The sequence below is a fragment of the Podarcis muralis genome, chromosome 3, assembly GCF_964188315.1.
Source record: "Podarcis muralis chromosome 3, rPodMur119.hap1.1, whole genome shotgun sequence".
Classification (NCBI taxonomy): domain Eukaryota; kingdom Metazoa; phylum Chordata; class Lepidosauria; order Squamata; family Lacertidae; genus Podarcis; species Podarcis muralis.
In genome coordinates, this window is record NC_135657.1 from 41883835 (window position 1) to 42149986 (window position 266152).

The window sequence follows — 266152 nt, forward strand, 5'->3', positions numbered from 1 at the left end:
ATGAACCTGTTTTTGTTTTTCCTAGGGGCATGATGGCAGGAAGAATGCCACTGGGAAAATATGAATAGGGCACCAGAAGATGCTAGATTTATCAACACGTGCCGCTTGAGAGAGGGGGTCATGTGCATAGTCACAAAGGGGGGTGGGAAATGTGTTTCCTTTCGCAAAGAATGATATATGACCCAATCCTGCCATTCTAATGTATGTATAAGTGAAATCAATAGCTATCTGAGATGCCCTGAGGAAACAGGGTCGAGCCAAGTCCAGCACCACTGAGGAAATGGCTTCATTAATGGAGGCTCGGGTATTTTTGCTCTTCATGCTGAATAGATCTCCCTCTTGCCTCTGTTATCTGAACTGCCATTCCTGCTTCAAAACATAACTCAGATTACTCATTAAATTAACCATTGTGCAACAATGGGAAAGACTGTGGGGGGCGGTCTTTTTTGTGTTTGTTTTGCTCTGGTATTTTATAGCGACAATCTAGCGCCTCTCACTAGACACAGAATTTTAACCATTCCAAAAACTCCAGGGCATGGCTTGAGGACACGTGATGCAGCAGCCTGGCTGAAGCTAAGCAGGCCTGGATCCAGAAGTGGCTCGGAGTGGAGCCACTTCCTGGCAGGTGGCTTGCTGTTGTTTACTGGCAGGGGGAGAAGAGGGCAGCAGCAAGGTTGGCATGATACAAATGCATTGACGAAGCCTATCTGGATCAGACCAATCTAGTCCCTCACCCTGTCTTCACAGTGGCCAACCAGATGCCCATGGGAAGCTCACAAACAGAATCTGAGCACTGCAATTGCCAGCAGCTGGTATTCAAAGGCATCCTGCCTCTAGCAGTGGAGGCAGACACCACCATTGTGATTCGCGCAGTGGGCTAAACTCCCTGTTGCCTTGCTCCTCTTGTTCCCTTCGCTCCCAGTAAGCAGCAGTGACCCATTGGCCAGGAAGCTAACATATCAGCTCCGCCCTGCAAGGTGAGCAACTTTTGCCTGGATCTGGTCAGGGACCACATATACCTCCTTACGTTCTTTGAGAGAGAGAAAAGGGATGTGATATAAAAATACAGATGCAATGTTACTATATAGGCATGGATGGATGCATGGTGCTTTACATGGGAAAATACCTTGTAAACAATTTTGACTTAAAACATAGAATCATAGAGTTGGAAGAGACCACAAGGGCCATCGAGTCCAACCCCCTGCCAAGCAGGAAACACCATCAGAGCACTCCTGACATATGGTTGTCAAGCCTCTGCTTAAAGACCTCCAAAGAAGGAGACTCCACCACACTCCTTGGCAGCAAATTCCACTGTCGAACAGCTCTTACTGTCAGGAAGTTCTTCCTAATGTTTAGGTGGAATCTTCTTTCTTGTAGTTTGGATCCATTGCTCCGTGTCCGCTTCTCTGGAGCAGCAGAAAACAACCTTTCTCCCTCCTCTATGTGACATCCTTTTATATATTTGAACATGGCTATCATATCACCCCTTAACCTCCTCTTCTCCAGGCTAAACATGCCCAGCTCCCTTAGCCGTTCCTCATAAGGCATCATTTCCAGGCCTTTGACCATTTTGGTTGCCCTCCTCTGGACACGTTCCAGTTTGTCAGTGTCCTTCTTGAACTGTGGTGCCCAGAACTGGACACAGTACTCCAGGTGAGGTCTGACCAGAGCAGAATACAGTGGCACTATTACTTCCCTTGATCTAGATGCTATACTCCTATTGATGAGGCCCAGAATTGCATTGGCTTTTTTAGCTGCCGCGTCACACTGTTGGCTCATGTCAAGTTTGTGGTCAACCAAGACTCCTAGATCCTTTTCACATGTACTGCTCTCAAGCCAGGTGTCACCCATCTTGTATTTGTGCCTCTCATTTTTTTTGCCCAAGTGCAATACTTTACATTTCTCCCTGTTAAAATTCATCTTGTTTGTTTTGGCCCAGTTCTCTAATCTGTCAAGGTCGTTTTGAAGTGTGATCCTGTCCTCTGGGGTGTTAGCCACCCCTCCCAGTTTGGTGTCATCTGCAAATTTGATCAGGATGCCCTTGAGTCCATCATCCAAGTCGTTGATAAAGATGTTGAATAAGACTGGGCCCAAGACAGAACCCTGTGGCACCCCACTAGTCACTCTTCTCCAGGATGAAGAGGAACCATTGATGAGCACCCTTTGGGTTCGGTCAGTCAGCCAGTTACAAATCCACTGAGTGGTAGCATAGTCAAGACCGCATTTTACCAGCTTCTTTACAAGAATATCATGGGGCACCTTGTCAAATGCCTTGCTGAAATCAAGGTAGACTACATCCACTGCGTTCCCTTCATCTACCAGGCTTGTAATTCTGTCAAAAAACGAGATCAGGTTAGTCTGACATGACTTATTTTTCAGAAATCCATGCTGACTATTGGTGATCACAGCATTCCTTTCTAGGTGCTCACAGACTGTTTGCTTAATGATCTGCTCCAGAATCTTCCCTGGTATTGATGTCAGACTGACTGGGCGGTAATTATTTGGGTCCTCTCTTTTCCCCTTTTTGAAAATAGGGACAACATTTGCCCTCCTCCAGTCTGCCGGGACTTCACCTGTTCTCCAGGAATTCTCAAAGATGACTGCCAGTGGTTCTGAAATCACATCTGCCAGTTCTTTTAATACTCTTGGATGCAGTTCATCTGGCCCTGGAGACTTGAATACATCTAGACTAGCCAAGTATTCTTGTACTATCTCCTTAGTTATTCTGGGCTGTGTTTCCTCTGCTGAATCATTTGCTCCAAATTCTTCAGGTCGGGCATTGTTTTCTTTATCGGAGAAGACTGAGGCAAAGAAGGCATTGAGGAGTTCAGCCCTTTCTGTGTCCCCTGTTTGCATTTCACCATCTTCTCCTCTGAGTGACCCCACAGTTTCTTTGTTCTTCCTTTTGCTACGAACATACCCATAAAAGCCTTTTTTGTTGCTTTTAACCTCTCTAGCAAGCCTGAGTTCATTTTGTGCTTTAGCTTTTCTGACTTTGTGTCTACACGTGCTGGCTATTTGTTTGAATTCCTCTTTGGTGGTTTCCCCCCTTTTCCATTTTTTGTACACATCCTTTTTTAATCTTGACTCAGTTAAAAGTTCTTTAGATAGCCACCCTGGCTTCTTTAGGCACCTTCCATGTTTCCGTCTCATTGGTAGTGCCTGAAGTTGTGCTTTTACTATCTCCCTCTTAACAAACTCCCAGCCATCTTGAACTCCCTTTCCTTTTAGTATTACTGTCCATGGGATCTCACCCAGCACTTCCCTAAGCTTTATGAAGTCGGCTTTCTTAAAGTCGAGAAATTGAGTCCTAGTATGCTTGGCTGCTCCTTTCCGCTGTATAGTAAACTTCAGAAGAGCATGATCACTCGCGCCTAATGATCCTTCCACTTCTACCCCACTAACCAGGTCATCAACATTGGTTAGGACCAGATCTAAAATGGCTGTTCCTCTTGTTGCTTCTCCCACTTTCTGGACAATGAAGTTGTCTGCAAGGGCAGTGAGGAATCTGTTTGACCTTATGCTCTTGGCTGAGTTTGACATCCAACAAATATCTGGGTAATTGAAGTCCCCCATTACTACTATCTCCCTTCCTTTTGCATGCTTGGCCATCTGTTCCAGGAAGGCATCATCTATGTCCTCCGTTTGGCTTGGGGATCTATAGTAAACTCCCACAATGAGGTCACTGTTATTCTTCTCTCCCTTAATTTTGACCCAAATGCTCTCACTTTGGCTTTGAGGTTCTAAATCTTGGATCTCTTCACAGGTATACACATCCCTGACATATAACGCCACTCCTCCTCCTTTCTTGTCTGGTCTGTTTCTTTGAAATAGATTGTATCCCTCCATTATTACATTCCAATCGTGGGATTTATCCCACCAGGTTTCAGTGATTCCTATTATGTCATATTTAGTTTGCTGTACCAGGAGCTCAAGCTCATCTTGTTTATTTCCCATGCTTTGCGCATTAGTGTACAGACATTGAAGTCCATTAATCATTCCCCCGTGTCTCTTATTTAAGGATTTTCTCCTCCCACCACTAGGTCTGCATGCTCTTTGCTCCATTCGGTCTATGACATTTGGATGATCATCTTCATCAATTGATAGACTCCTACCTTCAGGAGCACTGTCTCCCTCCCCCACATTAGTCAGTTTAAAGCCCTCCTGATGAGGTTTCTGAGATTTTTTGCAAAAACATTCCTCCCAACCGTTGTGAGGTGCAGCCCATCGCTTGCCAGAAGTCCATCTTCAAGAAACTGCATTCCGTGATCTAAGAATCCAAACCGTTCCTGTTTGCACCATTTGCGAAGCCAGTTGTTCACTTCCACTATTTTTCCCTCTCTCCCTGGGCCACGTCGTTCAACTGGGAGGACAGATGAGATGACAATTTGTGCATTTAATTGCTTCAATTTCCTGCCCAGAGCCTCGTAATCTCTTTTGATCTTCTGGAGGCTATTGCTTGCAGTGTCATTGGTTCCCACATGAACCAAGAGGAAGGGGTATTTGTCAGTGGGTTTTATGATTCCTTGCAGTCGTTCAGTTACATCTTGGATCTTAGCCCCGGGGAGACAGCACACTTCCCGAGACATCTTGTCAGGCCCACAGATCACTGCTTCTGTTCCCCTCAGTAGGGAATCCCCTATCACCACTACACGCCTCCTCTTAGGTCTGGTCAGGGTTCTTCTGTGAGCTGTCGGTTCCAAGGTCGCCTGGACATTCCCAGAGGACTGCCTTTGCTCCTCGTCTTCATATACCTGATCGACTGTAATGAGGGAGAGATCCTCAAATGGAGTCTGCTCTTCGTCTTCCATGCTAGGGGAAAGGACCTCAAAGCGATTGCGTATTTCTAAACAATCAGAGCGAACCCTGGGCCTCCTACTTCTTTGAGTCACGTTTCTCCATATATCTGGCTCCTGTGTTGGTGAACTAGCCACCTTCTCAGGGGAGTCCCCTGTCTCTTCCTTGGTGGAGACGGTGTGCTCTGTTGCTTCCAAGAAGAGTTCCAGCTCTCTAATTCTTTGGAGCGTAGCTACACGTTCCTCCAGTTGCTGGACTTTGTCTTTTAAGAGGGCAATCAACATGCAATTGCTGCAGGTAAAGCTGCCTGCAACCTTTGGCAAGATGGCAAACATTGCGCAGGAACCACAGGCGACTGCAGCTGTTCCCTCACCCTCCATCTTGGGAACGTCTCGTTGGGGGTGACTACAGTGGTCCTCTATCATAAAAAGTGTGGAGACAGGACAAATAAATCCCTCCCAAAAAACCTAGGTCTCCCCCAACAAATGTTTGAGACTAGCTCCCCTAAATCTAAAATATGGATCAAACTGCGCGCGCCGCTAGGCGCGCGCCGCTGCCCTGAAGCTCTGATAAGCTCCTCCCACAGCTAATCACCTACCTCAACAGAAGCCCTGCCCCCTCTGACCTTTGCCCAGAGAGAGCAGCTAATCAGCCACAAGAAACTCACACAAGAAAACCCTTTTTGTTCCTTCTTCAGCTGCTGCCCTGAAGCTCTGATAAGCTCCTCCCACAGCTAATCACCTACCTCAACAGAAGCCCTGCCCCCTCTGACCTTTGCCCAGAGAGAGCAGCTAATCAGCCACAAGAAACTCACACAAGAAAACCCTTTTTGTTCCTTCTTCAGCTGCTGCCCTGAAGCTCTGATAAGCTCCTCCCACAGCTAATCACCTACCTCAACAGAAGCCCTGCCCCCTCTGACCTTTGCCCAGAGAGAGCAGCTAATCAGCCACAAGAAACTCACACAAGAAAACCCTTTTTGTTCCTTCTTCAGCTGCTGCCCTGAAGCTCTGATAAGCTCCTCCCACAGCTAATCACCAACAGCTACATGATATTTAAATTTCAGTGGCTATGAATTTTCCACACAGCATCAACTTGCTTTACCTTGGCCTCTGACACCTGAGACGTGTGGGTTTTAGAACCCACCCTATTCTTATGATTGCAATTTGTTTTAACTGTTTCCAACACTGAATTTTAACTTACTTTGTCCCAGGACCTGCAGGTGATAATACTAACTACTGCCACTGCAAGCTAAAGAATATGATTCATTAATGTGAACCTTCCAACACTACGGATTTTACTAGACGTATCCCTTCTGCTGGAATAAACGCTGCCAGAGAAGATCATGCATTTTCATTAAATAATGAACTTATCTCATTGTCAAATGAGATTGATGACAGGTAAGCTTATGAAAAGCCCAGGTATTTGGATGGTTCCACCATAGGCCTCACATGGGACGCGGGTGGCGCTGTGGGTAAAAGCCTCAGCGCCTAGGGCTTGCCGATCGAAAGGTCGGTGGTTCGAATCCCCGCGGCGGGGTGCGCTCCCGTTGTTCGGTCCCAGCGCCTGCTAACCTAGCAGTTCGAAAGCACCCCCGGGTGCAAGTAGATAAATAGGGACCGCTTACTAGCGGGAAGGTAAACGGTGTTTCCGTGTGCGGCTCTGGCTCGCCAAAGCAGCGATGTCATGCTGGCCACGTGACCCGGAAGTGTCTCCGGACAGCGCTGGCCCCCGGCCTCTTGAGTGAGATGGGCGCACAACCCTAGAATCTGTCAAGACTGGCCCTTTTTACCATAGGCCTCACGATTGCCACCACAGACATAGATTCATACTGTAGATCTCACTAATGTGAACACTTTCTTGTGTGCTATGGCCCTTCCCTTTACTAAGGAATTGTTAGGTCAGGATGAAAAAACATACACCAAATTATTAGGAAACATTAGCAAGCAGGATATTCCACTCCTACTGGCTGCTACCTTTGGACCTTTTCTTCAGAATCCATCTGGATATTTTATTCTTTTAAACTGGTATTCCTCGGTGACCCTGAAGCTTACATGCTTCCATGCACATTGTGAAAAATGTGCTTCATCCTTGCTGCTGTCTCATAACTTGGATGAAAATCTGCCATTTGACATAAATCTCTCAGTGAAATGCAAGCAGTCCCTGTGGACAGATAACCTTTGCTTTTATTTGCATCTGCCTAGTTTGACTTATGACAGAATTATGCCCCCAAAATAACATTTTAATAAGTGTTTACATGCTACCACTCCCCAAAGACTAAGCTGATAAAATTCTTCCTCAGAACTAATTATGCTTCAAGACAAGGTTACCCTCTGTGGATTTTGCACAGAAAGCTTTGCTGCAGAAGTGGACTTTCCGACAAAGGAAGGGCTCCTCCGTGTGGATAACATGGCAGGTTTGCATAGGTGAAAAGGAACGTAGGTCAGGCTCTATTTGTGGCCTTGAATCCTATAATGTGCTTGTGACATTGAAAACATAAAAGCATTGGGATGTCCTGTGTGGACATGTTATTCTATCAACGCAACAGTCCTGGGGAGAAACCACATTTTGTTCCCTTATATCTTATGGGGCACTTGTACACCATCCCTTTCTTGTGTGTTATGTTTTTCCTGTTCAGCTTCCTTTTCTTTTCTTCTAAAGATCAGAAAATCCTGCTCTGTTTTCCCTCAATGCACAATGTCTCCCAGGTGTAGATGTTTTATTGCACTGCTATACTGGCTTATTTGATTATTCTAGTTGTTTTCTAGATTATGGTGTAGCTACTTCCTTCTGTATGGCCCGTTTTGCCTTTCTAGGAATCAACTCTGTCACTTTAACTCTTCCCTTTCCAAATATCATTGCCTTTTTCTTTCCCCCTTCTTTTCTGTCCCCACTTTCTAAATTGCAACCAGAGGCTATCGTCATTGGGAGTGCTCAGGGCGTGTGTTTTTTTTAAGGGGGAACTCACCAGAACTCAGTTTCAACACCTCTCAGGTGGGTTCTGGAACTTCTCAGATGGGTGCTGTCGCTATTGTAAGAGAAAGAGGGGGGCATTCATAGTGAGCTCTGGCAACTCTTTTTCTAGATAAATAGCACTGGGAGTGCTACTGGTGTTGGAGGATATTTAACCCTTTCCCACACCCAATGGTCCCAATGAGAATTGCCTCCCTCCACTCTTTGGAGCTTATTTGGCTACATAGTGTTAGAGGCTTGAAAGCAGCAGCAGCGATTGCATGCTGCTAAATCAGTGCTTGGCGTGCTCTGGTCCATGGGGTCACGAAGAGTCGGACACGACTAAACAACAACAAATCAGTGCTACTCATAGTGGTGGTCCACAAAGAAGTGCTGGTTTGAGAGTCATCAGCTGCCAGCCTACAGCAACACCACCACAGCCCAGGTTGGGTGGGATGTTTCAGGGACCAAATATGGCACCAGTTCCTGGCACATTGGGCAGGGCAAAAATAATCTGAGAAACACTGTGCTAAACTGTCCATTTGACATAAAAGGAAGCTAAACTGGAAGCACCTATAGGCTCAAATCAAGCATTATATTGTGCTTTGCTAAGCTCTGCTCATTTTTTCATCTCAAAAGTTGTTGCTGGGAAAGATATGGGGAATCTCTGGGGCCCAAATCTTCTCCGCTTCCCCACCCCACCCCAAGTGAAACAGCAGTGGGGGGGGGGGGCGGTTCAGCTGGAAAAGTAGCCAGTGAGCTCTATTCAACATGTTTCCCACTACATGGCAACTGTAAATGTCATCACACATTGGGGAGTGGGTGTCCACAAAAGGAAGTATATGGCAAGGAATCAACATGTCATCCAACTTCCCCAGGAACCACTCTTTCCACCTAGCCCAGTTTTGCACCTTTTCCTGTGCACATTGGGACAGTGATGCCCTGCTGCTCTTTCCCACCATAACAGAATCTCTACATTAAGATTCTGGACTCGATCCTGGAAAAACACAGGACGATGTTGCCTCGACATCCCCAGTCCAGCCCCATTAAATGACAGTAAACAAACCATGGTGATTGCACAATAAACGCCTCATCTAGAAACAGCCGCTTTCCAAATAGACTTCCCTCGCTCCAAATCCAAAAGGCACAGAAAACCTAATTTGTTATTTGAGTCAAAACTTTGCCTTGCAGTTATTTCTTATCCCATGTGGGAGACAAATTGGGGAGCAAAAGCAGGCTGAAGAGTGCTTTTGTGACTTACCGTGGGGGGTACAGAATGTGACTTACCACTGCGGGTACAGAAAACTGAGTAGGAGATGGAATAGAATGGAGTATCCTGGAGAGGGCATGGAAATAGAATTCTCCACAGAGTGATCTTTTGTTTCTCAGCCTATTTGTTCGTCCCATTGTCAGAATTGGGTTTTGTGTGTGGGTCCCCTATACTTCACCTACACTGATCCTACTCCCTCTTGGGGCTCATAGGGAGCCCAGCAGAATAGACTGCAGTGTGTGTTTGGTTCTGATGTGTATGCAGTGCCTACAACAATTTCTTCTGTCTCCAAATGTGCCCACAGGCCCAGAGAAGGCTGGCGATCCCTGCACTGTGATCACCTCAAAGGTGAGGGGCATTTACCACCCCAGAGTTGGTTGGTCCAGGTCAGTGAGTTGCAAAAAATGTATACTGCCATCCAAATGCAGTGATTAATGTCAGGAGATGCTCTGAGACTCCCTTCAAATGCACTCTCTTTCCCCCCTTCTTTTTTTGCCTGTGCTTTAAAACACTTCAGAATGACTAGCAGAGGGTTTCTACTTGGTTACCTTTATATCTGTGCTGCTCTACCTCAGGTAGAAAGCAAACCATACTGTGGTACCACGGGGACAAACTGATTTATTATGGTATGAGCTCTCATAGAAACAATCCACTTTATCAGATGCATGACAGCTCACTTTGTTATGCAGCCGGAGACTTGGGATGTTGCCTACAAAGGCTTGTACTGCAATAAACCGCTTAGTCTCTAAGGCGCCACAACGTGCCGTGTCATTTTCACTGCCACAAACACCAGCTTATCCAGACAATATGCTCCTGGCATAACAAATGCACTACTCAGGGGTTGTGAGGCCAGGATCCAGGTGCGGTTCCTCAAGGGGAGGGCATCTGTGGTCACATGATATCATGCTCTGCCCCCCCCCAGCACCCAAACACCCAAAATGCAAAGCGTTGCTACTGACAAAATGCCATTTTGCTCCGTAACTAGCTTATCAGTCCTGCTAGTGATTGTATTGTGCAACACAACTCCCTTTCCCCCACGCTCACACCACCACACACAACAAGGCTATTTTTGTGAACCTTTGTCCTCCCTTTAAGACTCGAGAAGCTGAGGGCCAAACCAGGCAGGGCATCACTTACATAATTGTCCCCGGCCTGTAAGTTTTCAATCCCAAAATTAACTGCAGGGAGCTGAGAGCTGAGCTCGACAGGAAACCATAGCATAAGGCAGGGAGCTTCAACCCTTCAATGATCCCATTCAGAATTGGACCTTCCCCTCTGCTTGGTTCTCATAATGTGGGGAAAGCTCCCATTGGTAGCAATGGGAGCTTTCTTCCCATTACAAATATCAAGCAAAGGGTAAGGGGTCTGATTCCAATCAGGCCCAAGGTGGGGTCAAGGAGCTGAAGCAAAAGCAAAGGGTCTCCTCCTCCTCTTCATGGGCTATTTTTATTTTAAAATATCTTACATGCCAGGGCTAAAAGAAGTTGGGACTAACATAACATCTAACCCAGCCCTGTGATTCCTGTGTTTTGTAGATTGTAGATTGTAGATTGTAGATAAATTTATTGTCATTGTCCGTATATACACAGTATACACAACAACGAAAATCAAACACCCACCCAAAGACCGGGTTCACATACACATTTGCACGTATCTCCAACACTCTCATCCTATTCAGACATAATCTATAAAAACATAACATAATCCAGAATATAACATAACCTATTAAAGGCCTAACATAACCTAAAACCTATCTCATTCCTTCCTACTCCCTGCTTGCTATTTCTTGCAACTGGCCCTGAGATCATTATTTAATGCAATCAGAGCTCTTGGATAGAAACTATTCAGAAGGCGTGTGGTTCGTGTTTTCATTGTCCTATATCTTCTGCCCGAAGGCAACAGTTCAAAGAAGTTGTGAGCAGGATGGGTGGGATCTCTCAGGATATTGTGTGACTTCTTCAAAGTGCGAGACGTGAAGATCTCATCCAGGGTTGGTAGTTGGAGCCCAATAACATTCTGGGCAATTTTAATTATTCTCTGTAAAGCTTTTTTATCCGTTTCAGAGCTGCTCCCATACCACGATAATATACTATAGGTTAAGACGCTCTCGATGGTACTGTGGTAATAGGACAGAAGTAGGTGCTGAGATAGATTCAGTCCCTTGAGCATTCTCAGGAAATACAACCTCCCCTGCACCTTCCTCACAACCATATTGATATTTGCAGTCCATGAGAGGTCCTCAGAGATATAAATGCCCAGATATTTAAAACTACCAACCCTCTCCACCTCCTCGCCATTTATGTGCAATGGTAAAAATACACTTTTCTTTCTCCTAAAGTCAATTATGAGTTCTTTGGTTTTTTTGGTGTTAAGCATAAGATTGTTTTCTTTACACCATTGAATTAATCCCTGTACTTCTTTCCTATAAGCAGTCTCATCGTTCTCACTAATGAGCCCTACCACTGTTGTATCATCCGCAAATTTGATGATTGTGTTGGACTTATACAGTGGGGTGCAATCAAATGTGTACAGGGAATAGAGTCACTCAGTCAAGAGAATTTACCACTCAGTCAAGGGAGCTCTCAGCAAGCTTACTAAAACAAGCAAAGAAAACCTAACCAATGTGATGATGGGATGTCCTGCCACTTTATGAACCAGGGTCATGTCCACACTACACTTATAGAGTACATGGCTTTGCCCAAAAGATCCTGGGAGCTGTAGTTTACCACCTTACAGAGCTATGATTCCCAACAGCCTTAACAAACCACAATTCCCAGGATTCTTTTGGAAAAACCATGTGTTTTAAGTATATGATGTGGATGTGGCCCAGAGTTGTTTTTCTCCCTATGTTAAAAAAAAACCTTTGAAAGAATGTGCATTTACTCCTTTCACTGCTGAAATCTCCCGCTTAAAAAGTGTGTGTGCATCCACTTCTCACGTGTGCATACACAAACACACACACCATTTGTTATGGATAATATTGCAAAATTGTTTTTACTTCCAGACTTATCCTTTATTCCACAAAGGACAAAATGCAATTTGGACATACTCTGATTGTTTTCATATTTGTGGGACCTTTGATCTTCTCTTGTGCTATTTATGCTAAAGACTTGTCATACAGCTTATGTAGAAGACAATGCAGAGAGAGATGTGCAGTACAAATGAGTCTTCAGGCCAACTCTAGTCTACCAGTCCCATTGTGACTTGATTGAATCAAGAGCTGCCTTAAGCCTCATGTGGGAAAACACCCTTTGACATCATCTCAATAATGCTTAACACAGCCACCCGCCTGGAATTTTAACGAAGCAGAAACAATTTATGACGTCATTCCAGAAATAGGTACCGTATATTATCGAGATTAGCCTGAGACACGATGGTGCCCGAGGGGAAAAATCCAAATGTCAACTGTTGTATTCTCAGTTATAAATTGTTATTAACTAGCTTACAATCTGATGCTCAAATTATGCTGCTTGAGCCAGCTCAATTTGCTTCATAGTAGGGATAACTCTGTGCATTATTTCTTCTAAAAAAAGAATTAGCATATTCCTAATCCAGAAATAACATACATCTCCAGCCAAATGGAGTCCAGTAAATTGGGAGTAAAAAGGTTATGGAACATTGCCATCTAATGGAGATCTGAACTTATTACATGTTAAAATACCACCTCCATCCAACGCAACTGTTTGCAGTTTAGTCCCAAGATTGCTGTCTGACTTTCTCTTTAACAGTAGTGTTTGCAAAGAGGTTGTTGTCTGTTGTTTTACCAAGCGCTTTTGGTTCTTTTCAATATTGTTTTCTGTGGCTGGGTTGGGCTGAGCTAAATTCTTATACAAGTGAGATCTCCAACAGAATGTTGCAATGCGGAATGTTGTTGAGAATCCCAGGCACTCCATGACATTCCCCTGCCCCTAGTTTCTGTCTGCACACCATGTGAGTCAGCATTCCATAATTGCAGAGCATGTTCAGCCCTCATTAGGGTGGGTTTCTTTAGGAGGGAAGTCCCCCTTTTTGTTTGTTTCCCCCCTCTGAGCCTGCAGATAACTCCCCTTTGTGAACTGGCACTCTTTGGGGTACATTAGCAAAGGCCCTTTGGGGTACATAAGCAATGGGGTACTCCAGCAATGGCCAGAACACTGGAAATAGAGAAAAGTGTTTTAATTTATGTTTTTGCTATGTGGGCTTTAGAATTCCCAAAAAAAGCAGTGGCCCATCCTCTCGGTGTTCATACAACCACTTAATATTCCAGTTAAAAATAAGTAACAACCATGCTGAAAACTTGCCAGAGATAGGTTTCCTCTTTTGAACAGAGAGAGAAAGAAACAGAGCTCGATTTCTGCCTTGCATCAGACATGACTGCTTCCAGTCTGGTGTTTCAGCAGCCCACTCTTAAATATCTGTCGTTTTGTGGAAAGGACAAGATCTTGATGTGGGAGAAAGATGGGCAGCCAAATGGCATGGAAGTGCTGGGAAAAGCATATATCTGTGGAGCATCTCCTTGCTTCAGAGTAGAAATGCTGCTTTGTGTAACATCTTGCCTGATGAAGAGCCCTAGAGAACTCAAAAGCTGGCCACAAGTGTGTGACATTTTGGTTATCTTGAATAAAATCAGTGCTGTTTTTCTAGAAAAAGACGTGCTGGAATTCACCATGAACACCTCCCTTGTCCTCTTAGAATGGCAATGGTGCCCACCTGAGAGGTGCTGGAACTGAGTTCCAGTTCTGGCTGAAAAAAACCCTTGAATAAAAGTATTATCCAACTGTGGATTTTGACATATTTAACCTCGTGCAAAATAACCTGTACTTTTTATAGAAAGATACCTCACACTGTGTCCACCATTAGTTGTGCTCTCTCTAGTGATAGATCACAAAACAAACAAATACGAAGCAAAAGGAGCAAATCTGGCCCAAGTAGTAGACACTCCCTATTGGCTGGCTACCAAAAATGTGCTATGAGATGTAGCCTTCAAGGAAACAGCTCTGAGCACGTGCCAAACAGATTACCAGATTACTAACTGGTCTACCATTGCAACAGCCCTACTAATATTATATGCTACAGCTGGATTGACATCATGACAAGATGAGAAAGTGAACCTGCATAACTAGGGCTAGAGAGTCTGCTTATCACATTTTGTTTTTCTGCCTGGACACAGATGAGAGGGACTTTCTGGCCATAGCATTTCTTTTGGATAGGGATTGTCTGAGCGGTGCAGGAGACACTCTTAAATAAAGGACAGGAAAGAGTATGGGCTTTAAGATTTGGGGAGGTTCTGCTTCAAAAATTGCTTGACATTTCACTTTGTCTACTGAGTCACTGCCCTACCAAGTGAACTAGCCTGCATTGAATATTTTGGTCCTTATTTTCTACTTGACCATTGACCTCAAAAACATGAGGGTAATTTGAGAAGAAAAATTAGATGTGGAGGAAAAGAAGACTATGACTGAAGAAAGAAAAAAAGAAAGGGCAAAATTGCTAAAGGGAGGAAAAATAGGGGTCTGCATTTGTGCCCAGCTCCAGACCTGCCTGCTGCATTTGTGCCCAGCTCCAGACCTGCCTGCTGGGCGGTGTGTGTGTGTGTGTGTGTGTGTGTGTGTGTGTGTGTGTGTTTTGGAAGACACTTTAGCTAAGAGTCCTTGCCAAATCCAATCCAAATAATCAGGCTTTCCCAACAGCACTCCGATGAATCAAATGTCTTTAAAATATTTACAATGAAACAGCATGAAGGAGGAACAGAAGGCTAGGAGGGGAAATTGCACAAGGAGAATCAGATAGAAACGAACCTCTTTCTTTGTGGAATGAGGCTGAGTAATTGCCAACTGACAGTCTATGTCCTCGTAGGCTTTTTCCTGCGACTTAATTATACCTGCAGTGTAAAAGCAGGAGTAGCAGGCATGTTGATATTTTTCACTGTGCTACCTATGGAATGATTGGCCGTTGTGGGCAGCATGAGTTGCCCTCCCAGGTGGTAAGTGGAATCTTTTCAAGGCACTGCTGATCAAAAAAGCAGGTAGGCTGTCATTTTTCCCCCTGCACTTGGATTTCAAAAATTGTTTTCATCCTGCAAATAATTTACGCTGTACTCCTATATCAAGGAACCACCAAAATCAAGGGTGAGGAAACTGAGAGTCCCCATTCATCATTGGGCTGTAACTCTTCTCAAACCCAGCCAGCATAGCCAATGGTCAGGAAGGATTGCAGCACCTGTTTGAGTGAGCAAGTGGCAAGTGGAGTTGGGGGGGGGGCAGCAGTAGCAAGCCGCCAGAGAATAGTTTTATTGTTTTATTTTTTTACTTAACATATTTTTATCCCGCCTTTCTCCCAAGTTCTGATTTAAGACGTCAATTATCAAATGCCGAATAATAAAAACAACTAGCTGAAAACAATAATTGAAATACAATGCAGCATATTTAAAACCAGCAATTAAAATATAATTTCCCCTGACAGCAGAAGCCTGTTCTAGAAGCCTGTTTGAACCGGAAGGTCTTAGCCTGCCAATGGAAACATAACAAAGTGGGAGCCAATCGAGCTCTCTTGGGAAGGAATTCCACAGTGTTTGCACTGACTTTGTCTTTCCTACACTGAAAATGCTACCTCAGGTGTCCACATTTCTCTGGATACCAAGATTAAACACCCATCTTCCCTTCTGTTCTGAATAGGAAATGTGCAAAGGGCTGCCCTTTGTGAGAGAGCATGATGGTGGCTGATATAGGTGACTGCCCACAACTTTTAGTGGTTCTCTCTCTTTCTGCTCCTTTCGATGTGGCAGCCATTTTGTGTTATGTCACACACCCCATGGCAGCCATTTTGTGACTGGTGCCCACAATACTTGCCCACATTCCCCCAAAAGGTTGCTGACCCCTGCCCTAAGCTCGCCTGCTCTCTCAGGTGAAGTGGAGGACAATGTGTGCCCCACCACCAGTGCTGACAAAGTATTCAACTGCTATTTGTGATTGTATACAAAGAAGGGAGCAGAGGCTCCATCTCCTTTGCCTGGGGCAGAAAAATATTTTGGTGCTAGCCCTGTATTGGCATGTTCACACACCTTAAAAAGTTGGAATGTTACAGAGCTAGTGAGTGGTTTTCCACAGAGTTCTGCTGAAATGCTGTTGCTTCAGCTGTCCAATGTCTGCACTGTCCTTTTCGCTCAGTGTTTCCCAGGCTTTACTCTCCCTATGGATATAACAGGATCTAATTTAAATCTGCATATCGCAGAAATTAAAGCTCTAATTAGACCAGGCGTGCCTCTGATTGCTTGAGCAGAAAAGCCAGATAATTCACAATTTTTGGAATTAAAAGAAAATTAATGAGTAGCAGACATGGTAAATAAGTACAAAGCAGCATGAGGAAGATTAAAAATGCTCTGGAGTGTCTGACGGCAAATGGGTAAATGCCTACTGTGTTAACAATATCATCTCTCCATTAAAGGCTAGAACCCAAATAATTGCATGCAAAGAAAAGATACTGAACAACTTCAGAAAGGTTTGGTTCAAGCTATGACCCAGCAGGCCCCCATAATCATATTAATAAGACTTCTACAGCATGAGGAAACAGGTAACAGGCTAGAAATAGCTGTGACTCACCTTGTCAAGTTATATAAACTTCCTGAAGTCTTTATAAGGAGCATAAACAATGCCTTCAGAGCACCATATGGCATGCCATACCCTCGGCTGTTTACTGGGGTAAATCACTCTTCCTAGTTTTACTTGGAGGAGATGCCTTGTTAAATTTTTGTTACTGTGAATTGTTAGATTTACTATTCTTCAGGGGTTTAGGAATTTGTTTTCTCACCCAGCTCTATGCAAGTTAAGTCTCTGAGCTGGGATGGGCAGGATGAGAGAAAGTGTGGCTCTAACTCACACACCGTAAATGCCAGTGTATAGATGTGAACATGATGATGATGATTACAGTGGATGGCACTGTGGTCTAAACCACTGAATCTCTTGGGCTTGCTGATTGGAAGGTTGACGGTTCAAATCCCCCGACAGGGTGAGCTCCCGTTGCTCTGTCCCAGTTCCTGCCAACCTAGCAGTCCGAAAGCACACCAGTGCATGGAGATAAATGGGTACTGCTGCAGCAGTAAGGTAAACAGCGTTTCCGTGCGCTCTGGTTTCCAACATTGTATCCCGTTGTGCCAGAAGCGGTTTAGTCATGTTGGCCACATGACCTGGAAAGCTGTCTGTGGACAAGCACCAGCTGCCTCAGCCTGAAAAGTTAGAGGAGCGCCACAACCCCATAGTTGCCTTTGACTAGACTTAACCATCCAGGGGTCCTTTACCTTTTTTACCTTTTATTGAACTCAGGACCATCCAATGAAGCTGAATGTTGGGAGAGGACAGGTGAAAGTAAGCACTTCTTCACACAGCTAAACTAGTTCAACTGGGTGATTCCCTCCCACAAAATGTAGTGAAGGCCACCAACATGGATGACTTTTAAAAGAACTAGACAAATTTATGGAGGGCAAGGCTGTCAATGGCTACTAACCACAACGGCTATGTTCTAGGAATCACAGGCTGGAAGAGTGATCTTGTGCTCAGCTCCTGCTTTGGGGATTCCCACAGGCATCTGGTCGGCCACTGTGAGAACAAAGTGCTGGGCTTGGTATGCCTTTTGGTCTGAACCATTTCTGGTCATGATGGGAATGCAGGCAGGCTTCCTCTATAGGTATTATAGTCCTCATACTGGAAGAGATACAAGGTTTATCCATACTCATCTTTTGCCCTATTCTTTCCAGGCACAGGTCCACACTTAAAATTTCAATGTCTGTGTGTGTGCTTCTTTCTTTTCCCCCCTGAGCTTTCTCCACAAAAACCCACTCTTTAGTGCTCAATCGGCGCAAACATCAATTTGGGTTTTTGTCGGATTGCCATTTAGTCCAATTGAGCTTTAAAGAGTGGGATTTTGTGGGCAACACTCTACAGTAAAAAAATGGGGGTGCCTGGACCTGGAGCTTTAAAGTATTGACCGTGTCTGGAAAGAACAGAGGAAAGGTCAGTGTGTATAAGCCCACAATCAGATATGCAGGAGTCTCAGTCAAACAGGGCTTCGGATTTAAACATGTGAACCTTAGTAACAACAATACAGCACTTTTCCTAAGAGCTCAAAGTTCTCCAGTGGTTCCTTTCCATTTGTAGAAGGCCTTTTGATCCAGTGAAGGCTTCTGCTAATAGAAGGGGAAGATTCCTTGCAGGTTTCTGTGCTACTAAAAAATCTGCACTAGGGGTTTAGACAATCTTCCAGAACAGGGTGGAAGGTACACAAGCGGGCCGCAAGGGTGGAGAGGGGAACTGGGAGGAAAACAACCCGCTTTCATTATTGGGAGTCTCCACTAGATTCAAGACTCTTCTACAAATGGACAGAATCCCATTAGTGAAAGGGCACCACGCGATGAAACTCATACAGATGAGCTCTGTCATCCCATGGTTTATTTTTTATGTATTTCATAAAAATTATATAATGCTTGATTGTAGGAAAAAACCTCAAAGCAATTTACAGAAAAGATAAAATTATAACACTATCACTAGCTTGGTTCTCTGCACTCCCCCACCAAGGATCCCGATAAGAGGTTCAGATGTGTGGTTGAATGTGCGGTGAGATGATAGCTTGCATTGGCTCTCAATCCCTACCACAGCCCTGTAAAAATAAAATATCTGTGCACCCTTTTACTGATAGGGAGCAAGGCTGAGGCTAAGTAAGGAACAATAGCTTGCTTAAAGCTGCCAATGAAATGCATGGCTGATCTGTGGTTTAAGCCAGAGATTTATTCCAGTCCAGCCTGCAGAGAGTCACTTTGCATAACAGGGCAGTGTGATTCACCAAAATGTTAAAAAATAACTCTGGGGAAAGTACAGCAGAAATATGCAGCTTTCAAAATAAGTGAGAGGCAGAGAGAGTTGTTTCTTGGAATGCATGTCCATTCTTGCTGCTTGTATTGGCTCCTTCTTAATATGCAGGTAGTGAATGACAATCATTTGAAATGTCAGGTTTTTCTTTCTCCCCCTTGCTATGTCACATTGGTTCCAGTGGTGTTTGTTTGTTTGTTTGTTTGTTTGTTTGTTTGTTTGTTTGTTTGTTTGTTTGTTTAAGACAGAAGTAGATTGGGAAGGGCAAATTTAAAGCCATTCTCAGGTTGGTAGAGAAACTCTGTAATCAGTAAGACAATTCAGTGTGATGTGAAGCAAAAGGGTAATTAGGACATAAAGAAACATACCTAAATTGAAATTTTCCTGTTGATCACCCAGAAATATCCTGACTCATGGAGCAGGAGGCACTCTCTGTGACTCAGAGAATGTCACTCAAGAACGCACCAAAAATATATTACTATGAAATATACAATTAATTCACACAAACACAATGTATTGTTCTGGAAGAAGAAACCTGAGTCAAGCTCACAGCAGCTTGTGAGATATTTGACATAGCATTAACCCCACAGAGCAAGAGGCATAATGAAGTAAGGTAATATTTTACACAGAGTTAGGACCTGGCTAGACCAGTGGACTAGCATGCGTAAAGTTAGGTTGGAGGGCATAGGGAAAGTGGTAGCTAAAATAACAGGGTGTTCCAGTGGGAGCTGGAGCCCGAAAGATAGTAGGTACTAGGCTGTGCTATGTCTGCCGAGGAAGAATGTCCATTTGCAGGTGTGGTTTGAATTCCAACCACGTACGCAGGCAGACACGGCAGGTCTCACTGATAGCACCAATCAGCTGATTCATGGAGCCCTGGTGAAAAACTGGTTAGTGCAGCCAATCCAAGTAGGATTTGCTGTCAGTGAGCCCTACTTGCAAAGAAGCAACCAGGAGCTCACTTTACGCACCCAAATGTGCCTTTTTAACAACATTGTGTGACACACCTGATGCACCTGTTCACCTTGACTTTTGACCTTTGAGGTGTATATTTTTAGGACCCACCTTATTTTTTGTAATTTTAACTTGTTTTTAATTAATGTGTTCTAATTGTTGTAGTATAGGTCTTCTAAGAGCTTTAACTGTATAGTGGTACCTCGAGTTAAGAACTTAATTCATTCTGGAGATCCGTTCTTAACCTGAAACTGTTCTTAACCTGAGGTACCACTTTAGCTAATGGGACCTCCCGCTGCCGCTGCGCCGCCGTCGTGCGATTTCTGTTCTCATCCTGAAGCAAAGTTCTTAACCCGAGGTATTATTTGTGGGTTAGCGGAGTCTGTAACCTGAAGCGTCTGTAACCCGAGGTACCACTGTACACTGCAGAAACCAGAAACCTGCAAATGTGGCCCTATTTATTTATTTATTATTACATTTATATACCACCTTTATCTTCCAAGGATCTTGTCAGAGACCAGGCTGAGGAGTACTGCTCTGATGAGGAAAGGTGGGAGCCTCCCCCTCCCCCGGCTCCTGATCTCCTGAAGCTGCCCAGGAGCAGTGGAGCAGTATAGATTTGGAACAGTGGCTTGCAGAGAGGCATAGTTCTGAAGACAAAAGTTGAGAAGAACTGGGGGGTGAAAAGAAGAACTGGAAGGGTGAGAGCTAACAGACTCTCTCTTACTGGAAAGTGTCCAGCCTATCAGTCTAAGGTCACGTAGAGCAGATAAAGTAGCTACACAAAAAGCGCGAGATCAGGCAGAAGTGACGGGGTGATCAAGGGGGAAGTGGGTGGAAACCTTAATTGGGAGCACCTTCATTCCGAGAATGGATGCTTTGTTCTTTTGCTGTGATCATTAAAAACTCTTTAAATGGTAAGAGACTCTTTTCGCTTTGTCCTGCTTATCTACGGCCAAAGTGGAGGAGGAAGCCGAGTACCCGAAGCCTGATAAATTTCTGTAGAAATGACAACTAGTAAGCATCCTTTCTGCAAGTCATCAAAACCACAGGTTTTAAACTTTATTTTGATATGTCAACCCTGCCTAAGCATGTCCAGAAGGTACCTTGAAAATGCATCCATATGTCTTCACCATCTGTACATAGAGCCAGGGTTTTTATTAGCTCAGACTGAGAAAGCAGTTCTGTAGGCGACAGAATTTGATAGGTCAAGAAAAGAAGTGAAGATAAAGTCTTCCAGTCTGATCAGTTATGGGCGAAGCCAAAGACTCTGGAGCTTACTGAATCCAGGTTACCAGTCAGAAGACGATTTTATGGTAAAATATCAGTAAAATATTGGTTAGTTGGCAACTCTGAATTGATCCGTGCAGGCATAGGTCAATGGATTTACAGATCCATTTCGAATTGCAAACTACACTTTGAATATTTCTGTTCTCAACCACAGTGAAACGTTCCACGTTCAAAAGCATAACACTTTTCATGAAGTAGTTCCTGGTGCGTAAAAAGAATGGTGTATCTGCATGGATGTGCCAACACTGACATTACTTAATATTTGCAGACCCCCATTGCCTAAAAATTACCAGTTGCAGTGCTTAACAGTAATTATGTTCATCGCTTGGAAAATGGCCCCCATAAGTTAAACATTCTCTCTAAGCGCTTTGATGACGAGCTCAAATATTGGGTACCTGCTGTAACGTGCCTCCACTTCTTAAGCGTACTTATTCCCTCCCCTTCCCAAATGCAGATCCTGAGACTATTAGCAGCCATAAATAATTGCAAAGTAATTTAATTTTAGTGCTCCAAAATAGACTGCCACAGCTATGCTACAATAAAGGTAGAATTGAATAAAGGTGGGATTGAAATCATAGAGTTATTTGCATCATAAATTCATTGCAAGGTGCTGGTGTTCTCGCCAAAGCACCATCATTAAAGGGAACACAATGGCAGATAATTGCCCCAGTCGTATAATAGGTACAACTGTATTTCAAGGCCCCCCTTCATTATATATCCATTTGGCTTCTGTTCTAATTGCCAAGCTGCCCTCGGAATTTATTTGATGTCATCTGCACCTTGTACTTTAATGTTCCTGCTATTGTAATCTAACATTAATTATATTTCCCATTAAAATATTGGGAAATGCTGCCATTTGAACCGTGTACATTTTGTAAATGAGAAAATGGATCTCAGCCACTCTGCCTGCTTTGATTCCATTTCACTTTATTAGCAGCGTGCATCATAATTCTCCTCGACTCTGAGCTCATGGAGGTAACCATCTTTCTTGGAGGGAGGATTTACTGTGAGTCCCCTTCTTCAGAAACAACATCCCATTTGTCTACAACCAAATATATTGTTTATCTCTTTCCCTGCTTCTTTGTTGTCATCGTAAAGATTAAATCTAAAATTCAAGCTTAAACAGAAATCCGTTTGCTGACATTGGACACAACCTGCAAGGAATTTATCTCTGCGGTGTTTTTAAACTTCCCAAACTTTCTTCCCATGGGTAAAGAATTTATTCTGCAATGTCAGCTTTTAGTGGGACTTTGAAGGCTTTTGCTGCAATCCTGACCCCAATGACCTGTGAGTATGCCCCACTGAAGTGAACAAGACTTACCTCTGGATAGGACTGAGCTGTAAATGTCTAATCCATAGCGATATGAGCACTACATTGTTGCACGACAAATGGTGTGAGATTCCAGGTGTTAGCTGAGCACGCTATCAATATGCATAAGAGATTCAGGAACTAACTATTTACCATCTCAAAGGAAAGGCCAGGCTACCCAGAAAAAGGCAATCAGATAAGGCATGACAGTGGTACCTCAGGTTAAGAACTTAATTTGTTCTGGAGGTCCATTCTTAACCTGAAACTGTTCATAACCTGGTACCACTTTTCTAATGGGGCCTCCCGCTGCCGCTGTGCTGCCACCACACGATTTCTGTTCTCATCCTGAAGCAAAGTTCTTAACCCGAGGTACTATTTCTGGGTTAGCAGAGTCTGTAACCTGAAGCATCTGTAACCTGAAGCATCTGTAACCCAAGGTACCACTGTATCAGGTATCCTGGCAGACAGGAGAGAAGCAACAGACTCAAATTTCTGCTGGGGACCATCTCTTTCTGTGATGTATGTCTGAAGTTTTGGGGGTGGTCTTGAGCTACAGGGTAGGCAATTTCAAAAGTCTATATAAGAGCTTGCACCAATGTTCTGGGTTCCTCTCCTCCCTCCCTGTGTGGGGTGTTATTTTCTCCTACCGATAGAGAACCTACATAAGGACTCTATATGGCCTCTTGGATACCCCATAAGGGGAAAAGGAGCAGTTTTTTCTTATAACACAGGGATTCCCAGCACTTACCCAGGGTTGTGTTTTCCTTTGGGAAGATCGAGGCACAACAGAGGCTAGTGTATTTAAGAAATATGGTGTATTGACACATATTCCCACCTGGAAGTCTGCAGTGGAAGGGGCACAGTAGGAATGAGCAAAAGGCAGATTAGGATCTACTGTTCAATCTCCGTGTGACTTGCAGTAATCAGGAAAATCAGGAAGCGTTTATAACTTCAATCTGTTCAACCATAGCAACAGTTACGTCCTGGCTAGAGGCATAAAGGAAGCTTGGGTGGGGAGAGAAGTCAGGAGTGGACTTTCCTAGGTTTAGCATGATGCTCAGAGTTACCCTTACCCATTTTTATTTTTATTTTAATTTCAGGCATATGCTGGCCCACTGAGCCACTGTGCAATTGCTTGGCTCCAGTTGGTGGATCTTGGGGATCTAGTAAGAAAAAGACCAAAGTGGATTCCACAAGCCAGAAGACTGCTCACTGTTGCCTTAATAGGTGTGATCCTATTAGAGATTTCAGCCTCGGCACAGATTGAAAAAGAATGGGGAAATTCCTTTGTAGCTCTATAGAGTGCTTTTGCAACATGCCAGCAAATGAATGTAACACAGCAGTAACAAACAAGAGTTTATTAATGAAGTTCATAGTCGAAGGAAATAAATGTCAACAAGACGGGGGGGGGAGAATCATCTTGATGTAATGAGTAAATTTCAAATTATTTCATCAGTGTTGGAATAATTTCGACATCTGCTTCTGCTAATGTGCTCTGTCTGGAAGCCTAATGCAACATGCTGCTTTGCTGTGAAAAGGGGCTTAAAGCCATTATAAAGATCACTTCCTTAAAGATTTTAATGGAGTTCAATGATCCTTTTGTTATGGGGTTTGTTATGTGAATCTAGACTGACTTATCAAAAATATAATTTCCCCAAATTAGAAAACATAAAACTGAGGGCCGTATCCAACCCTGCAGCTCTGCTGACACAAGGGACTTCTGTGAGTGCAGTGCAACTTCTTCTTCCTCTCCAGTTCCCCTCACACCCTCAAAATCAGTTGGGGAATCCCCCAGAGCGGATTTTGGGGTGCATGGAGGGAAGAAAGTCCCATTGTGCCAGCAGAACCCCACTGACACAGCACTGGAGACAATCTAGTCTTCAACGGCCTTCTCATCCTTAAAATTAGTTTGGAGCAGGGCCTCAGCCATCTGGAATTCTGTTCACGTTATTACATCGCAGAGTAACATGACATGAAGCTTTTTCCATCACTACATCTACACACTGGGAAAAGCTTCACTTGCTGAATTTCCCTCAGCTGTTGAAGTCACAGGAGTCCGCTACCTTGCCACAAACAACTTAGAAAGCCTAAATAAGTGGAACAAGAAACATATGCGTGCCTGATCCCAAATAGCACTGCTCAGCACCTCCTATTCAAACTATGAAGAGTGCAAAGTCCCACTTTCTTTAGAAGCTACAGCAATGTGTTTCATTGTGATGCCCCAAGGTGTAAAGGGAGGGATATTATTATTATTATTATTATTATTATTATTATTATTATTATTATTATTAGCCTTGTGTAGGATTTCCCACAGCCAACTTAGTGTCCCAGCAGTCTGTTTGAAGCAGAGATGAGGAAGTTGGGGCCATCCAGATGTAGCTGGACTCCATCAGCTCCAAGCAGCATGAGCATGGCCAAGGATGATGGAAACTGTAGTTTAACACCATCAGGAGTTCCTCATGCCTGCTTTAAGAGGTCTGGGGAACAGTAAAAGATCCAGATGCAGTACCGATCGCCCCACGCCTCCATAGTTCCATGTGTCCATTGCCCACCTCTGCCTTCAGCTACAAATGCAGGTGGGGAAAAGAAACCTGCGCAGCAATGGCGCTAGACACACAATCACTGCATCTTTTGCTGCTCCTTCAGAGCTTTGAAAGAGACTGACAAGTTCCCCTGGTTGGCACCTGGCAATCGCATGTCCATGTCACCTTCCCCTAATTTTTAGAAACATAATAGTAGCAGCTTCCTGCTACGGTTTGGGAGAAATAGGTTGCCCTGTGTTCTATTAAGCAGCATGAAAAGATCCAGCTTAATGAAAATGTATCTTAGAAGTTCGACACTAGAGTGTGACAATATCTAAAATTTGCCTCAAAGGATTGTGTGCTCTGCTTGTAGCTTTTCTTGAATATATGATAGCAAACAAAACTGTCATGAGAACGAAGCACTTCATAAGAAGCTCTTTTCAGGTTTTGCAGTACACATCGTACTTCAGCTTTGCTCCCAGCTTGGTTCCTTCTAAACACTCCTTGAATTTAGCATCCACTTTCTGGCTCTGAGCTTCATCAAAAGTGTTCTTCCAGTCACCAACCACACCTGGAATGAAAGGAAAATGGAGGGAGGGAAAGAGACACTTAACAGACATCATATAAACATTGCTAGACAGAAATATGAAGATCATCCAGTAAAAATCTTTAGGTTTTGTTATTGTAACCAGGAACAAAATGGTACAATTTTTTCCTCAGTTTAGCCAGTAGGAAGGCCTCTGAATACAGCCACAAAAGCTATGGCCCTCCTGTGTCAAATCTGTCAGTCTTCTCTGCAGTGCTTCTTGTTCTGTAAGACCATCACATTCATTTATTGGATCTCTTTTTAGATGCATGTAGCTTACTATATACTAATACAGTGGGGAAGGGCCCTAGCTCAGTGGTAGATGACAAGGTGTCCCTTTTGGGAGGCAGGGTTGTGTATAAAAACAACAAAAACCATTTTCCATGTAGGAGGTCTCAGGTTCAGTCTCTGGTATCTCCAAGAAAGGCCCCCGGTCTTGACCTCAGGAAAGCCTCTGCCAGTCAGTAATGACTAGAGACAGCCAACATGGTGTTCTCTCAGTGCTGTTGGACTACAACTTCTGTCATCACCAACTACTGGCTATGGTTGATGGATGCTGCAATCCTATGTGCACTTATTTGAGGGTAGGCTCCATTGAAATACTCATTGTTCTGAGTATAGATTAGGGATAGCTAATGGAATGCCCTCCTAATACTGTTGGACTACAAGTCCCATCAGCCCAAGCTGGCATGGTCAGTGATCAAGAAATTATATATACTGTGGCTCAAAACACCTAGAGAGCACAGCATTGGCTTTCCCCAGATATATATCCATAGGACTGCATGGTTAATCAATTAAAACATGGAAGACACTTATGACTACTCATAAGTGACTGCTCTAAAGCAAGCTATAGCAAAAATAGAAGTTTATCACCAACCTTTCCGGAACATCAGTGGGCCAACTGCTCCATGTGTCTCCTGTGATTTGTCCCTCACTGCTTGGAACGCAGTCCTGTTTGCAATAGCCTGAATTTGCTCCGCAGTAGCAGTAAAGCCAAAGAATTCAGCTATTTGCTTCACTCCAGCAACCAGGTCCTGAAAGCAATGTAGTGAGAAGGTCAATACTGAAAGTTCTTTCTCCCATGGTAAGCTACACCAGAACAATATGGGATTCAGAATACATTGCCAGTATTCAAGCACAGTTATGGTTGCTTTGGGCTAATCTTGGTGATGCCACCAAACAGAAAGGTCCACACTAGCCATATAATGCTGCAGGTAGATGAAAACTACAGGAGGCAAATGGGTACTGGATGTTCAACTCTCTCCCTATGGCAAGCATCCAGAGTATGAGACTACCTTACTGCAATCAGTGTTCTTGCCACGAATATGAATGCTGGGGAACAAACCCTTAATGAAATGGATGTCACAACTGAGGCACATCCAAAAGGAAGTACATCAACCCCCTGTAACAGAGTTTGCTCTTCCTGCTTTCTTTGGAAAGCCATACTTTCCATTAGTATGATTAGCCATACTCATCTCTCAGCTTGGTAAACAGGTTTTGGCTGCTACTGTGTTGCCAGCGATTCCTTGACTATTCAAATGAGTTACAGAAACAAGCCAGGAATTCCACTGTTGATGACATTAAGGGCCAGCATTGGCAGCATTGGCTCATGTTCTTCTTCAGATGCCAAATCAAGGATGGAAGCAAGGATCACTGGCCCCCAGCTCCAAGTGCCTATAGGTTATGGGCATGGGGTGGGGTTATTCACTGGGACACTCTGCTCCTCAGATAAACAGAGACTCTCTGTCCTTTGTTATCACTTCAAATATTCCAGACTCTTCCCTCACATTCAGAAAAAGTTTAGGAGCTGAAACATGGATGAGCCCGCCCTCAAACTATGATCCTGATCTAGTTATATCTTGCAAAGCCTATGCAAGTTGGGATAACGTCTTATTTTTAGACTACCCTTGCTGGTAGTTATGAATATGCTCACCTCTTTTAATTGCTCATATGTTAGAACCAGAACATTTTCATCATCTATATGTTTGTTCCACACGACTGCATGGTCAAAATAGCTTCCCCAGGCAACTGCAGGTCAGACCAAGACAACTCATCAGAACTATTTTATTACTAGTAGAAACTGTTAAAACTTTAACAGTAGGCTATTTTTAAAACATTGGATAGTGTTCGCACAATATCTCTTTATACCCACAGGGATAACTTACAATCACAAGAAAAGAGAGATTTATTCTTAAGAATGATCAACAAAAGTCTTTCAAATTTTGTCTCTGATAATATGGGGCCAGCTATTGGGGGAAAAACATTCATGCACATTCTCAGTTGGGCTTCGGCTATATAAAGACAACAGGATGTTGAAGGTGACATGAATGACTGTGATGCAAACACTCATCCAATATTCATGTACAGCAAATAGTTTTTTATGGTTTTATACTCCTGTTTGATTGGGAGTGACACTGAGACAAAAGGAATGTGAGTGTACACCAAGGACAATAATGCCTCTATCATTATTCCACCTCTCTCAACCACTATCATCAGTTTTCAGCCCATGTTCACCAGTCAAGGCACACAGATGCTTCCCTTTCCAGATTGTATCTCCATTGCTAAAAAGCCATTCAAACTGCAAACCACAATTATCGTGGGCAAAACCCAAGTCTTCCCCTGCTAGCACTACTATCAGCAAACTTGGTAGAGCTTGAATATAGTTCACATGTTTTCACAAGAGGTTTAATTTCCCAAATCCATTCAAAAGTATTAATAGAGTACCTTGCCCATTCATAAAAAGTGAAAAAAATTCCTCCCAGGAGTTATAACTGGGAATGCTTGGAGCATTGTTGTGAAAATGGAAAAATGATGCAGCCGTATCTTTAGGATTTCGAAATAGCAGCAGTACCTGAGGTGAGAAAACAGGACATAAATTTTAACTCCTCCTGTCAATTAACAAAAACAATGCCACTTTGGGCTACCTAAACTACAACTAGAAGTAAGCTATTCTTTTGTAAGAGAAGCGAAGGCTGAAATAATGGCCAGAAAGAACTATGTCATGAGTCCTTTCAAAAAGCACATTCTCAGGCACTCCAGTCTCTCTGGTTTCACATCCCCTGAAGGTTGGAGCATTAGCCCATTGTGATACATTATGTTTCTAGAAACATCTGGTATTATAAAAATTCATGACTGCCCCATGCACTTTACAACATGTTCACCCCTCTTTATTTGTGGCTGACTAAAGGAGTGGCCCAATGCTTCCTTCCTACTAAACCTCTCGTCTTGTCTTGTTACCAATATCCAGCACCAGAAACATCTCACAATGCCCACAAGGCTCCCACGAACTGTTGATTGCTTTACAGTTGTGAGTCACTTCTGCAAATGTTTCCTGACAAATTAAAGAAGCTGATCTTATACCACTTACCTTGGCTTTATTTTTGAAGATGGACTTGGGAAGAAGGTCGTAGTGGAGGTGTGTAGCTACAATCCTTGGAGATGGGAACTGTTTCATCCTCTTTTTTAAAATAAAAAAAGGAACAGAAAAGGAGCATCAAATGGATGACTCAGACATACATGAAAATGATCGGCTATGTTGACACATATTAATCAAAAGGCAGTTGGAATAACTGGGATTCCCAGGATAAACCAGCAGAACTTACAGTACATCTCACCATTGGCTGAGCACAACAGCCATGTTCCGTGGTGCCCCAGGTTCTTCACCACCGCTACCATGCTTCTTCGTTATCTCAGAATGACAACAAAATCAGGATCACTATTGAGCACTTGGTGAACTGCCAGACATGGCTGATGGATTACTCCTGGCTTGGTGGGTCCCCAGTTGGGCAGGTTTGCCCGTGTTCCCTTACTTCCTTTCAGTGTGAGTAACGCATGTGTGTGAGTGAAGTGTCTGATTTTGGAGGCTAGGCTTTGTGTCTTACTAACCTGATACCTTTCTGGATCCCCACACTCAATGAAAGGTAGCTCTGTGTTCTCATGCTTGGTTTTCAAAGTGGTAGCGATCAGATCATTCACAATCAGAATGAGCCAGTTAATACCTGGAACAAACAAATAAGTGGAAAGCTTGTAATCCTTATGGTGGACTTCAAGGCATTTCACCATCCCAAGTTGATGGTTCGCCAGCCCTGGCACACCAGCTTAACTTTTACAGATTGTAGAGAAGTACCATCATAAGATGGAAGAGTTGACATTTCAGAATTGATGGGTGGCTATATTCCCAGAATGCTGTCTGGAGATTCAAAAGAAGTGCTGTCTGCCTTCTGAGGAAAGCCAGCCCTTTAATTCCAAGTGACAAGAAGACAAGTGACAATACATGCCCAGAGGTGCTTTCTTATGAAAGAAATTCATGCCTTTTTTCTTTAAGGAAGGCACACGGCCATATATCTGAGAGACTAGAGCAGGAGTAGCAAATGTGGTGCCCTTCAGATGTTGCTGGACTACAACTCCCACCACCCCTGACCATTGGCTATGCTGACTGAGCCTGAGGGGATCAGGCATCCAGTTACACCTACCTATCTGTAACCTGGAGGGAGCCATGGTCGCTGCCCCTGCCTATAGGCTCAAGACCAGCTTTATAACCATGATTCTGCTTGGTCAAGGTCTCACAAATAAATCATTCTGCAGTATTGTTTTAAGCTTGTTATAATGACAGGTTGACACTATTTTTCAATCAATAAATATTCAAATAGAAGTGTTCAGTTTTAATAACAGTTTTTAACATTACCGTAAACTGGTTTGGGCTTTTACTCTACTACATGTTCATTTTTAAAAATATATATTCTTTGTAATACAGCCACTAAAATATTGAATAATCTACTATCCCTCCCAAAAAACAACACCACCAACTCTTGAGTTTTGCTTCACACTTGTGAAAACCATGCTCTCCTCCCGTACTTCCTGGTAGCCATCATTTGCTGTGGCATCCAAACCTGGTCAAACTATGGTGGAATCTACACACACATTTAAAAATAATGGAAGGTTGTATTCACCACATTTGGGATAAGACACCAACACCACATCATCTTTTCTGGCTTCGAAGTTCTCCAGAGCTTGGAATGTTTCTGCACTGCAGACAGAAGACGGGTAGAGGATTCCCTGGTAGGTAAAGAGAAGCTCATGGATGCTAAGGCCTTTGGACTTTTCCAGAGCTTTCTCTATTTCCTCGACAAAAGTTTTCTCAGTCATCTTTGCCTTCTTCGTTGTGAGCTACTGCTGGGTTGCTAGGACAGCAAAGGCCTTTAAAGAAGGCATTTTGAGGGCGGAGTAAACCTTATTTAGCTTTGGGCTTATCCTTTTGTGTTTTCTGCATTTTATGAGCAAGCCAACCATATCAGATCAGCTTCCTTGAGCCTATTCTCTTGAAATGAAAACCAACCCACTTGTCCCACCTTAGGTACTGGAAATACTTTTCACCCTTTCAGATAATCCCTGCTGAAAGCAAAGAGCATGGGCATCTCTACAAAGTAAAAGACATGCAAAAACTAATTCAACAGGTACTACCGGACAATGTATTAAATTCAGAGTTACATAATAGTGCCAGGAGTCAAGTTTCTCACACCATGGTCACTAGGATGCCCATGTGTTCACACAAAGGCAGTCGTCTCTTTCAAGGGCTATCCAGTTAAGAAGAGAGAATGGGGGCCTTTCTGGGTCATGTGGCCAGCATGACTAAACCGCTTCTGGCGCAAGAGAACACTGTGACAAGTGCCAGAGCGTTCTGTGTGTGTGTGTGTGTGTGTGTGTGTGTGTGTGTGTGTGTAAATATTTTTTGGTGGTATTTTCGCTTTTAGAACATAGTAAGCTGCTCTAGATGGGACGCGGGTGGCGCTGTGGGTTAAACCACAGAGCCTAGGACTTGCCAATCAGAAGGTCGGTGGTTTGAATCCCCGCGACAGGGTGAGCTCCCGTTGCTCTGTCCCAGCTCCTGCCAACCTAGCAGTTCAAAAGCACATCAAAGTGCAAGTAGATAAATAGGTACCGCTCCGGCGGGAAGGTAAACAGCATTTCCGTGCGCTGCTCTGGTTCACCAGAAGCGGCGTAGTCATGCTGGCCACATGACCCGGAAGCTGTACGCCGGCTCCCTCGGCCAATAAAGCGAGATAAGCGCCGCAACCCCAGAGTTGGTCACGACTGGACCTAATGGTCAGGGGTCCCTTTACCTTTACCTTTTTAAGCTGCTTTAGACCAAGTCATAACATTGGCCCATTTATCTCAATATCTTCCTAGCTGACTGACCTTTCCCAGCTCTCCCAGAAGATATCAGGGATGGAAACTGGGACTTTCTGCCTGCAAATCAAGCGCTCAACAGAGCAGAGGGAGGATCAGGGCTTTTGACGGTTCCCTCACTGCCAGAAGCCAAGTTACAGGGAACCAGGGAGAGGGCCTTCTCGGTAGTGGCGCCCGCCCTGTGGAACGCCCTCCCACCAGATGTCAAAGAGAACAACAACTACCAGACTTTTAAAAGAGGCATGATGATGAAGGCAGCCCTGTTTAGAGAAGCTTTTAATGTTTGATGCATTTCTGTAATTTAATATTTTGTTGGAAGCCGCCCGGAGTGGCTGGGGAAGCCCAGCCAGATGGGCGGCGTTATTGTTGTTGTTGATGATGATGATGATGATGATGTTGTTACTCTCAATTTTACCTTCCAATACTATAGCGCAAACATTCTCTCTAGCTGTTACATAATGCTTTAACTCTTTAACTGTGCAATGTACCATGCAATTATTTTCTGCTGGTTCGTTGGTTCCACCTCATGATACATCTCTATTATATCCATTCTACTTGTTGACTTGAATTGCATTATTTTGATGGGCATCTTGAAACGTAAAAGAAGATTTTAAAATAAAACCAAGCAAACTCTCTTCTACAAAATGTTTTAATCGGCCTCGATCTAGTTAAAGTTCGTTGCTGTTAACTTTAGCTGCGGGTTGCAAGTGACTTTACAGCCCAATCTTTCCTACACGCGTGTACTCTGGCTCCATGAGCTTGCAGAAGATCGCAGTAGCAGAGCAACTGCTTGGCATACAGAAGATGTCAGGTTCCATTCCCTGTATCTCTGGGAAGGGCTGTGAATGTTCTCTGCGTGGCCAAAAGACTGACTCCGTATAAGGCAGCTGCCGACGTTCCTATGTTCAGCTGCGGCGCGAAATTCTGCACTCCAGAAGCCGCTGGTAGCAGGGAAGGCTGCCCCTTCCTCTATGCGGATCGGCAGGACACAGCTGCGTTACACTGCCACCTACAGGCAGCACAGTGACACGGCCAGTCCCAACAGGACCGACAGAGGGAGCACAGCGCGAACTCTCCAGCACCGGCGAGAAGGAACGAAGGCTGGGCGCATGCGCGAAATGAAGGTGCCGCGCGCCCATGCGCATGCGTGCCTCGGCACTTCCACCCCGGAAGTGGGTCTGGACTACGCAAGGGCGGACACGGTGCTGGGAGCCGCGTCGGGTCGGGCGCCTTTGCTTTTGTTACCGGCGGTAAAGCGCCGCTCTCACATTTGGAGACGGCGAGGTACGGCTGCAGCCTTTGTGTCTTAATATGAGCAGCGAAAGTGACTCTAAGAGGAAGAAGCAAAAAAAGGAGGAAGTCCTTTTGTTCCTGCCTTGTCTGCTCTGCTGGTTGGGGGGCGGGGGCGGGCTGAAGTCACGTGGCCAGCCGAGGGTAGGCCGATAGCAGTTCCATGGGGAGGAGGAGAGATGCTTCTTGTCCCGCCTTTGGCTGCCTAGACTGGCCCATTGGATGAGCCCATTGGAAGCTCAGGTGACTTCTGTAAGGGAAATTGCACAGGTTGTGCTTCTAGTTGATCCCCTGCAGTTCTAACTATATATACAAATTTATATATAAATCATCTTTCTTTCTTTTTTGGCGATCACTCGTAGCCGAGTAAGATTGTCTTCCATAAACACGGTGTGTGTGTGTATGTGTATAATTGCACAGGTTAAAGTAAGATGCGAAAAGGGGGAAGGGAAAAGGAGGGGGAAAGAAATATCACCCATATACAATACCAAACAAAACCCACAGAACTTAAAAACGTTGCAAGATTATTAAATAATATCATTTAAAAGATCCTTAAATGATAATGCAGTCCACTATGCAATTAGTGCCTTCTAGGTAGTGGCGCCCTCCCATCTGATGTCAAGGAATTAAACAACTTTTAGAAGACATCTGAAGGCAGCCCTGTTTAGGGAAGTTTTTAATGTTTCATGTTTTATCCTGTTTTTAATATTCTTTTGGGAGCCACCCAGAGTGGCTGGGGAATCCCAGCCAGATGCGCGGGGTACAAATAATTTATTATTATTATGCAACATAACAGACATGTTTTCACCATTCGTGTCAAACTGCACATAGTGCAAATGGTATACCATTTGCAGCACATAAATTCATTCCGTGTAGGAAATCAAGGCTGCAATCCTATCACCACCAGGGAGTAAGCCCCATCTGAATTCATGGTTAGGATCACACTGCTAAGCTACCATCCCAGTTAGCCCTCTGAAGTATGGCTACAGTTTGGTTCCCTGTACACTGGAGTGGATGCGTGCTTAATTTGAGCTCTTGGCTCAAGCTGCAAAGTGTCTATTGAATATTGTTTTTGACTTCAAGTTGGATAAATTGAAAGTGTCACCTGTGCTGAATAACTGGTTCACCTATGCACACCATCCCTTTATTCTACAGTCAATCCATGATAAACATGTAAGTGGATCAGCCATACATAACCTCACCAGTAGTGTCTGAGGTCATGTACGGAATCCTCAGGAGACAGGAACCTTACCATGTTTCATTACTTTGAGCACAAATTCCAACAAAGACAATCACTTTATTGAAACATCGGTTTTTATTGACTAGTCCTCCGAAAGCTTGTCATAATAAAATATTTAGTCTTTTAGGTGCCACAAGATTCCTTTTGTTTGCTGAAATAGCCTGTCACAGCTACTCTAGAAATTGCATTTACCGTTACACCTTGGAGTCCAAAGTTTTAAAGACTGTTCAAAGTACTTCTCATTCATGATTTTAAAAATCAGCTATGTCAAGTTAAGTTTCCCCTTATTGCAGACTCAAGAGTTGTATGCTTAAAAGGCCACCTAAATTTTCAACTTTAAAGGCCATAGCTAAATTTTCAACTGATGGATTCTTAATTCACAGCACAGCCTCTGAGCTGCTACACAGTTGTCAGCATTCTCCATGTAGCAAAGGATGACTGTCTGAATAAGTACATGTTCAATATTAAGAGAAGGCACTGGAACTTTCAGCAGAGCACAGTAAGTGGAAAGCAAATCCTACCTCTAGTTCTCTCTTCTCCTTTCATAGCCCGTTGGGGCCTCTCTTCAAATATACTTCAGTATCCCTCTGATCAAACCATATATACAAATCAGTTATTTCCTGTTCTGATAACATTTTTATGTCATTAATGAAATGTTTGTTCCCCTCTGTTTCTAGAACTTGGGACTAGCTGTGCCATGAATCCTGAGCTTGGAAGGAAGATTTTCAAAGGAGTTATATTAGTGGAAATTATCGGAGTTGCTAGCGCATATGCACTATATGTTAAAATGGATAATAATCAAGGTAACGAACTATGTGTCTCATTACTTTTTCAAATAACTGTCAATCCACAGAGCGTTTTGACCAGAGAATTTGCAGTCATAAGAATATTAGTGTTACACATAAAAATAGGATATACATTGAAATCTAGTTCATTTCTTAAATGGAAGACTAAGCAGAGTAGCCTATTTCCATTTGCAAAATTTAGAAAACACACTAGGAATTTCAGTATTTGTATTATAACCAACATAATTACACATTCTTTCTGAACAGTAGATAGAATGAATTTACATTCATTCTATCTACTGAGCAACTATAAAAAGGTAAAGGTTAGGTCCAGTCACAGAAAATTCTGGCGTTGTGGCACTCATCTCGCTCTATAGGCCGAGGGAGTCAGCGTTTGTCCGCAGACAGCTTCCGGGTCATGTGGCCAGCATGACTAAGCTGCTTCTGGAGAACCAGAGCAGCGCACGGAAACACTGTTTACCTTCCCACTGGCGTGGTACCTATTTATCTACTTGCACTTGATGTGCTTTTGAACTGCTAGGTGGGCAGGAGCTGGGACCGAACAATGGGAGCTCACCCCGTCGCGGGGATTCAAACTGCCTACCTTCTGATCAGCAAGTCCTAGGTTCTGTGGTTTAGACCACAGTGCCACCCGCGTCCCCTCTGAGTAACTATATCCATTGCCTATTAGGAAGTTTTCCTTGAAGGTGGCATTCTCTAATTTTACTGCAAAATTCCTGATATAGCTGTTAAGCTGTTTGTTTGGAACAGCTCTTCAGTTTTTGGAATAATTTAAAGTACAGTAGGTCTCAGGATTTAGCCTGCTTAGGTTGTCATGTATCATACTACCAGTCACCAGCAATTTTTCACAGGCATTGTCTCTGAACAGAAAACATCTATTTGCATAGGGGCTGCACACACAAACCCTGCCTATGCCAGGTATGCACATTTCACACTTTAACACTTTTCTAGGTTCAGTTGCACAGAGGCATGTACTTTCAATCAAGGAAGAATGTGTAGAAGCTTATTTCAGATCTTCCCTGCTTGCCATGGATAGGCCTGGCGCTGATTCGGCAGTGCTGCTATGTGCAGGTCTTTGTTCCCAACCTAGACTGATATTTCACATTCAGGCATCCTATTTTCACTTCTGTGTACTAACTTAAGAACAGGGCTCCTTTGGGTGTTGTTGTATACTCATGTAACGGAAAAAAGCTTCCTCCATGCTTTATCTGGCATGGATACTTTTGCACATTACAACAAGCATTACATTGATATCTGGGTAGGAAATGCTCAGGATAGACGAGGAGAATTTGAGTTACTATTGTAATAGAACTCTGTGGCACACCTTTAAAAAAACAACCACCACCACCTTAAACTGAGATAGACCATGACAACCTCCACTATGCCACTTTTAAAGTGAAAGGTAGGGCACATTCTAGATATGAGAGCAGCCGAAGGGCAAGGCACTGCCCTCCCTACAGATCTCAATACAATTAGAACTTTATACATCCCCCTGTGATGTTTTAGACCAGTGATGTAATGTGTTAAAAGATTAATTTGTGTTATCTTAAGACTTCCTACCACTGAGATTTTAAAATATACATGAGTCTGATAGCCTTCCCTTTTTCAACTTTTGTGCCCAATGTGACAAGCCTAAGTTCTGCAAGTCTTCAACTGGAAATACAGCCTGAGGAGGCTAAACAACCAAGTTGTTGCATTACCTGTAAGATTACCACAGGTATTTATGACTGACCAAAAAAACCTAGGAAATGTGTCCACCATGTAATAAAATGTACACTACTTAATTTTTGTGACTGAAATCTTGTGCACTGTACTGTTGTTACAAACTTAACATTTTTATTTTCTCAGATTTCAGACAAAAAATGCATAGGAGATACCCATCAATCCTAGAAGGTATGTGATAATTAATGTTGGTGTAATTCTTTTCCCCCAACACTTAAAAAAAAAAAAAAAATCCGGTGCGGATAAAAAGGAAATCCTACTACAATTTTATCAGAAAGATATTCAATCAAAATTAGATCTTCAAAAGTCAATCTTCTTTCAGTTGTGCAAAAGATAAAAAAGACTCTCTTCTATTTTCATAGTTTATTACAAATGTAATGAATACGCTGGTTTTCACGGGAAAAGGGAGAAAGATCAAGCAGCATGGTTAATCAGCAAAAGCTAATTGTAAGTAGAAATATTTTTTTAAATGTTTACATTAAATATCTTCATATTTATTTTCTTGTCTTTTTACTTTTGTGTTTGTTTTTCAGCATTTTGTGTCTAAACTTCTTTTTCTGCTTGATGATGCTCTTCACATCCTTATTGTGAATCCACCTGTTGCGTTCTTCCTCCCACCTGAGCTGTTTGACATCTAATGGAGGAAGACAGAGAGCACATAGATAAGTTTGGAGTGACTACATCCTGGGAAAATCTGGCATTGAGTTTTATGGATGCAAAGAATACTGCCTGAGTTAAAGATTCATGACCAACAAACTCTCTGCTATGTTTTGTCCTAAAAAACACAAAATGCTTTATGTACAAATAAATACAGAGTTCCCTCCTCACCTTCAGCAATCCATCTTGTCTCAAACAACTTACATTTTTCAAACTTAAATGTAATTTGGGCCAATGAGGAACGAATTATATCAAGTTGAAGATTCAGTGCTAATCATGATATACTTTTCTACAAATGCAAACTTAAGAATTTTTAAAAGGTTATTAGCAAGAGCCCAAAATCCAGAAACATACCATGTACAACTGGAATTTCCATAAACGAATTGCCTTTGATAAATTTCACCCATTGTACCACTGGCAAATTAAGTTGATCATATAGCTTCCAAAGAAGCATGTTTTTTGGTAAGTTAAAGCACAGGGTGGAATCATTGCATAAAAGGGATGGAGCAAAATATTTGTTTGACACACCTACCCACCCCTGAAATCTGAGGTGGTGCATAACCAAGCAATTTATTTCAAATTCCATTTAACATGCTTCGTATGATTGCCCACTTATGATAGCATGCTGAGCAGTCTGTTCAAAAAGATTACCTAGAATAGGAATTTAAGGAGGTTTGGTTACTGTGCTACCAGCTCGATCAATACTTCTCTGTGTGTTGGGCGACATAGCAGTTAGTGGCTCACTTCCATTTTGGGATGTTCCAATAATATCTTAAGTACCAATTGTGATCCACTTTGTCTAAAAGTGACAAACTCAGCCCTACTGGATGTATAAATGCTTAGGACCTATCTTCATCTGCTTGAAAATGCTGCGTAAAACATTAGTACAGTCCTTACAAGCTGCCATACAGCACAGGCTCTCATCTGGCCAAAGAGTGCAGGCAAATTTACCCTGGCATTTGACTTGTACTACAGGCATAATGAACCTGTTGTAATTTCTTAGATGCAGAATGCTTTCCAGAAGTTTAAACGGTGTTTTAGACTACAGGACTAAGACAAGAATAATCTGCACAAAATTAAGCCAAGTTCACAGTGGGAGGTAGTAATTGGGAAAAAGGGAATTGACAAGATTCTGGAGATGACCATGCAGCTCTCTTTTTGAGAAAGCTGCAAGAGAGCAGCTGGAGATAATACACAAAGGTCTAATTCTACTTTAGTTTACTGAACAGTTAGTTATATGACTGTCAAGTCCATCAAGAGTTAGTTCTCTCTTGTTCTGTAAGGTTCAAATGCCAGTTTCTAGACATCCTATAAATAATGCAATACACTGGAATTGGGTTATCCATGTAATTTTTGGATATGGGAGGATATAACTGGAATCTTAACCCCTCTGGATTCCTATCCAACAGGATCCCATGAGGCTCAAAGTGGGAAGGCTTTGTGTGCTCCAGATGCATCCCAGCCACCTTCCCGAGTTGAACATGAAGGTCTGAAGAGGGCTTCTAAATGCACTGGAGTGAATCAACTTCCTCTTGAGCAGGAATCCTTAGAAGGCATTTAGAAGCACCCTTTAGAACACACTTAGAAGCTCTTTTCAGACTTTCCTGCTCAACGCAGGACAGATGGGGACATGAAGTGTGCAGTGCACATAGGGGTGGCACTGGGGAAGAGAAGGTACACTTGGGAGAAAGAGGAGGATAGAAATCAATATGCTCCTCCATTTGTTTCAAATGAAACTAATTGAAATACCTTTCTAAAACCATCACATGAGCATTTGGAATGCCTGACAGGTAAATATATTTGCTGAACATAGGGAAATTCACTTACTTGCATTATCTTTGTTAGCCATTGCATTCATCCCAATACTATCAAACTTGGACCCAATGTTTTCATCCAGCAAGGAACCAAACTTCAAAAGAAAGATGATGATTAGTACATTGATAACCAGCAGATCAAACACATTTTAAAAAAATAGAAAACTTGGTGGCACCTACTTCTTCTGCAGTAGCAAGGATGCCAGTGTCTTTGAGTTTTCTTTTCTTGTTTTCTTTTGACCCTTTAAAACATGAATATGCAATTATTTATTCTTCATGAAGAACAAAACGCAAAGTGTGTGTTGGGTGGGGAATGGATTTGAGCAGGAAACAGGAAGAGACTCCCAAGAAGCACTTCTCAGGCTCTTCTACACTATCTGCAACAAGGTGCTATATTTCAAAACTCCATCCTTTTAAAAACATTTTCTCAATGTTTTGTAAACAAATGATCTCTAACTTTCTTGACAGCACTGTCCGTGGTATCAAATAGTCTACCACTTACTATTTCTCTAGGTACGGAAAGGGATTTTGCTAACTATAAAGTACCTTAGCAGTTTTACATGCTAGTTCTTTAAGAGCTTGGGCTAATATAATCTAACCATTGCATTTTTAAAATCAAGTTCTAAACCAGTTATCCTTTGTCATGTCTGATAAGACTTCAGGTGTACAGCTGAAAGAAAACTCTATCCTGCTGAAAACTGAACTAATCCTTTCCATCTGGTTTTCTGTGTCTGATATGAAAATCAAATAATTATTTCTTGACAAAGAATAAGTGCACTTTCTATCACAACCACATGTTGTCTCCCCCATAACAACTACACACTGCTCTGGGTTTCTTAATACCTTATAGTTCATTCCTACCTCTCCTTCCTCAAACTGGACATGCAGATTTTCAGACACTAACCAAAACAGAATGTTAAAAGTCAATGTGATTAGGTGAGTAAATTCTGTCTCTTGCGTCATTTTCCTTTAACGGGTCTATTAATGACCAGTGCAATCCTATACAAATAGAAGCCCAAGTAAATACCACTGAGTTCAGTAGGGCTTACTTCTAGGAAAGAGGATATAGGATTGAAGCTCAAGTGCCTTATATCTAGCCAGCACAGCTAATACAGACCCCTGGCGCTCTCAGAAACTATTCACAATTCTGAGTGAAAAGAATGCAAACTAGTGACAAGTCACATTTCTAGCAGAGAGGCAGGCTGCTACAAAACCCCTCAGCCTTCTGACACCCAAGGCTGTCTCAGTTTTTATCAAATATTTATGTTACCTTTCAACAATCCAGCAAAATCCATTTCTTTTTTTCTTTTGCCTTTCTTATTGGCAGGCTTGACATGCTCCTCTTCATTGTCGTCTATCAAAAAGGAAAGCTATTAAAACTTTTACTCAGACTACATCATAAAACGGATGATTTGTCAGTATGAAAACACTTTCAGCTTTCATGCAGGGAAAGTAACCAACTGCCTGAAACATTGTGGTTATCTCACTTCCTATGTATGGACTCCACAAAACAGCTACTCCTAGTCAGCTCAGATGTTTCTACGGTGTGTTTCTGAATACTGAAAATGCAATAGGACAGCACCATTCATTCAACCATGCTTGGTGCACATAAAAATACTACACCTTGGTCCAATTACTGTCATTTTAGTCAACAGTATTAATGTGACCCAGTGCTAACATGAAATTAGGCTCTAGAGCAGTGTTTCCTAAACTTGGGTCTCCAGCAGTTTTTGGACTACAATTCCCATCATCCTTGACCACTGGTCTTACTAGCTAGGGATGATGGGAGTTATAGTCCAAAAACAGCTGGAGACTAAAGTTTGGGAAACACTGCTCTACAGGATGCAAGAGTAGATGCAACACTTATTTCTGATGCTTCGTTATCAGCCTTGGCACATGCATCCTTTGGATCTGTCCACCACAACACCTAACTTATGTGGTCTTCTGCTCGAGCTAAATCACATAAATATCTGGTGGAACACTAGGGCAAACAAGTAGGTTTAAAAATAGCTACCTACCTATGGCATTTAAAATCTGTGTTTTAACAAAGCGAGCAATTTAATAATTTGGCAGTAAGTGCATTCGTGTTTTTACCTGGAGCTTTATCATCATCTGAGACATCCATAAAAGTCCCTCCATCTTCATCAAGATCTTCTCTAAAGTCTTCATCCATACTACCCAGAGACACTTCCTCATCATCAAGGTCGTCAAAATCATCCTCCTCTGAATCATCCAATGCTGCCTCATCACTTTGGCTTTTCTTTTTTCCTTTGCTTTTTATATTACTAGAATTTGATTTAAAAATACAATTTAAAAAGCTTTTAGAAAATCCACCTATCCAACTTTCTCTTAATGCTTAGAAAGATCACAAACAGCAAGCAATACAGAGTTTAGTCTATAAACAAAACACTCAAATTTTGTTAAACTAATGCATATACCATAACTAAACAGGTTTTGGTGGTTTCTATCCATAGAATAATCCCACTTCATCTCCTTTCCTTGCACGCCCCAGAATAGATTTAGGGGGATTTTACAGGGGGTGGGAGGGTAAGTTCCATTAGGAAAGCAAAAGACATTGTGCAAACAGGACAATACCACTGGATACAGCACAGAATGTTAGCAGCTTTACAAAATACTAGACCATTACTTGATCAATTCTCTTTCGACCAGTAAAACTGCCTGCTCTAGGAATAGCAAATTGCAAAGCTGGTTTATGGGGTTTTACTGGATGAATGCCCATAGGGTTACTCCAAAATTATCAGGCACATAACAAGAGTATTTCCACAATAAATGAGTTCATAAAGTACTCTACAGATATTTTCACAATGCTAAATAACAAGGGAATTGTTCAATGAAATCTGCTATAAACTCCTTATATAATATACCAAGATCCTAGCATATCAGTATTCCACCCAAAAGCCTGTTTTATTGTAATACTAAAATTTCAGAGTGTATGAAATTTAAGGCAGTGGGAACACCAGCACACAATAAGCGTGTGAAAATCACTTTGCCTGCTTTCTGAGCCAGCAAGGGGGAAGTGCTGTGTGCTGTCAAACTGTTCAGCTAAGAGGGAGTGGAAATGGGGTAGGCGGAAGGAACCCAAAGTGATCCATCCGTGGAAAAACTGGTCTCTTAAGCTAAATGTGGTTGAGCTGTCCTTTGAGATTCCTTCATTTAAGAGTAAACTATTTCAAGCCATGTTTACATATAAAGCAGCACACTCAATCGCTCAGAAGATACATCTCATCATACCATTGACTCTGCAATTCTAAACCCCATTGTTTTCAGTAGTGCCTATTCCCACCTGGTGTGTATCAGGTTGCAGCTTTCATCACTCTAAACTACTACCTGATTGCAAGTAACAGGTAGATTACACCACCCTCCTAATACATGCCTACGGATGAAAAAGGAATACTAATGGGAGTGTAATCTACAAGATAAGTTAGCTCAGGCCCATTCAGCAGCAGGGTTCTCATCTCTCTGACAGATAGATGATAGATAGATAGATAGATAGATAGATAGATAGATAGATAGATAGATAGATAGATATAGATAGATAGATAGATAGATAGATAGATAGATATAGATAGATAGATAGATAGATATTTGCCAGGCAGCAGGATAAAAGCAGCTAGATTGATCCACAACATACTTAACAGTATAGAGGATGAACCTGCAGCCCTACAGATGCATTTGGACTACAACTCCCATCATCCTCAACTATTGGCCGTGCTAAGTACAATGACACCTGGTGGGCCAAAAGTTACTGGGCAGGCCAGTGTAGAAGATAAGGCAGAATACAAATGCTTTCCAAGGAAAAGGGAAGAAGGTGCCCTGATCTTCACAACTGTCTGCACCCCTAGGAGTCACAGCTCAGGTTCTCAAATCTCCTCCTCCCCAAAACTAGATCATAACTAAGGAGATCAAGGGAGATGAAGTCTGGCTGTTCGTTTTACAAGGAAATTGCATCAACTTCCGTGTAATAATGATTCATAATTGCAGAAGTAATGTAGCCATATTTCAGGAGGGAAGGGGGATTCTGAATACACTTGAGGTATATTTAACAAACTTTTTCCCCACAGAGCACAATGTTTTAGAAGAGCTTGTGACATAATGCGCATACACAATACACTCCCATTTACTCTAATTGCTTCATCCAGTCATTCATGGTGCCCATGCAGAAACTCTATTTATTCCCATTTTTTAAAAAAAACTTACTCAGCAAAATTAAGGTCCTCATTGACAAGTGTATCAAAATAACTATCATGTTCAAATGAATCTGAAAGAAAGAAGATGGCAAAATCAAAACATTTTGATTTGGTATTTAAAACAAATTGTTTTAAAGTGCAATTTGTTATAATTTGCAATGTGCCCTATATTCTTGCATGAAGCAGCTGCCACCTAACAACCCACCAAGACCAAATGTCAAATCTGGAATTTGCCAAGTTTTAGAGGAGCAAATACCAGATGAGCAACCAGGCAACACTGTAGTGTAAGCAGCTGTTTAGCTTGAGTTGGCTCATCTCCCCACCCACATCTTTGAACTGGAAATTCACATAACCTTGAGTTCCATCTACTGATGGAACTGCCAAAGGATTACTACCCTTCTTCAAGGGAAGCCAAAGTCCTCTACATCTCTTTGATTAATTACAGGCTGGTTGGGGTGAAAAATGGGACAGGGTGGGACAAGTCTTACCTAAAGCTCTTTCAAACTCTTCATCATCCACATCTTCCACACTTTCATCATCTCTCGCAGGTTTCCTTTTCTCCTTCTCCAAGTCCAACTTTTTATAAAATCTGCGTGTTAAAAAGAAAAAAGAAATGTTTTCACATTTGTATAAAACATGGTTATTAAGACATCCTGATTTGATGAACTTACAGAATAAGGATATTTCGAGACGTTAAACCTGCCTAAGCATCAAGCAATTTCCTACTGTTTTAAAGTCATTACTTCCTATTGCAACAAGCTTTCAGGAGCAATCCATGTACATTTTATCTTTGTGCTTTAGGCTGGTTTCTACACAGACTCCCACACCCCTCTCTATGTTCTATCCAGACAAGAAGCATTAGAATTCAAGGACACTTTCCAGCCCAACAAAAACATCTGGGTTGCAAAGCAGCCCCAGTGAAGAGTGTGGCCTGGGGAACATTCTGAGGACCAGATGGAGAGGCCGAGAGGAACATGTATGGTCCCCAGGCCTGAGGTTTCCCACTCCTGTATTATAAAGATAATTGGGCTAGTACCACCCTGTAACATCAGGGTAGCAAGTTGATTTATCACAGTGTGATGTCACAACATTCATTTGCTGGCAAAAAGAGCCTTTGGTTCAGGGCTACTGTGGGGGCATTTCTTTCCAAACGCTAACAGAAAGGCACGCTGCCATGCGGCGCTTGTGGGGGGTTATATATCCTTCCCCCTCCTCCATGGTAAAACACTACAATAAATATCTGATGTGCCATAATGTCATGAATGATAACATAAAATTGATCTGGTTTACGTTCAAACAGCTGTAATGATCTTCCCACATCTCCTACCTTACTTAGCATTTTTCCCATTTCAGCATAAAAAAGCCCATTCCTTCATATCCATTTTAACAGACAAGTCACTCCCAAAAGGTTATAGGGATAGGGCTAGCTATGCGCCAGACAGGCTTGGGTATAATCTGCCATTTTCAGATTCTTATTCTGGTCATATAAGACTAGATAAGCAGTTGTCTTATTTGCAAGCAGATGCATGTACACTGCCTTCTCCAGGGCTGAAACAGAATCAACAGCAACCAACCAGTGCATCCCATAATAGATACAGGTGCTGCTGATGACCTGATGGAAGAACATGAGCCATAGCAGCACAGTTATTCTGGGTAAATTCCCTGCTGTTTTGCTGTGATGTATAGAACATTCCAAGGAACTGTTGTCTAGAAATGGATGTGTTTTATAAAAATCTTTTTTCCTCCACCGATCTTATCTAGTAATTTGAAATATCCATTTTCCCCAGCCATGATCTCCCTATCCTATAAAAATGTATGGAAGTGATTTGCAGTAATACTTTCACAACAGTAGAAAGCATCTCCAAGAATAAACCCTCCCCAAATTAAGAACAATGAACATATGGAAGTCTCAATCAAAGATGCCAATACCTGTGGAAAAAGACTTCATCTACTGGGATTTTGCTTTCATCTTGGGCAAGGAATTCCTTGCTATTCACTGGAAATAAAATAATAAAGAACTGATGGTTGTTTATCAAATTAACTTGCTATAAAGGTTATTCAAATGCCACGTCATACACATTTTTCCTAAGCAATGTCTTTAGGGCTGCTAGCTTCAAAATCATTCAATCCAGTGAGATCAACTAAATCTCTCTGTGCAAAATGAATATCCCTCCCTCCCTCACCCAGTCTATAAAAAATGGGGGGGGGGGATCCAGAGCATAAAAGTTCAGAATGTAAAAGGAATTTAACTTTTAAATTAAAAAATAACCTGATATTAAACAGTAAATCAAGTAAATCTATTATATAATCCAAGCTAAATTTAATTTTTCTTACATAGATCACTTAGGCAGAAGAAATGTAGTTATAGGATACCATGGGAACATGGATTACAAATAGAAATTTGAGAGGTCCCACAAAACCACTATTGTATATCACATCATTACTGGTGTTTACATAACATGAATATCCTTAGCCGTAATGTTAATGAGTTAAAGCCTTAATTGTTCATCTGGATCCTACTTCTGAGAGTCTAACAATGAACTCTGTATCCAATAACATCACTCCCCCTTCCTTCAATTTTCTTAATGTAACGTTTCTCCTTCTGAAATAGCTATCCTTTTGTGGATCACATATTGACTAAGTTGTAGGAAGTAGAGGAGGAATAAATGGACAGTTCTCCAAACAGAGAAAGGGGAGTCCTCTAGGGATTGGTATCGGGACCTGGGCTTTTAACTTGCTCATAAACAATCTAGAGTTAGAAGTAACCAGTGAGGGGCCAAGTTTGCCAATGATATTAAATTGCTCAGGGTCATTGAAACAAAACAAAACAAAGAGATTGTGAAGAGCTCCAAAAGGACCTCTCCAAACTGAGTGAATGAGTAGTAAAATGGCAGATGCAATTCAATGTAAGCAAGTGTAAAGTGATGCATGTCAGGGCAAATTTCACACTTACTACTTCTGAACTGATGGTGATGGACTAGGAACAATACTTTGGGGTCCTAATAGATGAAGCTGTTGACCCAGTGTGCAGCAGCAGTGAAGTGGGCAAATTCCACGCTAGGGATCATTAGCAAAGGAATTGAAAATAAAATGGCCACGACCGTAATACCATTATACAAATCTGTGATGCAACCGCATTTACAATACTGTGTGCAATGTTGATTGTTCCACCTCAAAAAGGATATTACAGAGTTGGAAAAGGATCAGAAAATGGCAACCAAAATAGATCAAGGAGATGGAGTGACTCGCTTTGAAGAAAGATTGCAGCATTTGGGACTTTTTAGTTTAGAGGAAAGATGAGTGAGAGGTGACACAATAGGAGTTTATACGATTATGCACAGCATGGAGAAAAGTAGAGAAAGGGTTCTCTGCCTCTCTCATAAGACTTGAACTCATAGATATCCAATGAAACTAAATGCTGAAAGAGTCGGGAAAGATAAAAGGAATCCATGCAACACATAGATAAGCTATAGATCTTGCTACCACAGGAGACAGTGATGGCCACCAACCTAGAAGACTTTAAAAGAATGGACAAATTCACGGAGGAGAGGGCCACTGAAGACTACTGGCCACGATAGCTATGCTCTGCCTCTGCAGCCAACAGCAGTAATGCTTGTGAATTCTAGTTGCTGGAAACCACAGGAGGGGAGAAGGCTCATCCTCAAATCCTCCTTGCGAGTTTCCCGCAGGTATCTGGTTGGCCACTGAGAGAACAAGATGCTGGACTAGACTGGCCACTGACCTGATCCTCTTCTTATGTTTAACAGTCTTCCAGAATTTTTCTGGTTTTCCACTTACACAATCAATATAAATTTGTTTACATGTTTTTATACAGAACTAACAGGAGATGTAGTGTGAAAAAAGCAAATTATAACCCTCATTTACCCAAGTGCTTGCTGAAACAGCAAACTAGGTGTGACTTACTGCTTGCTTTCCCCCAAAATAGAACGGTTTGTACTTGCACAAACCATAGTCTTTCCGACTCACTCTTATGATACACTTATGATAAAAGGAATAAGGTTTCTGGCATCTAACAGCGAAGAGTGTTAGCTATATCAAAGGAACGCTTGTTATTTCCTGCATCCAAATGTTAAAAAAAATGTTATCACCCTTCTGTTTGATGCCGTGATCACAACGTTTTTTGGGGGGATATGTTTGTCAATTCCCCTTCCAAGGCCTCCCTCATCTACTACTGAGGATGGGGGACCCTCCACAACAGCATGAGGGCTGCAGGAAGGAGGAATTGGCAAAAATTGGCCGTGCTTCCATTCCTGAATGGAATGACAATATTGGATAAAACCCACTGTGCAAATATCTTCCACTGAAAGTGATGGATCTTACAATGCATTGTATTTACGATCAGGGTACCACTGACTATAATCTTTAGAATGAAAGCTCCTTACTTACCCGCAAGATTTCGTACATCACTCATGGACTGTTTATTCTTTGGCTGCATTACCACGCTACTGGTGTTCTCTGCATTAGAAAGTCAAGAAATCACACACAAAAATTAATTGTTATTAACCTTAACCTATCTGATACACCTGACAAATGTTGATAGGGTCCATACCTTTGCCCTTAGGAGCTTTGGGATTTCTGTACACAAAACGATCCAAGAATCTCATTAGAGTGAAGTCCTGCAGAGGATCACCTGTGTATTCAATGTAATTCCCCTGAAACAAAGTTAACATTCATAGTGTCAATTTGCATCAAGAAATACATGAATGGAAGTGGCAGCAGAATCACATGTGTTTGGATTCAGCAGACAAATAAGTGATGTTACTCAGACGAAGGAAAAGATGAAATAGGTTGCCTCTCCGAAACCTGGATCACACACAACCCTTTCAGTGGAGGGAAGGCAGCAGTGGCTATTCCTGCTCTGCTACGTAGGATTTCAGGTGTGCCACACAACAAGTGAAGAAAGGGGTGGACAACAGGACAGGTGGGAGACAGGCAGAAACAAGACTGCCTTGTCTCCTGCTTTAAATATCTGTAGCAAGGTGGAAACCCTAGCCAATCTGGTTTTCTACAGGAAAAAATATTTGTGTCAAGAATGGTTCCCCCATTTACTTGTTGCCCCCATTTCTGTCTGGAAATAACTATTCACGTGCAATCCAAATCATTAAGTACATGTGACAGGACACCCAAAAGGGCAACCAAAGAAGTGAAAAAAAGTAAGAAATTCAACTAACCTCTAGGATAGTTTTTGCAAAGAGGGCAACAGATGGATGAAAGTGTTCTGAAAGCTGGAAAAATAAAATCAATGTTGTAATATAAAATCTTATTCCAATACAAGTTTTTGGCACCATATTAACAGATTGAATGGAAATATTAACCTTCACTCCAGGTTCCCCCCCCCCCTTATTTATAATTTTCTTGCTACAAAATTGTACACGTAAATCATAAAACTTAACATGACTAACAAAAACCAGGTCACTAGGGGGATAAAATGCTAAACATGTTGTTTTGCAGTACATAATAATCAGCTGATTACAGTAAACCAGTAAAGTTCTGTCTATTACCGTTCCAACTGTTAATAAATGAGTTAATAATTTCTTACTTCTTGATTGGTCTGTAATGTAGCTGAAGTATATAAATTACCTAAGTAGCTTTGAAGCAAGATAACAAGGGGCTATGATCCCCCATGTGGCAGTTTATGGAACTGACTTCTCCACATATTAGATGTAATATATAAGTGCCACTTTTATCACATGAATCTACCTCATCAGAGGGGCTCTGGACTAGCTCCAGCAGCAGGTGCCAGTATGGAAAATCCCCATGATACGTAGTCGATCTAAATGTTTTGCAGCACTATGTTACCATCCCCTATGTTGAGAAGTAATCTCTATTGGGAGGAGGGAGGGAGAGAGAAAGAGAGAGAGAGAGAGAGAGAGAGAGAGAGAGAGAGAGAGAGAGCTGTAGGCTTAAGACAGCCAACGTGATGACCTCCATATGTTGTTGGACTGCAACTCCCATGATTCCTGAGCAGCGCCTATGCTGGATGAAGTTGATGGAAGTTATCTTAGACCTGTTCCAATGTAAAGTCATAAGAGAGATGCCAGAACTAATCTTTGAACAAGGCTCCCCTCTTAAAACTTGTACAATAGGTTGACTCCACACTTGGTCATACTTAGAATGGGTCTGATGAACTCCAAGAGACTTAACTTACAGCAATGATTTAAATGAGCCTACTCTAACTCTGGATCCAACCCAATGAAACGATACCAAATCCACTGTTAAAGGGAAAATTCTGCAAAAATAAAATAAAGTTGTCTGGGATCCCTCCCACAAAAGCCACATTCCTGGTGCTCATGAAAAAACGGTACCTTCTTTAGCTCCCAAAAACTTGTTCTATCAGCTCCACAGTATGAAGGATTTCGATGTAATGGGTCATAGCTACCCAAATTCTTGCCACCTGAAAAAGAAGACATGTTTTGTATCATCAAAGACAAACAGATCTAGATACTTTAAAGGGGAACACCTAGTTATCTAAAAAAGAAGTAATCAACCTGGTACCCTCCAGATGTTGTGGACTCCCATCATCCCTGAGCAACATCTGATGAACATCACATCAACTACTCCTGATCTTCTCCTGATCATTTTAAAGACAGGAGAGTCCTTCTGCAATAACACCACAAAAGGTACAACAAAAATCTCTGTGCCCTGCTCCAATTTCATACAACCCAGTCTGCAAAATGCATGTTGGTTTAGATAGCAGAGTGGGAAGGTAAGCCAGTTTCTTTTAGTGCAATTGCAACATCTGGTAGGATTAGTTGAAAGAAGAATACTCTCATTATTACACAGAACTGCCAGGTGTCTAGAACAGATTAGAAACCAGAGTGAACAAGTAAAAGTTCTGGACTTGGACATGAGAGGAGTCATGTGAGCCCAGCCAAAGTCTCATGGCTTCAGTTTCCATTCTGTAAAATGGAAATGACAACAGCCTAACTCAAAAGATGGGTGGAGAAGTGAATGAGACATGACTTTTAAAGCACTTTTTACTTACAGAAATATAACTAAGGGGGGGGGGGGGGAGGACACAGCACTTAAGTAGCGCATGTCTCATGAAAGTTGTTAATACAGCAGCAGCAGCAATGGCCCATAACCCTGGCGATGTCTTATCTACTGACACTGTTTCCAAACACTTTTAGCAGATGGCCTTCCTCTGGCTCCATTCAATCCCCTCCACGTAAACAAGTTTGGATAAGGAAAGTTTCCTTTGGGTAATGCCCTTCAGATTAAAGTTTGCAGAGTTTAATACCATCTACTAGGACCTGAAACATTCCAGTCAACATCTGCCAGATGAATCTCACTCACAATTTTTCAATTTTTACCTGCTAGATTTTGGTGATGTACCCATGAAGCTCCTGAAGCTGAGTCATGAGGTTTCACAGATTCTTCTGTTTTTATTATTTTTGTTTCTTCATCAACATCTACAAATTTTTCCTCCTCTTCTTCAGCTTCTTCAAGGTCATGAAAATGTTCCTCATCATCAGATTCCTAGGAAATGAATCAGTTTTAAGATAAAACCAATGTGGTGATCATGCAAAACTCTGATAAGTTACGTTCCAGGGATAGCATATAAAGCCAAAATTGTGGATTGAAAGCATTTTTTTTTAATTGAGGTCAACAGCTAGTTGTACAAAGGTAGGCTAAGAACAACTCTATAAGACGGATATCATACCACATGATCCTGCAGCTGTACTCGTAACCCTGGTTTTACTTTCAGAAGTTCGGACACAAGGTACAAAGCTCCACAGGTGAATGGTGGCATTTGACCACAGGTGACTTGAAGCAATCGCTTTATAAAAGCTTTCACCCGCCGCAGTACTATATCAGCCTTCAAAGATTTGTAGACAAGGTTGAGAAACATAGACTGTTTGGCACACAGTGCTAATCCTGGATCCAGCAGCTTCCTGCAAAAACAAAATAATAATTATCAGCATTAACCTCATGAATTCACTCATTCTTCTGAATTTGAGGTACAGGCCAACATATGACAGCTGCATCATTTACTACTACTGTTGATACATTTTTTTTTCTCACCCTAGTTTAAAGTGGACCATTGGTTAATTAGTAATATCCCATAATTAGTCACATTTCATAAAATATGTGAAGGCATGAGGGGGACAGGAAAATGGGGGGAACCTATTTTATTTTTCATTCTTTTTCCTTTTGTTTTTGAAAATTTGGGTAAAAGTGGGCCTTCAGATCTCTACATTTGTTTTATTTAAACATTCACAGAGCAACCTAACACTCAGATCCACGGGCAATCAGGTTAGGGTAGGGGATGGGACCTTTGCTGGTGAGTCCTCCACTATGCCAGCAGAAAGGTCCATGGACATCCATGTCTTTCAACTGGAGAGGCAATGTAAGGGTTTGTAATAAGTACAGAGGCAAAAAGAAGCATGTTCTACTGCCACCATGGATGGTGCAAGCCAGCAAGCCTTTGGATCATCCGCCACTTCAATCCTCACCCCACTTAAGATTGTTCTGTAAACTGAGTTCAGAGGAAGGAGAAAGAAAAACCGGTACAACAGGAGGCTCTTGGCTCAACCCTGCTTCAATAATAATAATAATAATAATAATAATAATAATAATAATAATAATAATTTTTATTTATATCCCGCCCTCCCCAGCCGAAGCCGGGCTCAGGGCGGCTAACAACAATCAAATAATCAAACAATCAAATAATCCAACAATCTAAAAATATTTCATTATAAAAATTAATTAAAATCAAGTTGATGGCAACCATTAAGCAAAATTCTGTGCAGGTTGCCAGAGGAGGGAGTCAGGCTGCGCCCTGACCAAAGGCCTGGTGGAACAGCTCTGTCTTGCAGGCCCTGCGGAAAGATGTCAGGTCCCGCAGGGCCCTAATCTCTTGTGACAGAGCGTTCCACCAGATTGGAGCCGCAGCCGAGAAGGCCCTGGCTCTAGTTGAGGCCAGCCTAACCTCTCTGAGGCCTGGGACCTTCAGGATGTTTTTATTTGCAGACCGTAGGTTTCTCTGTGGGGCATACCAGGAGAGGCGGTCCCGTAGGTACGAGGGTCCTAGGCCGTATAGGGCTTTAAAGGTTAAAACCAAGGATAATCAACTGGAGAATACCAATAATAACCAAAACAAAACAAAAAACCTCCACATTACAGATGTCTACAGTGGCATGAAATGCCAAAAACAGACAGGGCAACTACTGATATCCAAAAGGGGACAAAGTAGTTCTCTTGCCATCACAATATTCACAATTTAAATTCATATAAACCATAAAAAAACTGATCAGCAGTAAATATTCTACAAAACGCGACTTAATAGAAACATCAAAATGTATGTGATGCTTACTTGTATAGGGCTGTGTAATATCGGTCAGATATAGTCTGATTAGAATCCATTACTTGAAACAGCAACATCAAGGCTTGGATGCTAGTGCTGAAGTTTGCAAGGTGCAAAACCTTAAACAAAGTATTCATCTGCTCCTTTATTTTTTCATCACTGGTCTGAGCATAAGGGTAAGCTCTGTTCACCCCTGTCAAGAGAGCACTAAGCATTTTGGACTCAACGTCTTTTTTCTTGATACAAGACCGAAAAAAGCAAAAGTAGAGTGTAATGAGTTTGTTAGCCAGCTCACTCTCCTCGTGACTAAGAACTATCTGGTTCAAAAAGCAGATGGCATAGTATTGTGCTTTGGGGCTAATGTTTGATCGATAGAGAAGCCTCTCCACTTCATTACACACCACTCCTTTCATGTTGGGATGCTTATGAAGCAGAGTCTCTAGCAGATAAGAGGCTTTGGTGGCTATTTTGTTTAGAGGATCTCCCAGTTTGTTTACTAACTGCACAAGAAAAGCTTTCTCTTCCTCTACCTTGTTGCAGAGAAGTTCATGCGCAACAGCAAGAGCACGGGTTTTTGTTGCCACCAGGGGATCGTGACTCAGTGATTCTAACACTTGCACAAATTCAGCCACCCAGTGCTTCAGGTGATGCTCAAAATACCACAAGATCAGGCGCCTGTCCCTCGAGTCTCTGTTGCCACTTGAGAGCTGCTCCAGAGAGCCAAAAGGATGTTGGGAGAAAGTGTACAGCTTACGATTGTCTGGTAGAAGATGTGTCATGAGAAGCTCTTTGAAAGTATCCAAGGCCATTAAACTCTGCCTTCTACTACCTTTCTTTTTGATCAGATTCACCAGGGTCTCTATAAACTGAAGTGAGTGGACAGTAGCATCTTGGATAAGAAGGGTCATGGCAGCCATTCTGTCAGCAAGAGTCCCTGATGATACTACAGTTTTCATCCAAGCGGATGATGATCCTTTCCATAGATTTGCCTTACTCTTGCAGAGGTCTGCCTCTTGTTGGTAAAGCTTTTGAGCCAAAGCCTTATACTTGGATACAAGGGACTGATTTTGGGGTTCAGTAGAAAATTCATTTGTATACTCCAGATCATACCATTTGCCCCCTGGTTTTATAAGAAGTATCTGCCGCTCATGAAACTGAAAGGTGTCCACTTCCTTGTCTTTTTTTGTTCCATGCAACAAAGCACTATTGGGAACTGACTGTTTCTTATTATCTTGGGCATTACTTGACTCTATTTTTTCTTTACTTCCTTTCACTTGGTTTTCTTTTTTTGCTACTGTAGTTTTGTTTACTTCCTTTTGGTTGACTTTCTCTTTTTTTCGTAGTTTTTGTTCTCCTTCAACTGCTTCTCCCTCTTCTTCTTCATCTGCTGCAACCAGGAATTTTTTTGAATAGCTGCTCACACCCAGTGATTTTATAAATGCCTCCAATTCACCATCCTTCAGATCATCAATGGCACCTTTTTTTCCACCATCTACAATTTCTTCGGTCTCATCCAAAGCAGCGAGCATGATATAATCTTGCTGCATAAAACAAAGCAACAAGTCGTCTCAGCAACATGTTCATGGATAACATCATTTGACAGTGCATGCGTTATAAAACATCCATATTGCAAACAGGCTTATAACATATGCAGACAACATTGCCCATTACTGCTTCTAAATTACTTGCACACCTCTGAAATATCCACCAATGTAAGGACTATCCAGTATTAAGAATTGTCCCACCTGCTCTCATAGTGCTGGATTTTTATTTTTTGTTTTACTAAAAACCATGTACAAAAATCAGAAAAAACCTGTCTTAATCAGTGGCTGCACATAAAAAAATTAAGGACAACAGGCTAGCCGTGACATAAGAATTTGTGGCCACACATTTCTGTTACAATATTATCTGTTGGTCTGCATGGGACCAGAAAGCTCTTTGTATAAAACCCAGTGAGGGAGGAGATGTTTAAAAATGAAAACAAAAATTGTTCACTGCCCACATACTATGTGTGTAACCCCTCGAGCTATACATGCAGTGGACCTGCCATTTATTTCCACAAGTTTGAAAAGACGGCAACACGTGAGAAGCCAACATTAGACAGATGACGTCTCCTTCCAGGGCAAATGCCCTTTTGGAGAAAGTTACAGGTAGGTAGCCGTGCTGGTCTGCCGTAGTCAAAATAAAATAAACAAATTCCTTACAGTAGCACCTTAGAGACCAACTAAGTTTGTTATTGGTCTGAGCTGTCATGTGCATGCACACTTCTTCAGATACACTGAAGCAGAAATCACCAGTTCCTTTATATATAGTGAGAGGGTGGGGAGGGGTATTACTCAGAAGGGTGGTGGGAATGGGCTGATAGGTGTGGTAAACCTGTTGACAACAGTTAATGACTGCAATTGGTCTTACAGGAAAAAGCAAGGGGTGAGACAGCTAAAAATAGCTTTATCATGTATAATGAGATAAGAATCCAATGTCTCTATTCAGACCAGGTCTCTCCATGGTTTTAAGTTTGGTAATAAGTTGCAATTCAGCAACTTCTCTTTCCAGTCTATTTTTGAAATTCTTTTGTAATAAGACAGCTACTTATACAAGATCTCAAAGTAGCTGTCTTATTACAAAAGAATTTCAGAAATAGACTGGAAAGAAAAGTTGCTGAATTGCAACTTATTACCAAACTTAAAAGCACGGAGAGACCTGGTCTAAATAGAGACATTGGATTCTTATCTCATGTATCTGAAGATGCATGCACACCAAAGCTCATGCCAATAACAAACTTAGTTGGTCTCTAAGGTGCTACTGGAAGGAATTTTTTTATCTTGTTTCGACTTTTGGAGAAACTCCGCCTGTTAAAGCCCATCCTTTCCGAGGGAAAAGAGCCAGGCTGACCCAAGGTCTTTCCCACCACGTGGAAGGAAAGAGATGCGCAGGGACCTCCCCGGACCCCTTTCCTGGCCGCCTCAGGGCCTCTTTCTTACTTTGGTGCCTCCGAGGCGCAGCACCTCCTCCAGAGTGAAGCCGCTTCCATCATCAACCTCTCCCTCGCCATCTCTCTCGTCAGACTTCTCGAGCTCCAACTCCGACAACGTCGCCATCTCCCTCGGCCAGACCACGCACGCGTCACCCTAGCTTCCGGGTAGTAGTGATGACGACACTCACTTGGAAGGTGAAAGGTCCTGCTAGATACATATAAGGTACTAGGAACGGCACAGATTTAGGAAACAAACGGGAAAGGGGCAGAAAGAGGGACGCACTGCTTGTCTATCTATATTGTAATAATAAGCATCTTAGTACAGGCACGGGCCCTAAGGTGAACTCCTTTGGCGCTTCGCAAAATAATTATTTTATTTGGCTGCCAGGACAAGAGGGTCAGTGAGGTGAAGGAAGGGACGGCGCGAGCATGGCGCTCGTGCAGCCGGGGAGAGCCTTACTCCGGGGGATGCGCCTTGTCGCGCGAAGCGACCGTTTCCTCCGTCTCCATGGTAACGAGAACGATGCGTGGAGCGTACCTTAACAGCACAACCTCACTTGCAGATAGGTAGCCGTGTTGGTCTGCCATAGTCAAAACAAAAAAAATTCCTTCCAGTAGCACCTTAAAGACCAACTAAGTTAGTTCTTGGTATGAGCTTTCGTGTGCATGCACACTTCTTCAGATACACTGAAACAGAAGTTGCCAGATCCTTCTATATAGTGAGAAATATAATACCCCTCCCCACCTTCTCACTATATAGAAGGATCTGGCAACTTCTGTTTCAGTGTATCTGAAGAAGTGTGCATGCACACGAAAGCTCATACCAAGAACTAATTTAGTTGGTCTTTAAGGTGCTACTGGAAGGATTTTTTTTTTGTTTTAACCTCACTTGCGTTTACTCTGAAGCAAGTCCTGTTGACTTCAGTGGGACTTACTCCCGAGTAAGTGCGCGGGGCTTGCAACCTAAGAGCGTTCGCAGCCGTTTCCAGTCCCCACAGACCCGCCTCCCTCCACAAAGATGCCCCCCAAAAAACCAGGCAGCTTCCTGTATTGAGCCCTAGAATCACAGAATTGTAGAGCTTGAAAAGACCCTGGGGGTCGTGTTGGAGCAGAAACTATCCAGCTTTGCATGTAAGCAGCCGCCCAGTTTAACACCTCAGCTCCCAATTGCAAGTAGAAAGCAGTGGTAATGATCAGAGGAATGTACATCAACCCCCAAATATTTGCTCGGAGCAACTGCTTCTATATCACCTCCCCCCCCCCCCCCCATTTTACAAGAAAGGGGAAAGGGAGTAAGTGCAATGGGGTGGCTCTGTCCGCCACCAGAAAAAAGTCAATTAGTGGTAATAGCAAGGATGGAAAAGAACAGGCAGGAATCAGTAAATATGAGCAATCTGATTTCAGTGGAACTTAAAAGTACTTCGTTTTGGTTGGATCTTGCCTAATATGTTTCCCCCAGGTCATTTATTCACATGCCTTTGAAACACGGGAAGTTGCATTAAGTGGCTGAGTCACCCCTTTGTCTGAGTCAGACAAAGAGGGCCAAATTTGATGAAGTGAAGAGCCGTGAGGGCCAACCAGAGGGCCAACCAAAGTTGTTGACAGGGCCCGGATTAAACTGACCAGCACGCCGGATTAGGCCCCCGAAACAGACTTTGGACATGCCTGGTCTACACTGACAAGCAGCTCTCCAGGGCTTCAGGCAGAAGTCTTTCCCTAGCCTACCTGCTGATGCCAGCAATTGCAGCTGGAACTTCCTGCATCTTGACTGATAATTTTTTGGGTCAAGTAATGCATTTAGAATTGAAATACTACTTTCTTATAAAGCAATGTTCAGTCCCCCATGTTTTCCAGGGATCTTTAACAAGCTGATGGCCCCACACCTACACCATTTATATAAAAAAGTTCCCTCTAATCATCATTTAGTTGCTTTGTATGCTTCCTCAAACACAGCTCATATTAGCCACTTCTAGAGAGACTATTTATTCAGTGGATCACTTGTGGATGACTAATCTTATGTTTTTACATAGGTCGTTCCACTACATTGAAATGCCAGTGCTTTAGTTCAGAAAGTAAAGCAGAGGAAAACAGTCCAGTGACACCAATGCTGAAGCATCTAATGATGAAAATAAAGTCAACTGGTCCCATTACAGTTGCTGAATATATGCGGGAAGTTTTGACTAATCCTGTGAAGGTATGAACAGTACTAAATGTGCATCATTCAAATTTAACTTTGGGATTTGAAGCTCCAGTTTATATTTGTCTTATTATTCAGATGAAACTTGTACCAATGATGCTGCACAAAGAGTAAGGGGAGGTAGAGATGAAGAAATGCCAGCCCTGACCCTGACCCCAATTCAAACCAATGAGAGGGAATTAAATAATAATTATAACAATAAAAATACATGCAGGGGGCAGAACAGTAAGTTGACCCCACACACTTCCCACTTTGGCAGCCCAGCAGGGTTTTGGAAGTGGTGGTTAGTCTACCACTTTGCATCTTCCACACACCCCACTTAGGACTGCACTGCAAGGAGGTGTTGAAGGGTGAGGAACTGCAGGCCTAGGAGACAAGGTGGTAGTAAGGCTGGAGAGAAGATGAGACCTACACTGCATACTAAGCTTTTGGTTGTACATCGTTACTACAATAACTAGTATAGTTTCTTTGTGGGTGGGCAGATTTGTTTTACATTCTCATTCAAATGATCTCATTTGTTTATGCCTAACTTTTTAGACATATAAACACAACTTTTATACAAATTGTCATGGTAGGAAACACCCATCACATTTTCTCCAAGTACGGCTGTTGTCCAAAAATTGCCCCTTAAGATAGTGAGCTGGAGCTTACTGGAGAATCAGGATGGCTTTGATATCAGATGGCAGTGCCTCTGCCCTGCCCTTAGAATGCCACATTTTGAGGCCTGCAATAGATCAACGGCTATGGAGCGATCCTAATGGGGGCCTCTGCATCAGGCATGCACTTCATCTACTAGAGAAGAGGCACACCCACTCCATCCTAACACCCTCTAGCCAGCAAATCTGGGGATAAGGATTGTTCTGTGGCTCATTCATTCCCTTCTGCCTACATCAGTGGCCTCTCCTAGTCTCTGGTCCTCAGTGAGTTTTTCCCTCACTCTTGCTTTCTTTCATCCCTGGCTCTTTCTCTTATCAGCTGTATGCCTCTCCCACCCATCCTTACCTTAGGCCATGGCTTCTCAACCCCCTGTCCTTCAGCTAGCCTGCATCAAGGCTCTCTGTATCTTCTACCTCCTCAGCCCTCCTCCCATATAGTTTCCTAGCTGAGATTAAGGATGTTTAAGTATGAGGACAGTTTTATATTTTAAGAGGGCTGTTAGTTTCTTTCATTAAACAATTTCAGTGTTGTAGCTAACTAGCAAGTGAACATAATCAAGAGTTGGGAACTGATTGGTTCTTTTTTCTTCTATAGGGATACTATATGCATCATGACATGCTAGGTGAAAAAGGAGATTTTGTTACTTCACCTGAAATAAGTCAGATCTTTGGGGAGGTACATTTTTTTAAGTACATTTTATCATGATGAGATATGGTTATGTTTTATGGTGTTGCTATTTAAGCCATTATCCTGTCAAGGTTTGCATACTAGTCTTCTTCCATGCGGAGCAGTGTCACCATTCTGTCTCTGAAGTATCAGAAAGCGATTTCCAAATGTTTGTTCAATTTACAAAAAAGTGCATTTTCTCAGTATTAAGCCTACTACTTCTGTGTGTATCATTTTAAATGAAGCTGTTGCAAAAATGATGACAACTATTTCCTGCACTTCATACTTTGAGAAACATGCTGCTGGTTATATGATTTACTAATATCTGAGAAAAGTGGAAAGTGTTATCACACCTTACTCTCCGGCTTATGCGTTTTAACAATTAAGATTATGTTAGTTTTTGTGACTGATGCTGTCTAACTTGCAACAAATTTAAGATTTTGCTGTTCTTGAAATGAACTGTTATGTGTTTGGAGTGCTATATTAGATTTTTTAATGAATTGGCAATTTACTGTTATAATGATGTATTGATGTGTATTCCTGCTATTGTATTGCTATTCTTGTGTTGTGAGGCACTGTGGACACAGCTATGCAGAAAAGCAACAGACAAATAATAAATGAATACATTTGAAAGTTTCCCTAAGATCTTAAAGTTAAGCTGGGTTCTTTCCAGTATAAACCAATTCATGGTAAATAACAAGGGAGACAATTTCTGCTTAAGGAATCTGATGTCATTGTTAGTGATGTAATAAATCCCACTAAGTTAAGAAAGAGATACTCCCAAGTAAGTATCTTTCATTAGGAATTTAGGCAGCAATTCTATACCCAGGAGTAAGCCCCATTGAAGGGGTTGATTCTGAGTTAACACATATAGACTGCACTGTTAGTTAATTCTTTTGATATACAAGAATCCAAGCCACCTGCCCAGTCTTGATTTGTCTGATTCTGAAAATTATTATTCATTCATTCATTCATTCATTCCCCACCCATCTGGGTGGGTTTTCCCAGCCACTCTGGGCGGCTTCCAACAAAATGTTAAAATACAATAGTTTTCAGATACTATAAGCTTCCCTAAACAAGGCTGCCTTCAGATGTCTCCGAAAAGTCTGGTAGTTGTTTTTTTCTTTGACATCTGGTGGGAGGGTGTTCCACAGGGCGGGCACCACTACCGAGAAGGCCTGGTTCCCTATAACTTCACTTCTTGCAGTGAGGGAACCGCCAGAAGGCCCTCGGCGCTGGACCTCAGTGTCCGGGCAGAACAATGGGGGTGAAGATGCTCCTTCAGGTATACTGGACTGAGGCCATTTAGGGCTTTAAAGGTCAGCACCAACACTTTGAATTGTGCTCGGAAACGTACTGGGAGCCAATGTAGGTCTTTCAAGACCGGTGTTATGTGGTCTCAGCAGCTGCTACCAGTCACCAGTCTAGCTGCTGCATTCTGGATTAGTTGTAGTTTCCAGGTCACCTTCAAAGGTAGCCCCACGTAGAGCGCATTGCAGTAGTCCAAGCGGGAGATAAATAGAGCATGCACCACTCTGGCGAGACAGTCTGCAGGCAGATAGGGTCTCAGTCTGTGTACCAGATGGAGCTGGTAAACAGCTGCCCTGGACACAGAATTGACCTGTTCCTCCATGGACAGCTGCGAGTCCAAAATGACTCCCAGGCTGTGCTCCCAGGAAGAGTTCTTCTAAGCACTGAACCTGAAGATTCAGGAAAACATCAACTGCCATCCAGCATACAGTAAACATATGTATTTCAACAGTGTTTAAGCAATTTTACTGTGTGCAAAACTGAAAAATTGCATAGTAAGTGCAAAACTTACTATGATTCTAAACTTAAATTTCCCTTTTTCCCTGAGATGAAATGCTTATGTGCCACTCAGTTTTCAACTAAAGTGTTCTATAGGATGAAAAAAGATGACATCTATTTATTTTCTCTAGTTAATAGGTGTTTGGTTTGTTAGTGAATGGATGGCTGCTGGCAAGCCAAAAAAAATCCAACTGGTGGAATTGGGCCCAGGAAGAGGTAGTCTTACTAATGATATTTTGCGGGTAAGTAAATACAACCTTTTCCTCCATAGTCTGGTGCGTTTGAAACCTGCCTTTTTTGTATATTTCAGGTTGAGATTCTTAAAATTCTTTGTTTCACCTGCTATTCTGCACTAGATAGCAAGCTTTAGGAAACCCTTGTTTGTTTCAAACCTTTCTGTCTAGTGCAGAATAACTGGTGACTCATAAATAAATCTTGGTTTACGAGACCTTTAACAAGTGTCATGGCCTAGAGCTCTTCCCTTACCCCAGTTATGTATCGTCATTAATATGAGTGCATAACTACTACTATCATCACCATCATACTAGTCTGTATGAAGCCAAATATTTTTGTTACCTCTGAACTTGACCTAGCTTGTTTTCCTAGTTTGTCAACCAACATTAAACCAGAGTTCCCCATTTCTAATGTAATGGCAAACTGTGGCTGAATACAAATCAGAATTGTTACTCTAAAGCCAGTGTATGACAGGAAGAAGAATGAGGCAAAGAATACTTGATCCCAACGCTCTTTCATGACTTCATAAAGTTTGGTTTATCAGGCCTCTAAACAAGCCTTTGTGAGGCACAGCAGAGTTATGGTTTTTAGAAATTCTGCCTGTGTATCATTGATTTTCAACTGTTCTTTGGTCCCTGGTACCTACCAGCTTCTGCCTTATTGGCCTGCAAAACAAATTTATATCCCTGCCTTTTTGGTTTAACATCAGGAATTTCATTGTGATGCCAAGGTAGCTGACGTGCCACTTAACCCTAAGTGCTTGAGAAAAACCACTATCATTTCAAAAAATAAAGAGAGAAATCCAATGTTGCACAAGTAGAGTTTTGCTTGCGTAACAGGACTCTACTCTTCTCAGCAGTCCCTCCCGTGCCCCCTTCCAAATCTTCTCAGGTGTTTCCCCCAATTCTCCAGAGTAGATTTTGAGTGTGGGAGGGGAAAGAAGAATGCAAAGCCGCATTGCATGAGTGGAAATCCATTCTGCTCAAATACAGGCAACATTGGATACAACCTAATAACTATAAAACTGTTGTAGAAGTCTTTTAAGCACAGCCTTGAAGAATTTTATAAAACCACTACCTGTTCTTTGTCTCTAACTAAACTTCTTCATTTACAGGTTTTTAATCAGCTGAGTTCTGTACTTAGTAAATGTGATATTTCTGTTCATTTGGTGGAAATCAGTCCAAAATTAAGTGAGATTCAAGCATCAGTACTCACAGAAGGAAAGACAGAATTAACAGAGAGTCCCACTACCTACATGCAAGGGATTACTAAGACCAGGCTGCCAATTTTCTGGTACCAAGACCTGAATGATGTGCCAGAAGGTAAGGTTTGATGCTTGTGTGTGTGTGTGTGTGTGTGTGTGTGTGTGTGTGTGTAACTGTCATTAGTTCTCTTTTTAAAGCTTTGCAGTGGTGGGGTGTCCAGAAGTTATATAACTGTAGATCTGCTTCTCCTTGGTATGTTTTAATGTGAGTTTGGATAGTTTGATTGCAAAATGTTTATAGTAAATCTGTTTTTGAAGATTTCAATTTTTGTGGTGGTAAAACAATTTTTCTAATGGTTCTTCATATTGTGCTTGAAATTTCAGTTTTGAATCTAGTGCAACAGATACCTCATACAGCAGTTCCAAGTGAAGACTTTGGATGCTATTTAAGTGGAAAATGTTAGTTTCAGATGTTGTAATTTGATTGACACTTTGTTTTTCCTTTAGGCTTCAGTTTTTATTTAGCACATGAATTTTTTGACGCTCTTCCTATACACAAATTTCAGGTATGATAGCTCTTTATTGCATGACTTGACTTTAAAAGTATTTACTATTTAGAAAGAGAACAAAACTACAATCCAGTGGAGGTAGAGAGCAAGTGTGTCTGTGTCATGGAACTGACATGCTTTAATAAGTACATGGAATGACAGAAATGAATTTAACTTAATGACAACTTATTTTGTACAATGAAGTGTATATATTATACAAAATTAGTCAAATCATCAAGTTAAATTCATCCTGGTTATTTCAGAATTCCCAGCATTTTTTATATAGCAAAAGTTTTATACAGTGGTGCCTCGCAAGACGAAAAGAATCCGTTCCGCGATTCTCTTCGTCTAGCGGTTTTTTCGTCTTGCGAAGCAAGCCCATTGACAGCTCAGCGGATTAGCGCTACAGCTGTCTAGCGGCTTTTCGCGATCAGCTGTTAAGCGGGTTATCAGCGGAACAGCTGATAGGCGGCTTAGCGGCTTAGGAAAAGGGGGGGAGCGAAAAAAACCCCACGGGGACTCGCAAGATTTTTTCATCTTGCGAAGCAAGCCCATAGGGAAATTTGTTTTGCGAAGCGCCTCCAAAACGGAAAACCCTTTCGTCTAGCGGGTTTTCCATCTTGCGAGGCGTTCGTCTTGCGGGGCACCACTGTCTTTAGATACAGTGCATGTATTCTAATTTTGGAAACCAAGATCATAGGGAATAGTCATCAAGTACTTGCACTGTACACAGACATGTCAGCAGTCTTGTAATAATACAAGATTCTGCTTTTAACTACATCTATTGATTTAAATAGGCAATGGCAGGATTTGTGTTATTCTTATTCTACTAGTTGCACACTTGTTTATGTAGTCTACAAGGTTGGTATACAAATCATATAAATTTGTATAAATATTTGTTTTTTTACAAATTTACAAATTTAATAAATAATATTACTACTGGCCAGTATTTATGGTGTATTGGAGCAGAAATGTAGGGGAGCACTGCTCCAGGACTTTTTTTTCAGAACAGAAGACATTACATCTGCTAGAATGGCAAAGTTACTGATGGACTTTCCTTGCTGGCAGGTGAATGTGGTTGTAAGGCCACTTTCAGTTTTCCTGGTGTTTCTAAAAATTTAGCATACAAGTCAGAGAATGAGGGAAACAGTCAAGCTGAGGCCGGAGATTGCTTCCTCTCTTTTTCATGAGCTTCCTGCTTCCAGCTTAAATGCATTCCTAATTAAAAGCTAACACTTGCATTTCAGCTGGCTCACAATATTTTGTTAACGCCCAGCGTGTTTTACAATTTATCCTGTCGGAAGCAAGTACCACTGAGTTTTGATAAGAGCTTATAGGAAACTATGCACAGGATTACTGCCATGCTGATTCTAATAAATTGGATATTAAACAGTACACAGCTGCTTTCAGATGTGCAGGTGTGTGTAATAATGGATCAACACAGTTGACTGGGTTTTTTGTTTCTACTGGTCAGAATACTAAGGAATACAGCAGGAACTTCTCCACGAAGGTACAAATTAGTGAAGCAAAATCTGTTCATGTTTGCTTTTAAAGAACTTCACTGAGAGGTAAAAGTATAATAAATGATTAATTGGCTTTTTTTTTTTGTCAAGAGCATATCCTTGAATAAACTTACATGAAATGGTAAACAGTGTAGCTGACAATGTTCAATAAAATCCGTATCCAACTTATTTTTAAATTAACAGAAAACAGAAAAGGGGTGGCGTGAGTTGTTGATTGACATTGATCCAGACACTCCTGACAAGCTGCGATTTGTCCTTGCGCCATCTGCTACTCCTGCTGCAAAAGCCTTCATACATGTAAGCTCGCTTATATAATCCTCTCCATCCAGCTAATACTGCCATTGTGTTACATATTTTGAGCTGCTCACTGTTTTCAAAATGTACTTACTGCAGTTGTTATCACTGTTTCAAACATACTTATCTGGCGGTTTTTATTGAGAACATCTTAGTATGCATTTGTTATGTGCAATAAAATTGTAAGGAAAGGCTACTTGCCATGTGAAACCAGACCAGTAAGGGTGATACACCTGTATTTCGTTTTAGGAAAAAAGATGGACAAGCAGAATATTAAGCTGTAGATTCCTAAGGAAAACTTTATAGAACCTTGTTTAGCAGCTTACCTGGTATTTATCAAAATAACCAGTAAGATCATTACTAAAATGCAACAAATGTTGCATCTAGTTTATTCCGAGAAGGGGTTTTATTTCATAACAAATGTAGGATCCAGATAGACATGTGACAAACCCCGTCTTGCAGATTTCCTGCTATCGTTTCCCTGCAGGGAATCCTGAGAATTACAGGTTTGATGGACGATTCATGTCCTCCCATAAAACTCACAACCCAAAATTCTCTTGAGGGAAGCTGCAGGAAAGTGTCAGGACTTATAGCTGTAGGCATGTGTACATATACTGCTACATAACTGTTTGTTCAACCCCTGAATTCTCATTTAGGACAAAGAATCCAGAGATCATGTGGAAGTGTGTCCTGACGCTGGTATCATCATCCAGAAGCTGGCCCATAATATTGAAAAGAATGGGGGCAATGCACTGATTGTAGATTATGGCCACAATGGCACCAAAACAGATACATTCAGGGTAGGTTGATTTATACAGGTTCCTACAGGACAGTTTGTGTGAACAGTCTGTTTTTTCCAAAGCTAAAATTTCTTTACTTTCTGGGGCAGTTACTAAAGTACCTTTGCGATAAAAGGTAGAGTAGAAGTGCACCATTTTGTGGCATTTATCTATTGCCAATAATGTTATAGCCAGCAATAAGTGGTGAGGTTTTGGAAAGGGAGCCATTTGTAGCTTAAGATAGCATACAATTCTTCAAAAATCATAATTCTTAACTTTAAAAATTCCCTTTTTATAATTGGAGGTCGTTTTTCCTCTGTGCTCTATTTTTGTCTGCAACCTAAAAAGCTGCAGGGTCTAAGTGAACTATTTCCCCCCCCCCCCCATATTTCTATTATTTTTCAGGGATTCCGTGGACATGAACTTCACAATGTCTTAATATCTCCAGGAACAGCGGACCTCACAGCAGATGTTGACTTCAGTTACCTGCGAAAAATAGCACAGGAAAGAGTAACAACCTTGGGTCCCATAAAACAACATGATTTTTTGAAAAATATGGGCATTGATATCCGACTACAGGTAGGGGCCACTTTCTGGCTAGTTTATAAAAACTAGTCTTACTTAACTGAATACACTTAGATTATCTGTAGCTGATTTAAGTCTCATTGTAATGGGAGACAGAACCTGTATTATTTATTTTGAAGGGTGGGATATAAATTTATCAAATGAACAAGTTAAAATTCAGAATATACAAATTTGGAAGGGCAGAAGATTGATGTAATTCTAGGATGGGAAGTAGCCAAGTTACAGGTATCACAACTGGACAATTCTGCAGTTTTAAAGGGGATTAAAATAATTCATTTTCCCATTTAGGTACTATTGAAAAGTGTCAATGATGCAGCCATTCAGACTCAGCTGCTTCGAAGTTATGAAATGCTAATGGACCTGGATAAAATGGGAGGACGTTTCCACTTTTTTGCCATGTTACCTCACTCCAGATTTACAGCTTCAGATCAGCAAAAGAAGTCAAAAGACTCAACATCACATTCAGCATTTGTTGCTGGCTTTGGTGAACTCTCATGGAAGTGAACCCCAAATGTCAATGCTTTAAGAGAACGATGCAGGCTTCCCATTGCGAATCATGGAAATAGGGGTATGTAGATAGGTCTTATAACAATCATGTTGCCTTTCTGTAACAATGCCTGCACACAGGGATTTTGATACAGGTACCAAAGTTAGAGGAAGTACAGAGGATACAGTAGTGAGGAAAAGACGCATGATAGGGAAATAAAATTTATTTTCAAGCTTAGAGGATATTTACAAACAATGGGACATATAAAAATATAAAAAGTACTTGACAGTGTCTTTTTGAGGCTACAAGTTTTACATGAATATCTTCTAGCATCAATACAGAACTATTTCTTCAATGAATGCAACTTAACTGAAAAACAAAGATTAATGATAATGCAACACTGGGTACAAATTCATCTGGAGCAACAGATTTAATGCCAACCTTCAGTGACTTAAAGCTTTGATTTAATAATATTTGTAGGCATTCATAGGAAAGTTAGAGTGCAAGCTATGCAGTTTATTTATGGTTTGTGAAATGTGTGTAACAGCTGTTATAGTGTAGAAACATTCCAGTTATTTCTCATCTTTAACTACAACAGGGCTTTTATTCCTACCCTACTGGTCCAAAATTTTGCTATCCTGAAACCTGAAATTAAATCAAGAGGCATACCTGACACTGTACATGTTTGACTTGCTTTGCTGCTGTTTAAATACGGCTCTCTGATGCTACAACCGATCTTAAGGCTGCAATTCTATATACACCTACCTGGAAGCAAACCCCACTGAACTCAAGGGGACTTATTTCTGAGTAGACATCTATAGGATAACAACTGAGTCAATCCGAAATAATATTGATCCTATTCTGTTGTTGCATAAGTTTACAAAGAAACAATAAGACAAAACAGTGAAACAACTATGAACACTTCCAATAGATTAATAGTTATGCCACAACAAAATGTGCTTTGCCAGAACAGCTACTTTCAGTGTTCAATACCATGCTATAAATACAGAATAGTTCCAGCTGTATATTCAAAAAATTGAATAGTAGCTTCCAATAATTTTACAACATGATTGGATCACTTATGATAGGGGCTTCCAATCATTTCACTTATCCATGACATTTTGACTGCCTTTGAGACTTAGTCATTCTCATCTCTGCTGTGGATTCTCCCCACTGAGAGCACTGCTTCCCACGCCTACAGTAGAAAAGGTTAAGAAACTGATGACAATAAAATTACAATGACCTTTTCTATAGGTGAGAAACATTTTCTAGAATATTTTCTAGATCTACTTTGAATACATTTGTAGCTTAACTACAAGGTTAATCTGCTAACAGTTCCTGGCTCATTATTTTGGACTCTGTGGTTTGGAGAAGGCTTCATCCACATTAAACTTTGTCTCTTGCATTTCCAAACAGCTGCATTATTTCAGAGGGTCTCCCCCACTTGTAGAATTTTATTCACTGGAACAATTTCCAATTCAAGATTGTAGAAATGCATGTTCTTTGAATCCACATGTTACTTGCAACCCACTGACCCAATTTACATGTTACTGCTTTGGCAAAGTTCCTGCCATCAAACAGATTCTTGGTTGTCTACTCACTTTGATAATAAAAGCATCAGTCATGTAGGTAACTCTACCTACATAATCAGTACTTTTATACATTAATTACCATGTCACATTGGAGTTTGTAATGGGATAACAAAATAAGATACAAAAAGTTTCAGTCCAAGTATTCTGAATACAGAGCAAAGACAAGAAGAACTGCAGGTGCATAGCTGACTCTCAAAATCTGTTCAACAAATGCCTGAAATTAGGCCAGTGATTCATGTGGGTCACAGTAAACATCAGTGAGTTAGTGAAACATTCTGCACAATGCAGAAACATCCATTCTGCACAATGCAGAAACATCCATGCAGCAGTCCATCATAAATCAATCCACATGATCCTAATAAAAATTCTGGTTTGAAGCAGGCCATCAGTGCACTATAAACCCCTTTTAGAAATGGTCCTCCATACGTTATTAGACTCCTACTCCCATTATCCTTGCCCATTGGACGTGGTGGCTGGGGCTAATGAAAGTTCAAATCTAAGGATCTAAGTGAACTTATAAATGCATGTTCTCTATTCGGTGACAACATCCAGTGATGAGTTGCACATGCAAAATAGTCTTCATAAATCAAAATGCCACAAGCAGAATTTTCACATCACATTACCTCAGTATTTTTTAGCTGAGGCCGCTCACATTCAGCTGAACATAAATCAAGGGAGACACACAAATGGAAGAATAAACACCCATATTTCATATATCCTGCCGTTCCAACTCATATGCCTCATAAGACTATGAATCTGTAACCCCAATGACACACAGTCTTTGTTCTGCTTCACTCCTGCTTGACTGAAATAAGGAGTTTGTGAATTGCACCATTCATCTAAAATTTGCACATTAGAGAAATGCTACCACTGAAATTGAGTTTGTCTGTAAGTTTGTCTGGCAACTGAAACAAAGCAACAAAACACTACAAGCAACAATATTTGTTTCAAATTAAATAATTATACAAGGTTCTTCTAAAGCTTGCTCCATCATAGTGTACTCCATTATTCAACACATTTTCCTCTACTTGTGGCATCTAATTGGAGATTGTATAGCATAGAAAATTCCATTATACTGAATGCTCACAGAGTATCCAGAACACACTAATAAATTTAAGGTCACGAGGAAGAGATGGAGAGGTGGCCAAATCCTTTTGCTGTTAGAGGATTTGGAAAATAAACTGGCCTATGAACAGCTGTTAAAGGTCCTGATCAAATGAAGCTATATCCTAGAGATGGGGCCACACACTGTTGGAACTTACTTTGAAGTTTTTTGCTGCAGCTGCAACAGCTACAGCAGCATGCCTTGGCCAGAGCAAGTGTTGCCATGAAAATTTCACAGAACGCTTCAACTGCACATCTGGTTCTTGCTGACATTTATATACAGCTTATTTCAATTGTAGACCACATTTCCCTGAAAATGTTAACTTCATAACTAGATCCAGGTTAGTTCATTTGTTTGCCAGTCATCTAAATAGAACAGTTGGTTGAGATGAAATAAAAAATTAAGCAAGGTTTTTATTTTAATTTACTTTAGTGACATTTGCACTGGTTGTCCAGTAGCCTTTAATGTTCTCAGACTGCTTTAGGTTATCTTCATATAGCCTTGTTCTTGAACTGCTGCTTCCATCATTTCTCCGGATCAAAAAAATTGGTTTAACTTAAGGGAATGTATGCACTGGACCTTCCTTATTGTGATAAAATTTTTGAGATTCTTCTTCTGTGTTCCTCTCTTGCTCTTTACATAGTTGGAATTCACAGACATGCACAGGAATAACCTTTATGTCAAGTGTAAAGCCTAGTCCTATAATGTCACAGAATGCAGGGCAAGTGAAAGGAGGGCATGAAATGCTGGGAGAAAGCAAAGTGAAAAGAAGTCAGCTGATGACAGTTGAAGAAGAGAAGATGCTGAAGACCGACCTGAGGAAGGAGATGGACAGGGAATCAGAAAGAAGAAAAGCAGATGCAAAACAGAACTGACAGGCTGCTATTCAGACAGCAATAATTAACACTATGATGGAACAAACAGTGGCCAGGAAGTGAATTCATATAATTGTGTTAACTTTTTTTATCTACGAAGTACCACCCATTCATACTCATTAAATCTAGGAGTGCTTGCCAAATTGATTCTCATCTGTAACTGAGAACTGTAAGGATTAAATGTAAGTGTTTTGTAAGCAGACCTGCTAGCAGGAAGGGAAGGGAAGAAAAGGGTGACACCCTCAAGGTCACACTAACATCTGCCACACAATGATAATTCATCATAATGCTTTACTGTTCTCCTAATGTAAGTGTAAAGGCAAAAACACACCTTGTCTGTATTAAGTGGGATTGTAGAGTACTTTTAGTGCTCTGCACTTCCATACATCAAGAGGCTGTTCTAGTTAAGCAGAAGGGCAACAAATCTGCCTTAAAGTTATTGGCTCCCTTTACTTTTATTGCTTTTCCAACTCATACCTGCTAAATAAATATTCTACGAGGGTTTTGTATGGGGCTTAAAAATCAAGCATTGTTGTAGTTATTTGGTCATGGTATATATTTCAGGTTTCTCTACAGCTTCATAACAGATGTATCTAAATACCAGAAAATAGTATTCTATGGCTTAGTAGGTAGGAACTAGAAAACCATTAAAATTATTTTGTTATTGTGTAAACTACAAAAACCCTGGGAATTTCACATACTACATCAAGTCTCTGTGCACTTCATCGGCCAGTAACATCACTGTGATGTACCAGTAAGGCAAGGTTAACACAAATATTTCATGGCTTTTAACCCAGTGCCGGATCACATTCATAGTCATAGTAACTAGAGATGTGGAGCCTTTCCCAAGTCATCTAGTCCATCCAAAAACTGATGGAAGATCCTTCACTGCTTTATAGACTGAAGAGCAAAGAGCAATACTTGCTCCATCAGAGTATCAGTAATGGTTTAAGTTAAGTGCCTTTCCCTGGATAACAATTAGGGGTCTTCCTCCATATCATCTGGATTGGGGGCCATAATGAAATGTTTGGGGTATACAAGATTGTGCTCATACGCATGTTCTTCCCAGCGAGCATCATCACTTTCATGGGTAATATAACGCTCTCCGATGCGAGTTTCAAACTCCCGAAGATCAAGCCAAGTTTGATAATCCTAAAAAGAAAAGTTTAGATGAGTTGTTTCTGAACACAATGTTGATCTTAATAGCGCAGTGATTCATTTCTAAAAGCACAGTGTGTTACCCAACAATATTCAGCTCTGATGGTGGGCAAGTTCCTCACTCCCACCACAGCCTCTGCTTCAAACCAATGTAACACGTTGATTTCATGCCAGTTAATCACATTACTTTCTAACCCTTGCAAGACCCCAGTATGCCTATCTTCATGCCTGCCTAACAGCAAAGTAAGTCAAAACATCTTTCACCTTTAATGATACAAGTGCTGCCTGGGTCACAAAGAACAGGCAAGGGTCAAGATAATAGACCTCCACTCTAGTCATGCTCACCACCCTTAAACTTAATTAGAGCCAAGCTTAGAGGGAGGTGCTTTTTGCAAATAATAATAAAAAATCCAGCTAATTATCAAGACGTGGAAATGGGATGCTCACAGGAGATCCTCTCCAAGTACCTTTCCCTCAAGACAGTTTAAGTTGGGTTTTTACTCTCTATCTGGATTCCAAAATGAAAAGAGCCCTTATGGTGGGGGTTCAGGAAAGCATTTACAGAGGAAAATCAGTGGAAGGGTTTGACAACCCTTCTTTCTGTTAGCTGATTCTTCCTTTCAAGTACTGTCTCCATCACCAAGTCATATACTTTAGCTCAGCAAAAGTGGGTTTCAGGCATCTAGTTACATTCTAAGTCAGTAACTGATGGCTGGGTGTATGATACAACAACCAATGCTATAAAGTAATGAGTGTCAGAAACATCATTCTAAATCCCAAAACTATGACTCTTAACATCCATTATTTCAAATAACCTAGTGCATACTGCTAAACCCAGACAAATTAAACAAACTCTCATCATGCCCAAAACAGAGAGGAAGGAAAAATAGATAGCTCTACTCAAATTGAATCAAATAAACTTTCCAAGATTTCATTTATACAAGACCTGTCAACTACTTGAGTCAGATTATGATTCATGTAATTGAACTGGGTAACATATAACACAATAAAGCTGGTATGCATTAGCTATACCTGTAACCACGGGTGACTAAGTGATTTGTCAACACTGTAACGTTTTCTCATCTTCACTTGAAGCAAGTTGTTTATTAAATCGATAGCTGGAGGAGCAAAGAAGAGAAAGTATTCAAAATAAGTATTTTGTCTTTCCTGTCACCCACAATAATAATTCTGAAGGAAAAAATAGTAATTAAGAGACAAAGGAAAGTTTGTGGGTTTGTGTAAACAGTACTACACCAACAGTTTGTGTCGTATGGGTGGAATTCATCTGAAGTCAAGAATAAGACTTCTATTTGTTTTAGAGAATTTGAATTGTACCATAATGCTGAAAGATTACACATTAAATTGGGAGTAAGTACTTTTGAACAGAGCAGCATTTACTTCTGAGTAATATGCATAGGATGGTAAGTTTGGATGCTTTCAGGACAAATTGATACCTACTACTGAAACAATTTTTCAAAGTGTACATTTGCTGCAAAAGATATGCAACAGACCCAAATAATAAGTTCCATATTGTCAATACCTACACACCAGTGCTGAAAACTAAACATGACATTAGCAAGCTTTAAGCATAAGTAAAGTACTTTTTTTCTGGGAAACGCAGACTACAGGCATGGGAGGAAGCAAGACAACTTTGGAAAGGGCTGTGTACCAAGAAGTGCATTGCTGAATAACACATTACACCAACTGAAAAACACTGATCTACAGGCATGTTTTCACATAGGGTTTCCAGGGTCCATTATGATAATTGGTGGCTCTTTTCCTTTCTACAGCAGGCATTGGGAAAGCCCTAAATATAATGCCTGACAGGGCCATACCTCAAGGATTTTAATCTTACAACCCTCCAAACCAGACCCTATAACATGAATCAGAAGGCTTCCAACATAAAAGTTAAAGTCTTTTATCCATCTGTGCTGGAGACCCATCTGCAGTATAGTGGATAGCGTTCAACCAGGACCTGGAAGCCCCAGATTCACATCTGTTTTCCAGCCATGAATCTCATTGGGTGACCTTGCTATCTGTCAGTCTACAAACCCTACAAGGTTGGTGCAGGGATAAAAAACAGGGTAGAGGCAGATGCCTATACACTATCTTGAGTTACTTGGAAATAAAGGTGGAATAAAAGTGCAATAAATGAATATTTTCTATTACAGTAAAACGTTTTGCAATAACTCCTAAAACTTTGTTTCCTCCTAAATCTCTTATAATTCCATCGTCCCATTCACACTAAATGACATGCCTTATAGTCTAAAAGATAGAAACATGGAAAATATTATGAACCAAGATATTATATCCAAAACCTCTAGAGTATATTTACCTTCACTAGATATTTCCTTCCAGGGATTTGGTGGATACATAAATGCTGCATTTTGAATCTGGTCATTTATGTCTTCATCCTCATTAAATGGAAATGTACCACTAAGGCTCACGTAGATGATGACTCCCACTGACCACATATCCAGAGATCTATTGTAGCCCTTACTTCTAAGCACCTCTGGGGCGAGATAAGCTGGAGTTCCCACTACAGACCTCCGGAAAGACTTCTCACCAATAATACGTGCAAAACCAAAATCGCACAGCTTCACCTGTAAAACAAATATCCCTTGATTAAATTACCTTGAACTGAACAGCAGTATCAAAAATTCATTAACTGTAATAGCCAACTCTTTAAAACAAAACAGACGGGGGTAGGGAGTTGTGCGCCAACATACAATTTTGCAAGAATTGTTCATTAGAAAAACGACACACTATACCTGAAGTGTCCAACCAGGCCACTTGGTAAATCATATGGAATGGTTCTAACTTTCGGGCTTAGTAACAATTCTCTCAGAGACCTACAAACACTGGTGTGTGGAGAATTGTTTTATGAGATGTATTCAAAGTACAAAAGATGGTGCTTTGTTCCCAAATGGCATAAAATACAGAGTTAATGAACATTTTATCCTATATTTCCTCCTGCAGAATATACAACCATTTAAAAAAAATACTTCATTCTTTCCCACCTGAGGAAATGGCTCTGCTGACGCTAATAGTACATTTTCAGGTTTTAAATCACAGTGCACTATATTCTTGAAGTGTAAATTCCTCAAAGCAACAAGTATCTAAGAAAATAAAAGGAAAAAAGTATTTTCAAAATCATTCACATCACAGAGAAAGAGATGCAACATATTATGTGTCCAAGAATCGCCTAAAAGTTTAAGAATCACCAGGAGTCCTCTTCAGCCCCTCTTCTGAAAGATGTTAAGGTTAGGGAGGGGGAGAAAAGGCCCACCTTCACATGAGACTGAGGTTGGAGCCAAAGCTGTCAAATCGTTAGTGGGGAAGGGCCATAGTTCAGTGGCAGATCATCTGCCTTGCATGCAGAAGGTCCCTGGTTCAACCCCCAAGATTTCCAGGCATGACTAGGAAAGACTGCCTAAAACCCTACAGAGCCACTGCCAATCAATGTCCACAGTACTGAGCTAGATGGACCAATGGTCTTGCTCCTGTATAAGGCAGCTTCTTAGGTTCCCAGTGCAAAGACCATTGCACTAGTGGAGGTCTATTTCTCAATGCTGCCCACAAACCAGTGCTAACTCACCAGCCCAACCTGCTGCCCACTCACCCACCACTGAGCCTAGGAGGCAGTGCTTTGCTTGAGAAGCCAAGCGCAACTCCAATCCATGGTGGACTGACAAGTCTCCCACCTCCCTGCCATGGCAAACCATGGAAGCTGAACAGACATTTTCCTGGTCACATTACCCAGAGTGCCTGGTTCTGAAGAGGACCTTTGGTATCAGGGCTGCTGCTACTTTAGGGTCAACAAATATTTTTTAAAAATAAATAAAAGGGAGCAGCTGGGGAAGAGAACATGACTGGTACCACAAAGAAGGGGGCAGGCAGCAGGAGATTCTAGAGGCAGAGGGTTCAGGAGCTGAACCATGCCATGGAGTCGAAAGCAACAGGTTCACTTGTTGTGCAAGAGGCTGCACTACCAGACATGTTGTAAAACTACCTTTAATTTTTCCATCCTCTACAACTTTAGCATACACATACAAGCTATTCATTTTGAAATCTTTTTCCCCCCAAGTGACATGTTAGCAGAGTAAGTTCAACACTAACTCTCTTTAATGTAGCACTATCTTGAATACAACCCTGAGTCACTGCTTGTTTTGTGCTTGTTTGTGAAAGGTGCTTCTTCGAGAGCAGAAATAAAAAGGAATCTCAATCTACCAAGATTCCTGCCTGGTACATATGCTAATAAATATTAGGGGATCCAGATCCAGATCCCTACTTAAGGTCACTTTGTATATAATACTTTTCTGAAATGTTATGAAAAAGTAGTTTCCTGTGGTTTGATTTAAATTGTTTTAACAGTCTATTTTAAATAGTTGTAACCTGCCCTGAATGTGTGACAACAGAACTGTACAAGCCATTATTGAGAGCAGACTCACCTGAGTGACCATGAATTTGGTGATTCTTTCTGGAAGCCGGCTTTTCTCACTGGAAAGAATCATCTCCAACATATCGCCATGAAGTTTTTCCATTACAACAAAAACCCTTTCTGGAGTTTCAAACATACATTCCAGGTTTACAATCCCAGGGTGGTGCAAATTCTAGGAAGTATATTTAATATTGTCATGAAAAATGTACCACCATTATGTACTGAAAATCAGCAAATATCTGCCTAGGTCTTGGCTATGCTTTATTGTTTAGAAAGCACTCAAGCAATCCCTAGCAATATTTGTAGAGAGAAAACACAAGCTTTGGCTCTTTTTACAGGTTTCCTGTATAGCTCAGAAACTACTATAGCAGGAATATTAAAATATACAAAAGCAAGACTACGCAGAGATTGTACCCAGCTATGTCAACAATGATCACACAGAAGCGCCGTATGTTCACAACTCTGAAACATGCAGATTCAAGCCTCTGTACAATTCAAGCCTCTGATTGCTCACCTACTCACAGTATTTCAATAATAAACTTATTCCTATGATGTAACAGAACAGATTCAAATAATCTTTGTACCTGCAAAATGGCCACTTCATTGCGCAGCTGACTTTCCTGTTTTGTGGGGAATCGCATTTTATCAATGACTTTAATTGCCACATCCCTTCCAGTCTTCCTATGTTTTCCTACATAAACACACACAGAGTACACACTTTAGTATCTCCAACCTAACAAGGAGAGTCAGAAACAAACTTTTTGCACAGAAGGTAGATATTTGTGATAAATGTGTATTTAAATATTACACTGAAAAACAGAGAGGGAAATATATCTGTCATTTACAGATTTTCAGCCAATACCCATGAGAAGAGAGAGCTTGCCTCTTATCCCCACCTGACATTCACATGGTAGATTTCATGCTTGCATAGGGGCTCTGGCCACATGATCTGTACACCAGAATATTAAGAATGTACAGTTTGCATGAATAAGGCATCTGCATCTGTTGGACTTGAAGCATTCAGGTTCCTATGCAAATGTGAAGTCTACATGATTATCACATGAGAAAGAGGATGGGAAGTAGTATAACCCTAATCACAATCTCAGATGAAGCATGCAAAGTGCTGAAGCTTGCATCATATCAAAGTGCTTCCCCCTGCTTAAGGCAATTATTGCTCTGCTGTCTAGATCTCTGTGGTTAAGATCTCACCTTAAGACCAAAATCCCTGCATGTCCAAGGAGAGAATAACACTTTCATTTTAGTGGGGTGGGCTTCTTCTCAGTCCTTAATTTGCATGGGGATATTTTTGATACACCTTTACTAATATGGGCATAGAGCCTGACTCAACAAAATCATTGTTTAGCTCCGCTCTCAAGGTGCAGAAGTGAGAGGCAACAGAGTTTGCTTGAAACAAATCAGAATTTCAAAACTTGCTCCTTCGGGGACTCTTCATGTATTACAAACATAGCTTTGAATGTGCAAAGAGACTTGCTTATATTCACAGTTTTAGCCACACTCACTTATAAAATAAAATTACTACTTATCTTCCACAGATGAGGAATTTAGGCTGAGTTAATAAAATGTTCCAGAATTACTGAGTGAGTTAATAAAAGGATGAAGATCAGAATCGAGATTCTACCTACAGGACAACCCTAGCTTCTATCACATTGCACTTCAGCTGATATGGAACAAAACATACAAAAGCCTTGATACTCACAACATTAATGAGAAAAGCTGATCAGTTTATTTAAGATATGCACAAAATATACATAAGGGGCTAAAAAGAATGCTAAAGAAATGCTACTATTTTAGAGGCCTAGCTAGACCTCACCTGGAGTTCTTTATTCAGTACTGGTGATTCTGTAATTAGTCAGGGTACAATAATTGCTCTGGAAGATAGTTGCATGGAGCAAGTAGAAAGAGTACCTGCCTTACAGATTTAAGTGTAAGTAAAAGGTAGAAAAAAGATAGGCTTATTATCACTAGATTAAAAAGAAAGGCAACCCAACAGTAACATTCCATAACTTCTGCAAGGTAACAGAAGAACCAACTGAATGGGAATTAATGTTGTAAACCAGGCAAGCAATTGCATAAGAGACAGAAACTGTCTCTTGAACTGGAACCATTGAATTACTTTCTCCTAAACTGAGAGAAGATCTAGCATGAAGCAAAGCCAAATATCACAAGTCTGAACTTGCAGTGATTGTTTAGTCAAACTTACCTCCATACACAACACCAAACTGACCAGAGCCAAGCACCTCATCAGCAAAGATCTGGTATACGGAACTGATATCCTAGGGGAAGAGAGGGTGCAGGCAGGGGAAGGTAAATATTATGTTCAATTACTTCAGTGACAGAGGCAGAAGCTTTAAGAGCTACACTTCATGGACACAAAAAGGGAAAGAAAGTCTTTGTTTATAACCCAATTAAAAATTACTCCAAAAAAGGGGAGTAAAAAAGGTCCATTCCCACCTGTTAAAACCTGTTCACGCTAGCATTGTTTACCATGTATAGTAACTTGTGTGACAGAGATGAGAACAGCATACAAAAATAACATTTACAAATTTATTTGTAATTTATTTGCAAATTTACAAACTGCAGTGCAATCTGCATTCCTTAAACTTGTCTCCAGCTGTGTAATGATAAAGCATACAAACCAGCCTTTCTGTCAGCATGAATGTGTGCTCATATACTAAGGGCAGTCTATATGAAAATCCCATCAGAACCATAGATCTTTATTTCTTTAGCATGGCCAGTCAAGAACATTTGCCACATTGTAGATGTAATCTGTATATGCAAAAGAGGAGCTGCAACCAATGATGGATTCCTGACAACTGTACTTGTAGTAAGCACATTGTCACACATATTTGTAATATGAGCAAGAGTAGGGCTGGGCCCCAGATTTGGCATCACTACCTCATTTATGTCACTGGCACAGGGTGAAACTCATTTAGCCACCACCAGACCTGCTCTAAGGTGATCTACAGGAAAACATTCCAGAATTTCTGGGCGCATTCCAGAGAGCATTCTGACCTCACACTAAGCAGTGCTTGACTAGAAGAATCTGTCTGCCTCACAAACAAAAGTCAACCTTGAGATGAGGGAGAAAGAAAACTGAGCACAAAAGTAGAAGCCATGCCCTTTTGATATGGGCACATGAAAGGTGGGGACAGGACACCTACTAAAACTCTAGCCTAGCTAGAGACATTTCCCAAAGAGCTCTTAACAGGCACTGAACCAACATGTGTGAATGCCCAGAAACAAGAAACACAGGTCCTCTATCCTACAAACCTGGCAGGCATATCACTAATATAATAAACAAAAGACTAGGGAAGCAGAGTACAAACCACACATCACCTAAACTACCAATAAAATAAAACATTTCAGTTAGGTAAAGGTAAAGTAAATGACCCCTGGACAGTTAACTCCAGTCAAAGATGACTATGGGGCTGTGGTGCTCATCTCGCTTCAGGCTGAGGGAACCGGCGTTTATCCACAGGCAGCTTTCTGGGTCATGTGGCCAGCATGACTAAACCGCTTCTGGAGCAACGGAACACCGTGATGGAAGCCAGAGCGCATGGAAATGCCATTTATCTTCCCGCCAGAGCGGTACCTATTTATCTACTTGCACTGGCGTGCTTTCAAACTGCTAGGCTGGCAGGAGCTGGGACAGAGCAATGGGAGCTCACTCCATTGCGGGGATTCGAACCACCGACCTTCCAATCAGCAAGCCCAAGAGGCTCAGTGGTTTAGACTACAGCGCCACCCGTGTCCCAAAACATTTCAATTATCCTACCAATGTTCTACCAAAACTACAAATCCTATACATATTCATTTAAACATTCTGTCAAATTCAATGAGGTTTGCTTTCAAGTAACTGGGCAAAGGACTGCAGCATTTGTTTTCCTAGACTATGGGGTTTCCCTTCCCCCAGATAACCAACTATAAGAAGGCGTTGAAGTATGGTTTTAGATCAGAACGTGGATGCACATTTCATGCTTGGGGAACAAAGTCATTCCTCCTTTTGGGAAATAACTACCAAAAAGGCAGCCCCCAACAATAGTATTTTTAAAATAATGAAGAAGAAGAAGAAGAAGAAGAAGAAGAAGAAGAAGAAGAAGAAGAAGAAGAAGAAGAAGAAGCAGCCGCCTTAATTCTCATCCAACAACTGATAATGGCTTTAAATTATAGGTTCAAAATTTGGCAGTAATTTTTATTGTATTTAGTTCAATTCCTGCATATCAAGTGGGGGAAGGGATCAAACTTAAAAAGTATCATTTACAAGGCTTCTCTTTTTGCATTGCTCACTACTAAAAAGGTTAAGAAACTTTACCATATATAGATTTTTTTCAGACAAGTCATTGTACTAAATAAGCTAGGTTGCCTAATGGGAACAATGTGTTCTTCAGCTTTTCATTTGTCTTTATCTCCAATTATTTTGATATAAAATAGCCATTGGGGGACAACTGATAACAATCCAGCTACAATAGTATTTACATTTTCTGACTCACCACATTTTCTTGGATTTGGCAATTCGAAACAGAAATGCTGACAGATAATTCTTCTGCAATGAGAAAATATACATGTTTTTAATGTGGAAGCACAATGAAAGACCAATGTCCTAGCAGCCAAACATTTATTGACATTCCAATTAATATGTGAAACGTAGCCTTGGCACTCTGCATCACATTTCCAAACACCTCTTTGTGTTCCCCTAACAGACAGCTTTCAAAATTTCCCTTGTACCGAGCTCTACCACCACAACAACACAGAATATTTTTCTTCAGTTCTATTTTGTCACTGGCCATCAACATTGCCCGTGTTCCTCCTTCCTTCAATTTGCTCTCCTTATGTCTCCACCTCAAAGGAACTAAGGAATTTGTAAGCACATGCGTTTTTCTTATGTACAAGTCAAATAGGCTCACAAAATGTATTGCATGACTGTTACATAGGTCTGAACCTAAACACCAGTCTTTGGGGGCACTAAACGTTGCCAGAATCTCCTTTAATTCAACAGTCAGACAACCCAGTCCTGCTTTTCATCACAAGTTCTCCATTCTTTGCCTCTAGCTCAGAGCTGCAATGTGCCAGGGCTCAGCCTTATTTTTAATACGAGAAGGATCACGAAAAATCCAGTCCACCCTTCTATTTAGCCCTCCCTGTCCCCCACCCCACACAAATGCACTGTTCTTGGCTATGAAGCACACATGTTGTAATTCCACCTGTCCTCCCCTCAGGTCATGCCTTCCTTAGCCCAGTGCCTACTCATTTATCTTTCTGTCAGGATTCTAATCCTCCTCTTCACCGTCAACACCCATGTCACCACCCTCTCTCTTCCTGCCATCAGTACACAGTTCCTCCTGCTCCTAGGACAACGGTTCTCTGCATGTTTTTTTCTGTAAGCCAAATTGACTTCTCAGTTCCTCCACTGAAGCTGTGTTACATGTCAGCATTCTACGAGCAAGTCCTGCTTGCTCTATAGTTAGAAGATAAATGGCATGACTTCAGATGAGTTTAGTCAATGGCTACAACTCACACAGGAAGGAAAAGAATTTTCGGAAAGGCTACACTAGCAGCATGAGGCCTGCTTTCAACACCGGGCTAGGAAGAGTTGCATTGTTTACTCGTATGGTGTTCCACACAGTTTCAGTTTTAAAATCAGGCCCTTAATCATTACATATATAGAATTAGTAAGACAGGAATCAACTCCGAGAGGCACAGCACTGACGTACTAACTAATGCTAAATATGTAGCAGTTGAAGGTCTGATTCAAATACAGAGCCAGCCCCATGACATGTTGCAGGCATAAGTAACCCATAAAATATTTTGTTGAACCAGGGCCCATTACTTCACAGATCTCCATTAGGAAGAAGAGAGTGCTTCTGTGCTCTTACTGTGATCTTTCCCTTGTCCTGTAGCAGTGCAAATGCTAGCCTGAGGCGTGACTGGCATCAAAGCCTGACGAATAGCTTTCTCCCAGCTCTGCGCTACATCCAGTCCCACTCCAGTAGCAGCTAAAACAGGATTATGATGATTGCTGCCATTGTTCTCGCCAACAAAGTACACCATAGTGTCAGTGATTATTTCAAAGCAGTGTGGGTTGCTGCCTTGCACCACGTTTGAGAAGTCCCGCGGCTGAGTCACCTGAAGAATTTCAGAAAGCGGAATCTCCTAAAGGAAACAAAAGGTGTTAAACACTAAGAGTGGAGGGCATATGCAACAATAACAAAATGTATGCTACTGAACTCAAGTAGAAATATTTTGATAGCACTGAGTGGCCTTGGCTTTAGTCCCTCTTTAGGTTCCTTGGGACTGCACAAATATTACAATCAAGAAGGGCTGCTAATAAAGTTTTGTCTTTGCTCTGGACCCAACTGGCATTTTCCTCCCACGATACAGTTTGGAATTGCCTTTCATCTCTGGTGCTACATTGTCCACAGAATCAATCTTTCTATAGCAGCCCGATGACCCAGTTCATCATTACAGAATCACCATACCATATCCAAAGTGATAAGACCTTTCACCATCCACTCAGCAAGCAAACATAATTGCTTATTTTCAGTTTTACAGCCTGTCAGGTGCTTTGTAAGCCTTCTTATTCCCAGCTATGTCACAGGACAGGATCAATTTTGGCTCCCTCAATCCTTTGCCTCCTCCCATATATGCTATCCTTTTCTTCACTAAGTATTCTACTTCTGTTACCCCAGTCCCTCAAACATTCACTAGTCTGGTTTCAAGGGGCATAAAATATCCATGCATGGCTGGGCACTGTAACACACAAATAAACAGATAAAGAACTGTACACAAGAGACACGGTGCACCTTCATTAAAAGAACATCTCAATCTTAACATACCTATGATATTTAGGTTTCAACAGTTAATACACAAATAGAGTATTGTGCAGAGAAAAGGATGTAAATGAAGGATTTCAACTACAGATTAACATTAGGGGAACAACACTTTAGATGGAAACTGACATAAGTAAAAAAAAGAGAGAGAGAGATTTATATTATCACTTACCTTGTAATACTTTGTCCCAGATTCGTTCTGAAATAGTGTAAGACATTTACTATCCAGCCTCCAGTAATGTCTTTTTCTCTGCAACAAATATGAGAGGGTTTCTCTTTAAGACACAGACACTGATACACTATAGCAGAATCCATGTTAGCAATTTCAATGGCCTGTACTGATGATGACCTTTAAAGGTTCTATCAGCTATGCTTTTTCAAACAGTGCCTACTCTAAAACTCAAGCCTGTGCAGCAATGCATAGGACCAAGATATTTCTCAGTACCTCCTGTGCCCCCCTTTTTTTTCTGTTACCACCTCCTAAAACAATGGAAGGGGGAGGACAATACTGTGACCCCATTTTCTAGCTGCTCCTCAGAGGCTGCAACAGAGATGGCTCGGGAAACTTGTCTTGGATAAGGGAGACCCTACCACACCATTGTGATCCTGAGCCCAACATACAAACAAGGCTTCTGTTGGTTACAATGGCAGACAGAGCTCAGCCAGTACAGAGAGTTCTTTCTCCTCCCATAGCTAGTACTGAAGAAGCCCTGCTTGCATAAACAGAGCAACACAGATCATTTCCTTTCTTGAGAGTTTTAAAGCAATTTTTAAAGCAAAAAATAGGTGAGGAATTTGTGGTTCTCTAAATGTTGGACTACAATTCCCATAAACTCAGCTATTGGTCACGCTAGCTTGCTTTGAAGGAGTTGGGAGCCCAACAGTATCTGGAAGGCCACAGTTTCCCCATACCAGACTTAAAATAACTAAAAGTTACACTGAAAAGTAGAGGTAAAATTACTGACCAGGTTGTCTCTGCTAGTGTAATGAACCATCCATCCTTCCTTCACCATTGTACTGCTCTTCCTCTTTGTGTGCTTGATTGATTGCACAACCCTCATTAATGGAATATTATTGCTTGTCGATGGGCTGTTGAAAAAAGAAACGCATGTCTCTAATCATACATATTTCAGCACACCCTATAGCTGTGCTATAATTCAGGATAAACTTCAAGTAGAATATTCTTGACTATTACTTGCATCTTAAACAAAAATCTTCTAAAGATAAAACATTATGTAGGGCACATCATGATCATACGGATGACAAGAGAGTTGTTTTTAAAATCACTAACCCTCCCCCACCCAGATTAGGCAAGACACGTTACCATGTTAAGGGGCTATGACTCAGTTTTAGATGAGGAGTAAAAGTCCTTTACAACATTATAGAAGATGCCAAGGCAGACTTATTAACTCTTCGGCAGCAGGTCACAGTAAAGCCCAAACCTGCCTTATGAACCAACAAAACAAGGGGTCCTAGGAGGGTTTCTTTCATCAAACCAAGCCTGAATATAAACTCAGTCCTCTTTCCACATATACACACATCCAACAGCAATAGAAACAGTAACAAAGAGCAAAAATTTATCCTTCATTAAGTTTTATCCTAAATTAAAACCATCTTCCTGTGCTCCTATTTTTCTTGAAGGGAGAGATAAGTACTATAGCAGCTATCCTGAATTGTGCCCAGTAGGATAGGAACTCAGCTCCACTTCCACTCTGAAATCTTCTCATGGGAGGAGAGGACAAGCACAGCCTAAGAAAGATGGTACCAAGCAGGGCCCTGCATTCTGGTTGCCATGTACTGAGTCCAAGCCCTGTCTGTACATTGAGGGTGAGGAACCTTTCTCAGGCCAAGGGCTGCATTCCCTTCTAAGCAACCTTCTGGGAATCACATGCTGGTGGGAGGCAAGGCCACAAGCAAAAGTGGGGACGGTAACAGAAAGAGCCGTCAACATGAATTTTACTTTTGTACGGTAGACTAGTTTTTACACACATCCACCCACTCTTCTCTATCCTCCATGCAGGCAAGCAGGAAGCGTAATCAGAATCTAAGGACATACACCCTCCACACAAAAACACTCAAGGAGGGTCAAAGCAGTGCTACAGAGGGGTATGGCCTTGGCAGAGGAGCTGTGGCCGGGAAGAGTCTCAAGGACTAGATAGAGAGGCACAGAGGGCCACATCTGGCCCCCAGGCATGAGGTTCCCCACCCTGCTAGAGAGGGAAATGATTTGAAGCACACAGTAGACATGAATTGAGCTTTAGGTAGATAATGGTCTTGCAATCCTCCCTTTCATTCTCACTACATCCCAGTGAAATCTGTCTTTATTATTCCTACTTTACAGTATGGAGCTAAGGCTTAAATTTCTTTAAGGCCACCTAACGAGTCCACGGCTGAATACTATTCTAAATCCATTGCTCTATTTCCATAAACTACACTGGATCTCATCTTTTATAAACAATAGTATGAGCTGTAATTCAAATAATTTACTCTAGTAGTACATATACGAGTAAAAACACATGACCCTTTAGAGGTCACATCCAATGAGCCAAAAGTTGTTTCCTTTAACCTAACTTGCAACACACACAAGGAGCAAAATTGATTCCTTATGTAACTCCATTCAATCAATTGACTTGCATTAGGACTGGAATGAGTTTGGCCTAAGGTCAGGAGAATAAAGTAGCCCTATAAATCTAGGTCAGCATAACATTTTCCATCAACTAGTCAGTATAGCTAAGCATTCTTCAATAATGTAATTTATTTCCATGTTGACGCTCACAGGGGATTCTACTTCCAATAGGTTCAAGCCTACATACTTTCACATTTAATCAATTCTGTTAATTGCTGTTTTTCACTTATGCTGAAGAGTGAGAAAGCATCTCTTGTAAAACCAATAATAAATAATAAAAAGTGAACAGCAAAATTCATTCTCCTCTCAACAGAAAAATTTCTTTAATAGGGAGCTTCACAGACATGCAATGCAATGCTTTGATTTTACAAACCTGATAGTTTTGACAGCCTCTTCATCTTTGTCCCCATCTAGATCTGCTGGATCCATAAAAAACATTTTGTCTTCTGGGGGAGAGGGTTCTTCTGTATCATCCAAGCTCCTACCTCCATCACTGTTCATTTCACTGCTGTCAACCTCCATTGGCATATCCATATCTTGACCTGGACTAGCCGGTTCTTATTCCATATAAAAACAAAAGGTTCCAAAATATTATTATTCATTCATATTATTCATGTTAGAAAAATCATTTACATCACAATTTTAGTCAGGAATGAATTAGAAATCTGTTGCAGCCGTCAGTACATATGTAACAAAATCAAATATACTCAATCAAACACAGCCAAGACAGGAGAAAAAGTAAAAACAATTGGGCTATGTTTTTGTTTTACTAAGGCCACTTCATGCTATGTAGGTACTTCCTGACACAGGGCAATTCTCCATCAGTGGAAAGTTGGCATCATCATAGTTCTTCCACCTCCTGTGCCAGCCAACTCCCTCTCCTCTGATGCAAGAACATCATGACTATGTCTTTCCAGGGAAGGGTGTGGACAGGATGGGAATCAGAGAACAGAACTCTCTTTACACCTGGTTCAATACTAATGCAAGTTAAACCCAGCTTTCTGCTGCTTCAAACAGAGCAGGGCAGCCAAGGATAGGCAGCCACAACTGCCACACACAGGGTTGATTTTTCTAGTATCTTTAGACAGGCACAGAGACAAAATAATGAAGAAGGAATTTTACACAAACATGCTCTCCAACATTTCTTCTTTAGAAAAGATTCTGTAAATTCTCCCCTACACAGAGGAAATTAGGAGTTATGTGATGCTAGCAATTAAAACAGAGGTGTGAAACTAGGAAGCCAGTTCCATCAGAGTGCAAAGGGTATAATACATCAATGGCAGCTACTGTGAGGCTCCAGAATCAACTTCTGGCATTGCGTTGCCCAACTTTTTTGTGCAGTGGATAAATCTGAGAACCTGAGAAAATGTTCTGCGCACCGCAACCACACTTACACACATTCAAATTTCCACCCTGCTATTCATTAGGGTTAACCTTCCCTCCCAAAAGAAAGATCATGCCCGTCCCCCCAACTACTAGGCTTGAAAAAAGCCTTGCATTGGAGTCAATTTTCAACCCTAATTTTAGTGAGTTTTTCAAGCCGGGCAGGCGAGTGTCACAGCTCAGCATACAAAGGTTAATCCAAACACACACACACTGTAATATGCTTGAAAATAGTCTTCTACTGACTACAGCAGAAGAATTCCTTCAAGTTTTATTGCAACAGGGAGAAGCAGCGGGATGCTGAAGGCACCAGTGAAAGCATATGCTGTCCAAACATATTATCTTCTTCCCTCAATTTCAGTATCTAATGGAGAGATGCCAATCCCCAGATCCCACGGCTGGTAAGGTCCAGAACTGCACATAGGTAGGTCCCCCCACAGACCTCTACCAAGGGGGCAGGCACCACCACTGCAGAAGCCCCTATTATGCCTGCAAAGGTGCAGTAGGTTTATATTACCAACACAGTTACCACTGACAACTAGGCCCCAAAGCAACTTATGCCCCCAAACTTGGCATTCTGAAGGATCCAGCAGAGGCTTGGATCCATTGAATCCAAGACCCTTCATTCTCCAAAGAGACCCTGGACTGGGCCTTAATATCATGAGACATTGGGGGGGGGGGTCCAGATCAGGATGAGGGGTGGGAAAAGTTGGAGGAGTTAGCCCGGGTACCCCGAGGAGGGACCCGTTGAAAACCACACCAATCATTGAAACAAATTAGGCAGAGCAGGGAGAGAGAATAGAATGTGAAGTGAAACTATGTAAAAGGAAAACACTGGGTAAGGTCTGCCCCCTCCTCACTTCCTGCCCTGGCCTGCACAGGCCATCAAGACTTTGGAGGGAACAGTATATTCCCCACTGTGCATCCTACACTTCACCAACACTGAATCCCACTTAGAACTGCGTAGAAACTCAACTGAAATTGATGGTTTGGTGTCCTTAGTTAGGGCACATAAGTCACATCTAAAACATCTGCCTCACATGCATGTGAGATTGCTTACCCCATTCTGACCCCACGGGGTGGGGCTGGGGAAAATCAGGTAATTTGCCCATTCACACTTCTTATCCCTTCCATCTGCATATGTGATGAACCTCAAAGATTCCAAGAAGAACTGCCTTCCCTTGGTTGGTGGATACCTTACCTACCTGGCCAGCTAACCGCCACCACCCCCAACTGAATCTTCAGAGGGTTTTTTTTAAAGAAAAGGCAAGGTCTTTAAATGATCTCCATCTCTCCCTTGAATGCCTTCTATGAATTGCCTGGGATGACCCATGCTGTTCTGCATGTCAGCTGAAAATAATTTGTAAATTACTAAGATTGCCTTGGATAGCAAATAGAAGTTTCCTTATATTTAAAACAGCTTTCTATTTCTTCCAGTGCTTTAAATAAATCTGCTCTTGTAATTTGAACTCTGGGATTGGTTATGTTTTTGCATAGCTGTGGGATCTGGTCTACTCACCTTGCCTAGCATTTCCCCACCCTCTATGCTTTTAAGGAGAGAAACTGAGAATTACATATTGGACTGCTGCCACAAGCAAAGCAGGAGTCTAGAAAAGCATTCCCCGCTCTCAGAATACTATAAATACTTCAGGTCTAGATTTCTTTACTGCCAGACCTAGTAATACTTAAATGGAAAATGGTGGTGGTGGTGCTACCCAGCATAAATTACCCAGAGAGCCTTGCAGCCTACCCTAGCACAATATCCTATGGCTCCTGAGACACTCTCCTAGGGACCACAAGACTGAATACTCTTTCAATGGAAATTCACTATCAACTTTGCTGAAGAGACCAAAGTTGTTAATATATTTCACTTCAGCAGATAGGGAGCACATTCAGTCAACTCAAGTATGTAAAAACATTTACAAAATACCCAAATTTAAATATATACGTACTTCTATCTCATCTTTTAAATATATTGCAAGTCACACTGAAAATCAATGCACAAATAATTATTTACGATTCAGAACATGTTTGCTCTTACCTCCATTGAACACAACTTCTCCAAGACAATCTTTGGGTACTTTAGAAGCACAACGTTTGTGACAGTTAAATCTGCAGTCTAAAGCAAGAAAAAAATGGTTTCTTTCACTCATACATTTATGAAGAAACTCTTTAAATATCCCTTACATGACACCTACATTTTATTTATTTTGGGGGTGTATTTGTATCTAAGCACTCACCAAGTAGCCATGTGCAACAAGAAATTGCATGCAGGAGTATGAACCATCCCTCCTCTCTGCCTTCCACAGAAACCAAGTGGGCTGCCAGTGGAGAAAAACCAGTAGAAAAATGCCAGCAGAGGAAAGGCAGCACAGAAAAGCAATGGGGTGCTGGAAGAACACAGCTAGGCCCCAGCAGGTTCTTTTTGCAGGCTTATTTACCACTGTTATGTTCTTGAAAAGGATGTCCCCAGACTGTTTCTTTTAAATTGTACATAAAAGATTTTGTGTGTGTTAATTTGCAAACTTCATTACTGAACTCTCTACTTTAAAATATCTCTACTGCTATGAAACTAAAAAACTAATCCCTACACAAACAACGTATTATTGAGTGCCACAAGTAACTAAGCACTTCACATACAAAATATAAGACAAGGGTTCATACCAAGTAGTAAATATACAGAGGCATATGTCTGCGGGGGGAAAGAAAAAAGATGATCCATGATCTGGAGACACAGGCTATTGATGGCATATAAACAACAAAACTATACTGCCATGTTGAATCACAGATTACATTTGAGACTTAGGAAAATAAGTGGGTTTCTCAGCTAAGTATAGTAATACTATATTTTACACACTCCTTAAAATTTTAATAAGAGTATAAATTAAATGCAAACAGCTTTTTTAAAGTGGGGATGGCTTTATAAATACTTGCTTTGCCAATAGGCTACAACAGGGATCTGCAACTGGAGGTTAATCTGCTGGACAACACCCCAGCCTCCCATCTGGTCCCTCACATCTCCTTCATTGGAGGTTTTTTAAGAGGTTGAATGGCCATCTGTCAGGGATTCTTTAGCTGTGATCCAGCATTGCAGGGGGTTGGGTCCCTTCCAACTCTACAATTCTATGATGCTGTGCATATCAATTGCAAAGTTTGTGGTCCCATGTCTAATACTAAGAGAGTGAAGGTGAGAAGGTAGGAGTTTCTGTACACTTGGGATATTCTATGTTTGTGAAAAACCACAATAGTTTTGCCTGGTTTTTTACTTCTTCTTTTTAAAAGCTACAAAGAGGACTTAGTGGAGTAGTTCAAAGCTTGCATCCCTTCTTGCTGAAATAATTTTAACTCAGGCTTTGGGTTTATGGCTAAGAATACGAAAAAGCTGCACAAATAACAATATTAACCTTGCAGCAGTGAATACTCTTACCTTTACACTGCATTCCTTGGCGGAAGAGACCCTTGAGCAATCGTTTGCAGTACTGGCATATGGTGGGCCGAGTGTAAGAATGAACAGCAAAGGTATGTGGAACCTTCACCCTGCAGAGCACCATCTTTTCCATCCATATTGGACGCCCACTCCAGGAAGGAATCCTCTTACTGGGCTCTAGAAGGGGACGCTGAAAAGAAAAGCAGACATGCAGGGCGTGAACTTGGGGTGCAGACCTAATTCTCCTGATATTTTCCCTAGGCTCCTAACATTCCTAGCTCCCCAATCCTTTCCAGGCCTCCTTTACCAACAAGACTATAGCAAACTAGAAGAAGAAGAAGAGTTTGGATTTGATACCCCGCCTTTCACTCCCCTTCAGGAGTCTCAAAGTGGCTAACATTCTCCTTTCCCTTCCTCCCCCACAACAAACACTCTGTGAGGTGAGTGGGGCTGAGAGACTTCAAAGAAGTGTGACTAGCCCAAGGTCACCCAGCAGCTGCATGTGGAGAAGCGGGGAAGCGAACCCGGTTCCCCAGATTACGAGTCCACCGCTCTTAACCACTACACCACACTGGCTCTCCCCACACTAAAAGGCAACCGGTTGGCCACTGTGAGAACAGGATGCTGGACTAGATGGGTCTTTGGTCTGATCCAATAGGACTCTTCTTATGTTTCTACTTAAGCCTGGAAAAAGTATCTAAGGAATCTAAATAACACAGAAGCCATATATTGCTACACCAACCTAGGTGCGAGCTGAAACCAAATAGTTGGCATTTACCAGTGATATTAAACAGCCCTCCTTAATACTTCAGAAGACATCCGCCATCACTTTTAATAGGCTCCATGCCTTGTTTTTGCTATGGCCACCGGCTGGTGTTTAATTCCTTAAAAGTGAGTGAGATGAGAGTTCAAGTCAGACTGAGGCTCTGATCTAACCTGATCAAGCCCTTACTGGATTGCAGACGGGGTGGATTTTTATTAATTTAATACAACTGTAACATCTACACTCATGAATGGAGCCATCCACCTTTCAAGCAATAGGGCACTGTTGAACTATATATTCATCCTATTACATTCCAAATAGCAATAAATCAGGTTCTTAAATCCTACTTTTACCTAATATATGTAATATTTCCATTGTTAACCTTAATCACCTAGTGTTAAGTGACTGATTTGGTTATAAACACACACAACACACAAAAAAGTAAAACCATATTAAATTTGCTGTGCTTTTGGGGGGGTAGAATAAGAAAGGGGAAGTTGCTAGTGATTATACCTTGCATCACGCTCTTCAAATGGTTTATGGCAACATGCACCATGCCAAAAATGGGATTATGTCATGTGTTGGTAAGTGTTCGGCTTACAGATTTAGCATCTAGTCACAATTACTTCACAAATCTGAACCATTAAACCATTTGTTCTTACACTGATATCCTACTTCTGGCATAAATTTTGTTCTCAGGAAGTCACCCATCCAAGCACTGACCAGACACAGACCTACTGAGCTTCAGCAAGATGGTGTCCTCACACGATTTCAGACTATACTTTATTATTTTATTATGCTTTTATATTTTTTATATATCAGTTTTGATATTTTGTAGAAGAGTGCTTTAGAAGCTTAGCAACAAACTTTCCAGGGAAAATCTCTGGAATTGAAAATCTACTCTAAGGCTATTTGAGCAGCTGAACCTCAGCACAAATTAAATCAGAACACAGATAAGGAGCTCCAGGAGCCCCACATATTTACGAAAGGAAGGTTTGGGGTTATGTGCCTTGACACATGACAGTAGCTTGTGCAACTTGAATGGAATCCCACCTTAAGAGAGAAAAAAATCATCTAAATACCTCTTCTGTGGCTGCGACTGTGTATTCAGTTTGCACTGATCTTGGGACTGAAAGTGCAGATCCTGGTAAAGATACATTAGATAAACGCCTCTTTCTTACACCACTGCAGTTGTTTGGGATCTTGAAGGCGCATCGCTTGTGGTAGTTTAATCCACACCCTAATAAAATTAGCATTAGGGAGGGGGGATAAACAACTTATTATGAATGATACCATTCATTTAAATAGAACTGACAGTAATAAATTAGGATCATATTTTCAGAAAAGACAGATCAAGCCAAAACATGGTGAATTTGACTCTCAATATAATTTTAATAATCTCCTAGCACAACGGAGTGGTGGTGTAATTATCAGCAGATCTGTGTAATGCATGGGATTTTTTTGGCCTGAATACTTGCTTTTCTGACCCTGCTTCACCCTAGCTAAAGCCTGAAAACGGGGCCTGTTATGCAATACATGTTGCTGCTGATCTTCCTCAGCTCTCTTTCCCCTGGCAGACTATCTAAACAATGTACTCCTGGCTCAGCTGGAACCACAGGAGTTGAGTAAAAGCCAATAAGCATGAAGTGTCGTGTTACTAATACCTGGACAACAGCCTGTTGACAGGAGAACTGAGGAAGGTACTGCAGCCAAGGGCCGCATGAAAAGGTATGCCCATTCAGAACTTTATTTGCGTGTTATAAAAAGCTGTGACAAGAAAAGGAAACAATTCTCTAATCAACACGTCAGACCAAAACATTTGTACCAGCATGTTTGTCTGCAGCATTGGCATAATGCTACAGCTTCCAATGTTGCGCTGACATTAGCTTTGCATACCCTAAACCTAATATGACAGCCCTAAAACCCTTAGGATTGGGTTGTTTATCTCTGTAGCACTGTCAAAGAGAAATTTTGCTTGCCACAGAAGAAAGGCATTATCGGGGAGGATGTGGTTGCTGACTTGGTAAGACTTTTAGAAAAACAAATTCAAATAATAACATGTCTTGCTCTTTGAGTTACAGCTACTATGTTTTATTTTTAAATATGACTGAAGTACAATACACAAAATCACTGAAAGTGTGTATTGTCATGGACAATAGATACATGGACATAGATACATGTCATACTTAAGATGCACTTACTGACAAACTTACCTTCACATTTCAACCCTTGTCGTACCAAGCCCCAAAGCATCTCTCCGCAATAGTCACAAAAAGTGGGAGCCTTGTAAGAATGCACATATAGCATATGAGGACGAATCTGGAAATCTTCGACTGTAGCCAATGCTTTTAAAAAATACATTATAAAACAGGAGTGAGTCCCACTTGATTACAGCAATATTTATAGGTATGATTGACTGGAATGATTTTTTAAAATAATGGTAGCCTCAGCAAACTGCCTTTGGTAGAAACTGATGACTATGCTCAACTCCTACAAAGCATGCATTGTAAGACATACAACTATATACATTTTTTAAAAAACGAAAAACAAACCTTTTTTTTAATAAAGGTTGCATGAAGGACTTTCTACACTATTGAGAACACAGTGATTGCTATTGTAGATCAAGTAACTGACAATTTACTAATTCCAAAAAATTCAGAAGATAATTAAGATTATCCAATTGTTACACGCAAATTCAACCATTTTCATCTGTAGAAGCTGGTTCAGTAAGGTGTCATTTCATCTACTTTATTCCAAGTAACCTTTAATATTTATAAAACAGTCCACAAATTTCAACCATTTTGAAGCAATGGTAATATCATGGCTTTATGTAACAACAAGGGAACCACATTGAAAACCTATTTACCAGAGAGAACAACCTCAACGAGGTCACCTTCACGTATTTCTTCAGCTGATGTAATCCGCTGTAAAATATTTTCTGAGTTCAGGTCATGGCGGAACAGGAGAATTTTGTCATACATGCCAAAAAAACCACACTCTGGGAACTGCAACAACAAAAAAGCAGACTCCAAATTACAGCATGTCATAATTTGCTCGTCTCAAACTGAGACAAATCTCCAACTACTGCCACTACAGAAATCCTGAATGCATGCATTCTCCTTAATAACTTCTGAAAAATAGATGTGTTGATGAAGATAAGCTGAAAGTTAAAAGGTTTGCAACAGAGGCTACCTAATGTTGAATGATATAAAGTTTTTGTGCTATTGTCTCATTGGCCTTGATAGAGTAGTTGGTGATGAACTACAACATACAAAAACAGCTATCCATAAAAAAAATATTTGCCTTGCTAATACTGTAAGATTTTAAAGCAATGAGGTGAAATGTGTTTTTTCAATCTCAAACATACTCAAATCTAATTACAGGTTAGATGGGCCACACGACCATGTGCAATATACGTAATGAAACCATAGAATAAACATGCATAATATCTCCTCTTCAGATAGAAGACGTAGCAAGTGAAACTTGGTGTATGCTACTATTGGTATGCAAACCAGGCAGAAGAAATACTGACTACAGGATTCAGATAGATTTCTCTCCCTCCCCATTTCTTATTTATATAGGGAAACAGCCAGAAGCCAGCTAAGCGTGTATGATTAAATGTTCCAATGTTCAGATCCATTCTATAAGGTGCATGAACTCCAGAGAAGGTCAGAACCTTTCTACGTTACAAAATGTACACTTTCCTGACAACTTTCTGAACAAACTGTAAAATTAGTTTTATTTATTTAAGGAACTTTCTTCCCACTCTTCTGCCAAAGATGACTGCCAGAGTGGCTTACAAATGGCACTGATAACAATCCCTGCCCTCAAATTTACAATCTAAGATACGTAATAAAAAAGGAAAGTGATTGGAATGGGGCGGGGGGAGGAAACTTCTTACATACAGAGGAATGACCAGCTAGAATGGGAAAAACTTGAGGAGAGGAGTCCCCAAAAGGGCCTTTCAGCCTGATGGAATAGCTGCTGTTTCTGATAAAGAAACTATAGGCTAGATGTTTTTGCATCATTTCTTTAAAGTGTCAACCAGAGTTGATGAATGAATATTGTGTTTCGCATTGCAACCTATTCTAGAGTAGGGTGGTCCCTTGAGACTTTTTGGTGGTCCTCAGCAACATTTGGCGCACTCACCAGCCCTCACACTGCCTTCCCAAAGCCAGGTAAGCAAGATGCTGAGCAGTGGGAAGCATGGATGAGGGCTCAGACAGGGTCTTAAGAGTGCTCCCACCTCCTTCACAAAGCCTAATTGGTGCTTTCCCAGCTTTGGGGAGGAAGAAGAAAGGCTCTAGGACCCTGCCAGTGTCTTCTGACTCCTTCCCAAAGCCCTGAACCTTGCTTAGCCAGCTTTAGGAAGGCAGCCTTTGGCCTTGTGTGCAACAAGGCTGTATGCAGCCCATGGGTTCAATGTTGTACTACCTTTGCAGCCCACTTGCTATGAAAAGCTCAACCACCCTGTTCTAGAGGTTCCTCCCTTCAGCATGAAGGATGGGATCATTTCCATTTGATGGGGAGTGAGATAGAACTACATTTCTCACCTCACCAGAATGTCCCCGTTATCACCACATCCTTGGTTGCTACCTAATTCTTTTGGCATCACAGTCTATTTACACTAACAAGAGCATTTAGGTCTTATGGTTACAAAATTGTTTCCAACCAATACTTTTATCAATAAATCAGTGTATCATCAAAGGTCAGCAACAAATGGAGAACATGGATTTCAATCCCCATGAAAGCTTATTGTTCACGAGAAGGAGAGCGTGCCAATACCAGTGAGAGACTTTTGAATAGTCATGATGTAAGGAATTTTAGTGGCAGAAAAAGCCAAGCTTCATGATGGTTCCCAAGCAGAGAACTCCTGAAGCTAATGGGAGATGAAGAGAATTCCAGTTCTTTATCCCCAGCCCCACCAGAGGAAGTTTCCTCCAAACTCCAGCCCCACAATAAGGTAGACCAGGAGAAATATGCCTTTTCTCCTTCCTAAACTACTTTTGGAGATGGGATGTGTCCCAGCACATCCTATAAATGATTGGATGTGTGCTGCCCAAAGGCCTTGTTGCTTTTGACAAAGAGAAACACTGCAAGGTGGAACAGTTTGTCGCAATTTTTTTCACTAGCTTAAGCTGGTGAGCCTTCTATTGTCCTTGAGGAGGTTATGAAAACCCAGCATTAATGAGAAATGCTCTGTTTGCTGATTAGAATCTCCCTGCCTGAATTACATCTACTTTTTCTAAACCAAATGACTAATCACAAATCTCCTGCTCATGGAAAGTGTTTCTGCTTCATTTTTGCAATCCACCTTTTCCCTCAGCCCAGCCAGGATCTGTAAGAGAAGCTTTACAGGGGTGGGAAAGTCACATTCCATCAACACCCTTCAGCTGGCATTCCTCTGAATCCAAGCCATTGGGTTCAGGTAAACACAACTCAAATTAAAATTACACAGAAATATTATTTCTATGAAGCAGCCCTAACTTTCACTTCCCATTTTGGAACAAACTATCTAATCTGTACAATTAAAATGTTACAACTATTAAGTTTTATTTGTATTCATATTTTTTCTGCTTCAGATGATCAAGAGCTAGAAAATTGGCAGAAGATATTGGACAGGATTGAGGAAGGCTCTTACTAAACAGGCCCCAATGCACAAGGATGAACTTACAGTCCCAAGTTTGTTAGTATACTATGAAGCCACACAGTTATTATGTTGGCTATGTTCAGAGACATCAGAAAATATTGAAAAACACATGGTACCAATTAAAACAACTCTGCATTGCTATCCTATTAGAAGTGCTCCCTTGGATCTCTAAGAATGAAACAGATTACCAAGAAGAGTTGGGATTAATTGTACAACAATTTATGAAAACATGGGGTACATATAAAAAAAATAACACCCAAGGATGTATCCATTAGCACCTGTGGTAAGATGTGAAAAGTTTTGTCTGAGAGGTCAGTTTTATGCTTTGCACAATTGAGAAGTGAATAAAGTGTCAGCATTTGGTGAACTGGCAGTAGATGGGGAGACATAATCTGGACAGAAGCTTGCTCAAACTCAGAGAGACAGCTTCATTTCCCTCCTCCCCACCTACCTCCCCAAACCCCATAATTTTTCTGTTTTCAAATGAATAGTTAATACATTCCTATACACTTAGGAAGTAACAGCTCGATAAGTTTGACATATGTGGTGAATGTAAGGCTCTCTACATTCTACATCCTAACTAGCAGTATGAAGGGAAAAGGTAGGTAAAAGTTAAAGGAGTTGCAGAAAAAAGATCTGGGAATTATAATATAAGAACCAAAATGAAACAATTCTTCATTCTCTTAGGCTACCAGCTTGAAGTCTCTCTGTCCAGGATGCAATATAGATGATGAGTAGAAGAGTTTGGATCTCATATCCCACTTTATCACTACCCTAAGGAGTCTCAAAGCGGCTAACAATCTCCTTTTCCCTTCCTCCCCCACAACAAACACTCTGTGAGGTGAGTGAGGCTGAGAGACTTCAGAGAAGTGTGACTAGCCCAAGGTCACCCAGCAGCTGCATGTGGAGGAGCGGAGACGCGAACCCGGTTCACCAGATTACAAGTCCAGCGCTCTTAACGACTGCAATATAAATGATTGTTATGCTGATGCTCAACACCAGCAGGCATAATGGAATGTTCTCAGTTCCATCATCATCATCAATTTATTACTTGCCTTCTAAACAACCATTTCAAGCTGAGTTACAAATAACATAATGAAAAAGTTTAAAACACAAAAACTTCAAAACAAGACTAAAACTCGATCAAAGTAGACACTCATGGTAAAGGACCATTTAACAAGCTGGAATAGCCATTCAGAACAAAAATGGCCTCAATTGTTTCCAGAAAGTGCAAGTAGTGGGTGCCCATTGTATTTCAACAAGAATACTATTCCACAGAATAGGAGCATCCAAAATAAAAAATCCTGCTCTGAGTTGCTGCTTCTGTTTTACAAGTTAGACATGCAGAGCTTCTTCATATGTACAGAGCTTCTTCATATGTGGGAGGAATATCAGGTGACCCAAAATTATTGGAAGCAAATATAATTTCACATAGGATATTAAAACCTTCCAAGGATGTTTTGCAATATAATATAATAGAAGAAACAATACCTAATATTTCTATTGACTGCTGGTGAAAATGTTTGGGCCCAATTTCCTTCTATTCAAGTAAAAAGGTAAAGGTAAAGGTACCCCTGCCCGTACGGGCCAGTCTTGACAGACTCTGGGGTTGTGCGCCCATCTCACTCAAGAGGCCGGGGGCCAGCGCTGTCCGGAAACACTTCCGGGTCACGTGGCCAGCGTGACAAAGCTGCATCTGGTGAGCCAGCGCAGCACACGGAAACACCGTTTACCTTCCCGCTAGAAAGCGGTCCCTATTTATCTACTTGCAACCGGGGGTGCTTTTGAACTGCTAGGTTGGCAGGCGCTGGGACCGAGCAGCGGGAGCGCAACCCACCGCGGGGATTCGAACCGCCGACCTTTCGATCGGCAAGCCCTAGGCGCTGAGGCTTTTACCCACAGCGCCACCCGCGTCCCTCCATTCAAGTACAGGTAGCAAAATTCAAGTACAGGTAGCAAAATGTACTAATTTGGCAGAAATTGGTAAATTAACAGATGGAATTTAGAGAAGAACTGGGTCCCAGCTCCCAATTAATCTGGCTTGACAAATGACTGGTTTATTTCTTACTGCAGTTTTCACTGTTGATATAAGGCTTGAATTATTTTTTTAAAAAACTTATGCATTTTTTTGTATAACAGTTCATTTCCTTCTTTTAAAAAAAATGGCACCCAAGCATGACACAGCTGCAACCATGTTTTCAACTCAAATTCCAGCTTCTTGGCAGAGTTCAAAAAACCAGGATCTTCTCTCATGTATACTTCTCTTCCCCCTGCCCTAACTAGTTCCTCTTCTCAGAATGGTTGCCTGTACATACAACTCAATAACCGGTACTTTCCTATGAATCATGTTGCACCATCCATTAATGTTCACATAGCTGCCCAATCTGTGTTGAACAGAAAGAGTTCATATTTCTATGTCACCTTTCTTTGCCCACAGCAAAGGATACAAACCTTTGACCAGGACTTTGCTTTTTAACTCACAGGGCAACTGAGGATAACCGGAATATTTCCTGGGTTTGGCTAACTGAACTCTGATGTCTCCATCTTATACTCATCTATTTGCAAATTATGGAGAAGTATTCCTGAAATTTTACCACTTGACTTCTGGTTCTTGCTGTATATTTCGGGGTTTGAATGAGATCACTATTTATTTAGGTAAGGAAAAGAAGAGTTACCTCATCTGCACTTTCTTTGGCCTTAACATGTATGCATATTTTGGCTAAGAATATGCTTTACTCTCACACCAGCTCACCACAGCTGCCTATAAGCAGAACTAGGAAAAAGGAGTTAGAAAAACAACACAAATTGCTAATAGTTGAATAGGACATTCACCAGGCACAATGTGAAAGGCAACTGCTGTAAGTAATCAACAACTAGTTCATCATGGTATCTTCCAACTTTGACGTCTTCTTCCCCTAGTACATATTTTATGCAGATCACCAGGACAAAATTTAATGTCTTAGAAAAGTCTGTTTTCTCTTGTGTTCAATATTAAAATATTTGACTTCTGCAAGACTGGAAGTTTGCATACATGCAAATGGAAAACGAAGGAAAACCACTATTAACACTTACCAGATTCCCCAGTTACATGTCAGTTATTTTTTGCATATGTACAAACACTAAATATGACTTCAAGAAACTTCACTGCACTGATGAAGACATGGTCCTCTTGCAGAGCTAAACTCATTGTGGCAGAAACTCTCTGGTCACAATGCACAAAATACTTTGAACTAGGGGAAGTGGGAAAGAAAAAGGGGGAAATGGTAAAAGAGTAACCTAAAAAGTGTGGGAAGGAAAAAGGCAGAAAGTTAAGGGCAAGATGTAAAACTTATGGGCAGGGAAGGTGTACAGAATGCTGTGCAGAAGGCAGTTCCTAGTGTAATATTTGTAGTCCCTTACATTTGTTGCTTTATCTCCTCCTCATCAGCTCATAAAAGAACTGATGCAAAGATATCTGTAGTGAATTCTACAACAGTAAAGAAATGTGTATGGCAACTCTTGTGCAAATTCAACATCGATTTGCTTTCTTCTTCAGCATGCAATGTCATGTTCTCTGGTATCAACCCCACACTAACTCAGAGGTATCACCTAGGAAGTCATCGTCCCTCACTACAGAACTATCAAGACCAGACTCTTCAGACTCAGAATATGACCTGCCCTGCACAATACAGTCCTCATGACTCCCATGCTGTGGGAGCCAGCAGCTGTAAAATCAGACAATATTCTTTTGAAATATAGGCAGCTCTTCAAAGGAGTCAGGATTAATAGCCAATCCAGACCAGCCAGTGTTCACAAGGGCTCCACATGCTGCCAAGATAGCAGCTCCCCTTGGGTGAGTTTCAGCCAGTACCTGCCACAGTGACCTGTCCAGGGTCCTGACACACCATACCTTCCCTCCTCTTGCCAATTGCAATCTGGCATAGCCTACCATCGACTTGACCAGGGGTAGGCAACCTAAGGCCCGGGGGCCGGATGCAGCCCAATCGCCTTCTCAATCCGGCCCACAGAAGGTCCGGGAATCAGTGTGTTTTTACATGAGTAGAATGTGTCCTTTAATTTAAAATGCATCTCTGGGTTATTTGTGGGGCATAGGAATTCATTCAATTCCCCCACCAAAATATAGTCCAGCCCACCACACGGTCTGAGGGAAGGTGGACCAGCCCACGGCTGAAAAAGGTTGCTGACCCCTGGACTTGGCCATCAGACTTGCTACTGTTTTTCTGGACATTACTGTGTCATTTTCTATACGTGCTACTTCTTCCATCAGGCCTTCCCTGGGAGTCTTAGGCCAAGCTGGGACACAGCAGTCAACTTAAGGACATAAGACAAGAGTTCTACTAGATCAAATCAAAAGGCCCATCTTGCCCAGCATTCTCTTCTCACGTTGACAAAGCCACTATGAGAAGCTTGTAAGCAGGACAGGAGCACAATCGAGTTTCCCTGCTTGGGATTTTCAGCAACTGGCATTCAGAGACATACTGCCCCCAACATTAAATTCTCATTAAATTAAACTCTTTTAATACCATTAAATGTTAATGGTGATCGCCACATATTAATAATAATAATATAATAATACATTTTTATTCATACCCTGCCCTTCCCGGTTTAAAAACTGGGCTCAGGGCGGCTAACAACAAATACAAAACATTGATCAAAATGCAACTTAAAAACAGCACATTCCCCAGATTACTCATGCACTGTGTGAAGAAGCCAGTGTGGTGTAGTGGTTAAGAGCGGTAGTCATGTAATCTGGGTAACCGGGTTCGCGTCTCCGCTCCTCCACCTGCAGCTGCTGGGTGACCTTGGGCCAGTCACACTTCTTTGAAGTCTCTCAGCCCCACTCACCTCACAGAGTGTTTGTTGTGGGGGAGGAAGGGAAAGGAGAATGTTAGCCGTTTTGAGACTTCTTTGGGTAGTGATAAAGCGGGATATCAAATCCAAACTCTTCTTCTTCTACTACTACTTTTGTCTGTCTTTAATCTTCCAATATTTAGATGGATCCAGTTCTCTATCAACTTTCTCTGAATAATATTATACAATTTTATCATGTCCCCACCTTGTAACCTTTCCACACAGGGAGACTGTTCTAGCCCCATGATTATTTTGGCTGGCCTTTTCTGAACCATTTCCAGCTCTACAATATCCTTTTTTGAGGTGTGGTAGCCAGAACTGTTAACAGTATACCAAGGGCAGTCACACAATAGATTTTAACAATGGCATTATGATATTGGAAGTTTTATTTTTGTAACCATTTTCTTAATGTAATATTTGATAAGTAGTTCAGCCAGCAATCCCAGCCCCATCACTGAAAGGCACCCAAGTAGGATGTATCACAACACTGGGACATTTAGTATCTCAAAAGTGAGATATTCAGTTCAAAACTTAACCCAATACAGTTAGATGTACACATACTATATTTAAAAACTTAGTTCTCTCAGAAGTTCAGAAGTTAACATAGAGGTTAGAAATCACAGTCTGATTAAATTGAAATTCTACTATTTTACACACACACTATCAGCAATCTAAGCACCATCACTTCAGTGAGCAACCACTGAGTGCAGGAAATCAAAATACATATTGTATCATGTCCTCTTTGCCACCAAATATTGTTCAAACAAAGATCACATCAGAGCACACTGTGAGGGACAGTGTTTGCTGCTGAAACATATATACCGGTAGCTACCACACATATTCCACAGGAAATATATATAATAGCTCAATGGCCAGGGTGGGTAAAATTCCCTCATACAACTGTCTCTGCTTAAAAGCAGGACAATGAGCAAATGACAAGGTGAGGTTTTGCTTCAAAGTTGCACAATACACTAATGACCAACTCTGGGTCATCAGAAACTGAACAGCAAAACACTAATTTTCTTTTGGTGCAAAAATATGATACTATTTTCATAATCTCGAAACTCCTAAAAGTCTATGTACCAATGTTCTTCCACACCCCTCCTTAACAGGAAAACAAAAGTACAGTCCAAAATAAGCTACATGTTAAGTAAAACAAGCCAATCTCTCTCTCTTCACAAGCCCATCCCAGTTAAATAATTTCATAATCAGTTTTTTTTAATGCTGGTACATTAGGTACAATGAATTTCACTTCAATACATACAGATGAAAACCCTGAAAGCTGAATCATTTGTACAAAATAAGAAAGCCCCTCTGGAATAAGCCAAATAAAAGAGTATTAATTCCATACACCATTCATAACTGGGGCAAAGGGTTAGATTCATTCTCCTCCACACCATGTTCCCAATCTGCATCAGCTTCACCTGTTTTTCAGTAAAGGAAAGCCAAGCATCCAAGAGCCAGCCGTATGTTTAATGCAATGTCTAATTTGGTCCTAAGCCAGATCCATGCCAAAGCAGCAGTGTTGATTGCATGAAGTGCCTCCTGTAGAAAGCCTGACCACTTTCCCTTGCAGAGTAAATAAACCTGCTATTCCGCCTAAGTGGAAGAGTTTCAGAAATAAGTGGCCTCCTGCCAAAAACCTCGGCTTAGGAAAGAGGGTAGCACTTGTCCATAGCTGATGCTCATTGAGCGGCTCTTTTCACAACCTAGGGCAACAGTACATGAGCGGTTCCCAACATTGGACTGCACTGAATGCATGAAGATTAACAAGTTACAGTAAACCTAAGAAGGGAACATAATTCCTATAACATATAAGAAGCTGAAAGATCTCTCTAGAGCATCATAAAATATTACCTGCCTAAGGGTTATATCTAGGGATGGACAGAGTCATCCATCTCCAGCCCATGTCAGTTTTGTAGGTATTTATTCCCAAATCCTTTCTGCCCTATTTCTCTATAATCTACAAAAAAATGCACACAAATTGTCTTTAAAATCATAGTTTGGAAGGTATTCTGTCCCAGTGTATACATTGCTAAACATTTTATCCCAAAATATGAATTTTGGTTAGTTTTCTAAGCAGAGAACTGCATTGCAAAATTTGGAGAATAACTGCATTCCAATTTGCACATTAGCCCAAGAGGTCAGTTCACTTTGAAATGCAGTCCTAACGATCCTTAGTTATATCTGTTATTTTTCATGTTACATGTCTCCCAGGCATACCAGCAATAGCATGTGCAGTATTCATTTCATGCAGTATGCAATTTTCCACAATTTTATGCAGACACTGTATAAAAGGGATTAGCCTTACTCTCCGTGAACATACCTATCATGACTCCAGGATAGAAGCAGCACACATCTGAATAACAGCTGCTGGACAACAAAGAAATAGCCTTTGCTCGCTGAGGCGAGAAGCCTGTATGCGCTGAGAGTGCAGAATGGGTTCACATAACTGAAAGTTGATTCATATTTTTCCCATATTTCCCCCCTATGTTTAAAAAACTAGAACACCTTTTCCCAATATCTAGTTTTCTACATGCAGTCCATTTTTTTGCAGGGAGCAGAATTCAATTATGTGATACCTATAATGTCAAGCAGTGCAGTTCAGGAATGGTTTTACCACCTCTGTGACAACTAGGTCAAGTTCACTTTGTGATCTCAGCTCTTCAGCTGAAACTGCACTCTCTGCTTTCACAATAGATTCTGTTTGTATTTCCTCCTATCCAGTACCGTCTCTCCCGCCTCCAGTCTCTGGAATGCATCAGCCAGAGCTCTACTCTTTGTTCACCAGCTGTAATTCTCGCTGTAATGGCCCACAGGTGTTTCCTCAGAGCAAGAAGCTGGAGAATCAGCTTTTTAACTGGACTTTCAACTGAAGCAGTAGAGCAGGTAGCTATGCTCCTTTCTGCTGGGGGCTGGACAAGATGCCCCTCTAGGTCTCTTCCAACTACAGTGCTATGGATTCTACAGGAGTCTTGGGGAGAAAGCAGCTCCCCAAGTAAACTACAAATAAGGAGCCAATGTAGGCAAGCACAGGATCCCAAAAATCTCTCGTTTCAAAAATTCCCGCACCTTCTCAGTTAGGGAGTCACATCAAAAAATGATAGTGTTATTAATTATTAAATGAGACAGGTCTGCTTTTTATTTTGAAGTAGGCATTTCAGCCAAAAAGTACAGTGGTACCTTGGGTTACAGACACTTCAGGTTACAGATGCTTCAGGTTACAGATGCTTCAGGTTACAGACTCCGCTAACCCAGAAATAGTATCTCGGGTTAAGAACTTTGCTTCAGGATGGTGTGGCAGCAGCGGGGGGTCCCATTAGCTAAAGTGGTGCTTCAGGTTAAGAACAGTTTCAGGTTAAGAACGGACCTCCAGAACGAAATAAATTCTTAACTTGAGGTACCACTGTATATGGAAGTTGAGGATGACTCCAGTGTCTAGGGAGGAGTCCAGGAGGAATTTATGCCATCAGATATGGCAGAAAAGCTTCCAGGTGAGGTCACAGATCCTGTTTAAAGACACAAGCACACTAGCAATGCAATCTTACACTTGTCTGCTGAGAAGTAAGTCCCATTGAGTTCAATGGGGGAAACTTCCAGTTAAGTGTGACTTAAGACTGCAACCTAAAGTTCTGAGAATAAATGATAGCTACCCTAACCAATTACCTACAACTCCATTTCAGCCCGTTTTGTTGCAAGGTATTATGTTATCTTGAAAACCATATACCAGTATTCTGGCTTAGCTGGTTTATAGACCATGAAGCACATTTCTTAAAAGTGTTGTTTTATAAATACAACAAGTACCTTATAATATCCTTTTTATATAGAAAGCCTTGCCAAAATTTATACTGGTGAAGCATTAATGAGTGTCTCATAAAAACTGAAATTAGACTTGTCTGTGCTCTTGTGATCTATGAATTTAGTAAGCAATGCCTTCTACATTAGAACATTCTATATAAAAATCTATAAATAGTCCATTTCCTTTCTATACCTCATTTCTATACCTTCCTTATATCAGTTTATTTATTTGCTCTAACAATTTATTCTATCAGGAACCACTTGCCAAGTAAAATACAAATAAGGAGCCAATGTAGGCAAGCACAGGATCCCAAAAATCTCCTAACTTGAAATAAGGTGGAAGCAATTGTTTTATTGGATAAAATATATAAACAACCATTATTCTCATAACTTGCATTCATACATGCTACTGAGTTTCTTTTTGCTTCCTGAAGGTATACTACCTCAGACTCTCAAATTCTGAAGTACATTACAGTCCATGCCATTATTGAACCAACTATAAGACGCTTCCCAGACATCCCCATTTAGTTCTGTAGGTTTGTACAGTATATGCTATACACAGTTTGAGAGTGGATGCTGCCATGAAACCACACTCACCACAATTTGTTCAAAACTACAGTCTTCAGGGGAAACAAATTCTGAATGTTTGATTGATCACAGCAGCTAAAACAATAAGAGAAATGTGCTTTTTGCATTAAAAAAATAAAATCAGCAGTTGTAGTACGAAAAGTATTGAATGACAAATCACTGCAGGTTAAGTTAAATGCCTAATTCAACTTTAAAAAGGAAATGATTCTTGCTTAAAATGCAAGCTCAAAACAAGCATGACACTTCTGCTAATTTATACTATGCTTTTAAAATTATTTCCCAACTATATACATTTAAAATCAGCTTTGTCTGCTTATGATTTTGGCAAAAAATATTTTAATTATAAGTATCTTGCAATTTAGATAGATATAAATACACACACAAATTGTTGAATGCTTGTTTAAGGGGGAAACAACATTCATGAAATGAGATGAAAAAGAGATAGGTCATGTCTGAAATGTATTCTTTGCAGATGGCACAGAAGACATTATGATCAAAAAGATAGACAACAATGGAAGGCAGCTTCAAAGACACAGCTAAATGGATAGGGAAGTTATACTCAGACATAAGCAGAAACAGCACACAGAAACAACTTTGATGCAGTGAGATAGGTTTTAAAAAGAGTGATGCCTCTGTAGGAGGAGAGAAAGCACTTTTAAAGTATCTGAAAACATTGCATTTAAAGGAAATCTGAGAGGATGAGGCAATCATAAAGACAGCTGTTGTCATATTGGTTCCAGAAAATACAAGATACCAAAAATGTACTTCTTCTGTTGCCCCATTTAAATAACTGAATTAAAATATGTTTCCCACTGATACTTCTTGATATATTTCCTAAATAATGGTACAAATCTAACCACTAAATTGTGGTTCGTTTACAACTAGAGTATTATTTCATTTTTACAACCAGGCCCTGAATTTGGTTTATCTCATTGAATACATTTTGCATGCTTTCTTCTTTTACCTACAAAGGGAATGTCTCTTAAATATTCCCATATGCAGTCTGCCAGCAAGAGCCTATGACATTTTGCACTATTAACAGAGCAATCCTATCAATGGAACCTATTGCAGCTTAAGTATGAGGACATAAGAACCTTTTCAGTGGTCAATTTTGTATTTTCTTCCTTCCACTGTTGCTCTTTTCTGCTTTACTCTGCCTTGGTCCAGCCCTACTCTCACAAAAGAAGCAAGTACAGTGGTGCCTCGCAAGACGAAATTAATTCGTTCCGCAAGTCTCTTCGTCTTGCGAGTTTTTCGTCTTGCGATGCACGGTTTCCCATAGGAATGCATTGAAAATCAATTAATGCGTTCCTAGGGAAACCGCCTTCAGACCAGGTCTGGGGACAGTCTGTCCCCCGACCTCTTCTGAAGGCTGGGGGGGGGACAAGGGCCTTTCTTCCCACCCCCAGCATTTTAAAAAACCCCGGGACAGCGGACGTCTCCGCTGTCCGGGGCGATCTTAAAATGCTGGCGGGCGGCATTTTAAAATCACCCGGGACAGCGGAGGACTTCTCTGCTGTCCGGGGCGATTTAAAAGCCCCTGGGAAGGCAGGCAGGGGGGACAAAGACTTTTGCCCCCGCCTGCCTTCAGAAGAGGTCCAGGACCTCGTTCCGATGCCCGGCGGCGGGGTGAGAGGTTCCCGCCCCGCCGCCCGGCATCGGGGCATCGTTCCGAGGCCCGGCGGCGGGGTGAGAGGTTCCCGCCCGCCGCCCGGCATCGGGGCATCGTTCCGATGCCGGGCGGCGGGGTGAGAGGTTCCCGCCCCACCGCCCGGCATCGGGGCATCGTTCCGATGCCCGGCGGCGGGGTGAGAGGTTCCCACCCGCCGCCCGGCATCGGGGCATCATTCCGATGCCGGGCGGCGGGGTGAGAGGTTCCCGCCCCACCGCCCAGCATCGGGGCATCGTTACGATGCCCCGATGCCGGGCGGAGGGGTGAGAGGTTCCCGCCCCGCCGCCCGGCATCGGGGCATCGTTACGATGCCCGGCGGCGGGGTGAGAGGTTCCTGCCCTGCCGCCCGGCATCGGGGCATCGTTCCGATGCTGGGCGGCGAGAGGAGGTGTCCCCGCCCCACCGCCAGGCTTCGGAGGAGGTCCAAGGACAGCGGGGAAGACGAGCTGCGCTTCCCCGCTGTCCCGGAGATTTCCCTATGGGCTGTCGTCTTGCGAGGCAAGCCCATAGGGAAATTCGTTTTGCGAAGCGCCTCCAAAACGGAAAACCCTTTCGTCTAGCGGGTTTTCCGTCTTGCAAGGCGTTCGTCTTGCGAGGTACCACTGTATTAAACAAAGATGAAGAGACCATGATTAACAGAACAAAGCGAAGTCTAACAGCTTCTGGGCAGACTAGGAGTTTTGTTTTCAGCAGGTAAAAATGTAATGCCTGTGTCTGGTTGTTGTTGTTGACATATGTCTCAAGAGACAATGGAGTGTGCTTCCGGGGGTGAAGTCAAATCACTATGTTGGAAGCACCGAAGTGACCTTCTCAGGGCGCAAGCCTGGTTAGTGTATATGGAGGTCCTGGGCAGCCCAAACAACAAGACCCCGCTCTCAACCTTGCTGGTATGGTTCAAATAAAAGCAGAGCAATACATTTGGCCAGAGGATGCCAGAAGGAGGCGAACAAATCATATGGACTCCACTCCGGATTTGCGCAGAGTTTACTCCTTAGCCTTTTTTTCTCCTGAAGACGTCCTGCAAGGCAGTGGAAGTTTAGGATCAGAGTTTTACTTCTCCTAGACGGGCTACCTTCCAAGGTTGATGAGCCCCATCTGTATTTTCTAGGTAGAGTGTAAATATTTATATCTGATAAATCAAACTGATTCACCATTTACATAGGAAAGCTTCCTTTAAATCAAAAGGCTAGTTCACATGTGATGCTAAAGCATACATGGACAAGTCTGGGCTTGTATGCTCATCCCTAACCCAGGAGCAGGAATTCTCTCAAATTTACTTTCCATTTCAAAGAATCTTGCCTTAGCAATACAAATGACCCAAGAATTCTAGTTTAAAAAAAAGTTTAGTTAAAACAAGCCAAGTTCATAAACCATGGTTTAAAGCTGACTTGTTTAACAATTTTTAAACCAGGATTACTAGCTCTTATGTAAGGCTAAGCCAAAATTCTTTAAAACAGAAAGAAAACTCAGCAGAAATTCTCTTCTTGGACATGTGGAAAGAGAAGAGGGATGAATACACAAGCCCAATATGATAGAGATGTTTGTGTGGCAGATGCTCACATTCAGGGGAAAACAGCATGGAATGGGTAAGGAAGCCATTCCTGTTAATAATGATCAAATACACTTCCCTACCAGAAGAAGTTAGAATGTGAAAAAGTATACAATTCTCCATCTTTTAGAGCTAAACTTTTAGTTCACACAGAATGCATCTGTTCACCACATGATAGCACACATTGGAAGGGTAAAATGAAGTTCTGAACTGATCATCCTTTATGGCCATCAATTTTAAAACCAAATAAAATGCATTTCTATATTTCACATATGCACACCAAGAGCAGGAGAGAGGGAGGGAGGGGGGACTGACTCAGAAGATTAGTCTAAGATTAAGGTGAGAGAAAAAGCAAAATTAGGAAGAGTCACATAGCACAGCAGCAGAAAAGAAGCTTACCGGTCTTAAAGACAGCATAATGAGAAATTGTTAATGGATATAGAAATAAGTTTATTAGAAGCAGGTTAACTTTTTGAGAAAGTCAATTAAGGATAAATAGCAGAAGCCAAAAAGCTGCTCTAACAATGCAGGGATGAAGCTGAATCATGAGGGAGAGGCTGGCTAGAAACCAGAAGAATGCAAAATCAGATGAGTGCTGGCAGTTCAAAGAAATTGGAGCACATATAAGATTGGGCAAAAGAGCAGATAATGGAGAAAACCACTTTAAGGGATGCCAGAAACAGAAATGAGAAGATGAGCCATTAAAGGAAACACTGTAGGAGCCATTAGTAAAGATAAGAGAAAAGCCAGAATGCAATGAAAAATGGAAGGCAAATCAGGGAAAGATGAGTAATATAAAACGCTACAGAAATTCTTAGGAAAAACAAATAATACTTCTAATCTAATTTCATGATAATAACAATTATGGATTGGGAGGGTGGGATGGAGAATGAATGGCCAGCTAGCAGATAAAGGCTGACATCCAACAGTTCCTAAGTTTGCACGTAACACGAAGCCAAACCATAGCTTAGTGTCAGTGTGTGGGCTTCCAGAAAGGAGATTGTGGCCACTTCGCTCCTTCTCTGAACCTACTGGCAGAAGTGTAGTTTAGCTTAGCATACTGTCTGAACTCCAGTTTGTCTCAGTCCAGACAAACCATGAGCTGGAACCATGGTTTGTTTCTGGTTTACAGCTTGTGGTTGAACTGAGGAGATGGAACATGAGTCCAGGGTCCTAAGGCAGTGGTTTCCAACCAGTGTGCCATGGCATCCTGGGGTGCCTCAAATGATAGTCAGGGGTGCCATGGGCAACACTAGCCTCTGTCCCTTTTTCCTTCCCTCCATCCTCTGATGCCCTCTTGCATCTCTGCCTCCCAAAGGCTTGCACAGCTGTTCGTTGCAGCAGCCCTGGCTACAAGCTCCCCAGGCGAATGGTGCCTCTGGGGCTGGCCAGGGGGTACTTACCAGGCCCTTGTGGGGCAGTGTGAAGAGGCACCTCTCTTTGGGGCAGGGGAGCAGCTCAGAGACCAGGGTGGCAGCTACAGCTGCCCAGAGGACTCCCAAGGAGAGGGAGAAGAGAGGAGGCTGAGGGAACACTCAAAGGATGGTGTTCGAAAAGGAATGAGAGGCTGCCAGCTCTGAAGGCAAGGGGTGACATAGCTGGGCTCCTGAGCCCCACAGGGATGCCACAGAAAGAATGTAGTTAGTCAAGGGAGCCATGGACCCCAAAAGGTTGAAAACCTCTGCCCCTAAGACAAAGCATGACATAGTTCACAGCACCAGAACTAGAACAAGGGTTGAAAAATCCTTCAAAACAGATTTGATGGGCTGCAGGGGGGGGGGGGGAGAGGAAGGAGAAGTCCAGTTGCACCAGCCTGCTCACATGACACTTAACACCCAAAATGTTCACACACACATTTTTTAAGCCTCCCGTTCTGACATACCAGATTGCTATCAGGAAAACCCCACTGACTACTACAGTAACAAACAACAAGGGATTATTAATCACCCTGCACAATTAGGGTATAGTTAAAACTAGTGCAAACTGGAACCTTCCTAATCTACATCTATAGCTTTCACCTTTCACAGATCAAAGACACAGTTGGGGAGGGACCTTAGTCGTAAAGAACAAGTTTTGCATCTGAAAAGTCCCAAGTTCTGCCCTGGCATCTCCAGGTAGGATAAGGAAAGGTTCTGCAGAGTTTCAAGATGAGAGTCACAGCCTGCAAGTGTATGTAGACCATAGTGAGAAATAGATAGCAAAATGGTCTCACTTAGTATACAACAGCTTCCAACGTTCCAGAGAAACACTCATTCCATTTTATTTTGGTTACTCTACTTCCAAGGTAGCCAGCATGCAGCCCCCTAGAAGCTGGACTCCAATCTCCCAACAGCCCTATCTAGTAAGGCTAAAGGTCAATTATGGGAGATGTAGTCCAACTACAGCTGTATGGCAACATGTTAGCTACTCCTGCGGCTACTTTATTCTGAGTGTATTTGAATTCAACAAACATTTATGTATTACATTGTTTTCCTGTGCCACATTGATACTTCCTTTTCTCAAAGGTAGAGAAACCTGTAGGAAGCTCTGGTGAGTTACCACAGAGAACATTGGAATCAGGTTCAAAGTGTGGGCAGGCAGGTGGAAGTAATAGGAAAATAGAAGAATGGAAAGAAGAGCAAGAGTAGCCAGTGGAGGCAGACAATTGAACTGATATTGGATTGAAATATAGAAGCAATGAACCTTTTCAAAAAAGTAAAACCAACTGTTGCTACTCAGGCAAATGTACAAAACAGGGATCAGGTTGGAATTTAAGCACTAACTCTTCTGTAGTAATGCCATCAGAATTCCCCGACTTTTGTTCTTGCTAGAACAAAAACAGCTGCAATTTAAAGTGCTCTGTTGCACACAAACACCTCAACACACATTACAGAAATATAAATCATGAAAAATGATGGTGAAATAATATTACTTTACTCCTAAAGGGAACATAGCCTGCAAGTTTCATTCTATGGAGTTCAAGGTAATTGAGACACCATCAAGGCACATTCCTAATTATAAATCAGACACTTGAAGTCTTACATTTTTTAAAAAAAAGTTTCTACAGGATACACAATTCATTTGCATGAAGACCACTCTCATGCAGAAGTGGCAGGACTATCCCTGGAATCAACCACAGAGTATGTGTCTAAAAGCAACCACTATACATGAGTAGCTGTTTAGGCATACAAATTCCTCTACAGACACTGATGCTCAAAATGATGACACCAGAACTAACGTGGCCATGTGTTGTTGGCAGTTGTGTAATCTCACTCCTCCTCATTCAGTGCCTTCCATGGAAGTAAAATGTGAAGAAGAACTGCATAGTCACGTAGAGAGGTTAAATTTGGGTCACAGAGACTTGGGTTCAAACTGCACTCAGCCATGAAGATCCCTAGGTGATCTTGAGCCAATCACACTCTCTCAACCAAATCTACTTCACAGTGTTGTTGTGAGGATAAAGGTGTGAAAACTTCATGTATGCCTGAGATCTTGGGAGAAAGGGTGGGCTATAAATATAACGCACACAAATGAATATTGAATTACATACATTTTTTAAAACACAAGTATAGAGATGTTATCCCCAGGTCCTAAATTGCCAAAAAGTTGACAAAGCAATCAACACCAAGGGAAAAAACTTCTGCCAGCAATGGAATAGCAAAGACAGAGGAGCCTTTAACATTACAGAATTGCTATCAACTCATTTTTGGTAGAGAAATGCTTTCAAGTTGGACAGTCTTTATATTATACTTGCCTATAATCTGATTTTAGATCTTTGCACTGCGACTTATAGATGTGCCTCAAAGACCTAGCCAAGGATCAGATGCACTTTTAAAATCTGCCGGTGCTCTTGGAGTAATACTGCCACCTGTGCACCAGCTGCACAAGTACTTATGAAAAAGAAATCCACCACAAATAAGCATCCCTCCTCCCCATTTCCTGATCAGTAGTTTGCTGCCTGGATAGGACATGTGCTCACTCTGCAGCTGATGCTAGCACAATCAGAGCTTTCCTTCACATAAAGCTGTACTAAAGCCAATTGGACAGGACAAGACCAGAATCTGAAGTCCTAGTCATTTTACAGTACAATTGGCTCCCTATATAATGTACTTTTGAGCTTCTGTTGATTCAAGCAGAAGTTGCCAAGAACAGACAGGAAGACAAACTTAAAAGACTTAAGCAAGAAAGAAAAACATGAGACAAATGTGAAATCAGGAAAATAAGGAAGAGCAGATCAATAAAGTGTTAGAAGATAGTGTACATGTGTGTGCACACACAAACTATTCTAAAGGCAGAAATATGAATTAGCCTGCAATACAATGAAATCAAATAAAATACAATAAAAACCAAGCATGCTGTCAAAGTTTGGGCATAAACTAAACAGAATGCTGATGCAAGCTTCTAAACTGATAAAAAAAGAAACTATTGTCTAACTGAGAGAGAAAAGAGGTGAAATTCTAAAAATCCAATGTCACTTTAAACTTTTAAAATCCAGAGCAGAGAGGAACAGGCACCTGCATATTAAATTTAATAAGTCTACACAACAGAAACAATTCAGAAAAGCACAGAGTAACTAGAAAATTAAATCATCAATACACTATATCTATTTCTCATGTTGCTTCATTCATTTTCTAAAAGCTGGGCCTGATAATACATTTTTGATCAAAAAAGAAAGTATTGGCTGTACTCAGTTGAGATCAATTACTAGGAATTCAACTCAAATTCTATTAGCAAGTAGTCAAACCCAATGCAAAAATCATATCCTAGTAAGCAATATCAGGTCCTTTTTGCAGGACATGGAATTTTGGTTAATCAGCCACATATTGTGCAATAAGCAGGGCAGATTCACACTACATGGAAAGGAAATTCCAAGCCTTCTACAGCTAGTATGTAGGGGGATCAAAAGCATACAAGAACAATGCAATGCATTTTCATTTCCCCGTTTTCCAGAATTCCAATGCCCAATTTATTCACGGTACTAGGAAACACACAAGCTGCAGTCTTCCTCATCTGTACAAAAAGCTAGCATAATGCAGATATCTGAGTGTCAAGTTCATGCGTGAGAAGCGCCCATTCAAATACCCACTTGCTATGAAGCATTTCTCTATGGTTTTTGGTAAGCCCCCACAGCCCTGTTGAGTTGATATATTCTCCCCAATGATTTTATCCAGGGAAAAATTGGGAGTGGACCTTGAATTTCTGCACCCATTTCTTTCTCCCTTCACCATGGGAGAATGTCAGATTTTATGATTTAGGAAATTAACTTCTCTCCACAGTGAGACAAAGGGGGATAACCCAAAACCCATTCTTCTGCAGATAGAAGAGTGGGGGGAGAACCGAATAAGAAACATCTCAGAAATAGAAACAGGCCTTCTTGAGAGTCTGCTCCCAGCATAGATTTGAGGCTAACTTACCACTCTGAGCTTCTTAGAAGAAGGAAAGCATACAATATCAAACGTTCTAAACTGTGAGGGTGCTGTCAAATGTAAAAATTTGCTGCTAACACTCAAATTACAAAAGAGGTATTCATACCTTAATGATGAAAAACCTGACATTCATTAGTTCCCTCTGAAAAATTATAATGCTACAAACAGTTCAATAAATAAACAATTATACTCTGGGTTCAGAGCAACATTTAACTCCCATGCAGACATTTCTGATTGTTTAAGCCCTCTTCAGGACTTTGCCTGAATATGCTTAGACCTTTCCTAAAGACATTCCTGCTCAGTCCTGGAAGGTCTGAAACGGAGGTGCACACAGGGAGGATTGCATGCACATCCCCTACCCACTTTAAGCCTGAAGATATCTATCCCAAGTCCCTGAGGGCAAAAAATAAATAAATGGTGGGAATAATATAATCAAAATCAATAATGTTCTATGTTGTACTGTACCTTTTGATAAACTACGGAGCACACTAGGTCTTTGACAACAGAAAGGGAGAGATCTTGAGCCTCAATTGTAACAGTCTCGCGAGTGAGACCAATCTGCAGCAGGAAGGAGATGCCATGCACAGAGCCCCTGGAGTTGGTGAGACTTTGTGTGCTGAAGCTGCCATTGGACAGTCGGCCTGAGAGTCCAGATTGTGGACTTGAAGATAAAGAAGGGGTAGGTGGAGCAGCAACATGGGACGCAGATGGGGAAAACTTCTGTAAGGATGGAGGAGAAGATTCGTTTGATGACATCTGACTTGATTTAAATCTGTCAAGACCTGTCTAATAGTCAAGAAAATTCTTTTCTTTCTTTACCCTGCAATGTTGCAAGTGTAATTTCACACTTCTCTTTCAAGGTTCAAGGAAACATCCTCATATCTCAGTCATCTTCATTTTTCTTTTCAGTCTGTGCATGATGATGTTTAAGATTATTTTGGCAAGAAGCTATTTTAATGAAGGTCCTCTTTGCACAGCTTCACGTCAGCTGATCAAAAATGCTTTGCCTTTAGCACCACATCCAGATGTTGGGAGAGGCTTACATCATTATGAAATTGTTCTCTTCAGAAACAGAAATAGACATTGTTTTTTCACACAGCCTCTTCATTTCACTACTTCTAGGACAACCTTAGACTTTGCTTCAGCGGGAGGAGAAAAACCTGCTAAACAGCACACTTCGAAGTATTGCACTCAAGGACTCAACTTACAAATTTATGTCAATACTCTTGATAGTTTTAAAAAATGTGGATAATGTCCTGGATCAAAAGTACTGTCTTCAATGAATTTATTCAACTTTCAGATGTTATTGTTTCATTTAATAGAGATGAAAAAATAAGGTTCCACTCAATGGTCTCTCAGTCGTCATTTTTGGAAGATGTTCATCTTACGAAATGAAGGAACAAAATTTCTACGAATACAAGTACAAGGAACAGAATTGTTGGGTTCACAGTGGTAGTCTGCAGCATTTTGAAGCGTCAAGTACTGCCTAGTAGAAGGGAGAAAAAGATACATTTCACACATGCTAGAAATGTTACATAACACCACAACCAATCTACTTAAAGCAGAAATGATACTGGGAGGCCAAATGCATATGCTACAACCTATTTCTGCTTTAATTTCCTTAAGTCATAGATACTTCACTTTATTCTTCTATCTTTTAGGGAGCTGCCATGTATATTATATCAAGAACAAGATGTTGCAGCTCCTCGACATAACTGCTACATCTAATCTAGCATGGCTCATAGCAGCAGCAGAAAAATAATATTCAACACACTGATTGCAAAGCTGTTCGATAAAAATAATGCTGCTGTGAAGGGACACTGAAAACAGTTATATTCAAAAAGTCTTAACATCAGGGAGTGGGAGGTCCACAGTGAAGTTGTTTGGAATACGGATATATGGAGTAGTTAAATATATGTAGAAAAGTTCACTGAAATTATAAGTGTCTCTGAAACACAGTGCTAAATCCAGGACTGAAAAGGAGTACCTTGTGCTTTCAGTCTAGTGCATGTGCAGTAAAGAGAAAGGAATAGTGCAGGAAAAGGTGGAATGTAGTCCCTCCCCTCCACATGCATTTCACCCATTTGCAGTTGAGATGTTAAGAGAATCAAGAAGGATTGAAAGTGCATGCCGTGCTTTAGCTGCACTAGCATTGGAAGTCACACACAACATACCTATACAGTACTTCCTCTCCTTGTTCAGCTCCTTGTAGCTAACCATTGATAAAGTTCCCACAATGACTACTACTGAATGGTCCAAAGGATTTGTTAAGCACCACTGCTTTACCCTACCATAGCTCGATGTTCCTGCACACTCAAGAAAAGTATGGTGGGTCTCTTCTAAAACAATATGCAATTTCATGTTCTTTTTAACTTTTAATTTTCAAAGTTAATTGGCAATATTTTTGTTTCAACCTTTTTGAAGAAGTGCTAATATAATTTCTAACTAACACATCAGAGGTATTTTCATTAGTAGCCATTTTGTCTAAGACACAAAGGAAAACCAGGCACATATTACTTTACAAGGTATCTGGCATAGCAGTATGCTAACGCTAGAAGAACAAGACTGCAGATATATCAAATCCTAAATGCTGATTCAATTGGTACTATCTATATACAATGTTAGAACAAGCTTCTCTTTAGTGGATTAAGTGACAAAGCTACGTAGTGTTAGCAGAAAAGATTGTAAATTATTAAATGTTTCACAAACTGATTATGAATTATTACATTTCAAGGCCTCTAAAAAATGGCACATCCCTTTACAAAATATAACTACAAAAGTAGCTGCCAGAGAAGCATATTTGTGCAACTGCCAGTGAAAACTCCAGCAAATCTAAAGGTGAAAATCTGAAATATCAGTGTTTTGTAAGTAACAAACTACTACTTGGTGTCACACTGTTCTAGAAAATATGACAAACTCTACACAGTGAGTCTGGCCAACAGGAGAAAGACATGATTTTAGCAGTGGTAATCTGAACTGAATAAAATGTAAGGAGCCAGCTGGAGGGGTGGAGGCTGCAGTAACTGAGGTGAGAATGGAGGAAGATATAGAGAGCTTTTTAGTGGTAAATGCAAAGAAGTGCCTGATGAATCTTACTGCAAATTCAGTTATGAGAGCACTGTTAGGATTATTGAAGTCAGTGTCATTTCTCATTGGCATGGCAATATCAAGTTAATAAATGGATGAACAAAAGAAAGGAGGAATGCACTGTGTCATTTAAATTAACAATTTCAGAATGCTTCTTCACTTACTACAAATTGCTTCAGTTTAAGTACCATGGTTATTATTGCAGCAGTTTTAACTTTGGGAAAGAAACTCAAAGTGTAAGGACCAAATAAAAAATAGTTAAGCAAGAAAGGTAAGTGGTCAAATAACGAGAAATTGCTAGAAATGGGGTCAAGAAAGAGTTTGCCTACATCATTCCAAGATTTACTCTTACACCTATAGGGACTTTCAGTGCAGCTCTAAACCTTGTACAAACTAATTTGGACTATAAGATGAAGAATCACAATGATCAGACTATACATTCAATTTAGAAATGGCTCTCTTCCACTTTCTAAATTGCAGTAGCAACCAAAACTGACTCATTCACGACTAAAGGCATGATTAACTTAGGGAACATCATTTTGTAACCATTCCTAATAACTTCTTCAGAAAAAAATCAGCGAAATTTCAAAGAATCAGTTGCAAAGTCAGAAACAAGCAAATCCTTATGTAATCACTCTAGTTCAGATCTTGATCTATTTGCCCTGCTATTTGCCTTTGCCTAAACTACTTTCAAAAGCCACAAGTAGGCTTCCATATTTTCTTTCTTCACACTCATCTGCTGGCAAACATGACATGCCCAGCATTCTTTCAAACCTTGGTGCAGCAGAAGTCGTCTTCATAGTTGCAGCTCTGTAGCTGGGAGGAAAGATGGCTGTTGTTTGATTGCTATGCCTCAGTCACAAGGCAGACAAAGTGGCATGGGAGGCAGAGAGTGTCCTTAGCCACTATGAGGCCAAGGCACCTAGAGCAATAAAGAGTGGCAAGGAGCCACAGAAGACCAAACCACCAATGGCAGAGGAAGGGTGCCGACAACCACTTTTTGCCCTGATTATTCTGGAAGCTTTTCCTAATGTTCCTAAAGCTGAAACACATAGCAATCAAAATGCAGCACTATGCCAGCTGCAGGGAAATAAGTTTTACAGTAAAGAGGTGCCAGTTAACAATGGGGCTGTGCAGACTGAAATTACGCAAATTTATTTGAAAGAAAGTTGGAATTCAACAATTCTCACTTTCTAGAAAGCATGCACTGTATGCTTTAGTTTTGGGAAGGTACTTGGCACACTGACAGGCTACTGTCCTCTATACTGCTGAACACATTGTGGACCTAATTGCAACAGATGCAACCTATCCAAAAGGGAACCCCCTTTGTTAATAAAATCCGTTGTGTAAATGTCGGGCTTAAAGTTAAAAGATCAGAAAGAAAGGTTTCAGCAACACTGCAGACACCAGCTGAAAAACACAGCATTCCAGTGCACTGCGGTCCTTTTTGCAGTTTAGACACCCTGATAGCCTCTGGTAAAGCCAAACTATCAGCAATTGCCATAGGGAACAACATAATCCCCATGTGGTTTGTGGGTGTCAGGCACAATTTGAACTGACTCACTTCTTTCTCTATTTACACCTCCATTGCTCCCCAAAGCTACATTTCCTGCTTCCTTATTATGAGATTACCATCAATTCCCAAAAGCCCTTCACTAAGTGAAAAACTCTTAATCACACTCTTCACACTAAATATTATGCTTCGCAAGCCAGTTACAGCAGTGCCCCTGCGCTTGAGGACAGTTCCCCCCATTGAAATTAGCAATTTACAACTTTTTTTACTCTTTTTTTTTAAAAGCACTGAAGTGTTACATGGGTCACATTAAAGCCACATGGGCATCTTCACTTAATTCCCTCGCAATCCAACAGGTTGCCAGGCTGAGAACTTGCTGCGGGGAGTGGGGGAGATTGGTCATTCTCCCCGCCAGATCCCTCTCCCCAGCGTTTTGAACCCTCCTTTGCAGCACTTCAGGCGAAAGCTGGTGGTCAGATGAAGGCTCGAAAAGTCGTGGGGGCGTCAGCTGCAGAGGAGGCGAGGATGAGGACGGGAGCGCGTGGCTCTCTTCCATCCCGGGGCACCGACTGCTCTGGGCGAGAAGGAATTTGCTTCAGAAAGGAGGCGAATCCAGCCCCCCCGGAAGATGGGGCAGCCTCCGTTGGGAAGCATCCCTCACAGCTGGGGGGGCAGGGATGATGTGGCCTTCAGGGAGTCACCGGCCCCTCCACATCTGGGCAGACCCGGCCTCCTCTTGACCCCCCCCCCACCTCCGTTGACCACAGCTGGATGGTCAAGGCGGGAGGAGGGAGTCACTTGGGACTCAGCCCTCGCCTGGCGCCCCCGCTGCCCTCGCTTCGCCTCCCCGCACCCCACCCACCCGGGAGGGGCGGTGTTGCCGCCCCCGACGCGACCGAAGGAACTTTCCACGTTGCCCCCTCTGCCCATTCCTGCTCCTCCCGCCCTCGGACTCCCTCTCTTTTTCCCCCTCATCCCTCCAACTCCCGACCACTCACTCGCGTCTCGGCGAAACTCCGTCTCCTCCCGGGACTGGGCGGTTTCACACGCATCTCATTACCGCCGCTCCCACTTCGAGCGACACACCATCTACTGTACACACACACACTGAGAAGCCTCAGCCGCCCGAGATGGGACAGGAGGAGTGGGGTGGAGGTGGGAGGGGGTGGCCGAGAGGCATGCTGGGAAGGGGAGTTTTTCCTCCCCCTCCTCCCTCCTGAGGTGAACGGCGCAGGGAACTACAACGACCGCGGGGCCACTGCGAGAGCGAGGCGAAGAGGCTGGGACGGCGCAGGCGCCGGGCCGCCGGACAGAGTTTCCGTTACTTCTAGTGCCTGTGGCGGTTGGTGTTCTGAACCGCTATAGCGCGAGGGAGCGTGAGGGGAGCGGGGAGTAGAGGGAGTCGCTGGAAGAGGCGGAGGAGAAAAGTAATGAGCAGCAGAGGGAAACGGGCGGGATAAGGGGGCTGGAGGTGCACCAATTTTAAAAAAAGAAGGAGGCGGGTGAAATGTGGACCAAACGTGCGAGGGGCGGCCGCAAAGTTTTGATTTTGTTCAGGACTTTGGTGTGAGGCAGGCGCCCCGCCAAGGCTCCGTCACGTTATTGCTGCTCGGGAGAAGCTCCTCTGGTGAAGGAAGCCAGAAAGCGGCGCCCGGCTCGTTCCCGTCCCGAATTCCAAGCGCATTTGATCATCCCCTTCTCTTCCGAGCCTCTACCAAAGTGCCTTCGCTTCCCCTGGACTGCCGCGTTGAGGGCAAGCTAAATCCGTGGTCATTCGAGATCCTTAAAAAAAAAGGTGTTCCCCCCACACACGAAAACAACCCAGAGGTTTGATGCTCACAGCTCGTCACATTTATGTCGTTTATTTTTATATATTATTATTTTTTGGTTCCTTTTTAAATTAAAAAAAATATTTGGTTTTTCAAATTAAAATTTTACAGAGCTATATCAAACATAAATAATAAAAACAAGATTCCAAGGAATCCCCTAGACTTCCATCCTCCCCTTTGCGGGTCCTATTATTCATTCTTTCCTCCTGCATCTTTTATGATAATCCAAATCCTTTACCTCTTCCATTATGTCCAGAATTCAACCTTAAAATACAAGTGATATTTCAATCCTGCTAACGATTTTACATTTATGTCATTTATTAATGCTTGGGTCATAGACCTTTCACATATAAGATAACCTAGCAGTATAAAATACTGCAATAAAAATCACATTGCTGCCTGGAAGAATCCTACGTAAAACCTACCATCTTTACAATACTACATTGATCACATGTAACCTATATAGAACTTAGCATATTAAAAGGGTAAAATTTAATATAGATTTAAAAATATATATAAAAAGATAAAGGTACCCCTGCCCGTACGGGCCAGTCTTGCCAGACTCTAGGGTTGTGCGCCCATCTCACTTAAGAGGCCGGGGGCCAGCGCTGTCCGGAGACACTTCCGGGTCATGTGGCCAGCGTGACGAAGCTGCTCTGGCGAGCCGGCACCAGCGCAGCACACAGAAACGCCGTTTACCTTCCCGCTAGAAAGCGGTCCCTATTTATCTACTTGCACTTAAGAGTGCTTTCGAACTGCTAGGTGGGCAGGAGCTGGGACCGAATGACGGAAGCTCACCCCGCCGCGGGGATTTGAACCGCCGACCATGCGATCGGCAAGTCCTAGGTGCTGAGGTTTTACCCACAGTGCCACCCGCGTCCCTATATTAAAATATATTATGGTTAAATAAGAGCACCCCCAAAGCAGTCAGCTGCAATCTCCTTAATAATAACCCTTGCCCAGATTTTCATTGGTTGCTAGGGCAAAGAGAGAGAGACCTTGTGGGTTATCCTGCAATCAGTGTCCCACAAGGTCTCTCTCTTTGCCCTGGCAGCAATGAAAATACATTGATGCAGTTCACTTCACAGCCACAATAGGAAAGGCTTTCCAATAAGCCAGCTCTTGTTGCACTCCAGGGTGACGGAACTGTGCCGGGGCCAGCCCTGCTATTAGGCAGAATGAGGTGGCCGCCTCAGGCGAGGGAGGAAGGGAGTGCATGAGAGGGCTCAAGGCTTACCGCTATCTTGTTGTTTTACACTAAGATAAGATGGCCCAGACATGTCCATTACAACACTTCCATGCACCCGCCCATAGAAGGAATTGTTGGATGATGAGAAAAGGCTCAGTGTTAGTCATGGGATCCATTTCTGTGTGCATTTTTACTTTTGTACACTGTGACTTCTGTTCTTTCACCTGATGAAAAGCAAGGGTGGCAAGATTTAATTGGCAGGTTAATCATCCCACAGTGTTAGCCGTGGACCTAAAGAGCTGCTTGGGCTCACACCAGGAGCCTGCACTAGCCCAGTGTATTTTTTTATTTGAACAGCCGACCCCATGCCATCACACAATTTCGAACAGCCTTTGAATCACTTTTCAGCTTCAAAAGCAATTTGTCATGTGGCGGAGGGCTGTTTAAGAAAGGCAAGTCTAAAGCAACCTTGGAATCATGGAACTAGCTTGGTGGTTTTCTGGATCATGGCCATAGCTGCAGGCCACATTTAATTGGTGAGAGAAATCTTTAGCCAACAAGGTTGCAAGCCTTTCTTTTTTAGGCTTTTTATTCTCTTAACGTAACAGTAATTAGGAATGAGCATTATTAAAGATTTGGGTTTTTTTACCCCATCTAACAATGACTGGAGGCTTTGTTTAATACATTGTAGGGTATCTTAACTTTTCCTTCGCTATCCCATATAGATTCTGATGTTTTGATAATATGCCCATTTATTTACATCTAATCCATTAAAAAACAAATTGCGAACCAACTCCCAATTATTAACAGTTGAAATAGCTTACAGAAAATGAAAGTAGGCAAATATAACTTTGTTCATCCTCATGCCTATGGCTGTTTTTGCTCTCCTAGAAGTCTAAATTCAATGGCAAAAATCATATTTGCTAAATATAACTGGGTTTTTCTTGTGGGTGCATTCTGCAACATGTCATTGGCTCAATAATATTGCATTAGTGGTGGATTTATACTGACCTACCCACACATTGTTCAGCTTTACTAGTTGTTCTGTGGGGCTTCCCCAGTGTTACTGGATTATTGCCATCTGGAGGGGCACTCTTGCACTATAGTGCAATGAAAGTAGACCCAAAAAACCTGGAACATTTGTGTATGCAAGGTTACAAGATTTCAGCAGGAAGATACAGGACATGCACCAATTGGAAATGAAGCAGTATGTGTTGCCCTAAAATGTTTGCAGGAACAAACAAAATTGAGAGCAGTGTTTTGTTTAGCCATCCCAGTACCATCATGAACACAAAGCATAGTGAATGCACAATTTTAAAAAAGCCTTCCAGAGGACCTCCCCAAAATATCAGCATTATACCATTTTTCTCACAAATATGTCACACATAGGTAAGCAAAGAAGAATGGAGAAAGTTATGATTTTTTTATATTCCAAGGAACTTGGAGGGGAGAATACTTTATTCCATTACATTCCACAGTCAGAGATCATTTACAAAGCTATGTTGCAACTATACAACCAGATAATTTGCCTAGAATTTATCACTGTTGAAATCCCAATGTATTTTAAATAACATTTGTAGAGGCATGTTGCTTTGTACATTTAAAAGTGAATGCCTTCTGGGCTCATTTTAATGATGTATGTTCAATGAACAGATGTTATTGTTGCTGCTAAAGTGCTATGCTAAATAGTTCGGAGCAAGCTTTGTTTCTTTTTTCACCCTGAGTGTGGCTCCCACACACCAGCATTTGGAACATCATCAGGGTCGGTTGTATAAACAGATTTAAAGGCAAAAGCTGGATTCAGGATTTTAAGCAAGCTCTCTTGTATACAGAGCATATTTTTCAGCAACTCCCAAATGTATATCAGTTTATGAATAATAACAGATGGATATTGGGTATTACTGCAACCATTTTGGGGCTGCAATTAAGCTTCTTTGTAAAGCTTAGCTGTGTAACATCCACTAGATTCAATGCTTCTTTAATTTGTTGCTCTAAACTATGCTAGCTGCTTTTTCATAGGTTAGAACTGAGAGTGGATTAGGTAAAATCATTATTAATAGTCTGTAAAATAACACATCCATTTGGGATGTTTGGCTATTTTCTGATTCTGTGTTGCTAAACCAGAGGGGACATTTTGTTTTTACTATTAAATCTCATTGTAGCTTTTTATCACCTTTATATGTAACTGTAAATGCAGAGCTCATGTATGTGCTTATACTGTACAATGTAACTGAAATCATGCTACTTATTAGGATACTGATGATTCAAATTCTTTGGTGGGGTAGCAAGAAATTTATCTTTGGGTAAGCTCACTCTCTCTCCATACCCTCTTGCACACATAATCTTCAATCAGATCACTCACTCTTGCTGCTGTCTCTGGCGGACAATCTGCCACAAGCCAGTAGACACATGCATCCAATCAGCAATCACTGTCTGTTTCCAGGCCCCACCCCATCCCCATGAGGTTGGAAAACACATTTTTAACAAGGAATTCCTTTTCATCCATTGAAATAGTGTCCAGGACTGACTACATAAGATGTTGGGACACAACACTCCTCCATTTAGCATTATTTCCCCTGATTGGTAATGAGTAGTGAATCTTAAAGAAAGTAGTGAATTTCTTAAAGAAATGGGAGTGCCTGATCACCTCATCTGTCTCCTGAGAAATCTCTATGTGGGACAAGAAGCTACAGTTAGAACTGGATATGGAACAACTGATTGGTTCAAAATTGGGAAAGGAGTACGACAAGGCTGTATATTGTCCCCCTGCTTATTTAACTTATATGCAGAATTCATCATGCGAAAGGCTGGGCTGGATGAATCCCAAGCCGGAATTAAGATCGCCGGAAGAAATATCAACAACCTCAGATATGCAGATGACACAACCTTGATGGCAGAAAGTGAGGAGGAATTAAAGAACCTTTTAATGAGGGTGAAAGAGGAGAGCGCAAAATATGGTCTGAAGCTCAACATCAAAAAAACGAAGATCATGGCCACTGGTCCCATCACCTCCTGGCAAATAGAAGGGGAAGAAATGGAGGCAGTGAGAGATTTTATTTTCTTGGGCTCCATGATCACTGCAGATGGTGACAGCAGTCACGAAATTAAAAGACGCCTGCTCCTTGGGAGAAAGGCGATGGCAAATCTAGACAACATCTTAAAAAGTAGAGACATCACCTTACCAACAAAGGTCCGTATAGTTAAAGCCATGGTTTTCCCAGTAGTGATGTATGGAAGTGAGAGCTGGACCATAAAGAAGGCTGATCGCCGAAGAATTGATGCTTTTGAATTATGGTGCTGGAGGAGACTCTTGAGAGTCTCATGGACTGCAAGAAGATCAAACACATCCATTCTTAAGGAAATCAGACCTGAGTGCTCACTGGAAGGACAGATCGTGAAGTTGAGGCTCCAATACTTTGGCCACCTCATGAGAAGAGAAGACTCCCTGGAAAAGACCCTGATGTTGGGAAAGATGGAGGGCACAAGGAGAAGGGGACGACAGAGGATGAGATGGTTGGATAGTGTTCTCGAAGCTACAAACTTGAGCCTGACCAAACTGCGGGAGGCGGTGGAAGACAGGAGTGCCTGGCGTGCTCTGGTCCATGGGGTCACGAAGAGTCGGACACAACTAAACGACTAAACAACAACAAGTGAATCTGGAGTCCTATAGAGTCTGCATGTTAGGATTAAGTCCAGGTGGTTGTGAGCAAACACCCCCAGACAATCCAGTTGCATTGTTTTGTATTTTGTCTCTTTGCAATTTTGTGACACACAAGGATGAATGAGATCAGGAGAGCAGCAGGAGAACAGTCAAAGGCCATAACAAATTATAATAGTAAATGTAATATAATTATGTACACAGAGCACATACAGGTGAAAAGATTGCAAGCCTTGCCTGTTAAAAGTATGATTTAGCACCTTGTTGCAAACAATAGAAAGTCCAATATCCTAAAGACTCAGGAATCAAATAAACATAACTCCAAATTGTCACAAGATTTTATGGGGGGAACTACTAATGGTTTGATCACTGGAACTACAAATACTAGGGCATTTTTGCTTCCAGAGCTGGCAAAGTCTGAGTGGTTAGTGAGGGCTTCCCATTCTTTCCAACTTCCCTAGAATTATTTCTTGTCAAGCACACTTGGTGCTAAACCTGACCACTATGTGGTAATATTAACATTAACACTGGGAACAAATATTTCCATCCATATTTGAAAATGTACAGTTGCTCAACTCTGTAATAACATTATGAAGTGACTTGTCAAGTACTTCAAACATACTTGGTAGCAGTGTTATATTTTCACAGAGTTATGGTTAACCTATTTGTTTGATATAAACCTCAATGATGTGAAATCACAATGGTTATTTCACAATAATACTTGCTCATTTACCTACCATTCCCTTTTGTGGCTGCATATTTTTTTATTTAAAAAACCATAAAGCAACCTTAATCCCTCCCCGCAAGTTCTAATACAATTATTTGGTCAATTATTTTTCTACTAAAACATCACTCACTTACTAAAGGACTTGGTAATAACTAAGTATATTGTTGTGAGTGGTTTGTCATCAAATAATATTCTGCCACACCCCTCCATCAAACTATACCACCCTTTTTGTTGTGGAAAAAAGTGCCAATGTCACTTTCCTGGTTAAGGAGGTTCTAGTACTGTTAGTACAACAGCTAGATTCCTTCCTGTATTCAAACATGGATGTATGTGTATGTATCATACCATACTGGAAAAATACTTCAGTAATGGCCATTATTTGCTAAATGTCTAAGATTCCAAATGTCTACCCTGGTTTCTTTCAAATCTACAGTTGTACCTTGGAAGTCGAACAGAATCCATTCCAGAAGTCCGTTCGACTTCCAAAACTTTCGAAAACCAAAGCACTGCTTCTGATTGGTTGCTGGAAGCTCCTGCAGCCAGTAAGCTGTGGAAGCCCTGTCAGATGTTCCACTTCCAAAAGAACGTTCAAAAACCAGAACACTCACTTCTGGGTTTCGATTGTTCGGGAGCCAAAATGTTCGAGAACTAGGCTGTTTGAAAACCATGGTACGACGGCATTTCCTTCCCCTTAAAAACCCTACAGAGGTTATCCTTTTCTGCTATCCTTATTGCAACTCTACTGTGGCATGTGCTAGCCAGAAGAGATCCATGATACTATAATGTAATGTACAATAAACCTGAGATAACACTTTAGAAAAGCAAGCATGGCCATCTCTGCAACTTGCTCTGAAAGCTGGAGCCAATACAAGGAAGTATCAGTCAATCCTTGTCTGTTCAAATGTAAGAGTTACTGTCCTCTTGTTTGTTTTTCTTAAGTTCCTTGGCATCCCCCCCCCCCCCCCCAGAATTCTATTTCTGCATCCTGCTGTTTGAAGTCATCCCAATCCTTTTTGGCAGCACATTGTTTTTTGCAGTCTCAGCAGTCCTTGTGGTGAACCTTTGTCTGCCATCCCCAGTTGCCTCTGGTACCCACAGAGCTCCTGCCAGGTTGCAACATCACAGCTTCAGTGTGACTACATACAGAAAGCTACTTTGTTACTTCCAGTGAAGAAAATCTCCACTTTAACTGCTGCCCGAGCTACTTTGCAAGATAAGACCTTTCCAGACAAAGGTCCTTTCTTGTGAAGGTAATATCGTTTTCTCTTAGCTTTTTACTCATTATAGTCACATCCATCCTCATGTAATGGAACAGAGCAGGAAAAGCCTTGCTGGTAAAGAATATTCAGCAATTATTTATTGCAGAAGATCCCCCTTGCCTGGCAGTCTTGACAGACCATCAGCCTTTGCCCCCTGCTAATGGCCCATCCAGCTTGCTCTGCCAGCTGGCTTGGTTCCTTAGCATAACTAAATCCAGGAGGTTTCTGTGTTTGGCAAAGTTTAATCAAACCTGGATTAATTCTAAATCATAACACGTTTAGGGGGATCTAGCCCCCCTCAAAAAACTCATTACAATATTCTATTTTTTATGCATTCTTAACCATTATCAGTTTCTGAGTATCTAATTGAGCTTGCTTCTATGTGTTTAGAAATGACCTTTTCTCTCTCTTCCCACCCTCTTAAAGTTTTACATATTAATTTAATAAATTAATGTTTTTAGAAACCATCATTCAGGGAGACACTGCTTGAATACATTGAAACCAGAGGCAAAATCTATTGTAAAGTTATTTAAATATTTACAGGCTTCTGTCTTCTGATACATCTCCTCTTTGTGCACAGATATCACCACTGCCAGGCAAGACTGCTTTTACCCTATGCTCTGACAATACCAACCCCTTACTTTCCCTTGAAAACCAACCCAGTATTTCACAACACAATAGTTTCCACTAACTGCCAAGCAACGAAGAAGAGAGTAGCCATGGGAACATAACAGCCTAAGGCCGTCTTGGCCAAGCTGGTGCCCCCCAGATGTTTTGGACTGCAATTCCCATCAGCCCCAACTATTTTGACTGGAGCTGATGGGAATTGAGTCCATAATGTCTGGAAGGAACTGGGTTGGCCCTTAGCACTGCCCTCACACCACTGACCATTTCCCCATATTATGCATTTCAGTCTCTTGTTTCCCTGTGCAAGACAAATGGCCCTTTAATTGTTCCTCATATACATCATGAACACATCACCAACAGTGGCTTTCTGAGAGCCTTCCCTTTATTACACACCTTAGTTACTTTGAGAAGCATGGCAAACTTTCCCATTTCAGTAGTGCAAGTTGTATCAAGCTGCTTCCACAGTGGGCATTTACTGTGGAATACCTACACTTTGTTCACTTTTTACAAGGCATCTACACAGTGCCATGAACAAAACATACCTTTCTTACTTTTTTCTCTGTTCAGCTTCCTTCCTCCAACTTAAAAAGAGTTAAGAAAAATCCAACTTTTTAAACTCAATGCAATACCTGCAAACTTTCTACTGTTGTGGGTGGTCTTTCATGCTATTATTCTGACTTCCATAGATTGCTCTAGCTAGTCATTTCCTTTATGGACTACCTCTCAGCTTTATCACTTTATCCCTTCCCTTTCCAAATAGCAGTACCGTTACATCTATTTCTCCCCTTGCCCCCCAATTTCAGCAGGCAGGGATTACGATCAGAAATTCAGTAACAAATACTTAACAAAATATACACACACACAAATCCTAATGAAAGTCACATATCCCAAAATAATCCAGTGCTGGAGAAAAGGTGCAAGAAGTCTGAAAGCAGAGCTGCTATTTCACTTCCAGCTTAAAGTAGAACAGAAATAATTACTGCTAAATTGTCCACATCTGGAAGCCCCCTCGGTTGCTATGATACAAATAGGTTGGAGATAGCTCCCACACTTCGGCTCTTTAGTGTTGTTCTTCCTCTATTAGATGGAAGTGAAATTAAAATGGTCAGCTCACATGGAACTTAGTGTAGCATTGTTCCTTATAACAATCCCACACTGTCTCTCCCTTTGTCCCAGGTCCTAAATTACATTGATTTTGAACTGTTTAATTTGCTTAGGTTTTTATTTAGTGTGTAATTCAAGTTGCACTATGCATAGGTTGCTTGCAACATAAAGGTAAAGGGACCCCTGACTATTAGGTCCAGTTGTGACCGACTCTGGGGTTGTGGCACACATCTTGCTTTATTGGCCGAGGGAGCTGGCATACAGCTTCCGGGTCATGTGGCCAGTATGACTAAGCCGCTTCTAGCGAACCAGAGCAGCGCACAGAAACACCGTTAACCTTCCCGCCAGAGCGGTACCTATTTATCTACTTGCACTTTGACGTACTTTCGAACTGCTAGGTTGGCAGGAGCAGGGACCGAGCAACAGGAGCTCACCCCGTCGTGGGGATTCAAACCGCTGACCTTCTGATTGGCAAGCCTAGGCTCTGTGGTTTAACCCACAGCGCCACCCGCGTCCCGCTTGCAACATAGTTTTACGTAAAAGTGACTGTCAGTGCAGCCCTGTCCTCTGTCTTCACAGAGGAAGATATGGGGCAGGTCCCAGAGCCTTAACTAGCTTATGCAGGCAGTGAGTCTGAAGAACAGAAGCAGATAGTGATGATAAGAGATGAAGGTCTAGGCCTAACAGACAAAATAAACACTGAGAAATCACTGGGACCAGATATGAACTGAAATGTGAAATTGCTGATCTTCTTTAAAAATCTGTAACTTGTCCTTCAGGTCAGCCTCTATATCTGAGGACTGGAAAGTGGCCAATGCAGCACAATTTTTTAAAAAGGAATCCAGGTGGGATTCTGGAAATTGCCGGCTGGCTAGCTTAGCATCTGTCCCAGGAAAACTGGTGGAAAGTACTGTTAAAATAAAATAACCAAGCATATAGGAGAACAAGTTTTGCTGAAGCAGAGCCAGCATGTCTTCTGCAAGGGCAAGTCTTGCCTCACTAACTTGCAGGCAGCAAAGGGACAGTAACAGCACAATCATAAACATCTACTCATAAATGTTGTATTTAATTCAATGTGGCTTGTTCCCTGGGAAGTGAGGTTAGGACTGCAGCTTAAAGTTTCCTTCTGCAAATTTCCTTACAGTAGCTTATCATAGGATTCAGGCCACTGTAAATACTTTATAGCATCAATAATTGTTTTGGTATTCAAGTTTAGAACAATCCTTTGGTTCTCCAGATGAAAATTTATTTTCTGTCATATTTGCTTGTGGCAGTGTAAATTATCACTTCCTGATAAGGCACCAATGTGGTTTGAGGTTTCCTGCAGTGCACATGTCTATTGAAACTGAAAGGTTATCTCTGCCTAGTCTCAGTTCATAGAAAGAAAAGAGAAGTGAATGAATGAATTATATCTTCTTACCCATAGAGTTCACAACTATGGCATGAACTGTGTTTGCAAAAAAATAGACTTAAAGAGTAGTACAGTCAAGGGCCCCATTGATTTTAATTAGGAATCCATCAGTGCATGCATTTAAGTGTCCCATTTAAATCAGTGGGATGCCGAAGCACTTATTATGCTGTTTAATTTTAGATATCATGTGCATCCACAGCAGTGACCAGAGGAGGAATGAAGCTGGGAAGAGCACAGAAAGAAGAAACGCCATGGCACACCTGCATCAGATGCCTTCATCTGCCCCATCTGTAATAAACATTTCACTCCCATATCAGTCTCTACAGTCACAGCAGGTGCTGTAACTCTCTAATGGTTTGACTTCACCTCCAAAGGCAACTCTTCCATTGTCCCCTGATACAGACAGATGCCAACCAATCTCACTGATTTTTGAGCCTGCATGTGATATTCAGCTGCAGGTCTGCCCCTTTGCTGTGTGTCATGCAGCAGTGTGATGGAACCTCAGGAACTCATATTATCAGCAAATCTTGACTACACCTACAGAGAGGGGTGATAGAAAATTATAAACCACGATGTATTTAGAACTAAGAATATAAAATATGTTTGTTGTAAGAGTTGTTTTGTTCAGTATCCATCAGGTGGCACTGTAACATTACACTGAACAGCAAGCAAGCAAGGTATTTTTAAAACTCAATAATGTTTTGTGCTAGTTTTCTACTGAAAATAATTAAAAATAATGTTATCATTTGCCATCATCTGTTTGTACTTGCAAATTGTGTTTCTTTTTATTCTCTATTGGCTTATTGTTTTGATTGTAGTTTGTATAAGAAAACTTGTTTTTAAGGCAATAGGTTCAGGGCTGGCCCGGGAGTGGGCCCTAGCCAGCGGAATGGCTGGGGCAGGTTCCACTAGGGGGGATGTGCTAGGACACCCAATCTTGGTGATCACGAATAGGAGGAGGAGTTACGCTAGGACCAGACCATGTCATTACCGAGGAGGCAAGTTTAGTCGTTGTTTGAGGACTCTCCCTGCCTCCAGGCCTGGTCCTGACCAGAAGGATACTGGAATCAACAAGGGTGACCCACATGACCTTAAGGTGCTTCTGTGTAATGCCAGGTCAATGATTCACAAGACCACCGCCATCCATGACTTGATCGTGGATGGTGGAATTGACCTGGCATATGTAACAGAGAATTGGTTGGATGAAGCAGATGGGCCTGTCATTGCCGCTGTTTGTCCACCAGGTTTCTCTTATGCACAGCAAGCCACGACATGTGGGTGGAGAGGGAGGGTTGCAGTGATTTATAGGAAGTCATTAGTTTGCACCAGGCGTCCTATTGGGAAGACCAGTTTTCTGAGTGCATGTTCTGGAAGCTGGGCAATAGGGGCAGTACAGGATTCCTTTTGGTGTACCGACCTCCCTGCTGCTCCAAGGATTCCCTGCCCGAGCTGCTTCAGGTCATGGCAGATGTTCTTCTGGAGACACCTAGTTTGGTTGTCCTAGGGGATGTTAACATCCATGCTGACACAACCTTACAAGGGGCCACTCAGAACTTCGTGGAAAGCATGGCCTCCATGGGGCTCATTCTGAAGACCGAACACGGGTTAGAGATCAACGTCAAGCCTACCAAGTGGCAACAGAGATTGTGAAGAGGACCTTCTTTGCCGCCTCTATTGCATCTGCAGAAAATAACAGCAGGAGACTCTTTCAGGTGGTTCACAATTTAACTGAACCACTGTTGCCATCAGCACCTGGTGAGGACCCCAAGATATCCTGCAATGAATGTTTACCTCTGTAAGGGAGCCTTCCCAGACCCACTGAAAGAGGTGGTTATTAAATCGCTTCTTAAAAAAAAAATCTTTGGACCCGGCCAATATGGCCAACTATCACCCAGTCTCAAATCTTCCATTCTTGGGCAAGGTGATTGAGCGGGTGGTCACTGAACAACTCCAGGCATGTCTAGAGGATGTGGACCACTTGGATCCCTTCCAGTCAAGATTCTAGCCTCATCTTGGAACTGAAACTGCCTTGGTTACACTGGTTGTTGATCTCTGGCAGGCTAGGGGCAAAGGTGAAAGCTGTTTCCTAATTCTGCTGGATCTCTCAGCGGCCTTTGATACCATTGACCATGACATCCTTCTGGACCACCTAGAGGAGTTGGGAGCTGCGGGTACTGTTATACAGTGGTTCTGCTCTTTCCTCCTGGGCCGTGTGCAGAAAGTGGTGTTGGGGGTTGAGTGTTCAGACCCCTGGGCTCTCACTTGTGGGGCACCTAAGGGCTCCGTTCTCTCCTCCATGCTTTTTAACATCTGTATGAAGCTACTGGAAGAGATAATCAGGGAGTTTGGGCTGGGTGTTCATCAGTATGTGGATGATACCCAGCTCTACCTCTCCTTTAAATTGGAACCAGTGATGGCAGTGAATGTCCTGTGTGAGTGTCTGGAGGCAGCTGGAAGATGGATGGTGGCTAACAAATTGAGGCTGAATCCTGACAAGACAGGGGTACGGGGGTGGGCAGGGGTGGGGGACTCCCTGGTCCTGAATGGGGTAACTATGCCCCTGAAGGACCAGATGTGAAGCCTGGGGTCATTTTGGACTCACATCTGTCAGTGGAGGCACAGGTTAATTCTGTGTCCAGGGCAGCTGTCTACCTGCTCCATCTGGTATGCAGGCTGAGACCCTACCTGCCCTCAGACTGTCTCGCCAGAGTGGTACATGCTCTGGTTATATCCCACTTGGATTACTGCAATGCACTCTATGTGGGGTTACCTTTAAAGGTGACTTGGAAACTACAATTAGTCCAAAATGTGGCAGCTAGACTGGTGATTGGGAGTGGCCGCTGAGACAATATACCAGTCTTAAAGGATCTTCACTGGCTCCCAGTACGTTTCCAAGCACAATTCAAAGTGTTGGTACTGACCTCTAAGGCCCTAAATGGCTTCAGCACAGTATACCTGAAGGAGTGTCTCCACCCACATCTTTCAGCTCGGACACTGAGGTCCACTTCTGAGGGTCATCTGGCAGTTCCCTCACTACGAGAAGTAAAGTTACAAGGAACCAGGCAGAGGGCCTTCTCAGCAGTGGCGCCCTCCCTGTGGAACGCCCTCCCACCAGATGTCAAGGAGATAAAGAATTACACAACTTTTAAAAAACATCTGAAGGCAGCCCTGTTTAAGGAAGTTTTTAATGTCTGACATATTATTATTATTTTTTATATTTTGCTAGAAGCCGCCCAGAATGGCTGGGGAAACCCAGCCAGATGGGTGGGGTATAAATATTTTTAGTATTAGTATTAGTACCCAGTTTGGATGGTCCAGCGGAGGTGGGGAATGAGTCTGTTAGTGATTTGACTATTAAGAGTGTCTCTTATATGTATGCCTGGCAGTGACCTTTGTATGTGGGTTGTAATGTCGTTGAATGCTATTTGTGGTTTATGTATAGGTGGCTGACAGAAGTTACAGTTGCGGTAGTGAATGCCACCTCAACTGAAACCAATCCCACAAGATTGGATAAGATGTTGTGTCAGACATTTGACTTGGCTCCAGAGCCTCTGAGAGAAGAGTAGAAAGGGTACAGGTTTACTGGACCCAGACATTTATTTTTCATTTTTTCACTAGGAAGGAAAAAAATTAAGAAACCAAACTGTGAGCCGTTGCTGCCACCCCAGTTTATGTGAATTAAACTAGTCTGGCTGCTCCAAGTCCCTTTTCTCTGTTTTCAGTCAATGAGTGAAAACAATGCAGTGAGAATTAGCTAACTCTCTTCCCCAGCACTCTGGTCTCAGTCGAAGTTGAAGTGCCTGCAGCTACTATTCATATTTAAAAACTGCATGTAACCCCGGTAACAGGATTTTCACATCACATCTAGTTGTAGGGCCAGCAGGCAATGCAGAATGCATATACGCACATTCATCATGGGAGCACTGTCCAGTCCTTTAATACAATGCCTTTTCATTGTCCCATAAAGCCCTGAAAATAAGAATAAACCATTTTACAGGGAGGATAAAAAGTAAAGCCCAGACTTCTTCTTATTTGATACCAGAGCCAGCCCAAGGTATTTTGGCACCTGAGATGAACCACAAAATGCCTGCTCCCCACCAGGGAAGAAGGGGTGGGTGAAGATCTACATCAGGAACAAGGAAGGGATAAAAATCTACATAAGGATGGGAGGAGACCAGCAGCATCTCCCATTTGTCAAGAGGCCACTGTAGAGGCTGCACTGGGGAGGGCTACTGAGGAGGAGGCAGATCTGATGTCCAATGACTGGGCTGCAGCTGTTGCAGCTGGTGTTTCATTCCTTGGAGGCCAGATCTGCTGACCCTGTGGATCCTGCCCTCCAAGGCGGTCGCCTCACCTTGCCTCATGGGTGGACGACCCTGTTTGAGACAGGTCATAGAATCATAAAGTTGGAAGGGACCCCAAGGATCACCTAGTCCAACCCTCTGCAATGCAGGAATATGCAGCTGTCCCTTACGGGGAATCAAACCTGCAACCTTGGTGTTAGCACCACCCTCTAACCAACTGAGGTATCCACTCAGCTGAGTGTTTAAGTTAATTACTTAGGTAGGTTACAGGCAACACTGTACTCCACTCCGGCAGGTGAATCACCCATTCAATAAAACATCCACAGTCCTTAAGAAACTCATATGTTCTTTTGTTGGGTCATTGACATGCATTCAAGGGGATCAAAACAGCCAAATCCACAACAGGATGTTGAATCAGAACAACTGAACAAACAACAGGCAGTTTAGCTGCAGCCTAGTTATGGGCCCTCCCTTCTTTGTGATTGCCTAATTCTCCCACTTTAAGTGGAATTATCAGCCGAGAAGGAAAGCATCCAATTCCCACACCAGCTACTAGATGTGATGGAATAATCTGTAACTTGTTTACAGGAATGCTAGATTGCATGTGCAGCAATTTAGTTATAATCTATGCTAGGGTGATGCATTCAAAGAAATCTTCCTACTCTGTAATTGCTTTTCAGATCCCGGTCTCAAAGAGCTGCTCCAGGGGATGCTTAAGCTGCTTAGTTCTACCTTTCCCTACTCATAGAATGAGTCCTCTGCAGCCCATCGATTGCTAGGCAATTTATAGATAAAGTTAAATGTCTTTAGGTGGGACTTTATGTCTGGCAGCAACAGCTGAATGGGTCAAGCTCCATGTCAGACTTCCATTCACTTTAAAGGATTGTACAGTTAGGATGGGAAGCCTGTGGATCTCCAAACATGGTTGGACTCCAAATCCCATGAACCCTGACCATTAACCATGCTGTCTGGGGCTGATGGCAGTTGAAGTCCAACAATGTATTAAGAACCACACATTCTTTCTTCCCATTCTAAGGAAGTACAAGTAATCTGTTGGTAAGCAGGAGCTTTGCCTGACTTGACAAAGCTGGTTGAAAGCAGAGAACACTGCCATAGAAACCAAAACCCAAAGAAAAAAATGTAAACAGCATTATCTTCCCAGCAGGGAGAATAACAGCAACCCAAGTATACTCCATCAGACTTGGAGGTGAAAAGCCTGCTGTTAAAGGAAAACATAATAGGCTGTCTAATTGAGGCAAGCACTTGGAATGGGTGGATCTCAAGCAGTAAACATGGGGTTGTGACCGAATGTTCTGTAAATTGTTGGGAGACAATTTAGCCTCAAAAGGAGGTGACATTCACAGCAGAGATTAATTGCTGAGCCCCAACAGTTGGGATGTAATTAGTAAGCAGGGAGGTGCTTCCTCAGGTATCTTGGCTGGATAACTGCTTTTCAATTCATGTGACTTCTGTTTTTGGCATGATTTAGAGGTGGCATTGGAGAAAAGCAGAGCAAGGGGAGCAGCCAGAAATCTTCACCTGTTGCTAGTCCATCGGTCAGACGTCTTATTATGTGTGGCCTCTGATTAATTTCTGGGCCTTCCTCCTGCAAAAGATTATACAGAGTTTGCATATAAAAGGGTAAGCCAACTGCTAAGGGACCAACTGGCCTGCAGTAGGGGAAAGAGTGGGAAGCTTGTGTGACATGACATGAGACAGAACTTTCATCTTAGCCATGTGCCCTTCATTTCACAACCAGGACCATCTTACCAGCTTTGTTTGCCAAATAATTGGAACCTAGGAATCTGTTTTATTCCATGTAAGAGCATCCAGCTCAGTATTAAGACTGAGTATCAGTGACTCCCCAGGATTTCATGCAAGGGTACCTTCCACCCCACCTGAAGATGCTAAGGAGAGAGCCAAGGACCTTCTGCACAAAAAGCAGATGTGCTACCCTGGATCTGTGGCTCACAGGATGGATGGATGGAAGGAAGGAAGGAAGGAAGGAAGGAAGGAAGGAAGGAAGGAAGGAAGGAAGGAATCTTCTTCTTCTTCTTTGGCGATCACTCGTAGCCGAGTAAGATTGTCTTCCATAAACACGGTTTTAACAGTGAGTCCGTAAGTGACTGTGGAGGCCAATTCTGGATCCACATGTCCTTCCACAGTGGGGACATTGGTTTCCAAGCGGGAGTTGATCACGGTGTGGATTTGCCAAGCATGCCTTCCTCTTAGCACGTTTCTCCCTTGCGTCCTGAGTTTGAGTGTCTTCAAAGCCCATGACACCTTTGGTAAAGGCTGTTCTCCAGCTGGAGCGCTCGCAGGCCAGTGTTTCCCAGTTGTCTGTGCTTATACTACATTTTTTAAGATTTGCCTTGAGACAGTCTTTAAACCTCTTTTGTTGACCACCAGCATTACGCTTTCCATTTTTAAGTTCGGAATAGAGTAGTTGCTTTGGAAGATGATCATCAGGCATCCACACAACATGACCAGTCCAACAAAGTTGATGTTGAAGAATCACTGCTTCAACACTGGTGATCTTTGCTTCTTCCAGTATACTGATATTAGTTCGCCTGTCTGCCCAAGTGATGTGGAAAAAAATACGGAGACACTGTTGATGGAATCTTTCAAGGAGTTGGAGATGGTGCTTAAGGAATACCAGAGACCCAAATGCAAACCCATCTTTTTGCAAAGACTTACAATGCAATCCTATGTATGCTTACTTGCTTACATGCCACCCCAATTGGTGTGAGATTCCAGAGATTCCAGGCACTTACCCTGGGTTCATGTTTCCTTTTGAAAATGAGGCACAGTGGAGACTGTGGTGTCTTTATGATATATTGTTTATTTACCCATGTATACAACCTAAGCCTGCCATTAAAGGGTTCATAGCATTAACATTCCAAGAGGTTCTTGCTTCCCCCATGGCCACAGTCTTAGGTGCCAGCAGGAATCATCCATGGCCGTCTGCTCAGCTTGCTGTGTTTAACAGACTGCAACTATTTCCCCTCCAGCCCACTTCATCGTCAACTGCAATCCTAAAACAACTGCTCTTCTTCCAACTCTAAAACTACTTCAAAGGCTCTTGTCTTTCTAACTAATTCTGAGTTGAGGGAGGGGCGCCTCCCATTTGCCCTCTCGAACTACTCCTTTTGTCCCCCCATCATATTTAACAGGCTATTACCAGGCCGGCTCCTGACTTGTACGTTAACATGCTAAATCCATTGTCTGGCACCCAGGAATTAGAAGGGGGGGTCCAGGCACCCCACAAATGCATACAGTATATTCAGTGGGGCCTACTCCCAGATAAGGATGCACAGAATTGCAGCCTTAGACTGATGTATTAACAAGGCTCATACAGAAGATTAACAACAATAGTGCAATTTATTTTGAAAGGACCTAATAGTTAGGCTCTTAAGCTTTCTGTAGGAGATTAAAATAAGTGGCTTAAAAAAAACAAAAACCCTGTGAATTTATGCTGGCGCTTGGGGCTGAATGCACTGAAATGACACACTCTCAACAGAAATAGACAATGTGGTTTGATTCCATACTATTTCATGGGGATCTTGTTTTTTTTGGGGGGGGGGAGAATCACAAAGTGTATTTAGTTGCAAAAAAAATAACCCACCCTCCTCCGTATCATAGCACTGCTACACTCCCTGTATCTCTGGGGGAAGAGGAGAGGAAATGAGGGAGGGGAGAGACCATCCTGCTGTGGCTGCTGCCCAAGTCTGAGGAATTAGTCATATGTCCTCCTCCTGATGCTGCTGACGTGGTGCCAGGGACAGAATTCACTTCCCTGAGGAAATGATAGGCGAAGCTGGATTGATTGGATGTGTGAATAAACATCCCTCTCCATTTTCTGTAGGGCAGGCAGGCAGGAAGCATGTTAAGAAGCAGAAAAGGTGCCTAATTAATGAGAGCAGATGCAAAGGTAGAGGCTGCCGGGTGAATCACATGCAGCCCCGCACATCTCATGCCTGCTCTCCCAGCTGAAAGGCTGCCCTGCTCTTCCAGCTCTGCCCCCTTTCCCTCCTCCTCCAGCCTAGTACTTCGAAGCTGCTTCTTGTCTGCGCAGAGAGATCCTCCTCAGCGAGAGAACTGGCAGCCTCGGGTGTTGCCACATAAACAGGAGAAGCCGCTTCCGAAAAGGCATGGCTGGGGGAGACAGAGGCAGCCAGGCTGCAGCATCCTTATGCCTGGCCTGGACACTCTCACTGGCCCTGGCCTCTTTCCCTCAGCTCGTGAGCGGACGAGTGGACTGGACCCAGGAAAAGGTATGTCAGGGGTCTCCCTCTCTCTGGTGGCTTTTTGTAATTTTGCTTCTGTGGGGAGGGTTACGTGTAGCATGTGGAGGGAGGGAATGACAGGGATGAAGGGATTTGGTGTGGGCAAAGGTCACAGGCCTCTCAGTCGCCACGGCTTTGCAGGATTTAAAATAGTTTATCAGGCATCAGATTTCTCCATCCTTGCTGGCAAATCACTGGTGCCAAGGTGCGCCTTTAAGATGATAATATGGGTGTGTGGGAGGAATGAACTCTCTGTGGTGTTCCAGCAGTTATTATGTCTTTTATATTTCCACTTATTATGTAATTGTGTATGTTTCTATATGTGGATTTCTCAGAAGGGCCTTAAGGCAGATGATCTAGTAGGGCGATTGTGTATGTTAAAAATAGGCGATCTGGCAGGGTGGTGTACAAGTAAATGCCACCCACTCAGCCCAATCATCTTGACACAATGCAGAGCACCCCAAAAAACCAGGAAGGAAAGACAAGCAAATGCACTCTAGATACAGGCTGAGAGTGAATCACAGTGAATCAGAAGAGGGCATGGTCTGAAGGCATATGATATGCCAGTCTTTCTAAAGCAGTTCTGGGTCTGATTGGTGCCTGGATGGCAGGCGTGTGTGTGTGTGTGTGTGTGTGTGTGTGTGTGTGTGTGGAGTTCCACGATGGAAGAAAAGCAGGGTACAAATGCACTAAGTAAAAGGACAATCACAACTACAATGCACCCCACAATACAACCTACAATGCACGTACAACAGTCAAATTCTGCATACACTCAGAAGTCCCAATGAGTTCAACTGGACTTAATCCTAAACCAGAATGGTACACTGTATTTTGAGGTAACCTTAGAGCACACATTTGGTATATGCTGGTATCCCAGGAATCTCAAATTAAGCTTCTCCAAATCTGCTCAGAAACTAAGATGGTGGCTAACTTTGTAAGTAGATTGGAGCTATATACTTAGGTTATATGGTTATAACCATATATGGATTTGATTACCATTTTATATATATCAAGGTGCTTGTTGATGGAGACAGACAGACACTTAATGGACAATCCTATATATTGAGTTTAATTAAGCTTTCTCCTACTGAGCTTTCTCCAAAGTAAGTGGATATATCAGGGGCCTCCAACTTTCTTGGCCCCAGAGGAAGATTTTCAAATCTAAAGAAATGGTTCTGGGCACCACAAAATACCCATTTCACTGAATAAAAAACTGGGCATGTTCAGAACCCCTCTCTGCAAATCAGCACCTACTTACCCCAAAACAAACAGACCGAAGAAAGCAGGACGCCCCCTCCAAAAGACAGGCAGCCCTCCCCTACAAACAAAACAAAACAAACCCTACAATAAAAAGATGAGAGGGCAGTGGGGTGTCAGGTGTGCCCTGCTACTCCAAGGCACATCAGATTTCAACCTTATTTAACAATGCACACTTCTTTTCCCCTCTGATAACCATTCTGAACCAAACCGGACAAGACTCTCATAAGATAGTGTGCTGCTGTTAAGTGTGGTTGTGGTTGTAGAAGGTTTGGCTCAGCCACTGATGCAAGTGCAAAGCTGAACAATCAACATGCACTGCATTGTGTTTTGGGGAAGGTCTGTGTATGGCCAAATAGCATAAGTTCAGGAAGCATGTTTTGAAACTTCATGCAAACTTGCCTATAAATGCTAACTTCAGACACTTATGTGCTATCCTACTGTATTAATAATGCATTGCATTACATTCAATAATGCTACATGTTTACTGCCTGGTTAGCACTCTTTAGCTGGCATAAAGTAAATGCAAATTAGTCCCTTAGACCCTGGGATACCAGGTCTCCTGGGTTCAATTCAATTCCTTTTGAAGGCAATGGGGAAATGTGGGTTATTTTTAACCACAGTAGACTATACGCTTAATACTAGTGTGTCACAGAAAGCCCTGATGCGTCTTTAAGCCTTATGTTTTTAAGGACAAGCAGTTATTTACTCCTTCCCTTGCTGCTTTTGTCCCAGGTTTGATGTAAACTAGGGCAGTGATGGGGAACCTGTGGTTCTCCAGATACTGTTAGACCCCAACCTACATCAGCTCCACCTTGCATAACCAAGGAAAATTGTAGTCTGGAGGGCCATAGGCTCCCCATCCCAGATTTCAGGTTATGGCAAGCAAGGTAGCATCTGTAAATTCCTTATTACAAGATCATATGCCAAGCCTAAATATGGATTTCCCCCCGTTCACAAGAGAGTTCCTAATGCTGTACTTTTATAATATCTTCGTTCTGAAGTCTGTGATAATTGTGGCCAACATTAAGCGCTGTCTAGTTTTCTGCTGCTTCTGATCTAACGGGTCATCCATTTTAAAAGAACATATGATTTCCTGACATCAAAGTGTCTTATAAAATAATGGCTCTGTCTGTGTGCATATGATGTTAAAGCACATACAATGGGGCCACAGATGCAGTCCAGGATTTATGCCAAAGTAGGCAGAAATATAACTGGGCAGAATTTATCCACTTAAGGGCAAGTAAACATGGCATTTCAGTTGCTGCCGTTGTTTTAACTTACTGCTGCTCACCCATATGTCAACTCAAAATCCAGTGCTCCTTTTCCCTTTCTGCAGCTGTGTACATAGTATATCTTTGAAACACATTTGAAACCCGTCGTACCAGTTGCTGTAGCTCCTATATTTCTGTTGCATAATACACTTCCATTTGCACAGCTGTTGCACTGGATGCACAACCAGTATTTTCACACAACAGCCCTTGCACTGGTGGTCGGAGAACCCAGGCTATATATCACAGCCTGGTTCTTTGGGGGCTTCCAGATTACCAGTATATTGAGCACTCATCCTAATTTGTGAGGAGGCTAGACAATGTTGAACACTTTCCAGTGTGTCTTCCCATCGCTTTCCTTATCACACAAAGCCTGATATTTGGGGGTACTGCATTTATTGCAGAGAACATCCCAAGCAATTATAACTGTATGTGATTGATTCCCACTCCAAAATGGTAGTCGTCTGGAAGTGCGTTATGTTTTCTATTAATGCTCCTTTTTGTTTGTTTTTTAAATAAACCCGTAAAGAAAGTCATGCATATCACAATGTGAATCATTTATTACCTTAATTTTTTTTGGGGGGGGGGGGGGGAGAAGATGTACATATACACTCCCCCTGCCTTTCTACTCAAAAGGAGACCCAGCTCAGCTTACAACATGAAATAATAGGGAGGAGAGACATCTTACAACTTTTCAAAACTATCATTCCTTTAATCAGTGATCAGACCCAGCAGTTCCATTTCTCCATTTATCTCTTGTGCTTCCAAAGAAAACATATTCTTCTGCATTAGCATGATTATAGCATTACTGTATTTTGTCTTATAATGGCAGTCACTGGCTACAGTAAATGTTTGTTTGGTCCTGCCAGGAAGATTACCGGCGTATGTGGTCTTTTATTGATTTTCATGCTAAGTGTGCTCATTTCTCCCCGCTAGCATCATTCTAATCTCACTGTCGTTCAAAGAGCCCTGTTGGCTAAGATGCATAATGCTTTCCACTATTCATACTTCAAGAAAGCTATAATTTAAGAATCACAGTAAACTGAGCATGCTAAAAATTAAGAAAAGAAGAAGATTAAAATTCGCAAAGACCCTCTTTATTTAGCTTCAAGACTTCTCTCCCAAGCATATTTTGCATATTTTCATACCTCTCAAATTATATTATACTGTTTTGAGTTTGGGTGCCAGAGTTTGTGGGTGCAAGGTACCCATAATTTCTGGATTTAGTAAGTGTTAGAATTTAATCAATGCTTGGAGTCTTAAAATGGGCTACCAGATGCTAGATTTATCATGTTAAAATGCAGGTCAGACAGGAAGATGGACTATTAAAAGAGGACAAAGGGGAAGATGCAGAGCTATTAAGAAAGCTATCAGCAAAGCAAAGACTCTGTGCCAGCCAACAAATGGGTGCAGTCCCTCCCTGAGCTCTGAGATCCTTAGTCAGAAGACAATGACAGAGTTTTTGTTAGGAGGGAGTTTTATGATTTCAGTTGGCTGCGCTGGTGTGATTGAGGGGGAAAGGTCTCAGTCTGTTAAACATAGCAAGCTGGAGAGGAGGGGTCAGAGCACAATATGGGCTGTCAGTTTTAACTGGAGGTTGCAGCAAGGGGAGCAGCAGGACCCTCTTGAAGTGTAATGCTTTGAACCTCTCCATCTTAGGCTCAGGTTGTAGATATGTGTAAATAAACCATATATCATAAAGACACCACAGTCTCTGCTATGCCTCATTTCCCAAGTACTGTAAACACACACTCTGGAGAAGCGCCTGCATCCCTGAAACCTCGCACCTCTTGAGGAAGTGTATATTTACTTCCTCATGAGGCATACCCTAAATTTGGCACATGTGGCATTCGAAGCCTATTTAGTCATGATACTAATCTAAACATGAGGCATTTGTACATAACTTCAAAAACGTAGGCCTACCAGATATCCCCAGATGGCTACAATACCTAGAAAGCTGACCTTTGTAACAGGCAGGAGCAAAGACATGGTAATTACAGGAATACACATCATATACACATCCCAACTTTTATCAGTACACACAATGATGTATTCACACTTTCAAAACACAAATGTACATATGTGCGTGCTTATTTACCTCAGCTATGCTCATCTGCATAGCCTTGCCTTTCTTTTATTTTTACCACCCTTCTTGACAGTCCCCATATGCTATGAAGTCCCACCACCCTTTCTATCCCATGACTTTCCCTTAATGTTGAGGTTCCGCTTTGCTTTCAGATGAATTAGGAACTTACTGCACATACCCCAGCTTCTTGAAGTCAGCCCCAGGCTGCTAGTTATGACTGCTGGCACAGTTGCATGGAAAAACCTGAAATGGATGTCTGTGCAAGTAACAGATAACCAGTAAGATCTTTATTATGAGAGTTTATTCTTTAAGATTGTTGTATCGGTCAGCTGAAAAGAACCAAGCACCAAAACAGATGGGCCAGCAATCTTCAATAGGTGTTTTTTATCTATTGCTGTTGTTATGTATTCAGTGGTCTGTGTTTGCCTGAGCTTGAGTCTGGACTAAGGATTCTGAGCTCCTGTGTTCTGATTCGATACATGATGTCCAATCACAGAACATTTCAGAATTTGGGCCTCTGCCATTGGCCCTTGAGGGATACCTGTTCTAGAGGGTCCCCAACCCTCCTCTCTATTGTTCGGAGCAAAGTCTGGATCCCACCAGTTATATGCAGCAACTATTGTGCTGATATGTTTCTATGTTTTTCTCTTTTTGGGGGGTGGGACGCATGTGTAGACATACTTCCATTGTTTGACACTTTGGATGATTATTTTAACAGAAAACTGCTAATGGGTATTTTTAAATAATACTTCCTACACTACTGTCATATACAAAACACTATAGCAAAATTCATCCAGTCATTCATTATGATTATTTATTATGTTAAAATAATCTCGCCTCCAATTCCTTCCTCAGTACTCCCACCGTCCAACCATTTTAAATGCAACTAGCATCCAACAAGTTGCTGCTCACACAGATATCAACCGAATGTGGCAAAATGATTTGCACCCGATACTGATTGAGCGATATCCAGGATCACCTGGCAGTTATGCTGTGCGTCAGGTGAGTCTGACAAGCTGAATGTGCAGTTCACACTGATGTCTGCAATAATCCTTCCCTTTCTGTTTTCAGGATACCTCTAACTGTCCACCAGTTCTAAGTACGCTGGTTGGCACTGGTTCTCGGTAAATTACTCACACGATGGTCTATTATAACAACCTGATAGATTATAGGTCACATTTTGCCATAAGAATCTCTTCATTCACAGCAGTGGCTTGGCCCTCCCAACTCCGTAGAACACAAGAGCCCTGCAGATACAGGCCAATAGCCCAGCTGCCCAACATCCTGTTCTCACAGTGGCCAACCAGATGTCCGTGGGAAGCTCACAAGAGGGCAACAGCACACTCCCTACTTGTGATTTCTAGCAACTGGGATGCACTGCCTCTGGCAGTAGAAATAGAACATAGCCTCCATAGCAAGAAGGGACGCAGGTGGCACTGTGGTCTAAAACACTGAGCCTAGGGCTTGCCAATCGGAAGGTCGGCAGTTCAAATCCCCATGACGGGGTGAGATCCCATTGTTTGGCCCCAGCTCCTGCCAACCTAGCAGTTTGAAAGCACGTCAAAGTGCAAATAGATAAATAGTTAAATAGCTCTGGTGGGAAGGTAAACGGCGTTTCCGTGCGCTGCTCTGGTTTCGCCAGAAGCGGCTTAGTCATGCTGGCCACATGACCCGGGAAAACTGTCTGCGGACAAATGTCGGCTCCCTCAGCCAGTAAAGCGAGATGAGCACCGCAACCCCAGAGTCCTTCGCGACTGGACTTAACGGTCAGGGGTCCTTTACCTTTACCTTACCATAGCAAGAAGCCACTTCCAACTATTGTATTGCTTTGTTGTTTTTGTTTTCATTACTTATTTGTGCTTTTACCTTGTAAACTGCCCTGAGACCTTTTGATGAAGGGTGGTATATAAATATAATAAATAATAGTTATAATAATAAATATATCTGATGTTGCACCAGTAATATAATATCACATTCTCATATAATGGACCAGATGGCATAGCTTTGCTAGCTGGAGGAAGAATTGTATTCCTCAGTTGCAAAAAAAATAGCTACGCTGCATATTGGAAATATCAAAAATATTTTCAGTGGAATTAGAACTTTGAGGGAAGTTGCACAAAGTGAACACAGAATGTGTAACAGCTGAGCATTTATCCCTTGGAAAGGCCCTCAAACAGCCGCGAGCCATCTTGTTGCAGTTGCAACCTGAAGACAGGTGAGTTTAATGATCTGCAGTTGATGAGGGGGAGGTGGGTAGCCAGTTTCAAAGAGTATCTATTGCATTTAGTGCTGTAGTTTCCTTGGAGATTTACTGGCAGAGAGCCCAAACAAAGAGAAAACAGTGACATCTCTGGCACAGCAGTCATCGGGCATGTACAGACAAGAATCTGTATTGCTAGGGGAGAAGAACAATATCATAGTAAAAACTTCCTAGAAAGAATATTAAATTATGCAATTGAATGGAAATTGGGTTTACCAGAATGTCTCTTTTAGGTATAGATTTCCAATGTCAAATAGCAGGTTAGCACTATCTGCTTGGCGTGGACAATATTCATTCTCATTCTCTCTCTCTCTCTCTCTCTCTCTCTCTCTCTCTCTCTGTGTGTGTGTGTGTGTGTGTGTGTGTGTGTGCGTGTGTGATATCAGTCTCCACCACAGGACAGGTGAACCATTGTCCTGAATTCTTGTGTGCATTTTCCTGCTTTCGTGTTTCATTTGTATTCTGTTGTTCCTTCAGTAATCTCTAAGGTTATTGACTTCCCAGCCAAAAACTGTTGAGGTCTTCACCCGCTTAGTTTTACAGATGGCAGTGCATCAGCTCCTCCAGACCTTGGGCTTAAATGTAATTTATTGGGGCTTCCTTCCTCATAATGCACAGAGGGATCCACTGAGCATCATGTTTTCATTACTGCTGGTCCATCTCATTTAATTATTGCTTCTCATAAGCACTGAATCCAGGATTTCCTGTTCATTGGCTTGATTTCATGGAAGTGAATCAAGAGCTATCCTTTAGTCACATCTCTCTTCATTTCTACAGCATGATTCTTACGCATACGTATCGAAGTGTTATATAAGATGCCCTGTTAAACCTTTATTCCAATAACATGAAATGTGCCGCAGGGACCATTTCTAAAGCAGATGAGACACGTTGCTAAGGAAACATCAATGAGGGGCAATTAAATGTCATTAACTGACAGCAGCTAGGATCCCAAACCTCGTTGCCTTCTGTGACAGCACAGGCTGTAGCCAGCATTAGGAGAGGAAAGGGAGGCAAGCAAGCCAACTGCTCTGTCTTAACTTCACCGCTGACACCAAGTGGATACCCAGGTTTATCTCTGGCTGCCTCCACTGAACAACCTTTAATCTTCTGGACTTTAACTGGCCCAAACTATTACAATTCAATTCAATTCCAGTTCATTACCCCCAGGGTGAGTTACAACAATCAAAACAAAATGTTAAAAACAATTTAGAACAACTTACCACCTCTACTCCCAATAATGGGTAGGGTGGTACGGTCAGAGTAGACACATTGGCATCCATGGGACAAATTTAACATTGTGCTCCTCTGATTTCTGCCTGCTGGGCAAGAGGATTCCCCCCCCCCCCCACTGTGTTCTAGATGCTCTCTTGATCCTCTAGAGCAGATTTGGAAACTCCAGCTTAGTTGAATCTGGCCTTCCAGACTTAAGTCCCTTGATTTCCACGGTTCTACTCTGCATACGGCTAACAATGAGGGTGGCGCGCTAGTATAAACCACTGAGCCACTTGGGCTTGCCGATCGGAAGGTCGGCGGTTCAAATCCCCATGATGGAGTGAGCTCCTGTTGCTCATTCCCAGCTTCTGCCAACCTAGCAATTTGAAAGTACACCAGTGCAAGTAGATACATAGGTACCACTGTGGCGGGAAGGTAAATGGTGTTTCCGTGCGCTCTGGCTTCCGTCACAGTGTTCTGTTGCATCAGAAGTGGTCCTGCTGGCCACATGACTCAGAAAGCTGTCTGTGGACAAACGCCGGCTCCCTCGGCCTCAAAGCGAGATGAGCGCCACAACCCCATAGTCGCCTTTGACTGGACTTAACTATCCAGGGCTCCTTTACCTTTAACCTTTCAGTGTTGAATTTCAGAAGATAATGGCATACCTTTATAGGCAGTTTTTTAAAAAACAAAACACAGTTTTGCTTGAAAATAAGAAATGTTTGCCTCCTTTGACTTGTGGCTGTATACATTTCAGCATATCAAGCATCGTCTTCAAGGACTGCAGGCTGGCTGGGTAGTTGAAGAAGACACATTTCAGAGCCATACTCCTTACGGATACCGCACCTTTTCAAACATCATCAGCACCCTCAATCCCCTGGCCAAGCGCCACTTGGTGCTTGCTTGCCATTACGATTCAAAATACTTCCCACCACAGTCAGATGGCAAAGTGTTTGTCGGAGCCACCGACTCAGCGGTGCCCTGTGCTATGATGCTAGAATTGGCACGTTCCTTGGACACGCAGCTTCATTGTCTGAAGGTATTTGGTTCTTTTCTGCAGTTGTTTCTGCATTCACCATGAACCACAGCATGGCAACTGACCTTGCATTTTGTCCTCCGTCCCTCATCCCACAGAAGGCCGTCACAAATGGCAAGTCAGATCTCTCCCTGCAGCTCATTTTCTTTGACGGCGAAGAAGCTTTCGTCCGATGGTCCCCTTCAGATTCTCTATATGGCTCTCGGCACTTGGCCCAAAAAATGGCATCGACTCCACACCCTCCAGGCGCCGCACATACAACTCAGATTCAGGGCATTGTAAGTGAGAACTTTATGGAGGGAGAAGGAAGGAGGGTGAGGTGCATGCGCTAGAGGAACTGATCTATATTCAGTATACCTGAAGGAGCGTCTCCTCCCCCATCGTTCTGCCCGGACACTGAGGTCCAGCTCCGAGGGCCTTCTGGCGGTTCCCTCATTGCGAGAAGCCAAGTTACAGGGAACCAGGCAGAGGGCCTTCTCGGTAGTGGCGCCCGCCCTGTGGAACGCCCTCCCATCAGATGTCAAAGCGATAAATAACTACCTGACATTCAGAAGGCATCTTAAGGCAGCCCTGTTCAGGGAAGTTTTTAATCTGTGATATTTTACTGTATCTTTGGTTTTTATGGAAGCCGCCCAGAGTGGCTGGGGAAACCCAGCCAGATGGGCGGGGTACAAATAATAAATTATTATTATTATTATTATTATTATTATTATTATTATTATTATTATTATCTAGACAACAAATCTGAGAAATATTGTGTGATATATATATGATATATATATATGTATATAATTTCTCATTGGTGCAACTGTCTGAAATGCTTTGAAGCAGGACCAGAAAAGCCTCTACTTGGTGAAGGATATGGGGTATATGGAGGCAGAAAAGTGCTTTGCAATCTTTTGATGGGTATAGCTAAGGGATGCAGAGCATTTTATTTTGTTTAGTTTATTTTGCATGACATCTTGGGCATAATCCAGCCAAAATTAAGCACTCCAAAGTCTTGTTGGTTTTTAAAAGGGAGGCAATTTGGCATGTAACTTACTCTCTCACTGGAATTGTGGAACAAATCATCTCCATTTTTCAAATAGCAGTATGTAGGCATTGGGCCGTCTATGAGCCACTGTCCATAGTGAATGTTCAACCATGTGAATGGCTGTGTCACAAAATGTCTCTGGGGGCTTATCCTCAATTACTATTTGCCTCGCTTTTTCCAGGCATAGGCCCATATTTTAAAGCTCATTGTCTGAGCACTAATTTTTTTTTTTTTTGCCCCAGAACTTCCCCACGAAAACCAGCTCTAAGTGCATCAAATGGCAATTTGGGTTTTCCAAAGATTGCCGTTTGCTCCAATTCTGCTGTAAAGAGTGGAGGTTTTTTTGTGGGGAAAGCTCTGGAGCAAAAAAAAAAAAGCTTTAAAGTGTGGGTTGGGTTTGGAAAACAGGAAAGGTACGTGTGGATAAGCCTTCGGTCTGTCAACACTCCCTGATTTGGGCCAGTCAGTACAACATATTTATAGGGTTCTGTGAGCGACATTTAAAAGGCCTATTTCTTTATTGATTTCTCATAGGATCTTTTTGTGCTACTGGATTTAATCGGTGCTCGGAACCCAACATTCCCCCTTTACTTTCTGAACACAGCCCGGTGGCTGGGGAGACTTGAAGCAATTGGTAAGATCAGATTATGCAAAACATAATGACTTAAAAAACAATGGTTGCCATAACAGGAACGCTAAGCTCTTATAGCTTCACGTGTGTAGGAGTTAAATTCTGGCTGTAAATTACTCTCCAAATTTTACAGCTCTGCATATGGCAATTATTTTTGCCTTGGGGTGGAATCTTAATGAGAAGAATAATTTCTGACTATTGTACTCACATATCATATTGTAACCCATCTCACATTTTCTTTATTAAAATATTCATAAGCCTCACAGGATCAAATCATTTAAAATCAATGAATTAATTCATTAAAAAAAAACCCAAAGCAGCTGAAACAATAAACAACCGCCTACAGTTGATTCACAGCAGAGTTCATATTTCATAAACATCTGAGACAATAGCCAGGTTCTTCCTTTCTTTTTCAAGCTTCCAGACCCAACTCTGTAAGATAAAAATCTATGCTGATATTACCCAGTGTTTGCTAGCATGGGCTGCTAGTTGGCCAGCATTTAGCAGTACAGTTGTACCTTGGAAGTCGAATGGAATCCGTTCTGGAAGTCCATTCAACTTCCAAAACATTCGGAAACCAAAGCATGGCTTCCGATTGGCTACAGGAAGCTCCTGCAGCCAATTGGAAGCCACATCAGATGTTCGGCTTCCAAAAATAGTTCAGAAACTGGAACACTCGCTTCCAGGTTTGTGGCGTTCAGGAGCCAAAACGTTCAAGAACTAAGCTGTTCAAAAACCCAAGGGACGACTGTACTTCATATGAGAAGCCCAAACTGGTTTGTTTTCAACCTGAGATGTCATAAATCAGGGATGGGGCATCTTTGGCCTACAAGTCCCTTTAGCACCAGCCCTTGAGAGTCCACCAACATCTGGAGGGCCACAGGTAGTACATGTGGGGATGGGTTTTAATAGGTAGGAGAGCTTATATTCATTGCAATTTATTCCTCCCACACGTCTGGGTTGAACAGTGTTTCAAAATTCCACCCTTGGCAGCAAAATTAATAGGAATTAGGCTGTAAAACCTTGTTTTGAGCAAATCCAACTATGAAGTAAGTTGGCTTTTCCCCTTTTAACCCGCTTAAGAATCAGGCGACAACTGGTAAAGTAAGTTTAAAAATAAGATTTACTTTATAATTATGCATTGGATCACAACAAAGGCAGCAGCAAATCTATGCAGGAAAAATATTTACAGTATAAGCAGCTTCAGGCATGTGCCTGGAGCTGGAGCAAGTGGAGACATGTCTGCATCCAACACTGGTCAAAGGAAAAGAGGAACAGGAAGTATTTTATGTTCCTTCCTCTCCAGGAAAAGGAGGGGAAATGACATCACACAGGGCGCTCTCTACCACTTGTATTTCTATGGTCTGCCTATCAACAATACAGCTCTGTGGTATTAGCGCCTTCTCATGCTAACTAGCAGGAATATGCATTTGTTTAGCTGCTTTGTTGTTTAGTTGTGTCCGACTCTTCGTGACTCCATGGACCAGAGAACACCAGGCACTCCTGCCTTCCACTGCTTCCCACAGTTTGGTCAAACTCATGTTAGTAGCTTTGTTTGGCTGCTAATCCCCCACAAGACACGGGCTGCATCATTCACAAGGCCATTGTACTATGTGAAATTGTGTCCGGGGGGTGTATTACTCCTTTGGGCATCAAAGTTAGACTTCCCTATCCTTTGAGCCCCAGATATTGTTAGATTATACCCCCATCATTTCTAGCTAGCGTCTGGGGACCTTGGGTTAGGGAAGGATGGTCAAAATGTTTAAAACATTTCAAATTTAGGGTCTTGGCTTTTTAAACAAAATATTGCCATACACTGTTTAAACTTTTTTTTTAATTTATTTTTTTTAAAACCCTGCAGAACAAAACCTCGTTGCTTTGGGTTTGCTAAACAATTACTCTCCTGAAAGGCCCTATTTCCGGCCTGACTTACGAAGACATCCAGTAGAGGATGACCACGTTCCATTTTTAAGAAGAGGTATGACAACTTTTTATACATTATACTTTTGGCAGCAAAGTCTGAAAGATGAGAACTTGGGGCAATGGCAGAAGGGATATAAGGCAGGCCCTTATACATACCTGCATTAACATGAAAATATAAACATGTTCAGCATTAACTAATGATGTGATATTATTGCATTTTCTGTAGGGCTTGAAAGGTGGAAATCATTTTTTTTAAAGTTATTTTTTATATGGTTGCGTTTCTAATTTCTTTACCCTCTTACCAGTAAGCTCTGGAATTATTTCTGATCTAATACTCACTAAAGAAATATATCTGGACTAGAATGTAACACCACAGTGCTATTGTGTTTATATAACCAAGTAAAGTACATGCCCAGAAGTCCAGTAATCTTCAGAATCATCTTCTTTGTTCTCTTCCCTCCAGGGGTTCCAATCCTACACCTGATCCCAGCTCCTTTCCCCAGAGTGTGGCACACCATGGAAGACAATGAAGAAAATCTTGACAAGCCAACCACTGACAACCTCAACAAGATTCTACAAGTATTTGTGCTGGAATATCTCAATCTGTGATGTAACACTGTTGGCTCCCACACAACTCCTGCTCTGTTTTTAAGGCTACCACTGGTTCCTCTTTAGCTGCTTCCAAAAACAGGCTTTTGGAGACTATAGGAATAAAATAGTTTAGTTTTTAATCTCTGCCCCCTAGAGGAAAATGGAAAGAATGGCAATTCTTTAAGGTTTAGTGGTACACACAACTGTAGGTAAACCAAATTCTGGCAGTGGGGAAAATAAACATTTATACCAAACTGTGTTCAAGTAGAAGGAAAAACACAACTGTTCAGCTTTCATTGAAGAAGAAATAAATGAAAAGGCTTAGTTTCATTATGCTACACAAGGATATTCAGTACAGTATTTCATGATTTTAGCTACAGCAACATTCCAAAAAATTAAGTGCATACTTGGTATGCAGTTAAATGTGAATAGAAGATAGGTGATGAGAGGAATCCATCCTTGTAGCTTATTTCTTCTAATATCCTTCTGTCCAGATGAATCTCATGACGTGGTCCACTGTATGGGGTTCCAAAATAAATGTTCTTTTACTGTGCCATAACTTGTAGTCTAACTGGCTAAAATGAGTCCCTAAGCCTGGATTACCATTTTGTACAAGGTGGGGAGGGGGATAAGGGTCTCTTTTAAATCATAATGTTACCACGCAATGCCCTGATTGCGTAGCCCTACGATAATTTATCAGGTGAAGGGTCATCCCATCTTACTGTGTTATCTCTACAGGCAATTATTCAACAGTGAAATTCAAGCTTAGAGGTGAATCATAGATGAAGCAACTGCTTGATGCTTAACTAAATTCCACTGAATATATCAAGTCACCCTGACTCTGAATGTAACACATTTTCAGGCTGCATTTTTAGATCCTTTTAAAAACACACACAATGCACATCAGTGGTAGTATCTTGCAGATTTCATTGTGCAGTTCAATCTCAGCACCTTGCTTTAATTGTACCGGAATAGTTTTGCCACTACAGCTAAAAAATCATCCTCTGATGTGTTTGGTCAATTCCCAGTTCCTGTCCCTCTTCCCTGCACATGAACACACAGAACATTTCCACCACTAAAATTCACTGCCTCCCTCCACTTTGCTTATTCCCGACCACCTCCCTTCAGAGTTTGGGCCTGTGTGGGAACATAATGCTGCAACTGTGAGCTTTGTTGCTATGGCAGGATGTCTGCAAATACATTTGAGCTCCAATACCTCAATTACACAAGCATGGTCTGTAGAATTATATCCTTCTAAATAGTTGTAACTATGGGCTTTAGTATATGGTAGTGGTGGGAATTTATTGCGTACACGTGTATCCCTCAAAGGAGAACAAGATGAGACACTTTATCCTCACAACAAACTGGTGAGATAGGTTAAGTCAAAAGATAATGACTGGACCAAGGTCCCCCAGGGAGCTTTACAGCTGAGTGTTGAGTTTAACTCTAGTCTCACATGTCACAATCCAACACCCTATAACCATTATCTTTCATTATACCCCAAACTTGGGAATGCATTTGTTAGAAAGAATGTTTGAACCTTCAACCATGTACCAGGCATGCAGGATTAACAGCATTGTACCATATACTAAAGCCCATAGTTACAACTATTTAGAAGGATATAATTCTACAGACCATGCTTGTGTAATTGAGGTATTGGAGCTCAAATGTATTTGCAGACATCCTGCCATAGCAACAAAGCTCACAGTTGCAGCATTATGTTCCCACACAGGCTATTGGTAAATTTTCCACTTTGGATAGGTGATCTAACGTTTACACTACTGAGTTATTCTGAAATAAAAGTCCTAAGTCTGATTTGTATCTAATTCTTGAATATGTAATGACCTGGATGTAGTCTTTAAAAACAGAGCACCATTCTTTGTGTTTACATTTGGAGAAGCGAGTGTCTTGTATATTGGCACTGTATAATAAAATAAACACTTGTTAAGTCTGTTGGAGCCTATTTTCTCCCTCACACTTAGTTCTCCAGAGTTATGTTGGTCTGAAGGACCAAGATATACAAAATGAGTAAGATAAAGTGGTACCTCGGGATGCGAATGGGATCTGTTCCAGAGCCCCATTCACATCCTGAATGGAAGGCGCGACAGCGCGTCTGCACATGCGCAGGTCGTGTTTTGCCTCTTCTGCGCATGCACGTGATGTCATTTTGAGTGTCTGCGCATGCGCGAGCAGCAAAACCCGGAATGAACGTGCTCCGTTACTTCCGGGTTGCCGCAGAGCGCAACCCGAAAGCGCTCAACCTGAAGCACATTCAACCCGAGGTATGACTGTAATTGATTTTACTGGACAACTTCTGTGGCTTAGCAGAATACAAACAGCCCAAAGGAATGTATGGGCTATACCAAAGGGAGTTCCACTCATACAACACAACTTCCATTTCCTCTCCTCCCCCACAGAACCCAACACCCCCAAATCTGCTCCAGAGGGACCCCTATCCCTTTGCAGCTGATCTTGAGGCTTAGAGAGGAAGTTCCACTGGGCACATGGAAATCTGCTGCACATGTAGAGCAGCAACATTGGATTCAGCCCTGTTTTAAATTCTACCCACACCCAATGACACACGCCTCTTTGAGCTGGGTGGAAGAGGGCATATAAACTTCTTCCACATCAAGGAGAGTGACTTGGAAAACCTGAAATGGCTCTGGTACGGTTGTCCTGCCTCAAAGAACATCATGTGCCCTTTTAGCAATAAATGGATATATCTCACAATCAAAATAACCAGACACCCAGCAGCGGACATGCTAGAAAAGGAAAGGTATCTCTGTCCAGCAAGGCATTTGGGAAAGGGAAGGTGGAAAAGTCAAATCCTGAAATCAAATCACCACCCCCCACATCCTCCTTGCAGAAGGGTCCTCTCAATCACCAACAGGAGAGGGTAGGAATGTAAATGGCTGCCTTTAGTTGTGGAGAGAAACCTGGAGGTAGGAAGAAGGTGGGAGAGTCCACATGCCTGCTGCAGCAACCTGGTTCCATGCATGCTGTTAGTGTGACTGTTTTGGAGAGCAGGGTGGAGGAGAGAGGCAGCCACACTTTGTGGTTTTCCATGGTAGAAAAGTAAAGTTGACGCTGGTCACCAACTAATCTAAATCATGTTCCCTTGTAGGTAAGGACTTACTGAAGGAAAACTAGGTACAGTATATAATGTAGGCAGGTGGTATACAAATTTTCACTGGCAACAGAATGAAGGAAAAAGTATCACAATACTTATTAGCAAAACATTAAAATATGCACTCAAATCAGTTACTGACCATGCTAGTTGAAACTGATAACAAAAAACAGAGTGACTGGCCTGTTGCTATACTTCCCATTTAAGCACCTTGCTTACCTTCATGCAGAGAGGTACCATCACTTTTTAAAAAGAGCTGGAAAGAAGTTTTAAAATCAGTGTTTCCATAAATAAAAAAATGCTACTAGGTTAACCAAAGCATTCATTCCACATACCATGCCACTACTCTGAACTCTTCAAACAGGATTAACAATAGTTTAAAAGGACCACCCTAAGATTTCCCAGCACACTGTCAAACACAGATGACAGAAATAAAAACGAATCTGTGATAGTTAACACCATAGGAGAGTTGATAACTCTTGTGAACCTGGCAGCAATATAAAGTATTTATTTAGATAAGCATCTCTTAATGTCAAATAAGATTTCAAGTGGGTCTGTTGGACGTCCAAGTGGTCATTTATATATGACACACACCTTTCCAATTAAGGAAAATGTAACTTTTAAAAATGATTGTATGATTACATCATAGGCAAAGATGTTTTGGAGAAATTTGGTAATTGGAAGCACTCTTCATCACCATCAAGAAAACGATATAGAACCTCACTTCTGGCCAAATTTGTTATCTTCTGAAGTTCCTTGATATATTGTACTGTAATCACTTACAAAGCAAAAATAAAACATGAATAAGCTCACCGCTTGTATAGCTGCAACTTTTACAGTCAGAGATAGTAAATGAAACACCAAAAGCACATTTTCATGATTGGAAATATTTGATCCTGGTCCATCTAAAAAATATGAATAGTCTTGTAGAAAAAAGTGAGCAATAAAATAGATTTAAAAAAATAATCAAACAATAAATATGGAAAATAGTTTATTGGGGCCTGGGTTGACCTTGAGTGCCAGTTCCATATCTGTGGGGAGCATTTATTAAACCAGTCCTGAATCCCTGGGTTGCCCCTATTCCTGGGACTCCAAATCCTTGTGTGAAGACACTGCTGTAAGGTACAGTTCCACGGTTGAAGCCTAGTCTGTAGGGCCTTGTCTGAGTATTCACGAGAATGACTGGATTCATATTTTTGCCTGGTGTGTTAAAGGAGAATTCTGGAGGTGGACTACTTGCTTTAGCTGGAGTAGATGTAGCTACGTTAGAGTTTTCTGCCATTTTTAGAGGTGGCATTGGAATGATGTGATGATCTGAAAGATTCAGCATATTGTTTGCAATAGTTCCAGAGGTCAAGGTTGGCCTAATCCAGTCATCTTTGAAAATCTGAACAGTCAACGTAGACACTAGCGTATACAACCGATTGGTCACGTGAGCAAGTACCATTTGTTCATTAGCATCTCTTCGAATTCTCACGTGTACTGATCCAGCCTAGAAAGCAAAGAAGAATAAGCTCATCGCTCCCCTGCACTTGAAGCATATAAACTGTGCAAGAGAGAAACAATCTTCGAGTGATGTTATTAAAAAGAGTGACATGCTTTGTTTTGAAAAAATAAAATAAAGTCAGGTGGGGGGATACATACCAGAGAACCAAATCCCAATGTCCAAAAATGCTCGTTTCGTACTTCTAAGACACCATCCAATGTAGAAACCTAATTGAAGACACACAATGAATCACAATATTAGTATTAAAATGCTAATGTTTCTGACAGCTTATTCATAAAGCCCCAAGGGTTATGTTATTAGAAAAGCTCACTTGGAGTCCATCCTCCTTGAAATCAATGTGTTTTCTATGTAAACATGCAAAAGATCAAGATGTAAGCCTATTTATACTTCTACCAACTGCATTCTTCAAAAGGCTACTCCACTTGGAACACAAGACAGCATCAGATACATCTCATAAGACTGATCTGAACATTCTATATTTATATATTAATTTATTAGTAAAGTATTAACAATGTTCTTTTTTTAAAAAAAATGTGTATCTTTAGCTTCTATAGTATCCAAACTAAAAATGTGAACAAAGGCATCATTGCAAAAATTAATGGGAGATGCTGTTTACCAAATTCCTACAAAAAGCACAATATTTCATTGATACTGAAAACTGAAACACCAGTATTAGAAAATAAGGAAATATTGCCTCCTCTCCCTTGGCTACACAACCCATAAAATATATATATTGTGCATGCTCTGGGGCAAGGGTGGCCCTGGCCATTGTATACCAATGTAATATTTTAAACTAACTTACTTCTCTTATAAGTTTATCAAGCTGTCCAATCACATGAGGTGGCGTTGTCTGAAAAAACAAAAGATATTATTACTTTTAAAAACTGCCAAAGAGGGTTTCCCCCCTAAGTTCTTAAATGACTCAACAATATAAAGACAATAAAAGTGGCTCACTATATGGAGTGGAGCTGCTATGCCAGCTTCCTGGCAGATGGCTACAGTTGCTTAACAGAAGGGAAGGTGGTGAGGGGGAAGGAAAGTTGGCATAATGTAGATGCACCAAGAACACCACTAGATTTGGCCCCACCAGTGTGTTTGCGGCACATTGACCTCCCCGCCACCTCCCACTCTGTTAAGGAATAGCAGCCCACATGCCAGGAAGTTAGCATAGCAGATCCCCTACACCCAGAAAGCAGCTTCTGCTGAGGATGCCCTAAGGACTCTAAAGTGGGACTCTAAGTGGGACTCTACAAAATGACACTGTGCTTTCACCTCTTAATAGGCGCGTTCTTGCTCAAGGTTCTAGCAAACTAGCCGTGTTCTCCTCCCAGGATACTCCATTCTGTAACCCTCCCTACCCACACCTCCAGGTTTTCTTTCCTGACTGACATGCATCATTCTGTGGTTGTTGGGGGCCTTGAGCATGCTCAGTTCTCACCAGGCCTTTTTCTGCCCCTGTAGGCCTTTGTTTACAATTCAATGAAATATTTTAAAATTTACATTTATTTACTTGTAAAATTTGGAGACTGCTTTCCACCAGATGGTCCCAAAACACTACCCCACAGTCTTAAAAAATATAATCATGAAGACAAAATGCAAGTAAAACAAATAAAAGATTACAACAGTAGAGCACTCAAGTTCAGAACAAACTAATCAGATCCTCTAAAGACCTAGAAAAGCTCTGTTTTTAACTATATGGTGGGAAGCCATTAGTGATTATGCCAGCCACAATCCCAGGGGGATGGAATTCTAGAGTTGTGGCACAATGACCAAGAAATGCTTGTCTTGCATCCCAGCATGACAGAGCACACTCAGCAATGTAACCATGAAGGAGGCCCCCTCAACTATCTCAAAGTATAGGCTGGTTGATATGGGGAGAGGTGCTCCATCAGTTATCCACGTTCCAAGTCATTCTAGGCTTTATATACCAACAACAGCATCTTAAATTGGGTCCAGTATCATATAGGCAGCTGTTGCAAATCCTGCATATCAGGTGTAATATGGAACATTTTTTAACATTTCATAAAGTGAGAGGCTGCGTGTGTGTTTTTTTAAATTAAATGGGTGATGCCAATCTTGGCTACACTGAAAGACGCTATCACAAAGTCACTTCTTTCATTGGCTCACCTGAAGCAATACCTTCCCACTGTAGACGCTCATGGGATACATGGTACCAAACGTCATCAAGGCAATGGCTAGAGCAGAGGCAGTATCTACTGCAAAATAATTACTGAAAGAAACAAGGGAAACATTAGCGGGCACACCTGTTTTTCAGCCTTCGGTATCTATGAATGTCTTCATTAAATTCATGAGTACTTACTTAATTTCGATTAGCATGTATGTAATGCAAAGAGCTAAAGCCCCCGCAAGGTCGATCAAGATGAAAGGGTTCATGCGTGGAAGAAAGATGCTGCTCAGCCCAGGAATGATCCCACACAAACTAAAAGAAAGCAAGGAATAAGATGGATCAATAGTGGAAACATCCAGTTAAACAGCAACACACACAATTTATAGGTACAGTGATGGCTCTTATGGCAGCCCTCTGCAGACAGGGAACTCTACCTGACCCAGGTGTGAGCCTTATTGCTGAGGGAAATGATACAAGGGACAGAAGCATACCTAAATGCTGAAATAAAATCAAGGAAAAAGCTCTTCAATTTTAGCTACACATATTTCCTCCCAGCTCTGATGGTGCCCAGTTTCATAAAAGGTTTTAGCTATTGAAATGACATGATGGCCTCCCCCAACTATAACTTATTTATTTAGTGGCAGAGCGCACACTTTGCATTCAGATGGTTCTCAATTCAATCCCTGGCAATCATTCGTCAGTTAAGAGGATCAGGTGGCACATGCTGGGAAACAGAATTCTGCCTGAAATCCTGGAAAGCTGCTGCTAATCAAGTGTTGACAGAATGGATTAGGCAGAGAAATAGTCTGACTTGGTATAAGGCAGCTTTTTATGCGAAAGTGGACATGGGGAATCATCTTGCTTTTTCATATATGTATTTTAAGAAACTTAACATGAAGGCCATCACCAGCCACCATATGATCTGATGACGGGCAGGGTACAAAGGTTATTGGGGAATTCAAACTCTGCTTGATCCTACTCTCACTCATAAAGAGGGAGGTGTTTCAAGATGTTAACCAGAGCAGAGACAGATGCCATCAAATATCAACCTAGCAAATTCAAAACACTTTCATATTATTGTGACATTTTCTAGAAACATTTTCCAGGACTTTTCCCAAGACCAGATGGAAGCATCGGATAGTTGGTTTAGCAAGGATGTCAGGTTTCTAAACCATTACGCCAACTGAGAGCAAACACAGACCACCACAATTGAATACTTTGGGAAAATGCAGGAACTATGTACCTTGTCTTCTAAATTCTGTTTATCTCTGTTCAGTAACTCATCTTACAGGGAGGCCATTTTAGTAGGGGGAAGAGGATGCAGGTCAGAGGCAGTCCTTGGTCTTGTCAAACTGCATGACCAGCAAGGCCCATGGCCAAACCCACTATTCATTCTATATAAACCTTGCCATTCACTGGCAACAGGCATGGGAAGATTTACTCCAAGGGCTGCCAGCTGCTGATCTGTAACGTCTTATTTTTGCAGCAGCAAAAAAAGAAAAGAAAAAAGGCAATGCTGTTCTAGGCTGCATCACTGGAAATATAGGGTCCAGATCAAGGAATGTAAAATTACCACTCTATTCTGCCTTGGGCAGATCACACATGGAGTACTGTGTCCAGTTCTGGGCCCCACAATTTAAGAGGGATATTGACAAGCTGGAACGTGTACAGAGGTGGGTGACCAAGATGATCAAGAGTCTGGAAACTAAGCCTTATGAGAAACAGTTGAGGGAGTTGGGTATGTTTAGCTTGGATAAGAAGAGACTGAGATGAGATATGATAGCAATCTTCAAATATTTAAAGAGCTGTTACATGTAACATGGAGGAAGCTTTTCTCCTGTCTAGATGGTTGGATTTCAACCACTGGATTCAAGTTACAAGAAAGGAGATTCTGACTAAACATTAGGAAGCACTTTCTGACAGCAACAGCTGTTTGACAGTGGAACAGTCTCCCTTGGAAGGTAGTGGACTCTCCTTCCTTGGAGGTTGGATGGCCAACTGTCATGGATGCTTTAGTTAAGATTCCTGCACAGTAGGGAGTTGGACTAGATGATCCTCAGGATCCCTTCCAACTGTATAATTCGAAGGTTCCATGATTCTGTTACCATGTCATCCTTTTAACTTACCTCCTACTGAGATCTGCAACATGTTCCTGAAGCCAACTTGTACTTGCGGCTAAAAAAACCCCCCACCATAGCAAATATTATTATTATAATACTTATGATAGCATGTCAGTCACTAAAACACACAGAAACGTATTTTTGAAAACTACAAGTGCAATTCTATGTCAGGCCTGCAGGAAAATAATAGGTCTGGATGTATGTTTTATTGTTCCAGGTCAACTCACTTATTGTGCCAGCATAGCTACAGTGCTCTTTTAGCATCATTACTTTAATAATAGTATTCTGATATTGTAAGAACCATATACAAGACTAGTTTGCACAGGTGTGAGTCAGGGTTCAGTGGCAGGTGTTTCTTAAAACAGTATTTTAAAATATTTCTAGGCTACCTTTATAGGAAATCCAACATGCCTTACAGAAATAAAAAATGCAAAATGATGAAATGAGCAATGCAAAAGTTAAAATCACCCTATACCCCCCCAAAAGAGAAAATCCAATAAAACATTTCCCCCAGTAACCAAAGTCCAGTGAATAAAAAGATCAGACAAAAATACTATAGCTTGACTAATATATATCTGCAACTGAACACTTAAGCTCATTGACATTGAAACCGTTTTGAAAAAAGGCATGTGCAGGTGTAAACCTTGATAATATGGCGCCATGTGCTAGGCCAAAATTTGCTGCCCTCCCCGCAGCCCTCCTGCGACCTTCCCAAAGCCAGGTAAGGGAGGTGCTGGGCTTTGGGAAAGAGGAACGAAGGTTCTGAAAGGGTCCTAGAGTCCTTACGACTCCTTCTCAAAGCTGGGTAAGTACTAACTAGACTTTGGGAAGGAGGTGGGAGGACTCTAGGACCCTGTCAGAGCCCTCAGACTTTCTTCCCAAATCAGGTCCTTACTAGGCTTTGAGGAGGCAGAAAGGTGCCCCCTTGGCTCAGCGACCTGTGCGGGGGGGGGGGGGGGGGGCTCTGTCCTAAATCAGCCTCTGGCATGTGCATAAGCAAGCCTCATCAACTTAAGATTTACACACCTTCCATAACTGTTTTTTAGATAAATCATCTAGATGTAAACAACTGTTACTCAGAGGCATCCACAAGTACATTTGTCAGGAAGAATTGCCCCAGGCTCTCTGGCAAGTAGCATGACTCAGCAAAGAGTTGTCATTGGCAGTACAATTTGGAGAGCATGTTTCTTCTCCACTGCAAATGAGAAAACACCACCCATTTATCCCAGGCCCCCTAGGCATACAAGAAGACTTGGGGGAGAGGAGGGGCTTGGTGGCAGTCAAAAATAGTGGCTAGCCAGAAAGTAATATTGGTTTTTTGTAAGTAAGTCATGTCTCCAAATCCATAATCCATGGACATTCACTCATTTTAGATTTAACACATGTATTCATTACATACCTTCAGAGACATAAGCAAAAGGTTTATTCCTAATAGAAAGCATTGTAAACAGGTTGAAGGAGAGTGCCACAAAGGTACCAACCAACAATCGACCCCTAAAAAGAAGAAATCAATTTTAATGCCATTGACTATCATAATATTCCACCAAGTACTAGTTACCTCAGCCAGTTTTTTTTTATTTAAAAAGGTAAAAGTAAAGGTAAAGGTACCCCTGCCCGTACGGGCCAGTCTTGACAGACTCTAGGGTTGTGCGCCCATCTCACTCAAGAGGCCGGGGGCCAGCGCTGTCCGGAGACACTTCCGGGTCACATGGCCAGCGTGACATTGCTGATCTGGCGAGCCAGAGCCGCACACGGAAACGCCGTTTACCTTCCCGCTAGTAAATAGGGATTTATCTACTTGCACCCGGGGGTGCTTTCGAACTGCTAGGTTGGCAGGCGCTGGGACCCCCGCCGCGGGGATTCGAACCGCCGACCTTTCAATCGGCAAGCCCTAGGCGCTGAGGCTTTTACCCACAGCGCCACCCGCGTCCCTTTTATTTATTTATTTACTAACCTGTTTATCATCCCATTTTTCTTCTTCATTTAGCTACATTAATCAGCTGGCTCCCTCGGCCAATAAAGCGAGATGAGCGCCGCAACCCCGGAGTCGGTCACGACTGGACCTAATGGTCAGGGGTCCCTTTTTAATCAGCTTTTATTGAAATAGAAAATTTATTTCTTTAATCTTATTCCAACGTATACAGTAGAATTACAGTTCTGCTCTACAATATTTATCTATGAGTGTTACATCCTCAGCAGCAAACATATAAAAATCTTTTTTTTAAAATATCTTGCCCCACAACTATGAGAGTTAATTTATAACTACAAATACAATTGAGAGACATTAAATTCAAAAGGAATTTTGCCAATGGCCTCAATATCATGTCAGCGTAAACTTTATTGTTCAGCGTTTAACAATGTAGTAATGTGGAGAATTAACACTGTATTAGCCATGCCCCTTTATCCCTGTAATATTTAATTCAATACTTTTGCATATTAAAAGCACTTACGTGTGAATCTCTGGTTGTTCCAGAAATCGTTCAGCACTACAAGACACAATAATAATAGTTTTACAGTTAACTGTTCTTTCAAAACGTTTGTAACAAAGCAATCCTACTGGTGGAACAGGAGGCAAAGTGGATCCAAATCCCTCTGGGCTCATGCCAGCAGGGTAGAAGATGAGGTACTGCCCATCTTTCGTTTCTGCCCCCCTTTGGAGGTTCTCCTTTTAAATAACACACACACACAAATGCATATACCAGCCCCAGGGCCTGTTCACTCCCCCCCCCAACTTCCACCTTGCCTCATTCCAGGACAAGGTTAGAGGACTAGGAGGGTTTTGGACCGAGCAGATCCAATGCCTTCCCCCAATCTGTCCCAAGAGCCCTTCTCTGCCATTGGATTTTGGTGCTGCAGGGAGGCCCCCATGGTTGGACCTCCCTCTCCAAGAATGCACCCCTTTCTCTGCCTATGGAGAGGGAGATTCACAAAATCCCAAGGACCAAAGGATTACAGCCTTAGTCACACATCAGATGTATGTACACCAGTACAAAGCAGCAAGCTGAGGACTATTGTGTCAAAAATTAAAATTGACTTCTAGCATTATTTAGTTCCTCTTGTTACATATCAGTCATAAGTGCAAGCAATATTCCTACCTTTCTTTGAGTATAAAGAGCGCCCCAAGTTGTGCTAGAACCGTGGAAGCAAATACTGCTAGAACTTCAAATCTCTCAAACCTGAAATTTGAGAGGTCAAACATTTTAAAATCAATATGAGCAGACAAGTATTCTGATCAGGAAGAAAACTCTCAGCACATTCAGAGGGACTTGCCTGCAAAGCTAAATTATTTGTCCTGTACAATAAACTGTGAGGAAACTATTTTCTCATAGATTGGTTAAAATGGTGTAAGGCCTTCAGGGACCAAATAAAATGGTGCAGGGCAGAGGACAGGCGCTGATCTGACCTATAGGTGCATAAGTTGGCAATCCCTGCATTAAAGGTCTCGCATCTGAAGCGAATATCTATGTTGGTATCAGGCAAAAACAAGGCTAGAATGAAATCTTACACACAATACCATTTTTGCATGCAAGTTCCAAACTTTTTTATATAAATATGGCCAATTGTTCAAGTTTTGCACATTTTCATAGACAGACTTTGATACATTTTTTAATTTAAAAACCCCTTACATGTTTATCACATACAGTGGTGCCTCGCAAGACGAAATTAATCCGTTCCGCGAGTCTCTTCGTCTTGCAGTTTTTTCGTCTTGCGAAGCACGGCTATTAGCGGCTTAGCGGCTATTAACGGCTTAGCGACTATTAACGGCTTAGCGGCTTAAAGAAAAAGGAAACAAACTCGCAAGAACTCGCAAGACGTTTCGTCTTGCGAAGCAAGACCATAGGGAAATTCGTCTTGCGGAACGACTCAAAAAACGGAAAACCCTTTCGTCTAGCGAGTTTTTCGTCTAGCGAGGCATTCGTCTTGCGGGGCACCACTGTACTTTAGAACAAATATTTTCAGGAGACATGAAATATCAGCATATCACTTACCCAAATGAATAAGCTGGGCTGGGCTTCTTCATCATGACCCAATAACTTATCAAGCATGTTATTAAACTATATTAAAAGAAAACAATGGAAATTCAAATAAGCAAAATCTAGCTATTAAAAACTCAGTTTTCAATAATTCATTAACTGATTGAAATAAAGTTGCTTTGGCAGTGCAACTGCATACAGAAAGACAAAGCAATAATCTCCATTATGTTCAACGGGTCTTAGTTCCTAGTACATTGTACTTGGATTAGACCCACTGAAATTGATGGACCTGATCAGTCGTGCCCATTAATTTCCATGGGTCTACCATGGGTATGACTAACACTGACTTTAGATAATAGTATAAAGAAAACGTCACATACATTATATGGAAGTGTTACAAAATGAGATGAGGATTTTTTAAAAAGTAAAACATACCTGAAAAGATCAAAGATAGTTAGGTAGGTATATGCAGTTAAAGCTGTGGAAAGAAGATTTATACTTTACTTACACATAAATACACAATAAAGAATGAATACACAGTAAAGAAGCTTCAAGTTCTCCTGCCTGCAAAATATTCCTTTCAAGGATTAAATGCTTTGTACCATTACCTACATACACCCATGTCTTCTAAAGATACAAGACACATTTTACAATAGTGGTGGGGAAACTGTGGCCCTCCAAATATTGCATCATGACTGCTGGTTGCCTATGCTTTATGCTCATATGCTGAATAGTCAAGCCGTGGGTTGCAAGACAGCTCAAGGGAATTATAAGTGCTACGATTCTGGGATTGCTCCACTGCAGCTGGAAGACAAACAGCAGCTAAAGCTGTAAGCAGCTGCTCCTGGAGTCTCAATGAAGAGCCCATGGGCACCATAGTGCCCTCAGAAAAATTGCTCATTTTTTAAATGTCTCATTTTAATTTGTGGGGATTGTTTGGTGGGAGGGGATACCTATTTGGGCAGGGTTCCTCTTTCTTTTTTTGCCTGTTCTTTTTTCAGAGTCTGCATGTTTAGGGATGTTCTGAGTATCACCAGTTTTTCATCTATGAAATGGCTGTATCGTGGTGCCCACTAGGGATGGGTGATATCTGGTTTTCAACACCATCACCAGCTAAACACTGTGATATATCACAATGTCTGGAATAAGGATGGAGCAATGTAGAGGTATTGGCTGGCTTCACGGTTTTTCTCACATCGTGATTTCTGCCAGCGTCTGCTCTTGTGATCTGCTGCCCCCTGCAGGAAGTAGGGAAGAGCTGAGCTGCCAGAGTTAACGGGGACTGCAGGAACTGAGAGAAGCATTGTGATTTTTGCACAGCACATTCACACATCATGATTCACAATATATTGGCAGGCCATGTCAAAAATTATGAAACCAATATCACAATATGGACTTCAAATCAGTTTTGGACGATATATTAATATATCACCTAGCCCTAGTGCCCACAACAGTTTCTTAAATTTTCAGATGTGCTCCTAGACCCATGAAGTTCAGGGAAGCCTGATCTACTCCACTCCTGTCCTTCAAGTCAATGCCTAGAGCATGGATAGGGAACCTCTAGCCCTCCACATGTTAGGGACAAAGCTGCCTCATACAAAGTCAGACCATTGGTCCATCTTCACTGATGGGCAGTAGCTCTCCAGGGTTTCAGACATGAGTCTCTCTGTTTGAAGCTGGAGCCTTTTGCATGCAAAGCACCTGCTGTATCACTGAGCTCCCATCAGCCTCAAAACAGCGTGGCCCAGGCCCACAAGCATTTTAGTCTACCAGCATCTGAAAGGCCACTGGTTCCCCATCCCTGGCCTCGAGCAATATGAGGGGTCTGGTAGCCAGGAAACAAGGAAGGCACTAGGTGCAAAGGAGCACCATACATGTCAGAATTATCTTACCCACTCACCAGAGCCACAGATTTAACTTTTTAAAAAAAATATAAAAAAATCTCTACATAACTGCATAAGCCATATAACCCAAGAAGGGCATGCTTTTGCAAAACCTAAGCAAGAAAAAAAAATGACAACCACGGCAAAAAAGTGCACAGGGTCATGATCAGCTCCACTCACAAGAAGCAGTCATTATATCCGTGATCCATGCATATTTGCAATGTGGGGAAATCTGACCAGTATTAAAGGCACAGAAGTAGCTAGCTCCACAGATTTCTAAGTACTTTAAGAACTAACAGTGCCAGTGTGATCAAGGAGCATTCATCTGGTACAGACCTGGCAATAAATTGCAAATCCAGACAAAGGCTTACGGACTGTAGGATTATTCTTAATAGGCCCTGCCTCAAGAATACTCCAGGGGAGGAACAAGAAGAATGCTCAGACCATTTAAAATACATTTTGGAAGAAGTACAAGATAGACACAGTTAGATATCACAAGATGCTCACAGATCTACAAATTTTCTAATTATAATACAGACTGCTTAATTCTGTTATACATAGAGGATTCTGCTTCTTTATACAGTGGTGCCCCACAAGACGAATGCCTCGCAAGACGGAAAACCCGCTAGACGAAAGGGTTTTCCGTTTTGGAGGTGCTTCGCAAAACGAATTTCCTATGGGCTTGCTTCGCAAGACAAAAATGTCTTGCGAGTTCCTGCAGGGTTTTTTTCCTCCCCCCCCCCCCTTTTCCCAAGCCGCTAAGCCGCTTATCAGCTGATCCGCTAAGCCGCTTAACAGCGGATCGCTAAGCCGCTGATCCGCTAAGCCCGCTAAGCCGCTAATAGCGCTAATCCGCTAAGCCGCTAATAGGGTTGCTTCGCAAGACGAAAAAAACGCAAGACGAAGAGACTCGCGGAACGGATTCTTTTCATCTTGCGAGGCACCACTGTATTAATACTATTATCAGTTTACTATGCAGAAGCATTTAAATGCAATAACATAAACATACCTATGCTGTTTGTTGAACTGCACCACATAAGGAGGAAGCCAGTACATACTATGTTTATCGCACCAAACAAGAAGATCTTCCATGACTGTAAATGACAATAGTTAAAGTGACTACTTAACAAGGGGATTGCAATAAAGCTTATTTGTCATAAAAAAACCCCTTACAATCCTGCAACACACTCACACAATTTTGAATGAGCATTTTACGCCACCATTAGCTTTAACAGTCTTGCTGATCTCAAGAGACAGCAGCGAAGCATGCTCTAGACCAGCGGTTCCCAATTGGTGGTCCAATTGTAACCCACCCAGGGGGTCCTTGGCACCATTCACAAAAAGTACCATAGAGATATCAAAAATTTCAAAAGTAGGGTCTCCATCACTTGGATTTTGACAAACAGGGGGTCCACAGTACTTTGCTAATTGTGAACCACTGCTAGTCTAGACCACATGTGAGGAACCTTTGGCTCTCCAGCTGTTGCTAAACTACAGCTCCTATTATCCTTGGCCAGTGCCCATGCTTGTTGGGGCTGATGGGAGCTGTAGTTCAGCAACATCTGGTGAGCTAAAAGTTCCCCACACCTGTTCTAGACAGCTGTATCTACACTGCATTCAAATAGTCATTCAAAGCCTCAAAAACAATTTATGAAGTGTGCTCCTCCCTCCTCTGGCATGCCACTTTCAGAGCAAAGATCCTAGCTTACATTAAGACAGAATTACCAAACTGGGGAACTCGGGCTAACTAGCCATGAAAATAAACCAGGAGAGGAGGAGGAGATGGGCGAGGGAGGAGTATACAGCCTGTGTGTTCATCCCTAACTTCATAAAATCACAGACTGCAAGGAGACTCTCACCAGTTCAGAAAGTAGTACAAAATCACACAACAAATTAAAATCAAACAGGAGTAAATAAAGACAGGCAATTGCAGCATAAACATTGTCTGAAACAACCTGGCAGTCTGCCCCCTTCCAAAATCATTCATTAATGTAATATATTATAATGAAAAACAAATATTTATTGGAATCAAGTTTCTATTACAGCAAGCAAAGAGGTATATTTCTCTGAAAAGATATGTAACTAGTGTTTTAGTGTCTGTACTGTAAAAGAAAACTTTACCCTTCGATCAGCAGCTACTGATCTAAATTCCTGTGTTAACTTGCCAAGTAGAGACCTCTGTGATTTGCGAAATAAGTGTATTGTCCCCTGCAAATAAAAAAGCAATAGCACAAATCGTTGTCAATCTCTTAATTATTGAAACTTTCCATTTCTTCAATCGCATTCCCCAAAATGAGCTTCATTTCTGAACGCTGCCCTTTATTATAAGGAAAGTTGTTTCACCAATGTTACACACTGTTGCAAAGTAACATTTACTTAGGAGATAAGAATAAATACAGTTAACCCTGGCAAGCAGGGACAAGCCTGGGTTGGAAAAGCTCCTGTGCCCTTAAGAGCCATATAACAGGCAGGAATGCAGTAAGTGAAGCTCTCATTATCACAGCATCCTGCACCAAGTGTTTGTTTGGTGTGTTTTTTTCATTTATCACATTTCTAACCCATTTGGCCTCTAATAATTTTGAGGTGGTTTTATCTCCACTACATCTCTATAAATTTGGTTAGCTTAACAGATGGTTAGTTGCTCAGGGGCCTACCACCTAACTCTGTGGCTCAAAAGGAGTTTGAACTCAGGCATCCTTGTCAAGATTGTCCCCAGGCTAGGGTCTCTTTGTAGAAATCTGATACACATTAAACCCGTGGTTCCCAACGTGGGGTACAATTTGATTTTTAAGAGGGGGGCAATTCGAGAATGAGTTATGTTAATGGCCTTTTAGGCTTCCTCCACATGAATAGGAGTTCACTTTTTGAATAATAAGAATTATATGTCACAAGGGGAGGGGGGTGTCAGGATTTTAGTAATGCTTAGGTGGGGCATGGCCCAAAAAAGGTTGGGAACCACTGCATTAAACTGTTGCTAATTTTTTATACCCTGCTTTTCAAACAACTTATCAAGTCAGTCCACAAGAGGAGGAGAACCTTTTTATAGGGCAGGGGCTTAAACACACAACCAACTTGCTAATGGTTGCAGTTCGAACTGCTGCTAAGGGAACAGCTGCAGGGCCCGGTTCGAAAGCTGGCAACCTCCTATGCCTTGCTCCGTAACCACTACACCGCGCTGCCTCTGTGAAGAAGCAGCGTCACGGTGCCATGACGAGGCGCAGAGAGCCTGACCTCTGAAAAGTGACGTCAACCTCCGCAGCTACCCAATGAAAGGAAGCCAAGCCTTAAGAACTGGCAAGCCAGAACCGGGGTTCTGAGAGGTCCTCGCGCCGCACCCCCGAGCTGCGCGTGCGCGTTGGCTCTCCCCGCGCCAGCTGAGTCCGAGGCCTCAACCGTCGTCCCTCGTCCCTCCTCCCCACCCCAGCGCCCCGCTTCGAGGTGAAAACAGAAGGCAACTCACCATGTTGAGGAACAAGTGGCTCCCCAAAGGGGCCGGAAAAGGCTGGCTCCTCCTGTCACCATGGAGACGAGGCGGGAGCCGAAGGAGCCGGCGTGTAATTGGCCGAGCCCAGCATAGGAGCAGGAACTGACGCGAGGCCTTCGCCCCGGCGCTGCCTCCTCAAGATGCCGCGGTGCCTTAGTTAGCGTTGTGGCAGGCAGGGTGGGGCGAGAGAGAGAGAAAAGTGGGCGGAAGGCAGCTGCGCATGCGCCAGCTCTGAATGAAACAACGGGGAAACTCTGGTAAAGCCGGTAGCGTTGCCGCAGCGTCGTTCGCCCACGCCGAGGAGGAGCTGTGCGCTTTTAGGCAGCTGTCAGAAACGGATCACGGGGGAAACCTTCCCTGGCTTTTACACACCGTCTCTCTCTCTTCCAATGTGTTCGGTTATTTATTCATCATCAATATGCATCATGTTTACCCCTGTTGTATCCCTCGCCTTGTAGACGACCGTAGAGAAGAGCGCAATGTTCCAAGTCAGTGTTAAATCTGCTGGTACAAGTGCCACAAGCACATTTAGATTCTTGCTATGATTATTCTCTCTGCTGTAGAACTAGGAACAAATATTGTGCTCTCAACCACCGAGAGCAGGCTGGGAACTGTTTCAGCCCAAGGACATCATTCCAATACTCAATGGGGCCACGCATTGCTCCCACTTTCCGCTGAGCTGTGCAAACTCTTGCATCCCATTGCGGTGCACTCTCTCCAGGAAGGTCTAAACCTACACTGTTCCTACACGGAGAGGTGGTATCAGTTTTCTTTCTATTAGTAATGCCTAGTGCACAGCAATGGGGTGGAAATTGGATTTAACCCTCCCCTCCAACTAGGGTGAGAAGAAAATTGTGCCCTCCCACACCTTTGCTGAGCAGCAGGGAAGGTTCACGTTTTCTTTACCATCCAGACATTGGGAGGGAGTTCTTTCTGGTGTTAGGGCAGGGAGTTTTAAACCTCCCCACCCTGACCCCGCTGACCATGATGGAGATGAAAATAAGGCCCTCTCCACTACACCACACAAAGGGTGCAGTTCTCACCCCCATCCTGGTCTGGATACATGGGCTGAGGAAGATGCTGATTAGGCCAATAGGCTGACCAAGAGATTATGGTAGGGGAACTTCATAATGGCAAAAGTTACCTGGAAAACGTGGTTAGGTTGATAAAATACTTAGATGAAAATATTTACAGCAGTGTTACCTTTGTTCTACCAGATGAAATGTATTAGTTTAAATTTATCTACATGTTGCATGCGACAGGGGCTTACTTTCAGCATTTGATTTAGTAATCACTTGACAAAAAAACTAATTATTGTTTTAACTTTTTTATTTAGAATCTTAACAAATTGAGGTAATAAAAATTAAAAATGTTGTTTTACACATTTTATTTCATTAGAACTTACATTATTTTTTAGTACTGTTTCAGAGAAACCAAATGGAAATAATCTTCAAAAACTTTCCATGATCTTTCACATGAGAAATATTAACAGCATAGGCAACAGATCTGAAAGGCATGAATCTGGACCTAGGAAAGTACTAAAACTGTACATGAAGACAAATTGCAACATGTTATCAAGGAAAATCAAACTTCTCAACCCAATGTGAACGTTTTTCATGCTTTTACACATTTTCCCATTAAGGTTTCATATCTTAATACTGAATAACTATGTCCAACATTCAGAAAAAGAAGTTGGGGGTGGGGAGAAGCCATCTGAGAATTCTCATTGAGGAAACATAACATAGTCTTTCCACAGCTTTGAAACTGCTCAGTATGAACAGTGCTGCTGGTTTTGACAGCACTTTTGGTTTTAAATTCAAAACAGCTATTTATATCTCATGGTCCTTCTTAAAGGATGCTACTTTAGAAAATCCCTCAATGACAGAAAAGGTGACAGCTGCCTAATAGCATTTTCAGGAAACAAGTCAATGTAATCTACATATACATATACAAATGTTGTTCTTTGCTATGACTAGCATAATGCATCTGTTAGATGGAAAGTCTAATACTTTATTGTAGTTTCCTTTCAGCTGCCTCCAGTACTATAACAGTACTCCAGTACTATAACAAATGATACCTCAAATGGTCACATACAATATTGCAATATGTACCAATAGTCAAATCGAGTCATTATCTTGGACTCAACTCGAGTTATCACCAGGTTTTCTCTAATGGCTTAAGGTCTATGCTAGAATACATATGAATTTAGCAACTACTTAAGACACCTGACAACAAGCAAAGGACCAAATCATATTACTGAAATATGGGCGATAGAGTAGACCCATTAAAATCAGTGGACTTTAATTCAGTTCATTTATTTTAATATATCTCCTCTAAGTATTGGTTAACATTGGCTATCACCCTATAGGGTGAATGAAACTGCATTAGTCATGTCCACATTTGTCTTAAGGTAGTACAAAATTAGTGTAAAAGCTACACCATTAGGTAACCACTAGTTGCACCACACAGTTGTGTTCCCCAGCCCCATTTTGAATTTGGTATGTGTTAAGAGTTAATTTGTTTAACTGAACTGTGGATAATCTTTAAATAAAAAACAACACCAAACTTGAGTACAAGAGTGAAAGACTTGCCATTCCCACCAATGGAAAAAACACAAGAAAACCAAACTAAAACATTTGTAATTCCTGTGGAACAACTGGAAATACATAGAACGGTCAAAACTATTACAGAGCACAAAAGGGCATAAGGAACACTAGGATAGAGAGTTGTATTTTGTTCAAGTAAGCTGCTGTTGCTGAAGTCTTCACATTCAGTTGACTCATTCAGAATTTAATGCATCTAGAGCACTAAGTATTGCTAGGTTCAAACAGCAGGAAAATTCTTCAACACATTTCCTGAATATTGCCTTTAGAGGGCAATTTCTCAAGCAGCAACGAGTCCTTCACTCCTGCCTACATAAAATTGCTTGCTCTAGAATTAGCCAGACTGGATGTAAGCCTGAACTCAGGGGTTCTTAGTCCCATGTAGTTAGTAAGCTTAAAGCAAACAATTTCAGCCTTAAGATATAACTAATCAGTGACTAGGATCACCACATACATTTTCAAGACATGAACTATTTTGAGCTTTTAACAAAGCTTTTCTACTTGTTTATCTTATTCAGGTTTCCTAACCACAATATTCAGTTAGGAAGGTGAATCAAAATATAAAAGCTCAATGCTCTAGGAAAACATTGGGAATTCATGACAGGGTCATCCAACTTATACAAGTAAGATCTTTCCAAAAAGTTAAAACTATTATATTAGCTTACTGTACGTAAGATAGAATACAACTGGAACCACTTTACACACAATCATGTCATAATCACATCCGTGTTTCCTCACAATGAAAACATGGTGTATGTCACGCATTAATTTATCCATCGTCTAATAAATAGCTCATGGTATCTATTCAAAAATAATGACTTTTCTGTCCATGTAGGCAGTCAACTTGTACTACCACATAGGGCCTACTTTACTATTCATGCAATGAGGGGCACTGCACAATATTTCTACCTTCAGACCATACAGGGAAGTGGCCTTGACTTTATTTCAGAGACCAAGAAAGGAAAGGAGATCTGTGATTAGTTATGTATCAAGAAATGATACTCAATGGTCCCTAGCTAAATACGCATGACAAATTTTAGCCCAAACAGCAAGTAATGCCACCCACATTGAACTTTCAGTGCAAAGAAACTTAAAGATTACAAACAAACTAGAAGGACATTGAAGGCATCGAAGTGTGAGGAAATATCAAGTTTTTTTTCAGCTTCCAGAGGCTGTTCACAATTAGTTTACTCTGAAGCTTCGGACACTAAGGAAGATACCAGCCATTATAGTGAAATATCCAGTTGCAGTGCCTTAACAAATCTTGTTTGTTTTTAGCAACCACTATAGGTCTTAGAACTATTTAGATTTTCATGTGCGCAACTAGCATGGGATTGCACTTTTAGCATGCTATCAACGGTGATAGCTTGTAATAGATAAAGAAAGCTATGTAGAAGTGCTCAAAGCTCCTCAGTTCAAGATCAATCGGTTTTGTTTTTTACTTCAATGGCAAAGAGTTATATATTTTGACAGTCCCATTTCAAATCAATATGGTCAAATTAAATCTTCCCTAGAACTAGAAAGCATAATTTTAAACACTGAGAAGATATGCATACATTTATTCTGAACAGAATTTTCTTTGTTTCTTCTAATTTTCCATCCTCTTGACAACTTCCATCAATGTATCAAAGATGGAACTTTTCTTCTTACATTTAGTGTGCTTTTTAAAGTCAGCTGTGCCTCTACAAACCAAGCACATGAAGGATATAAAAAGTCTAATGCAATTAAAGAAGTAACCAAGACCACAATTACCAGAAGATTATAAAATTACCCAAGAAGAACCTTCTTTGGGTTTCTGTCACTGTAAATATGAAATTTAACACCAAAGAGAAATACTGCGGTCCTTTTATCCTTACTCTTGGTCTAAGAGACAACAGTATAGAAACAAGTATCCTACCACAGAAAGTTTATATAAATACATTAGACACTGCAGGAAGTGAATGTCGTAAGACTGGTAACTTTAATCCATTCAGAGTTTCATTTGGTTGAAATGGTCAGTGCTGTTCTGTGAAAGAAAGCTTTCTAGGCTGTTTTATGACTGTAGAACTCCAAGAGAATGAAGAGCGGCAGACCAGTTTCTTTGTGTCCCAGTATTCACAATGCTGTCCTTCCTGATGCATATGAAGTGTTTTTATTTGGCACATTATTGATACATAGGTAAAAAAAAGAAAAAAGAGAATGAATCATACTCTTACAATTAGTAGTTTACAAGAACAAAGCAAAAGCAAATGTCATGAGCAAATTAAAAAAGGGTTTTCCCAACTGAGAATCCTACTGAAATACTTCATCAACAAAATATACAAATTACATTTCCTACCATTGTTCAATTGCTAGAGTTCTCCCCCTGTGTCATATTACTGTGCTCTATCTTACAGTGCCCTGGGTTCTGTAAATCCAGATGTTAAGATTTATGAGATGTTGATCAACCTATTTCTATTCGTTTTTTCCTTAAGTCAGTTCCCTGTTTTAGTGCAGATATTTAGAGTTCTATAAAGTCTTGTAAACTCTGGTCACATTCCAGCAGCAGTTTGCATCAACCGTCCCTTGCTGGCAACATTCTTCCCTTCCTTTGACAAAGATGCATATTAAACGGTTGTGTCTCCAAAGTCCTTGTTCCAGCGCATATAAGCTTCCAGGGTCTGTGGGCTGAGACTGCGTTTTATTTTCTTCAAGGACTCAGTGAAGTCTGACAATTTGATATTTCTCATCTAGAAGCAAAGAAAGTTTTTTACATTAACCACCTTGGTGATGCTTGCTTTCTAAGTTGCATTTTGGACTGAACTGAATCAGAATATCAAATATGCTCATTTAACTATTAAACTTACAAAAGTCAGGATCATAGGGAAAAGTATCAGTAACAGGCAGAACAAAATTAATCCTACCTCAATTCCAGGTGTTGTTAATACATGAGAACAGAAGTCCAGTCAAAATCACAGGCCATGAATTATTTCCTCTCACTAAAAAGTATTTGCTTAGCGTGAACATTTTTAACTTTCAGCCTTATAGTCTTGGCTGTGTTTTAAACAGTACAGAAATACATTTTGGGACTTGAATCCTTGGCCTGCAGTGTTTAAGTACAGTGGACCGCCGTGCCGCCACCGCACGATTTCTGTTCTCATCCTGAAGCAAAGTTCTTAACCCGAGGTACTACTTCCAGGTTAGCGGAGTCTGTAACCTGAAGCGTGTGTAACCTGAGGTACCACTGTACTGACTAGGAGGCTATAAATCCTAAAGCCAAGATGGAGAGCTGCTTTCAACCCGAGTACTTGATTTCAACATAACCAACCATCCAGAGCCTCATTTCAATGGAGAGCAGGACAAAAGTTGATGGGGCAAAAAGCACAAAAGAGAAAAACATAAGGGCCTCTATGACCCCCCACTTGTCACAAACTTCCCCCAGACATGTGGACAAACAGCACTCTCTCTCTCTCTCTCTCTCTCTCTCTCACACACACACACACACACACACACACACACACACAGTGTGTCTAACACTATACTGCTAAGTTCAGAGGTAAGGGGGAGGAGGCATAATTTCTCCCCACTCCAGTGCTGGGGTGGGTGTAAATGCTGCCTTTACACTTAAGGAACATGCAAAAGGCTTATTTAATCTTAGTGCTGTGGTGTTTGGCAATAGGCCTGGCGATAAGAAACTGTCCTTTAAGGGATTATTTCCATCTCTAAATGATGTTGGATTATTGGCAGGCAGTGTTTGCTAGGACAAGCTGGCGAGCCAGACTGAGGGATACAGTAGTACGTCATGAAATTTGAAATGAAAAGGGAATGGGACCACTTTTAGCATGTGTTTACGTTATCAATCCTCGATTAGTATACAGACATCAGGCTGGATCCAGAATTGCGCTTCTCAGAGTTTCAGTTGTGCTGAATCAAGGAGAAGTGGTCCTGCCAATTCCTCCTTCTATCTGCAGCCTCCTGTGACCCCTTGAAAGACTATCTGAAGGGCTTGGGCTCTGAGAGTTGCTTCATCTTGGTGGGGGTGCAGAACCTCTGCTGGGTCCTCATTCCATGTGCAAATGGAATAAGACATTACATTCCCTGAGGGGCAAATTTGGCTCTATCCTATGTTAGAGATCTTCTTCCCCATGAAGTATTTTCAGGCTGTTTTGTTGTCTTTTGTGGATTAGATACATGAATCAGACAACTCATTTTAAAAAGTGAATTGCTGCAGCAGCAAGTATTAAAAGCTAGACAGCTTTGCTCTGCTCTTAGGAATATCTCCAAACCTAAAGTGAACATCACATTTACACAACCAATGCAGCAATAACAAAAATCACAAAATCCTTGTGAAAAGTTAAGGCAGAAAGATCCGAAAACAAGAGAGTGATTCTATTTCATAAAAGTTGTAAAAACAACAACAAGCAAAAATAACTAGTTGGTTTGGCAAAGCGAATCTTAAAACAGCATACCTCACTGGCAGACATGTTCTTCACTTGCTCTGGTTTTAGTTCTGTAAATTAAAGAAATAACTATCAAATGTGTTTTGAAAAAAATATCTCCCACCAGAAGTCCCAATATCTGAAACATCCCTATCTTAGTACTGGAAAGTGAAACACACTAAGTAATAGTCAAATGAGATAAGGCATCAACAGCAATCACCTGGTTCCATTATTTTTTCAGTCCCGATCTGAAAAATTACTAGGGTTATATTGTAAAATTATTATTTCTAGGACAGTATTAAAATAAAAAGAAATCAATTTGTATTTTAAAGCTTCATTCTATTTATGATTTTTTTAGCATTTTAAAACTGGATACTAAGCTTAGTTTTGTTGAGAGATGTATCAGATGCTTTGGAATAAATTGTTAGTTCTAGAATGTATATACAACAGAGTATTTATACTTTTATAAAGGTCCCATTGCATTGTCCTAGCTTCTGCCAACCTAGCAGTTCAAAAGCATACCAGAGCAAGTAGATAAATAGGTGTAAAGGTAAAAGACCCCTGGGCAGTTAAGTCCAGTCAAAGGCAACTATGGGGTTGCGGCTCTCATCTCGCTTCAGGCAAGGGAGCCGGCATTTGTCCACAGACAACTTTCTGGGTCATGCAACCAGCATGACTAAACTGCTTCTGGCACAATGGAACACCATGATGGAAACCAGAGCACACGGAAATGCCATTTACCTTCCCACCACCGCAGTACCTATTTATCTACTTACACTGGCATGCTTTCAAACCGCTAGGTTGGCAGAAGCTGGGACAGAGCAATGGGAGCTCATGTGTCACATGGATTCGAACTGCCAACCTTCCGATCAGCAAGCCCAAGAGGCTCAATGGTTTACTGCTGCGGTGGGAAGGTAAACATGTATCATGTAATCTCTTCATAGTGAATGGCACAATAAAAATCCTTGTCTAATACTATCCAGCTGTATTTTTAAAATTCTTTAAAATCAAGGCTTTATCTAGCACAGAACAGAAAAAGATTCATGATCTCATTTTTTCATTAACAGGTAACCAAGCTTACCTCGTATAGGACCCAGTGCTGCATCTTTTGCTAATGCTGTTAAGTCACTCCCTGAGTATCCCTCTGTCATTCTTTGTAAAGAGAAAGTGAACACAATTTCAGTTTTTTCCTGTAGATAACTGCATTAAAGAAACTCAGCAAGTTTACAATATTTTAAGTCATCAGCTTGTAGCAAAAGCAGCCTGTTGTTTTTTTTAAAAAAACTAAATAAAATGTTAATTTAAAATTAGTGTTATATTGAATGTTTCTGTAATGAAATTTTAGCTTTAGTATCAAACTGTCAGTGGTGTTATGTTTGACGGATGCATCAAGTATTGATATTTACATAAAAAGCTAAGGAAGGAAGACATCTGCATGACATACTCAAGAGAATTATTTTTAGAATCCTTGCTGATGTGCAACAGCTGCAAATCCTACTACACATACACCAGCTGTAATGAACAACAAACAAAAAGTTACTCACCTAGCTAGCTGTGCCAGCTCTTTTTGGGTTAATGGATTTCCTTGCTTGCTCAAAAGATTTTTTAATAAAAGCAGTCGTGTCTGTAAGGCACAATATTCACTATTTATAACTATACAAACAATAAATCATGTGTAAGTTAATGTTATAAAAATACTTAAAACAAGAGGCCTGCCAAAAACATAAACTGGCCAATATGATTATATTACACCTGTGCTTTTCTGCACTGGGTGCTAGCTCATTTCTGGGCCTAGTCAAAGTGTTGGTTTTGCCTCAGTAAAAGCTCTGTGTATCATGAGTCTAGATTACCTGAAGGATTACCTCCTCCCATATATACCAATCCAGATTGTAAGGTTATCTTCCAGATGGAATTTAGGCAGAAAATGGGATAATAGTAGAGGAAGAGGGAAGCGCTAGCTATTAAGAGGTTTGCAGGAGAAAAGGAACTAAAAATGAAAGAGGAATTGTTCAGCTTGGGCAGTAACACCTAACCACAGACCTTTCTCAAAGTTTGAACATATGGTGACAACATCTGATTAAGATTTTTCCTCCATATGACTTGAAATCCTTTTTACTGAAAGCTTAGATTTTCAAAAATGTGAAAAGACAAGCAGATTGTGAGCTGGAAGGATGTATTCTATGCTGTAAACTCTTTTATAAACCATGCTCACTGAAAAGTCATGTTTGTAACAATTATACGAAAGATTTCAATCTATCACAAACTTGCACCAAAAACAAGCAGTGAGGCAGTCTTGTGTAAAAATGCAATCACAAGCTACATACCTCTTCATTTGGTAATGATACATACACTCGTTTGATGAATCGCCTGAAAACACAAATATTCATACAGAAACTATAATTAGGGAAGCACGGTATGTAAAAAGCCAATTTTCTGTATCATGCAAAAATTGAAGCGCAAACATCACACTCTGAGGGTATGAAGGAAGAATTTCTGTTGTAAGAGGATACTAAAAATAGCTTAAAACTATACATGGATAATTTTAATAAATGCACTGTTTTAACAGATATATTTTTGGCTAAAATATGTCATATAACATTACAGAGGTGTTCAATAGCATCTGATGCCTGAAAAATGCAACTGTCTATGAAGCAGCAGATTAAAAAAAAATCCTTTATTTTAGAAAGCATTTCATTTGTACATTGTTGTTTTAGCAAATCCAATATATAACACCCATACAGATGGCAGTCAAGACTGACCTGTAGATCTCCCAGTCCTTATTATTATTCAGCTCAAATTGTTTCAATATTTTCTAACAGTAAAGTTGTACTACCTACAGCAGCCTATATCCTCTGCTAAAGAGCTTCATCCCCATCACACTTCTGGCCCTCATTATCTCAGCTGTGCCATTTGATATGTTAAGTCACCCTGAAAAACAGCCCCATGTCCACAAGAAAAGTTGGTAATGAGGTAGCATCATTCCTATCCACCAATATTTAAATGCTAGCTTTCAAGAAAGGGGCCCCAAAGGTATACAAAACAGATTTTAATAATCACATAGGTTGGATCCTATGATCACATGAACAAAGTGTTTTGCTCATGGAAGGGTCACTTTCTGACCTGCTACCAGAACAGGAGATTTTTGTCCATTTTATTGCCCTTCTACAGATCCACAAACCTGCTCTAGACTAGAGGACTGGGGTGACACTGCAGAATATTTGGAAAACAGTATGGGATGTGGCATGGAAAGGAGGGATTTGGAGAAAAAAAATCACATCCTCCCATACATTAGCAGAAGCCATAGGACTTTCTCTAATTGGAAAGGCACATTTAGATTTAACCCTATGCCTCATACATTTTCAAAGGAAAATTGTAAGATTGTTTTATTCCTATTAAAAACATTCCAAGCAGCTATGAAATATTTTCAATAATTCCCCTGTGTGATACCACATCTACAGTGATGATTCCAATAATTCTGTGCACAAACACACCCTAAATTATTCTTTGAAATACTGGAACCCAACACATAACAAGTGAATGATCAAGAATACCTACTATGCCAACCCTCACTATGTACAGCTGTTAATAACACATGTTTTAAAGTACCTGAGAACAGCATCATCAAGCTCTTGTGGCCTGTTAGTTGCTCCCATTACAAGTATTCGGTCTTCTCCTGAAGACTGTACCTATTTTTTTTCCAAAAAAGCAAAGCTTAAATATTTAGAAATTGGAAATTAATACTGCCACAAAATAGTTACCTGAAAAAGCTTAATGTTATAGATTGGTAAACCCTTAATTTTTGCTAAGCAATAACTTTGCTTAGTGTTCCATATTATAAAAATGCAACAATTTCACTTGTTTTCATGACTTCATATTGCACCAGTTTACCAGCCACCACTTTGGACAACACTTGGAGTTCAGCAAAATAGGAAAAGAAAACAGTTCCCTTTTCCCCAATAAAATATTCCTTGTCCCTTCTCTATTTGCTCTTCATTATTCAAATAGAACTAAGTATAAAAGGGATAATCCACAGTTTAAACACAACAAATCGGTATGCATTGATGTAACTTCATACCAAAGCTAATACTTACACCATCAAACTCTATTAAAAATTCCGTTTTTAAACGTCTGCTAGCATCATGTTCACCTTCTCTTCTTTCACATAAGAGACTATCCACTTCATCTAAAAATTGAAAGTGGCAACATTATAACATTTCCTATAATAATATAACTGAAGTAAGTAAAATAACTTGTAGTTTATTCAAAATGTATTATTGAGACCCATGAAGTTAATAACATATTTGAGAACGAGCATGCATAAGTCTTTTTTTGTCTTCAGTACATCAGTACCAGACTTTTTAATATATATATTTGCAGAGCAGCTTCCAACATAATATTGATAGTACTGTAAACATCCTACTTACTTAAATTATAAAACAAATCCAATAAATGGACAATAGCTTATGATGCAGCTTTTCCTGATCACAACATTAGGTTGCTTTACAAGTTAAAGTTTGAAGCTGCTTTACTTTTTTAAATGCACAAATGTTAAAGTTTTACCTATAAAAATTATAGAAGGTTGAAGTTCTCTGGCTACTGCAAAAAGAGCACGAACTAGTTTCTCTCCTTCACCAACCTAAAAAGAATATAAGGCATCTACTTCAGAAAAAGTTTGTTAATATGGTTCATTCACATCCTTTTCATTTATATAAAACAAGACCAAGACCAAATTTTGACACCAGCTCTGTGCTGGTACTTGCGATATATGTTATCTGCCTCCCTGAATAAAAACCTAAACTCGATGGTTTGGATCACAACACAATCAATTTAAGGAAGTTCACGGAAGGAAAACATCTGGCCTTTCCTGCTTTTGCATTCCTCAAAAAGCTTCTCTGGCAGCTCAGGAGGCCTTCCTGAAGTTTGTGGGTGGGGTATCCGCTTGGCAAGCGGAAATTACTTGTGCCAAAATTGGACAAAAGTCCATTTAGTTTGGGGGCAATGCCTCGCAACAGGCCCCCTTGCCACATCTCACATTGTTCAAGAGAATTTCCCCAACCTTTGTTGTTGTTTAGTCTGACTCTTCATGACCCCATGGACCAGAGCACGCCAGGCACTCCTGTCTTCCACTGCCTCCCGCAGTTTGGTCAAACTCATGCTAGTAGCTTCGAGAACACTATCCAACCATCTCATCCTCTGTCGTCCTTCTCCTTGTGCCCTCAATCTTTCCCAACATCAAGGTCTTTTCCAGGGAGTCTTCTCTTCTCATGAGGTGGCCAAAGTATTGGAGCCTCAGCTTCACGATCTGTCCTTCCAGTGAGCACTCAGGGCTGATTTCCTTCAAAATGGATAGGTTTGATCTTCTGCAGTCCACGAGACTTATCAAGGGTCTCCTCCAGCACCATAATTCAAACACATCAATTCTTCAGCGATCAGCCTTCTTTATGGTCCAGCTCTCACTTCCATACATCACTACTGGGAAAACCATAGCTTTAACTATACGGACCTTTCTTGGCAAGGTGATGTCTCTGCTTTTTAAGATGCTGTCTAGGTTTGTCATTGCTTTTCTCCCAAGAAGCAGGTGTATTTTAATTTTGTGACTGCTGTCACCATCTGCAGTGATCATGGAGCCCAAGAAAGTAAAATCTCTCACTGCCTCCATTTCTTCTCCTAATATTTCCCAGGAGGTGATGGGCCCAGTGGCCATGGTCTTAGTTTTTTTGATGTTGAGCTTCAGACCATATTTTGTGCTCTCCTCTTTCACCCCCAACCTTACAAAGATGATTTCTGGGGCTATACGTAGCTGCAGGGGGAATGCACGTGAGAAACTTTCTTTCTGTGAACTTAGTTAGGATCCAAGCCAATAACTTTGTCATAGGTTTTAACAAGTTGCAGTGAAATTTAAGTGATTGCCTCTTCACATTTATTTAGAAATATGTGTTTATAGCAACTTTTCATTGCCAAATGCAATGCTCCTAAAAGGTCCATGTGCCAGTTACATTTTTTTTGAGCCAAACCTACATTATCAAGAACCCCAGGTATTTTACAAAAGTGTACAACTAGAATATACAACTGCTACTTACATATTTTGACGTTAGACTTGCAGCACTTATGTTAAAGAAAGTTGAATTTGATTCTGCAGCCACCGCTTTGGCCTTGAATAAGAGAAAATGCCAAGTGAGGACTACCGCATAAAAAATGTACAGTATTCTTACTAAATGTATAATAGTACAGTACAGTTATGGAAAATCCAAATAGTCTATCATTGATTTAGCAATATATAGCATGTCATTCCCTAAAAGTGTGACATGTCTGCTAAGGTAGTCAGCTGAATTTTCAAATGCTTTATCTCTTCAAATTTATTCATAAAAACTGTATGCAGCTAATCTGAGGCTGTCAACCACTGCACAGTGAGATTCATATATAAACTATTAAAACTGGAATATGAACCAACTTCCTCTATTGGATTTGAGATAACATGAGTTTATGAAGCAAAATTTTCCACTTCATTTTTTGTTTTATTCATAAAGTATTAGGAAATAAACAAAATAGTTTTACAAATCCCGATGTACCAAATGTGCTACACTAAAACACCACAATGCATCATCTTATACAAGCTTTTTTAAAAAAGAAAAGAAAAAAAGAAATGCCAATTTACTGAAAGCAGACCAAGAAAAGCACTGTTTTTTTCCATAAAGGTATACAGCTCATTCCTACTCTTAACTTAAAGAGAGTATTTGCATGTTAATACCAAGCACCAAATTCACTTAAACCGTCTAGGGCCATCTCTCCAAACATAAGTTAATTTACCCACCCACTCCCACAAAGCTGTGATAGCCTAAGTAAAATAAGTGTAAGATGCAAGTTATCTGTACTTTCCTCATAAGATACTGTAAAATTCTCAGTATTCTTCGAAGCAGAGTGCAAACAGCCCAACATTAAAATACTCTCCTATTTCAAAGAGATTATTCAACACCTTTCTTTCATAAAAAGAGAAAGCAAATGTGGAAAGTTCTCAAAAAGCTGAGCTGAACAACATGCTAGAGTGCAAAACAGATTTCTCACCAACATCGTCTTTCCATTCCCTGGTGGGCCAAACAACAACAATCCACGTGCAGGAGCCCTAAGCCCTGTAAACAGCTGAAAGAATAGCTTAGTTATACACAGTTTTGTGACTGTAAACAAGCATAAGGTTATATGGAAACAGGCAGTATCTACACATACATTTAACACTGATGTTTCTTTAAAAGATGTAACTTTCAAAAAGACAGGTCATCCAGACCACTGCATTATATAATTATTTAGGGACGTGGGTGGCGCTGTGGTCTAAACCACAAAACCCAGGGTTTGCCGATCAGAAGTTTGGTGGTTCAAATCCCCGCGTCGGGGTGAGCTCCCATTGCTCGGTCCCTGCTTCTGCCAACCTAGCAGTTCAAAAGCACATCAAAGTGCAAGTAGATAAATAGATACCCCTCCGGCGGGAAGGTAAACGGCATTATCGTGCACTTCTCTGGTTCGCCAGAAGCGGTTTAGTCATGCTGGCCACATGACCCGGAAGCTGTACACTGGCTCCCTTGGCCAATAAAGCAAGATGAGCGCCGCAACCCCAGAGTCGGCCATGACTGGACCTAATGGTCAGGGGTCCCTTTACCTTTACCTTTACTACTTAGTATACATATTGTAATGCTATATATAGAACACATATTAGATCTAAGACAGTCGGTTTATAAATATTTTAAATAGATACTATTGACAAGAGAGCTACATGCAACTAGATAAGTTTCACTCTACTGAACAGTCATAATTATTAACAACCCTACTGGGTTACAATGAAGAATCATTGTTTCTCTGGAAACAATCTTGATCCTTTTATTGGTACATTATGTGAATTAATCCCAAATTGTAAATGAGCAGCATTAACATAAATAGCATACATCATTTATACACAGAACAGAAGGCTCTAAGGTGCAATATAAAAACTGATAAAAAACATATTGCTTACCTCAGGTCTAAGTGAAGGAAGAATAACAATTTCTTGCAGTGCCTGCTTAGCCAGTTCTTGCCCAGCAATATCATCAAATTTGACAGATGGCCCACTAACAGATACAGAATACCAATTAGTGCAACAATAGACATTTCATTGCTCTGGAGTACAGCTGGCTAGTTTTACACCATTACTGCCATTTAAGAAATCCATTAAAATTATGAAATTACCCACATTTATATTCAATGTTTCATTTGCTATAACCACACCTGCATGTTTTATTTAGACCCCCAAAACTAAATCCTGCTATCAACTCATACAGAAAAATTAATATGTTTTATCTTAATTGCCCCATTAGGGAAAAAAACCCCACTTTTCTTACATGCCAATCTAAAAAAATAACCCTGTCTTTATTAAAGACAACCACTGATGTTGCTTACCTGTCTACTATTTCATTGAGAATAAGATTAGCAAGATTACTATCCACATTTCTAAAAACCTTCATGTCTTTCTTTTTTCGAACAGCAGTTGTAGGAGTGGAAGGCTTGTTGGCTCTATTATTTTTTGGAGTAGCCTGAAGAAACAATTTTTAAAAAATATTTCAATATTGTTTGGGGGGGAAACACAAGGACAGCCCCCAGTTCTTTGGAATATTGACTTTGAATCTGGAGGTTCCACTGCTATTATGGCTGACAGAGCTACACATCATGAATTTGTTTAATCCCCTTTTAGAGCCATCTCAAATCAGTGGCAATCACCATATATTTTAATACTGATTTCCATAAATAAAGGAATCAATTACCTTTACTCTATGCAAACGTCGAAACCTCTATTATGTTCCTTCCTCCTGTTAGTTGTTCTTTAAAAAAAAACTGAAGTGCTTCACACACTTTAGCATCCCTTTGTAGATCAGGGTTAGGCAACCTAAGGCCCGGGGGCCGGATGCAGCCCAATCGCCTTCTCAATCCGGCCCATGGACGGTCCGGGAACCAGAGTGTTTTTACATGAGTAGAATGTGTCCTTTTATTTAAAATGCATCTCTGGGTTATTTGTGGGGCATAGGAATTCATTCATATATTTTTTTCTAAATATAGTCCGGCCCCCCACAAGGTCTGAGGGACAGTGCACTGGCCCCCTGCTGAAAAAAGTTGCTGACCCCTGGTAGAGATGCTCCAATCCCTTGATCATTCAGTTGGCTTTTTCATTCTGAAATCCTTTGAGATGGGGTAATCAGGACTGTACACATATTCCAAATGCATCTGCACCAGAGATTTGTATGAAAGCAGAATGATACCGGCTGAGTTAGTTTCAGTCCCTTTCCTAACCAATCCTTGTAAGAAATTTGCATTCATCACACATTCTGTTGATTTTTGCATAGATTATCCACCACATTCTCAAGCTCTGTTTCCTGGTTATTCACCACCAGTTCAGACTAATCAACATGTTAGGATTTTTAGCTCATGCAACATTATTTGGAGGTCTATTCTATTTTGACGGTTAATTTTAGCATTCTCCTTAAGTACATGGAGAAAAATGAACATAGACTACCAAAAGGTGTAAGATTTTAAGAGTAGTGGTGGAGAGGAAGTGGTTTGACACAACATTTTACTATCCTGTAGCATCCTCTGATGAAACAAATTCTACAGGTTTCTGACACACTTTAAACTGAGGAAAACCCAACCATCTTTTCAGAAAGATGATCAAGGACAGTCAACTGTATGGACACCTGTTCTAGTTTCCTATTAACAAGCAGTTGAATCACAAATGAAGCCACTGCACACCTACATACCCTTGGAGCCATTTTGTTAACTGATTCAAGCAGGCATAGCACTACCGGTTGCCAACTTCTAACACATGGTCTCAATCAAAAAAAGAGCTAGGACAGTAAAAGTAGCACTTTTCTTTAGAAACTCTTTTTGCAATTAAAGACTCTAAGCTTTGAAATAAAGCTCTCTGTTGCCATGTATTTCCTCAATTTTGAATGGTAATGTTTCTGTTATGAAGACAAACTGGCAAGCAAGCAGCACATGGAGCCTACTGCCTTACCTTCTGAGTTGAAGCTGCGGGAACAGTTCCTTGTCTAGGTACAGAAAAATTGGATATTCCACTATAACTAGGTGTCCTTTGGTGCCCTGAAAGCCCCACAGATCCAGTTTTGGCCACAGATTTTGAACGAGGGAGTGAGTTACTCGTTTGAGTCAATGGGTCCTTCTTTTTTGGAACAGCTCCACTTTCTACAAAAAGGAAGACACAGATATGTCAATATAGGGTATACTCAAAACAACTAGTTGCACACCATCCTTTAAAAATAATGAGTGACATCTTGATCAAATGTACTGCTTTATAGCATTTTCTAAAGTGGAGGAGTCATATTCATATTTGTTTTACTTGCTTGGTAGAAAATTCTAGTAAGTCTACATTAATACCACTCCTGGACCACCATAAACTCAGATTAGTCCATCAAATTCTATTTAACTATTAGTTGTTTAAACACTACTGGACATGCAGCTGTCAACCATCACATTTAATACTGCAGCAAATAAGTTTTAGAATCCTACAAATACATTCATTCACTTGATACAGATGAACTGCAATTACCACTAGAATAATCATAATTGCTAGGCATCTACGTAGCACCTAGAATATTCAGAACTCTAAACCAATGTTACAATCCTTAATAAGAAATACAAAAGTGTAAGGTAGGTTAGTATTATTATCCACATATTGTCAACGGAGGATGGCAAGACTGACCCACCTCATGAATTCATAGCAGAGACAATATCTGAACTGGGGACAGAGTCTCTTAATCACTACATTATACCTGTATGAAGCAAAGTATCAATTCTGCAGCATCTGAATGGTGTTAAGTTTTTAGAATAGGAAGAGGCAGCCAAAATTCTAGCTGGATATGGCTTATGTCAGCCAAGTCCAATATACATCCTGTGATTCATTTCTGGGAAACACAATGCCAACAATATCACAAGTAACCGACCCAACAGGGAAATTCTGAATGAAGATTATAGTTCATCTCTTACATTGATATTAATTGAATTGTGTTACACTACTGCATAACTGAAAATAATCCTGAAATTCAGTTGAAAAATAATTCCGCCTATGCCACTACACTTTAGCTAACATAATTATTTTACGTGGCCTGACCAACATGATCCAGCATGCTTTATCTTTACCAAATCACATTTTTGTCAATTCAGTGTACAGTGTAAAAGTTGAAAGCGCAAAGAAGTAAAAACATATTGTAAATCTTAGAATGTCAGACTCACTCTCCACTTATTTTAAAACTTTGTACCATACTTCAGTTTGAAATTTCTAGGGCACTTCACAAAACATTAAGGACAACAAATAAAACAATGAACAATGAAGTTGTAACAGCAGCAAACATTAAGAAGTCAAAAGATAAAAAGAATTTTAAAAGTCTGGAAAACCAACAAATCTTTGTCTTGTGCATTATAGTCCTAGCAAAATAGGCACCAAGTAAGAATCTCTGAGGAGAGAATTTTACAAACTGGGCACCAAAATAAATAAAATTCTCCCCTGTCACCACCATCTTCAACTTATCTGGCAAGGGTATCCAGGTAGGTTGATAAGGAAGGAGACAATCCCTATGGTAGCCAGGTCACAAGCTATGCAGGGCTTTGTACCGTGCTTGGAAACAGATCAGACGCCAATGAAGTTCTTTTTAGGTATTAGCATTATATTCCTGATCCCAGCTAGTAACCTAACTGAACTTCAGAAGGCAGTCCCAAATACAAAGCATTGCAGTTGTCTATTCTGGAAGTCGCCAGAGCACTGATAACTGTGGACAGGCTATTGTATCTTTTGTTAAATGAAAATATATCCTGTCCTACCTACTGCAGGAACCCAAGGCTGCAAACACACCCACAATTCAAAAACATTCTAAAACGGTTAAAATACTCTAAAACCAGTTATAATTAGAAATATTGTTACATCCACTGATTTCAGGGTTGCTAAGAACAGTATTAAAGCTAGAACCATGAGTATTTCCCACCCAAATAAATAAATCTGCAGAGTGGAGTGCACTCCCATTCAGAACTGGTTGACTACTGGTTCCCTAGACAAAACACCTTTTAACAGCAGATAAATCCTGACAAGACTGAGCTTCAGTTTGTTGGCAATCATTTGGTCCATTCATGATTCCAATGGACAACTTAGCACTTCCACTACCTTGACTAAATCCATTGTCAAGGAAAGACAAGAGTGTATACACTGGAAACACCACACTACAAAACCTTGGATGACCTCACCCAGCAGCTTCAAGTAAATGTGAAACAGAAGAGGGGAGAAAAAAGAACCCTGTAGGACCACATAACGAACATATATCTGTGGGATCCAACAGTAGTACCTGGAAGTGGCCCTTCAGCTAGAATGCCCTCCCACTGGATGTCAAAGAGAACAACTACCAGACTTTTAGAAGACATCTGAAGGCAGCCCTGTTTAGGGAAGCTTTTAATGTTTGGTGCATTACTGTATTTTAATAATTTGTTGGAAGCTGCCCAGAGTGGCTGGGGAAGGCCAGCCAGATGGGCGGGGTATAAATAAATTACTACTACTACTACTACTACTACTACTACTACTACTACTATACTACTGTGATTTCAACTCTGAAATCAGGGAGTCTTTCCAAAAGGAGGCTGATTGTACCAATACTGCTGAAAGTTTGATTCAAGAGTAACTGGAATTTCTTGGCAACCAACCATCAAGCATTCTGCCCACGGAGGAGAGTTGAGATTAACCAACAATTTTTATGGCTCTTGGGGTACAGGGAGAGTTTCTTCAGAAGCAACCTCATAACTGTTAATTTCAAAGCAGCTGGAATCACTCCTTCTAGTAAATAGGTATATAGGCTAGATGCAATAAGCCAAGAAGGGAACCAGTTAAGCAGGCTTGCAGTAGGCAGCACCTCTCCAACCCCCTTATCTACATCCTCATACCACAAAACTAGACTAGAAGGTACTCTAAGCATAAGAAGACCGAACTGCAAAATTAGTTGGATACCAACTCAGGACAGAACTTTGTCCTGGAAGCACACAGCAATATCACAGCATGTTTCCAAGGATCTAGGATGTAAAAATGGCAGAGAACTCTGCATCACCATCACCGCCACAAAGACAACTTGATAAGTCACTACCTGTGTTTGACTGGATTCACACTTGAGATTAGCATGTGTTCTAAATTTTTCCTGCTCCACCTCATTGCCTGTAACTCACTGGTAAACCAGAGACCAGATTGGGTTATGTGAAGTGAGCAAAACTTCTTAGGAGCAATCCTTACTTGAGAGTACCCCCCAAATATGGTTAGGAAAGAGCAATTTTATTCTAAGCTTTAACAGCTTTATGATGCAATTAAGACATTACTGATTCTCAATCATCAGCACAGATTCAAATTATTTAGCAAAACAACTTGCATTAAACGGAACCAAACTATACTATTCCTTCAAAAACTAATTAAAATTCATCTGATATCTGGCAATGCCTTAGTCAGACCACACTTGGAATACTGTGTCCAATTCTGGGCACCACAACTTAAGAAGGATGTTGACAAGCTGGAACGTGTGCAGAGGAGGACAACCAAGATGATCAAGAGTCTGGAAACTAAGCCTTATGAGGAGCACTTGAGGGAGCTGGCTATATTTAGCCTGGAAAAGAGGAGACTGAAAGGAGATATGATAGCCATCTTCAAATATCTTAAGGGCTGTCACATGGAGGAGGGAGCATACTTGTTTTCTCATGCTCTGGAGCAGGCATCCCCAAACTTTGCCCTCCAGCTGTTTTGGGACTACAACTCCCATCATCCCTAGCTAACAGGACCAGTGGTCATGGCTGATGGGAATTGTAGTCCCAAAACAGCTGGAGGGCCGAGTTTGGGGATGCCTGCTCTGGAGGGTAGAACTCGAACCAATGGCTTCAGGTTGCAAGAAAGGAGATTCTAACTAAACAGTCGGAAAAACTTTCTGACAGTAAGAGCTGTTCAGCAGTGAAACAGACTCCCATGAGAGATGGTGGACTCCCCTTCCTTGGAGGTTTTTAAGGAGAGGTTGGATGGCCATCTGTCATGGATGCTTTAGCTGAGATTCCTGCATGCAGGGGATTGGCCTAGAAGACCCTTGGGATGCCTTCCAACTCTAAGATTCTATGATTCCATGGAAGCTCCAGCCGTGTACATGAGCTAAGCAAAAGTATATGAAAGGCGAGTAGTCTTTCAAAGCCTCATTTAAGAATGGTTAGCAAGAATGAAGAGAGTATTTATGGCCTAAAAGTAACAGGCAGATTTTAAAAAAACAACTGAGGAAACCCCTTCCACCTCAAATCTCTGGGGATTCTCATCTAAAATACCAAATTTCTAAAGCAAAAATATTAAGTCACCATGCGTATGTTTTAGCTTAGTTGTGCTTTCAACAATATTTGCATCTGTTCATTTGAAAGCATTTGTCTTACAAACAGTGAAAATAACTGAGATGACCGATTAGCTAGTATGCAGAGAAGCTACCCTACTAACAAAATTACAAAGCTAACAATGAACATTTCACAATCTGCTGTTTTAAGTTCTTTTCCTTTTTAGTGCATACTTTCAGAATGTCAGGTTACAATCCTTCCCCCAAAATATGACTTCAACCAACTCTCACATATAGTTCTCCTAGTTAACTACACAATTAACATTCACATATGTGCAGCCTTTTACAGTAATTCTAGGCATACTTTCTAACATCAAGCAGCAAAAGAGCAATGACCAATAATAAAAAGTAGGATATAACTAATGGGAAGTGTATTCAAATATTGTTTTGGTTGATGTTAATATAAAATAGAATTCAAAACAATCCAGTTATATAGTTTTGCCTTATATCACTTTGTAGCAGCCTCTAAAATCTCCCAGCTTTTTTTCCTGATACGGTATTTCACAAAATGCAGGGGGTTTTTTTCAAACTGTTAAAACTGCATTTTAAAAGCATGTGATTTTTAAAAATTAACGATTTGCCTTAGGAACCATTTCATTTAAAATGTGGTGAACTTTAAAGTACAAGGAAAAGAGTTCAACAAGAGCAATGTTAACACAATTTTGAGGACAGACCGCACTACATAAACCTTTCAGTAGAAAAGCATTTTAAAAATTGTTTAGAAGCAGGCAATTTAGCACTGCATATTTTCTTTGTTACATAATATATACTGAGACATCCCCCTAATTATTTAGGTGCTGGTAAAACCAAACCCACCTGACTGGAGATGTCCATTGCGGCAAACCAGGTTAGTACTGTCATTACAGATTTCCATTTGCAGCTTGGGAATTTGCTTAACTGCCTGCATCTTCTCTATGCAACAAAACAGAAGGGTGGGGAAGGACAAATAAAAAACAAAAAATGAACCCATGGAAGTTACGTACACTAATCACACAAAAAATGACTTTGCCTTTGATTGACTTGAAATGGATTAAAGTTAGAAAGCATGTGTCTTATGTTTGCTATATTATGAAGCTACAAGAACATCTAAAAGATGATATACTATTATGAAAAGGTTGTGAATTACAGTCAATAACCAAGTTAGTCAGAAATCACAATGTAAAAGATTGATGGGAAACTTTTCAATGCTGTATGCACAAGGTATCTCTATCCATGGGAAAAAGAAGGTTTTAGGTGAGAGAGCTTGTAACCAGTTGGTACATGTTGCAGCCAGATCTTATCTTTATAGTACGCTTTATTGGCAAATGTTTGTGTATAATTACCACTCCATATTTAACAGATAATGCTTGCTTCAGCAGATTACATCACATCAGACAATTCTTCAATTAATAAGGTTGAGCAAGAATCATCTTTTCTGATCAAATTAGCATCTTCAAACTTCAACACTACATTACTAAATATCAAATATCCTAAAGGGAAAATGGATTCTTAAAGGGGTGTAGCAATATTGTACAATTAGCAGATTTGGGGTAAACTGATGAAGTCTTTCTGCCACTTCTAAAGTATGATGTGTGCTTGAGAAATATTCCAAGAAATTATACTGCTTCAATTCCAACGCTCCAGGCCTTATGACAATCATTATTTGTCATCTTTCTGACGTAACATAGTTTCTCTTGTATTAAACAGCCTCTTGAACTTGACTCGTCATAACACCCTGCAGCATTCACACACTTAACTTATTTGGAGTTCTTCACACTAATTGGTTTTAGAAAGAGGGCTCAACACCCATTTTATTTAACAAAAGAAAGGTTGGGTGCAGGGTTGCCATTCTGCAGATGGAAGTGATTGTGATTTAGCAGCTTATCCTGGAATAAAGATGGCTATTTTCTACTACCCCCCTTTCCCCCTGCAGCCCTCAGTGCCACTGCCCATTGTTGCAGAGGGGCCTGCAGCCACTGATATCAGCTTTTCAGAGGGCAACACAAGAAAGGAGAAACTGACAAAAATAATCTTCCCCTTCTCTGTTCCTCTAGCCGAGTTTCACATGATCAAAACTCCATTGCATGCAAGTTTGAATCCAACCCACACAGAAAAAAAAAACAGCCACTGTCAAAAAGCAACCGTTTTCAATGCAGTTTTGCCTCACAAAATGCATTCTTCAATTATATATGAAGAGCCTGCTGGATCAGGCCAAGTACACTGTACTGTATTTGTGTTGTTATCCAGTTGTCTTTGGATCAAAAGGTGACTCCAGTTGATGATTTCATCATACGTCAAGAGACAAAGTGGCACGATAAGAGGCCTAGAGCCAAACATAAGGTCAGTTATTTCTAACACTTGTCAAATTTAGTTACATGCCTCCTTGAGTTTTTGTTCCAACATAGGGACACGGGTGGTGCTGTGGTCTAAACCACTGAGCCTTGGGCTTGCCGTTCAAAAGGTAACTGGTTTGAATCCCCTCGACGAGGTGAGCTCCCGTTATTCAGTCCCAGCTCCTGCCAACCTAGCAGTTCGAAAGCACGCCAAAAGTGCAAGTAGATTAATAGGTACCACTTCAGCGGGAAGGTAAATGGCGTTTCTGTGCACTGCTCTGGTGTCAGTGTTCCGTTGCACCAGAAGCGGCTTAGTCATGCTGGCCACATGACGCGGAAAAACTGTCTGCGGAGTGGACAAACACTGGCTCCCTTGGCCTATAAAGCGAGATGAGCGCCGCAAGCCTAGAGTCGTTCGCGACTGGACTTAACAGTCAGGGGTCCCTTTACCCTTTACCTAGGGCTTATGGAAACGGCTATGTCTTGTTGATGGAGGGTGAAGATGTTGAGAGATTTCACTTGCATGCTCTAAACTATTTTTATTTTAAAATGCTTGTGTGATGCTTTTCCAGGCAAAGACTATCAAAAGAGATTTACAACCAATAAAAACTACAAGCATTAAACTCAAGAATAAAGATCACAGATAAAAGATTCCAGCTTCCTTAAGTGAACAGCCTCAATTACATCAAAAGATGGCAACAAAACACACAGCTGCATGCTGTCAGCATACTGATGACGCTGCAGCCACACCTTTGGATACCTTCCTCCAGAAGTTTCATGTAGATATTAAAAAACATGGAACAACAATACAGAGCCCTATGCTACCCCACAAATGAAAAAACCACTATGAAGCCATTATCAGCCCCCCAAACTAAATGTGGTTTCTTTCCATAATTGCACCAAGTTTCAAACAGATTGCTGCTGCTTATAAACAATACATGTTAAGTATTACACTCTATGTCAAAATTATCTATGCAATGGCAATAACTCACCTAAAGCCTTATTAACAATAAATGCTACAATAAAAATTATTTCAGAATTATAGTTTTTCCATAAAACAACACATAAATAAACAAATAATTATCAGATTTACTTTTAAGCTACAGGCATATGCATGCTAACATGTGATCTAAATCATATCCATTAAATGTAGGGAGACTACTGAATATACAGCATATGCATAAGATTGGGCTACTATCTGGCCTAAGACGTACTGCAAGGGATGACCATGGTCAGCCTGCTGCAGCAAAACAAAGCAGTGTCCTCTGGCACCTTAAGGACTCAGTTCCTTCTGTACTTTTGCCAAGTACCAGCAGGACCAATAAATTACTTGAAGCCCTCATCTCAAGAAGAAAGAAGCAAGATTAATTTGGAGCGTTCCAGAAAAAACAGAGTTATATTTAAACTATGTTGTGGGGAAGAAAGATCTCCTTCCTCCTGTGACTGAAACTCTGAGTAGGACTGGAAACCCACTGGTGAGGGGAAGAGAATGGAAGGGCAGGTGGGAGGGGCAAGAGGTACAGTTATAGCTCAGGAAGACTGATACTTAAGCCAGACTTCTCATACCTAAAAAGCTTGTGTTAACAGAGTACATACTATAGCTATATGATGTTAATTTTAAGTTTTTACTATGCTCTATTGAAAACAAGTTGTATGTCATGGCCATGGAATATGATTAGATTTTTTTTTTAGTGTGACTCAGTCATCAGCTCTAAAGCTTTACTTAAGTTCTTAAATCTAACACTCATTACTGCAATATAGGAATGCGACATGCAGCAAGTTGCATGCATCTCTTACACCAAGAGCAGTCTCAGGAGACTGCTGGTTTGAGTGGAGGTATGCCAGGAAGTGAGTAGGCTGCTTAACATATGGCATGTATCCATTTTTCTGCCCAAATTTAGTTGCAGCAGGAGTGGTTGGGTTTTAAGTAGAAAAACAGTCTGAAGGGGAAAGGTTAAGCAGCCTCTTTCAATGCCATGGTTCCACACAAACTTGCATCCTCCTAAGGCTGGTTTCTTACACAGTCTAGTTTGGTCCTTTATTCTTTTTCCTTGATATAAGAATGACAAGCTGTGAATTCACTCAGATTTACTAAAAGAGACCATTTAAAATGTTTATTTTAGGTGTAACATGGATTTACTTCCACTGGGTGTATCAAATAAATCATCTTTTCAGAGAGCCAACTGAACTCCAGAACTCTAGTTCTTCGTCTTCGTAGTGTCTTGAGTCTGTTTTTCTCACAGCCCCTTTAAATCCCTCCCCCTAAAAGACCCAGACTCTGCCAATATTCCTGTATCTGTGTCACAGTGGGTATATAGGTTCTATGCAATTAAAATCCAATACTGAGCTACCCCTTTCAAAAATTAAAAAGCCAGATTAATAAATGTTTCTTAAATATATGCATTGTGTAGCTATCATTTCCCATTTTCCAAAATAAAAATATTAAGTAATACCTAACAGCTGCAAACGGTCCTTGGCCATTGCCAAATTTGTCATCATTTTAGACTGGAGACGGCGAGCTCGATCACAATGATCTCCTTAAAAAGAAAGTTAAATATTCAGATTCAAGCATAAGTACAGCAGTAATGTTTGTCCCACACTATAGCAAAAAAGAGAAGTAAATATTAAAATTACAACTTACTTAAATTATCCATGCATCTAGAAGTAACTGACATAGCAAAAAAATCCTAATGATGCTCTGCATAGATATCTAACATTAGAACAAGTCTGTGCATGCTTTTCTCTCTTCAGGGACATTTGCACAAATGAGGAAAATATGCAAATGAACACAGTAGTAAGAACGTGTTCCGACTAGCTGTATTTCCCCATTACGTGTGCAATTAGCCTGCTCCCTGTTAATATTTTCTATTCTCTGCCATTATTTCAAAATGCTGATATGGAACTAGCATTAGTATTAGGTCTCTTTCTGACAAGTAATATGTCAGATTTCTAAACTGATGAAAAAACCATTCTAACGGAACATGAACTTTGGATTGATTTTAGCCCCAAGAATCTCTAAACGACAAAAACTTCTAAGATATTAATAAATGCTAACTATTTGCCATGCCACATTTACATTACAATTTTTGTATACTTGTTTTGCCAATTTACAGATAGGATGCCTTCTTACATCAAAATTAAATAGGTATTTAAAGCTTTCAACTTGCTTAAAAGCAACACCAAAAATGTTAGTGCCAAGGTAGCAAAATTGACTTGAGGCAAAAAATCTGACTGAATTTTATCCCCATCCCCTCTGAAAAAAGAACATGAACCATCAACAGAGATACTTTGTAGAACCACAACTGTGACAAACAAAAACAAAATCCAGGTTATCTGTTCAAAATAAAAGTTCAGCTAAGAAACAAGTGGTAGATAATATAAACTATCCAAAAAAGAGTGAACCATTAGCACGTGAACCCATTATTATTATTACTATTATTTCTTGAATTTATATACCATCCTATACCCACATGTCTCAGTGTGGTTCAGAGTTATCTGGAAGGCATAGGTGCCAACTTGATGGGGCCCTGGCTAACCGAGCACCCACAAAATTCCCTATGAAGGGTCCGGGCACCCATAAATTTCAGTGCCAGGGCCATGCTCACTGCATGGCACCCATGGTCATGGAGCCAAGGTGGCACTCCTGCTGGAAGGATTTTTATTCTTGCATTATGTCAAATTTCTGTACGTACTCCATTCTTTTGAAGAAGTAACTGGCAACAGACAAGATGATGGCATGGTGGGGAAAAGGGGTTAAAAGCACCTGGGCACCACAGAATGCCTTCATCAGACTTTAAGTCATGATAAAACTTATTTCTAAGTTCTGACATGAAAGTTTATATATGCACAGTATTTTGAGCATGTTTCCTTATGGGCAAGCTGCTATTTGTGTTGGTTAGGCCTGCAGTTTCTAAAGAAAAGGTTTGCAATTGTGCTGATCTAAATCACACATGTAGCCCTCCAGATGTTGTTGGACTCCAACTCCCATAGGCCTCGCAGCTATGACCAATGGTCAAGGATGATTTTTTTTGGTTATTATTTAGAAAATTTAATGAGTATTGGTTTGAGTATTTCCAAAACAGAGATTTTATTTCAAGTACAATTAGCTGTCAGCAATTAAGGAAGTGTATTGCATTCAACAACTCTGGCCTTGTTCACACATCACATTCAAACATAAACTAAGGTTTAGTTGTTTTTTTATAAACATACTTGTCTACCTCAATTTTGTGAAAAATATCAAAGCCATCTGAAACAATTATAATACAATAAAAACCACATAAACAATTGAAACAGATCACCAGCTGACTACGATGGGAAATGTTTCTTAATTGTCTGCCTTATGGCAAAGAAAAATTTTCAGCAAACATTTGAAAGTTAACATGAACGCTACTCCTCTGCCACTCCTGCTGCATTGCAAGGAAACAAGCTGTGGTCTGGTGGCCAACATATCTTAAACAAAGTCTGTAGTTTTTGCTCTAAACAAGCCCCAACCATAATGCTAAATGAGACCATGGTTTGTTTCCTGGCAGTGTGGCAGCAGCAGGAGCAAACAACCAGTGATTAACCTCAAGGAAACCAAAAATCATGGTAATATGGCTTGAGGTCAGAGGGGAAAAACTTAACCATGAAAAACTTTTTTTAATTCTGCAAAAAATAAAAAAGATTTACTAGGTTTTCTTTGCCAATTTCAATTGCTCCTTCTGTTTATTCATTTAAATTTAGGATCAAAATAAGCTCACAGTTTCACAGACACAAGGTTGGCCTACCTTGACCAGTAACTAGCACAGCTATTCCTTTTTCCAGTTCTTCAATCCCCTTTCTGTACCATTCAACAGCTTGTTCCTTTTGTCCTGCTGAGAAAAAGTTGGTTGCATACTTTCCGTTATGAAGAATGGTCAGAACTACAGACACTGTATAGAGCCTATGGAAGTTATTTGAAGATGGCTACCAGTATGCACATTCAGACTTCTGTTTTCTCTTCTCCATCCTCCAGCTCCCAACAACCCAAATCTGCTCAACCCTCTGGAACAGATTTTGAGTCTTGTGGGGGCCCGCAGGGGGTAACTGCTCCACACTACATTGGATCTCAACCCAGTATTAAAGCTTGTTCAGAAAGCAACCCAATAGCAATATGTGCAGAAAGGTAATTACACATCAAGAGTTGTTATGGGATTGATGAAATACAGAACGTTCATATTGTGCTTTTGATTGCTTGCAGCCTGACAAGTAAATCAAAAGTATCCCCATATGCAGATGGAAAGCTAAGGTATACAGATGGCTTCCTAGATGGCTAACGCTATCTAGGAAGTTCATGACTGAAGTGACAGGTGACCTCAGACTTTCAGGTTCAGACCTCACCTTGACATTATGCTACTCTGACTGCCTTCACGTTCCTTTTTTTTGTTTTGTTTTTTTTAAAGAAACAAAGTGTCAATAAAGTATTTAGATAGAAAAATGAGAATCTGGATCACAAGAGAATGTGAGAAGTCAATGAATTCACAGTGCCTTGCTTTTAATATCAGATTACTCAAGAGAGCACACAATCAAAGTCTGAAAGTTACCCAATTCAATCCCACACAGGAATGCTGGATCATCCACACAACAGCTGCTACAAGTAAATCCATACACTCCAGACCTCAACAGGCTATGGTTATATCAGGTGAACTATTAAAAGCATCTTAAAAGTAAGGAGCTCCAGACAGCTCACATTAGCAAGCAAATCCACATGCCTAGAAGGAGAAAAGCACAGCCAAGCAGGGCAATTACCCATTCAATATGTGAGAATTTCTTTCAGTTCAGATCCTGAACTGAGCAAACCACATTAATATGTTGACACAGTTTGCAATACAGTCCATGAAGTTTTGCCATAATTTTTTTGCATGTGAAGAATCAGTGTGTTATACTATGAGTCAGTCATGAAGCTTACTATGTGACCCCGGCTCCCCCACTCTCTTAGCCTAACCTATCCTAAACCTACCACAAATTATGCAGTCGAGCTTCCCACATTTGGGGAAATCGCAGGGGTCAGCACACCCAGAGTGCAATGGAAAGTTATTTTCATAGGCTTGTCAAACTGTCTTGAACTCATTCACTTACTTCCTTATCTTGATTCTGCTGAACAAATGAGATAGAAAGGTTTAATCTTAATGTTTCAGATTTGTTTAATCTCTCATACAAAACAATGGGCAATCAGCTATATTACTCCCAGATATTGCTTATTTCTACACTTTCCAGGAAAGCCATGTAGTGCCACAATCACTAAGTAGGGAAACTTAAAGGGCGGGCAACTTGAAAAAATACCCAATTCAAGCTTATGTTTTGGAAGTGACTGGACACAGGGTTCGAATTCACAATCAATTCCTAAAAATAACAAAAGGCAAGAGGTGACATGATAGATGTTTATGAAATAATGCATGGCATGGAGACAGTGGTTAGAGAAAAGTTTTTCTCCCTCTCTCATAACGCTAGAATTCATGGACATCCAATGAAGCTGAATGTTGGAAGAATGAGGGCAGCTAAAAGAAAGTACTTTAGGCAACACATAATTAAACAATGGAACTCACTCTCACAGGAGGCATCAATGGCCACCAACTTAGGCAGCTTTAAAAGTGGATTAAAAAAATTCATGCAGGACAAGGTTATAAACAGCTACTAGCCATGCTGGCAATGGTCTATCTCAACTGTGAGAGGCATTATGCCTCTCAATACCAGTTGGGTAGAGTAATGTTGCACTCAGGTCTAGCTTGCGGTCTTCCCACAAGCATCTGGGTGGCCACTATGAAAACAGGATAGTGGATGAGCCACTGGCCTGATCCAGTAGGCTCTTACCATGTTCTTAATGTCAGTCTTAATTTTTGTTTTTGTTACATATGTTGGCAGTCCAATGCTGTTTGTTCAGAACCATAACTTGTGGTAAGGAACACATTTTGGATGTAAAAGGTTCAATCCCTGGCATCTCCAGCTAAAAGTATCTTAGGTAGCAGTGTTGGGAATAACCTCTGCTTGAGACCCAGGGGTAGGTTAGAATCAACCAGTTGTCTAGGTCAGTGTAAGGTGCTTCAACATATCCATCTTATTGTATTTTAAAATATTTGTGACTGCTGCATTGGAAAGGTTATTTTTCCCTCTTATTCTAAATCACCACGAAATAAGTAAATGGAAAGAGTGGGTCTTAACCTATTACATTAAGTAAAACTTACAACAACAAACCTCACTTCAGTCCCTATTTATTTACAGCATGGTTTTAAAAAGCTTCTATCAATGGCTTATCTTTTACCAAAAGTGTCACACCAGAAAGCACTGAAGGTTACAAATGGCAAACGATTTAGCTTTAAAATATCTGAACTATCATGTTCTCTCACAAGACTAACAGCTACTGATTAAGTTACAGTACAGTCAACCCTAACAAAAAAAAAGGCCTTTCTGAATAGTTTGCCTCCACAGAGCTCACCATTCTACACATTCCCCCCCCCCTCATCATTACCAGCTCAAGAATTTGTCTGAACCCCTTAGAAACTTGAATTTGATATGCAGCCCAAACAAGTTAACAGAAGCAGCGGCTGGTGATGGTGTATGATGAACCACAGTAGTACAAGCTGAACTCGGAGAACAAAGAGACTAAGCGGGTAACACAAAGTCTCTTTCACATTCACAGCAAAGCCTCCCTCTACATAGACTCCACCCACCAAGTCCTTCATGTCAGCACCCAACCATACATCCTAACATTCGCCGCCTCTTATGGGGTGAATATACCACCACAGGCTTTTCACTCTGGAGCAATTCTACTCTTCAAAGCCCCTCGCCTTTTAAACCCCTGCCTATCTAACTAATTGCGCGCGGAGTGAACCATCGCTGCCAACACTACAAGGAGGACCTAAAAAAACGCTCTTCAGTCCCCTCGACTGCGAGAGCAGATGGGCGACAAGAGCGAACTCGGAAGCAATTTATCAACATAAGGAGACACAGCGCCGGGAAGGGGAGGTTGACGGAACTGGGGGGCACCAAAGATGGGGGGCGCAGCCATCCGACGGGCGTGAGGCGACGGCGAAAGGGGGCCCGTCCCTGTCCTCCTGGGCGGCATCCCCTTCCCCTTCCCTCCGCCGGCACCGTCCTCGCCGCGCAACACAGCCCCCCCCCCCATCCTTTGCCGCAGCCATTTCGCCTCTCCGGGGCCTCCCTTACCGGCCTCGTCTTCGTCGATGCGCAGCGCCGTGGAGATGCACTCGAAGGCGCGCTTGTGGCAGGCTCGCACGGTCTCGGGAGCGTCGCCGGCGCCGGCCCTGGCGGTGCCTTTGGCGGCTGCCATGAGGATGCCGCCGCGGGAGAGGCGCTCGCAGAGCCAGGCGAACAGCAGCCCCAGCTGGAAGGCCAGGAAGCGGAGCAGGGCGAAGGCGGCGAACAGCGGGTACGAGAAGTAGTAGAGGTTGCGCTTGTGAGGGGAAGCCGCCGCCGCCGTCGCCGCAGCTGCCTGTTGCTGGTGGTGCTGGACGGAAGGAGCCGGCCCGGCCCCGGGCGGAGAGGAAGTCCCGGCGGCCCGAGTCGGGGAGCTGGAGGCGGCTGAGCCCTTCTTCTTCCCTCTCCCGCCCGGAGAATTCATTCACCACCGCCGTCGCCATAACCCGCTGCCAGCGACTGACAACAACCAGCCGCGCGGGCCTGCCATGGCACAGGCTACGCCCCTTTCCCTCAGCCCCGCTATCAGGAACAGGGGGCACTCGCAGGCGCGCGCACGAGGCAATCTGCGCAGCGACGCTTCCTGAATAAGGAGCGCCGTAACAGCAGCCCTTCGCCGGCTGCCTGGACGCTCTCGTCAATTTGCGCCTGCGCGAACCGCAGAAGCGACAATAGGGGGCGTGGTCGGCACTACGGGCGGTAGGGAAAAGAGGCGGGTCAACCCGGAAGGCTACCATCACGCAATTCTTCTCACGTAATTAACGGAGATAGCGGGTTGGCTGGCTGGTGTGTCTCTTAGTGTCGGCGTAAAAGCCAATACAGTACTGTACTAGGTAGGGTTTATGCCCCTCTTCCTCCACTCTACATTGCACCCGCTTTGTGTGGAAGCGGTGCACTCTGGGCAATGTAGTCAGTAAGGGAATACAATGCGTAATGGGAGTTAGGATTTCTTTATTCTGTCCTCAGCCTGTTGACAGAATGTCAAGTCAAGAAGGGAGGGAGGCAGGGAAGTTTTCTAAAGATCCCCGCAAATTAAAAACTAAACTGGGGGTGTTCGAAGTAATATAAAACACATAAAATTACAGAATGATGCAGCAAAGCTTAAAGAGACTTATGTGATGCTGGTTATGTTTTTGAATAAATGACCTATTTAAAACAAGAATTGTCTAGAAGCCCTATTCACTATTCCAATACATTTTTTTTACCATATGGATCATCACAATGTCACTATCTCTTCCTATATAATTTCCCATGTCCATGGGGTAGGCCACTTGTCTGTTCTGGAGGAACAGGTATACAGTATAGTCTGGGGGTGCGTCTCTGGACCCATGTTTGTCTCTTGGTGTGCAAATTACCTTGGTAGCCAAGCATGCCTTTTACCAGCTTTGTTAGGGCAGCTCTGGCTGTTCCTATACAGATATGCTTGGCCACTGTGGTCTTGATATTTGTAACCTGAAGTCTAGATTACTGTGATGTGCTCCATGTGGGATCTATGTACCCTTGAACTTAATTGCAGCGGCGCAGAATGCAGCAGGTAGGTTGTTGGCTGGGATATTCTTTCACCATCACCATATAACACCTCTGCTGTGGGAGCTGAACTTGTTGCCAAAAAGCTATCACGCACCATTAAAGGTTTTACTTTCAGTATTCCAAGCCCTAAAAAAGTTGGAATAGGTTTCCTAAGGGACCATCTTGCCTCATATAGCCCTGCCTGGCAATTGCACATCTCTAGAGGAGCACTGCTGAGACTACTGTATGCCTCAGATGTGTGCTTAGTTTGTACTGGAAACGAGGCTTTGAGTGTTGAAGCTCTAGCCCTCAGGAATTAATTACTGCTTGAGATTAGACAGGCGCTCGATGTCTTGATGTTTAGGTGGCTACTGAAGATGTTTTTGAAGACTTTCCCTGAAGTGTGACTCAGTCCTTTTATGGAATATTACTTATTCATATTTAGAAATGCTTTTATTGTTTTTGGAGTGTGTATTATTATTTGTTGTTTTTATCTCATTTTATCTTGTGTACTGCTTTGAGGGCATCAGGCTGTGATGAGGTTATTAATAACAAATTTTAAAAATCTTTGGATGGCATATAAAATATATAAAATAATTGGATGGCATATAAAATATAGACAACCTATCTAATTTCTAGTACACATAGAATGCAATCCTATGCAGAATTAATCACTTTTGAACCTATTGATTTCAATGTAATACCTAACTGTATAGGATCAGTAATGCATTTATATAAAAGCTAATTCCTAGAATACAATTTTCATGTCACAAATAATAATCATAAGCATGTTGTGGAAAAGCATCAGCTTGGATTTACAGACGTTATAATTTGTACCTATCACAATTATGCTGCCAATGAAAGGCAATCAGATCCATTGTTAAAGGATGCAATTATCTGTCCTGTGGGTCAAATAACATCAGTAAATGAAATATTCCTAACTAGGAGTTTTCCCTCAAATTTTGAAAACCTGCAGTTGTTTTTTCTTGATGAATACTGGAGGCAAACTTGAGTCATACCCTCAGAATGAGTACCCTTTCTTCCAATGGCAGGGTTGCCTGGGATGCTAATATTGTATCCCTGCATCCCCTCCTCCTCTTTGTGCACTTGGAATGAGACTGTGCTTTCGCTGCAATATTGATGCTTCTGAGATTCACCTCCACTGCAGGGAATGGGATGATACCATTGCCCGTATGTTAGCAGAGTCAAGGGAATATTGGGTTCACCCACTTCAATGTAGAGTGACTGATACTCAGCATTTAAAATTAAGTTGCCATGTTGGATGTATCAGCCCTCCTTGTGTTACACTAGAATTAAAGAAACCTGTTGAAAAAAGTAGACTAGAACCTAGTGACTTTCTTACTAGAGTTGCTTTACTACTCAATCCCACCTGGGATATCCTGCTCCGTTCAGGAGAGAGTTTGCTCTTCCTGTCAATTCAACACCGCAAGCTAAATTAGTGGTTTCCCTGTACAAGCACATTTTGAATTACCTGGCCCAGTTCACTTTGAAATTTATGTTCTTTTAATTCGATCCAGCTTTTAAAGGATGCTGGTTGCCATGACCAACAGCTGTTTTACTGCTTGCTTTCCTATATATTTTTTACATTTTGCACAAAACTTGAGTACTAGTTGCTAGACAAGATGATTTATTATTACACAGAATGAAGAAATACTTCAATAGAATTCAAACTCATTTGATCGGGGTGAAGAGAAGCGAACAAGACCACTCGTCTTCTTTTTTTATTCTGATTTTCACATGCCAGAAACTGAGAACAGGGTTTGTGCGAGGAGCCAGCCTCCACGCTAATTTCCATCTTGAACAGAAGGAGCTGCGGCCGCGACCGAGAGACCCTATCTTTTCAAACAAGCAAATCCCCACCCTGCAGCTTCTCCCTTGGAGAGCAATCTCCATTACGCAGGCGCGCTAGAGGCCCGAATCGCCTACCGCCTGTGAAGCGCGACATTTCCCGGCTCCCTCCTTTACGGCGCGCCGCTATACGACAGCCGAAGTTCCTTGTTTACGACTCGTCTCGCGGATTGTTTCGCTCGTTGCTCCGCGACGAGTGGTTTTTTTTCTTGCTGGCTTTTCATCCTCGAACCCAAGAGCGGCTCGGCTAAGCGGAGGTGAGCGCGGGCTGCCGAGCCGCGGACCGAGGTGCGGCGCCCATCCTCCGCTGAGGCAGCCTTGGGGCCGGGGAGCGGGGAAATGGATGTCCCGGGCCGCCTGCTGCCCTCTTGGCGCTTCTGCCGCTCGGGCTCCGGGGGTCCTTCGGGGCCACGAGGGTCGGTTGCCTTTAAGAAAGGAAAAGCAGGCAGATCGGGCTGCTCCTCGATCGAATGAAGCGTTTCCTTACGGACGCATAGGCTGCAATTGCAGGCACGCTTACTCTGGAGTAGTGCAAGACCCATTAGAATAACGGGGACTTACTGCTGAGTAAACGTGCGCAAGTTCAATACGCAGCCATTACAACAGGGATGGGGAATCTGTGGCCCTCCGAATGCTCTTGGTCTGCCATCCCTACCTGTTTTCTGTGCTTGTTGTGGAGGTTGAGGTCAGCAGCATCTGGAGGGCCAAAGGACGCCCCCCCCTATCATTGCTTTTTATAGCAGTGCATGTAGTTGACCCTGTTTCCCCCACCCCACTCCCATTTTTCTGGCTGCCCCTCCCCTCCCCCCCCCCCGGACATTTGGATAGAAATTAACCTTTTTGCTTAAAACAACTGACATTCAAACCCCTTGATCTTGTTGTTAAGGGTTATATATATATATATATATATATATATATATATATATATATATATATCTGATAAAAGATCTCTTAACGGGAAGATATGAAATGTGTCATACCAAAAGACATTTGGAAGTTGTTGGTAACATATGAACTATCAGCTGTACTTAAGAGAGAAGTTTCTAAAACTGGTCACAGTGTAATCAGTAACCTTCTGTTTCCTCCCCACCAAGACTACTTCGTATTTGCTAACTTCCACACATCATGGAGACAGAACAGATTATGGAGAGCCAGCCACAGGTAATGCCAAAACCCCCAACAATACCTGCTTTAGTGAGATTGTGTGTGTAAGAGATATTTTATAATTGTGTGATGCTTTGCAGGTTCCAGAAAATCCTCATGCGGAATATGGTCTTACAGAGAACGTAGAGGTAACTAAGTTTACCGTTAGAGTTAACTATTCCCTGTTGAAATTGGGATCTGCTATATTTTTTTGTGATTGTATTTCTTAACTGTAAGTTTTTAAACTGTATTGTAAATGGTTGTTGCCCATCCTGGGAACTTTGAGTGAAGGGTGGGTAATAAGTTAATAATAGTCTCATCTTGACACTCTTAAAGAGTACAATTTGCTAAAGTTGTTTATTCATAGAATTGAGTGAAGCTAGCGATAGGGGCTCTGATCCAGTCGTGTGTTAGAATAGCTTGTCTAATACAACTTTACAATCTCAGGTATTTATTATAGAAGTGCCTGAGCTCGTGTAGCTAAGAATGAAAGAGATTTATTTTGCTTTCATCCTGGCATTAGTATTACAAAGACTGTTGCATATATGAAGATCCTCATATTGATGTTCACCTATTGAATGCCTTTGTATATTTGTGTGCAAAACAATTTTTATTTCACCATCCAGGTGATTTCACCACCATTCACCTCATCTAGACATTTTTGCTGTAAATTTGTAAAAATCAGGCAAGGAACCAGCAATGGCTGTCTCATGGAGCCATAGTAAGCAAACAGAATTTTCAAGGAAACAAACATTTTTAATGGGGGTTCTGCGTGATTTTTTGAGAAAACATACTTATTTCACTAAATAAGTAAAATGTATGGATTTTTGGTCAATTTTTAGATAGTTCAGAAATGCATGACTTTATATTTTCAACTTAAACACTGGGTTGCTGTCTTCATCTAGTGTTTGTTTACATTTTAAGCGAATAGTGGAAAATGAGAAAGCAAGTGCAGAGAAAACATCAAAGCAGAAAGTAGATCTTCAGTCACTACCTACACGTGCCTATTTGGACCAGACAGTTGTGCCTATCTTACTACAAGGTCTTGCAGTACTTGCAAAAGAAAGGTACCATATTTGTTTATCTTTCATGATTTCATTCTTAACAACGTTCACAAACTTCTGCTTGCAGTCGTTATATAGGCCTAGTTCTTACAAACAGCAAGTGAAGTGGGAAATATATGGCTGGGCTTTACAACAGTGGATAGGAGCTCAGGTGAATGAATTTTGCATGCTAAATAATCATTTGCGCATAAAAAAATGTGGCATTTTGCATCATTAGACCTTACCCCTTGATATGCTGTTTTTCAAGCATTTTTGTATGAAGAGTAATTCATTCATGTGAGCCCACACTTGTATTTTGAACTGATATAGTCCTGACACTTATTGCCACCTCATTTGCTGTGTTTGGGAATGAGACTTTAATGCATGTGTGTGAAGTGTGAACATTTCTACACAAACTGGAAGTAGTTATGCTGGCTCTGGTCATCAGCCTTAATTTGATAAGCACCATGAACAGCATGATGCAGATGAGTATCCAGTTTCATTTTAGAGTTAGCAAAGCTGGAATTGGAAGAGGTCTAAAAAGAACAAGGGTGGAGATCAAGACTGGCCTGTAGTAAATAGAATACAATCTGATTTGACATGGCTGTAATGAGAGACCACAGCATTCATTATCCTGGGGGGGTTTTTTTGGGGGGGGGGGATGAACTGCTACTGGATCACTACTTCTCTCCTGTTACTTCTGTAGGAAGAGATGGTGAGAGCTCCTACAGCCAAGCATTCCTAAATCTACATATTTTTAATCCCTGTTTCCATATGTCTAGAGGGGTACAGAGTAGTTTCCTCTCATTTCCCTTCCCAAGCAGAAGGGGATTAGGATAGATAGTAAGGATAAAATAAGTAAATCTAAGCACTTCCCCCTCATTTTTCAGGCCCAATAACAACCATGTCATATTATAGTTCAACAACTTTAAGCCATGGCAGTCCAGTATAGGAGTTAAGGAATTCATTTCCATTTTAAGGAATTTAACACTTGCCCCAAGTTAAAATAAAAAAGCAGATCAAATGAACAGCTGTAAAAATCTGACATTCTTTGAAACTTTGGAATTTAGCCTACCACAGATGAAATTAAGAGAAAAAATGCTAATGATACAAGAAATTAAAATGTTTTCACTAGCAACTCTACATTTACCAAATGCCTGCTACTTATGGCAGAATCCTAACCCATGTCTACTCAGTTAAGTTCTGTTTAATCCAATGGGGCTTACTCCCAGATAAGTAGGATTAGGACTGCTGCCATAATGTATTAAAGTAAAATGTTTTGTGATCCCAAACAATACTCAAGTACTTTTAGTCTTTTTAAATCTACTACATACTGTGGGTTCCATTCCTGAAACTACTTTTAGGTGGGTAATTTTGATAATTTAATTGAGGTTAAAAGAATTCTTGAATTGGTAGGTATGTACAAAACCACTATTCTCTTTTTATTTTCAGACCACCAAATCCTATTGAATTCCTTGCAGCATACCTGTTAAAAAATAAGGCACAGTTTGAGGACCGAAATTAATTTCATCTTCAGAGGACCATTTGACTGATCAGTATATATGCTAAATAACCATGAATCACTGTCTGATGTATAAATCCTACAAAAACAAAAATATCACTTTTGCTCAATTTCTTTAGCCTTTTCTTGAGTTATGTCAGCGGCATGGGGAGATAACACTGTGTCAGCAAAATCGACACTGTAGCCGATACATGCGCAGCCTTAGAAGAAGGAGAAAGTATACAACACAGTGAAATTAAAAGTTTTTTGCCAGTGGGAGGGGCCAGGAGGTAAAACAAGGGCAGACACAAGCTGATGACAGCAGCCTTGGGTGGCTTGAGGTTGAAAGCAGGAGCCAGACTCAACTTTTGTTATGCAGTCACATCAGAGACAAAACAGAGAGCCATACCCAGTTCACCAGATTAGGAGCCCACCGCTCTTAACCACTACACCACACTGGCTCTCATTGCTTTCTTTCTCATTCCTTCCTTCCTTCCCACCCCCACCCCCTGCAACCAACTGATTGTCATCAGCAGAACCTTCTGACGTGTACTCTGAGAGGCCTCCCCTTCACAGTCCAAAGAATGAGCAGAGGGCCGACTGTCCCATAGCCCATCAAGCTCCCTACTATTTCCCCGAGTCCTATCCTGTGGCTAGCTAAGCTAGACTTTACCAGTGTAGAGGAAAGGGAAACCTAGCAATGAAGATACAACATGGCAAAAGACAAAGCTATTGTTATAAAGGATCTAAGGCAGAGTTGGCATCAGATTTTTATGGTTTACCTTCTCAAACCACACTAGTGGTGTACAGCCCATTAAATAGTTTTTTTATTAAAACAAACAAACCGGTGCATCAGTTACCAGGTCCAAAGAACAATTGTCTGGTGGATGGATCTAGCAGGCCTAACTTAAATGGGAACAGTAATGATTTCAAGCTGAAGAATAAAGATTGCAGCACAAAAACAAATTTAGTAATAACTACATATTAAAAGAGAGTGCAGGCTTCATTGCCTAGATGGCAGTGGACACAAGCCATATTCATTTACTTGGGTATTCATAGGCCACCTCTCAGGGTTAACCAGGGTGGGTCATGAGACAAAAGCTCATTATAACAAATCACAAAATCACAACCAAAATATAAAAATGTTATAATGACAGCTGCAGTTAAAACATGATGGTTGACAGTAAAAATACAACATTAGTGTAAATACGAAAACCAAGCAGCAAAGAATAAATCATTAAAAGCAGCAGTTAAATGCAGAGTGTTAAAATGTCAGTTTTGAGGAAAGCGTTTTCAAAGCCTGCTTAAAAATCATTGACATAGGGAATAAATGCACCCACTTAGGGAGGAAGTTCCATAATCAGGAGACCAGCACTGCTCAGTAAGACGTATTTGACTACGCTGGTCTAACTTATGATATAATTAAGTAAAAGTATTGCTAAATATAAACTTTTAGATATTTTTTTGGTCTGATGAATTTAAAAAACTCAGTTTATTATATTTAAATAAATCTGATTGTTATATGTCCCCTTTGGTGATACTGGAGAAGATGACAGAGAACTCTCATTAAAAAAAAATCTCTGTTCATTTTTAAAGGGCATTTTTTAATTAAAAAAATATTTATAACAATAACACACTGTAGTCAAAATAGCCTCAGTACTCTTTATCTTTAAACTCCACTGATAAATAAACTATTAGTTGTTAAGCTTGTACCCCTGAAAGATAACACAGCCTTTTGAAGAATAGTGTTACCCATGTTCTCTGCAAATATTTGGTTTATTATTTTAGCCATAACGTTTCATACTTTTCAGTATTACGTAGCCTCCCATATGCTGAACTTTTCTAGCATCTGTTATCATTTTACTGTAAAACTCTGCGTGTTCCTTTCTCATGTTTCTCCAGCAGCTAAACTGGAGAATATCTAATATCTAATACAGATATTTATTTTTATGCTTCAGTATGTTCAGCCCTAGGGACGCGGGTGGCGCTGTGGGTAAAAGCCTCAGCGCCTAGGGCTTGCCGATCGAAAGGTCGGCGGTTCGAATCCCCGCGGCGGGGTGCGCTCCCGCTGCTCGGTCCCAGCGCCTGCCAACCTAGCAGTTCGAAAGCACCCCTGGGTGCAAGTAGATAAATAGGGACCGCTTACTGGCGGGAAGGTAAACGGCGTTTCCGTGTGCGGCTCTGGTTCGCCAGAGCAGCGATGTCACGCTGGCCAAGTGACCCGGAAGTGTCTCCGGACAGCGCTGGCCCCCGGCCTCTTGAGTGAGATGGGCGCACAACCCTAGAGTCTGGCAAGACTGGCCCGTACGGGCAGGGGTACCTTTACCTTTACCTTATGTTCAGCCCTTGTTTCTAATTAAGCTACTGGGTACTGCAGGCAAAGCAGCAGCCAGGAGAGGGACCCCTTGAGAAAAAGATTAAGGCCATTTTACACAAATGATGCTGAACTAGGGTTGAAAGATTACTGGTGTTTATTTCTGTCCAAACTGTAAAACCCATATATATATATTTAATAGCCTCACTGTTGTGCCATGCTATTTATTTTATTTAAAAGTTCATACACACATACATACTCAGACATATATATTACTTAATATTTCAAAAATCACCAAACAGTACACAGATATACCACTTTTAATGCAAAATAAAGCAGCTTACAGGGTTAAAAGCAGCAACACCTAACACCGTACGTTACGGGTCAGCTGTTTTAAGCAGCTGATTTGGGGTGTCACAAAAGGGCAGGAAACGGGGGGACCTGAAGCATGAATGGTTGTGTAGATAAATCACAACAGATCCGGCTTGTCCTGCAAGCCACACCTGCTGAAATCTGGTCTTCTGAACATCTATTAAAAGTGCAGGAGCCCTATCCTCTCTTTTACCTGGCCACCTTACTCTGTACCTTTTCACTGAGTGCTTTCCTCTTATCACTCTGTCATCTGAGCTGGTTTGTAAGGATCTTTGACTAAGGGGCTGGTTGGGTCTTTAGCCAAGAAATCTGCTTTCAGTGTCAGATGTCTTTCACAGCCAACTTAGATGAGCAGAAGCACTTTCCAGGCAAAGCCATCATTGGATACAACCTGCATAGGTTTAACATAGCACCATATAGTCAAAGAATGATTATTTTTTTTACAGTTTGCTACCTCAAGGGGGCATCATCTAAAAATAGACACAAGAATCAGCAGAAAGGGAGGAAGATGGTGGCAGAGTTGAGCCTTTGGAGATTACGATTACTAGTCATAGAGTTGGAAGGGTCCCTGAGGATAATCTAGTCCAACCCCCTGCAATGCAGGAATATGCAGCTTGCAATGCAGATATATGCAGCTGCCCCATACAGGGATCAAACCTGCAACCATGGTTTTATCAGCACCACACTAACCAACTGAGCAATCCAGGTACTTTACCTCTGTGTACTTCAGTTTAGGTAGAGGAAGATTTGAAGCAAGAATACATGGAAGTATCCTGGCCAAGTGCGTAGTTAATAATAATAATAATAATATCTTTATTGTCATTGCCCCCTCTCGGGGACAACGAAATTACTTGGCTGCTCCATCCACCCAGGTAGGGCACTCCACACAAAATCAGATCAACTATAAAAACACTAATTAAAACAATACAGTATAAAACAGCAAGGAAGATTAGATGACTAATTTTTCTCTCTGGTTTAAGTACAGAAACTCTCTAATCTCAGAAGGAAGGATTTCCAGGTAGTGTAAATCTAGACTAACTTGAGTAATAACATTTCTTTTTCCATAAATGAAGCAAGTAGTACAATAAATGGCTTCAATCTTTCTTTAGCTCTGGAATTTACCATTGTATTCCATGCAGTGGCGCCAGCTCCTAGGGGCTGAAGCACTGTGGGATCCCCTGATTTATTATTTTTTTTAAAGGAGCTGGGCCCCCTCAATGTTCAGAGCCCCCCCCCCATGACGTCAGTGCATCAGGACATTGCGCACAGGCCCCCTCAATCCTCTGGCAAAGGTGGCGCCTCTGATCTCAAGAAACACCGAGACTAGATGGTGGTACATCATCTGTGGCACATGAATAAATTGTTGAATTCGACCTGAAAAGCACTCTGCAGAGAAGTTTCCAAACAATTCAGAGGCCATGCGCTTTTGAGATCAAACTGGAATTTCAAAGACCAATCTTCTTAACATCCCTGCCAATCTTTAGTTCAGCTGTCGGGCACCATCAGCATTCCAATCATTCAGCTGTCATTCATGTCAACGTATCTTAGTATATGATGTGTCACCTGTTATCCAGGAAGGACAGATGGAAGAAAAAATAAATCAAAGTTGTACATTGCAAAAGGGTTTGTTAGGTAGGTCTTCTGCAAGAAACATGAAGCCGTAAAACAAACTACATTTCTGACTGTCATGGAAACAAGAAATTTGAGCGACTCTGAAAGGGGTTTGCTTTTCTAACACAACAAAGCACAGCTCTGTTTCTGCCGTGGTTAACAATGCTAGGATGTACAAGAAATTCTTGCAACACCTGATAGAACCAATAAAGCAGAGTGTTTGAGGACCCTAGTTTGTTCCTGGTCCTTGAAAATGGGTACGTAAGCATGTGCTGGGGAACCATCCTTTGCATTTTGTCCTCAGTAGGCCTGCCAGCTTTCACTCTGATGTCTCAAGTCCTCAAGGCATAGTGCAATCTGTTTTGCATTTTTGAAAATGCAGCAAATCCTCTAAGCCCAGCAGTGCTGATCCAAGATGCTGAGCTACCTGAAGCAAAGCCTAATGGCACCCCAACCTCGCTAGGGCTAATGCTTGACAAAATCTTCCTGCATAATTCAGGCACTGATTCCTGCTGTCCTCTATCCTCCTCCTGCCCATGCCACCAGAAGCGAGTCAATTCAGCCTGCTACATAGCAGAACCAGCCAAGGGCCCTAGCAGGACAGCACTACCGGCTGTAGTTTTCTATAGACGGGAATTCTGGAGATTTGTGATGTGCAACAAAAAGGGAAATGCCACCAAGAAAAGAGTGACCCTTTAATAATCACAACCACCTGCATTATCTCTCTAGCTCTGAAGCAGAAGGCACTTCAGAGCTATGGGGTTTCTTGAGAGCAGGGAAGGAACATCCTTCAAATCTGCCTGTCCTCTGGAGCCAGAATCAATCAAGTAATTCCCAATACCTTTTCACAAATCTCTGGTCTGGACCCAAGCTAGTTAAAACACTCTAGTGAGATGATCCTAAGTTTGCAAAGCACTTAGTATTTCTTAAGGAGTCAAGATAAAGTGAGGAAGAAATAGTAGGTTGCAGCAAAGCAAAATATCAGCAGTCTGATATAACTAATTCTTACAATTGATATGGAGCCTAAAATCATTTTCAGTAACTCTCATATGAACATGAAGCATCTTTTGGCATGCTAAGGCTAAGCTTTCCCAGGCCAAATGAAGATGGAGATAAAAGCATGTTCAAAACAAGCTATTTTATGTTGTTCCAGAGGTAGCAGGACTGGCATAGGGGAAAACAAGTGGTTGAATAAGGTACAGTACTGTTATTTTCATGTTTCTCACTTATACAGCAATAGTGATACTTAATACACTATTTAGTTTGGAGGATAACTTGTTTATCAACCACTTATCCTTATTTGCTTGCATAAAGTTGACACAGATGTTATATTATGCCTGCTCTTTATCTTCATTCTAATCTGTTTCTGGGGAGAGTGCAACAATGTGCATTCACCCTAATTTCATCCTGATGAGTTTTCACAGAGGTTATAGGTCTACCTGTCAATCTGTCATTATTTTCAGTGCATTTCCCAATAACTCTCCTTTTTAAAAGTGGATTTGTTGTACAGAATGCTTTAATCCAGAGTGATTTAGTTGCACAAACCTAAATTTCCAGTACACAATTAAATCCCTCTTGCAAAACAGTGACATTCTGCGGCAACCCCAGTCGAATCCCATTGAAAAATTGGCCAAGCAATTCCAGTGACAAAGAATGTGATTCTCATAACAACTGCTTGCACCTTCAATTTCTCAGGGAGTTTTAGCAACCCTTAACTGGTATAAGTGAAAATTGCTGTTTGTAGCACTCTGCCTTTGTGACCTTCCCTACTTCCAATTCACAGGCCCCTAATGATATTTTTTAATTGAAAGCATGTTTTGCAGAGGGGGTGGGGTGGGGTGGGGTGGGAAAGAGAATGTTTATAGTGTAACAGGATTCTGAATTTGTGTGTGTGTTTGTGTGTGTGTGTGTGTGTGTGTGTGTGTGTGTGTGCGTGCATGTGCTTGCACACACCATGTATTTCCATGGTGAATAATGAATCTGCAAAATAAGTGTGTGGGAAATGGAGTCATAGCATTTAACTCAAAGCAGCCTGTTCCAACAGAACCACAAAACTACAAGTCAGAAAAAGCTATTAATACAGATAAATAATAGGTTGAGCACAACACTTTAAAAACCAGTTCTTCTTCAGATTTTTGCTGAACAGCCCAAACCTGAATTTTTGCTGAATCGCAAACAATCAATCCATCTTCTATTATCATGTCTGATTATCCTGAACATTTCAACAGCAATCAACACAGGAGCAAATGTGTGGTGATAAAGGGTCTCTCCATTAAATAAAAGGGATTGCATTAATTATCGGTTTTCTTGAAAGGATAACCAGTTTGGTGACTAATGCTCCCAGCATGAGGTATTTATATATTGGATTGTTTGGGGATTTAGGTCCAATGCCATGACTACCAGCACCAGGGACAGATAATTATGTCACAAAGCAATTCAGAATCTAGTTTGAACAGTTACTGGCGAAAGATTTGACTAATCTATATAGCACATCTCAAATGTTCAGATTGTTTCATGCGTAGTATTTTAGTAATCCCAAGAGCCCTGCAAGGTAGGCCAGTATTATTATTCCCCTATGCTGGTTGTGTGGAGGACCCAATCAAGATACAGTTCTGGGTTCAGAAAACCCTGTTGGTACTCCAGATGTCCCTCCATTTGCTAAAATAATCTTGCATGAAAACAGAGAATAAGCAATACCTAAAGGCATCACTACACAGGACACTTGATATGCTGATTTCACATATCCAGTCCTCACAGTGCCCCCCCCCCCCCCCGATAACAAGTTGCCTAAAATTAATAGAGTTGTATGTAATCCAGCTGGATCCTATGCATGGCACACTTACAAATAAATTACACTAAGCTCAACATAACTTATTTATATTCTGCATTTAGTCAGTTGGTTCTTCAGAGTTGTTCAGGCATACATAACAATAAAATCAACACGAAACTCGGAATATTTCCAGACAAAAAGGAGGGAACCAACAGTTAAAAGCAGCAGGTTAGATTGCTTAACAGTGTGATCATGTGCATGTAAACTCAGACGCCTCGCTGAATTCAATGGGCCTTTCAGGTATAGAATTGCAGCCTGGGGCTCAAAACTTTAAAAGTCTGGAGAACAAAAAGCTCTGGCTCCCAAACAAGTCTGAACAGCATTGCTACCTTAAACTGAACACTCCAGTCCATTCATTTAAAATGTGCAATGCTTGTTGCTTACTCCACCTTAAGCCTTTGGGTAAGCCACAAAGGTTTCTGGATCTGAACCAGTGTTTCCAGTATTTCCTGACTAGCATTAACCTAAAGTTTAGTAACACAGTGTTTAGATTTTTAAATTTTAAAGGATATTCAACCCTGAATTGTGCTACTAGATTATTTCATGGTTACCCAAATCCAGCCACATTTGCTACTTCCCATGAATTACAGTATCAGCCTATTTGCTGCCTGGTACTAGTTGCTCATATTGGGTTACTACAGCCAACATTTAAAAAAAAATCAAGGGTATTGTGGAGCTGTGGGTGCATGTTTGTACTTGCACAGACCAAGCTTTGATAGATGGGATATTCCTGAGTAAAGCACAGACTCCCTCCCCTTTGGCTTTGTTGCTCAGCTTTTCCTCTGCTGACTTCCAGGGCTCTGCCTCCTTTTCACTCCCTCTCTCCAATCTAATGACGTTCGTCATGTTCACTCCCCCTCCCCAGTTCAGTCTTATTAGCTATTTTGGAAGAAGAGGCCTTTGAGGGTTGCTGGTGTCTCCATGGCAGCAGTCCAATAATATACCAGATGACAAATTGGGTGGGTGAAGAGCTGAAGTGGATTAAGTGGCTGCCTTTGTATAACCCACTATGATCCAGTTTCATCTCCCTCAAAGTGAACCTAAGCATGCAACTATAAAAACGGTGTGCATTTTACACTTCAGTCCTCCTGTCACTGGATTATTCAACTCTTAAGCATTTGTTTACATGCTTGCAGGACTGCAAATTTGGAACTTGTTAGTACTCTGTCACACAGCCGCTCCTGAGCTCAAAACTTACACTGCTTTCTGAAATGATTGCACTGACTTGGCCACAATTCCTTCCTGCCTTTTTGTCCTGGATGCAAGATAAAGCTTGTGGTCCAGGCCTCCATTTTAGAAAGCTGTCCCTATGGTAAATTTGATTTAGGGCCAGCCCAGTCCATTTTGTCATTCTGAGCTGCTTCAAAGCATAATGCCTTGCAGTGTTGCAGAATACACTAGGTTGCACTTGGATTTCAAAGAGCTGCTTCATTTGGGAGGAAAAGACCTGAGCCAGAGGGACCTTTGGTCTTAAAATACTGTAATAAAGTGAAGCCTTTTATGTTCTGAACAGTGGAGGCTGTGGCTGCCATCCTACTAATGATTTGTTAAGTATCTCAGGCGTGTAGTGTGCTCTATTCTAATCCACACCATACAATTAAAGCACATCTTAAGCACATGGCTTCTCCCCAAAGAATCCTGGGAACTGTTATATACAGAATTGCAGAGCTACCATTCCCAGCGCCCTTGACAAACTAGAGTTTCCAGGAATCTTTGGGGAAGGAGTCGTGTGCTTTAAATGTAGAAGGGGGATGGGATCACGCACTACTTCTTCCACCATGAACCCTGTCTCCATATTAAAGAATAGTGGAAAGAGAACGGGTCGGAATAGAAGCGGAGGCTGAAAGAGCAACCACATTACTTCCGGCGCCCAACGGCACTTCTCGTTTCAACTCTTACGTAGGCCTCTTCCGCAACGGGGGGGGGGGCACAGGGGCTCCCGCACAAGCCTCTCTCCCGGCTGTCAGGACGAGCAGCCGAGCGGCTCCACATGCCCCTCCGACGCCCCGCTCCCCGCCCGGAGGCCCTTTCAGCAGCCAACCTTCCCCCTCTAATCTTCCCTTCACCTCAGAGACACAGCCCCGCCAATCAGCGAAGGCCAGAAGCCATTGCCACGGCAACTCCGCTCGGCCAATCTTAAACGGTCCCTCCCATGCCTCCCGCTTCCTCCAATAGAGAGGGCGCTTTTCGGACGGCCGCCCAATGGGAAGCCGCGGCTGCGCCCGTCCAGGGAATAGGCAAAGAGCGACCCAATCGCCGAAGGGCTTTTGCTTCCCTTGGCCCAATGGGGAGCCGCGCTGGTGTAGTCCTTCTGCCACAGGAGCCGAGTTAGGCCAAACCCGGCGGCTGCCGCCTGCTCTGTGGGTTTCGCCCGGGCGGCGGTCGCTGCCTTGGCCTTTGTCCCTCTCGGGCTCTCCTCTACGCCGCCGCCTCCTTCGCCTCCTCCACCCGGGCCAGGCCAGGAGGAGCCTCCGGCAGAGCCCGCAGCCCTCCCGCGCCTCGTGCTCGCCGCTTCCCCAGCCTCGTCGCCGGCCCTGCTCGCCGTGCCTCCGGCAGCGCCGCCCCCCCTCGCGGGGGCTTGGGCTCTGCTGGGGGAGGAGGCGGAGGAGGGGGATTAGCGCCGCGGCCGGACTCTTCCCCAGGCCCCCCTGCCTCCCTTCACCCCCGCCTCCCCCAACACCATAGGCGGCTCAGGCACCAAGATGTCCAACCGAGTGCTCTGCCGGGAGGCCAGCCACGCCGGCAGCTGGTACACGGCCTCAGGTACGCGCTGGGGCGGCGGGGGTTTCCGGGGCCTGTGGGGGCGAGGGGCTAGGCTGCTCCGTCGGGGGGCAGGATTGCTCTCCGTGAGCTCGCTTTGCCCATTTATTATACGCGGGGGATCGTTGTCTAAACGACCGAGGCGAATAAAGCCCTTGGAGATTTTTAATCCCGAGTAATTGAGCGCCCGGCGCCGCTACGATGCGGTTTCTCGGTCGTTGCAAAGGTGGGCCGAACTCAACCTCTTACCGGGAATGCGAGGCTATTTTTTTATTATCCGAAAGTGGGGGAATAGTGGGTGCCCCACGGACCCATATCCGTGATCAATCCCGGAGTGTTCACTCCAGGGTGCGAGGAATCTCGTGGCCACTTAAAGGCAAACTGATTTACGGGAGCGCAAGCTTTTTGCGGCCCAGAGTCTACCAGATCGGATGCAGCGATCTGGTGAAGCGGCCTGTAACCCTCGAAAGCTGTCACACAATGAGGTTGCAGCCCTGTTCATACTTACCTGGGAGTAAGCCCCGTTGAGGGGTTGGGTAGGACTGACCTGTGATGAGTAGGCATCCTTAGGATTGCCCTGTAATTCTGTGAATCTCTACGGTGCCGTGAGACTCATTTGTGTGTGTGTGTGTAATTGGCGTTAAAAAGACATGGGGCGAAGGAAGAGAGCGTTTTGCAACACACACACACGGCGCTGAATTGAAGGGAGGTTGGGATGGCAGCAGGCGAGGATCGCGGCGCGGAATCCGGCGTTGATTGTGTCGAGAACAAGGCTTCCCCATCTCCTCCGCCCCGGCAGGTGGGCCATTGACTGAATCAGCACTTTCCGCCGGGCATTTCGAGGCCCTTTACTAGAACCTCCGGTTGCCTTTGCCCTCCATAAGCTGCCGTGGTTGAATTCCCGGCCAAGCTCCAGAAGGGTGGGGAGATCGGCGCCTGGAGAAAAGAGATTCCCAGAGATCGCCCCGGGGATTGTAAGGAAGCTGTACTGGTTCCTATTCCCTTTATTATACCCTGAGGAAACAGCGCATTTCGGGAGAGCTGATTGTGAAAAAGAAGCCAAGAGAAGAATCCCTTGGTAGTTCGGTGTCGAGTTAAAGGAACCGACAATGATCTGAAGTGTGTGAATGAAAAGGGGTCATTTAGGGTAATACGGGGGAGGGGAAAGAAATGGATTATGGGAACGCAGCAGTTGTCTCTGAATCGAGCTAGTAGGCATTTTGTCAAGTCCGGCATCTTGTACTGCCTAGTGTACTGTTTTTTCCCCTTTAAAAAATAACCATTACAATTTATTAAACCCCCAGAGAATGAGGTATTACTCTTAAGAAGAACAAAGGACTTAACGACTGCATGTTTATAGGGAAGTCTTTGTGTTTCCCCATACCAGCATTTTTAAAATGAACAGGCACAGAAGATATGAGGGAGATAATGCTTTTAATTAGTGTTTCTGGATTTCTGATACCATTTAAAAAGAGCAAATAGGACCAGTGGTGTTGTCAGTCTTTGCCCCCTTTTTCTTCTTCTGGCCCTCCTGAGGAAATGCTGCACACAGAACTGCCCTCTGCAGGATGAAAGGCGTACATGTTCCAGAATGCATTGTATGCAGCAACCAGATATTTCATTTGGCCTTACAAAGAAACAAAAGAACCATTAGGACTGAAACAAAACAAACACTTACTTTCTCTGGCTTGATGGTTTATACTCTTACCTGAAAAATGTGATGTGGAGAGAGAAGATAGCAGCAGGTTTGACAAGCATATGTACATTGCAGCTGGCTACTTGCAACTTGCTAGCTGCATGTCTGCTTGTTAGCAACTGTAGTAGGTATCTTAACCTTTAGAAGTCACTCCTAATTGCTTGTCATCAGAAAGATTGTTTCCAACTGGAAGTGTTGGTTTAGGGATGCAATACATGCCATGAATGTGCACCTACTTTGGAGGAAGCTTGAATCCAGAACTGAAGCATGGTGCTTCTGAATGCTTTGGGATTTGTTATGAGGCAAAGCAGGTCTCCCCCAAAGCAGCTCAAAACAAGTCTGACTGCTCCTTGCAGTCAGGCAAAAACATTCTCTTCTCCCAGACCTTTGGCTAATTAAACAAGGTATGACCCTTTAAACTGGGGGTATTGCTTTTGTTTCTTACTATGTTATGTATTTTTGTGTTTTGATATTGTAAACAACCCTGTGATCCCCAGATGAGGGGAAGCATATAAATTTAATAAATCAATAAATACAGTGTGGATGGAGGAACAAGGGCAAGTCATGCAAACAGATGATGCAATGCTATTGCTAACTTTGACAGGTTGAAATCAGGGTGCGGAGGATATTGCTGCAGGAGATAAAGTGTCAATTCACAACTTCTAGCAGGTGTAGCAATGGATTTAAAACTGGTTGGTAATACACATGCAGTGTCCAAGCTTGCTGGATGCATTGCTGAATAAACACATTTTCTGCTCTTGGGAGCTGGCAGCAAGACAAAGAAGACTGAACCGGCTGGCTAGACAGGTTTCCTGGGGTCTCTTGCTTACTCTACAGAAAAACCTAATGTGAGCTTAGCAGTTACAAGAGAAACTTGTATATGCAAGGCCATTTTGCTGCAGCAAATACTTAACTGCCAAACCACAAAGTGATGTGCAAACACAAATTTCATTTAAAGAAGAAAGAGTCCTGTGGCTCTTAAAGACTACCATATTTATTATGGCACAAGATTTCATGGAAAAGAGCCCATGTCATCAAATGCACAAAGTGTTATTCTTACTTGGTGTATGTGTGTGTGGAAAAATATGTAAAAGGATGTGTCAGAAGGCCATGAAATACAAGTCAGTCTTTGACAGCTCTGTAAAACTTATATGTATGCAAGATAAGCACCTTGACCATTCTCAGCAAGTTGCCAATGGTTGTTGCATCACAAAGGGATATGTCAAGCAACGATGATGAAGGGTGAAAATTTTTACAGTGCTTTATTTTTCTATGGATATTTTTCCTGTTTGATAAGTTCATTAGTAACTGAATAGATGCCAGTTGCAGATACAGTTTAGGCAAGCTTGGCAGTTTCAAAGTTTTTAGCTTTGTATGCTAAATACAAGTAAAATAGAAATGCTAAATTCGATCACTCTGGGGCATCAGAAAATTTCCGGATGCAAATTACCCTGTGATGAGGAGGAAAGAAGGAAAGCCAACCCACTCCAAATTATATTTTATTTACAAGGCAAACAAATTCAGAAAAAACGGTATGTCAGGACAGTTTTGTATCCTGTTTTTGTCATGGATGCAAATGAGAGCTACCACCACAAACTTACTGCACCTCGGGCCGGGCGTGGCGGGCCAGAAGGTGGGGGAGCGCGTGCCCATATGCGTGCGCACATGCTATTTCCGGTGCTCCTCCGACCCGGAAGTGGGCAGCGGGGGTTGCCACAGACCGGATAAAGGAGTCCCTCGGGCCTTAGTTTGGGGACTATGATCCAACCAAAGAAATAGTGAATAAAATGTATTCCAGAGGCTGTTAATGCTTCTGTTGTTCAACTGAAATGTATCTTAAATAAGCTGCAATCCTACATCCATTTCCTAGTGAGTAAATAACATTGAATACAGCTGGTCATGCATCTGAGTAAACATGCATTGAATTGTGTTCTTTGTATGTTTTTACCACCATAACATATACTGTGGCATGTGTTTTCATAGGCAGCTGTGTACTCTTATTAGATATCTGCACCTACAAAAGGTTGTGTCATGGAAAAATTCGTTATTGGAAGATATGATGTTACACTCTTGCATTCAAGTGGTGTTCAAAAGTATATCTATAAAAATGAAAGATAACTTACGAAAGCAACTTTGGTCCATTGTAGACCAATGGATCTTCATATACTGTTTTATTTTACCAATGGAAGCATCAAGCTTTTCCATATAGGTGTTTTTGTTTTCTATTTGCGGATTTTTGAACTTTAGCAATTTATATAGTTCAGGTTACTGGGTGTTTGTAGTCCATTAAGGGGCATTCCATGCTAAATGAACAAACGAAATGATTTTTTTTTAAAGAAAAAGAAAAAAGAAAATGCACTGTGAACATTAAAGTACTTTCCACACATTTTATGCTATAGCAGAAAGAAAGAGTACACATTTACAGGCAATGTGACCTTGAGCAAATTTTTGGAGAACTGTGGCCCTGCCTCCAATGATAGATTCTTCCCTCCCACCCCAAAAAAGAAAAACCCCTGTAGATTATTTCAACATTTATAATAATTTACTTGTTCACGTGGTTGAAATTTTGCTGTTTGTCACATTTTGTTGATTCAGTATGGACTGCTTCAGTGGATACCGTTAAAACATTTCCTTTTAAATTTAAAAACAGAGGCCTATTTGGGTTCTAATTCAAATCCAGTTATTCCAGGGAGACACAAAGATTAACATTTCCTCATTTTAATTAATTTTCCTCGGAAATTGTGAAGATGTGTCTACAGGAACACTCCATCATTTTTGCTACAAGCCCTGGTTGCTGTGAGCCTGTTTATCAGGATCTGAGGGCTGCAGGTGGTGAAATGGTTTAATAGTAGGCACCGCCCAACTCCCTGCAGCCCCTCCATCTTGTGTTGTCTCACAGGCAGCCTTGATGCAGAGCATCTTCTTGCATCAAATGTTTTATGGGAGGTGGCTGCCTGTCACAGCTATACAGGGAGGGGGGAAAGTCATTGTGTGGCAACTGTTCATCCACTAGCCAGGTCTAGGTTTTATGATAGCAGTAAAAAAAGCGGAGCTGCAGTCTAGAAATGAGAACTACCAAATCAAATGGATGCTCACATACATGGTGTGGAGAGCTGCTACTTGAAAGACTTGCGGCACATGCCCAGAACACAATTTTGCATAAATTTTGCATCTAATAATTTATATCTAAAGATGCAAATTTAGGCCAGCTTTTAAAGGCGGAAGAACAAACTGTAGCTCCTTCTGTCAGGTCCTGCTCTGAACTATGGGATGTCAATTGGGTTTTCTAAACTGGATGTACCGAAGTAAAATCCCCCCCCCCAAAAAAAAACTATTGCATGGGTGGGAAACCTTGACTCTACAGACTAGATCTTTATCAGGATTTAGTCTTTCAGACCAAGTTTGACAGATGGTTGCCCATCTGCCATTTACCTGATGCAACAATGGCATCAGTTGATTAGGTGCTCTCAGTTCTAGAATCATCTCAATTCCATGCCAATACCTATGTAAATGTTCAAACTACTGTTGGCCACAGTGGATCATTAAACAATACAGATTCCATGAATTCACATATTTACCCTTCCTTGTTAATATTCAATGATGCCTTGGAGCCAGGCACTTTTTACCACACTCCTCTTTAGCTTTTTAAAATGATCCTTATTGTGTAGTTTGTTTAAGCATGTATTTATAGAACTTCCAAGCGGTGTGTTAATGAAGCAATCCTCTTCTGAATTTGTTTTTGGCAGCAGTAGCTCTCGGCACAACTAGATGCAGCGCTGAGAGGGGATGTTGCAGAGATATTGGAAAGGGTCACACTTGAATGCAGTTTTTCCTTTGGGTTGAAATAGGTCAGTTGCTAATGTGAGTTTAATACAAAGCAACAATCAAGCTGGCGGCTGTTTGTCAATAGACCGGTTAATGTCTAAGTGTTTTTCAAAAAATGTAAAAATGTTATTAGGTATATTTCCTGTCATGACTCCCTGTGAAATATCAAACATTACTGATTAAAAATGAAATTAGCAAGGTATCATCTTTGGAGCCACCCGGAAGCATTAAAATGACACTGTTCACATGCCGAATAGAACTAGTGGTGTATTTTTCTGTGGTTTGTTTGGAAAGAGAAACCATGCACATTGGTTCACACCTAATGCCAAACCAGCGATACGGTTGTTTCCTCTCAGCTTGGCAAATGGAGGAGCAGGACAGGCATGATTTGAGCAGCATGCGCCAGAATGCTACTTGTGCACAGGTATAGCTATGGTTTGCAGCTATAGGCCATTTTGCTTATTCTAAGGATGGCTCGTTGGTTCTCCTGTGGTTGTTGTTTTTAAAGCCTTATCTCTTTTTCTAGGACCTCAGCTGAGTGCACAACTAGAAGGTTGGCTTTCTCAAGTACAGTCTACAAAGAGGCCTGCTAGAGCTATTATTGCACCGTAAGTTTTTTCTTTATTTTCACATGTAGACCATTTTAAAAGAACTGTTACAAATTGTCACACTCCAATATTTGCAGCAAAAAGTGGTGCTTATGGAGTGAGAGAAATAGGCCAGTTCATGTCGGTCACTCTGGTTAGCTGCCCTGATACAGGTCATTCTTTGGTGTCATTTTCAGAGTCTGATTTCCTTGTCCTATTTTGTTTTGATTATTTCTATCAACTATCCTGATTCAGAGGGAGGAGAGTGCTTTATTTTGCATTCCCCTTACTCTGAATGTGTGGACTTTTTCCTTCCCTTGAGTCCCTATCACCAGAGGAGAGAACACTTCTTGTGTTCATGAAAGGTAGTGTGCTATATCATTTCAGCATTGTTTGTAATTGCTCAGAAGACTACTACTCATATATTTCAATCTTAAACATGGTTTTGCTTTAAGAAGTAGAATGCTCATAGCTTCAAATTACAGCCATCTCTTATCACAATTTTAGGTCATAGGCGTATACATGCAAGACACTGCTGTGTCTTGCAAACATAACCTTGATAAGGGTATATACATATCTGCTGTCTGAGAGTCACGTAAGTAAGCTGAGTTGCTCGTTGATTGTCAGTGTACCAACTGGGCATGCTGCTTATATCTGCTGTTGCATTTTTCAAGAGCCAGTTGAATATATGCTGCTTGTCAACTCCATAACATCAGCAAGCTCCCCTATATGGACCAGCAATATCCTGACTGTTAATCTTGTACAATGTGTCTGTTTTTTGCAGGCATGCAGGCTATACTTACTGTGGGTCGTGTGCAGCTCATGCGTACAAACAAGTGGATCCTTCAGTCACGTAAGTCACTTTAGAAGATTCTTAGAGTGTGTACAACAGAACTTGATTTGCATACATGCTGACTTTAAGACAGAAGTCATTTTAGGTAGCGGCAAAGAGGGATACCTGTACCGTAGTGGCTGACACATAATGGAGATAACTTGCTGTTTTGTCCCAATCCTTGGGGCAAATTGAACAATGCCTCTGAGAGACAGTATACTTCGTAGAATGAATGGATAAATGTTGTGTGAAGTTCTAGTGTCAATGCCCCCTTTTCTTGACCCTACCCACCCAATACTTGTGTTAGCTTTGGCATCGTGGTTGCCATCAGGATGCGAAATTGCTTTGGCTCCAGATTGCACCAGTGAGCACACGTGTGTGAAGACATTTCTATATAGGGTGGAGACAGTTTGGACCACAGCACTATTTTTCGGGTTGTATTTAAAATTGCCTGGAACTGTATGCAATCAGGACCATACAGTCCTCATTTTCTGTGATTAGATGCTACATGATGTAGCATCTCACTTGCCACGCTACAGTGATAACATAAAAAAGAGCTGTAATAAAGGCATCCAACTGGGAGCCTTGTCTTTTTCCTTCAAGTAGAAAACCCTTTGGTTGGACACAACTGCAATGGGGATGTAACCAGGGAGCAGGAAGCACGTCTGTGTGTGCTGGAATGCAAACGTTGATAGTGGAACCGTTCACCTGTCTTTAGCTAGTCATGGAATCCATTGTTTTTCTGTTGAGTAGACAGTCGCTAATATTACATCTTTTCTGTTCACCCTCAGACGGAGAATCTTCATCCTTGGGCCTTCCCACCACGTGCCCCTCTCCCGGTGTGCACTTTCCAGTGTGGATATATATAGAACCCCACTATATGATCTGCGAATTGATCAAAAGGGTAATTGTATATAAAATACACAACCACTGCAGTACACAAGCAAAACTAATTCTTAGAAAACTATTAATCCTTTGTGACTTTTACTTTTATTTGACTTACCTCTAAATATTCTCATAAAATAAAAATAGGGTATGGCACAGGAAGTAATTCTAACATGGATTATTATTTAAGGAAGAGCACCATTTAGAATTCATGTAGTTCATTGTAATAATTCAGTCTGTTTTGTTGGACTGTCACCAGCTTTTCTGCAAACCCAACTGTTTTATTTGCACTCTGTGGCCTTAGCTTTGTATCTGGGAGAAGGCATTTCATTGTTTGTTTTCTTCATGTTTTGATTTTTTAAACGTTTGGTTGGTTTGTATCTTAAAACCTTGGGAACTAACAGGACTAACAGAATAGTGTCTTATGAATGAACCAAATGGACACTTGTCCAAGGATTCTGTGGCAGCCATAGTTCTGCCTTTGTGCAGTTATACTACTGAACACTTTCAGGAGCCTAGGGTCTTATTTTCCTCCCTAGGTCCATTGGGATTTTGCTTGCTTACAGTAACCACTTGTCCTTCATTGACAAAGTTGATGCAGTACACTAAAATATATAAAGCCACTGGTTGTAACTAAAATAAATATTGAGAGAAGTGAGATGGGTTACAGAAAAAAAATTAGCTCTAATTTCAGTTGTGATAGTCTTTATATCAAATCTTGCATCAGAGGGGAGGCACCATTGGCTCTACAGATGTTGGACCCCAACAGCACCGCCAAGGCTGATGAGAGCTGTAGTCCAACCACATCTGGAGGAACACAGGATCTTTTTCTTGCATAAAAGAGAATGACATGCCTGTAACTTAGTATGAGAGTTTCTGTAGTTAAAATACTTTAGCTGAGTTAATAGAAGGATTGGGAGGGAGAGAGCTTTTCTGAGCACATGAAAACATTTGTAGGCACCTATAATCATTGTTTTCTATAAACAGATATTTCCCAATAGGTTATTTTTGATTCTGCCGCTATCCAGTGGTTACTGGTAATATTAATACATAAACTGTCTGCTCTCCCATACAGCCTGAAGGCAAAGGTTTTAACTTGGCATTTTATATCACAATACAGTGGTACCTTGGGTTACTTACGCTTCAGGCTACAGACACTTCAGGTTACAGACTCCGCTAACCCAGAAATCTTACCTCAGGTTAAGAACTTTGCTTCAGGATGAGAACTGAAATTGTGCTTCAGCGGCGCGGCGGCAGCAGGAGGCCCCATTAGCTAAAGTGGTGCTTCAGGTTAAGAACAGTTTCAGGTTAAGTACAGACCTCCGAAACGAATTAAGTACTTAACCTGAGGTAGCACTGTACTTGGTTGAAGAGATACACTTCATCCTAGTTTGAGTATAATGCAGTCTAACCAGAAAGTTGATAAAGCAGAAAGACAGCTTCTCATTCAGTTGTTGCAGCCTTCTGCTATTTTTTTAGTCAGACTAATATATTCAAAACTTCTCAGTTTATGCAGAATTATGGAAGACTGGAATGTTTGAGCGCATGTCTCTGCAAACAGATGAAGATGAACACAGTATTGAAATGCATTTGCCTTATACTGCTAAAGCCATGGAAAGGTACATTTACTTTTTAAGAAGCTGCACCATATGTAGAATGTACATATTGAATCCCTGCTTTGAATAAATCTATGTATGGGTTTCTCCCATACTCCACTAATGTAGAATACAGTGTGCTGGAATCCTCAAGGGTCTTAAGCTCATTAAAACGAGTAAGAGAACTGTAGGCTGTAACTTTTAGACACACGGATAATTTCTTAGAGTAGAAATCAGTAGGGGTTGGGTAGAATTCAGGCGGTCAGGGCTTTTATCTCATCTTACTACATCTGTTATTATATGTTCCTTCCATTCTTCCTTATGTGACTTGGAAGAATTGGCAAAAATCAAGGAAGTGTACTATCCCACTTTGCGCAGCTTGTTCCAATTATAGGAGACCCAAATCCTACAAAACGGGAGCATCTTTCCATAAAGAAATTACCTGTAAACGTTTGTTAAGAAATGTATATACCACTCTTTATCAAATAGTTTCAGGTCAGTTTAAAACATGGTAACATAACGGTTCTATGAATACAATTTATAATAGTAGATAATACATATAAGCAATACAGTGTTGAATTAATTACAAAGGTTCACTCAGCAATAAACTCTGCAACTCAGCCACTTCAAAATACAAGTCTAAGCATAAGCTATTGACTACACATCTCAGGTGTGACTATAAAACATACCTATTTAACAAAACTGTTTGAAAAATCACTGCCGCTTTGGGCATGAGACAATGAAAAAACCACACAGATTGTTTTCCTTATGAAGCTATCACTACCAAAGTAACTATTTCTGATTCTGAAATACAGAGAGAGCCTGGCTTGGTCATCTGAAACATACTGTGTTTCTTTACAGCAGGCTTCCTCAACCTTGACCCTCCAGATGTTTTTGAGACTACAATTCCCATCATCCCTGACCACTGGTCCTGCTAGCTAGGGATCATGGGAGTTGCAGGCCAAAAACATCTGGAGGGCCAAGGTAGAGGAAGCCTTCTTTACAGCATGCTGTTTTTGTCAGGCTTAAGCACTATTCAAAGTGTGCTGTTGTGCAAACTTTTAGAAAGTGCTAGTTAGATAAATATGGCAACAGATCAAAATGATCTTTAAAAAGAATTGTTTCCTTTTTTTTAAGAAATAAGGCTGAATCATGGATTCATAATATGTGCCATGGGGTGTGTTCAGTGCTTTTCACATGGGAGGCAGGCCTACAAGAAGTGGGGGAAAGTTGCATGTGGGAGCAGCACATTCAGGAGGGTGAGGGGACCATTCAGCACCGATCTTGTCTTGACCCTCTACAATGCAAACTTATTTTTCTCTTCTTTAAGCCATAAGGATGAGTTTACCATTGTTCCTGTGTTGGTTGGAGCACTGAGTGAGACAAAAGAACAGGAATTTGGAAAACTCTTCAGCAAATATTTAGCAGATCCTTGTAATCTTTTTGTGGTTTCCTCTGACTTCTGTCATTGGGGTAAGTCGAGGCATGTAAATAGTTGTGAACTCCAGTTGCATACATTGGCAAATACACACAAAATACGTGTATGTTACATTGAAATGCATTTTAGTTTGACAAACCTGTTAGAGCGAATTGAAGCTGAAGTTTGTTGGTTGCACACCTGCGTGGTGTGGCAGGGGTGACAAAAGAAGTAGTTAAGGCATGAGCTTGACTTTACACACACAACCATATACACAGAGATAAACACACACACACACACACACAGAGAGAGAGAGAGAGAGAGAGAGAGAGAGAGTGAGTGTCCTAAGAGTTATATTTATTATTAAAAGAGGAAATCATACGACACATTCTTTTGTGATCAAAAATGAGAACTCTTCCCATGGTTGAGTCAGGGTGGCAAGGATTCACCAGCAGTTTTAATAATTTGCATTCCAAACCTGTATCTGATCATTCTTTTTCATATTTGCTTCATTCTACTCAAATTAGAATTGCAGAGCCAACAAAAGTAGGCAGCTGTGAACTAGTTTTTTTTCTGGCTTTTGTGTCATTTTAAAGTTTCCCAAGCTTTTACTGGAGGCATCTCTGTCACTGCTGCTATGGGGGCAAAGCAGGAAGAACATTTCTGACAAGTGGCAATGTTCTTAAAGCACTAGCAATTAAAAACAACAACAGCTCTTCTGGCATTTTGCAAATAAAGCAACATAAACCAAAATGATGTCTTCATATATTTTTAAACTATTGATACAAGTTTAAATTTACTTTAAAATAATAAATATTTGATGTATGACCATACTATATTTCCTTAGTGCCAAATGTTGATAGAAATCATGTTTGCGTTATAAGGACACTTTAATCTGATTGGTTGCTGTCTTGTTGGGATTAGGCTTATTGCAATTTAATGAAAAAGTTCAAAAAGTCATTTTATACCTTAATAACCTGAGATACAAATGAGCCTTTAAGCACACTGTGATTTAACACCATGGCTTGTTTTAAAGCTGTTACCGGTGCTGGAAGAAAAGGGAAAGAATAGTTAATGAAAGAGTTGCTGGTTTGTGAGCTTATTCACACAAAGGGATGGGCATAAAGACTCTGTGCATGGGCAGAAGACATCGTCATATATCATTAAACTGATGGCTGATCATCCAAATGCAGTCAGTATACTGAATGAGAGTATTTTAAAGATGCAGTACACCATAGATTTGTGCTGCCTGTTCAGATACCACTTTATTTCATTTTAAAATATCATAACCACATAATAGATGTCTAGTTACTCATTTCTTCTTTAATTTGATTAATTAAGGTCAGCGGTTCAGATACAGTTACTATGATGAGTCTCAAGGAGAGATCTATAGGTCCATTGAAAACCTAGATAAAATGGTAAGTGTTAAATTTCAGGTTCAGGTGGGGGGTGTGTGGAGCAGGGACAACTTAGTAATTTTTCACAAGGCACAATTATGCTATAGAATTCATAGCTATCTTGCAGTGCAATCATAACCACGTAAGTCCTAGTGAATTCAGGTAAGTGAGGAGATGATTGCAGCCTTAGAAGGCTTTTAAAAGGTCAATATCTATTAGTGATGATAACTAAATGGTGTCTCCATGTTCCGAGGTGCTTTTGCGTCTAAATACTAGCTGCCAAATGGGATGGCTGTTGTCTTTATGCCTGTCTTGTAGATGTTTCCATGGAGACATCTAGAAACAAGATTAGAGTAGATCAACCCTTGGTCTGATTCAGTGGGGCTCTTTGTATCCAGAGCATGCTAAGAGCATCCTACCAGTTGTTTGAAGAGACAGTTGTAGACTAATGCAGGCATCCCCAACCTGTGGCCCTCCAGATGTTTTGGCCTACAACTCCCATGATCCCTAGCTAACAGGACCAGTGGTCAGGAATGATGGGAATTGTAGTCCAAAACATCTGGAGGGCTGCAGGTTGGGGATGCCTGCTCTAATGGGAGAAGGTGTTGGGCATAGGCCTTCCCAGTTTATCACAAAACTCTTTGGATTTGGAGCTGAAATGCATGGGGAAAACTCTTGATCATGCTGGTCAGGGAGGAAAAGACCTAATGTGTTATGTAGAACTTCCACTTTACTGATAGCTTCTGAAACTGGTGTCAATCTCCCCCACAGGTGATGTGACGACACTATCACATTGAGTGGAGAGCTCTGTGTATTCATAATACACAGTAATACAATTATAACTGTCTTTTTTATAAAAGAATGTAAAGCTTAGCTATAGTCCTACATTTTAAGACTTTCTGTGTTTGATATCTGTATTTCTTGGGTAACATGCTTGGCATGCTATAAATGTTGGTTATGAATAAACGCAGCTCTAAATTATAGCTGATCATAATATTGATATTCTCCTTAGGGTATGAGCATTATAGAGCAGCTTGACCCTGTGTCCTTTAGCAATTACTTGAAGAAATACCATAATACGATATGTGGAAGACATCCCATTGGGGTTTTACTAAATGTAAGTACTGTTTGTTAAACAGAGTTCAAATGCAGCAAATGCCATTATTAGAAAATATCATACATTCTCCTTGGTGACCAAACCTTCTGTGGTTTAGCTTTTGTCGTACTCAGCTGGGTGATGTTCTTGAGGGAACTGAATTCTTGAGGGAAACCCTGAATTTCCAATAGCATTTTCCCTTCGGTAATGTGGGGACTTAGCGTTGATACCTACCAGTCCTCCCCTGCAAAGTTTGCAAGAGTCCATTATGAATAAGGCGCTGGAGTGCTGCTGCTCTGAGAATGTCAACTTTACTTCCAAAACAGCAAACCTTTTTGCTTTCCTTCCCCCTAGGCTATCACAGAGCTCCAGAAGAATGGAATGAACATGAGCTTCTCGTTTTTGAATTATGCCCAGTCAAGCCAGTGTCGAAACTGGCAAGACAGCTCAGTGAGTTACGCAGCAGGAGCGCTCATGGTCCACTGAACCTCTGACTACTCAGGGATGACACCTGCACACCCAGTGGGGTCCCAGCCTTGCCCTTACAAAGATGCAGTTCCTGGTCTTTGGGTATACTGAAACCTCAAACTAATAGAACTCTTCTTTTTCTAGTAGGTGTAGTCCTTCCTTAGTTACAACTCATTTTAAAATGCTTTCTTGTTTAGGACAAGGGAAGGAAGGCTGGTGTCAAAATGTTGTGACTTCTAAAAGCCAGTGGCTATAAAGGGATGGTGGCAGACGCTGGTCCCCTTGCAGGTACAACATGTAAAAGCATTTACCACATCCCAGATTTGCACTCTGCAGACCTGTGCACATGTACTCTGCTTTCAGAATAGTTTTGCAAGTTGTAAACAGACGAGGGTGGAAGCTTTTTAATAAAAAAATGCATTTATAAAAGATCCTGTATCAGAATATAATAAAACTCCAGTATAGTCAATTACTACCCATGTTGTACAACAAATATCTTCTATTTTAGTTGCTAATAAAGGGCTGCACAAACCAACCTGGTGTGATGTGATTTGCTTTGAGTGGTTTGAGTGGTTTCTTTTCTACAGGCAAGTTTTCTTTTCTCCTTGTTCCTCTCCAGAAATTCCCATGAGTGATTTCTTCAAAGCTGTCAGACCAAAGACCCTATTCCTATTTGACCCTACCTTCTAGGAGCCTCAGGCCTGTGGTAGACAAGGTCAGAAGCAACAGTGTGCAAAGGAAAATAAATACCATTTTGCACAGGGATTCTGTTCCTGGCCCTGGCACACTTCAGCAGAGCACGTATAAGTGTGCCCTGTTATTCCCTCTTCTGGATCCATAAGGACCTGCACGTTGGCAATTGCACATCAATTGGAGGCACCTAAAATGGTCACGGCATGTACTGCAAATGTCCTTTTACAGGAGGCTAGTTCCTTCACACACCCCTATCTATCCTCCATTCATGCAACCAAGAGTTCAAGGACACATTTCAGCCAGGCAAAAACACTTGAGGATATGAAGTAGGGCTGGTGAGGGATGTTGCCTGAGAAATATCCCAAGAGCCAAATAGTGAGGTGTGGAAGGCTGCATTTGGCCACTGGGTCATACAGGCTCTTCACCCTTGCTTTAAAGTACAATGAACCCTGTTCTGTTAGAATGTCAGTCTTGCATCCATCAGCAACAGGGTGCAGAACAGCTCCTGTAGGGCCCTATTGCTACCTCATGCGGCACTAATCTTCTGAGTAGTGAGGCCATTCAGGTCTATCTGAGGTCCTCCTGGGCCTTAATTTCAAGAATCCCAGCACTGATTCCCCCCCCCCCCCCCGGGTCCCAGCATGCCAAAATAGAGGCATGTAGCCAAGGAGAAGGGTATGCAGATTTGGAAGAACAGTGTTGCATGTGAAGGCAGCTGGTGGCAATGGTGCTTCCTGGAGTCTTTTGGCATCCCTTTCTCCCTGTGCGCATGGTGCAGAATGACAGTTTTTAAAAGTGTAGGAGCTGATGCAAGGACTTTGCGTGCCAGCCATACAGCTGTTAAAGGTGCAAGGCATTGTTTGCTTTGCTCCTGTACTTCCTGCTGCAAGCTGCCGCATTGCAAGAACGCAGATCTATTCAGCAAGGAAGATACATGAAATGCCTCACATTCCTTCTGATTTCTTAGTGATTAAGTGACTAAACAACCCTAGCGACACGAGTGCCTCCATATTTGCCTAATAAGCCTTAGAAGGTTGCGTTGACTGTTTACTTCCCAACTTTCTTTACTTGCTCTGCCCAATTTTTTTAAAAAATGAGCTAAGAGTCTGAGCCCTCAGTGCTTTGTGGCCGGGTGGAGAAGAGGGAAGGGAATGAATGTGAAGATGAACTAGAAATCATTCAAAGTTTCTGAATGAACTTAATCCACTTAGCTCACTGAGTAATTACGGGCACTACTAGGTGTAGTTCAGAGATTTTCGATGTCATGCACTGAGTTGATTATTAGATTATGATTTAAGTACAGTTATGTACAAGTTCATTCAAAGGAGACACATTTAGAGTCAAGATGGAAGACACTGCAACATTCCATCTTCTCAGATAGGAGTACTACAAGGTACCACACTAGATAACATTAATTTTTTTTTACTGTGCGGGTCCTGGTGTCTAAATTCTAATGTAGCTTTTTATGCTGCATCCATGACTTGGATCACTTCTGTCTTGTGTTTCTTTGTTCACTTTTGTCATTCTTCGTAACCCCCCTGGTGTTTTGCTACTTTCCCCCTAAGGTACCATCTAAACTGGTGCTTCACATAGGCTTGAAGAATTCTAGTACTGGTAAAAATGGTGCAGGAAGGTGACTTTCCTGTAGTGTAACATAATCAGGGCAGTTGTACCTCCAGTTTCTCTGACCTACTGCCAACCAGCTTTGATTATTAAGGGAAGCAACTTTAAAAACAACAAAAACAGCTACTAATAAATGCCCATGTAACCCATCCTACTTGGTCTCTCTCTTTTCAGTCAACAGTTAAAAATAATTCTGTTTTCCAGAGCATACATCACATAAGCTTTTCTTATCCTGTCAATGAAATGTCCCTTCTGTTCATCTATAAATTTAGTGCTGCTGGTACAGATAGTTCTTCAGGCTGTTTGAGAATTTTAAAAATTTCTGTAGGAAAAACTCTTGGTCTGTCTGCTTCCTTAATCCAGTAAAAAGTAAATATATTTTGTGTGTTTTTTTCTTGCAATTTTTTAAATTGATTTTCCAAAAGATTTTTTAAACAAACAAACACACAAACATAAATCTCAATCATATTAAACCAATCTTAGTAACATTATTAAGTAACTCCCTCGTATCCCCCTAGTTGAATTTCAGTGTATATCATTATAACAGTTTTCCAAAACCAATTTTCTCATAAAATTAACTTAATCACTTAACATCTTTCTATCTTTCTATTTTAGCATTAAACATATTATTTCCTAGCATTACATATTTAAATCCTAAGCCTATCTAATATTTGCAAGCTTTTCCAATTAAATTAACTTGGCATATTTAACTAAATAGTCTTTGAATTTCATCCATTCCTCCTGGTATTCCTCCTCCTTCTGGTCACGGACTCTTCCAGTCAGGTCGGCTAGCTCCGAAAAATCCATCATCTTCACCTGCCATTCCTCCACTGTTGGAACTAAAATATCGGTGTCCTCTAATTGTATCCATTCTTTAATCCAGTAAAGCGCTGCTGCTTCAAAGTAGATCTTCAAATCTGGCAGGCAAAATCCCCCTCTTTCTTTAGAATCTGTTAATAATTTATATTTAATTCTTGGTTTCTTCCCCTCCCAGATAAATCTAGATAAAGTTTCTGCCTTTCTTTAAAACATTTCACATTGTCAATAGTTGGGAGGGCTTGAAACAAAAACAACATCTTTGGCAATACATTCATCTTGACCACCGAAATCCGGCCCATTAATGACAATTTTAAATTCGACCAAATCTCCAGATCTCTCTTAATTTCATTCCATAAATTCTCATAGTTATCTTTATATGGGTTCAAATTTCCCCCCGACAAATTAACTCCCAGGTATTTAACTTTTTTCACAAAGGCTAGGCCCGTCAAAAAGTAAATATATTTTGAGTTGGAGGTGTGTTATAGCTCCTAGAATTGTAAACAGAGAATAGGATTAAATGATAACTGGAAGCATACAATGCCATGTGACTTGCAAGAATGTATCATGCGGGAAGGGCTTCCAGAATAATAATAAAAATATCCAACATCTCTACCCTGCCAAATCCACATACTTGTTTCTCCTGGAAGTTTGATGTCTATCCTCCTAAAGTCCTTATTGGTTCAACTCAGTTGAAATTAACTGCATTTGTGCATATTGTTAGTGTGTGTTCTTCATGTGTACAGGAGGAGCACGTGTTGGTCTTTGAGCCGAGAATCATGGTTCACCACGGGGACAACTGGACCTTTCAATTAGTGATAAGATGAGAGCCAGTGTTGGGTCTAATCAAATGGACAGTTTATTACAGGCACAAAGGAATGTTTACAGAGGGGAGTATTTAAGCTAGACCAGCAAATCTATAGAAGACAACGGAGGTCAGGACAGATAAGTTGAGAAGGAGCTGCGTGCTTAAGCTGCATGATAAAACTGGAGAGGCTCTCAAATGAAAAAGGGCAATATATAGCAGGCAGAAGATGCTATGGGATAAATTACACATTGCTGGGGGGCAGCATGAGTGATCTGAAAATCTAAAGGAGGAAGGGGGCAAATCAGTATGAGCTTATAATGCCAATCCTGGCCTGACTGCATTGGCTGCTAATTAGTTCCCCGGGCCCAATTCAAAGTGCTGGCTTCGACCTATAAAGCCTTAAATGACTCAGAACCGCAATACCTCCAGGACCTCCTCTCCCCATATGATCCGACCTGGACCCTGTGATCATCATCAGAGGCCCTTCTTCATGTGCCTCCTCCATGAGAGATCCAGAGGGCAGCAACAGGAGAACAGACCTTTTCTGTGATGGCTCCCCGTTTGTGGAATGCTTTCCCCAAGGAGGCTCGCCTGGCGCCTTCATTTATATTTAGGAGCCAGGCAAAAATCAAATTGACCTTTTAAATAGGGGGGCAGGGATTGCGGTATTTTCTTATGTATTTTTGTGTTTTTATATTGTCAACAACCCTGTAATATTTGGATGAAGGGCAATTTAATAAAAATTATATGCCTAGATACTTTTAGCCTTGTGTGATATAGGGTCTTTTGGCAGAAGCTTGAAGGTGGAACACAAGACTATGCATTCCTTTGTTTTGTCAGCATGAGCTTATCTATCTTTCCAGACAAATAGAGTTTTACAGTCAAGGTACTTAAGGAGATATTTTAAAATAGCAGCATGGCTGAGCTCCTGAGTAACAGTATTAATCCTGATGAGTTTTTTGTTTATATATTCATTTATATGTTTATTGGGCCTTTTTGTCCATATTCCATGTACCACAGGTAGTATTAGTGTTAGTATATATATGCTAATACATCCTGCCTAGATGGTTGTCTTCCACCTTGCTTCGTTTAAATCCTTAGTCTTAAATTTTGCAGCTAATCTTTCCCTTAATAGAAATAGATTTTGGCTGGAACTACATTGGACCTTTCCTCTAGACCTGGAGAAAATTGGAGTCCTTGTTCTCCCGTTTGAAGACATGCAAATTGTACTTCCCTATCAAAGTCTAGAGTTTGGAGTATTTTTTGTTTATACAGCTTACCTTTAAATAATAAAGTTTTGATTCTGTTATACAATATGAATATCACTACTGGAAAAATGTAGAATACCAGTTGAATACAATAGGTCAAAGCATGGAACCCATTTTAAAAAATGTTTTCTTTAGCTTTTATTATTATTTTAAAAATATGTTTCATTGCTTTTTCACACATAATTTAAAATGCCATAGAAAGCAACAATAGCAGCTAGTCTTGTCATTTCTTGGAAAAAGCTTAATAGCAGCTTAAAGTTGGAACCACTGCTTAGAAGATGTTTATGATGCATATTAAAGACTCTAGTCCAGTAAGTCTCTCCAGATGTTTTCATGGGTCTGGAGAGGTTGTTTCAATTGATTGTCGTGTCTTATATTGGAGATGAATGGATGTGGTATAAAAGGATCAAGGACTCATCTTGCCTCAGGCTTTAGCCTTTATTTTTGAAGTTAAATATGGTGCATTGTTTTTACTGAGCAACATTTATATGTCGTTTAACAGTCTAACCAGCACCTGAGCACTTTACATGAAACAACATACCATATATACATGCGTGTAGCCAGGAATTATGTTGTGGGGTGGGGGGAGAACCTCAGTTAAGTATTTTTATTAATTTACTTTGTTTACGGCTATGCCCATGCATATACATAAAAATACCTTTTAAAACTTTTTTTAAAAAATCAAGCAAACAAAATTTATCTAGATAAAATCAGCAATCGTAAAGCAAATATATACAATAAGATTACATGTCTAGTAGGCTGGTTTAAGTAAGGAAGTTTTTAGCAGGCACTGAAAGCCACACAACAAAGGCACCAGCCTAATATTGATAGACAAGGAGCTTCAGAGCATGAGTGCTGCCACACACAAGGGTCACTTCAGTGGAAGTGTAGAAAGAGAATTATGCAGCACCTGTAAAAGTGCCAGTTCTGCAGCTCAAAGCAGTGCAGTGGGTTTGATGGGTTGAGGCAATCCTTCAAGTAAATTGGCTTCATGGTGTTGGGAGCTTTACATACTGACACCTTGAATTTGGTTTGGTAACCAATTGTCAGCAAGTGCAGCTCTTTGGACAGCGGTGGAAGATGCTGACAGGGTTTCCTTCCTATCAACAAACATCCCGCAGAAGAACAATAATCCCATTTTGAGGTAGTTCTCTCTCCGGTGTCAGGTGAAGACTTTTCTTCCTTTCCCAGGACATTTAAGGACTGGTTTTGAGTCTCTGTGACATGGTATCTGGTTTTAGTGCAGCTGTGGAGAAACTCTTTCCCTCCAGATCATGGGTAGGCAAACTGAGGCCCGGGGGCTGGATCCGGTTCAGTCGCCTTCTAAATCCGGCCCGCAGTCCGGGAATCAGCATGTTTTTACATGAGTAGAATGTGTGCTTTTATTTAAAATGCATCTCTGGGTTATTTGTGGGTCAAAGGGATTCGTGCATTATTTTTTTCAAAATATAGTCTGGCACCCACAAGGTCTGAGGGACAGTGGACCGGCCCCCTGCTGAAAAACTTTGCTGACCCCTGCTCCAGATCATAGGAGCCAACTCCTAGAGGCCATGGGAGCTTCTACGCCCTCAATCAGAAGGGGGGCAGGAGGGCAGCACTTACTGCACCCAAGCCACATGTCTCTCCTGGGAGTAGCGCAGTGGCTCGGACGCCTGCAGGCTCCACACTGTCCGAAAAAGCAACATGGGCCTGAAGGGCACCAGAGTGGAATGGGACTCAGGGGTCTGCAACCCGCGGCTCCGGAGCCGCATGTGGCTCTTTTATATCCGAGGCGGATACTAGCGAGGGGAGGAGGCGCATTGTGCGCCCCGACACTCCCCACTGTGGCGGGCGCTGTACTGGCTGTGACGTTGCTTGGGGGCGGTGCGTGCGTTAGTCACGCACCGTCCCGACGTCACCTTCCCGCTCGCTGTCAGATCGCGGCTCCGGAGATATATTTGTTTTAAATGTTGCAATGGTTTTGCGGCTCCCAGTTTTTTTTCCTTCAGAAATGGGTCCAAGTGGCTCTTTTTGTCTAAAAGGTTGCAGACCCCTGCCCTAGACCAAGCAGCTAGCTATGCCGCTGCCCACAATAAAATATTTGTATGTATGTGTGTGCTCAAGTGTGCACAGCATCTTGTGATCAATTATGTAGGGTGGGGCTTACCTGGACCCCCACAATATTTTATTCAAGTTGGCCCCCCTGCTCCAGATGCTTCCGAACTACAATTCCTGTCATCCCCGGCTATTGGCCATGCTTGCCAGAGCTGATGGGAGTTGCAGCTCAGGGCCAAAGGTTGTTTCCCACACCTCTTTTGTGTCTGCATTGGATGGCTGTTTTAGTTCTGTGCTGTATGTACTGTTTTATTGTGCTGAGTTTGTGGTGGTTGTTTTTTTGCTGGTTGCCTCTTAAGTTTATTACGTTGTTTTTAATCTTTGTACAACATCTAAGGAACTTATTTTATGGGGCGTCTCATATATGCAATAAATAAAACACAACACTCTTGCATATGCCAGCTGTAATGTTCCATATTTAGTGCAATAAGATCCAAGGAGGCCTAGAAAAGGTCTCTTAAATTTAGCTGCGGTCTTTGTGTTAAAAAACAAACTATTATGAATGCTTTCATTGTGAATTTTCTCATATGGTGTTTGTTTCTTCTGGCTTGTTCCTGGGTGACATATGTAGTGCTATAAGTAAGTCTTGCCAAGGGGATACTCTAAAGCAACAGAAATTGTACATAAGATAAATGGATGTTGATATCGTATGATGCCTTTCCTTTGCTTTCACATCTGCTAATGTTTGAAGCACAATGGAGTAAACATCACATCCTTGTAGCTTTAAAATGCTTGTTGCCTTCCAAAACAGTGAAGCCAGAAGCCTGTACATATACTGTAGTTCTTTCCTCCTCTGAATATGCTTAGTACAGTGCTTAGTAATTGTGATGCTTTATTACTGATTATTGATGAGGATGATGAAGATAATGTAATATTAAATCCAGAAGCACAATCTAAAAGGCAGATGCAGAGCAGATCATTCAAACTTATAAAATCCTAGTTAGACTTGTGATAATGAAACTGCTGTAATACAGTCCCATTCAAAATTTAAAAACTGCTTTACAAATGATGAATCTGTTATAGTACCATCAACTGGTTGGTATATTCAGGAAGTATAAAATGCATAATGTGCAGCTTAAACAGCAGATGTCGCTATTGGGTTTTTAAAATGCGTTTCTGTCAGTTGCTCCTTTCAAGGAAGCTACCTGTGTTAATATCAGGCTATACGTAGATCAAGCCAGGAGATCAGAAATGATGCACAAACATGAAACTGCCTTTTTGTAGGTGTGCACTTTCTGAATTTTAACCATTTCTGGACTACTGCATAAATGTTAGGATGCAGAACAGCCACCATGCATTATGGCCTCACGTTTTTCAAGTGTTTTCTATTTTAGCCAACAGCCTGGGGGGGGGGTGTCTTTCTACACTTACAATTTAGAGTGGCATACTTGTTGTTGGATCTGACCTTTTAAAGAGTGAATTTGGAGCTGATTTTTGGCACCTTTGCTAATTGTTCCTGTTATTGGGGAGTGAGGGCAGGGTTTTCCTTTCCACATTACTGGCAGGTTGTACGGGAACTGAAAAAATTCAGAGGTTGTAGTCACAGCCCTTATATTCCCTGGTGTACCTGTAGCCAGTAAACGTTAGAATTCTGAACATACACATGGAATAGCGCTTTTGCAGCTTATTTGTCAATCTAGATCTAGATCGATATACAGGGATAACTAGACTCATATAACCAACATGTTTAAGTAATGCATGAAGGGCTTCAAACCATAGAGCAAGCTGTCCTGCTAGACTTAGCACACCTTGGGAGGGACTAGGTAATCAAGCCTTGTTCCCTCGGTCTACTTGAGAAGCTCAGTTTGTGAGATCTGAGCTGGTTGCTCCATTCTCCAACTGCATGGTTCTTACAAGCCAGCTATACCCATAATTTATGAACTTTCACTGCTTTGCAATTAAGCAAAGTTTTACTGCCTGTGCAACTTTTCTGAATGCTGCATAGAAAAGCCCAGGTATCTGATCTTTGGAGAATTTGTAAGTAAACCATTTTAAACTTACCAAACGTGGGGTCTTTTTCTATGCTAGGGAAGAGGGGAGTTTTGGAACTCACAAGGGCATATTTTAAAAGTCTAACAGCCTATATTTCCATGCTTTGCTTTGATGCGTATTTTGTGATTTTAGATCTCTACTGGGGTTTTCTCACTGGATAGTACTTGCCCCAAACCTGGATCTTGGCATTCATGGAATTCATTCTCTCTCTCTCTCTCTCTCTCTCTCTCTCTCTCTCTCTCTCTCTCACACACACACACACACATTCTCCTTGAACCAACATATATTACCTAATATTCCAGAATTCTAACATTGTGTGAGTATAGGAGATTAGAAGAGGTTAGATGATAGGAACCACGTGTGACTGTCTGAACTATGGCATATTGCTGAATGCCCTTTGCCATCTGCCATATCTCTTCTCTGTAGTGAATAGCTTGCAAACTGACAGCTCGTACTGGTCAGATTGAAGCAGCACGAAACACACATCTATAAAACCATGCCCATCAAAGTGGGATGGTGCTTGTACATATGCCACACAACGAAAATATTAAGGATTTCTTCTGAATCTTTTCACACTCTGGTGCCCACAGTGCTTTCTCAAAATTCCACTTGGGTTCACTGGCTCAAAACATTTGGGGACTCCTCCTGAGTCATAGCTAGTGACCTCATGAATCAGATTGCCACATCTCTCTACCGATTGGTCTCTTCCTCAGCAAGAGGTGGATGTGGATTGGATAGCGAGGCGGGTAGTCTATGCAAATATCAACAGCACAGTAGATTGTCTAAAAAAAGAGAAAAAGTAAGCAGACAGAGATTTGCTCATCTTTCAGGCAGGCTAACATTGTAAAAACAAAATGGTGTTCCCTCTTTCTGTAGTTAAACAATGTGCAATCTTTTGATTTGATCACAATTTAATTGTCTGTATCCTTACATAGGAAGCTGCCTTAAAGGTAAAGGTACCCCTGACCATTAGGTCTAGTCACGGACAACTCTGGGGTTGCGGTGCTCATCTCACTCTATAGGCCGAGGGAGCTGGCGTTTGTCCGCAGACAGCTTCTGGGTCATGACTAAGCCGCTTCTGGCGAACCAGAGCAGCGCACAGAAATGCTGTTTACCTTCCCGCCGGAGCGGTACCTATTATTTACCATTGGTCTTTATAACTTTGTATTGTTGGCACAGACTGGCAGCAGCTTTCCAGGGTTTCAGTCTTTCCCGAGGGATGCCAGGAATTGACCATGGGACTTTTTGCATCCCAAGAAAACCCGGTGAAAACACTATTTCTTCTCTCCTTCTGCAATGAATATTGTGGAAGCAGAATATCTTAGGGCTGATTCTGCATTGGGTCTGGTTATAAAGTGTAACACTGAGATTGAAACAGAGGGGATTTTTATGTTGTCTGAGAAGAATATAAGGAGTACCTGTTGGATCTGACTAGTGGTCCACCTAGTTCAGCATCCTGTTCTGCCAGTGGCCAACCAGATGCCTTTGGGAAGCCTAAAAGCTGGGCCCCACTTATGATTCCTAGCAGCTGGCTTTCAGATGCATACTACCTTCAACAATGGAGATTACTAGCTAATCCTGACTAGTAGCTCCAGGTGACTCCATTACCATGCTTTCCTGAATTCCACACTGATAGTGCAAGAAAATAATAGGACCATGGACACATCTTCTCCTAACTCCTGAAAATCTAGTGAGACTGAGTGGGAAACTTCCTTTCAGATTTAACATTGTACCCTTGTAGCTACAACTGCTTTTAAATTTTTTTACTGTTGTTGAGATGGTGAGGAAATTATTCTCTCTTTTTTGTTGTATATAATTTTACTGAGTTTTCTGTTTTACAATTTAAAATACTCATTTTAAATCCTTAAGATATCTATGACTTCCCTTCTTCTCTTTCCATAGATCATTTTACGTATAATAAATCCTGCGTATTTTACAAAAAAATTCTTAATGCTGCCAGCGTTTTCAGCTGCACACAATTATTTCCCATATATTCAATAAATGTTTTCCAATCTTCTTTAAACCTATGTTCTTCTTGTTCTCTTATTCTATATGTTAAGTCTGCGAGTTGTGCATATTCTGTCAACTTAAGTTGCCATTTTTCTTTAGTTGGGACCTCACTCATTTTCCATTTGGGGGCTAACAAAACATGGGCCGCAGTAGTAGCATACATAAATAACCTTTTCTGACACCTGGGAATTTCAGTCTGAATTATCCCCAACAGAAAGGACTCTCGTTTTTTTGGGGGGGGGGGAGTACTTTAAAACATTTTTTTCAATTCATTATGGGTCATTTCCCAGTACTCTTTTACCCTTTCTCTAAGGTGAAACACACTTAAGATTCCTGTGTCTCATTTTGTGTTTTCCTATTAATCTTTCCCAACTATGAAGTGGGAATCCAAGAAACATCCTCTGGAACAGGCACTTCCTTCTGTTTCCTAACCCTCTTTTCAAATGGGCATAAATTATTCTAATGATTTGTTCTTTTAGAATTTTAGGAGAGAGAGAAAACACCAATGACTCATGATAGAAGAAAGGTCCTCCACCTCTGTTACAGATGATGGATGAGGGACATCAAGAAAGATGAGGGCTTCTACAGAAGAATTGCAGGAAGTAAAAAGATTTGCTCAGACGTCCAGACATGTTGAGTAGAGTTCATTCATTTAATTTGAGGTTTTTGCACATGAGATGTTCTGGGTGGATCAGGCCCGATTCTGTCACAGCCTGCGCATATGGCTGCTTATTTGGAAGTGTCCTAGTATGTTCAGCTGGATGTAGAACTATTGCCTTTATTTGAACTTCAGCAGGGCTTGCCCTCAAGTGCAAGTGATGTAGCTGCCAAAACCGCTTTCATACGGAATACCTGAGTGAGTGTTTTTGCGTAGGAATTGAGCCAGCTAACTACATCGCATTATATACATAAACTATTTTGGCAAAAAACAAAACCGCAGGCTTCTCCACAAATCTAGTAAATATTAAGTGGCTACCAGCTGCCATGAGCTTGACAGCCCACCCAGATGTTGAACTGGACTTTCCAAGAACTCTCTGGGAGGCTTTTGCTTGAAGATTTCCTCAGTTGCCTACATTTCTCTTGTTTGTTTTTATGGTACATTTGAAAGAGGAAACCAATGCAAAAATAGATAAATCCCATTAAGTAAGACTTGAGATCCAGAGCGCTTCTTAAGCAAAATACACATAATAGCACTGAAGACTAAGAGGAGAGAGGTGAATCAGGGCAAGTTGTAAATCAAAGTCAAAAACTTATAGTGCTGACAGTGGAAGATAGTGAAGACAAGGAAAGCGCAGCTGGAGACCAGACTCCATGCTTTGTAGCAAAAATCAGCAGTTCTGCCTTTTATGAGGTTGTTTTCTTCATGCTGAGAATAAAAGCCAAAATATGCAAAGGTTACTACATCCCATTTGGTTGACATGGCTAGGCTTTTCCAAGGATCATCAACTCTCTGAAGTAGCAGAGAAATCATACACCAGGCATCCTCAAACTCGGCCCTCCAGCTGTTTTGGGACTACAGCTCCCATCATCCCTAGCTAACAGGACCAGTGGTCAGGGATGATCACTGGAGGGCCAAGTTTGGGGGTGCCTGTCCTACATTATGTCTACCTTATACAGTGGTACCTCGGGTTACATACACTTCAGGTTACAGACTCCGCTAACCCAGAAATAGTGCTTCAGGTTAAGAACTTTGCTTCAGGATGAGAACAGAAATCGTGCTCCGGCAGCGTGGCGGCAGTGGGAGGCCCCATTAGCTAAAGTGGTGCTTCAAGTTAAGAACAGTTTCAGGTTAAGAACGGACCTCCGGAACGAATTAAGTATTTAACCCGAGGTCCCACTGTACTAGCTTTTGCCAGCATGGCACCTTGCAAATATTTTTGCCTACAAGCCTCATGATGGCTGTGGCTGATGGGAGTTGTAGTCCCAAATACTTGAAGAGTGTCAGGTTGGCAAAGGCTGCTATACTGAATCCATAAATCATTTATGGTCAGAGGCAATTGATGAGAAACTGAAGGTTCAAGCTGGGGGTGGAGAGAGAGAGAGAGAGAGAGAGAGAGAGAGAGAGAGAGAGAGAGAGAGAAGGGACCTCCTTTGCATGTACATGTCTTTTAGCTAGGCAAAGCAAATAATAGTAGCATCCTGAAAATTGTGACTGTGTGATAACAGGAAAGCATCCAGTCACATGTTGTATTTAACGTAAGAAAGGGAAACATAACATGATATCTTTCTTGATGATAGACTGAATACATTTCCTTGCATGTAAAACTTGAGTCAAATGTGGTAATGGCCAGCCATGTAAAATTGTTTTGGGATATGCTCTGGTCCTTTGGTCATTTTTGCTCTTGATTAATAGCAAGTAATAAGTCTGCCCTATATATAGGTCTCTCTTATGATCATAGATTGTAGACTGATACACAAACGCACGCGCGCGCACACACACACACACACACACACACACACAAAGCCAGACCTGTTTAAGCAATGTATTGTGTGAAGAGGGGGAGCTCTTGGTGCTTCAAAATGTCAACCCCACCAAAAGGGTGGTCATTACATCTTTACATGATTAGCATGAAACTTTGAAGGGATGGCATTGCTGGTCAGGCCATTGTTTATTAGAGATGCCACCTGTTCTAAATTGCATGTTAATGGGCCTTTCTCTTCGGTGATCACAGCAGTTCGTGTTCTCCCTTGTTGTTTAACCCATCCGTTTGTTCACTAATGATATAGACCTGTATACCAGAAGAGAGTATTTATCACATCACATTTGTAATTCACCCTTCCCACAAGGAAGGGGGCAAATGTAGATTTCCTAGTTGATAATGCAGGTCTATTTATGGCAAGATGCTGTTTCTGTTGCTGGTCAAAACTTACATATTAGCCTGGATTCAGTTTGGCTCTTCCATAACTCCAGAAGAGAGTTATGTGAAGTCTGGATGGCTTTAAACCTGTTAAGAGCTGCATGCCAGCTCTTCATGTAGGCTTAAAGCTGTAGTACTAAACTTGGAAATGTAGGAAATAGGTATTTTTTAAAAATTGCTGACACCATCAGTTCTACTCTATAGACTAGAGTATCTGTATGGGGGCATCACTTTCAAAAATTATTCTCCCTCCTTGCTTCCAAGTAACCTGTTAGCAGGTAGACGACTGGCAAAGCCTAAGGAGTCACTAAATTAGGGTCATTGTTAGAAAGTAGCAGAATGGAATTGAGTTTCACTTTTTTGCAGCCGCAGGCTCATGATCTCCTGTCTCCTTCCTTTTCTACTGTACTTTTTAAGCTTAACAAACTTTAAAAAAAACCAAACACAACTTTACTTATGGCAGTGGAGTGCACTGCAATACATAGATCTGGTGAGACTCCAATCGCTTCCCAACTTAATGTCTTAGAAGGTATCAGTGCTTCTAAGACATTAAGTTGGGAAGCGATTGGAGTCTCACCAGATCTATGTATTGCAGTGCACTCCACTGCCATAAGTAAAGTTGTGTTTGGTTTTTTTTAAAGTAGATTTGCGTCATGAGTCTGTGCCCTGGTTCCTTTAAGTACCAAGTTATGAATGTTCATGTGGCTAAGGCAGGAATCAGCAAACTTTTTCAGCAGGGTGCCGGTCCACTGTCCCTCAGACCTTGTGGGGGGCCAGACTGTATTTGGGGGCGGGGGGCGGGAAATGAACGAGTTCCTATGCACCACAAATAACCCAGAGATGCATTTTAAATAAAATCACACATTCTACTCATGTAAAAACACCAGGCAGGTCCCACAAATAACCCAGAGATGCATTTTAAATAAAAGGACACATTCTACTTATGTAAAAACACGCGGATTCCTGGACTGTCTGCAGGCCGGATTTAGAAGGCGATTGGGCCGGATCCGGCCCTAGGCCTTAGTTTGCCTACCCATGGGCTAAGGGGTAGTGGACAAACAGGGTCACACCTGTCTGACCTTTCACCTTCAGGGCAGTGGTTTGTGAAGTGAAATAGGAAACATCTCCTCAGACTTCCCTGTAAGAAAGGACTTGTAGTAAATGCATTTTTGTTTAACTTACACAAATGTGTGCTGGCTGGCATTGTCCCAGCCACACAAATGCCTGATGATTCTGCTCACCTTCATAAAAGGGTAGGCATATTTCATAAGCAATGTTCCTTAAAAAAACAAAACACCTCTGGATATGTGCTAAGGTGACCTTACAGAGAAATCTAGATTTTGTGTTAAAATTACCCTGTGGTTCTTAAACTGGGTTATTTAAATCATTTGTTTTGTGAATCAGTTCCTCATTCCTAATGTGCACTTCATTTGCTGCCATTCATACTTTTGTTTTGTTTTTATTCCCTGCAGAAATCCTTTTCACAATATATTTGGGGCGTCATCCCCAGCACCACCAAATGAGAATTTAAAAAACACATTAGTTAATTAATGGCATGGTTTATTTTCTTCCATTGAAACCAATAAAATCTTAAAAAGTGTTTTGGTTGGACCATGCTCATATTGTTGTATCTGATGCTGAAGAAATTTTGCTATGCTTGTTTTCCGTTGCTTTAAAACATTTCTTACCATCTGTCAGGAAACTGACATCGGAGCAGAGTGGAGAGGCGAGGATCCCAAATGATGCCGGAGAGGGAACCAGTACAGGGATAGAGAGGAAGTCCGCTGGGGAAGAAAAGCAAGGAGACACAAGGGAGAAAGAAGGGGTTGAGAGCTTTTCGGAGGGAAGGCTCCGAGTCTCTTCCAGTGAGGTGAGTGAGGAGAGTGGAGGACCACCTATAGGCACGCCGACTCTGCGCAGAAGGCTGCCGCGGAGAGAGGCTAGAAAGAGGCTGTCCGTTAAGGAATTTTTATGCTGGAGGAAGTTTAGGAAACGCCCACTGACGGATTCTGCCAGCGACTGAAGCAGACGTGCCCAGGGGGGGCTGCTCAGCCGGGGGAAAAAGCAACCGCATCAAGCAGTTTGCAGGAGGCGGAGGTTACACACAAGCAACCCCAATTCCCATGATACCATCCTTTCCCCCAAATGGTTTCATCTGGATATAAACTCGATTGGAAGGACAGGAAAGGGTGCACTGGAGGTGATGTCACTCTGTATATCAAGGAGAGCACATAGAGTCCAATAAGCTAGAAATCCCCAAAGGGTCAGTCTCTTCCACAAAACATCTCACTGACTGTTAGCCTGAAGTTAGAATGAACTCTGGAGAAGGTTAGATCACCACACCCTGAACTTGAACTCTTATCAGAAGAAGGTGTGGCCAAAACATATTTGGCTATTTGGTTTTTCACGCCACAGCTTTCACTTAAAGCCACGTTGTAGCTGTGTTAGCATTTTTTTGCTTTATTTTCTAGCCAAGGTTTGGGGAACCTGTGATCCTCCAGATGTGACTGGACTACATCCCTGTCTATTTGCCATGCTGGCTGGTGTTGATGAGAGCAAGAGTCTAGCAACATCTGGGGGGCCACAGGTTAGCCAGCCCTGGGGTAGACAATACCTTCTGAAGAAAGTCTCCTAGAGTTGAGACAAGGGAGGGAAGTTCAGCCTTTGGTATTATATATGGTTTTCTGTTAGGATTTTATTCATTAATTCAAAAGGTGAACAATACCTAGGAAACTACTTGGCTCTTTTGCTCATTGAGAAGACAATTGTCTCCAACGAAAGAGAGTTTAGTGCGAAGGCTGACATCTTAATAACAAAGTGCAGTCATCAAATACAATTTCTGTTGATGTATAGATAAAACGGGCTGATGAAAATGAGACTGAACTCAGCCATTTCTGACACATTCCCATCCCGATCAGCTGCTGATTATCTCATGGCTGTACAATCACAAATCAGCCTTTTGATTGTTGAGCTTTTGGGAAGTCATTTTCCTGGATTTTGTCATGCAGATGTAGGCTTAGAGTGGAATTTTTTGTTCATGTCTAAGGCAAATTCCTAAGGAATGATTCAGTGAGCTCTGCTCCTGAATATGTTCAATCCACTTACCTGATAACTAAGTCCTGTGTACGTTTTACTCCAAAGTAAGTCACATCGCACATAGGATTGCAGCCTTAATGTGCTGGCTGGCATTGTCCCAGCCACACAAATGCCTCTCTCGTGATGATTCTGCTCATCTACATAAAAGGGTAAGCATATTTCATAAGCAATGTTCCTTAATAAAAAAACCACCTCTAGATATGTGCTAAAGTGACCTTACAGAGAAATCTAGAAAGGCTCAGATGTCCTTTTGTTACAGGTGTTTCTAGGCAGAAGGAAGTATAGGTCAACTGTGGGTTGGGGAGACATTGTTGCTTAGCGGGTGGGTGACACTGTTCACAGTGCTTGTATTTGGCAGGGCACGAAGAGCTTTTTGGATGGGGGCATCAATCTAAATAGACATATCCAGAGCGTCTGTTTTTCTTTAACGATCATAGTCTGTCAACACAAAGTCCCTTGAGAAACAAAACACAAACACATACAGTTAGTTAGTGAGAGAGAGGTAGAAGTCTAAGGGTAATAATAATAATAATAATAATAATAATAATAATAATAATTTTATTATTTGTACTCCTCCTATCTGATTGGGTTTCCCCAGCCACTCTGGGAGCCTTCCAACATATATAAAAACATAACAAAACAGTTCACATTAAAAGCCTTCCCTATACAAGGCTGCCTTCAAGTATCTTCTGAAGAGGTCGACTAAACTCTCTCCTGTATGCTTTTTCATGCAGTATATAGCGCACCAACGATGCCTGCCAAGTTCTAGATAACCATGTGTTCTGCATATTTGTGGCCTGACCAGGATCATTCACAATATACGGAGGGCATGTCATGTATGGTTCGGGAATTGAGCTTGGCAGGCTATAGATTCAAGTCCTGTCTTGCGCTGTAGGCACAGCACGGCCAGTTTCCTTCTCCATTATGTTGGATGTTCCCGGAGGTAATAATGACACACAGACAAGACTGGATTTCCCCCACCCTGATGCAATTCTTTATGCGTGGACCTTCACTTATCTGAATGTCCCACTGTAACTGATATAGGACCAGTCACAGGGGGAAGGGGATGACTACAGTATGGTGTAGTGGTTAAGAGCGGTAGTCATGTAATCTGGGTAACTGGGTTCGCGTCTCCGCTCCTCCACATGCAGCTGCTGGGTGACCTTGGGCCAGTCACACTTCTTTGAAGTCTCTCAGCCCCACTCACCTCACAGAGTGTTTGTTGTGGGGGAGGAAGGGAAAGGAGATTGTTAGCCGCTTTGAGACTCCTGAAGGGGAGTGAAAGGCGGGATATCAAATCCAAACTCTTCTTCTTCTTGTGAACAGGCTCCCTGCAGTATAAGGTTGATTATTATCTGCAGGATTTGTAAGGTGCCATTTTTGTCTTGTAGTTACAAGGCCCGCTGCACTCGCCAAAGCAAGAATTATCTCTTGGCTCCAGAAGCAGCTTGCTAGGTAAGACAGAGCCTCTCTGCTAGCTTCCTGGCAAGTGGGTCACTGCAGGGGCATAGGAAGTGGGGTGCAGGGGGTGCGGGTGTCATCCCTGAGGGGGTGACAAAATGGCATACTCCGGGGGGGGGGGGTGCGGCACTTACTGCAGGGCCTGGCCTGCAGTGCACCCAAGCCACACGTCTCTTCTGGGAGTGACTTGGTGGCTCGGGCTCCTGCGCTGCCTGAAACTGCAGTGTGGGGCTTGCATATGCGCCGCTCCCCTGTGCGGATCACCCTACCCCACTGGGCAGACTGCCCCGCCCCCGTGGGCAGATCGCCCAGCCCCCTCCACTCTGGGTGCCGAAGCAGCTAACTTCGCCCCTGGGTTCCTGTTGTTTACTAGGAGGGGAGGCGGTGGGGAAATTGGCTCCACTGTGCCAGTATGGTGCTCCTGGTAAACACTCTGTTGTTTGAGTTTGGGAAGGAAAACATGGGTCGTTTGTGGAAACCTGTCAGGGAATGGTCTGAAGACGAGGACTGGGGAATTCATTCTATGGCAGACCAGCTTCTCTCCAATGGGAAAACTGAAGGGGGAAGAGTCACACAGTGTTCAGAAGCAGAGAGACAGACAGCAGATGAACAGGTTAGGGAGGAGTTACCCAGTTTTGAGATAATGAAAAGGGAACCAAAAGGGAGGGGGCAGCTAGTTGAGACATTGCTTGAGAGTGTGGGTGACCCCCCCCCCCATCGACTTGGAGGTCTGAACATATCAGAGAGCAAAGGAGTCAAAAGGAGGGAGGAATTTCCCATTGGCGCCTAATATGCTGCGGAAGGCGGAAGGAGGATTTAGGGTAGTCAGCTACCCTCCTTGCGGAGAGCTGTATGTTTGTGCTTGCAACACGATGCTGTAATAAAAATACAATAAATATATCAACTGCTCGTTAATTCTGATCTGTGAAGTTACCGAAGGGAGAGGAGGACTCGATATGCCTGACAAAACCACACATGAACATACTTACCAGATTCCTACACCACTATATATCATAACTATTATATACAGTGGTGCCTCGCAAGACGAAAATAATCCGTTCCGCGATTCTCTTCGTCTAGCGGTTTTTTCGTCTTGCGAAGCAACCCTATTAGTGGCTAAACGGATTAGCGCTATTAGTGGTTTAGCGGCTATTAAAGGATTAGCGGCTAAGCTGCTAAAAGGCTATTAGCGGCTTAGCGGCTTAGAAAAAGGGGGGGAAAGCGGGGGGGAATCGCAAGACTTGCAAGACGTTTTCGTCTTGCGAAGCAAGCCCATAGGGAAAATCGTCTTGCGAAGCAACTCAAAAACGGAAAACCCTTTCGTCTAGCGGGTTTTCCGTCTTGCGAGGCATTCGTCTTGCGGGGCACCACTGTATAACCCTCCACCCCAGTTGAGGGCCTCTCCACCCAGACCACCCCCTAATCCTAGGTAAAGAGATGGTTTGAATGATGTCAGTAAAGCTACATTACTTAGGACTCAACTAGACTGGTAAAAAAAAAGTGATTTATATGCACTGTATAGGCGACATTGTGCCACCAGATGGCAATGTGGAGTTCCGCTTTTCTCTACCTGCTTTCCCTGTTTAAATTGACAACCCTTTAAACTGAGAAGCTTCTTGGATGTGTCTAGATCCAGCCTTAGAGTTTGGGCTTTCTTTAGGTCAAGGAAAGGAGAGGCAGGGGTGTACCCTGGCATCCTCACCCTTCTGCCAAACAACGTTCATCTTCTTAACTTGCCTTGATGCTTTATCAACTGGAATTCCCAGTAACTCATGGAGTGGGATCCTCTCCTTCTGATTTGGCAACAGCCTGCAGGTGCCCTGTGCCTCAAGATGCTCTCTGCATAATTGCAGCAAACTCAAAGCAATTTTCATTGGGAGAAGCAATGGAAAGATCTGTCAGTTTTGTTTTCTTGGTTTCTCATGAAAGCTCATCAGCATTTGAGTGTGAATTTCTCCTAATAAAGAGATATTTTATATGCCGTTTTGACTGATGTCTGCGTTTTTTGCAAGAAACTATCTGCAATGCATTTTTGTGTGCTGTTTTCACAAATATGTCCACTTTTATGCACACTTTCCCCTACTATATACATTTTTGCAGACATTGCTTGTTTGGAGAACTGAATCACAAAATTCAGAGAGGTGCAAATTTCAAAGGCTGTGTTTTGCTTCACATATTGTTTCAGAAAGTGTGAATTTGATAGATTCAGTTTTAAATCTGTACTGAATTGAATTTCTGCTCTGCCCCTATTTGGAAGCAAAATAATCCAGGTACGACATCTGGATTTTTTCATTTATTTTTAAAATGTGTTGTCCTTACATGTGTGCATTTTCTCACATGTTTCCAGAAACTGGAAATTGGGGAAACTTGCTAACCAGTTTAATACCACCCTGAATCTCATTATGTATGATTATGTGTGAATGAGTCTATGTGCATGATCTATTGCTTTAGACTGCCCTGTTTCCTAACACTTTTCAAGCACTTTTGAACACTTGTTTCTCATTTATTCATTTGTTACTTCTTAGAAACACATCCTATGCCACTAGCTATTTGTGGTGAGCAAGACTTTGGTCAAAAGCCAAAATAGCAATCTCTTTTGTAAAGAGCAGAAACTAATTCTCCATTTAATTTTTACAGAAGTGTAATGCTATAGTGAGCAGCAGCCAGCCAGCATGAAACCTAAGGTTAGTCACATATAAAAACATGTTACGGTTCTGATGTTGCCAGCTCATGAATACCACATTTCTGGCATTTTTCTTAAGCGTTTCTGAAATGCCATCTTTAGACAAATAGTTCAGCATTTGCTGTTGGAGCACACAAGCCATTTGGCTGCTGAGAACAACTCTTGAAAGCGATTTTAGAAATATGTGCACCTTGGGGAGAGAAACCTGCATTTTTTTTTATTAAAAAAATGTAGTTTTTAAAAATTTGATTTTAACAAGTACAAACATACAACAAATAACAATTCAAAATCCAAATGTTGAGATTACTCTGAATCTCCTGACTTCCCCCATCCCTTCCATGGGTCCTAATGATAATATTTACAACTGCATATCAATGTTTATTCAAATGTTTATCCTTCTAAATTATCCATACTTTCCTTTTTTAATTGCTTTTTTATTTTCCAACACAACAAAAATTATACATTGCAAGTAAAACACACACAAAAACAAATTTCCGAATAAACCAATATATACGAATCCTTAAATTCCTAAAGGAGACTTACAGTGGTACCTCTGGTTACAAACTTAATTTGTTCCGGAGGTCTGTTCTTAAGCCAAAACCGTTCTGAATATGAGGCGTGCTTTCACTAATGGCGCTTCCCGCTGCTGGCGCACCGCCGGCACGCAACTTCCACTCACATCCCGGGGCAAAGTTCGCAACCAGGAACATCTACTTCCGGGTTAGCGGAGCTTGTAACCCGAAGCGTTCGCAAGGAGGACAGTAAGTAACATGAAGTTCCACTGTATATTGTTTAAATCTTTTTCTTAATTGACAAATTATTAATTCCTCCATATGGCTTCCAACCTCCTCATTGAGGGTTCATCCTTTTTTCCCTTTTTGTTATCACTGTTTCCATATTCCTTATCTCAGTTTATTTTCTATTATATCTCATGTATTCTTAATCTAACTTGCAACTTGCGGAGTTTAGTCAAAACATATCCAGGTTTTCACTTGTGGACAATGTTTAATTAAATATTCTTTATAAATTCCCCATTCATTTTTGTACCTTTGGGTGGCTAGTTATCTCAGTTAATTTAGCTAATTCAAGATATTCAAACAGTTTCTTCTGCCACTCCTCTTTTGATGGTATCGTTTCACCTTTCCATTTTTGGCAACCAGTATTCTAGCTGCTGTTGCAGAGTATAAGAATATTCTTTTTCCCTTTCCATACTTTCCATTACTTTACAAGTGTGGTTAAAATCCTGCCAATGTTCTGGCCTGCTTGAAATGGTCTTTTAAATAAATTATAAACTGGTTTTTTTTTAAAGTTCTTGTCTCTTGATTTCTGAGCTTCCCAATTAGTTTTGCCATCATTTTTCAAAATGCCACCAACTCACTCTACAGCCTGTGTAGACCAGAGGTAGATTTACACACAGAGGGAAAAAATAAGTCAAAAGGTAAATTGTTATAACAAAGGGGGGGGGAGCTATGTAAAATCGGAAAGATTTTTTGTTTTTGTTTTTTTGCCCTCCAGCGCAATCTAGTGTTGCATGGGGCCTTTCAGAAATTTCCCCGGACATCAAGTCCTCCTTTGAAATCCCGGTAATATCCAGAAAAATCCGGACACATGGCAGCCCTATCCAACCTAAAGATTAACACATGCAAATTTACTTAATAAGTTCAGAATACTCAGCTCCTCTGTTGGGATCCATCACACAATGGTAAGGTGATTTGAAGGCAGATACCAGACAGGAATTGATGCTTTTGAATTCTGGTACTGGAGGAGACTCTTGAGAGTCCCATGGACTGCAAGAAGATCAAACCTATCCATTCTTAAGGAAATCAGCCCTGAGTGCTCACTGGAAGGACAGATCCTGAAGCTGGGGCTGCAATACTTTGGCCACGTCATGAGAAGAGAAGACTCCCTGGAAAAGGCCCTGATGTTGGGAAAGATTGAGGGCACAAGGAGAAGGGGACGAGATAGTTGGACAGTGTTCTTGAAGCTACCAACATGAGTTTGACCAAACTGCAGAAGGCAGCCGAAGACAGGAGTGCCTGGCATGCTCAAGTCCATGGGGTCACAAAGAGTTGGACACAACTAAAGAACAACAGCAGCAGACAGGTTCAGATAATGCTCACCCTTTTATTCAGCAAACAGGATGGCCAGCTTTAGCCATTTTTCACTAAGATGGGTGAGGTGAGGATTAGGCAGGAAATTCCAGAAGGAACTATGGAAATTGTAGTAATCACTCAGTTCACAGCACCCTCCCTTCTCCACTAGTATGCCTTGGCAAAAAGGTATCAAAAGCCATTAGATTAAAAGGTTAGTTAGATCTTCTAGCTCCAACAAGACAGCACTTACCCAGCACTCCCCAGAACTCCACATGTGCACTGCACACACACTTTATATTAAACTTCTCAACAGTATGAATATGAACATACACGAGTGCTGGCTGCATGAGACCAGGTCCACATACTTGTAACATAATACCTCTTGAAGACCAGGTAAAAAGAGTGCCTCCTTCGGACTTATGCCTTGAGAGTTGCATACCTGTGGGGCTTGGTGAGTCCTTGAAATATATTTGCTATGTTGTGGTTCGAGGACCCGACCCCCGCGAAGTAAAATGAAGACACAGGGACACGTGATATAAGGTTAATGGGCTAGAAAAGGCCACAACTTTATTGATTACAGCAATGAAAAGGTATTGGCTTAGGCATTGGATCGCGAAACAAGTGGGTTTATTCACCAGGGGTTCATCACCTGTTGATGCTAATCCAACTATAGGCTCACCCCTGATGTCACCGAGGGTCGTGCCATGGCCTCCCGCCAAGCAGGCTTCGGACGGAATACACGACCGCCAGATTCCATTAACGGAATACCCCTAGAAATTGAAGGCATAGGCGATGGCCACACCTAGCACTTCGACACAGCACAACACATTATTCCAATGCCTAACCTACCCACCAATACCACCAAAAAGTTGTGACGATTGCTACGAGGTAGGCGAAAAAACCAAAAAGCCTAATGCCAAATGGAAAAACTCCTACCAGGCCCCCCGGGCAACCGGGGCGACCAACCTAAGGTCCATAGCAAGGCCAACAACCACTCCCCTCTCTTTCAGGGAGGAGAGTCTTTATGCCAGGGGCGGAGGAAGGGGAGTGCGGTGCAGCCCTGGGTGTCACCACTGAGGGGGGTTTACAAAATGCCGGGCAGCACTCACCACGGGGCCTGCAGCATGCCCAAGCCATGTGTCTCTCCTGGGAGAGATGCGGTGGCTAGGGCACGCGCAGGCTCCACGCTGCCCAAACAGTCCACCCCCTGCCTCTCCCCCAGCTGTAGAGTGGCCGAGTGGGAGGAGGCAGGCAGACTCCGGATGCCCCATGGTACGTTCTGCCCCTATGGGTGGCTCACCTCGCTCCTATGGGTGGCTCGCCCCGCCCCGGGCGCATCGCCCCAGGCACCCGAGTGGCTTCCTCCACAGCTATGTTATGCAAGTAACTCTGAGTGATCACAGCTTCTGAGGCACTTCATGAGGTGAGCTTTTGTGGGGTTTTGCATCCATGCTCAGGTGGGCTAAGATCCACCTTTGGCTTGAATCACTGGTTTGACCAGACTCCATAGGTTCCCTAGGGCCATGTATTTCTAGTTGGTGGCATTGGATTCTGCATCCAAGTGTGTACGCAATGTCTCCTGCTTTGCAGACACCATGTCTGGCTGACTGGGTGGGACCATGAAAAATTCTTTGTAAATTCATAAAATTCAACAGACTCCCATACTAATTATTGGGAAGGCTTTCTCTGTGTGACAAGTCCACAGCGTGCTATTACTTTATTATACCATAATGAAAAGGATTAGTGGTTTTAGCCATTGGACTAATTTATTGTTCCAGTGAGTGCATTTCTCCCACACTGGAGAGGGCCAAAAAAGAAAGAATTTGACATTTGACATTTCCGAAACAAAGCATCATACACATCTGGGAAAAGCATAACTTGGTTAGTTTTCCTTATGCTCCACTACACACACTCCCCCATGTTTTCTGTTCTCTTTTTATTACATTTCCCCACCAAAATGGGGCTGGGCTGAGGTGTCCTACTAACAGAGGTCAAAATAATGCAAGGAAATCAGATCCTGTCAGGTGTTCCAATAAACCTATGTTTTGTTATAGTTGTATTCTTCTGAGTTATACATACTTGATTCATATATAGGTATATGTATATATAAAATAGTGGGTGTTGTGTAATTTGCTTTTTAAAAGTAATCTTTATGTTGATTTACATGGGAGGGAGCACCATAATCTTTTCAGTGCTTAGGGACTCTAGGGGTCTTAATCTGGCCCTGATTTCGGTAATTAATAAATTGTGTGCCTCGTTCTTTGGGAGTTCTGGATAGACAGAAGCAGTTTGACTTTCTGGAAGGAACATTTAAAAACAGCCACATGAACATTAGGCAGAGGGATATTATTCCAAGAAAATGGTATGTTATATTGATTTCATTAAACATTAGGAGTGAGTAACTGGCAGGTAAGGAGCTTATTTTAGATTCCTGGAAGACTTGCAGTAGTTTAGAAGGGGTTTCTGATTTCCAGTTTTCTAAGAATGGCAGCAGTTATGAAGTCCACCACACCACCACAACTACCAAATTAGGTTGCTGAAAAAGAATCCTGAGTGGAGGACGAACTAGGAGTGAAATTTTCAATGTGAAAGGACCTATGAGCTTGTTTCTGGTACTAATCACAAATGCTTGGGCTAAGCTTGCACTTAGAGGCACTTTATTTTTTAATTATGAGTGCACCCCCCCCCCCTTTGAGCCATTTTGCATCTGGCTCCAGGTTGTGGAGCTTGAGGGTTCTAGGCTGCATACATACTATATCTTTAAAGCACATTATTTCCCTCAAAGATTTATGAGCACTATAGTTTGTTAAGACTCGCTGGGGATTGTGACTCTGTGAGGGGGTGAACAATAGTGTCCAGAATTCTTTGAGGGGAAGAATGTGCTTAAAATCTGCTTTAAAGGTGGAATGAGTATGCCATCCTTCAAAATGTGCACTCTGAATTTTGCAGTACAGTTCTCCATCCAAATAATGTGTACAAAAATGGATATACTAAAGTGTTCATAAAAACACACAGATTAGTGGGGGGAAACACCATTGGGGGAAATTGCTTTGCAAAAAGGTGTGCAGAGTAGGAGAAATTCATGTTTAAATGCTAATGAATTTTCATAAGGATTTTTAAAAAAAATGCAAACGGATGTGGAAATGTGGGGAATTTAGAGTAAACGTGAGTGAAAAATTAAAATATATGTGGGGGATTCTTGGAATGCTACATAGAGATGGGGCTGAAGCACAGAGGAAGAAAGGTCACATTTCTAATCAAAGTCAAGGCTATATAGAATTTAAACAAAAATGCTGATGTTTGATTATATATCTTTGCATGTGGCATGTTGATGTTCCTGAGCTCTCTAGAGAAAGAAACCGGAATATGGCAGGTCATTGCAACAAAGGACTCCTCTGGAAGTCTTTTTTATTTTGCATTTATGATGATTTGGGCTCATAATGGTATTGGGACAATCACACACAACTTCCTGCTTTCCATACTGTCTGTGCCTGAAGAGGCTGGGGGGCAGCCACACTGCTTCATTTCCAATCAGTACATATCCCGTAACTTCCTCATGAAATCTTGTAACTATTAATGTCACAAATATTCTGGTTTATTTTTTAATCCTGCTTTTGTTGTACCACAGCCCCTCCAGACAGCAATAATGTAGTAGCATTGGGGAAGCGTCACTAAACCCACCCCTAATGCCCTATTTTTGCTTCCATGGCATGTTGCAGAATACACCAGTCTGGTGAGGTAGAAATTCTGTAAAACCCATTATCCGTAAGGCCTCATAAAAAAAAACTGGTAAGAACCTAACACTGACAGAGTGAAAACCCACTCCAGATAAGATACAAGGAGGGTTCTGCACAGAGAATGTTTTGGGTGAAGTTGCATTTCAAGGATTGTGGTTGGATGAAGAGATATGGGTGGCAGAAGGTGGTTGGTCAGAGGATGAAACCACTAAGATGACATCTTTGTCCTATATAGAGTATGTTCTTATGGAAAGATCTTACAGACTCTTTGGACTCTGTCCTGTAATCCATCACTGAATAAAGTCTGACCAATTGGGGCTTGTTGTGAGGCTCCATACTGGTCTAGCCAAACACCAGGGACAGGCTGCAGCAGATCACGTGAAAAGTTAATTAGTAGTAAGAGAACTTCTAGGTTACGTGAAGTTGTTTATTTGGTTGTTTGCCTGAGCTCGTAAGAGCCTTGCCTGGGTCATTGCCTGTAATGAGCAGCTGTACATTTTTAAAATGTGGTGCTGGGAGGCAGGGGATTTGGCATTTTAGAGCTAGACTAATTTATGCAGAAAATAATTTAATTTCCATATTGGCCACTCCAACAGTTGGAACTTTACGTAATACCATAAAATGCAATTTATGGCCTGCATACTATAATAAAAATGTGCTTACATAACGCAGTAAAAAGCAACCTCACATACAAACATTAAAACAAATGTTACAAAGAAGAAAGGAAAGAGATAATGTATGAAATGGAAAACCCACAGCTGATTCCCTGAGAGCATCTGGCAAATAAACAAGCCTTCAATAGCTTTTGGAAAAGGACTTGGGAGATGGCTGAGTCAAGTGGCTGTTGACCACAGTTGCACAGGCCTGCGGAGATTCTCCAGTCAGCAAAACACTTAAATGAAAGGAGGTTAATTTGTGGAAATCATCTAAACAAGTCTTTGTTTTTGCGCTGAGGGCCTTGGATCCAAAGAGAAAGGTTGCAAACAACTTTGGGGGAAGGCAGCAAACATCTTGTGTGGGTGTCAGGAGGCAGTTGGAGGATGTAGGGCAGCCAACCGATTGAGAAATGTTGGAGGGTATGTTGTACAGTACAGGAAAATTTCTACCCACACTCTCTCCAGGCAAGCAAAAGTCACTATCAAAGACCAGGGACATATTTTAGCCAGGCAAAATCAGTCAAGGAGGATGTGAAGAAAGACCAGTGGGCAGTGTGGTCTGGGAAGAGTTGCAAGAGACAGGAAGAGACATCTGCAGGATTCTGGTTGGTTGCCCAGAAGGGGATGTGGTCTTTGGGCTAAGAAAGGTTTCCTCAGCTTCGCTATACTGAAAAGGATGTCTTATAAAGTCCCCCACCAGTCCTACCATCCAATTTCATCTTCTGTATACATGACTTATTGCAACAAATTTTATCGCACAAGGTTTTTATAGGGTTTGCAAAACAAATCAGTTTGGCATTCCTGGGGAACGGTAAAGAAAAATCCTTGAAGTAGGCAAACGATGATTTCAGGAACGGATTGTGAAGAATTTACAAATGAGGGCCAGTGTGAGTGATGAGGTTTTTCAGCAAAAAAAGGACAGATGATAAAATACAGGCATACAATGTTTATGGCTTGGTATAAAATCTGTGTCTGTACTTGGAGATTGAAAAATGTCCGGGAAGATAATCAGAAAGCCAAACTCAAAACACTTCAACTATCTCAATGTGATGAGATGAACGGAACTGATTATTTTGAGCTTTTACCCAGAAAACAGAAAAGAGCCAGGATGTTCCGGCCAACAAAGTTTCTTTGGTCACGATAATCTAGGTCTGAATATCTGCCTAAAGAAAATGCTAACTTGCTAACTATCCTAGAATTCAGCTGTTCAGATGAGAAGCTGGGCCAGGCCATTTGTAAAACAAAACATTTCAAATCTTTCCCCAACTTATTTGTAGCTTGCAGAGATCCAGATGGTAGTGTACAGCCTGAGCGTGTGTGTGTGTGTGTGTGTGTGTGTGTGTGTGTGTGTGTGTTTTCCAAAGGCCATTATCTCAGATAGCAGAAGTTTTGCCTCCATTTAATGCTGCATCACTGAATGGCCAAAGAACACACCTATTACTCATGGCATGAGCCATGAACCAGAAGGGGAATGGGCTGCAGTTATGTAACTGGAATGCAATGCAAAGCCCATCATTGCTAATGAAGGCTCCAAGGAATGTTAATAGACTTAAAACAATCCTGCCCAAAGCAAGACATCTATGCTGCGTGCGAGAAGGATCCACCCAGACTGCCCCTGCAATGGCCATAATGGCTTCTCTCCCTGTTTTGCTGCGCTATTCAGCACCCATTCCAAGGCAAATCATTTGCGTTAATTTCCTTCTGCCCCAGTTCATATAAGCAAGCACCATTGCTTTCTCCTCCCCATCTTGTTGCATCATAGTATGGAAAGGACAGATTGCCTTAACTTTCATGTGATGTTCCACCGTCTGCACACCTACACATATCATTGTGATATGTTGTCAAAGCAAATAATTTATATTTTAATGTGCACCTGAACTGATGAACGAGTTACAAGCTTCCCAAGAACATTAAAGCTTAGTCATGTATAGAGTACTCCCAATTCTCTGAAAGGCTTCTTTATTTTGCCAAAATAGGCCCACACACACACAACAGGGAAGTTCCAGTATGCTTGTGAGGGAGGACTCAGAAGTCTGCAGAAGGGCATAATATATTTAGAATAAAAAATGAGGAGGAGGGGTGGAAACTTCCCAAAAGCTGACCTGGTGAAGACTGAACATGCTTAGTGGGCATGGAATGCTGGCTGTTGCAGAGGAAGGAAATGAAAAATTTGCTTGAAATCTGAACAAAATCACTTCACGCTAGGGATGGAAGAGGGCTGATTTTGCCCGCCTCAAGGTACGCCTATGCACTGCATCAGCAGGCTCACCTCAATTAGTCACCAGGACTAGTTGTACTCCAGGAGAAATTTCATAAACATTTAGTGTTGGATGTCAGTCCAAAAGTGTAACATTTTCCCTTTGAAGATAGTATGCAGATGAAACTAATGTCCTAATACAGATTGGCTAGTATCCCGGGGACAGAAGCAGCCACAATTACAGATTTCAAGACTTGGGAAAATTCCCAAGAGAACCGAATTGCCAAAGCTGTGCTTTGAACGTGGGAAGAGCTTTTTCCTGATAGAATGTTTGCCAATCAGTGCACTTGTTTGTTATGCATAGTGTGCAATGGGCCTCACAAAAGATGCCTACTGAAGAGGAGGTATTAATGGACCCAATGCTTTCGTCACCTGGATATTTGTGAGGAAGAAAGCACTTGGAATCCCACCAGATAGTTTGTGGTTGATGAGAGCCTATGTATCCTTTAAGCAGCACATTATTAATTTATTAATTTCCATACCGCTTTATATTTTTAAGGGGAAATAACCCCTCAAAGTGCAATTTTTCTAGAAAAATAGGTGCCAGAACTTATAATGACAATGGTGCCTACCTGAGAGGTGCTGGAACTGAGTTCCAGTGGGTTCCAGCTGAAGAAAGCACTGTTTGTAACACAAGAAACCCGCAAATCAAACAATGACAGAAGAAAAGCAAATATAAAGTATATATTAAAAGCAATGCAATTAAAATGGGAAACTAAAATATTATCTTAACTTCACAAAGGAGGTCAATTGCAGAATGCACATTTAACACAGCAAAGTAAACAACAACAAAAAAGTGTTAACATTTCAAAAGAAAGCATTTCTAAAGGATGTCAGATATTAAAACAGCACAATTAGCAAGAGAATGAAATATTATAATAAGCATAGTACATACCTGTTGCTGCCAATCCTGCCAATGGTGGTTCGTGGCAGGCAGAAGCTGTGGAAGCTCAGGCTCGATGATTAGAGTCTGCACTAAGAAACAGCCAAGATGATTTCTGGTCTCTTCCTTTTGTAGCTGGAGTCAATCAGGACCTGCCTTCCCAGGCCAGTTGGCGAAAGGCCTGCAAGGCAGGAGCAGGTCTACCAGGACTAACAGCCAAGATGTGTATTAGCTGTTGTTTCACACTTCCAGTCTTCAAGATGCAAATGGAGGTGGGAGTGGGGACTAGTAGCACTGGCCTCTAATACATGGCAAGTATTTCCAGTCCCAAACTCTCTGGCTCAGATTAAATATCTGATCCCTGTCTTGCTGTTGAAGTAAAAGTGAATGGCTACACTGGCAGACACTCCTATAGCATCCTGGTAACTCTTCTAACATCCACCAATCATGATGTTGGTCACCAAAGATGCCCATACATCAGCCATGCAGAAAAGTCTACATACAGTGATGGCAATGGCCGTGTGTCATCACTCAACCCAATACTCTCAAGATCTCCACAAACAATGCCAGAAAGAGACCAGTAGTCTCCACTCCAGCACAAGCTCCCAAGGTACTGTGGTTGGGTAGTCTACACAGAAATCCCAGAGGCATCTCTGGAGAAGAGTTTTGTCAGTATTCTTAACTGCAGTTGGAATTTGGGGGTTGTTCCTTGATGCAAATGGCTGCCAGACTCTGAGACCATGTAGGAAAGGTTATTTTGTTCTTTTGACGTTCAATTCTTTATTATGGGGAAAGCATGACGACATTTTTGGCACCCTGACAAGCAGATCTGGGGATAAGTCTTCCTGCTATTCAGGTTGAAATCCATGGTGGTTGTGCCAAAAATGTTAAGTGAAGTGTCTATGTAGGTTATCAGTAAATATCTGGTCTCTGCAATACTGCTGAGATGGCAGTCACAGTATATATACTCAAAGTCTTCCACTGAGCTTGGGTGTGCAGATAAGGGCTTGCTTTTCTACTGCTTCTGAATGCAAAAGTTTTTCTTGTAGGCATAAGCACAGGTAGTGGGGAGCTTAACAGAGAGAGCTGGTTCCCTATCCCCTCCCCATCTTATTTAGATGGCAGCAAGAATTATTCCAGATCAAGGGCTATCTCTGAACCCACTTTTTAGCATGTGATCCAGTTGCAGTTCAGAACTATCACGCACCAACCCTGCGTTAATTGCCAGATGAACATGCTTGATCAGTTAAGTGTAATTTTATATACAGTATGTCTATTCAAGAGTGCAGTGGGACCTTCCCCCCAGTGTAGGCAAAGATCTCTTTGTAGATTCAAATGTGGTTTCTTTCTAACATTGAGACTCTTGAAGGACCTGGTGCCTGCGGGCTGCAAAGATTAACTGTCTCCTCTCTCACTGCAGGGGTCCCAGCTTGAATAAAATATTGTGGGGCCCAGGTAAGCCCCACCCCACATAATCAATCACATGACATGGTGCACACACGGCACCTGA

At 41.7% G+C, this 266152-nt stretch overlaps 10 protein-coding genes and 1 long non-coding RNA gene across 29 annotated transcripts; 5 read left to right on the top strand and 6 right to left on the bottom strand.

The window, feature by feature from the left end:
- Positions 1–23717: 23717 nt before the first annotated feature.
- Positions 23718–31151, bottom strand: SULT6B1 (sulfotransferase family 6B member 1). The gene is made up of 7 exons (XM_028724201.2): positions 30463–31151; positions 29399–29511; positions 28881–28970; positions 28238–28364; positions 27447–27541; positions 26391–26547; positions 23718–25498 (listed from the first exon to the last, which is right to left on the bottom strand). The coding sequence occupies exons 1-7, from the start codon at positions 30656–30658 to the stop codon at positions 25368–25370; spliced, it is 909 nt and encodes a 302-aa protein (XP_028580034.2). The 5' UTR covers positions 30659–31151; the 3' UTR covers positions 23718–25367.
- A 1651-nt stretch (positions 31152–32802) lies between these two features.
- On the top strand, positions 32803–37584 carry CEBPZOS (CEBPZ opposite strand). Its single transcript, XM_028724202.2, has 5 exons — positions 32803–32983; positions 34907–35032; positions 36884–36928; positions 37120–37204; positions 37291–37584. The coding sequence occupies exons 1-4, from the start codon at positions 32809–32811 to the stop codon at positions 37200–37202; spliced, it is 429 nt and encodes a 142-aa protein (XP_028580035.2). The 5' UTR covers positions 32803–32808; the 3' UTR covers positions 37203–37204; positions 37291–37584.
- On the bottom strand, positions 37106–55901 carry CEBPZ (CCAAT enhancer binding protein zeta). Its single transcript, XM_028724188.2, has 16 exons — positions 55746–55901; positions 52774–54305; positions 51121–51352; positions 50771–50936; positions 49763–49851; positions 48629–48682; positions 48007–48109; positions 47844–47912; positions 45366–45432; positions 43925–44025; positions 43447–43507; positions 41323–41513; positions 40499–40582; positions 39409–39470; positions 39242–39323; positions 37106–37391 (listed from the first exon to the last, which is right to left on the bottom strand). The coding sequence occupies exons 1-16, from the start codon at positions 55860–55862 to the stop codon at positions 37252–37254; spliced, it is 3150 nt and encodes a 1049-aa protein (XP_028580021.2). The 5' UTR covers positions 55863–55901; the 3' UTR covers positions 37106–37251.
- A 218-nt stretch (positions 55902–56119) lies between these two features.
- Positions 56120–67394, top strand: NDUFAF7 (NADH:ubiquinone oxidoreductase complex assembly factor 7). 4 transcript variants are annotated; one of them, XM_028724193.2, is made up of 10 exons: positions 56120–56249; positions 57769–57932; positions 59187–59267; positions 61199–61309; positions 62416–62623; positions 63013–63071; positions 64760–64873; positions 65527–65670; positions 66055–66228; positions 66523–67394. In XM_028724193.2, the coding sequence occupies exons 1-10, from the start codon at positions 56168–56170 to the stop codon at positions 66736–66738; spliced, it is 1353 nt and encodes a 450-aa protein (XP_028580026.2). In that variant the 5' UTR covers positions 56120–56167; the 3' UTR covers positions 66739–67394. The 4 variants fall into 4 exon arrangements, with proteins under 4 accessions (XP_028580026.2, XP_028580027.2, XP_028580028.2 ...); XM_028724194.2 differs by lacking the exon at positions 56120–56249 and adding an exon at positions 56626–56869; XM_028724195.2 differs by lacking the exon at positions 56120–56249 and adding an exon at positions 56635–56679.
- Positions 67395–69594: 2200 nt separating this feature from the next.
- Positions 69595–120216, bottom strand: PRKD3 (protein kinase D3). Of its 4 annotated transcripts, XM_077925714.1 has the most exons (20): positions 120051–120216; positions 114918–115938; positions 93806–93944; positions 93153–93284; positions 92022–92179; positions 90177–90366; positions 88791–88868; positions 85740–85923; positions 83706–83829; positions 82913–82990; positions 81787–82063; positions 80404–80456; positions 78114–78186; positions 76477–76583; positions 75903–76064; positions 74472–74570; positions 73787–74054; positions 72484–72569; positions 71348–71445; positions 69595–70233 (listed from the first exon to the last, which is right to left on the bottom strand). In XM_077925714.1, exons 2-20 carry the CDS (start codon positions 115206–115208, stop codon positions 70191–70193), a joined length of 2640 nt encoding a protein of 879 aa, XP_077781840.1. In that variant the 5' UTR covers positions 115209–115938; positions 120051–120216; the 3' UTR covers positions 69595–70190. The 4 variants fall into 4 exon arrangements, with proteins under 4 accessions (XP_077781840.1, XP_028580023.2, XP_028580024.2 ...); XM_028724190.2 differs by lacking the exon at positions 69595–70233 and having other exon boundaries at positions 70540–71445; XM_028724191.2 differs by lacking the exons at positions 69595–70233; positions 120051–120216 and adding an exon at positions 105836–105901 and having other exon boundaries at positions 70540–71445; positions 114918–115057.
- Positions 120217–120562: 346 nt separating this feature from the next.
- QPCT (glutaminyl-peptide cyclotransferase) lies at positions 120563–153145 on the top strand. 2 transcript variants are annotated; one of them, XM_028724200.2, is made up of 7 exons: positions 120563–120879; positions 144916–145062; positions 148290–148571; positions 148667–148846; positions 150136–150235; positions 152094–152210; positions 152619–153145. In XM_028724200.2, the coding sequence occupies exons 2-7, from the start codon at positions 144988–144990 to the stop codon at positions 152762–152764; spliced, it is 900 nt and encodes a 299-aa protein (XP_028580033.2). In that variant the 5' UTR covers positions 120563–120879; positions 144916–144987; the 3' UTR covers positions 152765–153145. The 2 variants fall into 2 exon arrangements, with proteins under 2 accessions (XP_028580033.2, XP_028580031.2); XM_028724198.2 differs by lacking the exon at positions 120563–120879 and adding an exon at positions 138942–139434.
- Positions 153146–153318: 173 nt separating this feature from the next.
- SLC30A6 (solute carrier family 30 member 6) lies at positions 153319–171131 on the bottom strand. 2 transcript variants are annotated; one of them, XM_028724180.2, is made up of 14 exons: positions 170946–171131; positions 169607–169693; positions 168495–168579; positions 166038–166080; positions 165618–165683; positions 164724–164804; positions 164079–164114; positions 163028–163122; positions 161635–161683; positions 159701–159820; positions 159508–159610; positions 158183–158230; positions 157518–157586; positions 153319–157365 (listed from the first exon to the last, which is right to left on the bottom strand). In XM_028724180.2, exons 1-14 carry the CDS (start codon positions 170946–170948, stop codon positions 156865–156867), a joined length of 1386 nt encoding a protein of 461 aa, XP_028580013.2. In that variant the 5' UTR covers positions 170949–171131; the 3' UTR covers positions 153319–156864. The 2 variants fall into 2 exon arrangements, with proteins under 2 accessions (XP_028580013.2, XP_077781841.1); XM_077925715.1 differs by lacking the exons at positions 164079–164114; positions 164724–164804; positions 165618–165683; ... (2 more) ...; positions 169607–169693; positions 170946–171131 and adding an exon at positions 163583–163692.
- Positions 171132–173292: 2161 nt separating this feature from the next.
- SPAST (spastin) lies at positions 173293–203513 on the bottom strand. 5 transcript variants are annotated; one of them, XM_028724176.2, is made up of 17 exons: positions 202874–203513; positions 199459–199542; positions 197146–197229; positions 193197–193292; positions 187997–188184; positions 186391–186524; positions 185969–186062; positions 185032–185106; positions 184050–184121; positions 182530–182605; positions 182061–182152; positions 181576–181655; positions 180294–180336; positions 179514–179593; positions 179051–179121; positions 178000–178040; positions 173293–176280 (listed from the first exon to the last, which is right to left on the bottom strand). In XM_028724176.2, exons 1-17 carry the CDS (start codon positions 203286–203288, stop codon positions 176158–176160), a joined length of 1848 nt encoding a protein of 615 aa, XP_028580009.2. In that variant the 5' UTR covers positions 203289–203513; the 3' UTR covers positions 173293–176157. The 5 variants fall into 5 exon arrangements, with proteins under 5 accessions (XP_028580009.2, XP_028580008.2, XP_028580011.2 ...); XM_028724175.2 differs by having other exon boundaries at positions 199459–199545; positions 202874–203512; XM_028724178.2 differs by lacking the exon at positions 193197–193292.
- Positions 203514–206339: 2826 nt separating this feature from the next.
- On the top strand, positions 206340–210060 carry DPY30 (dpy-30 histone methyltransferase complex regulatory subunit). 4 transcript variants are annotated; one of them, XM_028724184.2, is made up of 5 exons: positions 206340–206499; positions 207337–207403; positions 207487–207534; positions 208310–208452; positions 209881–210060. In XM_028724184.2, the coding sequence occupies exons 2-5, from the start codon at positions 207368–207370 to the stop codon at positions 209951–209953; spliced, it is 300 nt and encodes a 99-aa protein (XP_028580017.1). In that variant the 5' UTR covers positions 206340–206499; positions 207337–207367; the 3' UTR covers positions 209954–210060. The 4 variants fall into 4 exon arrangements, with proteins under 4 accessions (XP_028580017.1, XP_028580019.1, XP_028580020.1 ...); XM_028724185.2 differs by having other exon boundaries at positions 206348–206530; XM_028724186.2 differs by lacking the exon at positions 207487–207534.
- Positions 210061–213934: 3874 nt separating this feature from the next.
- LOC114594469 (uncharacterized) lies at positions 213935–219110 on the bottom strand. Its single transcript, XR_003705996.2, has 2 exons — positions 218956–219110; positions 213935–214178 (listed from the first exon to the last, which is right to left on the bottom strand). It is a non-coding gene; the product is annotated as an uncharacterized LOC114594469 (long non-coding RNA).
- A 257-nt stretch (positions 219111–219367) lies between these two features.
- On the top strand, positions 219368–234149 carry MEMO1 (mediator of cell motility 1). Of its 4 annotated transcripts, XM_077925717.1 has the most exons (10): positions 219368–219819; positions 225262–225360; positions 225864–225945; positions 226709–226777; positions 227548–227660; positions 229149–229260; positions 230567–230709; positions 231995–232071; positions 233063–233167; positions 233501–234149. In XM_077925717.1, exons 2-10 carry the CDS (start codon positions 225333–225335, stop codon positions 233630–233632), a joined length of 861 nt encoding a protein of 286 aa, XP_077781843.1. In that variant the 5' UTR covers positions 219368–219819; positions 225262–225332; the 3' UTR covers positions 233633–234149. The 4 variants fall into 4 exon arrangements, with proteins under 4 accessions (XP_077781843.1, XP_028580015.1, XP_077781844.1 ...); XM_028724182.2 differs by lacking the exon at positions 225262–225360; XM_028724183.2 differs by lacking the exon at positions 219368–219819 and having other exon boundaries at positions 225259–225360.
- The last annotated feature ends 32003 nt before the right edge of the window (positions 234150–266152 follow it).

Bases quoted from the DNA above. Each gene is read 5' to 3' on its own strand.
- MEMO1 (XM_028724182.2), top strand. From the start codon at position 219,759: ATGTCCAACCGAGTGCTCTGCCGGGAGGCCAGCCACGCCGGCAGCTGG. The intron at 227,661-229,148 runs GTAATTGTATAT...AAAACTTCTCAG, and splicing joins TCTGCGAATTGATCAAAAGG to TTTATGCAGAATTATGGAAG. The intron at 229,261-230,566 runs GTACATTTACTT...CTCTTCTTTAAG, and splicing joins ACTGCTAAAGCCATGGAAAG to CCATAAGGATGAGTTTACCA.
- SULT6B1 (XM_028724201.2), bottom strand. From the start codon at position 30,658: ATGACTGAGAAAACTTTTGTCGAGGAAATAGAGAAAGCTCTGGAAAAG. The intron at 29,512-30,462 runs GTGAATACAACC...TGTTTGTTCCAG, and splicing joins GGTGTCTTATCCCAAATGTG to GTATTAACTGGCTCATTCTG. The intron at 25,499-26,390 runs GTTGGTGATAAA...CTTTCATTCCAG, and splicing joins CCCACTGATGTTCCGGAAAG to GTGTGGTTGGTGACTGGAAG.
- CEBPZOS (XM_028724202.2), top strand. From the start codon at position 32,809: ATGCGCGAAATGAAGGTGCCGCGCGCCCATGCGCATGCGTGCCTCGGC. The intron at 32,984-34,906 runs GTACGGCTGCAG...CTCTGTTTCTAG, and splicing joins TCACATTTGGAGACGGCGAG to AACTTGGGACTAGCTGTGCC. The intron at 35,033-36,883 runs GTAACGAACTAT...TTATTTTCTCAG, and splicing joins TAAAATGGATAATAATCAAG to ATTTCAGACAAAAAATGCAT.
- QPCT (XM_028724198.2), top strand. From the start codon at position 139,312: ATGGCTGGGGGAGACAGAGGCAGCCAGGCTGCAGCATCCTTATGCCTG. The intron at 145,063-148,289 runs GTGAGTCTGACA...TATACATTTCAG, and splicing joins GCAGTTATGCTGTGCGTCAG to CATATCAAGCATCGTCTTCA. The intron at 150,236-152,093 runs GTAAGATCAGAT...AAAACCCTGCAG, and splicing joins GGGGAGACTTGAAGCAATTG to AACAAAACCTCGTTGCTTTG.
- PRKD3 (XM_028724190.2), bottom strand. From the start codon at position 115,208: ATGTCATCAAACGAATCTTCTCCTCCATCCTTACAGAAGTTTTCCCCA. The intron at 82,991-83,705 runs GTCAGTAATTTT...TATTTGTTGCAG, and splicing joins ACACTAGCAGAGACAACCTG to AGAAAAAGACATTACTGGAG. The intron at 76,584-78,113 runs GTAAGTTTGACT...GTGTTTATGTAG, and splicing joins GTTTGGTGTTGTGTATGGAG to GAAAACATAGGAAGACTGGA.
- SPAST (XM_028724175.2), bottom strand. From the start codon at position 203,288: ATGAATTCTCCGGGCGGGAGAGGGAAGAAGAAGGGCTCAGCCGCCTCC. The intron at 179,122-179,513 runs GTGAGTAACTTT...CTCTTTACAAAG, and splicing joins GAGCTGGCACAGCTAGCTAG to AATGACAGAGGGATACTCAG. The intron at 178,041-179,050 runs GTAAGCTTGGTT...TTTAATTTACAG, and splicing joins AGCACTGGGTCCTATACGAG to AACTAAAACCAGAGCAAGTG.
- SLC30A6 (XM_028724180.2), bottom strand. The intron at 166,081-168,494 runs GTATGTTTATGT...TTCTTTCCACAG, and splicing joins CAGTTCAACAAACAGCATAG to CTTTAACTGCATATACCTAC. The intron at 157,587-158,182 runs GTAAGTTAGTTT...GTCTTCAATTAG, and splicing joins TTGATAAACTTATAAGAGAA to GTTTCTACATTGGATGGTGT.
- CEBPZ (XM_028724188.2), bottom strand. From the start codon at position 55,862: ATGGCGACGTTGTCGGAGTTGGAGCTCGAGAAGTCTGACGAGAGAGAT. The intron at 49,852-50,770 runs GTAAAAATTGAA...CTTCTTTTTCAG, and splicing joins ACATCACCAAAATCTAGCAG to GTGGCAAGAATTTGGGTAGC. The intron at 47,913-48,006 runs GTATGGACCCTA...TTTCTAATGCAG, and splicing joins CAAAGCTCCTAAGGGCAAAG to AGAACACCAGTAGCGTGGTA.
- NDUFAF7 (XM_028724193.2), top strand. From the start codon at position 56,168: ATGGCGCTCGTGCAGCCGGGGAGAGCCTTACTCCGGGGGATGCGCCTT. The intron at 62,624-63,012 runs GTAAGGTTTGAT...TTTTTCCTTTAG, and splicing joins CCTGAATGATGTGCCAGAAG to GCTTCAGTTTTTATTTAGCA. The intron at 65,671-66,054 runs GTAGGTTGATTT...ATTATTTTTCAG, and splicing joins CCAAAACAGATACATTCAGG to GGATTCCGTGGACATGAACT.
- DPY30 (XM_028724184.2), top strand. From the start codon at position 207,368: ATGGAGACAGAACAGATTATGGAGAGCCAGCCACAG. The intron at 207,404-207,486 runs GTAATGCCAAAA...GATGCTTTGCAG, and splicing joins TTATGGAGAGCCAGCCACAG to GTTCCAGAAAATCCTCATGC. The intron at 207,535-208,309 runs GTAACTAAGTTT...TTACATTTTAAG, and splicing joins GTCTTACAGAGAACGTAGAG to CGAATAGTGGAAAATGAGAA.